Source organism: Pezoporus flaviventris, unplaced genomic scaffold (genome assembly GCF_033815535.1).
Source record: "Pezoporus flaviventris isolate CSIRO_AGI_PZ_B2104156 unplaced genomic scaffold, CSIRO_AGI_Pfla_v1 ptg000029l, whole genome shotgun sequence".
Taxonomy (NCBI): domain Eukaryota; kingdom Metazoa; phylum Chordata; class Aves; order Psittaciformes; family Psittacidae; genus Pezoporus; species Pezoporus flaviventris.
Window position 1 is genome coordinate 17,766,213 of NW_026892577.1, and position 282,481 is coordinate 18,048,693.

Consider the following 282,481-nt stretch of genomic DNA (forward strand, 5'->3'; position numbering starts at 1 on the left):
TGGCAACTGCACGATCAAAAACCAACAACAGTTGGGTAAGGAAACACTTGCTTTTATCTGCTCAGCTAATAGCAAGGTGGCATGGAATGATTTTTATTTTACCCCAGTTCAGGCAGATTCTTACTGCATTTGGTTAGTTACGAATCCTACAAGGCAAGAGGAGAAAATACTAGTAACAAGCCTGTCACCAAAGACAGTGTAAGGAAAAAAGAACTGCCATGAGGAGCCACTGAAAGAAGGCACTAACACTACAACTGGGGAAAGGGTAAGGAGAGGATGCTTGCAGAAATAGCATTATGAGTGATCAGGAAGAAAAGGCCATCTAGTTGGTGCCTGTTCTGAAGGATTCAATGTCATCAAGGAAGAAAGCAGAGAAGGAAAGAAAGAAATCAATATGAAGTTCTTTTGGGAATGCAGTGAACAGAGGGGGTGCCTCTGTTTGGCAGCCCCAGGACACTTGTGGCCCTGGCTCAGATTGTGTGGATATGTTTTTGACTTGTCCTGGTCAGTAGATTAATGGCATTAACGAAGTTTCCATTAGCATCGGAGATTGGGGAGGAGGGTGAAGAGACAAAGGCGTCCAAGCGGAAAGCCACATGACTGCAGAATTGATAAGGCTAAAGATGAAACGGAGCTTCATTGGCATAAGAGAGGCCAGGAAATGCCACTACAAATTAGCCCCAGGCCTCATTTCTTTTCCCTTCATTATCCAAACCCCTTCAGGAGAAGAATGGAGGAGGTTATGACCCTCTCCCAACACACACATACACAGATATTGAGTGAGTCTCTCTCAATGAGCATAGACATGGGCATATCTGTGTGTGTCTAAGGGTCTGTGTGTGTGGTATATTTGTGCCTAGGCAAAGCTGTATTAATATATTATTAAAAAAAAAACAACTGTATTTGCATCAGTATATATCTACCTATCTGTATAAATAAGGACATGTGTTCTCATATCTACAATCTTTGCAGCTAAACCATCTCTTTTTTTTTCATATTGGTGAGCTTTTACTGAAAGCAATACCATTGACAGCAAAGACCTTGCATGATGCAGTGAAAGCTCCAGCACCTGAACAAGCTGCATGTGTCCACAGTAACTCACATACAACTTACACAGTTACTGGGCATATCTAAGTTTCTACATACATATTTTCCTGCAGACCTACCCTCGTACCTGCTTCTGAAGGCCTATATACAGGGTGCTCTCCAGAGGCACCTACACCTTTCCACATATATCTGTGTGCATATCCTCCATGTGTGCTTCTGTATTCCACCAGTTATGTAGTTGCTTGTCCCTGTGTCCCAGCTGGGTCTCTTCTGTGCCTAAATGCCTTTTTCAGAAGTCTGAATATATCAAAAAAGTTCTGGTCTGCACACATGCTCCTGTGTGTCCGTTTGTGTACCTTTGAATACATGTGCATGGGAATACACATGTCCATAGTTGTGAAACTTTTTCTGTAAATTACATGTAAACTATTCTGTGTAAAACTGGCCAAGTTTTGCTGCCTGTCCCTGTACACATTATTTTTGAGTATATATAAAAATTCTATTTGTTGCGATTGACTACTTATTGCACACAAAAATCAATTATATAGGTAAATATAACAGTGAATACTGAGAAGTATTTGTCTTAAGAAACACACAAATTCCATTACACAGGTATGAGAACTAGCTAAAGAGAGACTGGAACAGAGGATGAGATCCATTTTAGCCAGTCACTCATATCCAGCAAATTTAGGGTGAGGCAGATTATTTCCTGCATAGATTAAAGAACAACATTTCTCCAAGCCTAATGACATCTATGTGTTGTTAGTAAGAAAGGTAGGTTCTCTTCAAAGAAACTGTTAGCCATAGGGTACTACTACATGAGAGACAACTTTGCCTAGGGGTAAACAAGAAAACAACCTCCTTCTGAGTTTGGAAAACAAAAAGAGGAGAGGAAAAAAGCCGGGGAAGGATGTGTAAATGGAGCTTTGTGCAATAGTGCTCTGTTATGTGAGCTGTATGTGACAATAGCCCTGAAACCCTATGCGAGCAAACTCATAAAAGAGGTCACTGTCTCTTTAATTAAAGCTCCCTGGTTTGAGGTTAAAAACAAACCCGGTGTTTTATGGCCAGGTGTGCGTGTGAAAGAGATGGGAACCCGATCCCCAGCCCAGTGGCAGAGCAGCAGAGAGGAGATAAGGGAGGAAAGCTTTTTATTAAGGTGTTGCTTGAATGCTGCACCAGGCAAGGCAAAAGCTGGAGAAGCAGAACACACAAGCCCCATGGGACCAAGGCTGCAGCAGGGCAGCACCAGGCAACGGGAATGCTGGAGAGGCAGAAGAAGCCTCCAGGACCAAGCCTTACAAACCATCAGGAACAGGAAAAGATCTAGAAGCGTCACCTGAAGAGGAAACACAAAAAGCAGGAAGAAGGTATGGGGAAAATAGCAACCGTTACTAATTTCTAAAACCTACAGAGGCAAGGACAACAATGATGGTGTGGTATTTCTCAGTTAGCAAATAACAGAGGAGCAAGAGCAACTATAGAGCCCTTGTTGGTAGGGCTTGAGAGGGGCCAACCCTTCATTAAGCAGTCTGCAGGCAAGAGCCTCGTATCAGTGGTGGAAACAACAGGGACCAGGCTGATCTTAGCATCTAAAAAATGCCAAACCAAGACAAGAAGCAGAGAGGTTGCACTCTCTTCTGAGCCCTTCCTGTCAGTGATGTATATATTGCTCCAGACATTCAAGCCCATGACACCATTACTGACAGCAAATTTGCCATATAATCTAATCTAATCTTTAGGTCTCACTTCTAAACTACCTGTCACTAGAATATTGAACTATAATGCAGTGCCTATATCCCATGGGTCAATTTGGCTACAGGTCCTTTCTTCTCCTCCAGCTATCAGTCCCTGTCCCTAAAACTTATCAACAAGGAAAACACCAATCAGTTTTCTCTTATACCAGCACCAAGAGGTCCAAATGTTCAACTTGAAACAGGAAACAATCCAGAACCAAGTCCATGGGTTGGAGGCCACAGTCTGTCCTGGGTAGAAACATAATGCAAGCCATATATAACACCGTCTCTGGGCACTTGAAACAATGTGTTTTGAGACACAATCTGAATTCCAAGTTCAGCATTGCCATGATTATCCCAAAAGTTGAAGTGACACTTATGAGATCCTCAGCAAATGGATTTGCTACAGTAATTACTAAAAGAAAGTGGAAATGTAACATGGAACAAAAAGCTTTGTGAACCTCCCATCTCATTACACAGCAACAAAACATGTTCCTGAACTGCTGTAGTATAAACAAATGTCTGTGATTTTCTCTCAAATTGTTTTACTTTGTATTTTTCTTGAAGAAAAATGCACACACTATTATAATACATACAATCAGAAGACAGTAGAAGGTCAGCACATTATTTACTGCATTAAGTGAAAATCAGAGATGTATGGATGGGAAAAGCAAGGTAAGACAGGCAGAGCAACAAAAAGGCCAGAGGAGAGAGCCAGCTACAAGCGCAGAGTGATATTTTGCTCACATTTATCAGTCTTTTGTTGTAAACTTGAAGTTTATCTCCATATGGTATTAAATATCCTATCTCTAAGCTATAGGCAGGAAAATTAAGGGACAGAGAGGAAAGCTGACTACCACAGAATTAGGAACAAAACCAGAGTCTCAGAAAAAAAAACAAAGTCTCAGAAAAAGTATTAGAAGACCCTTGCAGATAAAAAACAATATACATGCATGGATGTGTTTTGCTGTTTTTCCTACCCTGCATTATATGACTGAAAAAGATTAAGGCAAGAGCAAAACAAGGTAGAAACTAACAATCTCTTGCATACAATTAGACAGAAGTAAGGCTCTGGTATTTGGGATTATAGACCAATGAAATCCAGTGGAAGAATCAGGGAACTTCACATACTTTGGAGAATGCAAGACTGGCTACCTTTACTCTAAGCAAGGCAGATGCAGTGGTGGCTCCACACCCTCACGTCAGCCAGCTCAGGGACCAGGCTGGCATGTCCCACAGCGCTTTACCTACTGGTGTGCCTACCTGCCTCCACAGAGAAACTAGGGGGAACTGGTGTATACTCATGCCTCAGCCCTCCCTTCCGAATGGGACAAAGGCACAAGTGAGACACATTTGGACTCTGAAGCATTTCTTCAGCTTGCACATATCCATAGCAAAGAAACCTGAGATAACAGAGAGTGGCTCAGAGACACTTGTCAGAGAGGCCACAAAAGGAACCAACTTATTCTTAAATCTGTCACAAACAACCCCACCAAAATATCAGTATCACTTTTCTGCTAGAAAACAGTGTTTGTTAACTTCCACCACGGACTATCAGTTCCAGACTCTAAGTTCCCCTCTTCGCTGCTTTTCCCTATGAAATAAAATTAATAGAGTACCCCAACTCCCTTCTAGAAGCTGACACACCATCTCCTTTCACAAACCTTTTACCCTAGAAACAACATTACAAAAATTCCCCTCTACATTTTGTCCAAGAAAGTGAAACAAGAATAAAACAAAAGCAGAGGCAGCACTAGGAAGTGACAGGCATTTAGTGGTTCTGTGCTATAGCTAGTGCACAACACTGATATCCTGAAACTCTTCAGATCTAGATAAAGACCTGGAGAAGTCAATATACAGATGATCCTGCACTGCTTCTATGCAAGGGAAAGAATAGCTGGTCTAATACCCCTTTTTACATCTCTCATTCCCCATTCCTTGCCTGATCCCATATATCCTGTGTTCTTTCAATTATTTAATTTCACAAACTAGATGAAATGGAGTGAGACAACCATAAACAGAATTTAAAGGTAACGTTGTCTGAAATTTCCAGAGAGCCAGGCTTCCACTCCCAGCATCCACCACTGGCTTTTTGACAGTACTTCAACAACAGAGTAGAGGCTAACAGCTCTTATCCATGGTAGCACAAGTCCTAACAAGCCAGTCCCCCTCTTCCTCTGTTCCTACCTCTTACTTTTTCTGCTACTTCTCTCCTACCCCCCGCTTTTTCTCATTCCTCTCTGAGTCTTTCCTCTGCTTCCCTTTCCCCTCTCCCCCCATTTCCATTCCAAAAGTTCCAAGTTAAAAGCATTGCCTAGAGCAAGATCACATCTCCAATAAGAAAGGCAACTTCATTACAGTTTAACATAAAAAGATCAGCAGATATCGACCCATAATTTGGACAAGTGCCATGCTATTGACAGGAAGACAAAATAAGTTAGAATGCCCATGTTTCAAAAATTCTGTATGTACACTCAATCACTAGAACAGAAATTGCAGCCAGGTATATAATAACACAGCCGTGTTCTCTATTTCCCCTGTAGATCAATGCTAATATGAGGAGGGCCATAGAAGATAGATGTTGCCGACAGAAAAGCTTGAAATTCCAGGTTAGGACTTGGGTGGCTTCATGGATAAAAAACTGTGTGTGCAATGGCAGCGTAATTTAAATACACAAGAGCAAACTCCTTCCTTACTACCTAAGAATGCTTTACTTCAAAGTAGTCACTTCTACATTCAAATTCAAGTTAGGGAAACCAGAAACAGACTGACTGTAGGGATTTTAGTTCACACAGCTAGAGACCCCAGCTGGATTACTTAGTGGGATGAGACAACCATAGGACAATGCACTTCACATATTCATAGATACACTGAAAGATACATATGAGCTTTCTGTCCATTACTGACCAATCACTCTGCTAGAAGGTAATTATTCCAGAAAGTAGATGGTGGCAGGAGAGACAGAATATTTCTTTCGTTTGCTTTTTACTAGAAACCATTTTGCAAGGCTACCAAAGTGCCACAAAATTTCTAGCCCACACGGGTTATGTTTCACTAGTAAGGTTTATGACCCCCACATAACACATGCTTAAGCTGGTCATCAAGAAGCAAATACAGGAACTTCAGCACCAAAAATATCTGTTGTGAGCTAACTCAAACAGATATTTACTGTAACAGATATTTATTCTCTGTACAGACCAATAGGTACAGATAATAAAACAGACAAACAAGGCATTATACTCTCACTTTGCCAAGAGCAATTTTCTACTGTACCAAGGCTGGATCCAATCACAGCTCACATGGAAGGGTTGCAGAAGACTACACGCCACCAAAGCACTGCTGGAAGTCAGCACTCCAAAAAAACCTCAGCTGTGCGACATTCACCTCTACCATTCGGGTCTAAAAACCTCCCGTAGCTAATAGCAGCCAAGATCTTATTTTCTCTAGAAGCCTGCTGTTTGAGACCAAGAGAACTCACTTAGCAATGCATCACACGCTATTCCTGATTATGCAGGAATACCAAGTAATTGAAGAGAAATAATATGCATCCACGACTAGGATTTTTTATCAGGATGTATCCATTCCTGTTTCCTCCAGATTGATATGTATTCATCTTCAAGGCTAACGACTACAAGCCACACGGTTAAATTAAAACTCTGATGTTGCACTGGTAAATCATTCCATATAAAAAAATATTTATTTATTTATCTTTCTCTGTTTTCACTACCCCTATTCACAAGCTTCTTCAGTACTTTAAATCAACATGTTCAAGTTGTTAACAGTACTTTGTACAAACACAGAGTATTTTTTAAAAGATGTATAGTGTGGGTCATTCAGTGTGTTCACTTTCAAACTGTTCAGTAAAGCAGGCTCACTTCCCAGAAAAGATGCTGCCCCATCAAAACTTCAGTTATTTCAGCCTTGATCTAAATCCAAATTCCACAACTAGCCTTTTATCTTGACAGCAAGCCAAACCTTTCTTCAGATACCCCTACATTTTCTGAACTGCACAGAAACCCATGCTGAGGTTTGTGACTCATGCCCATTATTAGTTTAGTCAGATTATAGACTATTTTGATATCGGGTTCTCAATACAATGCTGCAATGTTTAAGACATGGATAGGAATTGTGAAAGAGGGGGCTGTTAACCCCAATTTTATCATCAGAGACTTTTACAGGCCTACCTGCAGAGGGTCTCTACCAGCAGAAATGCTGTAAGAGCCCCAGGTCTTCAGATCAATATTAAACTCTCATGAAATCCCATTCAGTGAGCTATAACTGCCCTTTTACCTAGCTCTTCCTCCTTCCTTCTGAGCCCATCTGGCTAATAGGTCAGAAGTGAGGACACCTGTGCACAAAGCCATTGAAGCTGGGAGATTATTTGCTAACTCTGGAAGTTTAGCTCCCATCTGAAGCACCTGCTGTGGCCCTCAATCCACTACCGGTGGCCCCTGATTCACCTTTTAGCTATTTGTTCTGTTAGCGTCATTGGAGTGGTATGTAATGCAAGGAGCACGGCCTGTCTCCCTCCCACACGCGGCTTTCCGGGAACTGACGCTCCCAGCCTTCTCCACCGGGGTGTTGCAGAGTTGCAAAGCTCCTACTGCGGCCTCAGAGTGGCATCTAGTGCTCAGCCACGGCACTGTTCTTCATCAACGCTCTTCAGTAGTTCCCCTGCTCTGCCACCGCTCCTGCACAGATTAGTTCACCTGCTGCCCCGCAAACCATGGTCAAGGACTTACTTGGTCTTGGATAGCAAGCAAAATAACTGGGCTACCAGGAAAAGAAATGAGTGCACTTCTCTCAAACTGCAGAATTAACTGATCCCATTGGGAAGTAATGAGTAGTACAGTAAAATAAAAAAGGCAGTAAACCTACCCTTCTTGTTCACCAAACTCTGCTATATGAAGAGGATAATTTCTGTAATAAAGCCCAAACTTTAAAGAGGGCAGGCAAGTTGTATTTAACAACATTCACCCTCCACTGGACACGTGTTGCAGGAGTTTTACTAACATGCACCTATGGAAAGCTGATTGAAATTCCTACATATTTCTTCAAAGGCCTGTTCTCACATACTGCAGCTTCTGTTCACTGCTGCTCACAACACATTTGTCCCGACCCTAATTTTTCAAACTCATTTTTCCTCTTCTTCTCTGTGCCAGTCAAATCTAGAAAGCAGAACCCTCCAAGAGAAGGGCAGCAAAAGAAGACAAGCAACCTGATGCACAGCCACAACGTATTTTCCAGATATCAGAAATAAGAGCCATCAGAATATGAAAGACACAAATTGCTGGAACTCTTGAGGGAACTCCTGAAGGCAGCATCCTTTTTTTTAAAAAAAAAAAAAAAAAAAAAAAAAAAATCTAATTTTTTAAGCATTTATTCTGTGATTTACTGAAGTATTATTTATTGTGTTCAATTTAATCAGAATGTTCTGCAGGCAGGTACATTATCCCAGCCAAGTGCATTTCCTCTTTTCAGTCTTCCAGAGATGAAGTGGTTGGGTATATTAAAGAAAGGCTACATAATTGCATGAGAAGTGTATAGCTTTTTAATACACTTTCCAGTAGAAGATCTCCAAGTGTTTTAAGAAAAAAAGGCCAAATGTTGCTTGTCTTCCTTTGTCTCTCTGTGAAATAAGGATAAATACCTAAAGACCGAGGAGATGAGGCTCAGAACCCAAATGTCCCGAGTTCTTCCCAGTACAGAAATAGATTTTTGCCATTAAATGCAAACAAAAGAAATACATCTGAACAAAAGAAATCAGAGATAGCAGTAAGATGGAGTGCTTAAATCATGTTCTGATCCTCTCCATATTTTAGTTCTGCCAACTGCAAAAGTCAGGCATTTGTTATGTAAATTCAGAGACACGTTCAAATATAGCTAGGTATGTACCCTTATTTTCCAGTTCTTAAAATTCCTCTAAATTAGAGAGAGCCTTCTTCATGTTTGAATATTGCCCGTTACCTGCTACAAAAAATAGAAGATGACAATATCCTTCATGTATGACAGATCCTGTCAATATTTTATCTATAATACACATGACAAACTAACAAGCTTCCAATAAATTAAATTGAAAACACTTTGGCCTTGGCCTGGCAAACTGTCCAATACTTACATTGGCACATGGCTGAGAAGAAGTACTGCCGGGTCAGAAAGTTCTTGGCAGTAGGGTATGCATTCACAGCTAAAATGCAAGAAATCACAACATTTTAAAGCTCAGAAAAGCTGTGCAATGTAGAGCACAGCACACTGACATGATCTGCACCCAGGAAAAACACATCCAAGAACTCAGCAGTCTAAAAGCTCCTCACAGCTGTCAGATTGCCTGATATTCTCAGAAGTTTTTTGCTATTACTACCAACTTCAGAATTACTTCTTCCACTGGCTTAAGTACATCACCATCCTATATAACAGCATTAAGGGCCTTTTGCAGAACAAAACCCTCTTCGGGGCTCTTCAGCAGCATCTTCCTATTGCTCCTTTACAGTTGGCCAAATCAAAGGAGCAGCTCAAGACACCCTGGCCCCTTATAGACTGGCTTAGCCCAACATGTAATCAGAGACTGGAAAAACCCTTTGTTCATGTTTTCTTTTCTATTTTTTTTTCCCCTCCAACAAACACTTCCAAGTAGCACACTTCTAACTGTAGGATGAGTCAGGAAATATAAATTCCTGATTTCTTTTGCTGGCTCTGACACAGAATTTTTGGAAACAGTCATCATCTTTCTCTACTCCAACCTACTGTATATAAAATTATAAACCACAAATGTAAAGCACACTGAGTTCCCTGACAGAATTATGACAAATTATTCACTTGTTATTCATGTACTTTGCTATTTATTTTTAGATGAATTGCCCATTTCTCTGTCACAAAAAGAATTAAGTTTTTATACCTGTGAACACTACAAAGCTAAATAAGTCACAATACAGGAATGAAACAGACCCTTTTGTCACAGACAGCCTCAGAAATATCTGTCATTTGACTACAAGACCTTTTTGTAGCTGTGATAAGATGTACGTGTAGCAGTAAGAAACCAATAAAATATTCATGTAGAATTTTCCTGATACCAAGGAAGAGTAAAGACAAAAAGACTCTAATAAATCTAATTGTCACCTTGAGATGAAGATTAACTTACCTGTACCACTCTGAAATTGTAACAGTATTTTTCCCAGGAGCAATGGAAATAAACTTCTTTTGGATTTCAAATTAAGCACATTTGTAATCAACTGCGAAAGGAATATGAGAGCACAGCAATAGCATTTTCAGAGTTAATGACTTAAGCTTCCAGTTGTCTGCTTTCTGTAATATACCCAGCAGAGGGCTCCACGACCCCAGTCTTGCTCGCTGTCCTGAAAAGCAGCAATTCCCCGAAGTGCCTGCAAAATTGCAATTGGAGAGTTGGAATCTCCTTGGGCTGGAGCTGAAAATCTGGGAGCAGTGTGCGTTTTCAGAGGGGTGTACAGAAGTTGTTTAAACTTCTGAAAAGCTCTAAGATTAAACACTCACTGCTGTTTAGAAAAAAAAAAAAGATTTTGTTCTCAAAATACACTTATTCTAAATGGCAAAACCTGGTGTCTCTAGAGGATTGAAGATAAAACACAATTAAAATGCAGTTTGGTTAGTAAGAATGAAAGCAGTAGACAAAAATTAAAGCTATGCACTCATATTCTAGTCTTAACAACAGGAAAGGGAAAATATTTTGAACAGTCCCAAGGACACATATGAACTTGTGATAGAATTAACTATTAAAATGGGAAATAAAGATGGAATCTCAAGAAACACACACCACAAATGAGTACCATTTTTCAGATTAAGCCCCATCACTGAAGCCTTTCAAAGCCAGAGCATGCAAAAACTGCAGAATACCCAGCATAGGAAACGTGCCTGCATTAAGTAAGGAGCAAAACCAAGTGGAAAGGATGCCTTTTTGTTCTCTAATTTAAAATCAAATATAAAATAGAAGCACATGTAACAGTAAAATTACTCACATACAAATATCATCTACCTACATGTTAAAATGCCACAGAACAAACTTATGCCAAATATATTATGCAACAAGGAGTTAATAATAAGCTGGAGAAAGAACAATTTTCCTCCAGCTTGATTCAACACACTTGCATTATTCATCACACACAAATCTGAGAGAATGTGAATCCCATCAAATAACGAGATGGTGCGTGAAGTTCCCTGGTTCGCAGCAGCCTGTGACTGACCAGTATAAGGACTCTCCAAGAGCCATTTCTTGTGCTGTCTCTGCCTTCCACCTGGACCATCTGGGAAGGGTGTGTTTTGTGTGTTTGTATAGGGAATCCCTGGGGAGATTTTGTTGAGCTTTAGGTCAAACCCCTCTGACTTTAAATTAGGGAGCTATCAGATGCCATATTTGTTCCAGTATCTACTACCAGTACTACAATATTGGTCATTTTCCATTAGTGTAAAGGAAAACAGAAAGTAGGCTAAAAGAGAGAAGTCTGAGCAGCTATAGGAGAATTTTAGTGGCATTTGAACTTTTTTAGATTCTCTGAGACATCTGCTTCAAAGCCCATTGTGGTTTTTTTCCTCCCTTCATGACCCCAGGATACAGTGACAATCATCAGCCAGGTTGATGGTAAATTTCAAAGTATTTACAGTAGAAAAAAAATAAACATGACAACAGAACCAAGCAGAAGTCCTGCCTGTTGTCCTGAAACCTGCAATTCACAAACCATAGGATTTGTAAGGATTTACACATTGTCAGAATTGGTGGCATCTGAAAACTCTCAACATTTCTCATGGGCCTCGAGGTTTCCAAGTAAGTCAAGGAAACTACAAAGCAGGCTGAGACAAGACAAATAACTCCTTCAATTCTGCTGACAAAGAGGGTGCCATGAACCACCTGTGGAAAAAGCTGGTAACCTCATATGCTCTCATAACATAGACTAGTCCAGGAAGCTCTGTTCGAGTTCAGTCAAGAATTGAGGAGAGGGGTTAGGTCAGATAGGGTAATTGCATTTTTTTCTCTTAGCTTTAAAGACTGTTGATTTTTAGGGGATTTACGAGTGATTTTCCTCAAAATTTCCCCTTTCACTTCACTGTGTTGTAATTCAATTTCTACTGTGTACCTGGCCCAGAAGCAGCTGCATTTTCATTGTGTTCATTGCATAGTGGAGGTCACACAAGCTGAAACCTATCCTAGAAACAGCAGGCTTGTGGGGAGATTTTCGAACTATTTCCTAAGCTAAGGTAAACCACAGATCAGAGGACAGATAATGCTGCACGGCTGATTAGTTCCAGTTAATGTATGGGTAAGTGCAGAAAAAAAAAAAACAGTTAAAAGCAGAATAATTCACAGACAGTGTATACTCCTACAATGGAGTATATTCACACATCAAGGGATGAATGTATATGCATTTAAATGGAAATAAATAATGGATACAGCCTCTGCTCTTAATGACGCTGGAGTGAGTGGGATGTTCCCTACCCAGCTGGTGTTACTCTGGATTTTTCCTGGTACTGCCAAAGGCAGAATCAGACTCATTTGTTTGGTATTTAGCAACACATTACTGAGGAGCATGAGTCAGAGAATTACTATGCCTTGCTGCTTTAGCATTTTTATGAAGGAGAAGCACCTGGCATCAGAGAATTACTCCTCCACAGCTGCTCCAGGAAGTACCTACTGTCGTAGTCAGCGCCCAGTAAACCAAAGAGCAGCTCACCTGATGGGGGAAGGGGACTGCAACCAGCAAGCAGGGCAAAAGCACGACTGCACTGTGATTTCTGCCAGAGCTTAAAGCTGCCCTGATGCACCGTAGTCCTCCAAATTGCCAGAATAAAAGTATAAGCAGTGGCTTGGCGAGCATAGGGTGAAGCGGTTTTTAGCAGCGGAAGGAGCTGAGCCAGGAGGCTCTGCATGCAGCTCCCAGTTTCTGCAGACATCAGCTTGGAGAACGCCCTTCGGAAGGTGTTTCCACCCGACAAGAGCTTTGGCTAGGGAGAAGCCTCCTACCTTTGCCCAAACAGCTGAATATGTACTATTTTCATGAGGGAACATTATCTCTTGCACGTGGAAAAGAGGAGAATTACACCTAAGTCTGCGTTAGGGTGACTCCACAGAGCACTGCTGCCACGTTCCCGGGCCTCACAGAGACACTGTTCTATCAAGGTCTGGGCATGCTCGCAGCCGCCCCGCTGTGCCGCATTTTGTTTCCTCTCCGCCTTCACCCGTGCCCCGCGCACCCCGGGGCCGCAGCGCGGACACCAGCCTGGGCTCCGCAGAGCACGGCAGGACTCGGAGCCGCTGTCAAGCCCAGGCCTGAGCGGAGACCGCCTCGCACCTGCCGCCTCCCTGATCCTGCCCGTAACCAACATGGCGGCGCGGGCAGCGCTCCAGAACGACACCGCTCTTACCCTTCCGCGACCGCCTCTATGGCTGGCGCCGCGCGAGACCACGTGACGCTTTCAACCGCGCCGCGCGGGACCTGCGCGCCGGGAGGGAACCAGGCCGCGGCGGGGGCGCGCGGGCCGTCAGGTGATCACCCTGACCTCACCCACGGCGTCAGGGGTGACCCTAGCAGAAAGGGGGGGCTGTGGGGCCGGGGCCGGCCACTGGCGGCAGCTCCCGCAGACTCGTACTGCAGCCCCCGCCGCGGCCGGTGTCTCCGCGGCGCCTCGGGGAGCGCGGGAACCAAGGGAGCCCGCGCCTTCGGCTGAACTCTGGGGTCCGCAGCGCGGGAACGCGCCGGCAGGTACCGGAGCGGGAGGTGTGCGTAACGGTGGCGTCTGCAGGCCGAGGTCTGGGCACGGGCCCCGGCGCCGCATGGCCGTCACCGGCTGCGGTGTGAGCTGGCGCGTTTTGCACGTGGGTCACGGAGGCTCCGGCTTTGCGCGGTGTGTTTCTGCGGCTCGGTTGCCAAATTCTGTCAAGCCTCATGGGATAATTCTTGTCTGCTAGCGAGGGGGGCAACAGACCCCGTGGAAACCAGTAATGGCCCAGAGCTGCTCGGACAGTGGGTTGGGGTGAGATTACTGCTCCAGGTGACCACCAGCCATTCATCCAGTGTGGGGGCTTGTGATGCAGTAGCTGTGGTGATGTGCCCAAGCACAGTGAAGCTGCAGAGGGGAAGCCTGGCCATCACTTTTTGGTCTTTATGGTTAAAGCCACCACCAACAAGTCCTGTTTCCCAGTGGCGGTGAAGCCACCAGTGCTTTTGGAGTACATCAGTGGTATTCAGGGACCACTGGAGGCCTTGCTGCAGAAACTGAGTTTTGAAAAGCATCCCAAGCATGGCGGCAGGTTTGAAGGCCGACAAGTATGCTACTCTCACATCAAGTTATCCTTTCATATAGTGTGTTTTATTCCAAAGGTTAAAGCTGTACCTTCTGTGTTAGGGGAAACAGTCACAAGTGACATAAAGTATAAAGACACCAATACACAGAGAATGACTTTGTTGTGCTCCTGCTCCAGCTAATTCAGCTTTCCTTTTCCATAAAGGACTTGCTCGCTCATTGATGGCTTGGGCCAAACAGTCATAGGATGGACCCTTGACTCTTCCACAGGCACTGAAGTGACTTTGTAAACACTGGTGGTAAGCTGCGGTCCTGGCACAGGTGGTACTTCTGCTCAGTTAAGGGACCTGTGTCAGCAGAGCACCCAAGTGCAGTCCAGTGTAGATCTGGGGGAAGGGAAGAGGCTGGCCACTGGCATTACCATCTTCTATTACTGCAGTTAGTAGGACTAAGTTGTTAACAAAACCCTGGCTTCAGTGTTAGAGCATTAGGCAGTTAATTGTGTTAACGTGCACAATGACCTCAGCCGGCTTTCGCATGGCACCCACACTGTGAAAGTCAGGGACTTTTTTAGCCAGCAAAACAAAAAATGGGAGCTCTGAAATTACATCTGTAAGGTGGTGCTTGGCCTGGAAAGTTTTCTTCTAAGCCAGCAAAGTTTCAAGAGGTAAAATAGTTCAATGGAATGTAGCCACAGTTCATGCTCTGTCTCTGGCTTTTGAGAGATTTCCTCTGAGGCTGTATATCTCAGGCTACACTGAGAGCTCCTTATATCTCAGGGATCTACACTTCCCCAAGGAGAGGCACGTGTGTATACACACACAGAGCTGTGTAAGACCTGGTCTGCAATTTCTTGTAACAAGTTTTTGGAGAGAGCATAGTGAGCCACCCTTGCCCCATTACTTACTCAGGAATAATTGCTGCAACTTGAGCTAAAGGAGCCTTCTTGAGATGTTTTAGTCAATCCCTCAGCCAGATCAGATTTACTTAAACTTTGTCTAGCCTGTTCTGAGAAACATCCAAGGCATACAACACCCATCTCCTTCCACTGGCAGAAACCTGAAATCATTGGTAGGCAAATTTATGATCTCATAAAAGTTGATACACATCCAAATGGCAGTTCCTCTTGGCTCAGAAACACCTTCCTAAATTGCTGTCCTCAGTCTGTCTTGTTAACATTAAGTCCAAGGCACAATCAATTATTCCCATCTTGTCACATTGACATTTGAGAATGATTACTGACATTTGAGTTGAAAGAGCCTTCGGAAATGATATAGCTTTATGTAAATGTTTCAGATTTTCACCATTTGTTTCTTTTTAAGGAAGGCAGATTCATACGAGTTGTACAAAAAGAAGCTTGAATATAGCATAAGTAGGTATTTCAGACACCACAAGGATAACAAGGCTTTTAGAGGAGTATTATTTATAGAGCTGTTTAAAAAAAAAACAAAACAAAGCCATCACAAAACCAACAAATCTGACATTAACATGTTAGGAGAAAACGCAAAGGTGATGGAGATTACTACATCCTCAAGACAGACAGCAGAGTAGCAAACGGTTGAGCTGCTGGGCAAAGTTATCTAGTACAAAACCGAGTAATTTTCACACTTTTAAGAACTGATACAATTTTTCTCTAAGGTGAGGAAATCCATATGCGATATTATGTGGCTCACTCCTGATATTTCAAACCAAGTCTGTCTTAATGAGGTGACATACAGTGCTCCAATACTTTTTCACTCTTTAATAATAAACCCCAGTGTTTAAAGACTAAAAAGTGACAGGGGTTTCCAAAGGTTGAAAGTCTCTTGTTCTGACAGTGCAAGACTGTGAGGCTCTAGCTAAGGCCAGAGCAATAGCAATACCATTTCTTGACCATATGTTTTGAAGAAATAGATTCTGTGCAAAACGTTAAGCAGAGCCCATATTATAATAACAAGAAATGCAGGACTTTCATAGGTATATTTGAATTGACTGACAAATACTGAAGTGATCTTAAAATCCTCATTGCAATTATAGGTGGAAGTTTAAAGCAATAGTAACACTTTTCAGTAAAATTTGAGTTCTCAGGAGAGTGTTTTTCCTGTATTTGGGTTTTAGATTGTTCTATGCATTATAAATCACTCCTTCACAAAACTGTGCTCTTAGGATAAGCCCTTCTAGTAAATCTCCCCCTTACCTACTGCAGGTCCCCACTAGAAAAAAAATTGGCATTTGCAGGTATAATGCCTCAGGTGTGTTGGTGTGCTAAGTTATGTAATTCTGAGCTTGGCTGTGGGGAAAGGACATGCAGCAACGCCAGTTTATTCCTTGAAGAATCCATTTAAAAATGTTTGTATATATGTTTTTAACCAGCTCTATTTCAAGAAAATACACACCAAATCTGAAAGGCCTGAGGAGCTTCAGGATTTGTCTTCCACGAACCTCTTTTGGGCAAGACCATTGTGCACTACAGATTCCCCCAGATTATAAGTTTTTTAAGGAATGTTTACCATGTAACAAAATTTCTCTCTTGTGGCAATAAATGTTCAAATGCAAGTGCATTTGTCTCTCTTGGTGCCTTGGGTTTTACAGGAGTAGGGATGGGTTCTTTGCGTGAAAGGTCGTTGTCTGACCCTTGAAGAAATACTTGATCACCAAGCTGCTTTCTGTCCTTCAGTGTAAGACTGTGCTTTTGTCAATTACAGGGTTTCTTTCCACCAAAGGTAGTCTAAAGGTGGCAGCTTGCCTTCTCTGGATGTAAACCTTAAATCCAAGTATCCTGGTGGATGGATTTGACTCAGATGCCAAAGGGAATTTATGCCCAGTTATTAAAATGTGCTGCCTTCTCTCCTCTCATAGACAGAAGAGTCTGCCTTTGTTCAGGTACAGCATAGTAATTCCACAGGAAAATACCTGAATATTTCCAAACATTTCACACCAGCATTTCTTGTGGTTGTCAGGGACTGAGGAATGGATTCAAGACCAGTTAGTGACTGGCCACAGCTACAATAATCCTGTTGCTGAATTCCTTTTTTCTGTGTTTCTCTCATCCCAGTCTGACATTTGCCTGCAAGTGTCTTTGATTAAGGACATGAGTGACTTTGTCTCTGCTATTGATCAGAATAAATTACCAGCACTTAATTTATGGACCTCACAAAAGTGCCTTTGACATGGTGAATTGTGCTCTGTCGTTCAGGTAATTGGGTTGTTAGGAAATGGTATTGGTTACTATAGCTTCATCTCTCATATGATATTGGCCTGTTTCACAGAAATGGACAAAATATTTTAGGCTTCCAGTTCCCAGGATATCATGAAGACTAAGGATGAAATAAGCATTCTTCTTGATAGCAGTGACCATAGTAACTACATTTTGGCTGCTGTATGTTGATTTCACATCCCTGATTTCTGTAAAGAAAGAAAATTACTTTTCTTGTACTTACAAGTTCAGGGGGCTTTGTAGTTGCCAACATTTGCAAATTTAGCTTAAAATGGGGCAGAAACATGCTGCTTAGGACAGTATTCTTGCCAACAGTGAGATTCAGAATCTTATAATTGGCTTTTTGGTGTCTGAGAATGTCCTGGGTTCAGCAGTAGCAGTCATTTTTCTCCTTCTTGGTAGCTGGTGCAGTGCTGTGTTTTGACTTTCAGCCTGGGAACAGTGCTGATAACACTGATGTTTTAGTCTGGCCAAGGACTTTGTGAGCCTCATGCTCTGCCAGGGAGGAGGGGAAGCTGGGAGGAAGCAAAGACAGGACACCTGACCCAAACTGACCAAAGAGGTATTCCATACCACAGCACGTCATGCCCAGGATGTAACTTGGAGTTACCCGGACGGGCTGGTAGACTGCAGGGTTGGAGGAGGTATGGGTCGGTGCTTGGTCTGGTGGGGTGGGGCAAGTTATCGGTGGGTGGGTGGTGAGGTGTTGTATCCTCTTCCCTTGTTATTTCCCTTATCATTATTACTATTGATGGTAGCAGTAGTGATTTGTGTTATACCTTAGTTACTAAACTGTTCTTACCTCAACTCGTGGTAGTTGCATTCTTTTTGATTCTCCTCTCTGTCCCTCCGGGAGTAGGGGGAGGAAAAGAAGGGGGGGAGTGAGTGAACAAGTTGCCTGACTGGGTTTAAACCACGACAGAGAAGGATAGAACAAAGCTCACCTTTTTTTTCTGGGTACATTGCAAAGATGACAAAGATAAAGTTGGTTCTGTTGCACCACTAGAGAACACACAAAACACATAGAAACAAATGGGAGAGAAAAATGCAAAACAAAAGACCCTTGTGAGGCTGAAAAATGAAAGCAACTCAGCAGCTCAGTTTAGTTGTGTATGAAGAGCTCCTACCTGAAGAAGTCTGGAATCTTGTCTTCCTCTAATGTGATTAAATGGGAATTTCCTAATTGAAATTACAGGAGGCAAAGAAATTTTTTAGCTTAAGACAGAAACAGTAAACAGTCCTTTCTGATGATGTTTTTCTCTGGCTGTTTCTGCATGTGCTGTGTTTGAATACATGGATGTTGGTCATACAGTGGTACAGCACTTATAACTGTTCATTTCCCCAAGTGAGAGGGAAACGTGTGAAGAAGGTTTGCTTTCTCTTCTAGTTAGTGGATCTAGATCAGTGGGAGGGTTGATACTACTAGTATCTGCAGGGAACTTTAGGTGATTAGATGGCTTCTGTGTTTCACTTTGAACACAGTGAAAATTGGGTCAGTTCTCTGTATGAGTATGTTTCACTGCTCGTGTCCCTTTACTGTGAAGTTCTTTCTGTATTTGTCTCCTGCTGCCCCAAGAGAATGGCACTGACACAGAGATTCAGTAAAGGTAGCAAAACCTGCATTTGGTCAAAAGCTGGAAGAGTAGAAGAGCACAGACTGGGAGTATTTGATGGGGAATCGCTGCAGGGAGATGTAGTGTGTGATGCCATATACCCAGCAAAGCACTTTTGCACAAGCTTGTGTCACAGCTTTCTCCCTCAGGATGGAGAGTCAAATCTCTAGAACTTCAATATGGCTATAGCCAGGGGCCAGTCTAACCAGCTTGGGTGTGCTCATCTGGCCAGCCACAAAGAGGAGTACATGTACTTTCTTGGCATCTGCAGTGGCAGCCTGAGGCAGATTGAATGGGCCCGGAGACTGGAGATGGACCTAGCAACAGGCTGATGGGCTTTGGTTCTCTGTAGGTAATGCAAGAGCAGTGTTGAGTGCCATTGGGGGGGTTTGTCTATATCCTGCTAGCTCTGGAAGTCTCATCTCTGGAAACGCCAAACCTTTTCTATTCCCATAGGAACAACAGTCCTGTCTTTCAGCAACCCACATGACTGCCCCATGAGTTCTGTGTCAAACAGAACTGGTCAGGTCCTGATGTGGTTGGAATGAGGGAGCTGCACTGGTGGGAAAATGATAACCTTTTGAAGCTCTCTGGCTGATGACCACATGAATTTCTCTTTATGCAGGGCTAGTTTGCTTCCTTGGAAGAACTCGGTGCTTACAGCAGGAGTTTGTCCACCCAACAGCTTTGTAAACCCTGGGGGGAATGGTTACCATTAATGGCTTTTTTCCATCCATTTTAGACCAGGCCTAGTACTGATAGCTGAAGGAAGGCTGTGGGCAGCCCCTCTCTGCCATTGCTTCTGTAGGAGCTCTGTGATTCTTAGAACTCCCCTGAGTTTTGGATTATCAAATGCCGCTTGTTGCAGCTGCATCAACTGCAAAATGGCTCATTTACTGAGCAGAACAACAGGCTCCTGTTTGGGTGGGATTCCACTGGCAGTCCGTGCCTGACCTGGAGACCTTTGATATTTTGGCTGGCAGACTAGTTGTCTGTGCCCTGCTTGGTATTTCCCTGTAAAATATGCTCTAGGTTGTCCTTTCTTTAGGAGACATTACCCTTCCTCCTACTTGTTCCTGAGTCCAAGCATCACTGCAAATGCTCTTGGCTGGAAGGTTCACCCCTCTCTGCACTGAGCATGCAAACTCACTAGTTGCTGCTTCCTTGCCAGACAACTCAGCGTTCCAACTCAGGAGGTGTCTCTGAAGTCTTGCAGCTGGACACATCTGCATTTCCAGCTTTGCTTCCTGGAAGGGATGTTTTAAATGTACAGTACAACTGCATACTGCCAGCATCAACACGAGCTGGAGAGGCCCAAGATACTGGGACTGCTGTGGGCTTGTATTTCCAGTGGATTCTAATAGTGCTGCTTGGTGTGGTTATCTTTGCTTAGTGTTACCCAGGGATGACAAGGAGCAGTTTGTGAATTTTTCTCGTGAGGAGAATACACTGGCCTATACCAAGCCTAGCTTTTGATCTGGTTGATATTTTGATCTTCTTGCCTTTGAAATTACATGGAGTTTTCTTTTTCCTCCATTTTTTTTTTTTAGAGGAAAAGGTTTAGAGAGACATGGAGCTTGAAAGGATCATTCGAGGCACGCTGACACACTTCATCCAGTCCAACATCCCTGCAGCAGACCTCAGGTATGTTGAGTTAGCAAAATCCAGTATCATTGCTCTAGACTGAACTTTGCATTAATTGTCCCTCTACACATTATACTGAACTCTCTAGTTTTCCTGTACTTCGTGTTACCTTTCCTTAAGTCAGATCCAGGATGCAGGTAATTTGCACAGGCTCTGATGGGAATGCTTGAATAACTATCTAGTAATGTAATATCTTTGATGACCAAGATAATTAATTTCCTGTCCAGTAATACACATTAGAATATGGAATTCTTTTCATTCCACAGAGCTCCCTAAGGGCTTTCTGAGCAGCCTAACACTATGTCAGAGCTCTCCCTATTTTGAATTCCACATGCATGCAGAGATACAGCCCACTTGAGGCTGGAATACAGCAGCTGTTTTGGCAGCTGGTGGCAGCAGTGACACAAGTGTGGAGAGCAGCAAGCAGAGAATACTGCATCCCATAGAAATAGCAACTTGACAGAACATGGTGACCCCACCTGAAACACCAGTCAGCACAGAAAAGTGAGGGTTTGAGCACTTGGAATATTTTTGTTAGCTCAGCTGAAGCACCTGCAGGAGCACAGCATCTGGGCACACGCTGCAGCTTTCCTTCAGTGCTGCCCAGGACAGCAATGCAGTGTTTCATTTGTAAATGCTTTCCAGTCTACCACTGTCCAGCTGCTACCTGGCTTTACTGGTGGGATCTGCCCAAGATACAGTCCACAGCGGTCCTTCTGCTTCTGTATTAGAAAGAGACAAGGTTAGATGGAATGGGATGGAGAGAGAGAAAAAAAGTGCCTGCTGACTCTGCTGCCACATCCCATTTGTTTCTGTCTCCAGTGGGATGGATGATGTTTTCTTCTCCTATATCACGGGTGTCCTAGAAGAGCTGGGCTCACCAGAGTCCTCTGAGGAGACTTTTGACATGGACACTTTTGTGGAAATGATGGAGGCGTATATCCCTGGCTTTGCAGAAATCCACAGGTATGTGAATGTTATTGCTTTGTACGTGCATGCCATGCACTGGGGGCCTGGACCCAAGCCCCCCTTCTTTTGCTATACCAAGTTGAAGATGTATTGGTACCAAACCTGTGCGATTGTGATTAAGACAGTCTTTCCCTGAACACACAGATGGCTAATCCCAGTATAGTTTGCAAGTAAGTACTTTGCTATCTGAAATGCCAGTTAATTTTGTTGGGCTGCCCAGCAAGTCTTGTCTTCCTGTAATGAGGTAGCTAAGTAGGATAGGCTACTGTTCTTATTCCTCGCACTAATTTTGCAGCTTCTGTCTCTTACAGTGGGGATGTTTGTGAAATGATGTTCTCTCTCTCAGAGAGGCTTGGTGAAGCTCGCAACAAAGGTGAGTTACACAGACAATTTCAGCACAAGAAGGTATATTCTGCACGTGTTTTCAGTCCTAGTATTTGGAGCTGAGCAGTGTCACAGGATAAAATACAATCTTGTTTGCCACACTTACACTCTCAAAAGGGAAACTGAATTGATTGACCTTTTTTTTGGTTTTATGTTCAGTCAGGTTTTTGATACCAATACATAGGAGGTTTGAGTCGTGGAATACTGTCCAAGACATACTGGGGTGAAAAACACTTGATCAGATCTCCAAACAGCATCGTTGAGATCACATCCAGAGTAATAGGGAAGAAATGACAGACACAGTGCTGCTTGTTGAAATTCTGCTCTAGGTTAATTCTGAAAGTGAGCATTTCTGCCTGCCTCTCTTAGCCATCTGCCTAAGCAACACCACCACTGGGTAGCCCATGTCAGGTGCCTCATCAAGTAGAAAATCCAGCTGATTGCTTGTATCACTTCTAGGCTTTCAGCATCCTCAAAGCTCACTTCCTGTTCACCCATGAATCCTGGCATGGCTGCAAAATCAGCAGTGATGTGCCTTGGCCTGCACAATGCAGGACTGCAGAAGACTGCATTATCCCAGTGGCGCTTTCTAACATCAGTATTCATGATCAGCTGGATTGCTATGTTAATCAGCTCCAAAGGTACTTCCCACTAAAGAACAGGCATGTGAAATGCTTGGATATTAAACCTTTCAAGACATACCAGTCTTGGTTTTGCTTATCTAGCAACATTACTGCTGCCTTGCCAGAAGGCTACACAGCGCAGAACAGCGTAGACAGTCCTGTCTTTTATCTTACTTGCTGCTTTCTCGAACTTGACAAAATCTTCTGCTCTGGTCCCCTACACTTTCCTTTTGAGGATCCTGATGTAGCCAGAATGTGAAAGGACAGCGCCATCCCAGTTTTAGAGAGGTCAGGACAGAGGTGAAACAATTACAGTGACACAGAAAGAGCCTGTAAAGAGAGACGCATCAGAGTAACCTGATCACAGGATGTGCTGACTCACATAAGCCTGGGGGCTACCACAGTGTATTCCCAAATTTTAAATCAAAACCACGCCTTAGTTCAAAGTTACAGCAAACACCATTCTTAGAAATGTTAATAAAAATGCCGTAAGTATCCACAGCCAAGGCATTAGAGGGCCGAGAATTGACAGAATTGAATTCACAAGCAGCCTGCACCCTGTAAGACCTGGAAATGCAGCATTCAGAAGCTCCAGCATGTGCTAGCACTGCTTACCTGCAGGGCAGGATGAGCAGAGTAGGTGTTGCCTCTGAGGGCAGGAGGAACAGTAGTACTTTCCAGTCTCGTCACTTAAGAAAGGATTTGCTTGGCACACAATGTGCTAGCAATCTAATGGCAACAGAAAACAGAGCTCTAGCCTTAGTGGGACTGTTCCTCAGGAGATATCACTATGTCTTTAAGAAAAACCTGGCCAAAAGGCTGTGAAAAATGGAAGTGAAGCACCCTCTGAAGACCTGACCAAGGGCCAGGAGCCTGGAGCTGGAGCCTGCAACGGGGAAGGGCAGTGCACTCTAACAGACGGAGCCGAGGTCCAGGTATGAGAACCCTGCAGAGGAGCAGAAGCAATGGGGACAGTCACCCAGCACTAGGCTACCAGCACCACCTGAGGGCATTTTCTGGCTCTGGAGGGAATGACAGCATAGGCTGTGACAGCATCACTGGTGTCTGTGATCTCCATGGTATGGCCTGAGCAAGATTGCGTAAATTGAAAGAGAAAATTACAAGCTGACAGAAGAACATGAGCCATCACTCTGGCTCATCCTTTCTACCCACTGGAAAAGATGAGCCAGAGCAATGGTTGAGAGAGCCTGTCCCAGTGCCCTCAGAGATCCCACAGCAGCACCATGGGGATACCTCTACAGCACTCCACCTCGCTTCACCCTGTTCCCCTTGCCTCACTCAGCAGTTTGAGGTGGATCACCATTTCTCTCCCCAGCTGTCATACAGTTATCTGCACAGGAAGCAGTTCCAGCTCTCTGTGTGTCAGTCCTGAAGATGCCAGTCCAGACCCTCAATGACTACGCTGTGCGTTTACAGAGCTTTACAGCACTGAGTCATTGGCCCAGCGGTCCTGATCCTGCGGCACCATTCAGTATGACCCATGCCACAGTCACTGCAGCACCTGGTAGATCCCTCTCCCCCACCTCCTTCCCTCACACTCTGCTTGCTCTTTTTCCACTACTTACCTCTTCCTGCTCTGCAGTGCAATGATTCTGCATCCACAGGCTTCTAGCAAATGCTGCTGCTATGTAGTCACAGGTCACTGCTTAGCAGTCCCTTCCCTTTCTGATCAAAGCACATAAAATTTCACAAGGTGAGCAGGAGTTCAAGCATTACACCATGGTGTCCAGAAAGCTCACTCCTACGGAGGCACATAGCATGGCCACAGATGAGTCAGTTCACAGCAGCCCTACTTTAAAGAGTGTTGAAATAGAGGGGGAGAAGATTAAGGAAGAGCAATGCTTTGTCCTTGCAAAGATACGATCCCCTGTTAGCTTTGGGAGTGGTATTTAATCATGTTTGTATGGAGAGAGCCTTCAGCTGAGGGCAGGCCAAGTTTCCTGACAATGCAAAACCAGAAAGGCCCTTTTCAATAGCTCACCATATCCCCATCTTACCTCTGTCTCTTGCTCCAACTAGGAAGGCAATAACTTGAAGGATGGTGTGGAGCTGCTGCTGGAGATGTTCCCGGCTTGTACCGTGAGCCAGGCAGAGAAGGCGATTGCCATGGCCTTGGGGAACTTGGAGGAGGCAGTGCAGTTAATTGTGGAGGAGAAAGTAGAAATTGGCCCGGCAGGTGCGAGTGTGAAGGTACAGTACTCATAGCTGGGCGGCAGCAGGCTAGGGAGCAGGGCAGAGCTCAGGGGCACGCGGGTGTCCCCGCTCTCTGCTGCAAGCAGCTTTAACCACAGGAACTCCCTGTGCAATGAACCAGGAGGATCACCCAGAACAACAGCCCCTTTCCTTTCCCTTTGCTCTGTGCCCACCACTGAGCCAACACCCCAGTGGAGCTGTGGCTGGTACCCCGCTTCCCACAGGAGCTGGAGTGCTCCAGCAGCAGCTGGGCTTACCAAGCTTGCAGGGATTAGGTGTACACCCCACATGTTGTGCCACTCACACACCACCTTGTCTCTTCCCAGGAACTGGCACGGCCTCGGAGAGTGCCCAACCATGAGGAACTCAAACAGGTTATCCTACAGAAGTAAGTACCCAGCAGCAGAGAACCCCTCATTTTCCTCCAAATAAAGTAAGAGGTCACAGTTTGGGGAAGGTCAGAATGGCAGTATAGTCTATAAAGAACTTGGGGTGTACGATGTTTAGTAAGGATGCTGTGAAGCTGATTCAGGTACAGCTGAATGCAACTACAAATAGAACCATCATGTGGGAAAAAAAAATAGGTTTGGGTTTGTTTTAGAGCTGTGGCACAGGAACAGGTTACCTGCACCAGCTGTGTCACAGCACTGGCTGTGTGTGAGGTTTGAACCTCCTGCAGGTACAGTGTAAGTCACAGTACTGCCAGCTGAGGTCCTGGTTAAAAGTTCAACACACAAACATCATGCTGCAGCTCAGGTAACACACTGTGACTTGTAAAACTACAGCAGCTCATTCATACCGCCATCCTTGGAGACAGTCCAAACAGGACTAAAGATACCTTTAAGAGACTGTGTGTACAGCAACACTGGGAAGATTAAATCTCACTTGTTGAACATGTGAATTCAATACATTTAAAGAAACCTCACTGAAGTGCCCCTATGGACTTCTTAGGAATGAAAGTGGCTTTAGACTGGTTTACCGTTATTCATTTCCAAAAGCATTTAATTTTCAGTAGGAGAACCCACACTGTGGTTTCATCGATCTACTTTCACCGATGTCCTGTGGGCATATAGATTGCACGTCTATCCAGCCACATCTTTTCCACCACTTTACATCCTCCCCAGTGACAGAATGGGGAGACAGTCAATGCTCCAAGGAAGATAAAGCAAAGCAGAATGGCATCCAAGCAGAATTAGCAATCCCTGTCTTTGCCTGCCTCCTGTGCAGGCCTGTTTCAGGGTGACAAGCAGGGGAACAAAAAAGCCCAAGCTGCTATTTATGTTTCTGGGAACTTCACTTTAATGACATTTTGGCAACGTCCTGTACTTTAAACATCACTCAAGCACAGGTACAGAGAGCAGATTACCATAGCTGAAGATACAAGTGATACAACTATACTAACTACCCAGGGAGAAGTCATGGTCAGTTGTGCTGTCCGCCTGCTAAGCCAGCACCAGTCTCAAGAGTAGTAACTCAGCAGTACAGCAAGCAAATGTTTGGGCCCTGATGTTTCAGTCATACAGGGAATGAGGTGATGCTTTTATGAAGTTGCTTACAGCACAGACCTGTTTCACAATCAAGTAGTAGGTGAAGCGTGAAAGGAACACCATCTCTTCAGGGCAGAAGCAGCCAACTTAGTCCTGTAATCTCAGCTCTGTCTCCTTTGGCTGCCATCAGGTGGTCTGAGAAGAAGCAAAGCTGCCCCAATGGCAGAGCACACCAGACCTGAGCACCTCTTCCAGTTCTGCAGTGCCCGTCAGCATTCTCAGCAGCCCAAGTTTTCAATACCATTCACATATGGCCAAGGATGCTACTCCAGGAGAATCCTTATCGATTCTTTCCAGAAGGATGACACCACTTCTTGCCCGTTTCATCCAGAGGATAACGTTAAGTGCTCCTAGCTGCAACCTAGGCACGCAGGACGCATTGTACAGCCACAAACCAGCCAGAGGGAAAAGGGCATAGGCTATGAACAACTCCAGGCAATGCTTGTTACAGTGTTCACTAAATGTATCTTGTTTCAGATATATGATGGTGGATAGTGCAGAAGATCAGAAAACCCACCGACCAGCTCCACCCAAAGAGGTAAGAAGAGCAGTCCCAGCTCACCAGCAGTTTGAATGTCCTTTGCTACAAGGCTTAAAAATCAGGCTGCATGTCCAGAAAACAACAGGGCAGAACAGAGCAGGAACATTCCCAGAGCCCACTAGGAAGCGAAGAAGGAAGATCAGGTTAGCTAAGGGGTGGCAGGGTCTGTCAGTTTCTACCATTCCTGACTATCGTGGGCCTTGCCCATCAGACAGCTTCCTTCCCGTTTTGCCCAAGATTCCCAACACAAAGGATGGGTAAAGCAGCACACCCCAGTCTTCCTCTGCCCCCTGACAGCACAGCTCTGCTTCTGCTTGTCCACCCCCTTTCCCTAGCAGCATGGCTGGCCACCCATTTGGTGTTAATATCTTTCCTCTCTAGGCTCCCAAGAAGTTGATCCGCTATATCGATAACCAGGTGGTGAGTACAAAGGGAGAAAGGTACAAAGACATCAAGAAGCCTGAGAGCGAGGAGATGAAAAGAACCTACATTAGCCTCAAACCAGCCAGGAAGTATAAGTTCCACTGACAGCCAGGTCCTCCTGTTCTTCAGCCTCCACCTCGCCAGCCAGGTTTGGCAGGCTGGACACACAGCACTAGGGATGGGGGTCTCCTCCACCTGCCACTAACTGGAACTAACCCGGGAGCCAGGACACTACTTTCAGCTTCCTCAACTAACCCAGCTGAGGGGAGACTTCTCCTTGTGTAGCTGTCCCTCTGCCCCCAGGGGCACACTGCAGTGGTTCTCCAGGGCCTGGGCATTCTCTGCTATTCCTTGCATGGGACATTTTTAGATCTAAGATGTGGCTTGTGCTTTTGCAGCAACCTTTTTACAAGTCTGCACTGTTGCTTTAAAATGAGTGCCAGTATTAATAAAGATGTGAGTTGGCGTGTAGTTCAGCTAGAGCATGCGTATGCTTTGTGGACACCACCTCCAATCCCTCCTGGGGCCAAAGGTAAGAGCAGGGTCATTCTCTCTTCCACTGTTTATTCTTTCCACATTCACCATAAGATGTAGCTGCTGTTTGGTTAACCACTTGGCAGATACAAGGGCTGAGGCTGAACTCCCAACCAGAGCTAGGCTCCCTGCCAACACCACCTGCAGCACTCCATAAGCTCCAGCTGACAGCACAGCAAGGGCTCCGTGATTTCTCAACAGTATTGGATGCCAAAGCTTCAGCCATGCCACACGGAGCAGGATATAATAGCTAGCCTGGGCACTACTGAAATATTAAGTCAGAAACTGGGGGGAAACAAATAGGAATGACCAACCACTTTCAGTGACAGCACAGCTAGGTCTGGTGTTTTTTTGTCAGTGAAACTGCAGTTAGAAGCAAGTTCCCCCTGAGAACAACTCTCACCTTGCACCAGCCCAAACCAGCACCCTAGATCTGGGCCATGTCAGCAATTTGGTGTCAGGCTGGTGAGTGGCTGCAGGCTGGAGCTGGACTCACTCTGCCCTCCTCCTGCAGCACAGAGGGGCCTGCCCTCTCCCAGGAGGAGGGCTGGCAGCTTTTCTCCTTCACTCCAGCTGGCCTGGTGTGTTCCACAGCTCTGCTGGCATGCCCTGCACAACACCCCAGGGGACAGTCCCCATAAAAGACTTTCCTCTCGGGACAGCTGCCATTTAGAGATTTAAAATACGAATAATAAATCCTATCTACTAGCTGGCCTGGCCAAGGCCTGTTCAGCACCATGGTGTTCCTGCAAGTCACTCGCTCTCTCCACTGCAAAGGGAGTTACTTTCCCCAGAGGCATCAATGAAGCCCACTCATGACTACCGACCCTGTGGCTGCTGAGCAGCCTCAGAGGAAAGAGTGAGCCCCACTCAGGCCAGCCTTGCCAATGGGACCAACCTCTCCCTGTGCATATCTCCAAAGCAGCTGGTTCCGGCATCCTCCCAGGATCCCAGCGTCTTGTCAGTTCCCCCCCCTCCCCAGCAGCAGCACTTCTAGATCTGGAGGTTGATGAAAGGGGCGAAGCCAACCACATCCTGCAGGAGAACAAGAGCCCTCTGCAGTGGAGGCTCCACATCCAGCTCCACCCCACGGCTTCGGAGGATGCTCAGGCTGGACTCAGCCACGTTGTGGCAATGCTTCACCTTCAGCGAGCGCAGCTTGGGACAGTACTCAGCCAGGACCCTGCCAAAAAAGAGCATGTGCAAGTTGCGTGCCAGGATTCTTAAGTGCACTGCTCACCCTCTTCTCTACTCCCAGAAGCCCAGCGCTCACCACTGTGCCACAAGTACCAACCTTTAGGAGCAGTATCCTGGTGGTCTAAAAGAAACTCCAGGGACATGGCTGGGTCCCAGACCTACCCTCCACGACATGCTGGGAAATCTGCTGTTAGTAGCCTCTCTTGAAGGGCCTGTTAGTGTCTTCTCCCCCAGTCTGAGCTCTCATTGCTTTTAGCATGAAGAAATCTAACTTTTCCTCTTGGGTTCTCTTCCACTTCCCACCCCAGGTACCTGCCATCCCCACGCCAGGTCCCCAGGTTGCTTAGTACCTGATGGAATCATTTTTCACTCGCAGACACCCTGTGAGGTCCAGGTGTTCCAGCTCAGGGCAGCACTTGGCAATCTCCTCGACCGCTACATCACCCACGTTGGCATTGACAGCCAGAGACAGGGACTTGAGCCTGCTGCACTTCTGCACCAGGTAGCAGATAGCCTCATCCTTCAGCTGGCGACAGGCCGTCAGGTCCACAGCCTCCAGTGCCTTGCAGTGGTCAGCCAGGCTGCGCAGGGACAGGCTGTCTACCCACTCGCAGTGGGCCAGGGAGAGCTGGCGCAGGCTGGGGCAGCTCAGTGAGATGGCCACCAGCGCATGGCGGCTGAGCTGGGCACAGCCCTTCAGCTGGATGTGGTGCAGATGGTGGTTCTGCCCGATGACTGGGAGCAGCTCCCCATCTGTCAGCCAGTCGGAGCAGTTCTGGAGTGCCAGCTGCTGCAGTACTTCGTTGTCCTTCAGCAGGTTAACGAAAGCAGCTCGAGGGATGGGAGGTCCAATCTGCGTGGGGAACCCAGGAAGAATGACGTGTCCCCCAGGGCTTCAGATCACCTGATCCTCACCTAGTACTCTCTCCCCTCCTCTATTCCACTGTGACAGTGGTGACCAAAGACACTCCCTTTTCTCATTACAGAGTAAACCCTGCTGTCAAACTTTCCTCCCCTTATGCCAAGGCTACTGCCACAAGCTAGAATATGCTTGGACTTCTCCATCCCACATCATCATTTACATACTTGTGATGAACTCCACACCCTTACTCTTCAAATACTCTGCTAGACCACTCTGTCCTCACGGAACAACAGCTACTCCAGCCTTTCCAAATCCCAGGCAATGTCTCCCAGGGCGAGCACAAGCTTTCCCTGGAGATGAGGGACAGAATTATCTTCCACCAGACCCACCCTAACGCACAGCCTCTGTGAGGAACAACAGGCTGTGCCACTCAGGACTGGCTTTCTCTGCCAGCTGGTGCCCATAATGGCCCAGGTGGAGTTTCCTGGTTCACTCCTCCCAAAGCCTCTTGCTAAAGACACTGGCATTGCTGGGTCCTGAATCACTGCCTCTCCTCCCTGGGCCCATCTGTCCAGTCTGACACCCAAGCCATTAACCCAAGCTCCTGAGCAGAAACCAGCCTCCTTGTCAGGGGGTTCTTCACCTCACATAGTCAGATGCTCCCCTGTTAGCTCCAGATCAGTAGGACATCTGTGTCTCCCCCAGCCTCAGAGCCATCCAATACCTGGCTTGAGTCAAAGCAGCGCATATTGGCCAGGTACAGCTGGATGAGAGACTGGAATGACTTGCTGACCCTCTGCAGGCTCAGGAGCTGCTGCAGTGGCAGATGACAGAGAATATGTGGAACCAAGATGTCTTCCCAGGGCAGGTCCAGGAGGCATCCCCTGGAGGGGGTCAAACTCATCATCAGACGTCAGGGAGCCAAGCTACAGTGGGAGCCAGGCTAGATATCCTCACACCTACTGCCAGGTGCTTCTAGGAGGAACAGACAGAAAGAAAGACTCAGCAGTGTCTCCCACCATCAGCCCGCAGGGTAACACCCCTTGACCGTCAGCAGGTCAGGCACCTGCCACCTGCATCACCTCCTCCCCAGCCTGGGACGCTCACTGCTCAGGCATCCGAGTTCACCTGACTGCACTGCCCTCGGGGTAGGGACTTCCCACCAGCCTTTTGAGGTGTTCCTGTCCCTCAGCGAAGCAGCAAGCGACTGCTGCAGCATTACCGCATCACCTACACAGCAGCTGTGCCTCCCTTCCACGGCTAAGCATCGCTCCACCTGGCAGCTCGTCCCCTAGGTGCCGAGCCCCTCGGATCCTTTCGAGGGGAAAGCAACAACGCTCCGGACTCCCCGAAAGTGGTCTCCCTCCGATGAGGCTACAGCCTCGGGTAGCCAGAGGAGGGGCAGGAACCGAGGAGGGAGCAAAGGGGTCCCGGCAGCCCGGAGCCTCCCGAGCTGCGGTCTGACACGACCCCAGCAGAAGCCGCGGGGGGGGGGAGGGTGGAAAGGGGAGGACGACATTCCCGCTCAGCCGTTCCTACCCCACCGCCCCTCGCTCACCCCCTGAACGGCCCAGTTCCTGGGCTGCCGCCCCGCCGCCAAAGCGACAGAGCCGCAGTAGCCCCATCAGGGCCTGCACACCCACGCTCCGCGCCCCCCTGCCGCAGGGCCCCACAGCGATGCGACTGCCCGGCCCCAGCGGCCCCAGCGCCCCCAGCCCGGTACCTGCCGCAACCCGGCGCTGCCCCGCCTGCTCCATCCGGCTGCACCTCACCCAGACGCCGGCGTCCGGCCGTAACGTCACGCCGGCGGGCGGAAGTACGCCTGCCCGGCCGGCCCACCCCCGGCCCCGCCCCGTTACCTCGGGTGGCCGCAGCGCGCACGTTACCGGGGCCCGGCCGCAGACCTTGCACAGCGGCAGCGCTCGGGGCGGCGGGGAGGGCTCGGCCCTGACACGCTGGGGCACCTGGCGGAGCAGAGCGACTCCGGCCCTGCGGGCGCGCCGGCAGTCACAGGTCCTACCGGTGCCGCAGCGGCTCCCGCAGGCTGATGCAGCGGCGCGGCTCTCACACCAGCCCCGGTACAAGGGCTCCCCGGGCGTACCCGCTTCCCTGTGCACACCACCGCTCCCAGTCCCTCAGTTATCCCAGTTACCACGCGCACACCAGATCCCCACTTCCCCGGTGTACACCGGTCCCTCCAGCCCCGCGGCTCCCCGGCTCCCTGGTGCACACCGGCTGGCCCCGGTTGCCCGGTCCCCAGCGCACGCCCCTGCCAGGGGCGGGCGGACTGGCGCATGCGCAGCGCGGCGGCGCTGTCCGTTCAGCACCATGCGGAGCCGGGACCCGCCGGGACCCGCTACTGCCGGTGAGCGACGGCACCAACCCCCGGCCCCGACAGATGCCCCGGCCCTGCCCGGCCAGGCCTCCAACACCCTACCCGGTCCCGCTGCTCTCCCAGCTGGCTCCGCCTCCCACTCCGCGCCCGCAGAGGTTCCCCCGGGAAGGGCCGGTCCCTGGGGCTCAGTTCTCACAGCACCCCCGACCGGCAGCCGCCACTACCGGCCTGCCTCCCCTTGCCCCCCTGCCCCTCCCCCGGGTCTGGGGTGGGACGGCACTGCTTGCTGCAGCTCCCTCACCCGGCCTGCATCCCCCCGCCCTGCCAACCGGCTCCTCGTGCTTTGCTCCCCCACCGGTGCCCCGCCTGTCCCCGTAGCCCCGGGGTGCGGGGTCCGTCCCTTGCCGGCAGCCCCCGCCGAGAAGCGGCCAGACTCCTGCCGGCGCAGTTGCCATAACGACTCGGCAGAACCAGACGCTGCTATTTCCCCTCTGCTCTCCTTCCCGCTGCCGGTCTGGGGTGCAGCCCCGTACCCCATCAGTACGGCACTCGTACCGCCCACACCAGCCCTGGATGGGTGACCCCAGCCCTGGCTCGGATCCAAGCCCTGCCGCCTTGCGCAGCATCAAGCTGCAAATCACTGCTGGCAACAGGCACTATAAAAAGATCCACTTGCCAAAAAAAGCAGTGCCCTGTGAAGGAGTCCCACATCCCTGGACCCACATTCCCTGGTCCCACATTCCCTGGAATAAGTCCCGGGTTCCCTGGAAAGCAATGACCTGTCTATGCACCCTTGTGTGCTCTTTCCCTCCCAGTGTGGAGGCATCCCCCAATGGGGAAAGGTCTTCTTACCCTATTGCCTGTCCTCTGGTGGTAGCTAGCCATGTTACCTGTCTGCCCCTGGATGTGTAAACCCTGAGAGTCCCAGTGGCTCCCAGTAGCACGGCACTCTCCTCATTTACAGAAGGACAAGTGAGGCAGGGATTTTCAGTTTTCTAAAGGAGCTGAGAATGCCCCCAGCCATGGCCTAGGACAATGCTTCCTTCCTCTCCAGTGGGGGCACAGAATGCTCTGGGAGTGCTGGTCCTGCTTCTAGACTGGGAGGATTCATTTTGCCTTCAGGAGGTTTCAGCCGTGTGCTCACTCTGTTCTTGAGTTCCCGTTGTGAAATAAAAGTGTAACATCTGGCAGGGAGCCCCTTAATATTGCTCCTGGTTGTGACTGAAACTGGCTACAAGGAGGGTTTTTGGAATAGTGGTCTTGGTCTGGATAGGAGGTGAGGGAGCACCAGCGAGCAAGGCATTGCGACACTCAATTACATCTGCCCTTCACTGTGCCAAAACAGACCTGGCTGGGAGCCCCCTGCTTGTGCTGAGTCCTTGTTCAGAGGAGCTGTGTTGTGGATTGCTTGTTATCCTTCCTGACAACATGTGTGCTAGACTGGCAAGTGGGACCTGCCCTGCTCCCCCACCAACCTCTGTTTATGTTTTTTTCATTTTGTGTGATCCAGCTGGGCTGGCTGAATCACTTCCCTGGCATCCTGCTGGTAGCAGGGCTCAGAAGAGGGCTGAGAGCCCTAATAGGTTCCAGGTACTGCAAGGAGGTTGGGAGGCACTGTTAGAATAAAGACAGAAGTGACACATGGTTGTGTTTGTTTGGCCTTTTCCCGGCTTGTGCTGCACATGGAGAAGGTGAAGAATCTCCTACCTTTAAGATCTAGTGCCAAGGCAGAGCCTCAAGAATTGTTTAGTGTTGGGCCATCTCCACTGAGCCACTTACGGCACTACTCAGGAATCGCACCTAATCCAGCTCATTTCGGCCTGCTTTCAGGACAGCAGTCTCTGTGTCAGTGCTGGGGCACTGCAGCCTCTCAGGCAGTGCTGTCTCTTTTCCAGATGCAGCAATCAGGGTCAGAATTACCCTGGAAACAACCAACAGCTTCTGGATCCCTAACACAACCCTGCAGCAAGTGTAGTGTGGTGCTTGCTCTGACAAACCTCTTTAGCTACCGAACCCAGAGTACCTGAGTTTTCTGACTCAGCATTTAGAGGAATGCAAGCAAGGTGGGGAAGAGAAGGGTGAACATGCCGGCTGTGTCAGGGCACAACAACAGCAGCTGCCCATGCATGGTCAGGAGCCTCCCCAGCCAGAGACCAGCCATTCAATACCTGGCCAGTGCCCAGAGGGGGCAACCAGGGTCAAGCACAGCTTTACAATGAACAAGCAGGGCCACGACAATGGGGTAGGGCTGAGGTTCGCCTGGGACATCAATCAACAGCAGAGGGTCCAGACCATCAGTGCCCATAGCCCACCATGAGAATAGGTTAGTTTAGCTAAGATGGAGACCAGCACTCCTACAGTACTGCATAACAGGAACCAAGAGTCCCAGGCTGAGCTTAAGTAGAGCCCCAGTCCTACAGTCAGGAGTAGTGGAGGCTCCAGATGAGGCTGATTAGGACCACTAAAATTTATTAGCATACTCAGGGTCCTGACAGCTGGTGGCCTGTGGAGGAGTTAGTAAGTAGGTAGGGAGGTTGGTTAGTTTGAAGCTATGGCTACTGAGATGTATGTGCCATGTAGTAGGAGTCATGGACAGTTTCCAGCTGTGAAATAATCAGACTGTTCTCTTCACAGGTTGACTGCAGGTACAGAAAGAGCATTAGAGCCTGTTACTGCCTTGTAGGAGTGTATGTGAGACACAGCTTTACACCATCAGGATGTCTGGTGGAGCTAGCAACATAGGAATACATCAATGGTAAGGATCCCAAACAGGTACTATTTTCGTGCTCATGCCTGTAAAGTTTTCCTATATGCAGAGAGGATGTAATACAGCTGTACAGCACTGCAGCACAGGACCTGGGTGGTGTTATCCACTGTAGCTCAGCCATGAAGGGACAACTCAAAGCAGGCAAGCTTGAAGGACCAGAGCTTTGTTCTGCTCTGCTCAGTCAAGAGTTGCAGCAAGCTTCTGCCTTTCTGGTGACACATGCTTTCCCTAAGGTGGGTCTGCATTTTTCTTGAGAGGTGTCTGGATGTCTCCTTTCTAAGCTTCAGCCAGATGCAGACAGCTGCAAACTGACCTGCCGAAACAGCTTCCAGGGTTGACACTCGTATCAGGGAGATCCCTTAAGGCCAGGGGAATTCACCTTGCTAGTCAAACATTAGGATGAGGGCAGACCTCAGGCTAAAAACTTCTTTCTATAAGCTTGGATAGCTGCCATCTTCTAGATTTTAAAGAGGATGTGGGAAAGATTATCACAACAGCTCCTGTAAGACCAACCAATTCTCTTAATTTAGCCTCTAAAAGGGAATAAAAAGGACTGTGGTCCTGCTCACATGCATGTTAACCAGTGTCTATAAGTGCTGAGTTCAGTGGTAAGTGTGGTGGAGACAGGACACAAGAGATGGGGAAATGGAGCTCACAAGAAGTTAACCCAGCTGATGTGGTTTCAGCATATGTCCTGTTAGCTCCACAGCACACTGTGAGCTTGGTGCCATGCAAGCAGCTACTGGCTTAAAGATGGTGACCCTTGCAAGACCAATGGGGTGAGCTTGGAGATGCTTCCCTTTCAACGGGTAACTTCATTTGTCATGACTCACCAGGTACATGCCCATCACTTCTTGTGCCTTTCTAAGACACTGTTTTGGACAAGGTGTGTCTGAAGCTCCCTGTTCCCAAGAGCAGTGCTGGGCTGTAACATTCCCAGTGCTTGCAGGGCGTCTGAGGAAGTGTGTTGCACAGGTACCTTCCACAAGCAGGGGACACCAGTCAGTCTGGTAGCTCTCCTGCTATCCCAGTGACTACTGGTGTCCCGTGAGGGAAAGCAGGGCTTCTGCTTTGGGCCTTGAGCTGATCTGCAGTGACAAGAGACCAAGCTGAGCCCTGGGGCAAAGAAGCAAATTAGCTCACAGCTACTGCAGCTTTCTTGTGTATTCCCTGGAAACATATGGTGCTGGTTGCTCTCAGAGCCAGGGCATGGCCTCGGGTCTGACTCTGCTGGCATCTTTACCCTCATCTTTACCCTCTCCCTAAAGTGAATGGAGACTTCAGCCAGCTCCACTGCTGTGCTGGTGCCTAGCTGTACTTGAGGAGTCTGGTCTTGACCTCATCCTTTGGGAAGTGGGAATGAGGTTTTGGGAATTTGGGCCTAAAGGGAGGGGAGTTTGCTGGTTAGAAGAGCTGACCTCAAGTCAGAAATCCCAGGCTTTGGTTCCCAGAGGTGCTCCTGATTTGTCAGCTGATCTTGGGCAAGTCTTCCCTACTCATGCCCCTTGACTTTTCCCTTGCATCAAAAATGCAGTTATTTCCATGTCAAAGGTTGGGTTTCTTCAAGCCTTCTGGGGCTCCTAGAGGCTGGTGTTGTGGGAGAGTACAAGTTATTTTTAGGAGATCGATATGGTGCCAAGCCAATACTAACCTGCTGTCTTAAGATCTATCACCTTGTGTGATGGCTGGCACCTTGCTGGCTAATCAGGGCAAACTCTGCTCTCAATGGGGACTGAGATTGCGCAGTGCCGCCAGGAGACCCTTTTAAGCTGATGGAACAAGAACCCATGATGCCTTCTGTTCAGCTCTTCCCTTTACAGGGCACCTTCCCCTTTCTCTTGTTGAGAACCTGCCTATATAGTCAGGAAAAAAAATAAAAATAGAAGTAAAGCAAGACCAAGCTGTGCAAGGCAGGGTTAGAAGAGGTACATGCATGAGGAGCTCCTAGCTAGACGCCAGTGCAGGGCTGTTCTGCAGCATCCCCCTCATGAATCCACTGCTTCCAAGCTTTCAATGTCTCCTTTGCGTGTGTCTCCACACACTTCGCCAAGGTGGCAGGTTCCCCCGCCCCCCGGTTGTAATCACTCCTTCTTAACTGAGCACCTAAGTTTCTACACCTTTCACACATTCTATATGTGATCGTGTTCTCCCTGTGCTAGGTCAGGCCGCAGGTCTGGGGCTTGCTGTCTCTTTTCTGCATCACATACTCCCTGTATTCTTGCTTTTCCTCCCCCTTATGCCCTTTCACCTTTCCCCATGTGAATCTTGAGACTGAAGGTGGGAGGAAGGGATCACATTTTACTGTTGTGGAGCTTAGCTGGAAAACAGCTCCGGAGATCAGCGCTGCAGCATAAGCCGTGTCCTGGGAGGCTACACCCAAGAGCTGCTGATTTGGGTTGATTCAGACTAAATTGGTCTCTGGTGCAGTGACTCACCACGGTGAGCAACCTCCTGGCACCCAGGAAGCTCCATCCTCAGTGCAGAGCTCACTCCACCAGCCAGAAATCTCCTGCTTTCCTCCAAAACCATCTTTCTCTTGAGCATCTTTTTACCAAGAGATACTCCCACACAATTGTTCCCCTAACTGCTGTGCAGGGAGATTATTTATGGCTCAAGCTGTGCTGAGGCCCCACCTCCCTATCCCCAGGACAGGTTTTACCATGCTGGCATCTCTGCCTTCATCTAAACTAAGCAGTGTCAGAGCAGGGGGGATGGCCGCCCGCTGCATGGGGCTGGGACAGCGTCTGAGGGGATCTCTGGAACAGCAGGCACTCCCAGGGCGTTACAGAAATATTTAGCTACAGCTCGCTCTGAGGCCCAGCACACAGCTTTCACCGCCTCCTCACTGCACCTCGGCTCTTCTGAACATTCCTGCGGGAAGGGTAGCCCCAGGCAGGGAGCTGGGACGCCAGGCAGGGCAGGCAGCGCTTGCACAGGCTCAGGTCTGCACTGGCTCTTCTCCCCGGTAAGACATTTTGCAGTCTGTCCTCTTCCAGAGAGCCTTTCATCCTGAAAAATCCTGCTGTGGTCCCAAATGCCTGCCCCATGCAAGGGAGCTGCAAGAGGCACAGAATGGTGCAGGTGTTCCCTACCCTGAGCCAGGTCTGCAGAGAGTGGTGGGCAGGATCTCCAGCACTGTCTATTTGCCCTGGTGAGCTGTGAAGTAGCATTTATATAACAGACTGTCAAGGAAGGGTATTTTCATCATTTATCCTTAACCACCAGCCTGGTGGAGTAACAGGTAAGTGCATCAGCCCATTAAAGACTTGGCTTATGCTGCAGTGGCTCTTTTAATGTACAGCTAGGATGTGGTTGGGTGTTGGCACCAGGGGCTGAAGGCATTAATTAGAGCCATGTAGTTAAATCTAGGTCCTGAGGGAACACGTGCAACCTAATTGGTTGCCCTGGAGCCCTCAATGCAGGCACAACGGAAGTTCAGCTTTTCTTGCTCACTGGGACCCATCTCCTGCAGGGCTGGAGCTGCTATTTCTGTGGTGCTTCCAGTGAGCTGGGTGAGCAGCACCCATCTGCCAGCAGAGTGACTGTGCACGCTGAGGCCAAAGCATGGCTCCACTCACTTTGGCAGCAGTGAGGCAGAATATTGGCCCTTATGCTCTTTGAAGTGCCTTGAGCACAAGCTGCACCAAAGGAACCATCTCTGACAGCCCCTGTATGCTCAGGAGCTGGCCTAAGAGGTACCAGGGTGTTTACTCCAAGTGGAGTGCAGCTGCAGGAGAAGCACCTTTCCAGAGTCTGATCCGTGTGCCTCAGGACATGCTGGCATCAGCTCCTCCTGAAGCAAGGGTAGGAATGGAGCTCTTGTCTACCCCTTCCTCACCCAATATCTAGATCTGTTCAACTGCTGGGACACTATGACATCCAGGTTGATCTCTTCCAAGCAAGTTCATCATCATTGGTCTACCCTGTTGACAACCCACACCCTTCTGGCCTCAGGTGAGAGATCTGTGTGTGAGGAGGGCTTGTGAAGATGAGCAGAGGCAATGCAATAGCTAAAAATCTCCTGGAAGCTGCCTGTGAATGGGATTGAGGAACCGGCAGAGCCCAAGAATCTAAAAGGGATGACATGGAATCGGGTGGTGTCCATGGAGGAAAGATGTGATAACACAGGCAGGGACTAGAAATGCTTAAATGCCCAGGTGACTATAAAGAGGGCTCCCTGTGCACTGCTCTCCTGGCTCTCTGTCTGAGCCCCCTGGGTTGATGCATGGGGAATTCTCCTTGTCCCCTTCTGTCATCTGCCAGATGGGTTCCCTGCTCCCCCTCCTCCGCATCAGCTGGGAAGGGATTCACAGCAGGAGGGACCAGGGGATCCAGAGTTAAATCCTCAACCAGTGGGGCTTATGTCAGCGCTGGCTAGACCCATGTCAGTGGGCACATCCTTTAGGAGTTATAGGGCTGTGGGAAGGCAAGGGGGATATGGAGCAGAGTGTGGCTGGGAGAGTAACAGCTGCATAGTGGAAACATGCATGGTTTGGAAGGAGATGTGTTTTCTGCGGATGACTTGGATCTCCAGACAGGGTGGCAGCAGAGGAACTCTCCCTTACCCTGTGCAGCTCTCAGCAGGGCTGCCTGTGAGTGCCAGGAAGGCACAGGCACAGTGTCCTGGTGCAGACACACTGGGGAAAACTCCCAGCTCTTCCCCTTGGTTAAATCTGTCACTCTGGCTGCGGCTTAGAGAAAAGCCTTCCCTCTCCCCGCCCTCCTGCCATCAAGAAGCTGCTGAAGGAATCGGGTCGTTGATCCTACAGCAGCGAGGCCCCTAATTATCCCAGTTTCCCGGAGCCTGCCTAAAGCCGGCGGCGTGCACGGCAGCTCAGGGACCTGTGGTCCCCGGCGTGTGGAGAGGAGCCCCACGCAGGCAGGAGCCTGGAGAAGCAGGGAGAAAATGGCAGTGCCTCAATGCATTAAATATGAGGAGAGCGTGCCCAGCCTGCTGCTTTCTCCCTGTGTCCCTATGCCTGGGAGGGGGCAAGGGGGCACACTTTGGGGTGACAGCAAGGCCAGGCGAGGTTGGATCTGGGCTCGCTGCAGGCAGGGAAAGCAGCAAGGAGGGGCAGCTTTTCCCAGATTCCTCTTGCAGGCATAGTGTGCGTGTGAGGCCCTGGCTCCCCTGGGCCCCTCCTCTCACACACATTTAATAACGATTACTGGGCTGGGTAATAAAGTGCTGTTTAATAGTGAATCAATCAGGCAACCCGGGCTGGCAGGGAGCGCTGGCTTCCAGCCCCAGCCACTGCCATGTGCAGCCCCAGCGCAGTAGCAGTGTGGTGGCTGGGGACCCTGCCACAGCACCCCTCATCTTGGTTCTCCGCTGTCCTGCACATGCTTCTGGTGCCTACACCTGGCAGGATGCAAAGGACGGGGGTTTCCACCCTGTAGCATGAAGTGGTTTCCTTAGGCTGGGCTGGCATTTCCCATCCTTAGAGCGGCTGGTGACACAATGATGTCAAGTCCCTGGTTGCCTGGGACACCTTGGCACCTGTGGCCACAGTGTGCTTAGTGTCAGGACCTGTGGAGAGGTGAGACTCCAGCAAGGGGCCTTCCTGGAGGTGGCCAGTGGCCCAGGGCACATGGTAGCTTTTGTCTTGTCCTCATGATCCCAAGCAGTGGTGGGGTTTGGGGGCGACCTGTACCCTGCGGCACAGGGCACAGCACACAGGGCTATGCATGCTCATGCATGAGGACAAGTGTCTGCGGTCACACAGGATCTTGTATGCTGCTGAGCAGGGACATACCGTGCACAGTGATGTGCACACGGATGGAGAGGTGCATGCTATGGACATGTGCGGCGCTACACTGGGACATGCACAAGGCATACGAGACTGCATATGCTAGCGCATGAGGCCAGGTTCATACCGCACATGGGGATGTGCACACCGAGACACCAGACCTCCACGGTGTTACACCGGGACATCAGGGTTGTGCGGGGTGCTACACCAGGACATGCACCTGGCACACAGGGACACGTGAGCGGTGCTCTAGCAGTACGTGCACAGTGGTGCACCGGGACACGCCTGCCGCACACGGACACGCACCCGGGTCCGGCGTGGATCCGCCTGCTCCTCGCTCCGCAGGTACCGGTGCCACCGGGTGAGGCGGGGCGCGGCGCCCGACGGGGGTTTCCCATTGGCTGACGAGGCTGTCAGAGGGGCGGAGTGACAGGCCCGGGCCGGGATTAGCGCGGCGGGGAGCGGCAAGCTAGGGCTTGTGGCACTGTACTGTACCGCACCGCACCGCGTCCGACGGGCCGGGCCGGGCCGAGCCGAGCCGAGCCGAGCCGAGCCGAGCCGAGCCGTATTGTACTGTACCGTGCCGGCGGCAGCGCGGAGCAGCGGCGCGCAGGATGCGGCGGCGGCGGCGGCGGCACTGCCGGTAAGGAGCGGGGAGCAGAGAGGAGCGGGGAGCAGCGGGGCCCAGAGCAGGGCGGCGGGGGAGCGGGGAAAGTTGCAGCGGTTGTTGCAGGGGCCGAGGCGGATCTGCGCCCTCCCGGCAGCCGTGACCGGCGGGCGGCGGCACAGGGCTGCGCTAGCACCGGTGAGCACCCGGCGGTGTCGAGACCCGCTCGAAGCGGCCGGTGTACTGATGCAGCGGGACGGGCTCGGGGCACCAGCCCGGGCACGGGGAGTGCGGCCGGGGTGAGGCGGGCGGCTCTGCGGGGGGAGCGAGCGGCTCCGCCAGCCCCCCTGGCCGGGGGGGCACCCTTCTCATCCGGATGGATGTCACATCCACTCAGGGCTGATCCCGCCGAGACGCGAGGTGCCGGACAAAGGAGGCCAGGCTGGGGTGGCCAGGGAGAGAAGGGCAGGCTCAGCCCCAGCTTGGATGTGGGGAAAGTCCCCTGCCTCGATACTCCCTTAGGAAGGGGTATCCTGTGTCCCATAGCCCCAGGGCCGGCAGGCACCCCTCGGTCATCACTCCATCCCCGAAACTGCCCTGAGGCCCGAGTGCAGAGGAACCTCCTTGGGACCACCCTCCCCGGCAGACGGCCCGGCATCCACAGCCTGCTTGTCCTCATTCCCTGCCATCGCCTCTGACAGTGGTACCGTGTCCAGCACACAAATACGGCCCATTGCGTGAATTCAGCCCCCAGCCCTGCACCTCCTGCTTCCTTCCCATCCCCGTCCCGTTCTTCGCCCGTTCCCCTGGCATCCTCCCCCGGCTCCTGCGCGTTGTCCCCACGCAACCCTGCCGTGGGTGCGCTCTTCCCCCGCAGCGTGAGCAACTCCTTCTGTCTGCTGCCTTCACTCCCATCACCCCGCTCTGCCAAGCAAGCGCCTGCACCGGCATGAACGTCCCCTGTTGCACCGGGTACAGCTCAAAGCAAGGGCTGGGAAAAATCCCTAGACATCCCTTTAGCTACTGAGAAGAGGCAATCAGGAGGAGCAAGCTTCTTGTGAGCGTGAGATGTTTTACTGAACAAATGAAATCCCCCACTGGCATGCAGCTCCCGGCTATCACACTGCACCTCCCGAGTTTTTCTCTTTGAACGCATGTCCTGGGCTGCCCTGGCAGCCTCCCTGTAAGCTTTTCTTCACAGGACTTCTCTGGCCTTCAGACAATGAGATCAGCAAGCCTCCCTCCAGCCCACCAGTGCCATACAGCCCAACCCATTCATCACAGTGCTTTAAAGAGCATCAATTTGATTCACAATTTAAATCAGCAAGTAGGAAGCCTTAGCTCCATCACTGATTTTTCATCTCTGTTGCATTTTGTGCTTTTTACCTTTCATTATTAAAGAAAAGCTCTCTCTGCTGGATGGTGTAGCCATCCAGCTTCAGTGGGTCACAGGCACACATAGCCTTTGCTCTGAATTTGATAACTCTCCTCTGCTAACTAGGAGGACATGCTGTGCTTATCCCATTCATTTTAGCAGTAACTTACATGTACTGAGATAGGCTGGGGTTTTATAGATTTGTTATGTTACAGTGAATGCCAAGTATTCCTAGTGATAACTTTTTTCCTTGGCATGTGTGTCAGTCTGCTTTGAGATAAAAAGTGGAATTTCATTAGGAACATAGAAGCCCCGCATCTTTGTTATTTATCAGTTAACCTCAGCAGCCTTGAATGTGAACGCAACCATAACATGAGAAAAAAATGTTAAACCAGTAACTGATATATTAAACAGAAGGGTATATTTTTGTGAGTGAATTACAGATTGCTGCTGCTCAGCAGGAGACAGATATTTTTTTAGAAGTGTGATAGTGCAGATAGATGGGCGCCTGCCCCTCAGAGCTATATTACTAAGAGTTATGTCTCTGCATCACTAGAGCCTAAACACCATTGAGAAATCCAGCCCCATGTCCTTCGGGAATTTAATCATGCCTAGTTTGTGCATAGAAATGGAGAGAAGAAACCATGCTTTCCTCTGTTTGCAACTGACATTTGGTTTCTCACTTTAAAATGATGAGATCTAAGTGAGGGACTTGGTACCTTGGCATCTGTCAGAAGGCAAAAGCTGCCAAGGCGAAGTCCTGTCTGCACACCAGGAATTCAGATAAACTCAGGGAAGGATGAATATAAGTTTCAGCTCCCCCGGGAGAAACAGAACTGTCAGGAGCCCTGCCAGTGCCAGTAGGGGCTCCAGTTCCTGCCTTCTCCTGCAGCTGCCTGGCCACTACCGTGGAGTGGCTGGTCTCACCTCTGTATGGAGGGTCCTTGGGCAGAGGCAGGCAGGCAGGCAGGTAAGCTGTGTGCAGGGCCATGTGCTCTGTTCTCCCAGGGCAGGATATCATAACCACTCCTTTTTGGATCTGCAGGTGCTGACAGCTCTGTCTGTGCCACCAATAGCAGCTGCAGCATGTGCTGGTGTGACACACTTTAAACCAAGGCTGACCTCCAAAGGCAGAGTCTCTTTGCCCATGCTGCTCATGTTAAACTCCTCAGGCAAGTGTAATTGGAGGATGTCTCAGTGATCCAGTGTATCATCCTTTCCCCCTTACTGAAGTAATTTTAGTAGGCTGTTGGTACTAAATATTCATCCTAAAGCAGGATGAATGAAACTCACTTTAAAACGCACCATGTGCTCTCTTGCTGTGTCTGTATGCTGGTCTCTGCGGGAAGTGCCTGAGCACCCTGGCACCCTAGGAAGAAAGCAAACACTTTGGGTGCCGGAGGATTGAGCAGAAGACTGCCACAGTGGTGCTGATGTGATGTCTACAATGAACTTGCCTGCTTCTTGCAGCAGGTTTGAAGTGGCTGTCTTACCTGGAGCATCTCTTTCTCCTCCCACGAGGGCAAGGCACCTTTTGCCTGTCCTTCCAGTGTGCCTCGCCTTTTTCTTGTGTCCTCCCTGCCCTAACCAGCTCTCCTCGCCCTTGTTGCAGGGCTGCCTGAGGATGTGTCGCCCCTCGACCCGTCCATCATCTCAGGGTTGCTGGGAACCCACCTTGCTGTGCCCGTGCCACCCAGCTGGGCTCTGGACCTGACACCTCCCTGCCCTCATCCACCGGGATGGCCCAGGCGGGGGGACCCGTCCACTTCCACCCCGAGGAGGGCTGCAGCACCTCCCCCCTGCCGTGCACCCGCGGGGTGGACCGCAGGCCTTGGCTGGCGGAGGGCAGCCCCGAGGCTGGGAGGTGCAGCCCCCCGCGCTGCCTCACCCCCAACCTCAACGCCGGCCGCCTGCACCTGCTGCGCAAGGGCCTGGCCCCCGACACCCGCCGCTGCCCCCTCGGTCTCTACAGCAGCACCGGCTCCCTGGTCCGCAGGCCGGTCGAAGCGGCTCCCTTTAGCAACGGGAGCTGCCCGGGCACGGGGCGCCTGACAGCCCTCTGTACCCCTCGGCGGGGCCGGCTCAGCCCGGGGGTCTCGTCCCTGGGCAGCCGCAGTCCGGCGGCGACAGCGGCCCTGGAGGGACATAGCTCCGTGGTCACCTTCCGCTTCATCGAGAAGGCCAGCGTGCAGACCCTGGGCGGCCTGCCGCCCTGCTGGGACAACGGGCCCCGCAGCCTCAGCCGCAGCCTGGAGCTCGGCGGGGACGCAGGATGCCCCCGGCCCCAGCCCCGGCCCCAGGAGCGGCTCCTGCGCACGCTCAAGCTGGAGACCTCCGCGTCGGACCCGCTCCTGTCCGGGGGCAGGACCCCGGGGGGAACATGTCCATGTGGGAAGGAGCCCTGTGCCCTCAACGTTGGCTGCCTCTGCCGCTCCCTCACCAACGGGCTGCCGGAGAACCTCCCTGCCTTCGCCAGGAGCCCCCTGAAGCCAGAGCCCCGGCTCCAGGTAGGTGCTAGGGTGCTCTGCACTGGGTTCGGGCTGTGCCCCAGAGTCTCTTGCCCACTCACCGCTCTCTCCTCTGCAGGGCAGCGCCTGGCCGTACCCCCGGCAGAGCTCAGCCCATGCTCAACGCATCGCCAGGGCCAAGTGGGAATTCTTCTATGGCTCCTTGGACACCCCGAAAACAGGTAAGAAGTTGGGGGGGAGTGCAAGTCTCCTTTGCAAGTCTAAATTGCTGCCGGGACTACCTCTGGGGCTGCCCAATCCTTCAGGGCTTGTTGGTGCCCAACAAGAGATCCCCCCAAGATCAGCCAGTCTGTGTCCTCTTGGGGCCAGATCCTGCACACACGAGCTTCCCCACAGAGTTCCCTGTGGCTATGCAGTGCTATGCAAAGGGGGTGACAGAGCCTTAACCTCTAGCAGCCCCCTGCTGCCTCTGCAGAAGGGCTTTTGGGTTCAGATGGGGGCTCAGGGCTGGCTGCGAGTGCACTAGCACTGATAGCACCCTGCCTCTGCTTCTGCCAGTCTTCTTCCTTCTGGCTTCCCTTCTCCATTCCCCAGTGCCCATCATATGTGTGTTGCTGCTCTTGGTATATGTGATGCCACAGGAGCGGCTCTCCAGTGCTCCTTGGAGCAGCTCCCCACAGCTCTGAGTGCTTGGGGCTACCTTGCAGGCTCCTCTGCCCCTGACTCTACTCCTCTGGCTGAGCCCCCGCAGAAGCCCGTCTGCTCGCTGCCCGCCAAGCCACCAGGGTTGGTACCTGAGCACAGCCTGAGCCACGTGGAAGTGGAGATAGAGATGTCTCCTACGGGCAGCCAGAAGCCCGGCTCCTGCGAGACTGGGATTATAAGGAGGACAGTGAAGTACTCTGAGACAGACCTGGACACCGTGCCGCTGAGGTGCTATCGCGAAACCAACATCGATGATATCCTGGCCGAGAAGGAGGAGGTGGATTCAGCGATTGAGAGCCAGAAGGACAGTGAGAGCAACCCAAGCTTTGGGGGCACCCCAGGCAGGAGGAACAGCATTCCAGAGGAGTCCCCCGCCCCAGGCACCAACTGCCCAAAGGATGGGCTGCGGGACAGGCATGTGGACGAAGACGATGAGGTGTTTGAGGCAATGAGGAAAGAGAACAGGGAAAGGTGAGGCTCCGTGCGTGAGGGCTAAAAGCTCCTCTCACCCTCTTTATGGTCCCCTGTGTGGTGAAATGGGTTCTGCCAAAAGCTTCTGAGCCAAAAATCCCAGTAGCTCTATGCAAGTTGCATGTGGGGTAAGATGGAGTCCTGGATCACCCCTCTGGGGCTGTGGCTGGGACTGAGACTGGGAGGGGGCCCTCACTGCCCTATGGAAAGAGTAGGGCAGCACCAATGATCCAGCCCCAGGTGGTGTGCCATGGGCCCTGCTCCCCTGGGGTGAGCTCTGCAGCTCACGTTGCCCAGCTAAGCTGAGCCTTCCTTGGAGTGGGTCCTGCCATGTTAACTGCATCCTGCCCTGGTTCTGCTGGGCATTGGGGTGATGGTGGCAGGGTGCCTGAGCCCAGGCCGTGTCCTGAAACTGCTGCATGCTGCAAGTGCTGCTGGGCTACCCTTCCATCTGCAGACAGTTCTGCCTTGGTGGTGAGAGGGGTCCCTTTTGCTTGGCCTCAGTAGGTATTTGCCATGTTTGAGAAAGAGTGGGGGATGTGTTGGGCTAGAAAAAGCCTCATGTCTTTTGTGCTGTCACTTGTGTGACAAAACACACTGTGCTGAGGAGCTGATGAAGGTGACACCAAGGTTCAGTTGCCCACCCATAGGCAGCTGACACCATCTGAGCTGCTGTCCACCCTGCACCAGGCGTGGGAGATGGTGTTTTGGCCCAGCAGCACAAGACTCTGCGTATGGAATGTCCTCTGGAGTGGTGGTTTGACCGTGAGGAGTTACAGGAATCAATCCACTTTTCCCAGGAGGACACAGGAGGGGAAGAAGCTCCAGAGCCCTCTGCAGGACAGCTGCCTGGAGGGAAAGGCCCTGGAAGGGGGTGGGAGATGCCCCTGCAGGCAGTGGCAGCCAAGGGCATTTCCTGTGTATTGGCAAAGACTCATGGGTGAGATAAGGAGCTCAGCATCATCAGCAAGTGCTTTGCAGAGTTAGGGAGAGTCTTACCTCGGAAGCACAAAGCGAGGGCAATGCCTGGGATGCTGTGTGGCAGCATGTGCTCACATAGCTGTGCAGAAGGCAGGTGGGGAGCATTTAGGTGGAAGAAAAAGAAAAAAGAGGTTTTGCTATTGGCAGTGGGAAAAGATAATGAAAATATAGCCCCCAGTGGTGCCCCTGCACTGTGAAGGAGAAACCCAAAGGTGCTGAGCTAATGGGGAGGGAAGGTGTGTGTCCTGAGAGGCACTGGTCTCCTGCCAGCTTGTCCAGCCTTTGCATCTTTAGTGGAGGGGGTAGATACCTCCCACCCTGCTGTCTGCCTCTGCCCTGGCCTCAAAAACTTTGGGTTCTAGAGAAAAGCTGAAAATAAGCAAATTTTTATGTATTCTTTTCCAAATGAATAGTGATAGAAGTTTTGAGTAAGGTGTAAAGTTGTTATAATTGCAAACAAGTTCTTCAAGATACTGTAAAAGTTACCTTGCATCATGATATTTTATTTCCACATATTTACTAGGTCAATACAAGCCCTATGAGCTGTAAGCCCCTCTGAGGCACCTTACTGTAGCTCCCCAGACAGCATGAAAGCTTGGATGTGTCCTTAAATGCGTTGCTGCTCCTAAGGATGGTGCTGCAGGTATAATTACTGATGTGTATATAGAGTCATTAATTTTACATGGCTTCTTTGTAGACCAGTGGGTTTCTTGCTTTGCAGCCCCCTGAATATTCCCCAGGAAGGTGCAGACCCTGCAGACAGCATCTTGACAATCACAAGCCTCAAACCATGAGCTTGTTTAGCCCCTGCATCACAGCCCTGGGTTTTTGCTTACGCACTGTTTCTGAGCTCTGCAGCTGCAGTCCTCCTCCCTGTTTAGCAGTCAACAGTATTGATGCTTTCTACTTCAAGCCTTCTGCTTTGCCTGCTCACAGGAGGGGTGATGCTGAGGTGATTAAGAAGCTCCCCAGAGCTGGCACCATTCTGCTGCTGCTCAAGCTGCTGTACCCTAGGCCTGGGAAGGACCAGTCCTACAGAATTACTGCAGCACCTTTGGATGCTAATTTGCAGCATGTAAACATGTAAATCCCTTTGAAAATCTAGCCTTAAGGGTTTAGCACCCTCTGTGAGGGGGATTTTGGCTTGGTACTATTTTGTTGTCCTTCATATTCTGGCCAAAGGGCATCTTCACATTGGTGAGTTACCCTCCCAAAGTAAGAGCCTATGCTAACAGCTGAAAAATCTAACACCAAATCAAATGAGACATGGAAAGTGGTGGAAGAAACAGTGTCTTCTTCCAGCAAATCTGCTCCCTGAATATATTTAGAGTCAGATCTACCAACTCTAATGACTAGTCTAAGCCTTTATTGTCTTTATTCCCATTAGTCCCAGGAAACCAAGACCTGTCAGTGAAAGTGGGCTCAATTTCCTTCCTCCCCAAGCACCAGCAGATGTGCTGGGTGAGCTGGAGGCAGGGCTGGTCCCGCAGCACGGGTGCCTTGGGCTGATAAGAGGGAAGAGACTGCTGCGATGCCTGCTCCCCCGAGAGCGGCAGCTCCCTTTTCTCCCCGCAAGCGGAGCAGTCTTAACTGGGAAAGCCGTTGGATCTGCTACCTGGGGAGCCCTTCCAGAGCCTTTGTGCTCACTGCTCTGCTGAAAATAGCCGCATGGCAAGCCTTGCTGGGGATTAAAAATGGTCACGGCCTGGGTTTCATCAAACACTTAAGCATGTGCTTAACCTGCCTCAGTAGTCACAAGCCTCTGGTGTGAACACACAGGCCTCTGTCCCAGAGCCCAGCATGGCCACAGAGCTGCAGCTTAGGGTGATACTTCAGTGTGACAGCATGGATGTGGCAGCCTGGAGGGAGCGCAGTGCCCGTGGTGGGTACCTGTGGCTGAGCACAGGCTGGAATTAGGTCTAAAAGCAGGCAGCTGCCAGGCTGGAGGAGGTGTGTGAAGGAGCCGGGGATGAGGAGCGCAAGGAGCTGCTGGGGCTGGTCCATACAAGAGCGTAATTCAGGGACGGATAAAATGAGGGGCTGTTGGGTGGTTCTGTGTGGCTTCACTTTCAAGCTGAGTTGGGATCCCCCCACAGCGCCTACCGTGCCTGTGTGGGCAGGAGTGGGGCATGGCTGGGGCAATCGGGGGTGTGGAGTGTCAGAGGAGCATTTTGCAGAGAGCGAAAACCTCTGAGGGCCTGAGGAGTGAGATTCTCCTCTTTTCTCCCCCCACTGGGTCCTGCTCGGCTCTGCAGCACCAGGCGGGGAGAGCGGGTAGAACCCCTTCCCCTTCATCAGCCATAGGGTGCCGCTGCTGAAGCCCAGTTGCTCAGACCCTCATGGTCCCCGCGGGCAGGCCTTTGCCTGAAGGCTGCCCGCTGGCTTTGGCACTAACATGCAATGCAGCGGGGCTGTTGGCTCTCGGGATCTGCTTGGCCCTCTCCCAAGGAAGGCTCACCGCCTCTCCTGCCCCAGCTCAAGGCTGGAAACCTATGTGCCTTCCCGCTGCCAGTCACCCTTGCACAGATGCTCGATGACAGCTTCTGCATCTCCTCCCGTCCTCTGCTCCTCCCACCTGTGTTTGTCTGGCTCGGTGACGGTGCAATGACCCTTCCTGGAGGGCTGGAGCCCGTGTAGGGAGGGATGAGCAGTGCAGCAGCAGCTGATGAAGAAGCATCTAGATCCAAGCAGGAGTAATGTGTGCCGGCAGCGCTGCGCCCCTGATGCAGTGACTAGATCCCTCTGGAGCTGAACGGCTTTGCACTTGGTATTTTGAGGCGGAGAGGTTGCTTTGAGAGCTCCGATGATGTGGGCAAAACCAGCTGTGGGGTTTTTTTTCTGTGTCTTCGGGCAATAAACGCAAGAATAAGCCCAGCTCCCCCTCCTGGAAACAAGATCCCTTCTGTCTGCTGGCGCTGTCTTCGCCATTGCCCTCCTTATGAATATGAGGCAGAAAACAAAGTCAGCAGCAGTTAGCATGGTTTAGTAGCACACAGCTGGGTGGTAAGGACAGTGAATGCACATTTGCGTCTGTAATGGGTCTCTTCAGCCTTGTCCTTGCCAGAAAGGTGGGAATGGTAAGAGCTTCAGTGCTGCGCAGCCATGATATGCTGGTGGATGGGTTAGAGCAGCCTCCACCCTGCCTTGCTTACCTGTTCCTGGCTTTGCTGTGCTCCTTTGAAGCCCACTAGCGCTCTGGGGGACTCAAGCTGCCAGCTCTTGTCCTGCTGAAGTAATCAGGGTGAGATTTTTGAGCAGTATGCGAAGCATAATGAATGAAAACCATTTGGTGCTTGTAACAGCAATGCCTTTTCTGAGCCCTCTGTACAAAGCTGTTTGTTCATAACAAACATTATGACAAGGTGGAGCAGTTCCTCTCCTTTCATCAGAGGAGAGAGTGGCATAACAAGTGCTTTTCTGCTGCTTTAATAAAATGGTAGCGGCTTATGAGCAAAGTAGGCTTTTAGGGCTGTATTTATTATGCTTGTACAGCTGAAGCATTGATGTTCCCTGGGTTGGAAATGTCCCGGTTGTCACATGCTCTGATGGAAGGGCAGGCTACACTTCACCTCATTTACAGGACAAAACACTTAGGGCTCCAGGGTTAAGAAACTCCTGTGTTGGGCTGGACCCAGATGTTTGTGAGGCAAGCTGGGCCTCCCTGCAGAGCTGATCCCTGACAAGATGATGAGCCAGGACCAAGCCTGGCCTCTAGGACATGGGCTGGCTTAGGTCCCTGAGCCCAGAGGCGGGTGTAAGGCTCCCTCTGTTCTGTCTGGGGAAGCCTGGGGCTCAGCATTGCCTTGTGCCAGGTCCCAGATATCTCCTGGGACCAGCCAGCAGACCTTGCAGGTAGGCGCTGGTCATGGTCTGAGCATGGCGCTCACTGACTGCCGTGCTCACTGACCACAGTGCTGTGTTCATGGAAGAAAGTGTCACGCTGTCCTGAGCAGCTTTAGGAGGAACCTGGTGGGTGCTGGGAGCTCTGAAGGCTTGTGGAAAATGCAGCCACTTCTAGATTTGTTTGGAAATGGAGCTGAACCACATCCTGCTTCTGGTGCTTGAGCCCTTTATTGGATCTAAGCTCAAATCAAATGTCTGGGAGCAGTAGCCATCTCATAAGCTTCTTATGAGGATGAGCTACTAAAGGAACAAAAGTCTGTGGCACATTAAAGGAGAAGCATATGTCTGGAAAGAGGCCAGCCCAGTCCTTCTTCCCATGATGTCTTGGGCAGGCAAAGGTGTTTCCTTGGAGGTCGGTGGATGTTCAGATGAGATTTCTGCCCTCCCCAGTTTCCTTCTGGAACAGCACATGGATTTTTGTTGGGCTTTGATCCCTCGCTCCTCAGTGACCAGTTCTTCTCACTTTCTTTCCCTCTAGGGTCATGGACCAAGACACACAAGGTATGCTCAAGTCTCCAGTGCCCTTCCTCCTGGGGCACAGCCTCTCCAAGGATGGCATGGACTCTTTCAGCAAGCATTTTGAGAGCATCATGGAGTCCCATCGAGCCAAAGGCACATCTTACACCAGCCTGGACTCCATTGACATCCTCTCCTCCCCAGCCCGCACCCATGGGACCTTTTTCACTTTTGACCTCCCAGCTGTCACCCCAGAAATACAGGGACAGATCAAAGACAGCGCCAAGCTGATCGAGGAGAACTTTGCTCCTCTGGCTCACTTGGAGCCAGACTCTGGGACAAGTTCAGCTACAGATGCCCCCTGGACAGAGAGGGAGGAGGAGCAGGGGAGACGAAGCAAAGGTGTACGGCACAGCCCTTGCCACTCAGAGGACAGCTTTGCTATTCCCTTGGCCTCCAACATGAGGTGAGTGACCAAAGCTGCTTGCTGTCCAGCTGAGCCACCAAAGTTTCCTGTGGAGTCTAACCCTGTATGGAGTGCTTTGCAGCCAAGACCGGTGTTGCAGGGGAAGAGGTGAAGGGTCAGGAACAGATTTTCTGTGAAACTGCTGATCAGGCCAGTGATCACCACAGTGTTGTGGTAGGCACGTTGGTGGGAGCACATCTCCTTTTTGATCTTGGCCAGCTTTGTTGGTGCTGGAGGGCTGGAAGGTTTCCTCCAGCCTAGCAAGCAGGGAGTCACAGGAGTTCAATCCTATGGTGGTTCCCATTGCAGGACAGTCCAGTATCCATGGTGGCTGTGAGGAGAGGCCAGTCACAAGCTGAGTAGTGGTAGAATTTCAACAGCCTTTCCCTCCTGGAGGCCAAAACTTCCTGGTACTGCCGCACTCCTCACCATCTGAGTAGCACCCTCCTGTTTCTTGAGGGCAAGAGTCTCACAGTCTTGTACGTATTGTCCTGGCCTCCTGAACTTCCTCAGGCTTGTGTGTGTTGGGAGATGGAGAGCAGAGATTATCACGACCCACCCTGTACCTTGCTCCAAGCCTGCCTGCTCCTGGGCTCAGGATGGCTGCCCCATGCTGGGGAAAATCTCTTGTGGATCTCTGAGCTGGGGAAGCTCAGCCCCGCCACTTCCAACCTGTCTCTGTGTGAGACCATGTTCAGGCTGAGACACTACCTTCCTGCAACCCTATGCCTTCCAGCAAGGTCTTGGGCTGTGGCACTTTTGATAGGGCAGGTTGGCAGGCGTCATCTTCTTTTTCCGAGGTACACTCATCTGGAGTGTGGTCAGGTTCAGTCTGGATGTCAGGTCTTGTCTAGTGGTTCAGCTGCAGAACTGGTGACTCTTGCAGGAGTTGCTGTCCCAGTCATGCCAGTGCTGACCTTCTTGTTTACATTGCCTCCCTGCAAGGTCTCTCAGCCCAGTGGCCTTCTGTGCAATGCCAGAGCCTCCTGAATCCCTCATCTGCTTTCTAGGCTTTGGTTTTTTCCACACCAGACTTCTTTGGGTTAGGTCTTTTCCACAGCAAACTGATGTCACTTTTGGTCACAACCTGCACCATCCTCATACACTCATCTTTGGGTGGCCAGGTGGAGATCTGAGCTCTGTGTCCTCTCTGATTTCTGCAGTCCAGAGAGGAGAGTGGGGTATCACACATGCTTGTGGTCCCTAGATCACTCAAAAGGCATTTTGGGGCAGAGGGGTGGTGGGTTAGGCCTTCCCTTTCTTTGGTACACAGGAGCCAGGGACATGGTGGCACAGAGGCCAGGCAAGGTTTGTGCTGTAAAAAAGGTGATGTCTGAGAGGCACGAGGCAGCAAAGGGTGGCAGTATCCAGCCATGATCAGTGCTCTCTGCAGTAAGAGTTGGCTTTCTATTTCTTTGACAAGGCAAGGGAACAAAACAGAGCATCCTGGAGAAACCAAGAGGACAGTATCTGACTTACCATCCACAGACTGCCATCGTACCACAGCAATACCAAAGCAGGGGTATGGGGAGGCATGAAGGTGCAGAGACACAGCAACATGGCATCTTAACAGAGGTTTTTCCTCACTGGTTTATAGCCAATGGAGCACAGAGTGTGCTGGCAGCACACACAGAGCATGGCTGCTGCAGGTTTCAGAGCAGTGCTGGGCTGTGGCACAGGCCATGGAGGCGTGTTGTGTCTTCCCCCCAAACTGCCGTGCACCTTTGCTGCCACCTTTGCTGAGCCTATTCTCCTCTTCCGGCCCTCACAAGCAGGAGTACCTCTGCTCTGGTGGCAGGGGAGCACAGGGGAAACCCAGCTGCAGCCCTCACTGCACTCTCAAGTAGTTTGAGGAAGAATCATAGGATAGGTTGGAAGTGACCTCAGGGATCATCTGATGGAACCTTTCTAGGCAAAGTATGACCTAAATAAGATGTCCCAGCACCCTGTTCAGCCAGATCTTGAAAGTGTCTAACACTGGGGAGTCCACCACCTCCCTGGGCAGATTGTTCCAATGGCTGACTGTTCTCACTGTGAAAAATTCTCCACTAGTGTACAACTGGAATCTCCCCAGGAGTAATCTGTGCCCATCACCTCCATCTTTTCTATGTAACTCCTTGTATAAAGAGAATAGCTGCCTTCTGTGTAGCACACTTTAAATACAGGAACATGGTGATGAGGTCCCCCCTGAGCCTTCTTTTCTTTAGGCTGAACAAACCCAGTTCTCTCAGCCTTTCTTCATAGGGCAGGCTTCCCAGGCCTTTGATCATCTTTGTGTCCCTTCTCTGGACCCTCTCTAGCCCTGTCCACATCTTTTTGTATAGCAGAGACCAAAACTGAACACAGTATTCCAGGTGTGAATTCCATGGCTGATTGCTTAAAGGTTCCCAGTGGCTCCAGGTGCCTGGCAGGGTGGATTTGCTCGAGCAGGGAGTATCCTTGTGATGCTCCCACTAAGGGGTATTTAATGGAAATTGCTGGGGAAAGGAGCTAAGGAACTTCTGCAGCCATTGTTGTCAGCGGGGCCAGAGCTCGGCATTCACCACTGCCCATGGTCACAGGCAGTACAGACTGATGGCCACCAGCTCAGATGGACTGGGGACCCAAGGCAGGGGGGCTCTGCGGTGGCGGCTGTGCAGGGCTTTGGCAAAGGGGTGACTGGTGGTGAGCACTATAAGGTCTAGGCTTGTGTGTGCTGCCCTGTGGCTGTCCTCTTTGTATCTGCCAAACCTGTGGCATGAATTGTTGCAGTGGTTGGGGTTGGGTCTGGCTGGGGATGGCCTTGCAGCCTGTAACTGTCTCTCTTGGTGGTGATGGCCCCTGCATTGCAGGGGAGACGGGGAGACGTGGTGTCCCCCGCGGCCGGCAGCCTTGGTTCATGCAGCCTCAGCTTACATCAAGGTTCTGGTGTCCCTTGGCACGCGATAGTCTGAGACCATGCTTTTATCTTGACCTTGTACATGGGGAATGTGTCTAAGTGCAGACCCAGTGAGGCTGCCCCGGGCGCTGGGATGCCTGTGCCTCCTCTGGTGGCCTTGGCTGAAAGGGAGGGAGCAGTGGCTGAACAGCAAGAGTCCCATTGTGGGACTTCCTCCCTGTTCCTCCACAGCTGGACACCCCACGGCACTCCCAGCGTGGGGCAGAGGCTCTGTGAGTAGGTTATCACCTGTCTGGGGGGAGGTGAAGGTGTGCAGATGCCTGCTCTCCCTGGGCACAGGACTGCACTTAGAGCAGTCTGTCGTTGGGGTGGTGATGGTGACCCACGGGGTGTGTGTGGGGGCAGAGCCCTGCAGGGCTGGGGAATCCCTCCGGTGCTGGTGAGATGGCGGGGTGGGAGCTGGGGCAGCCCTCGGGACTGCAGGGCTGTCACTCCAGCTGTGGCGGACAGACTTTTGCAACTGCAGGTCCAAATCGCCAGCCGTAGCCACGCGGCTGGTGCAAAGCGGGCACCCACAGTGCGCCCTCACTTGCCGCAGTCCCGCGCACCCTGCAGGCCGTCACCCCCAGCAGAATGCAAATGGACAAACTGCACCTCCCTGGGGGTGTGAGCCCCCTGGTCCGGCCGCCCATTTCCCCTGCCCATCCCGCTCCTCCAGAGCCAGCCGTGCCGGGTCCTGAGGGTGCCGGCTGAGGGAGGGGACGTGACTCGTCCCCTCGTAAGAGGCACCGGAATCGGGGGCATCGCCTGAGGTGGGACGGGAAGAAGGGCAGGAGGAGAAGCGGCAGCAAAAGGCGGGGGGGGGGGGGAGGGGGAAGGTTGCAAACAGCCTGGTGTAAAGGGCCCCGTATCACGGTGAGGGGCGGCACGCCCGCAGCCTCGCTAGAGAGAGAGCTCCGCGCTGGCGCTGCGGCGTGGGGAAGCACAGGGAGCCCCAGACGGAGAATGCGCCGGGAGACAGACCCTCTATCCCGACAGACCGCGGCTGCCTGCAGCTCCTTGAGCGCCAGCCCCCCGCCAATAAGCTCTGCTGTGTTTCTTTATAAGGTCCTTTTTGTTACTGCAGCAGTCGGTGAGCCGGTGCCCCTCCCCTTCCCGAGCCCAGCGCAGGTCTGTCAGCTGGCCCGAGTTCCCAGTTGGCACTGGGGAAACTGGTGAGATGATGCCTTTGGGGGCTGTGCCCAGTCTGGGGCCCCGTCGGGTGTATTCGGGGTTTGATGTGGCAGGTTGGGGGTGAGGGTGAGCAGAGGAAGGAGGGCAATGAGGAAAGAGAAGGAGGAGCAGGGAGGGATTGGATAGGAGCCCAGGATGGGGACAGGGCTGGGGCAGAGGACGAAGGGGGTTCCCCACAATCACTGTCATGGCAAAAAAATGGGTCATAAGCCTGGGGGGAATTTTCCCCCAAGCATGTATTTCCATGTCAAGCTCTGAGGGGCAGCAGGAGCTGGGAAAGGGTACACATCAGCTGAAGGATGGGGCAGCAGACCAGGTCCCAGGTCTGACAGGGCTGCCTCCAGGGGCACATCCCATCCCTGCGGGACACAGCCCACATTAATCTCAGGCATTAATTCCAGCCCCTGGGTCAGACTAGAACCCCTTGGCTAGGTTTTGCTCAAGGATCTGAGAGACTCAGGTTTCCTTGTGCTGATCCTATGGCATTTGTGTCTCTGAAGAAGAAGACAGCTCTCTACCCAGCAGGTGAGTAACCAGATTTTAAGGGTCTCCGCTGGCTCCAGAAATTGTTTGCTGGGAATGCAGATTCACCCTTGTCCTCTGCAGGAGCAGTTGTGACCCCCACAAGGGACTGATGGGAAGGGGTGATGGAGGACAGGCAGGCATCTCCAGAGAGGGCTGATGCTGCAGGGGAGGCTCTGGAAGTCTGCAAAGAAAGAGGACCGAGGAGGGGCACAACTGCCCAAAGTTAGGTCCTACCTGGACCTGGCAGCAGGAACGCTGGAGGGTGCTGCTGTGGCTCCATGACTTTAGGATCGAAAAGAGCTGCCAGAAAGCAGGACCAGCCCTGCCTGTGCTTGGAAGCCAGCCTGGTTGACCTTCAAGTGTCCTCTCAGCCCTAACTTCAATTCTGCAAGGAATGAACCAGCCCAGATCTTGTCTGTCATAAATCACAGTCGCTCCGCTGAGACCGAAGGAGGGAGCTGAGTTTATTTAGCTCAGCCAAAGATCCGGTCTGGTACATTCTTAGCAGCAACATTAGGCAGGCTGTGCTTGCTTGGCAGAGGCATTGGGCATCTAGCCATGCATGTGGGGCACTGGGAATCGAGGGCAGACTGCTGCTCTGCCCCATGCATGTGTCCCTCACAGACTCAGACAAAGCTTTCTGCGCTGTCCCTTCATGGTGCAGGATGCAAACCAGCCTCCTGTGGGGAGCAAGCAGCATGTGGATTGTGGTTGGAGGTTGTGAGTTTCCTGCAGCAGGTATCTCACCTGGAAACATGTCAGGCAGGACCTGGACAACACAGGAGCTCAGCTGAGCACCCCCAGCTGAAACGAATGGCCACCCCACCCAGCCTGTGGTCAGGGGCATCTCTCCTCCCCCATTCCTGGGAAGCGGGGTGTTGGTGCAGGAAGGATCCCACTCTGCAGATACCATATGGGAAGGATCCTACCATACAGATATATCCCTGCTGGCAACCAGAAGCTGAAGGTCAGCCCTCTAGGGCAGGCTTTACTGAGCTAGTGCCTTATTGCTGCCCCACATCCAGGAGAGATTTACTCTTGGTTGCTAGCAACCATGGAGAGAACATGGTGCTGAGTGAGCCTGGTTTGTGTTGGCAGGGGGGAGAAGAAGTCAAGGCTCCTGCAGTGACATGCTGCATTGCAGCCAGGGAAGGAAGGTGCTGCGGTGTCTCCTGCTGGGCTCCAGGCACTCAGCCAGTGGAGAAATATTGGGGTGAGACAAAGATCTGGCTCCAGGGAAGGAGCATTTGGCCAACAAGGAACATTTGAGCCCCGGAGGATTGTCTGTGGTGTGGTGGCCACGAGCAGGACCATGGTCTTGCAGCAGCTCCCCAGGGCTGGGAGCACATGTGCCTTGTGCTGAGCTGGGATGGGAGGTGGTCAGTGCAGAGCCTCTGCCCTGGGGCAAGCCCTGAGCTGGATCATGTCCCTACCTTGATGGAAGAGACTCCAGAAGCACCTCACTGCTGCCAATACATGGGCTGGGACCTTGAGCTCCCAAAGAAACACCTCTGAGGTTGCAGGGTACCAGTGCTCCCACTGACATGGAGTGTGGCAATGGCTGTCCAAGGCGGGCAGCGCAGAGAGGAATTAGCTGGTGCTGGGTCTGCTCAGGGATGACTCATCTGAGGCATGCTGAGGATACTCACACAATACCAAATTTGATCTTTATTTCTTAAGTGTGGGCCACTTCTTGAGTTGAAAATGTATCTAATGTAAAAAATATTGTCTCAGTGTTTCTTCAAGCCAAACTGAAATGTCACTTTAGAAAGTACACTAAAAAAAACCCACCCTGAGACATTAGCTCATTGGCAAGAAAATTAACATCACCTCAGTTGCCTTATACAGGGACACATCTCTTTGCTCTGTTCCCCATTTGCTTGAGGATTGGGTTCTTGGTTTTCTCTCCTTAAGCTCCACGTTCTCCAAGCCAGATGGGGCTTTGAGGGGTGACAGATGGGTGCCACGAATGGGGGACTTCCAGCCTACTGAAGCACGAGAGTGGCTTGAGTCTTGGAAGAAAACACGTTTCATGGCATGGCTGGGCAGTGCCTAATCCTGAGAGCAAGGTTATGCTTTGCTGTTGTAAATCCCCAAATCAGTATGAGGACTTGGTGAGGGAGTGAGCAGCAGATCCTGCTAGCAAAGCTGCTTTGACACCCAGGCTGTGATCCCTGCATGCCCATTGCAAGAAGCAAGGCAAGAACTGCAACCACAGGTTGGGAGCCTGCAGGGAGGTACAGATATTTAAGGACAAGAGAGGTTTTGTAAATGGCCTATGCCTGGATGCTCAGCAGTAGCTAGGAAGGCTGAGGACCACAGATTGGGAAGAGAGGTCATGGTGGGAGGCTCAGAGCTCTGTTTGGCCGGGGAGGCTCCAGTGGCCAGCCAAACGAGGTAGGACAGGCCAGGCCTAGTTGGGAGATTTTGGTGATGGTGGTTGAGAAGAATGAAAAGGTGTTCAGAGGGTGACTGAGCAGCTGCTTGCTCTGGAAGTGCAGTCAGAGGATGGGGAGTGGTGGAGCTGTGGCTTTGAGTTTTGTAGCTCAGCCTGCAGCTGGAAAAGCAGCCTTGGAGCTGCTGTGACAGCAGATAGAATTTAGTGAAAAATACAGTCACTACAACGTATGGCTGGCAGGGGCTGGTTGTGGGGATGGGTTTGTCTCTGCTGCTGGGAAGCAGAGAGCCTGTGAGCCCTGTCTTTGGCTGAGAGCACAGTGGCTGCAGCCCTCAAGGAGCCAGATGGTGCTGAGGTGTGTGCCCAGTACTGGCCCCTGGGGTGGCTTTGGCACTGACAGAGAGTGTTGGGCACAGCTGGAGGGCCGTGGGCACCAGATTCCACACCAGCAGCACCTTTGGATGTGGCCACCCTGTTTTGAGAGGAGGAGAAGTTTTAGGCAGGTGGGAAGGATGCCTGCAGTTCAGGGTATGCTGGTGATGCAGGTGGTGATGCTGGAAATGCCTGCCCAGCACAGTTCCACAGAGCAGGTGGACTCAGAGCCGGTTTGCTCCTAGTGACCTTGTGGCAAGCCTCATAGCTGCTCCCACCAGGGTGGCATGGGGTGATGGACAGGCTCTTGGAGAGGGCTGGGGCTAACTGGGCAAGGATCTGCCCCGGGAACCCAACCAGGTCTTACCAGTGTCACTGCCCAGTACTGCCAAGCTCAGCAGTGGTCCAAGCCAAGTACATCTCCCTGGGGATCTGCAGGGTGTCAGAGCTGCTTTCACTAGGGAGGTGTCCATCCTTTGGGTTTGAGCACAGAGGGGCTTCCCTGCTGGATGTGCCAGGAGGGTGGGAGAAAGGTGCCCAGGAGCCCCCTGGGGCAGGGGGCAGCCTGTCAGTGCTGTGTGTGGCTCCCCTGGGAAAAGCAGTGCTGAGCAGCAAGGAGGCTCAGCCTCTGTGCAAGAAGTGGAGCCTCAAGGCGATTGGCCTGGGTAATTGGCTGGGGAGAGCAGGCCTCTTAAAAGTCAATTAGAGACTTTTAAAAATAAATGGGACTGGAACATTGCGAGGGCTGCCAGAAAATTTGGGCGAGGTCAGAGTTACTTAATGTTCGTTGTTGATTAGATTCAACCGGCTTCTTGGTTGGGATAACTTCGGTGGCACTGAGTCAGACTGCTTTGGGGGCTAAGCCAAGAGTGTCTTCTAATGTGGCCATTTAAGGCATGGTGGGCTGAGAGCTGATGGGCAGCCTGAAGAAGACAGTACACCCCTCTGTGAGCTGGGAGGCCGGGGGTGGGGGAGGTTCTTCATCTTTGCCTCAGTTTTCCCTTCTGTGAAGTGCTTTGAAGTCGGAGGGTGAGAAAAGGCAAGTGAAGGAATTATTGTCTTTATCTCGGGTAGAAACTGCACTCAAGAGCAGCACAAGATGTTTGTGCAGGTTAAAAAATTAGTGTGGATGTGCCGGACAGCATGTGACGTGCACAAGTTTGTGCTCCGAGTCTTCACTACGGCTGAGCTTGGCAGAGCCTGAGCCCATACATGCAGTTTCCCAGCCTCAGGGTGGAGGACTTTGGAGTGGTTGTGCTGTCACTCTACTTACGGTTTGGATGTGGGTTTGGAGGCCTTGGTCATCAGTCACTTGAACTGTCCTGTCACCCCACCTCTCCTGCAGCCACATCCCCAAACTTTCCCTTAGTTCCCAGAGCTGACCTGGGGGTGTCTCTAACCAGTGTCTCACCCTGGGCCCCAGCACTGAGTAGCTGCTGGGGGTGAGGAACCTGCATTTCCTGAGAAGCTGGACAAGGAGAGCATCTGCAAACAGGCTAACATGGAGCGTCCCTTCCCATTGCAGCAACCACCCCCTGAAGCAGCTGGTTTTGGACTCAGACTCAGAGATGGACAGCATGGAGCAGCTGGCCCTGGGCAGCACGGACACCCTCTCCAATGGGCACAAGGCTGACCTGGAGGCTGCCAAACGCCTGGCCAAGAGGCTCTACAACCTGGATGGCTTTAAAAAAGCAGATGTGGCCCGCCACTTGGGGAAGAAGTACGTGTGGGTATTCGTAGGGAACATTCCATTCTGCAAGGGGCCCACTTGCACCCACAGTGCACGCACAGCTGCTGCCCTTGTGGTGCACCGGGCTGGCAGAGAATAGCTGGCAGGACCACAAAGCCCACTCTGCACAGGTGCTGGGGCAGGGGAATGGTTAGCAGACGTCTTGTGAGCCCTTCCAGTTCTAGCTTCTCCAGTTTCTTTTACATGCCCAGTATTCCAATTGGATCTGTGGGTGACTTCTCTGCATTTCATGGAAGTCTGGGGTGTCTGTGTCCTCAGCACAGTTTCCACAACCCTTGGGAGCTCTCAGCCTCCTAGAATCCACCCACTGTGTGCCTTTGGTTGTCCCCACATTCTGGTTGATCTCACTCTCACCTCCCTCTTTTCTATTTCAGCAATGAGTTCAGCAGGATGGTGGCAGGGGAATATCTGAAGTTCTTCGTGTTCACGGGGATGAGCCTGGACCAGGCCCTCAGGTCAGAGCTGAGTGCACGTGTGCATGTGTGGTGGCCACCCAAGTGGGTCCCAGCAGAGCATGTCCTCTGCAGCTCTGCACCCATGCAGAGATCTGCAGGAGCAGGCAGACCTCATGGCTCCCACGTGGAGATCCTCTTACCTCTTAAATAGTGGAGGGTGATTCCAAAGTGGTCTCTCAGCCACACAGCCAAGAAAGCATCCCTGGTCTTAATTCAATAGTCAGTGTGGTTGGGTGACAGGCAGGTTCACCTATGCCTGGCTTTCCAGGCCTTGACCCTGGACCTTCCTGATGTAACCCCCACCTCCTTTCCCAGTGTAGTTCCAGTGTAGACCTACAGTCTGATTGTAGGTCTCTGCAGGGTATGGTGCTGTGGGCTTGAGGGGAGTCATGCAGCGCACTGGGCTTCATCCAGTACACACGGGGGTCTGCAAACCAGAAAGCACAGCTCTGCTCCTGCACAGGGTGGGTTGGAGAAGCTGCTGGTGGGTTTCATGTGTCACCAACACTGCTGCTTTTTCAGGTCCTTTCTAAAGGAGCTGGCCTTGATGGGAGAGACACAAGAGCGAGAGCGAGTGCTGGCTCATTTTTCCCAGCGCTATTATGAGTGTAATCCCAATGCCATCTCTTCAGAAGGTAAGAAACTGTGCATGTCTCTGTGTGTGTTTCAAGCAAACCCATGCATTCATCATCTCGGTGAAGGTGCTCAAACTGAAACCAGAGAGCAGGCTGACAGCCTATACTGACACCTTATGAGACATCCCCGACTGGGAGATGTCATTTACCTCAAATGACAGATGCTTTCGATTATAAATAAACAAACCCCAAACCTGCTCCTTTTAGATTATGCATAATTAGGGCTCAACCCATCCTTAATTCTGACCTTGAGCAGATTAGCACAAGAGGCAAGAGAAGGCCCTCCTCACCAAATAGACCCCAGCTCTCAGACCCTCGGCTCAGGCAGTGGCCAGGTGAGAAAACTCAGGTGCCTGGCACTCGGGGTGGCACGGACACCCACTTCGTGCTGTTTCATGTCTTTGCGCCTCTCCTGTGTGTGTTCACGTGCTTTGCTCTGGGCTGGCTCTGGGGCAGGTGAGGTTTGGGCTGCCTGGCTGGCAGGGGGCTGTGCCAGTCCCACCTTGCCGTGCTAGGAGCTCTGCAGGAGTAGCTGCAGCATTGCTGACTGGCTGAAGGGACTGCAGGCTTGGAAGGGAGTTTGTACACTCAGGTTTGGGACCAGCTTTAATTGAGTGGTCTCCTACCTACTCACCCACGTGCTGCCACCACCACACTGACTGCTGTGTGCCTAGGGTGGGAGGAGGGGGCTCTCAGGGCTTTCCTGGGTGCTCAGAGCCCACGTGCCCCGCCTTGGGTGCTGAGGGGCTGGAGCACCGGCTCCAGGTGCTGAGCTGGAGTTCTAATTCCTGCCCTGTCCTTGTGCTGCAGATGGAGCCCACACCCTCACCTGTGCCCTGATGCTACTCAACACAGATCTGCATGGACATGTAAGTTCCCACTGCCAGAAGCCCCATCTGTCCCTGCACTGTCCCTGCACCCACTGCCCTGAACCATAGGTACTGCAGGAAGAGTGAGGATTTGCAAGGACAGAGCCTCCTGAGCAGGAGACATGGGACCCTGGGCCTGTGAGGATTGGTTACCCTTAACATATCTGGGGAGGAGTGAGGCTGGATGAGAGGAGGGGCTGATGACGGAGGGATGGGGCTTCGGAGGAGATGCACTGAGCTGGAAGATGTGGAGGTTGGTTGAGGACAGAAGAATAAAGTGGACAGGGAGAGAAAGCGGGAGTGAGACTCCAAAGCCGGCTGCCATCGCAAGTGGGTAGGCACCCAAATTAGAAAAAGGCTATTTAAAACTCCCTGAGCCAAGGCAAAGCCAGCAGCTTCCCCACCCCTGCAAGCAGCCTCCCTGAGACCTGGCTGGGCCCTCACCCCGCTGCAGGGATAGGGGGTGTGTTCCTGGGCTGTGGGACCTCTTCCAGCCAGCACTGACCCCTGGCCCAAAGGTAACCCCCACGTTTCTCTCCCCGTGGCTCCCCCAGAATATTGGAAAGAGGATGTCCTGCTCCGACTTCATTGGCAACTTGGAGGGACTCAATGGAGGCACTGACTTCCCCAAGGAGCTGCTCAAGGTAAATTCAGTCTCTCTGAGCAAAAGTGAGAGCTTTGGGCAGGATCACGTGGATGGTTACCCGGGGTGCAAATGAATGTGTTCATACTCGTACAGGAATGGTGGTGGTCCCTTTGCCTGCAGTTTTCTTCCTATCTTGCTGAGGAGAACATGGGCTGTCCCATTCCCCCAGGAGGATGCTGGAGCTCCAGCTGGAGTCCTGATTCCCTCACTGACCTTCCTGTGCCTACATCACAGGCAAGGGGGCATGTGTTAGGGTCAGCTTCCTAGGGTTGGTTTCCCCAGCTGCAACAAGCGTCTTTGTGGTGTTGACCCCATGGTACTCAGCCTTTATTGCCTCTCTGGAGCACTGGAGCCCAAAGTTGTGGCCAGGCCCTGGGACTGGAACCACCTCTGTTGGCAGAGGGAATGTGTTTAGTGACAAGGGCAAGGCATGGTGATGGAGCAGGTGGGCTCCTGGTTAAAGCCCTGAAGCCGGGAACTCGCCACACTGGTGTGAATGGGGGATTCCTGCCTTCTCCCTGCCTGGCCCAGTTCTTTGTGGCATTTGGCCAGGGAGTGCAGGCAGCATTCAGCAAGCACCTCCAGCCTTGGACTGCTGTGCTTCTCTGCATAGCCTGTCCTCGAGAGGGTTTTCTGAGCTGCTGTCTCTCCAACTTGGGCCCTGGGAACAGGCGTAGCTCCCATGGGATCTGCTGGGCAGAAACCATGGCTGCTGGTGAAGCACTACAGTTGGCAAATTACTCATTATGTGGAAGATGGGTTCCCACAGGGTGCCGGAGCCATGTCAGGGGGAGAGAGCTGATGGAAAAAAAGCAACAGAGGGTGAGAGGGTGGCAAGCTGAGCTCCCTGTGTGGGTCTATTCCTGGTTGCGTTGCTTGCCCCATCATTATGAGGTTACCAGCAGCTCTCAATAGGGCTGTCTTCCCTCTCAGCCCACACTTTGCCAGTAAAGGGAGTTACTCAGGGAAAAAACCTCCTCTAATTGTAAACCCAACTCCAGAAACAGCTTTAAGCACCCAAAATGGAATAGAAACATCCAAAATGAGGACCCCGAACCCCTGCCCTCTAAAGCTGCTGTGCTCTGGATCATCCAAGCTCTTCAGGCTCCTCGGCATGCCCCCTTTGCAGCCCCCAGCATGCCATGGTCGAGTATTTGCACTTCAGGTACTGCCCCGTCCCTGTTAAACTTCACCCCCCAAAGCACCAGCTGTCTAAAGATGCGAGATCAAATTATCCCATCAGATCCCAGCCAGTGGGAGATAGGCTGGTGAGGAAGTGCCATGAAGCCACAGGCTTTCCCTCATGGGTAGAGACGAAGACCTTTGCTGTGTGTAAGGGAGTGGGGGAGGCTGCAGCGCTGCAGCACAGCCCCACACAGCTGTGCCCGCAGCCCAGCAGCAGGGAGGTTGCTCTGCTAAAAATGGCCTGTTCCCTCTGCAGCTGCGGTGCTTCCCACCGCCGCTTTTCAGCCGCCTCTGTACGGGAGCTGTGCTGGGGAGGGGGGCGAGAGGCAACGTGAGGAACCGTGTGTGGAGCAGGCTGAGCTCCTCACCTGAAACACCACTGTGCTTTAGGAAGACCCTGCTCGTGCAAGGAGGAGCGGGTTCCTGGGGTGGGTGAGATGGGGAAAGTGCTGTTGGCCTGTGCTGGGGAAGGAGCTGGCAAGGAACCATGACTGATGGGGCTGTGCCTCTCCTGGGCAGCCTTTGCCCCTTGGCCAGGCTCAAGCCAGAGAAGACGCTCTCTTCTTTCCACTTGCTGCTTTCAGCTGCTTGGTGCATTGGTCCTTGCCCAGGTTCAGGGGGCAGAGAAATAGGGAAGGCTGTCCTGCTGCCCTCCCTGTGTCAGCCTGGGCTAGCCCCATTACCAGGGTAGGATGCTGCCTCCTCAACAGACCTGGCTGGCAGGCCGTGCCTGGGGACTGAGGCTCCTGTGCAAGCGTGCAGCACAGCTGGCTGGCTAATTTTAGTGCTCCAGGAGCACGCGCATTTCCTAAGGGCAGCAGGGGAGGGGAAGGGCTGGCAGGCTTCACAGGAGCTTCCCAAAGCTTGGGGCAGGACCTAGGTGGCTGCAGGGGACACAAGGCCACCATCCCCTGTGACTCTGGGGACAGCAACAAGAATAGACCCACAGGGAGCCCGGGCATTACCTTCATATCTGGCTGCTGGGAGACCCAAGACAAACACAGCACAATGCCTGAGAGCGAGCGGCAGCTTGAGTCAGACGATAACTTTATCTGCTACTAGATAATAAGTGTAAACAATCCCAGTTTTGTGCAGGAGAAACGAAAACACTCGAAAGCTTGTGCTTTCACAGCTGAGCTCCACGTCCCCCTCACTGGCTGTGCTTTGCTGTGTCCTACACGGCACTCCAGTGAGCTAAGGCAGTGATGCCTTACCAGCGATGCTCCTTCCCTCTGGCTCTGACACCTCCCCTGGAGATTTGTACCCTGCAGGCAGGGCTGCCCGGCTCTCCAGTTCAGGTGTCTTCCCACTGGGGCAGGGAGCTATGCTGGAGATACAAGAACCCATGCCCAAAGATGCCTATGTCTGCAGGCTTGGACCCAAACCCCTGTGGCCATATGAAGGCAGCTGCCCATGCAGTAAGGAAGGAGGCAAAGCAGGATGTCCTGGAGATGGTGATACTTTGATTAGCTCTTGAGATATTGCTCTTCTCTTGTCAGTGTGATTTTAGCCTAGGCCCCCTGGGATTTCACTCACTCTTGTTGGTTGTCTGTTGTATTTGAGGTGTGGATTTGATTTTTACATGATTGATCACTTTATGGAGCCTTAGCTCTTCCCCACCTTCCTTACTGGTTTAGCTTAACCTTGTGCTTTCCTGGCTGGCAGAAATGCAGTATGTCCAAATGAGACCCCATTTCTCCCCAGTGCTGATGAGTGATTGCAGGAGTGAGCCAAATCTGTGCTGTCTTCCAGCCTAGGAGCCCAGAGCATTTCACAGATGTTAATGAATTAAGGCTGACAATGCAGTCGGGTCCCCGGGGGAGGAAGGTAGGATGGGCCCCCACCTTCCAGCTTAGAGGCACAACAGCGGGGCTCAGACGCTCGGAGTGCTGGGTAAGTGAATATAATGTGGGAAGAAAGCCCCAGCTCCCACCTCTGAGCTATAATCATGGAAGCGCTTGCTCAGTCGGATCCCCTGGGCTATGGCTTTTTTGTTTTCCCTCTTTCCCCTAGGAATAATATGCTCCCTGCTCCTGTGGCTCCAGGGGCAGCCCATGTGCCAGGCACCCATGCTCCCTCCCTCACAAGTTTTGCCCCGTGATCACTACACCAAGCAGTTAGGACAGAGTGGAAAATTTCCCCTTCTCCACTGGCCATGTCTCTTACTCAGTCAAGCCTAACTAAATTACGCATCGATCCTCATGCCTTCTGCAAGGATGCCCAGCCTTTTGCTTCTTCACAGTGAGAGCTGCCTGGAGCATCTGTGTCCTGCCCTTAACCAGCTGGGTGTCTCCAGCCACTCATTTTCTAGCCTGAGCAGAAGGGACAGGCAGGAGGGTTAAGTGTGGGATGGGCACTAGAGATTGAAGGTCTGATCATACCTCCACTGGGCCTCTCTCCTACCAGCTCAGCCCTTGGAGGTCCCTGGTGTGGGCTGGGCTGCGGTAGCAGCTCTAAGCCTGCCCAGCTGGCACAGAGTGGAGGTGCTGCCCGGCCTCTGGAGCACAGAAGATGTCACCACGGCTGTCCCCCAGCCCCATGGACCCGGGAGGGTCCATCCCCCTGCTCCCACTCTCCGTGCTGGAGCGGAAGCAGGGCAGGGACGGGCAGCTGGTGCACCGGGGGCAGCTCAGGCACCTCGTGTGGCATCAGCGCCGGGGATGGTGTCGCCCCGGGCGGGATGCTGGCCGCTATCTCCGCCGCTCGGCTCGGCTCTGCCGGGCGCCGCGGGTCGCCATTGGCTGCGGCGGGCGGGGCGGGGCGGGCTCCGCCTCTGTCGGGCAGCAGTCGCCGAGCCCTGCCCGGCCCGGCCCGGCTTCAACAGGCGGCGGTGGTGGCGACGCGGGCCGCGGCAAGCAGGGCAGGGCAGGGCAGGGCCGCCGGGCACCGCCACTTTCCCCGCTGCCGGCGGCAGGATGATCGGCGTCAACAGCATCAATAGCAGCGCGGGGCGCATGCGGTCCCGCTCCATGTGCTCGGTGCGCTACGGGCGCAACTACCGCGGCGTGGAGACCTTTTGCTACGGCTGGCCCCAGCGCTCCCGCACCCTCAAGCCGGTGCTCTACACCGACCTGGTGGTCAGCCGCCTCCAGAGCCGCCGCAAGAAGAAGCCGGTAAGTGGCGGGCCGGGGGAGAGGGGGGCGCCGCGAGGGGATGCGCAGCGCCCTGCGCCCCGGCGGGGACACGGGCGGATGGATGGGCAGACGGACAGACACGCCCGGACAGCCGCCGGCCCGCCCGCTGCACGAGCCTCAGCCCTGGCGTGGATGTAGCGAGCGGCGAGCCCCGTCTCCCTCCCCTGTCCGCTCTCTGCGGACCAGGGTGCCCATCAGCCACCCCTCCGGCCGGGGGTCCAGCCCTGCCATTCCCCCCATATCCCACCCCAAGCATGAGGGTAGCGGGAGCGCGGCGAGACCTGGGTGACATTGCGCCGCTCGCCGTGGTTTGACAGCAGCGCTAGCTGAAAAACATCGCTGCGAAAAGAATCCAGGACAGAGCCGTACCGCTGGGACCAGCCCTCCGGCTTAGCATAAGTGACAAGCTCTGCGGGCTCCCTGCCAAGGGCTGCGCTGAGCCGGGGCAGATCCGCACCCGCTGGGGCGGCGGGGAGAGCCGCAGGCAGGGCGGAGGGGCAGCGCGGCAGCACAGGCTCCCTGCCGAGCGGAGCTGGAGAGGAAGGAGTGGCTGCCTGGACAAAAAAGGGCTTTTTACTGCCAAGTGCTTGCTCGCTGTGAGCCGGTATCCGTTTTGGAGGTGCTATGCTAGTGTGCAATGGTCCTAGGTGGGGAGAAGGAAACAGGCTTTTCTCTGGGCACGTCCTACCTCGGTCGGGTGTCCGTCTCCAGTGTAACAGAGAGAGAAGAGTCATCGCCTGCCCCCCTGTTGCAGGCAGGCTGGGGCAAAGCGGGCAGGGGGATCCCAGCATCGCCTGGGCAGCCCCCGTGGTCCAAACCAGCCCAGTGGGGCCATCAGGGCCATGCCAAGCAGCGATGCTGTCATAGCGCAGTACGGTCTGGGGGCAGCATTAAGTTGTGACGCACTCGGATGGAAACATGCGGTTGGGAGATGCTTGGTTGTTGCTTCCCGCGCTGTGGGGCTGTGCTGGGATGGATGGAGGGATTTACTGCCCCTGGGGTAGTAGTTGGCTGAGCAAGGAATGTTTTAAAAAATGTTTGTGCAGCTTATGATGTTGCTGAGGCAGGGATGGGTAGCCGTCTCCCGCTTTTTGCTGTTGCCTGCAGCAGGGTGGAAAGTGACACAGGACATTGTTCCTGTGACAGCCCATCCTACAGTGAAAAAAGTCTGTCCCCAGGACAGCTCTGCTCAGAGTGCACTCAGGAGCCTCTCTGCAGTGGAGGGGGACATGATGTGCGCAGCAGGGTTGGTGCGTGCCAGGTGATGAGTTGTTCTTGAGAATGGGTTGTGCATGCTGGGCAGCAGAGGTGCAGATGGGGCTGCCAGGGTGAATTAGGGACCTGACACAGGTATGTTCTGTCTGACATACAGCCCTGATCTGACCATGCCATTCATATCTGCGCAGCTGTGGGGGTCTGGGTGCCTGGGGGACCTGACAGAGCTTTGTGACTGGGTGTAGAGAAAGATCTTTTGCTGATGAAAAGTTGGGGAAAGCCAATAATTGAGCTCTCATCTTGAAATGCTGCCAGTCATGGAAAGAGGGAGAATGACTGCAGGGAGGATGCTTGGGGGCTGTGAAGTCTGTCTAGCAGAATGTCACAGAGCCATGGCTGGTTACAGGGCCAACACAGGAGGAAGGGGAACCTTGACCTGCACAGGGCATCTTGCAGTGCTGAGAGCTGGGCACTGTGTTGCTTAATGCAGGAACCAGCAGAATGGAAAAGGGACCTGTCTATCCATAACAGTTTTGATACATAAAAGGTGCACCCCAGAAAGGGTTAAAACTCTCTGTCAGATGCCTAAATTCCTGCCTTAACCCTCCTCTGCTACTTAAGTGCTGGGCTACAGCCCTCCATGCAGCCTGTACCAAGGCTGCATTCAGGCTAGCTTGCTGCCCAGCTCCCCAGACCCAGTTTTGATCTGCTCTGAGCAGAGGGGCTGAAGGGGAATGTCTTCCACCTTCCCACTTGTGCAGGACTGCCATAAGCAGGACTGGTGCTAAGGCTGGAGCATCAGAACCACCTGCCTCTTGCCCAGTGCAGCCCCCCACTCTTCCTGGAAACATTTACTGGAGTAGGATGTTTGCTAGAGGACTCAGGGACGTCCTCTCAGCCTGCTTTTAGGAGGAAGGGCACCAAAGAGAGATGTTGTTGATTCAGTGACAAATCCCACTGGGACAGTATATTCCTAGGTCTCTTCAGTGTTGCGCATGTCTAGGACAGAGCTGGCTGGCTGTCCCGGCATGCTGCAGCAGTGAGCTCATGACCCAGCCATGACAAAAAAAAAAGCAACCCAGCCATACTTGGGTTCAGCCACACTGGCATGAAGCCAGCACCCTACTTCCTCTTGGGTGCTTGCAAGTTCAGAGGTGCCAAGAGGTGCTGTCCTTTTGGCTCAGGGGGAGTGAATCCATGGAGCAAACACAGCCTGGAGAGAGGGACCTGCTGAGGGATGAAACTGGTGACCCTACTCTCTGCTGACGTGGTTGTGTTAGGCTTCAGGAGCCTGCACTGCCTGTGGTTCCCCAGCAGAAACAGTCAGTGCACTGAAGAACCCAGAGTTTAGTGGACTGATGGACAGCGGTACTACCCTGGAATCAGAAAAGCAGGATAGACTTTGTGGCTGAGTCCAACAGCTTTGTTCCTGAGACAGGTGTTGGCTGGGGGTGGCATTTAGCCAAGCAGAGTCTTGGCAGGATATAAGTGTAAACGTAAAGCTCTGCATTGCCCTCTCACAATCCCCTCAGTCCCCCTATTTGCCTCTCGCTGTCCCACTGTACCGGAGCTGAGCAGCCTGTGCTCCCCGTCTCTGAGGTGGGAGTACTTAGCAGCTCCTGCCCACAGTGGGCTTGTGTGATGCTGTCAGGGCTTGCAGCAGGGCAGCTCCAGCCTTTTGAAGCCACAAAGCAGTTCAGCCTTTGAAGTGTTCGCTGGCCATCCCAGGGCCAGGTTTTTGTAGCAAGGTGCTCTGCCGGGCTGTTCTCCGGCACTGTGCCATCCAGAATTATTCTCTGAGCATCTTCTGACATCAGCTCATTCACTTGGTGTTTAGCAGCACCTGCCTGCAAGCCCTATGGTAGGGCTGAGGACCATGGTCCCTTCCAGTGCAGCACCTCACCTTGCCCTCCAAAATCCCTGTTCAGCTGGCTCACATCTCCCTTCCTTGGGGAAAGGGAGCTGATCCCTCTCTGTATCACTACTGAGCCAAGCCACATGTCCTGTTCTGCCTCTCTTTCCGAGGAGCTTTTCTGCTGTTCCCAGTCCCCACTTCTGTGTGCTGGTTTTTCAGCCTTCTTTTTGTGTCTGTTTGTTCTCAGCATCTTTCGGCTGCATTCTTGGCAGTGAGTAAGATCCCTTCTGTTTCCCATGGTGACTCCTTATCATCTACACTGCTCTGAGATGCCTGCTTCTCCCCCTGCTCTGCTCCCAGGTTATGTTCGGCAGGACTCTGGATTGGCTTTTTTTTTTCCTCAGGCTCTTTTCTAGGTCTTTTTGCAGTCCATGCCCCTGCCTGCCCCACTGGCTTCTACCCCCCCCCCCCCCCCCCCCCAGCATTCTGCCCCTCCAGCACCAGGACTGCGTGAATGGGACTGGGGTCTAATCTTCTCTCAGGTGCTGAGGCTGTACCCCTTCTGTAAGCCTCCTGTCTTCCCAGCAGACAACTGAACTCTGCTTCCCACCTGCTAGATCGCGATGATCCCTTTCCTCCTCTGAGGAACAAGAAGAGGAAAGCAAGCTGGTGCTATGCCAGCGTCTCCTGACAGGGAAGTGCAGGAGGAGCTGGTCCCCTCTCCGTCCTGGCCTCTGTGCCTCTTGAGGGAGTGATGGATGTCCCTTCCACAGACACTGCTGTGGCCTGTCTGCTGGACGGCTTCCCCATGCCCCTGCATGCCTCCAGTTGTGCTTTCTCAACCACCAGTAAGATCTCTCAGCAGCCTCTGGTCCAGTGATGGATGTTGACAGCTGCCTGAACAGCCTGTACAAGACTCAATTATTTTCCTCCAAGGATGATGCCTTCCAGATCTCACTCCGAAGCCCTTTGCGAGCGCTGTGTTGAAACCCTCTCCAGAGCCTCCCCAGCTGCAGAGCCTTGCTGAGTGCTTCTGGCTTGTGCCCAGCTCAGACCGGACAAACACTTGGGAGTGGGGCCCTGGAGCATCTCATGTGCGCGGGATTACCTTGTTCCTGTGCTGAGATGCAGGCAGCAGTTCCTGCCTTCATGGTGTTTGGATCCTCAGGGAGGGCAGGGTGCTTGGGGGTACAGGGAAGAGGGTAGGGACAGGCCACAGCCACCCCAAGCAGCAGCCGCCCAGCAGTAGGCAAATACCCATCCTGCCTTGATCAGCCACAAGTTCCTCTGAGGGCCTTATGAAAGACAGCATGCTGGTGTCTCTGCAAGTCCAGGGCCAGTGTCATGCTGAAATCTCCTGAAGCCCAAGTGTGCTCCAATGGGAACATTGCATTGCTGCAGAGCACTGGGTGCTGCCATGAGCTGTCTCTGCCAGCCCAGGACATGTAGCTGATTGCAGGGAGGTTGCTGGCTGTGGTATGTTGTGGCGTGGAGCTACTAGAGGCCCTGGAGCAGCCTGAAGTCCTGCCAAGCACGATGTGGACAGGCACCATCAAAATGCATCCAGAGGGCTTGCTGTCCTGGGGTCCAGGCCTCCTGAAATCTGTGCGTTGGCCAGCCTGGGACACCTTGGACCAAGGAGAAGTGGTTGTCCCAAGGACTGGAGATGTTTGGTATATCTCGCCATCATGCTGATAATGCTGTGCATCCATCACATGCAGGTAGAGAGGGAGGGGAGGAGGGTGGAGACAGCCAGGGCTGTCCCCAGTGCTGTGCCTGGGCTGTGTGTAGGGTTGCAGGTCCTGTGTTGCCCAGGAGAACGTGTAAGCCTATAGCCCTGAAACAAGGTCAGCCGACTTGCCCAGCCAGGACATGTGGACCAGAACAAAATTACCTGGGGTTGCCTTAACCTCCAGCACCCCTGAGTTTGCCCCTCTATGCCCTGAAGCAACCCCTGGGAGCTTGCACTACTCTCCTGCTGACCGCCTCTTCTTCCCTTTGCAGACGCTGTACGGCTCCATCAAGAATGAGAAGCTGCAGTGGGCCATGTGAGTACCTCTCTGGGAGATGCTGCTGTTCCCTGGCCCGGGGTGAACAGCAGGGCCATCCTGCTGGTGCAGGGGTTTCCTCTCTCCTGCTGTGCTCCCTTCAGAGCATCACCCTGCCCCAAAAGCCTTTATCAGCTGTGATGCTGCAGAGCGAGTGCTCCTGTGAGGACATGGGAAGGACAGGGAGATCGGGATGTTCTGGGGATGCAGGGAATGCACCCTGCCTGCCCTTGGCACCTCCATGGGGACCCCTTCCCTGGCATGTTGCGGGAGGCAGCCCGAGCCCAGCTCCCTACGGCTTTGGCGTCGCTTCTTGGCTCGGCGGCCGTGTCCAGGTTGGCAGCGGCCAGGCTCTGGGGGCCATGGCTGTGCCGGGGCCCCGCGGGGTGCCCGCACCCTCGCCCACAGCTGCCATCTCCAGCAGCAGGAGCGGCAGCGCCCGCGCTGCGGGGATTAATCAGCCCGGCGGTGCCGCCAGCACTGAGCCAATGCGCTCGGGCTGCTGCCATGGCGACGCCGGCAGATGCTGAGGGGTTTAATTAGCAGCAGCGGGTCTGAGGGAGGGGGAGGCAGCAGCTCTGGGCTCCCACATCTTCCTGCCGGGCGGGGGGAGCAGCACCGATGCAGCCTGTTCGCAGCGCCAAGGGCCATGACCTGGAAGGACAGAGCTGCCTCCTGGTGCCGGGGCTGCCTGTGTCCTGCCCGCACATGCCCCTGTTCCGAGCTGGTGCTGTCTCAGGCCTCCCACCAGAGGCTCCCTGCACCCCTTTACTGGTAGCTCTCAGCCCCCATAGTCCAGCTGCTGCCTTGAAGGCATTCAGACCACAGCCTGAGTCTCTCTTGGGGGGTAGGTGTCCTTTCTAGACCCTCACTCATGCCAGCTGGGGACGTGCATGCCCATACACCATGGACCAGGGGGCTATTGTAGTGTCAAGCCCCAGGGTGCTGTTCCACCATGGCCCCTGGCTCGTCATCAGCCCCAGTCCTGTCCAAGAAAGCTCCTTGCTCCCTGGGGCAGGCAGGACCACCCTGAACCTGCAGCAGATGCTGCCATGCCTTGTGTTTTGAGGGGCCAGGCAGCACCACAGCTGACTAGAGGGACAGGACACAGAGGCATGGCTGGTTATGGGATGCTTGCCAATGGTGATGGGAGACTGCTCAGCCTGGTCTGCTGCTCCTGTCCTCCCTTTCAGAAACTGGGCCTACAGGTGGCGGCACTGGCAAATGGGAAGCTTGGTATTTGCTGTCCCTAGCAAGGTAACAAACCCTTTCCCCGCCCAAATCTGTGCCTGGCAGAGATGAAGAGGAGCTGAGAAAGTCCCTCTCAGAGCTGGCAGATCCCAACCCGAAGTCCATCAAGCGCATCAGCAGCTGCAGTAACCCCTTTCTGGACTTCTCCCAAGACTCCAGCATTGCCACCTACAAGCATGGTCTGTTAGTGCGCAAGATCCATGCTGATCCTGACTGCAAGAAAAGTAGGTACCTGGGGATCCCATAGGAGGGACTCTGGGTGAGAGGGCACCAGTGGGTTCCAGAAATAATACAGGGAGCAGAGCAGGAGTCACTACATGGTGTCTGACTGTAGCATCATGCCAGCCTGCAGCATCATCTCCCTGTGCCATGGCTGGCTGGCTGTGCTGGACATAATTCAGCCCCCAGCTTGTGGACATTCAAAACCTCTCCGTGCAGTCTTCAGGGCTGGGCAGAGGCTGAGATGGCAGCACAGCCCCTGCATGCAGTGCTGGAAAGGAGTCAGGCAGGGAGGTGGGTTGGGCCCCCCAGGAGATGTACCCTTCCCACAGGACAGCGGGGACAAAGGAAGGTACCCTGTGGTGTGATGAGCAAGCTGCACAGTGGGTTGGGCGCTGCCAGGCACGTTCACAGTTTCTACCATAAAATCCCTTCGTAAGGCCTGTCCATCTAATGCTGCCTTGATCTGATTAGATGCAGCCTCCCTCCAAAGCCAGCATTACCTGGCAGGTGGCAGCACCTCATCCCCGAGTGGGGAGGCAGTGGTGAGGCTGAGCGTGATCCGGGGGGCAGCGGCTCAGCAGGAGCACAGCGGTGCAGCCCCGGGAGCAGGCAGCAGGCAGCCCCCCTCCAGCAGCACCATCTGCCAGGCCCGCGGCCGGCACAGGCTCAGGTGTGCGGGGACAGTCCTGGCGTGCCACCCTTCCCCGGGGTGGGTGATGTGCGTCGCGGCAGGGCTGGCTGGAGGAGGGTGGGGATGGGGGTGCCTTCCCCCCACCGGGTGCTGGGGCTGATGTATACACTGCTCTCTTCTCCCTGGCAGCACCTCGAGGGAAGCGCGGCTGGAAGTCCTTCCATGCCATCCTGAAGGGGATGATTCTTTACCTGCAGAAGGTAGGTAGCAGCAGGGCTGCCCACATCCATGCCAGGGAGAGGGATCATCCCCAACCCAGGAGGGAGGTCATGGCAGTTCCCACAGCAGCATTGCAGAGCCTGGCCTAAGCAGATTCCACAATGTCTGGTTGAGCTGTTGCTCGGGACCTGGTGGCATCCCTGTTCTGGGGGTGCTCAGGCTCAGCCTGGGCAGTGAAAGCAGCTGCCAGCTGAGGGCCCTGAGTGCAGGGGCTTGTCTGGGGATAGAGGGTCTTTGCCCTGGGCAACGTGTGGTGCTGCAGCTCCAGTTTCATGCAGGCACAAACTTGCCCAGCTGTGGGGCTACGGGGAACAGCCACCATGCTGTGGCCAAACCCATGCACCTGGGCTGTGCAGCCTCTCCGCATGTGTGTAGCATGAGCTGCAGACAGAGCTCACAGCACCTCTGCTGGAGGTGCTTGCCTGCCATTCCTGCAGTGTCACAGAGCTGGCTCATGATGGGGTGCATCCCTAAGCTGGCTCTGAAACACCCTGTGATTCGCAGGAGGAGTATAAGCCAGGGAAGGCTCTGGCAGAAGAGGAGCTGAAGAACGCTATTAGCATCCATCATTCACTTGCCACGCGGGCATCCGACTACAGCAAGCGACCCAATGTGTTCTACCTCAGGACAGCTGACTGGAGGGTCTTCCTCTTCCAAGCACAGTGAGTTCCTCAGGATCACCGGCTGGGCCACACGCTGGGGCGCAGGGGCTCATATGACTGAAGGGGTGGGTGGGATTGAGGCTACATTGCTCTGTCCTGTCCTGTCCCTTTCTAGAAGGAAAGGGAGTCACTGTCAGCACTGTGCTTTGCTCAGCTCCTCTTCTTCCCACCCTGATGGGCTCATGATGGCCCAAGTCACTGTGGGCAGAGCCCCAGGTGCTGGCTGGCCAAGGGCCAGAACTGAGGAGCACGGATCTTATGCAAGGCAGCTCCCTCTGCCTGTGACATAGATGGTGCCACTTAGAGCTCCTTTGTGCTTTGACCTTTGTTCCCAGGAACCCTGAACAAATGCACTCGTGGATCACACGCATCAATGTGGTGGCAGCCATGTTCTCTGCACCCCCCTTCCCCGCAGCCATTGGCTCCCAGAAGAAGTTTAGTCGCCCGCTGCTGCCCAGCTCCTGCACCAGACTGTCCCAGGTGAGCCATGGGGTGAGGATAGCCAGGAGCATGGGGCAAGCCCCCTGGATCTGCTGGTGGCACTGTCCCCTGCAGAGGGACCCATATGGTGCCCCTTGCCCAGCTGCCTCTCAGCAGGGTGCAGGGCTGAGGGAGCATGGCCATGGAGACACAGAACAAAGGGGTGCTGAGTTTGTTGGGGGTGGCAAGGTCTTGTTCCTGTCAGCAGGGGTGGGAGATGGGCAACGGAGTCAAGCCTTGGAGGAGAACGTGGTCCCACAACACGGCTCGCAGGGTCCTACCGGGACCTTGAGAGGCCGGGGGATTAGCTGGCGCTCGCGTGTGCCAGGGCAGTTATTCATAGAGCAGAAAGGATTAAAAACACCAGCCTAGTTTTAGAGAGGATTAAATTCTTCTGCTTTAAGACTGCAGCCAGCCCCTCCACGAGGCAGGAGCAGATTGCACCCAAGGGCCTGTGCTTTTGCCTGCCCTTAACAAAGGAAAACAAAACAAAACCCAACCCAGGAGCAGAGGCTGAGATCCTGGCTGCACCTAAGAGGGGAAAAACCTGTTCTGGTCCTGGCTGTTCACACTGCCAGAATGGGGGAAGAGCAGAGGGCAGAGGCAGGGCACTGACATGGTGCCACCCTTCCCCAGGAAGAGCAGGTGAAGAGCCACGAGACTAAGTTCAAGACGATGTCAGCAGAGCTGCTGGAGCATCGTTCCTCACTACCTGAGAAGAAGGTGAAGGGCAAGGAGTATGAGGAGTTGAAGCAGAAGGAAGAGTACCTGGAGTTTGAGGTGAGCTGGGAGACGCGCACACACACACATCCCACTACCCTCAGCCCCTCTGTCCCTGTCTGCTTGGCCATCCTGAGTGATGGGACTCTCTCCCCCATCCCCACCTGCTGAATTGCACCATGCCACTGCTATGGTCCAGGACCATGAGCATCCCCCCCACCCTGGAATGCTGGCTGGTGTGGAGGGACCACAAGTATCCCCTCGCTATCCTGGGGTGCTGGCTGAGCTGGCCCAGCTTCCCAACCCCTCTCTCTGCTGCACTGTGCCCCCAGAAATCCCGCTACGGCACCTATGCCATGCTGCTGCGGGCCAAGCTGAAGGCCGGCTCCGAGGACCTAGCAGCGTTTGAGTCCACGCTCTTCGATGCAGCGGGTGGGGAGGATGATGGTCTGAAAAAGTCCCGCTCCAGCCCCTCGCTCAACGTGGAGCCCTCCAGCACGGCCACCAAGGTGAAGCGCAACATCTCAGAGCGCACCAGCCGCCAGCCCCCCTGCCATCCCCAGAAGTCATAAGCGAGGGGCATCGGCCACCTGCGCTGCAGCTCCGTTTCTGCCCCCCGGCACCGGGGTGGAGGCCACGTGCCTGCCAAGATCCTGCATGAGCCGTCCATCTGGGCTGCGTGCTATGCAGGCACCAGCCTTGCAGGGCCTCCGCCAGAGGTGGTGGCAGAGCAGGACAGTCCCTGGTCCTCGCCCGTGGGAGCTGCCCACTCTGTCAACCCCATCAGACTCGTTCCTCCCCCTCCTTGTCCTGTGCGTGGTTGCAGGAGCTCATGCCGATGACAGGGACCAACTGAAACCCACCCACTGGGCTCAATTCTTCAGTGGTTTAAGAAGTCCAAAATGCAGCAAAACAAAGCCAACGGCCGCTTCTCCTCCAGCCCCATTGTGCCATGGGGGGCAGACAGGAGGGGGCCAGCTGTGGCCTCTCCCCTCTCATGGGGCTGGTGGCCAGGGGCATCAGGGCAATGGCACCTGGCCCCCTCCCTGCCACCTCTGCACCCTCCCCGCTTTCTTACAACTTTTGACTGATTTTTGTGATACAGTTTTGCACTTTTTAGTACCAGACTGAGCTGACCACCGGGGAGGGTTTTTTTGGGGGCTACTTTTGATGCTTTTGGGGAACTATTTGAACAAAAAACCAAACAAGCCACAAACCCAGCCATGTCCTGTAGGCACTGCATTCTGGGGGGCAGGAGATTTTTACATGGACTCAGGGGGAGGCCCAGCTCCCCATCCTGCAGCAAGGTGAGCATGGGCTCCTGTGTGTGTTGCTGCCTGCTCCCCAGCCCTGCTTTGGCACCAGCAACCCTTTGGAGATAGCCCTGCAGTTGCCGGCAGCCTTGGGATGGCAGCACCCATTGTTGCACTTGTGGCTGCATGGGAGGCTGATGCTCCCATGCTTCATGACCCGCCCCCCAAACCCTGGCAGCTGGACCAGCCCCATTTGTATCGCCTGGGTGTGAGCATCATACCCGGGGCACACTGGGTAGCAGTGTAAGTAAGTACTCCCATGGGAAGTGACCCCTGACGCCAGGGTTGACTTGAGGGTCCTCACGAGCCAGCTTTCCTTGTCATGATCCTCCTCCAATGCATGGCTGGGGCCAATGCATGCCAGCAAAGCCTGGTCCATAGCACTTTGCAGTCCTCGTGCTGCAACAGCAGTGGTGCAGCCCCTTCCTTGGCCATGGCCTCCCTCCTTGCCAAGGTGAGGGCAGGCTGGGGCAGTCCGCAGCACCCCAGGGGCTGGAGGATGCTTGGCTGGAGCAAGGTGCTGACGGTGCAGCAGGACCGCAGGAGTGCCTGGGGTGTGCGGGGAAGGGTCTGGGGACAGTGGAAGGGCTTCGGGCAGGGGGCTGGCACATACACACTGTTCTCAGCCACCCAGGACCCGGCTGGTTTCAGCACTGACTTTGCGAATGTGTCAAACTTTTTATTCTGCTCTTTTAAGTCTATTGAAAAAAAAAAAAAAAAAAAAAAAAAGGAAAAAAATATAGAACAAGAAAAAGGAAAAAAATCCACCCTTGCCCCAGGCGGCTCAAGGGGGAGAAAATCCTTTGTACAGCTTCTTCTCTCAGTTACTTCAGTAAAACTTGCTCTTCACTTCTTGTGTGCGCTGTGGTTTCTCCCCCATGTCTGGGGACAGCCCCAGCATGGAGTGATGGTGAGGAGGCAGCCTCCTTGCTGCCAGGGGGTTAGTGCCCATGGGCTCAGGGCCGCGGCTGGAGAGAGGGAGGGCACTGGCTAATGGAAACAGTGTCCCTTTATTCAGAAGAGGGACCATTAAATAAGAGCAGAGAAGGGCAGGAGCCAGCTGTGTCCTGCCCCCTGAGTCCTGGCAAGTCCATAAGGCACTTGTGTTGGCAGGGCTGGGGGGGGGAGCGATGCAGACCCCCAGGTGGATGTAATGGCTGCCGGCCCCTCAGTGCACTTGCGGCTGCTGGCTGTGGGGCAGCTCACCCCCCGGCTTCAGGGCCAGTGTGGGTGCCTGCTCCTCCTCCACCGACTCACTGCCATAGGCACTGTCTTCCTTCAGCTCTGCAAAGCAAGCCCCAGGTGCTGTCAGCAATGGGGAGTTGGAAGCAGCATGGAACACCCCCCAGCCCTGCATTCCCCTTACCTGTGCTTTGCAACTTCTCCAGTGCCTCAGTTTTGTGGAGCATCCTCACGGCCTTGCGGAGCCCCATGGAGTCCAGCGCCTCCAGCAGGCCCCCCAGGCTGCCCCCCGCCAGCTGCAGAAAGAAGGCAGAGTAGGGCCGGTGGCCGTACAGGAGGGACAGAGGCACCCTGGTCAGGCACTGACCTCGTAACTGCGCAGGAGGCTGACACTGGGCGAGGGGGTGTCCTTGTAGGTCTCCACCAGGCTGCAGAGCCCAAGGCGCTTGGCCAGCTCGATCCAATCTGACCCGCTGCAGTCCTGGTTCAGCAGCTGCTCCAGCCCCTGGAGCGCCTCACTGTCCAGCGACAGGACCTTCCCTGTACAGGAGATGTTCCTTCATCACAGGCTGCCCTTCCTCACTGCCAGGTGGGTGCTGCCCCGCCTAGGAACAGTGCTTTTGGGGGGAGAGGGGCCGCTCACCTGGCTGGGGGGCTGTGGGCAGCTCTGCCGTGGGGCTCTGCTGGGAGGCCTGCAGCAGGATCTCCCGCACCTGTGGACAGGCAGAGAGATGTCAGCATCCCCCAACACACCAAACAACCCCCTCTTGCCTTCCCACACCACACCTCTCCCCAGGACATGGAAGGGCACAGGTATCCTTCCAGGAGCATCTCTTTGTCCTCTGTCCCATTTGTGCTTTGCCCCCACAGAAACGCTCCCAGGGGTTTGTCCCACCATGACACACACCTTCTGGCTCCGAGTGAGGTCCAGGGGTGCGTGGCAGCGGCGCAGCCTGTGCCCTGCCTGCCCATGACCCTGCACAGGGGGCTCGGGGTTGGTGCTGTGCTCCACGGCTGGGAGCAGCTCCCCCAGCTCCATGGCCTGCTCCTGCTCCTCGGAGTCGGCGTCTGTGTCGCTGCTGGCCTCTGATGAGGACGGGCTCACGGGCTCATCATTCTCACACAGCACATCTGCCCCTGTGAGGGAAGGATGGACTGAGCCCCCAACAGGGGAGGTCGGCCCAGGGGCCTGCCCTGTGCCTGGGCACCCTGCGGTGCAGGGAGAGGAGGGAGGGCAGCACCTTACCGGCTTTGAGGAGCAGCTTGGTGAGGGTGGGGGAGCCCAGGCCAGCAGCCAGGTGCAGGGGGGTGTTCCCAGCAAAAGTCCTTCTGTTGACATCTGCTCCCAGCTATGGAAGTACAAGGTTCTGAGCACAGGCTGCCAGGGCGCAGTCCCCTGCCACCCATGTCACCCCAAGATCCCAGGGCACCCCCCTCCTTCTGCCAGGGCCCTGCAGGATGCTGCACTTCATCCCTGTCCTACAGCCACCAGCCCCATACCTTCTTCACTAGGTGGGTGGCCATGTTGAGGTTCTCCATCTCCACAGCCAGGTGCAGAGGGGTTCTCCCACCCTGCCTCTCCACGGCATTCACATCCGCTCCCTTCCTGACCAGCAAGTCCAGGCAGGCCAGACTCTTTGCCTTCACAGCCAAGTGCACAGGGAGGAGGCCTGCAACAGGGGCAGAGGCTCAGCAGGTCCCCAGCCGAGCCCACAACAGCACTTCCAGGCTTCTGCCCATCATCTCCAAGCCCCACTCACCATGGAAATTGGGCAGACGGAGCAGGTAAGGGGCAGCCGAGCCCAGGTGGGCCAGCAGTGTCCTCAGCACCTCCTCATCACCAGTCTGGAGTGCCAAGTGCAGCAGGGAATTGCCGTAGCGGTCCAGCAAGGTGGGGTCAGCATGGGCTTGCAGCAGGAGCTGGACCACCTGGGGCTGCTTGGTGACGACTGCCAGATGCAGTGGTGTCTGTGGAACAGCAGCACCCCTCAGTATCGCTCACAAGAGGAGCTGAGTCCTGCACCAAGGTCCTCACCACCATTGCTGCACTGTGCTCAGCCCTGCAGCCTCCCTTCAGTGAGAGCAGAAGCAGGACAGGGTGTTGAAATGGGAGTGAGCCCCAGGTAGAGAACCGGCTGCTCTGGGAAACATGTACCTGCTGCAGGTTGTTGGAGATGTTGATGATATCCAGGCTTGGTATGCTAACAACAACCTCAATCAGCTGCTTGATCACAGCTGTCTGCTCATGGATAATAGCAAGGTGCAAAGGCCTGCAGAGAGAGCAGGATGGCCCCTGGCTCAGCTCCATGCTTCTCCAGGTCCTTCCTGCTATCTCCCACAGCCCCCATAATGGCTCTAATGGCCAACAAGGCTCTAACACTCTCTCCCCAAACCCCTTATGTGCTCACGTGTCTCCGTTCTCATCCTGTGATGCAGCCAGGTGCCTCTGGACTGCCAGCAGCACACGGGGGTCAGCGGTGACAGAGTAGTCAAGCAGGGCATGGGCATTGCGATGGGCCAATGCCAGCATCCACAGCTGGCAGAGCTGGGCTGGGGGGCAAAGCAGGACAAGAACATCACCTCCAGGAGCAGCACCCCCCTCTACCCTCCTGCATCACCCCGGCGCATGGAGGAGAGTGATGTCCCTGACCCATGCCACCTCTCCCGAGCGATGTCCCCCAGCCCTCACTCCACCCCAGCCTCCTCCTACCGTGCTTCTGCAGCTCCTTGCAGTATGTGCTCTCTGCAGGCACCTGCCCGTTGCTACCAGGCCCCTCTGCCTCGGGGCCCTTCATCTGCACACCCCCCTGGTAGCCCCCCACGGGGTGGGGGCCAGGTGAGTAGATGCTGTTGTAAGCCAGCCCCGGGGAGTAGGGGAAGCTGAGGTTCCCGCCTATGGAGCAAGGGGAAGGATAGGTGAAGCCGGAGAGGAGCAGGGAACCCCAGGGCTGGCCTACAGCCACACAAGCAAGGGAAGGGAAGAGCTGTCCCCACTCACCTCCTCCAGAGCCAAAGCCCCCGGCCCCACCACCAGCACCCCCCATGTGTGAGCCCCCACCAAAGTGCTGGGGAAACTGAGGTAGGACTTTCTTGCGCTTCCTCTCCACTTCTTCTTTATCTGAAGAGAGAGGGGCAGCAGCGTAAGGGGCAGCCCCGGCAGTGGAGGGCACGCTGGCTTGCCCCGGGGGTGCTCACCTTCCACCACGGGGTAGTAGGTGAACTGCTTGGAGTCACTCACGTCCCCTCCCCGCTTCCGCTTCAGCTGCAGGAAGACGGTGACTGGACGGTCGATCTTGGGCTTGTGGTACGGGGGTGTGCGGAAGACAATGGCGTACTGTGGGCAGGGCAGACGAACATGGGGTCTTGCTCCTCCCTGGAGCTAGGGATGGGGCTCCTCTACCCCATAGGGCACCCACCTGCCCCGCGGAACGGCAGGACATGCCCCCGCCTTCCCTGTACCTGCTTGTGCACGTCAGTGGGGGAGAAGTCTCCAAAAGCCTGCCAGCCGTTCTCGTCATCCTCATAGAAACGCACCTCAATGTCATCTGGGGAGAGAAGAGGTGCTGGCACCACTCATCTCCCCATCCTGGCCAGGCTCTGGGAACATGGTCCACTGCCCGCTCAAGGGCCCTGGACCTCTCCTGCCATGGCCCCTTTGAAGGCTTCAGCTGTGGGGAATGGCTTTTACCTTTCTGAACTTTATCGCACAGCAAGTAGACCTCATCCCCACCCCGAACGGAGCCTGCTGTCTTATCCATCCGTGAGATTTTCAGGTTGGAAGCTCCTGGGGACTCTGCAGTGCAAGAGGAGGCATTGGGAGCTGCTGTGGCAGACAGAGCACCCCTCATTACCCCATCCTGCCCCATCCCCTCCCCAGCCACGCCCCATGCTCACTGCTGTCATGGATGGGGTCTGAGATGACAGGCTGGAGGGCCAGTGTGAAGTTCCCGCTGCTGTCACGAAGGTAGGCAGTGAAGCGCAACCGCACAATGCTCAGGTCCATCACCTTCTTCAGCTCCTTTGCCTCCAGCTCAATCTCACGCAGCTCTGCTTCTGCCAGAGCAGGGGAAGATGCCCTCAGGCTTAAGCAAGGGGATAGGGCTCTATGTCCCCCCCAGCCCCATGCTAAGCCCAGCTGTCACTCCCAGGTGCTGAGTCCCACTGACTGCCCTTACCCGTCAGCATATGGCTCCTGTTGCGCATTTTCTGCTGCTTCAGCTTTTCCTTCATGATCTCCATCATATTCTTCTTGGTGACATGGAGCACTCCCAGGTTGCTGAACCTGGAGAAAAAGAGGGATTTCGCTGGGATCTGGAAGCGCCAGGGCTGGCGCACACAGGCTCCCACAGCCAGGAAGGAGCTGAGAGAAGCACAGAGTAACTGCTGCTTGGGCAGCAGGGGATCAGTGTGTGCAGGGCATAAGAGAAGCAACCACAGAGGAGAGGAAAGGAGCCCAGGAAAGAGGTGTGCGGTGAACTCTGGGTTCCCACACGTGACAAGTCCAAAGAGGAGCACCAGGAAGGCTGGGCGCCAAAGGGATGCAAAAAGGACAAGGCTGTCAGCAGCCAGGGCTAGATTTCTAAGAGCAACTGCAGCAGCTACTGAATAACCCTGTGATGCAGACTGGCCACAGCAAAACTGGGGAGCTGCAACCCCAAGGACAGAACCCCACAGCAAGCCGCACATGCTGGACCCAGGGCTCTGCAAAATGCCCAGGGAACAGAGTTGCACTGATGGCCTTGTCTAAACCTACTCCTGTCCCTATCCAGCAAAACCCAACTCTATGCACTAAACCCCTTCTTCTCCCCAGCAGCAAGCTGCGACCAGTCCCAAAACCAACCCTCATAGGCAAGAGGCTATCCCGGGTCTCCCTCAGACGTACTGAGCTGTCATGTCCTTGGGTCCCACGATCGCGACGCAGTTGCCGGCCTCATTGCACTGCTTGCCCACCAGGCTGTGGGCATGCACACGGGGAGGGTCGCTGTGTGTCACCAGGTCCACCTCAATCCGGGCCATCCCCGTGTAGTTGCAGATCTGCAGGGAGAAAGAAGATGCGAGTCAGGTACAGTACCCCAGGAGCCTGCAGAACTCTGCAAACCCCTCTCTGCTACTTATCAGCAGGGCCACCACTCCTCCTGCTGCAGCCCTCCCATACCTCCAGTGCCATAAGAAACAAAGAGCTTAATATACATTTCCTGTCCTCCCTTCAAGGCACTCTCCCGGTGCCTGTGAACACCAAATGAAGATGCTGCCCTGTCCCCTCCCCAGGGCAGTGCTCACCTTGACAGTGGGATAGGTCTTGCGCCCCTTCTCACTGGATGCTCCCGGCAGCCCTCCATGGGAAGGGCCCTCACAGCCATACCGAAAACGGAACCCCCGCTGCAGAGGCAAAGAGGAGGTCAGCCAAGGGTGGCCTACAAGAGCAAGGGGAGACAGCTACACCTGCCCTTGCTTGGGTGACGTCCTTACCTGCTTTGGCTGCTCGATGATGACAATGTAGGGACCTTCCACTACAGGACAGAGAAGAGGCACCAGTGATAAATACATGACAACCCAAGTACATGCTCCCAGTAAGGATGCTGGAGGTATGGGGATGGTGTGGAAGGTTAGGTGACCCCTGTCTCTCCCAGGGGAGTCCTCAGAGCCCCCAGCCCCTGTGCTGTCATAGTCCAGCCGGGAGTAGCAGGCAGAGCAGCAGGAAGAGGAGGGAAGGGCCAGAGGATGCTCTGGCACTTGGGGAGCACCTGAAGACCTGTCACAGCCCAACCTCAAGTCCCTGGTAGACTGAGCAGCAGGAAGAGACCCCATTCCGCTGGCACAGGGCAGGGATTCCCAGCCAGCCCACAGTGGGGCCAGCAGGGACACAGCCCGTGGTGTCGCTGGGAACTAGGAGATGTGACTCAGCCTGCTGGGAAATCCCTCTGCAGCTGAGGACCCCCGGGAGGGCACAGATAAAGGGGCCCTTACCTGTCTCCATCAGGGGCTCCTTCTGCTCCATCATGTGTGAGCCGAAACTGAAGTCATCATAGTCAATCCCATCCAGGCACTGGGTGGCAAGAGGGAAGATATGTGAGATGAGTGTGCCAGGGCTGGAAATCCCAACCATCCTAGGGGGCAGGTATGGACCCCCATCTCCTACCCTGGAGGGGGGAGAGTCTGTCACAGACTCCCACTGCCCACCTTGGGGAGATGGGGGAGGCAGGCACAGCTCTCCCGTCTCCCCCAGAGAAGAGGGGTGGGCAGGCGCCAACCCCTCATTGCCTACCCTTGGGGCCACCAGCAGACCTCCTTTGCCCAGCCTGGGGACAGACACAGACGCCGCACCTCCCACGGCAGTGGCACCTGCAGAACCCCCCTTGCCCACCCCGGGGCACGCACAGTCGCCCGCCTCCCACCGCACTCGTGGGGTCGGGCACTGCTCCAGCTCAGCCCCGATGCCGGGACCAGGCAGAGCCACCCCGCCCCGGTCGGTCCGCACCGTACTCACTGGCTGGAAGTGCTCGTCCATGTCTGCGCGGGACCGGCCGCCGGCCTGCGGGGAGAGCGCGGGGTGAGCGGGGACCGGCGGCGGCAGGAAGGCACCGCCGCTCCGGAAAGTCCCTAGAAACCCCGCCGAGCCGGGAAATGACGGGACCGCGCGTCACCGCCCCGCCCCGCACGGCCGCGGCCCGGGCACGGCTCGGCTCGACACGGGGGCACGGCCGTTCCTGCGCCCGCCGGGGGCGGTGAGACCGGCCGCTCCTCGCCGCCCGGGAGCTTTGGGCTCCGGGCGGGCTGGAAACCCCGGTGCCCGCCCGCCGCGCCGGAGGTCCCAAGTTTCCGCCCGCCGTCCCCAGCCGCCTGCCACGCTTCGGGCACCAGTCCCGCTCACAAGCCGTTGCGCCGATCCCACCAAGACCTGTAGTGCAACGCAGCTGAAACGACCCGGACTGCGGCATAAAAACCTGGCAGCTGCCCCGGGGGCCTCCCGGGTCCCTGTATCGCATCATCTCACCTCCGGCACAGGGATGTCTCCTCCAAGCTGACCTGGCACCAAACAGGAGAGGCTGCCCCAAAGCCAGCCGTCCTGCCCCCTGGCCAGGGAAAGCTCTCCAGGGCTCCGCAGACCAAAGTCAGCCCCTTGCCAGGCACCCAGAGGGGTCCTTTCCCGCTCCCCCAGTTTCCACTTACGCAGCAGCCCCTGCATCCTTCCCGCGCCAGGAGCCTCAGAGAGGCATTTGCCGTTGGTGTTCCCATTCCTTCTTTCCCGCTAGGAAGCATCTGGTTTCAAAGCAGGAGCGGCAGCTCCAGAGCCCCCCGTGGGAGCATCTCCCGCCACCCAGCGCTGCGCGCTCCCGCCAACACTGGCAAGGCACTGCCAGCAGCGGGGCCCCTTCCCGACACCCACAGCACCCTCCTACTCACCGGGGAGGAAGAGGCAGGCCTCAGCAACCCATCCAGCCCCAGCATCGCGGCGGGGACTGCCAGATACCACAGACAGGGGTCCCGCTGGGGTCAAGGTCTGCCTGGCTGTGGGAAATCACCAGAGACTTCTAGCAAAGGGGCAGGATCAGAGCAGAGCCCCCAGGCACGTTTTCTTGATCCACATTTCTTCTCGCTAAGTGATGGAAAGAGACAACAAAAAAAAAAAAAAAAAGAGAAAACCCCAAACTTATCCAACTCTGCAGTGCCCTCATACCATGAATTTCTGAATCAGTGGTTGCTACAGGTCCCACTCAGGGGATTTTGGGTGTGTGGGAGAAGAGGGGAAGGAAGGGGATTGTTCAATCCGTGCGTGACTCATATTCTTCAGAAGCTGAAAAGAGCCTTTTCAAGAAGATTTTCCAGCCACTCAAGTCCTCCAAAGGGGCTGCCCTGCAGCCCCAGGCCTGAGGTTTTCCCCGGCTGGCTTGCCACCTGAGCCCAGCCAAGCTCCAGGATGCATCCCAGCCTGCCTGCCAAATGCAGCCCAGACAGCGGTGCAGACTGGGACATGGGATCAGAGGGACCTGCAGGTGCAGCAGGGGTGCAGGAGGGTGCAGATCCAGCACTGCAAAATGAGGCGGGACATTCCTCCTGCAGTTCTACAGGGGCTTCCGAAAGCCTGGGAGCAGGGGACACAAGCCCACTGGCCTGTGGGAAGCAGCACGGACAGCCTGCTGTCAGGATCCCACAGGACATCCCGCCTGGGCAGCCTCAGCGTGCACCACCAGCCAGTCACCTCATCTGCTGGCACAGATTTCCCAGAGAGGTGAAGGAGGGGACAAACATCCTACCTCAGTGCGCTGGGAAAGCTACCTCAAACCCTACCCACTGAGCCTGGCTGGGGGAACACAGGACCAAAGATGCTGGAGAAGAGACTGTGCCCCTTGAACAGAACAGCAGCCCTTCTCCAGTGCCATCAGCCTCATGCCCTCTAGAGGGGTTTTCACAGCTCACTCACGGCTGCCCTGAACACTTCCACTTGTTGTAGCAAACAGCATGACTAAGGAACGCCACGGGTTCACATCTGCGTCTCCCCAGCTCCGGCTCACCCAGTACATGTTAGAGGAAGCCCACCTTGCTCGTCAAGCAGAGCTGGAACGTCATCACCTGCTTCCTTGTTCCTGGAAGAGTAACCTTAGGCAACCTCAGACTTACTCTCAAGGTAAGTCCTGCCTCCTGTGCCAAGTAGTCATGCCCTTCAGGCTCCCAGGACCCTAGGTTTCCCATAGAAGTACAGCACACTTGGCTTTTATCCCCCACACACCCCAGAAGAGGACCCATCTTCCCCTCCTGCCATCAGTAGCATCCCATGCTCCATGGTACCCAGCGCATCTGGCCTCTACCCTGGGCTTGTACACACACTGCAGCCCTGCTTTGCTGGGCTAATTCCTCCCTATCTTCAGACCTTTCTAGGGCTCAGGAAGGATTCTCTGGCATTGCTGGGAACAGGGAGAAAAAGCAGCAACCCAGCTGTGACGCACTGCCTGAAGCAGCACCAGCTCCCTGCCCCAGAGAGCAGCACTGCCACAGCACCCTTTCTGGATGGTGCAGCCTGCCTGTGCCAGCCAGACTGCCTCAATTAAAGGCCAACCTTCGGCAACCAGCATTAGTTAAAGCTGTTCTTCCATGCCTGCAGCTCCTTGAACGTGACCTAGTAATGCAGGTGCTATTTTCTCTCCTCCCGTGACAGCTGGCTGACTTGTAGAGCCAATGCCCTGCGGGCAGGAGGGAAATGTCGGTCTGTCTTTCTGCAGCAAGAGTGTTTAGCAGCCATGGGAAAGGGCAATCCAGGAGGCAGCACGAGCATGGCTCTGCTCTGAACCACCCTGGCACACAGCTGACATGTTCGAGCCACCCAGCTGGCTGCTGCTCTGACATACTATTCCCTGCACATTTTGTTTCCCCTGGGGCCTGCTAATGCCTGCAAATGATGCCCCTAAATACCTGACCTTGCTTTCTGCACAAATCCTGTGCTCTGCTCCATCCCAGGAGTCCCAATAGCTACTGGTAAGTGGCAAGAGGCTGCTGAATTCCTCTAGCACAGGAATTTTGTTCTTAGACCCTTCCTGGAAACCAAGTCCTTGACCTGCAGGCATGGCAGAGACAAATCCCCTCTCCCTGAAAGCTGTCCAAGCCTTCCCCTCCCCGTCAGCCTGCCCTTGAGCACTGATGCCATTTGTATCTTTCTGCATAAAATGCCTTTTATGCCTCCATGCATAAAATGCCTGTTGTGGCTATCAAGTTGGTTTTGGCAAACCCCAGCCACCCACTGATCTGGTTTTCTCCTCTAGGGCCTGTAAATCAGCTGCTTTGCTGTTGTGTTTTGAACCATCGGCTCCAGTTGTGTATCTGTGCACCCTCAGAAAACCCCTCTCGGCATTTGCTGTCTCTCACTCTCCCTGGTTTCCACCCAGGGTATCACTGCAGTGCCGGCATTCAGGGCTCCTTTCTGGGTGTAGGTAGCTGAGCCTGAGGGTGTGGATCTCTTCCCCTTGAGGCAGGCAGCAAGCCAGCCCTCTCAGGATCAGGCTGAAATCAGCGTGAAGAGGGAGAGCCTCAGGATGAGGCAGCGTTCACTGGCAGCTCGGAAACGGGAAAATAAGCAGCTTCGTCACTGGCAGGGAAACGGGTGTCAAAACCGGCGCCGAGACTTGCTTTCTCCTCCCCACAAGAAGACAGCAGATGTCTTTTCAGCCTGCCTCTTCCCAACATCTCCTCTCCCAGCTAGCCCCGGAGCCAGCTGAGAGGCAGCCAGGGACCACACAGCCAAAGACCGGCGAGGCTGCCATGGTGAGTGGGAGTACAGGAGGTGCCGACGGCTAGCCACCGCAGAACCCTTGGCAAGTGCGGGCATGGACACTGAGGCTTTAAAGCCCAGTTTAAACCTCTCGACCTCCCGTTCTGCTTGGAATCTGGATACATCTGTGCCCAGCACGCACATCCCTAGAGCTGGATGCAGCTGCATGAGAGCGCGGGAGACTGCTGAGCACGACGGGCAGCCACCGCAGCACTCAGGCTCAGCATCCCCCGGGCCGGTTGACAGAACGCATACTCTCCTGATGCTAGCAGCCCCTGCTCACTGCCTGGCAGGCCCAGGGCTCAGCCCGCTCACCCCGGGACCGGTACCCCATGGGTAACGTCTTCGTTCTCCCCTTACCCGCTTACCTTCAGCCCGAGCACCAGCGCGGCTGCTCGGTCCTGGACGCGGCCCAGGGAAAGTCCCAGCGCGGCTCCGCCTCCCGGGGCTTCCCGGGGCCGGCTCCACCCCTGCGAGGACAGCAGCGGGAGGGGGGCCAGGGGACCCCGGTGAGAGGGGACGTGCCACTGCGGGCTGCTGCATCCCGGTGAAATCGCTTGTCTTCCCCCTGCCCGACACTCACGTCTGTGCCCTGAGACCCGCAGGAGCCTTCATCCCCCATCCCTCTGGCCCACGGCCGCTAAACCGGTCACCACCCCAGTCCTGCGCAGTGGGGAAGGACCGGCTGCCGCACCCTTGCCTGATTTTCACTTTTATTGTTGTAAATCCACTGTTCTCTCTTCATATATATATATATATATATATATATTAAACATATATTAGATATAAAAGTCATAAATGCTCCTCTTTGAACTACATATGCTGGTAAGTTTATAGGCCGATTTTGAAAAGGTGGGCAAATCAGGAAGCCCAACCTGATCAATGTGCACAGCAGCAGCAAATGCCCCTCTCCAGGGACAAGGGAAAATTTACATATATATATATATATGCATATGTATATATATATGTGTGGATCTATATACACACACACATTCAGCCCCTTGCCCAGGACATCCCAGGCTGTGGCTGAGGCTGAGAGCAGGACAGGCTCCCACCAAGCAGGCGTGGGCCAGACTGAGCACTGTGAGAGGCACTGGAGGACGGATTTGGGAGTCCCAGCGGAAAGGGGCATGAGCTTCCTCTGTATCTACAGAACTGCTTCCCCTTTCTGTGCCTGCACACCCAGGGTGGGAGGGCTGGGAGGCCAGGGCTGGGGTGTGCAGGCTTCCCAGTGGGACTGCTTAGACTGGCAGTGCTATGCAGGGGAAATCCACTGCTCTGCAGGCGCTGCGCTTGCAGGACTTTCCCGGTGTCATGGTAAATGCGGAGACCCGTTTCCTGACCTACCTGACCATCAGGGAGCACAGTAATGCTGTGGCCAGGAGGTGAAACCTGCCTCAGCAATTTTCCAAGCTGAAAAGAATGTGGGAGTCACTGACTGGAGGCGTGGAAGGCCCCCCCGAGCAGCGAGAGCCCTGGCTAGGAGCGCCTGTATGGTCTAACCAGGGCTGCTGGTGTCATCCTGCAGCCGCACAAGGCACCACCCTTGCCTGGGCAGGCACACTGGCACTGCCATTGCCTCCTCAGAAAGGGAAAAGGCACTCTGGGTTTTTGGCTCCTCTGACAGTTGCAGCAGCCAGCTGGAAGGCTTGCTCTGCTGAACCTTAATCCTGTGGCCATGGAGGAAGGAGGAACAGTGATTTCCCCTTCTCCAGTGCACCAGGATTGTGTGGTGAAGGGAGGGTGAGTCCCTGTTCCCTCACATTCCTTACAGAAGTTGCCTTTGTATGACTGCCTCTGACAGCCTGATTCAGACAGGGCAACCTCAGAGGCTCAGGGGCAGATCCTGACTCTGCCGACAGCAGCACCACGCTGGCACCCCTGCACCCCAGCAGGCGGGAACTAACACATTTAAGGCAGGGAAGTCACTGGAAAAGCCTGATTTGGGGGTCCCTACCGTGAGCCTGCCTCCTCTGGGGGTCAGGCCATAGCCACGCTCTCTGCATGGCTGTGGATGTGGGCTGTGCTGGACACGCTGCTCTCCTCTTTGTAACTTTTGGGGGCCCGGCTGGCTTTCAGCAGGACCAGGAAGGTGTCTGTGGAGATGGCCCCAAACTCAAAGGTGAAGGTGCCATAGAAGACCAGAACATCGATGATGAACATCCACTCACACAGTGCAGCCACGTGCTGCAGCACGAAGCTCTCTTGGATGAAGAACACACCACCTGAGGGCATCCCAGTCAAGGAAAACACAGCTGGACCCCTACCATCCCATGGAGGACCATGTCCTGCTGTCACTGCATGCTGTGAGCAGCCCCATCCTCAGGAAACACACCACCACCCCTAAACCCAAGAAACTCCCGATACTTCATGCAGTACCGGGAGGGCCTTGGCATGGGTGAGGCAGTGGCAGACATGCCCAAACCAGCCTTGGTAAATCCCGGGACTCATACCAGGCAGTGATTTTCTGAAGAGGCCAGGGCAGGGGGACCTCAGGGTGCAGACCTCAGGGCAAGCTGTGTGCCCACAGCCTCACCCTCCCCGCCCTCTTTTGTCAAATGGACTGATGCTCCCCATTCTCCTGCAGGATGCAGTTACAGCCAGTAAAACTCATCAGCCCTCCATCCTCTCTGCAAGGGGGTTTGGGCTGTTGCATCCCAGCACTGCAGCACCCCTGTCCCTCTGCACTGCTGGCTGGCTCACCCCAGAGAGGGGACTCCTCCCTTTCCTCCAGGTCCTACTGCTGCCAGAGTCTCTCTATGCTTCTCTCATCACCACTGGGGATCTCTAGGGAAACTCATTGCCAGAGCCATGGGTGAGTGGAGAAGGGAGGTACATCCCCAGCCCTCCAGGTGAAGCCTCCAGCAGCACCCTGCCATCTGCCTGGCAGATGACAGTCTGGGAGAGCCTGAGAGGCAGGGACCTGACCTGCACAGGGTAGATCCCTCTGCTTACACCCCCCATCCCAGCAGGGGAGGTCCCAACCCTTTCCCCACACAGCTCACTGCTTTCCCACTTCCATTCCCCAGTGCTTACAGAGCAGCATGGCCACAGCAGACAGGCACCAAGTGCCGTCTCCCTTGTCCTTACATGCCCTGCCGGTCCCTCCCAGCTGGCACGGCCCCATGGCACTCCTGCCCTGCCCAGCTCCCTGCCCGCTTCCCAACCCGCCTGCCTGCTGCGGTGACAGAGCAGGACCTTCTGGCACATACCAGACCCACCAGCACCCTCCAGACTCCTCCTGCACTGCTCACCCTGGCCAGACCCCAGCCAGCCTCTATGGGACCTGTGGACACTGCACGCATTTTCCCCTTCCTGCCCAATAACCACCACCTTGTTTCCCAATTTATCCCTAACCTCAGTCCCAAATAAGCCACTGGTTCCCCAGCTACACACTTGGGATATTCTTCCAGCCCTGCTGTCATGCCCTCCCTCCCTGGTGTGCTGTTTGCAGACCCCAGTGCCTGGCTTCAGCCGTATTGGCAACTCAGATTCCACTCTGCACAGTGTGAGGCTGGAGCCTGCAGCAGTGGCTGGGCTGGGGTGCAACAGCCAGGGCAGGGCTGATTTAGGCACATCAGCACCTTGAGAGATGCCCGTCAGCGTCCCTTCCCCTCCTCAGCCCCTGCATGGCCCTGATACTGCTGCTCCCCAGCCTACACTTGCATGAGCTGCACACCCTCAGCCCCTGCCCAGCCCCTCTCCTGCACCGTGCCTTGCTGCCAGACCAAAGATGGAGGACGTGGGGTGCATATCCCCCAAGGGGACACCTTTAGCCAGCTCATCCCAGATCTCCTCCCCATACCCCTCAAAAGGATACTGAAAACGAGGGTGAGGAAGGCCACAATGGTGAGGATGCTGCGTAAGTGGCTGGTCCAGTACTGCCCACGGGTTTTGGCCATGCAGTAGGTGAGGATGGACTGCAGGAGCAGGAACAGCATGCTGGTGGGAAAAGCCACCCCTGCCCCGATGTAGTGCAGCACCTTGGCATGATCCACCTGCAGGGGAAGAGACCTTCAGTGCCAGCACCCTCCTATGCTCCCCAGCACGAAATGGCTCTGCTCAGGGGGTGGGCTCGTGCACCCGCAGGGGTGCAGCAGTGCCAGGGATAGGTCCTGGCAGCTCATCCTGTGCCCATCTCCTGGCTGAGGAGCAGATGTGGACGCGCCGTCCGCTGCTGAGATCTCAAAGCGCTCTGTTTGTTTCACCATGGGGTGGTAGCTCCTGAGCCCCATGGGCCAACTGCTCTACTGTGCCCAGGGGCATTGGGCAGGAGCTGCCCTGTGCCATCAGCAGCATCTAGGACTGCCTGCACCCCTCCTGGGGGTCACAGCCCTGCTGAGCTGAGCCACGGTTGCGGCACCGGCACACTGGGGCCAGCCAGAAAAGCTTCTCCGGGGTCGTGGTGCCGGCAGCAGCCTCTTATCAAGCGGAAGAGCCCGGATGCTGCAGGCGGAGGGCTGGCAGCTGCCGGGAGGCTGGTGGCTGGCAGCGCAGGCAGGGGGGAGCGCTGCCACCAGGCCCTGGGTGCTCCAGACACCCTGTGAGCACAGGCTCTGCCCGGACAGTTTCCTGGCATCACCCCCAGAGCAGCTAACACCCACATGGAGGGCAGCAGGAGCACTGGCAGCTTGGCCTGGTCTCCTCTGCCTCGCTGGCATGTCCCTGCCTGCACAGGGTCAGGAGTCCATGGAGGGGACAGACCACGTAGAGGGTCTCAGATAAGGTTAAACCAAACCCACCAGCTTAATCCAGACCCAAACCTATGAGTGCACAAAATGTACTCCCAGTGCCTGGGGAAGCACTGTGTCCGAAGAGGTGAAGGAGTGCACAGATGGGACCAAAACAACCACCCCAAATCCTACACTGGTGAATGTTGCCCCTGCCCTGCTCCAGCCAAGACCCCCTCCTGCCCTGGGCCCCCCCAAGGTGATGCCTCACCTGGAAGTTGCCGACCATGGTGAGGCCAGCAGCGCAGACCCAGCCGGTGGCAAGCCCCAGGGTGTTGAGGAGGGACGGCCCGAGGCACTCCAGGAGGTGGGCATAGCGCAGCAGCCCCACCAGGATGACTGCAGGAGGGAGACACAGCCCCATCACACACCTCCGAGTGCATCCCCCTCCTCCTGCCCCCCGCCAGGCAGGGAACCTCTCTTCCAGCCCTGCTCCAGGCAGCAGGCACTTACCCATGAAGGAGCCCAGGCTGCAGATGAGGCTGAAGAAGCAGCTCTCAGGGGGCAGGGTGCCACACTTGCTGCGGGGACAAGGCAAGGCCCAGGAAGCTCTCAGCCAGGCAGCACTGGGGTGCAGCACTTGCTCCCCCTACCCAGCACATGCTCCTGGGGGCTCTCGGAGCAGCTCTGACCCCCAGCCAGCCCCACACTCCCACCCCCATGGCTGCTCACCTGACAAGGGGAATGTGGTCCAGTGTGCAGCAGGAGCCAGGGCTGTCCACGCCGCACGACTGATTGTAATTCCTGCCGGGATGAAAGGGACAGCTGGGAGAGACAACCTGCTGCCTGGGACCCTCCTGTCCACAGCCCCTACAAGGGCAACAAAGCTGCTCCCCAGCGAGTGCAGCCAGACCCCAGGGATGTGCCCGCACCCCAAGGACAAGTCCCTCCAGTGAGCAACCCACAACCCAACAGGGTCCTTCGGGAACATCCCACCTGGGTTTCCACAGGCTGCGCCCTGCCTGCTGGCTTTGCTGCCCACCCAGTGTCCCTGCCTGCAAGGGAGCGGCCACAGTGGGGCAGGAGCTGCACATACTGCTGGATGCATGGGCTGGGGTGCTGGGCTCAGGGTGTTCCTGCAGCCCCAGGTGGGAGCAGGAACCAGCCAGTCCCATCACACACATCCCGGGATGGGAGCACGGGTGGAACCGGGCACGCAGCCACTGACGTTTCTGGGCTTGCACAGGACATGGGACAGGGAACGCCAGGCTGAGCAGGAAACAGCGCCCACAGCCATGAGGACCCGGGGCAGTGCCACCCTGCCCGGGAGCGAAGGAGCTGCCGAGGAGCTGGGCTCTCTGTCCACAGCCACTGCAGAGCCTGGGAGTGCCTCCTGCAGCACAGACCCTGCAAGCCCGGGCAATCAGAGCTCCTGCCACCCTGAGACACCTTCCTGTACCACAGCTGCTGCTGCAACCAAACTCCCCCCCCAACTACATGCCCCTTGCCCTCCCGGCAGCTGGCTCACACTCACAGTGGGTTTCTGGGCACCCCTTTGCTGCAGCATCACACAGGCAGACAGCACCTCTGCCTGGCACAGCTGAGCAGGACCCCCTTCCCACCCCGCAGGCAGGGAGCCCAAAGCCCTGCACCCCACAATGACCCTCAGACACCCCCTGCCCCACGGCAGGGACAGGACTGGGTGGCAGCACCACGCTCCCCTGGCTCAGGCTGACCCTCAGCCACCTCCAGCCGCCCAGCAAGCGTACGGTTAAAAGGGCCTTATTGGAAAGGGCCAGGCTGGGCGCTGGTGTTTTTTCAAGTCTCCTCATTTACTGGTGGCTTTGTTTTCCAACCACGAAACCCCGGCGAGGCGTGGAGCTCCGTGGCCTGTTCCAGGGCTGCTCCTGGGGCCGTGTTTGGTTTGGGAGGGATTTTTTTGTTATTATTTTGTTTCAAGCAGGCCGCCCGAGGCTGGAAAGCATTATTCATCATTAAGGGCTGGCTGTGCGGCAGAGACAACCCGACACACATTCTTCCCCGGGCAGAACAAGCCATTAGGCAGGAAATGGCAGCAGGTCGTGTCGTGTCATCCGTCCGTCCGTCCCCCCCTTCTCCTTCAAACACTCCAGAGAGAATTAAACTAACATGGATTTTTCTGGGCAGATTTTTAAGGAGACACAACAAGCCCAAAGCCCTGCAGCAGAAGCTGTCAGGAAAGCAAACAGTTGTGTTTTCTCCAGCCCTCGCCTCTCCCCTGCCTCATCCCCCATCCCAGGGTACTGCAGGCAGCAGTACCCACGGGGGTACTGCCCCCACGGGGCGGCTGGGCTTTCCCGCCCCCTGGCACTGACAGATTTAGCCTCACTCAAGCAAGCCTCAACCTTTCCCATGGAGACACACGGCCTCTGTAATTCCCTGACCACTTATTTCATACTTTCCCCGTGCTCTGTTTTTTCAACGGCCTCCTTCTCCCCGCCTGGTGTGCAGCGGGGTTCAGTGGAGCGGCTGTAACCGCAGGCAGGGGATGGATGGCAGCTCTGGGTAGCCCTGCCAGGCCCTGGCACTCTCACTGCTCTGCAGACATGGGGTCCTACCCTGCCTGCAGCTAGACCCCAGGCAGCTCTGCTCCCAAAAGCCACCCAGGGACAAACAGGAGACGTGCCCTGGGGCTATTGTGCCCCATCACTGTCACCACCATGTCCGCCAAAGGGAGAAGGTGCTTCCTCTAAGATGACTTCTCCCAACATCCTCAGTCTCCTCCTAGGGCCAGCCTGGCCCCCAATCCCCCTTTCAATGTGGTGAAAGTGCAGGGGGGCCTTGGCTAGCCAGTGGTCCAGCACAGCACGGCATGGCTCATGGTCTGGAGGGGACATGGCATTACGGGGTCTGTAACCAAGCTGGTCCATGGAGAAGGGCCCTCACCACCACCCCCCAGGCCTTACCAGTTGTGGACAGGGCAGATGTGGTTGTTGGAGAGCGCCATGGCATACCTGGGGACAGACAACAGGGATTACCACAGCCACCCACCTGCCTGCATTCCTGCTCCCAGCCAGCCTCAGCGCCCAGCCCCAGGGCGGGGTAGAGGGGTACAAGCCCCCACTGGGTGCTGGGGGCCAGCACTCACCCTGTGGAACCTCCCAGCTTCATAGGGCAGGAAAAAAAGCCAGACCAGCTCCAGCAAGCATCTCCCTGCGGAGTTGCCCTGCACCCGGGTCACTGCAACAGGGGCTTCATGACATGCATCCCACCCAGCTCCAGGGGCGTCTCGGCCCTGGAGCCCCCCCAGCCAAGCAAGGAGCCCTCCTGCCTGGCAGCCCCAGCAGCGGGCAGCACCGCGCTGCTCAAATCGCTGCCGCCAGTGGCCGTAAATGGCTCAGGTTAAAAATAGGCCCCAGCACCGGTAAGAAAACCCCTCTCCCGCCCGAGCCAGCCATGTAACAGCCAGGCCGCGAAAGGATCATCCTAGCAAAGAGGGGCAGGGCAAAGAGCGGAGCTGACAGGACTCAAGGGGCAGCGCTGCCCACCCCAAGGGTCATCCACCAAGAGCACCCCGCAGACCCCTTGCTCAGCCGCTTCCCAGCACAGATCTCCCCCAAGTCCCTGTCCCAGTGCTCCGTGCTCTCCTGGAAGGGGCAACAAGCCAAGAGAGGCATAGCTGGCACTGCCCCCCACAGTGGGATGTGCTTCCACCCGCCCAGTCACCCCTCGTGGCCCCCACATCCCAGGTATGGCCAGCGGCAACCCCACATGGCCCCACGTAGACCCACAACAAGCTTCTACATGCAACTGCCCGGCTTCACCCTGCCACTGCACTAACAAGTGATACAGTGTCCCCCACTCAGCTGCAGGACATGTTTGGGGACAGAAGCAGCGCCCAAGACCCCCTCTTCCAGGGCAGCTCTGGCTGTGAGGGCTATAAGCAGCACCTCCCACCTGAGCTGCTGAGGGCTGGAGGGGCATCTGCTCCGCAGGGTCACCCATGGGAGACAGACAGGGCTTTGTGAGGAGTCCAGAGGAAACACTGGGAGCATGAGTACCCTACACCTGGGTCAGCATTTGGCTTTGTTGTGAAGGATGGGGGATACCACATGGAGAATCTCTCAGAGAGATCTGCACGGTCTGGGGTGTGTTTGCTCCATCCCACACTTCAAAAGGTCCCATCACCTATGCTGGGGCTCCCTGCACCTTTAGGAAAAGGTCCTCATCCAGCGCCTGCAGTGGCACAGGGAGAGCAATGGTCTGGAGAAGAATAGCCCTATGTGAACAGCTGAGCTTGTAAAGCCAAGGCCCAGAGTAGGGACCAGCAGGGTGGCTAGTGATGCTCACCCAGGTGACACAGCCTCTATCCCCAGCACAAGGGACAGACGTCCCCTGCCCTCCCATCTATCCACCACATGGGGTGGGTGCCCTTGTGCTGGTTACAGCCCTGGTGCTGCAGGATGCGGGCTGGTGGCAGAACTCCCAAGGCCATTCCTGTGCCCCACAAGCATCAGCTGTGCTCATGCTTGGATGGGGATGTGTGATCCTGTGGGGCGTCAGGAGTGCGAGGCCAGGGAGCCATATGCCAGCCCTGGCTGCAGGGGATATAGGGTGGCTGTGGGGCACACGGAGGTGTGGGAGCGACCGAGCGTGCAGAAGTACCCCATCCTGATGCGGGCCCAGCAGTGCCCCGCAACGCCACACCCTGCTGCATCCCAACCTGAAGCATCTTCCATCCCCCCGGCCTCAGCATCTTGTCCCGCAACATCCCGCCCGCAGCCCAGGCGTCTCCCGCCGGGGTTTTGGGGCCGGCTTGGGCCGTCCCGCGGCACTCACACGATCCACATGCCGGTGATGGTGAAGGCAGGCAGCGTGATGGGTAGGATCCCCCAGGCCGGCATCCTGGGGCCGGGCATGCCCCGCCACGCTACGGGAGAGCGGGGACGCCAGGGGAGCCTCCCCGTAGCCTGCTGCCGCCGGGCCGCGCTCCCCACGGGCGGCCAGAGCCGGGCGGAGCGAAGTCCGGCCCTGCGGAGCCGAGCCCAGCCGTGCCGGGACAGCCCAGGCCGGCCCCGCCCCGCAGGCAGCGCGGGTCCCTCTCGGAGGGCAGGGCCCGCCCCGTCCGGCGGGAAGCAGGGAGCGGGCACTGGGACGTCCCGCACGGCCCCGGGCGCCACGTGGCGGCCGCGCCGCCGGCCCTGGGGGTGGGGATCGCCGGCAGTCCCGGGTAGGCAGATCTGGGACGGGCGAGCGCGCTGTCTGTGCCTTGACCCCCCGGGGCACAGCCGGGTGCAGGAACACGCTCCCGTTCGGCACCACCGCAGCAAACAGCTCTCCCTGGAGCTGCAGCCCCGAGCAGCCGCTGCCGCCTTTGATTCGGGCAGGAGGAGCTGGCTGCAGGGCGTTGCGGCCACCCCTCAGCCGATGCTCCCTCTGCCCGTGTCCGGGAGGGTGCAGGCAGCTCCAGCGAGTGTGGCCCAAAGGGCACTGTCTCAGTGCTGGGGTGAGCCAGGAGGTGACAGCCGGGCACCGAAGACCTTGCTCAGTCCCCTCTTCTTCCTCCCGGGAAGAGGATTAACATGGGCTCAGCCTTCCCTCCTGAGGACAAAGCCCAGTTTACTCCCTTGTCTCCCCTGACCTTATGCCCTCACTAAATGGCTAAGACACATCTCGGGGCCCTCACATCGCAAGCCACTTCCCACCTACACCATCCCAACCTGGCTAGCCTGCCCTCTGCCTTCCCTGACACTTTCTACAAATGTCTCAATGAGGGGTCATATTTAGGAGCCACCAACGCTGCTGCCCAGAGAAATTTTTCGCTGAAAACTCGAGAAGAGGAAACACGACTTCCCCAGCAAGGCCACAGCAGCACCACATCCCTATCAGCTAGGCAACAAGCCACCCTCCCAACCGGCAGCTGCTTGCAGACTTGCTTCCAAATCCCAAAACATCCGGTGTAGCCATGGCCCCGGAGCGGCTGGTGCTCAAGAAGCCTGCGCCTTTCCACTGTCTCACGCCTGGGCACAGCACCGGCCCTGGCCCGCACGGGAGAGGACCTCTGGGTGCCCACTCCCTCACCCGGGCGGGGGTTATGCAACCGGAGGAGTATTGCACACTGGGACTTGTAGTCTCGGGGGATCTCATCTTTCCCTGCACTGAATCACGCTCCAGGCAGCCTCCTCTCCGGCACCGGGTCTGTCCTTGCTGCTCAGCACATCGCATCCCCGACCTTCTGCTGCAGGAGCTGCACTCTAGAACTTTGCTCCGGAGCCAGCTGTGCTCCCACAGCTGCCCCTGCACTTCGTCTGCTGGCAGACCCTCCCTTTCCCGGCAGCCACCCGGCCGCGGGGACAGGCGGTGTTGGGAACGCTGCCGGGCAGCACAGGGCCAGCAGTGCAGCTGCTGCCGGCTCCAGCAGCCTTGGCGGCGCTCAGGTCGTGCTCGGGCCAGGGGAGAGCTGCACAAACCCCGGCCGCTGCCTCCCGCGCAGGGTGTGGGTGCGGGTGTGTGTAGGAGCGGGGCAGCGAGCTGTGGGGATACTTCAGGCCCTGTAACAGAGGAGCGCAACAACTGGCACTTGTAGGAGTGAGGGTAACTGCCGAAAACATACTTCACACAGACCAGGTCTTCTAAGTATGCTCAGATTCATTTTAAAAATTGAAACTAAAGGCAGCATTGATTCACATGTTTCAATGCCAAATCTGCTTTAAATCCAGGGCTTATCGTTCCAGAGGGTTTTCTCTCACTAGGACGCTTCACATCAACGAGGAAAACGCAAGCTCCACATAGCACGTCCTACTAACACCCACTAAATGCCAGTACTTATTTCTGTTCTGTTTCAGCAATGGAAGTTCTTCATGTAAATAGGAATATAAGGGGTATGTAAATCCAAACTACACTGATGTCTGTCCAGCCTCCTCTGGAAAACAGTGAGTCAGACCTGTAAGAGTGGGAAAGAAGTCCAAACCTAGAAAAAGTATATGCTGGGACAAACGTGAAGGCCAGTGTTGTGAGCACTGTTCCTCCCCAACAGCCGCTGGCGGTATTACTCTCTTTTATGTAATTTAAGTTGCAAATAGGGTTCAAGAGCCTTATTGATAAGAATATGTATCACGGCACATGCTACCTGTCAGCTGACTCATATCTCCTTCCCGTTCAAACACTTTCCATGCTATTTTTTCTCTGTAACACATGAAACCTCATTATTGCAAAATCCAAACAATGCTCAAAGATATTTTTTTGGTTTTCCAGTCCATATCTATTCACACATTTTACAGTCTAGTGAAAACTGTTTAAAGTGCAATTCTGTCCTTCCAGTCGACATTCTTTCCATTCCAGTCCTGCTTCCTGCAGTTTCCTTGGGTGGCTTTTGCTTTGCACTGCAATTGTCTGAATTAATATGCAATGCTCTCAGTAGAAACTGGGTTTGCAAACAGAGTTTAAAACACAGCATCCCCCAAACAAGTATCTGAAGGCAGCAAGAAAAATTGAGCTTTGCCATCAGCTAACACCACCCCAAGAAGCTGAAGGATCATCCGGGAATCAGAGGGCAGCACTGCTGACATCAAAGCACTTGACAGCTGAGCGATGGCTTACAAAGAGTTAACCATCTAAAGACTGCAGTGAGTATTTTGGAGACAGCTCAGAAAAACAGAGCTGTAAACAGAAGCAAGTGCTCAGAAATAGAAGGTGGGGAGGTGGGCTGGATACAGAATTCTATAGGTAGCACAAGGACTCAAATACATGAATGAAGACATCTAAGGGCTGGAAGACCACAATCTGGAAGCAGTGGAGAGTGAGGAAGGGAAGTGAACATGCCAGGAATGGTGGAAATGGAGTAAGGGAACTGGCATTTATTAACAGGACTTTCCTAGTATGTGCATTACTCTCCCATTACACAGTATTTAGACCTTTGCTCAAGCAATTCAAACATACTCCAAGTTTTTGAACCCTTTATCAAGTTCATAGAAGTGTCTTGGAATCCTTGTGATAGGGAAGGCATTGGTGCCTCATGCAGCTTCCAGGGGCACTCTGTGGATTTTGCTACAAGACAAAGTAGAAAACATTAGGAGGGAAGTATATGGGGTTGTCGATATCCATGGCAAGCACTAGCCCTGGAAGAGCCCAGGATCTCTCATGCCCTCTCTCCAAGTCCAAATCCTGTCAGTGGAAACAAGGATTTCTTTCTCATCAGCTGGAAAATGCTTCTTTCATCCAAGCCAGGTTGTCACCGGGGTCTGTGTTCTGGCTGCATGCTGAGACGCTGCCTGGCACCTGCTCCTCAGCCCTAGTCTCTACCCTCAGTGCTGGCAGTGTGTGAGCACACCCCAGCATAACTCCAGGAATCTTACAGCCGACACTGAACTATCACCAGAAGCAACAGCAATCTAGCTGCTGCAGTTCTGCTTTGTTTATGATGGGAATCATTTCTGCTTAGCCCCTTGATGGCTGGCCTCCACTGCAGCTCCCCCATGTGCTGACCATCTGTTAGGGCAGGTCTCTCCGTGCTCCATGTGGACAGACCACTCTCTTGGAGGATCCTGGTACATGGAGCTGGGGGACTGGCAGGTGGGCACACCACCTTGGCAGCTAAACTCCACTCCTCCCAAAGCTCTGAGCTGCAGAACCATGACAGAAAAGCAGTGCAACACTGGAACACTCATTTACAGGATGTATTTATTACACTGTAAAAAGTCTGTTCGATTTGTAGCCATTTACTCTGTATGTACACTGGTTATACTCCCACCTCAACCATAGGTTCCTCTCAGTACAGTATACATGGGGTTGGGGTGCCGCCCATGGCCCTCCCAGTCACCAGTGGGATTTCCAAGATTGGTATTATTGAGCACTTAGCCAACTAATGGAGAGAGGAGGAAGAATGGAAACACAGCACTTGCCAGGCAGCAGCTCTGCTCTGGGCACCAGGAGTGGAAGAGTGGGACATCCTTGCTGCAGGGCTAAACCACTAGAATGACTACCAGAGCCTCAGATGCAGGGGTGTCCTAGGTGGAGAAGGTGGTGAGCTCCCAACAACTGGAAGATGCAGAAGGGTGCAGTCCCTGCAGAGCTTCCAAGAGAAAGCACTGCAGACTTACTGGGCATCTGTCAGCCAGTGCCACAGATCAACACATCCCTATCTGAAGAGGAAGTTCTCCTAAGGAATGGGGCTGGACACCAAGAGGCCTATGCAGCAGAGAGTGGTGGACAGCTCAGCACTGCTGTGCACCCCAGGAGTGTGGCTCCTCAGGCACTGTTTGAGACATAGCCACAGTGCTCTGCTCTCAGCTCATGGGACTCTGCATCTCCTTCTCATCTGCTCAGCTAGGTATAGCCTTCTGAATTTGTTCTCCAGCCAGAAAACCTGATTACATTTACAGCAGGGAAGAAAGCAGTGCTGCCCTTACCACACTCCCTGGCTACCTACTCCCTATCTGGCATGGGGATTGCTGTTATCCATGTTGCACAAGGAAAGCATGTGGCTACAGACGACAAGAAGCCCTATGTAGTAAGCTGGGAGCTGCACTGTAAGCAATCCACATTTCTACACAAAATTCTCAACCTGCTGAACCCAGGCATGCGCAGAGCCCAAACAAAGCAGTGCGACCAGAAATATGGGCAGGAAAGCTAGGGAATGCCTGGGGAATTGTCCAGGGACTGTACTGAATAATCTGAAAGGCAGTCCTGTACTGCAGCCCCTCTCTAGTGTGACATCAAAGACTTTTTCCTCTTCACTAGATGAATTGGTGGCAGCTTGGTCCCAGGCTGCTAAGTGTGGGCATTGCCTGGCCCCTGAGATTTTGAAGACAGGAAGAAGACTGATCAGTGGAACTGGGCACCCATCCAATAGATTTCTACGCATATTTCTAGGTGGTTGCCACAAGAAGGGAGCAGAATGTGATGTGCTCCAGGGGGATTTGTGGCAGCAGCCCTTCTGCTCAGGTTAGCATCATCTTCTAAAACAAACATGCCCGCTACCAGAGAACATTTGACCAGCACCCTCCACCCACAGAGCTTCCTCAGCAGACAGTTCTCAGACATCCTCAAACTAATTGACTTCAGAGGTTGTCATGGGATCAGTGGGCCGTGGAGTAGCTAGGAGGGGAACAGGAGAGGTGGCTTCAATTAGGGCTGGGTTGAGAATGATTGGAAGAGTCATAGGTGGCACCCCAACCTGCAGGGGAGAGGCAAGAGGCTGCAGTATGAGTGGCGGCTGTGCTGTCGTAGGAGGTATGTCTGTAACGGGGCTTGTCTTTGCTGGAGCTGATGCTGGGAAAGGAGGTGAGGCAGAGCTGCCGATGGTGGAGGAAGCAGGTGCAGTAGCTCTTTCAGACTCTGGAAAAGACAAAATACATCCTTACACAAGGCCCTGACAAAGCCACCTTTCAGCTCAAAGCTAAGCAGGGCTGAAGATCAACTCAGGGTTCTTTTCAGACTTGCCCCTTCCACATACTTTCTTAGAAGGACCTGAGGAGCAGGTGCCTATCCCAGACATTCTGCCCCAACTTCTCCCCACCTCCATAATCTCAGCAAGAAGGCCACAGCCTGTCAATTTGGAAGCACAACAATTCCACAACACCAGAGGCCTGATCACTGCAGATTATGCTAAACCAAATAAAAGCAGACCTATGCCACCATGCTGGGAAGAGGATTCCAGAAAGAAGAAAAGGGGACTCACCACTGGCACCTGGTTCACAGGGCTTCTCCAAAGGAGTCAAATGCGTAGCTGATCTCACATCCCCTGCTGGAGAAGGGGGCACAGCAGACACTAGTGACTTCTGATGCTGCTGCTCTATTGGTATGCTGGGAACAGGATCTAGGAAAAGAAAATAAGCAGCTGAGCCCACACATCAGTTTGCTCACTCCTTTTGCCCACCCTCAGTTTGCCCTCCTTGTGCCAAGCTCCCACAGCCTCCTGCAAATATAATTTCAGTAGCACCCAGGCACTCTGGCAGCTGTGTACTGGACAAGGTGCAAGCACTGAGTCCAAGACCTGTTTTTTTAAGGTTTCTCAGCCCTTCGTACCTTGGATGACTGTCTGTTTGAAAAGCTCATCCCGCAGCCTAGGTAAGAAACAGTCAATCCTTTCCCATGTGATCTCCCAGAGATCCGAGTATCCTGTCCGTGAGTCAGCACTGTGGAATATCCCAGCTGTATCCATTACAAGCAGCATATTCTTCAGAGACTCTGGGATGGCTTCCAGCTGTAATCAGAAGCACTCCTCAAGTCACAGAGAATGTACATATAGCAATGAAGAAAAGCTCAAAACAGCTGATGGGCTGCCTTGGAAACAGAGGCCAAGGGCAGAAATCATGGAATAAAATGGTTTTGGAATTAAAAGATTAAAAAAAAATAAAAAAAAAAAAATCAAACCAACCAAAGTACCTTTCAAGTTCAAAAATTGATGAATGGCTGTTCAAAGCACTGCAGCATCACTTTCAGCATCTTACCAGTAAATCACTGGAGCCAGCATGCATGTATTTGTCCATGAAGTCTAGGATTGTCAGCCACAGGGCAGCAAAGGTGGTCAGTGAGAGCAGGGGGGAGAGATGTTGTAGGAACACCTAGAAAAAAACCAACCGATAACTACTGTTAACAAGTAGCTTCAGGGCTGCTGCTCACAGCTTGACAAGCCAGTTGTGCAAATCTGGAATTCCCCCTCCTTGTGGCAGGCTAGGAGCACACACAGGGCCAGCATGAGGATGTCAGAGGACTCCACTCTTCTGAGCTGCACATAAAAGAATGGATATTGTCTCCTTTGCATGAGGCCACTGCAGTCTGCATCACCATGTCTTCCAGCCCTTCCAGGCTCTCTGCCTTAGGTCAGTACTATCAACTTGTGACATACATTATTTCATCACTAGAACAGACTGTCTTCAACCAATGTTGAGTGAAATACTTCATAAGGTACAAACTCCTTCCTGACAACTCTTCCAAAGGCCAGGATCATGGAGACAGTTCTGAAAAAAAGTCATGTCCCAACAGCAGAAGGTGGTGAAGCCCAGCACTGAAGACAATCAAGCTAGCAAACAGACACCTATCCAGATCAGAGATGCTGAAAAGCTAATAGAGCAAACTGTTTGTCTTGAGGCACATGTTTTCCTCTGAGCTTTCAGGCAGCAGAAGCACACTCACCTTGGAAAGCAGTGTTGAGGCTCTCATCCGAGTTTCTTCCATCCCACCAACATCAGCTGGACTGATGTTCTCAAGTAGCTTGGTTAGCAGAGGGAACAGCACCTATTGGGTCAGATACACTGGTATTTCAAAGCTGACAAAATGACTGATGAGATTTGCACAGCCTTACAGGAAGGAGCTGGCTTTTGGGACTAGCAGCTTCTAGGCAGAGAGCATGGGATAAGCAGTGAGAAGTGGAAATGAGTGGACTCGTTTCAATACTCCAAGAGGCTCTCTCAGAAGCCTAAGCAGAGAAGAACTTTTCACAAGATCAAAGTAGGGAATGCCTTGTCTGTTGTGGTGAACAGGCTACTCAGGAAGATGGTCCTAAAGTAGGACACCATTCTGCCACTCCTGCACCCAGCTTTGCTCTTCATGACAATGCTGTTCTGCCTACATGCCCAGCTCAGCCAGGAGGTTACCTTGTTGAAGCAGGACTCCCATTCCAGGGCATCCAGGGCCTGCAGGTCATGTACCAGGAGGGCTCGCTGCAAATAAGTGAGTGCCTGCATCCGTACCTGGCGTCGGGCATCACAGCACAGCCAGGCAATACCTGCAAGAGAGGGATTCAGGGCAAAGCCCACAGCAGAAGTCTCACATCCCTACCTCCCCAGTCTAGGGTGAAAAGACTAATGAAGATCAAACACTCTGGGGGAAGGAAAAAAATAAACCTAAAAGCATTAGATTTGTTCCAGGCCACAGACTGGGAATCTACTGTCAGCTTCAGAATCAAGCTGGCAGCTAACTCATGCTGAAGGTACCATACTAGATCTGATCCAAGTTTTTTTTTCAATTACAGCAGACCCTAAAACCCACCTCTGCCTGCTTTCTGCATTTATTTTTTGGCTACTAAACTTTCCCAAGTGTTGCTATTATTCTGGAACTGTCTATGCTCACTCTCATCACAAGGGGATGGCTTTACCCTGTAGCAAAGGACACCAGCAGTTGGACCACAGTGTTCGGGAATCTGCTTGGATTTTCTTCCCTGCTGTCTCTAGATGGCGTTGCTCCTCTGCCCAGGAGCTGTAGATGGTGGCCGCTCGTGTGTGCAAGGTGTGCATGAGGTCCAGGAGCTGCAAGTCAAGCATCACATTAAGCAACACATAGAACTTAAATTTTTGAAGGAATCCTCGTCTCTGCTCTTCCCCAGACCAATGCGAAAACACTCGGAGTTACTCAAGCCTGCTTCCTGTACGTAAATAACCATGTATAGCTATGGAAATGGTGTCAGGCTCTGCTCTCTGTGCCCTCCCTAAGTAGCCAAATGCCAAGCATCTTCAGCAAGATCTATGTCAGTTCACTAGACATGTTAGTCCCATCTTCCAGGAACAGCATCCCAGTCTTGCTAGGAGAAAGAATGAAGCCTTTCCTGACACAGAGCATTGACTAGCAGCCAAAGGAGGAAACACAGTGATTCAGCTAAGCTGCCCAGGGACAACTCTGAAACATTTTTCTTTTTAACAAAAAAAACCATGAAGGACAAGCAAAGCTCCCTGAGAACAGCTCCACATGGGCAAATGACAGCATTTTAGTCACTTTACTACTTAACTGAGGCCCAACAGCCTGGCAGTCAACAGACCCGTGCCTTCACACCTTTGAGGTACCACCTGGAAAGAGAAATTACTCCCTCATCCCAGTACCTCAGCCTACAGGGCTTTCTCCTCTCCACAAGCTCAGACGCCTTATCAGACTCCCCACTAATCTTACATGAACCTTATGCCATCTGTCTTACCTACTGTAGTGACTCAGCTCCAGACTCCATCCTCCTTGCTTTTCAGAGGCGTTCTATCTACACTACTATTTTGCTTTTGTCTATCCAAACTGCAGTGTTCCTCTTTCAGTGCAGAACCACATTGCCATCAGAGCCACCCTCTGACATCTAGCGCTCACTAACCTAAGATGCAGCCTCCCCTTGACTCATGAAGAATCCCAGTGACTCCCTAGAAGGGCCCCCAAGTGTGGGAAAGGAGAGGAGGAAATCCTTGCTATACTTACGTCCTGACTAACCTGTAAAGACACAGTGTGGTAGCTGGCAGGGATGCTCTCATCCTCATCCTCATCACTATGTGTGTGTGTCTGGTGCTGGCTCAAGACCCGGGATCGCCGTGTGGAGCTCTCCTTTGGCTTTTTTTTAAACCGACTGGATTTACTGTCATACCTGTGGCTCTTCCCCCTCTTTTCCTGGGACTTGTAGCCTAGAAAGTGAAAAGTAGCAACGTATGATACACACACTCCACCATGAAATTTTCTGCCTTTCAATGCACACGGAGCCACCTTTCGGTATCCCCAGAGGAGGGCCCTGTCCTGGAAAATGACAGCTACCCACTTGAAGATGTACCCAGCACTCCTTCAGGAACATCCTTCAGCAACAGCTGATACTACTACCACCACATCACCTCCAGACCTCCCCCTCTCTATCCCAGGGAGAGAGATAAGAGTAAGGTCCCTGCTGCCAGTAGGAGCCAGAACACTTTTCTCACAGCAGACCGTCTACTGAATGCTGGAGACTCATTCCCTAACAGTATACTTCTTTTCTTGGGTAGCCCTCTGGCTACCCCAAGCCCAATCGTGATTGTCAAACCAAGGGCCATCTTACCCCCATTCAAGCTTGCCTCCACAAAGATGCGGATGGTTTTGACACAGAGCTCGAAATTCTCAGGTGTAACGTGGGCAGCATCTCGCACAATGAAGGACAGGGACTCTACACACTTCATGAGAGACTTTGTGTCATGTGGGCCCAAATCCAGCCCCACAGTCAAGCTGTACTGGTTGACAAGAGGAGACGGCCCCAGCCTGCTGAGTCCAGCTGTGGATCTCGAGGTGTCGATGTCATCTTTCCCCACCTGCAGGGTATAGCAAGAGAGCAGCAGGAGAGGGTAGCATAACAAACGGCACCTCAGGCACATGCTTAAAGGGACTTCCTTCTGCAGCCAACAGGCAACACTTCTGGGGGATCTGTTTCCCTTTTTAACTAATTTGCCTCCAAGCTTTCTCCTCTCCATCCTCCCTTTACAATGTCAGTTCATCTTAGCTCTCTTTTGTACTACCATATTCTTTCTCTCCCTACCACACCCTCTGCCCACAACCATGCTAGGAGTAGTCTTCTTCAGGCACCAGAAGCCCATTGGCTACTCACCACTAGCCAACCACTGTTCATGACATCCACATCTGTCCCCGAGCGATGCATCTTGCCTGGCTTCCCATGGTCCGTGTACACCTCCGAATCAGAGGTGTAGCCACGGTCCAGGCTCATATCACTAGGATGATAGGAGGAGGAGACCTCACTGTCTGACTGAGCACCTTCAAGACAAAAGGCATGGGTTTTAGATGAATGTCAAATCAACAACTTGGAAGAGTAGCTGCAGGTAAGGGAGAAGCAATTCAGATTAGTCAGATCAGCATCAGCTAGAAACCACCAGTGGGCCCTAGAAGACACTGTACCAGGCCTCTCCTCCTGTGAGAACTATGACAGGAGCATGCACAGAAGACAGCAGGAAATGGATCTTTGATACTTTCTCCCTGCAGGTGTGTTGGGCCTCCCCTTCAGAGGGAAGGGGCTTTCCATCCTCTGCTGCATCACTTGTCAGCCTGACCATGGTTTTAAAAAGGGCATGGAGTCCAGTGCTTTGACCCTGGGGGAAGAATCAAATGTGCTACACAATTTAAGAGCTACTGAGGTGCTAGGTTCAGCCAACGACAACTCAAAAAGCACAACATGGAATCACATGACTCACGCAGGGCCTCTGCTCCAACTAATACTGGTAAAATCTCTCTCATGAGCAGCAATCTACATTAGCATGTTCTATACCTGTCAGATCTACCTTCCCTTACCTTTAGGATAACCTTAAGTTTCATGTCTCAAGCACAGCAGCCTTTGCAAGGGCCAAATTTAAGCTCCTGGTATAATGTTATTTAGAAGAAAAAGATCATCCTCTCCATCATTCAATATTACCTAGAAACTCACCAGCAGAGAGACAGACTTGCTGTGAACACAGTGTACCAAACATTTTCGGAGGGAACTAATGTTCTGATGTGCAAAGTGCCACAGTCAAGTAGCCTGCACAATCAGCAAAGACAGAAACAGGAGAAAAGGGGGGGGGGGGGGAAGAAAGATGGGAGAAGACAGCCCAGCATTAGCCCAGAAGGAAAGGCCACAGGAGTTTTGCAAAATCAATTTCCTTTCGTCTGTCAAGCACAAAGCATCAGGGCCCAGCAAGGAAACTCTAGAAAAGCAAAGAGGAAAAGAAAGGCTTCTGGAAAAGCCTTTTCTTACTGTTTGCTTTAAAAGTTTGAAGCTTTCAGCCTCAAATACACTGCCAGCTGGCTAAAGCAAAAGAACAGTTTGCTGAAAAGACTGTCTTTCTAAAATAGTTAAGACAAGTGGGAAATAGTGTGTTGGTCTAGGCACTCTGAACACAAATGTATTTGGAAACAGAAAAAAGACCAACACCCTTTATGAGATCCTTTAAATGGGGACAGAAAGGACTCAGTCCCACAAAAAGAAGCAAGTATGACAGAACAACAGCTGGATTTACATTACACACCCAGATGAGAGATTAAGGCTGTATTACCCAAGGCACCAGACCACAGCCAGCACAAAATGCTTCCTGGGTAGAGCAAAGACCTCCTAGAGCTGCTACAGCTGAGATCAGTCTTCCTCCCACTGCTCCCCCAGGGACTAGCACCTGGACTGCTCTCGCTCAGTAGGAAGAGATGGCAGAGTAGACACAAGGACAGACCATGGGGTAGGACTGAACAGCAGGTGCTAGTCTTTAATCTTGCTAATGTAGTTTAATATCAGCTTTGTTTTCTTGCAGTCCCCTTTGCTAATTGAAAAGCTTGAGGAAGCAGCTGCTTATCTGGCAGGCAGGCATCAGATTTCCTAGCAAAAGCTGGTCTGTCTTACCTGTGTCGTTATCTGCCCTTGCTGTAACCTGCAGGGCTGCAGGCGGCTTCACCCCAGACCCGATACACTCCAGGAGGGTGAAGAGTGTGTACCAGTCATCCCCAGAGTGAATGTTGGCAGCATTGGTCTTCAGGAGTTCATGGAGGCCGTAGGCAACCTCATGGCTAACTCTGGACAGTACATTTGGCTTCATCATGAGCAGGATACGTAACGAGAGGAGAACCTGGCAGAGAAGTAGACAAGAATAACAATCCCTATTATTTACACTCCATTCTCCAGCAAAGTCCCTCTTCATTTAATTAGAGCTACTTACAACTGCTGCTTGTTATCTGCAGCACAGACAGGTTAAATGTGGGTCCATCCAACAACAACTGGTTTTCTGTGTTGCCAGATGTGGCCACAAAACCCCAGTAACCGACTTTCCAAAATCCCTTACCTGTGCGCTGATTTCTTCCCGGCGAAGGAGCCGAATGGCCAGTCTCAGCAATCCCACCACTGCCCTCTCCACCAAGAAGCAGAACTCCATTGCATGGACACAGAGATGATAGAGGTGGTCTCGGACAGTTTGCCAGACACAGGTCACACGGTCCCTAGCCACAACAAGGAGGAGGGAAAGAGAAGGATGAAAGGAGATGAGTCAAGCAGGATCTAGCTACCTCTCCCTGAGCTCCTGACAAGCTAGTATTTCTTCATTTCAACAAAAATCACCAGCCACCAGATATAAGAACAGACACATAGAAAAAAACAAAGCCATCAAATTTCTTATTTACTTCTTTACTTGCAAAACGATCAGGTGGGAGAATTCTCCCTCCAGAGTTTAGTTTATATTCTCCAAATCTCAGGATATCAAGCAATAATTCATGGGCGAATAGCCCCTTTGTTTGCACATGGTAGAGTGGAATTGCTAAACCCTGAAATTACAGCCACATGCTGCTTCAGCTGGCAAATCAAGCACATAAGGAACTCATTCCCTGGACCCAGGCAGCAGCTGCAGTAAAGCAGGGACATTTACACTGAATCTGCATGTATTTCAAGGTCATACCTATTCTCCAGCACAATCCTCAGAAGCATCTCCAAGCAGAAGGCAGCATCTTCTTCATCATATGTCTCCTCATCGGGAGTCACAGAGATTAGAGCCTAGGAAAACCAGGAAATATTTGTGAAACACAAGCCCCCAAAACTGGGGGACTAACAAGTGAGGACCAAAAGAATGGCTTGAGTCTGGGCATAACTGCACTTCACTGTCTGGAGAGGTCATGCACAGTCGATCAAAAAACGCATTGGACAGAGGTCAAGCTAAATATATAGAAAATTATGTATTTTTATTATGCAAGATGAACTTAAAAAATATTAAACTGATGAAGTCTCTCATACGGAGAGGAATTGTGAAAGCCAGCAGCTTCTTGCTAAGAGTACTGTGAAGTACAGAAAAGGCAAATACCTAGAAATAACTACAGGTACTGGAACTATTCCTCTCCAGCCTGCACATGAAAGGAGAATTCCTGACATAATAGGGGTAAGAGCAAAATGTTCCTCCAGAACAGAGGTGACACTCAGAAACTATGTCGCCATTTCTTCATGTGGGCCAGCAACATAGTGGTCTGTGTGATCCAACCAGCAAATTTCACTTCAGCTGTTTCAAGTGTTGTTCTTTGGAGTTTACCCGCTTATCTTTATTTTGAAACTCAATACCTATTGTTCATAACCTCTGCAGCAAGTCTTGATAAATAAGTCTTCCTTTGTTTTAGCAGGAGTCTCAACAATGTCATGAACCCTGTTGATGAAGCCAGTGAATTGCAATTACAGTAGCCTGAAGGGAAAGGCATTTGCACTTTAAGAAGCCATGGAATTAGGCAACACACACACTGTCAGCCCACACAGCATCCTTGAAAGGGTTGCACTGCACTGTTTGCTTTTGGAAATGGTGAACAGCAGCCAAATTTGTTCCACACCCTGGAGCAGTCTCACACTACACACTACTCTGAGAAGCTACTACCAGAACCAGGTAACTAACTACCCTCCCCCAGGGAAATAAGCTTCTCTAGCCCAAAGGCTAGTGAGTCCAGCCTTATTACACTTCCCGCAGCAGCCAGGTACCACACTACCTAGGGGCACACAGTCAAATATTTCTGTACAGCTCTTGCTTCTAAAATGGCCTTTAAAAATGTTCTCATTAGGCACACAGCACATCAGAAAATATGAAAAAGCATAACCTTAAGCTCCTACAAGAGCTACACATATTTTCAAACACTTAACGTGACTTCCTCAAGGCTTTTAGAACACATTCCACAATTTAATGTCTTCCTCTACTACTAAAGCAATTGTGGCTGCCAGCACAGAAGTTACACGTAACAGCTGAACTAATGACTGGTTTCATATCCCAAATAGGTCTAAGACCTCCTTCAGGCAGAGAGCAGCTAGAGCAGCATATATGCATGATCATGCATAGCGTACTTGGTCCATCAGCAGTCCAATATCTCTCTCACCTTCATTAACTCCTGGAGGGATTCAAGTTGGAGGAATTTGCTTTCTGTGATCAACTTCTCAGGATCACATTGCTGCAAAAGACAGAAAAGAGGACTGTGCATCTGTGGGATGGGGAAGGCATACAAACAGAAATACAGCTTGTTCCAGGAAGGATACAGATAGTGGCTTTAACAGAATTACCTGGAGGAAAACTCTTGCCAGCCAGTTCACTCCTTTAACTTCAATTACCTTCAACAGACCTGATCTATGCTAGACAGATTTTAACAGATAACTCCTCTGTGCACACACTACTCAAAGACCAGGTTCAGATTTTGTTGGCTTATATGACTGAACACTGTCTTGGAAAAAATAGTAACTTGAGAATCGTTAAATTTGTCTTCAAATGTAGGAGTGCAGATCCCAGCCTCCTGTGGGGAATCATTCCTGTTTTCATTTGTTACTACATTTGTGCACAGCAGTGTGCAAGCTGTCAATGGAGATGTGCTTCTCTGTAGTTTCTTACAACTCCCAAATCCTCTGGAACCAGCAACACTGCCTAGAAGCATGCATTTCTGTGGCCTGTTACCCACGTAGTACGGTCACCATGAACAAAAGCAAGTTCTTTTTCAGTCTGTATGTTACCTTTATGCATTCCAGAGCTGCTCGTTTTGCCTCCTGTGTCTCTGTAGATGGCCCTCTCATACCAGACTGCTCTGTCCCACTGAGGGTGAGCCAACTAACAAAACTCAGCACTGTAGATTCACCACTGCAAATCAGAAGACACTTGCGTTAGTGAAAACTAAGAAATTATATCCTTCTCCAGCTTTGGTATGAAAAGGACTGCCTAGGCCATCTACACCACTCACCGGTTAGATGGTGTTTCCTCACGCTGCAGATAGATTTTGCCATTAGGATCCACAAAGTCTTCGACCTTGAAGATGGACCAGAACATGTATATGATCAATTGTCTACTTCTTTGAAGCCTTCCCTCTCAAACTTGTAATGTTTCACTTAGTGATGAAACACTACGCACAACCACTCACATGAAGGTAGTCACCCCAGCTCTTTACCTCCTCACCCCTTCAGTAAAGTCTCACCCCCATCTAGCAGTACCAATACTGTATTCTAACACTTCGTGCCTGTAAGCATGTCCTTCTGTACAATATTCAAGACCTATTCAAGTAAAATGAACACTGGAATTTCTTAAATACAACAGGAAGTAAAATGAGAAAAAAATTAAACCCTAATAAAAGGGGCTGGAGGCTGCACAAAACTTGAACACGACACCCTTTTCAGGCTTTCTAGCTCTGTACAGACTTTACCAAAGCCAGAGCTCTTCCCCTCTTTGAACCGGTGCTATGAAAAGCCATCTTCCCACTCCCCTACTCTTGAATTACTGACAGGCTGACTATTATTACCTCCACCATGGCCTTGGGCAGCAGCTCTGCTCGGAAAAGCTGTAACATGGCCTCCATGATGTTTTTCCAGCCCTCCCGCAGAATGTCACCATGGCGATGGGCCAAGTGAAACACAGTCTTTGCTGCAATATGGGCCTTGGGATTACTTCCAAAAACAGTGGGCAGGTTCTCAATAGACTGCAGGAAAGAAGAGGGGGTGGCAATCAGTCAGCAAGAGTTGTTTTCTTTTCAACACAAATTAGGGCAGGCTGTTCAGAACTGGGTATGGAAAAGACAACAGTTCTATGTACAATGCTTGGATAACTCCTCGGCTCATATTCACTTTGCACAAAACGAAGGACAAAACAGCTTACCCACTACAAGATGAATTGCTGAACCACCTAGACACCTAAAGCTTATCTCCAAGAATAACAACAATACAGAGGATTTTGGAAGCACTTGCTGAAAACTCACTAACACTAGTTTATTCTGCCATGGGAACTCATACCAGGATCAAAGTTTTCCTCAAAAAAAGCTCCTCTGGAAGCAGCAATTACTCTGCTCTACTGTTATAGAAGGAAACTACAGCCAAAAGCATTACTGACTTGCAAAGCTACTCCTACAACTACTTGAGAGCAAGATTCAAAGTATGAGTGAGGAGCCTTGACATACAGTTTCTGCCAATAATTGCTGGGTAAGAATTCCTCGTAATCTGGTCAATGCACTCACAGCTTTTCAAAATAAAGAAAGTGTGCTAAGTCATTGAAACAAACCAAATGTATGCTGCCAAAAGAAGAAAAAAACCAGCAATCACGTGAGCTAGTATCAGACACAGACATGCTCCATGTTTCAGCAGTTACTTAAGCTCATTGCAATGTTCCTTTTGACAAGAGATGGGATTTGACATTCTCTTGCTTCTCAGGACAAAAAACATACTTATTCCTTCAGCAAGAAAGGAGGGAGAAGACAGGAAATAGGATGGACTGGAAACATGGATCTTCCAATCTCAGACTGGAAATTCAGAAAAAACAGGTCTTGCTTCGGCCACAGTGCTGGAAAAGCTATTATCAAAATGGGTCTTTGATACAGAGGTGAACTCCCTCAGAAGCACCAGTCTGGAGGTCTGGCAGAAATGTAACAACCCATCTGATTTTTCAGTTGATGCCATGGGGAAACCGCATGAATACAGACATCACTGAAGTCTTAGAAGAGTGCAAACAGCAATATGCATGGTTTTGTACTGTGGCAACAAGCCACAGCCACAGAATTAAAACACACATGGGTTTTGCTGCTACTTATACACTGACTCACTATGAGTCTTAACTGTTAATCAAGAAGTCCAGAGAAGGCCCACGAGGATGATCAGGGGACTGGAGCACCTCCCGTATGAAGATAGGCTGAGAAAGTTGGGGCTGTTCAGCCTGGAGAAGAGAAGGCTGCGTGGAGACCTCATAGCAGCCTTCCAGTATCTGAAGGGGGCCTATAGGGATGCTGGAGAGGGACTCTTCATTAGGGACTGTAGTGATAGGACAAGGGGTAACAGGTTAAAACTTAAGCAGGGGAAGTTTAGATTGGATATAAGGAGGAAATTCTTTCCTGTTAGGGTGGTGAGGCACTGGAATAGGTTGCCCAGGGAGGCTGTGAATGCTCCATCCCTGGCAGTGTTCAAGACCAGGTTGGACGAGGCCTTGGGTGATATGGTTTAGTGCGAGGTGTCCCTGCCCATGGCAGGGGGGTTGGAACTTGATGATCTTAAGGTCCTTTCCAACCCTAACTATTCTATTCTATTCTAAGTCTCTTCTTAAATCACTTGATCACCCTCCATGTTCCTTTTCATTCCTCTCCTTTCAACCAAAGTGGCCATACATAGTGATTGCAGTGCTTGGAGAAAATGCCTGATCACCAGGATGATCTGACCTGGGAAGTGACGAGCAGCTAAAGTGACACTTTGATGTTCTTCCCTTGCTTTCTAACAGTTGCTCTTTGTTTTGCCTCCTCAGCACCTGAAGACAGCCCCTCCCCTTCTCTCCTTCCACCAGACTGTCTCTCAAATATTTGTTCAGTTGTCCTATTCCACTACTGTCTCCAAGCCTTTCAGGAATTTAGGACAGCAGAAAGTAACTGGTGTACTTGGAATCTGGCCAAAGATAAGAATTCAAAGCTTTCTTCAAATCCATAAGTCGCTGATTCTGTGTCATCATCAAAAGACATGCCTGCTTAAATTTCTACAGACCTCGGACTGCTCCAGATTCCATTTTCACAACTAAATGGGATGCAGCTGGCAATAGCTGGTGCCTCTGAAGGCTCAGTCTAGTTGCTTCTACTGTGTAAATCTGTGTCAAACAGTTAATTTCATGGTGCACATTCCTCCGCTTGTTTATCTATTGGTACTCTTGAGGTCTGGTATGCCTGGAGAGGATCAAGCATTTCACCTTTACTGTTGTGAGCAGTGGATGATGAGGGAATCTACAGCAACAGGACTGCTTGGGATTTCTTTGCTTTTTAATAGTCAGTCTGGTACTTTTTCACTCTTATCAATGCCAGAATGCACAAAACACACAGTCCAAGCAATTCCATCTCCCTGCAGCCTAACTGCATTAACCGGATTAATTTGCAGGACTGTCCATTTTCTGCTATCCCCTCATGGGATTAAAAAAAAAAAAAGGAAGAAAAATCACCCATTTTGGCCTCTTTATTCCCATGCTTTCAGCCTTGAATGATTCTATTTCCCCTTTTTTGTATGTATGGCAATTCTATTCTGCACAATGGAGGTCTTGCACTGGTTCTCAGAGCAATGCTGTGGGAGTCTGTGCAAGTTCTGAACCTCTAAAGATGTTGCTGTTGTCTTCTCCTCAGCACAAAAGCACAGTCTGCCACACACTACTATGGGGGAAAACAGGCTAACGCTGTAACACACCAACAGATTTGGGCAAGAAAAGCTTACACCAACCCCTGTACCTTTAATTTATTTTCACAGTACATTCCATGGAATAGCAAATTTTACTGCTTAACAGAGGAAGACAGATCAGATATAATAAAAGCCATGCTTCTTTCCCCTCCTTGCAAACTTACCTCACTGCTGAGGGCTGTAAACTTGCAGAGGGAAATTATAAGATTGTCAAACACATCACTAAGGCCATAGTGAGCAGAAATCATTGCACATTTTCTGAGGAAAGAAGATGACAGAAAATAATGTAGGAAGTCAACACAGACAAGACTGTCTACAGGATAGCAAATCAGAAAGCCTCTCTGTTGACATTTTAGACCTCCCTTTCCACTTACTCCAAATGGATACTGAGGTATAGAAGTCTAATATTATCCCTCAAATAATCTCAATCCTCCTCCATAGATCATGATATTTGTCACTTTCAATAAGTGAATCTAAACACAGACCACTTAGAGCTGAGCCAGAATAGCTAATCTCCTGTCTTGACATAAGAGAGTTGCCAATATTGGAAGTAGTGTGGAGGTCTAGTTTCCAAGAGATCATGGTTACAGCAGTGTATTAACAGAGCTTAAAATTATGCTTAAGTCATCATTTGACATGGATTTAAGCATGACCAAAGACTGTTCTAATACAGTTTCCACAGATAGCAAGTTTTGCTATGGCCTCATACACCAGAGGTTTTGTTCATATACAGGGATTTTGCCAATATTGCTGTGCAAGTTAAAAATGACTTTTTCTCCTCACTTCTAAGCAGCACAGCTATGTCAGCAGATCTTTTAAATATAACCAGGTTGGAGTTTAAAAAATATGTACCTCAGGCACTTTGATTTATTACAGCACAGCAGTCAAGCCAAACAGTGAGCAGCAACCAAGAAAGGCCAAGATGGGATGAATCAATACAAATGACAGAACAAAAACTAGAGGACCACAGGTCACTATAAAATGCTCTTCAATTACTAAGAAAAATAACAGCTGATATTCACTGTGATGTCTCTAGAAGGTAAACAGGAGACAATGGCCATATTTTAACTCTCCTGCATCTTTATGATTGCATGAGTTACCTGAAACCAGAGATAGCCTTCTGGATGATTGTTTCTTCTAAGCTCTTGTCAAAAACATAAGAAAGTGCTGCAATGGTTGGCCCCCATGTCATGGTGAAGAGATCATGGTCATAGCTTCCAGGAGGCACATGGAGAAATATTCCCTCATCAGTGGCACCACGATGTAGGAGGACATTCCAGATATAGTTTTCCTTTACCAGGCCCGTCTGTTCTTCTGGCATCACTATCTCATCATTTCTACAAGGGAGAAAGGCAGAAAGGTTGAATTTTTCATTCTGAGCCAAACATAACATTTACACAGTGCCTTTCATTACATGGTCCCCAAGCTAGGCAATACCTACTTTGGAGTAATTTTCCCAGCTCCTGAAACATTCTATTTTCCTAGGGCTGCCTGCTTCCCCTGCCCCTCTCTGCTATCTTGTATAGGAAGTTTGGTGGCTTTCAACTGCACACAGCAGCAACCAGGTAAGGACAGTATTGAAGAAACAGTTACCTTACACTACAAGTGCAAAGTGCAACACATACTGTAGTTAAATGATGGGAAATTCTGGACAGCACACTGCCAGAGCTTCCACCCTCCCCCACTGGTACAGCTTCACTGCCCCCATCCCAACTCTCACCCCATTAAGAGTGCTCTGCATATCTCATTACTCCCAGATAAAAAAAAATTGTCGTATCACTGCAGTCAACAGTAGCCATGTTGCTGGGTAAGAATAACGCAAAGATTCCTATTGTGCCAAAATCAAGTGTCAGGAAGCCAAGTAGTACAAAATTAAAGATAAGTCAAGAAATATATGATGGGTGATTCATAACCAGGGTACCACAGCTTACCTTACTCTAACTGGATTAAAGGTATACAATAATAAAAGAAATATGATTAATGCCAAGTAGTACTTGCAATCCCAGGTTAATATATATCAACCTAAACGCATACTTCCCTTGACTTGCACAAGAGAGAACCCTCTCCAAATGACCACATAATCAAGCAAGAGTCTCAGATCTACTAAATACAGTAGGTTGCAGCCAGTCTGAAAAGTAGAGGTCTTTCTGCAACAATCAAAACAACAGAAGCAATTTTCATGTGCTAACAACAACCATAAACCCCTCTTGATTTATGCATAAGAAATAAGCTCTTCTCAGTTTCAGGTGCCTGCATATTTTGACAAAAGCAAATAATTACTGAGATTATATAGGAAAATATGTTTGCAGTCAATAGCACATTTTTTTCTAAGAACCCGTATTTGATTAATACCAACAGAAGCAAGTGAATGGCTTACTTGGAAAGTCTCGGGAGATTAAATTGTGCTCAGAAGTGAAATGCTGAGATCCTGAAGAGATCATGCACTACTGTGCACAGATTACAGCCTGATTTCCACCTTGCCCCAAATAATAAAAAGAAAACAAATAGCTCCTCATCAACTATGACACTGAGGCAATCTATCTGAGATGAAGCAGTACTGAAATGACAGACCAACTATTTTAGCCATAGAACATACTGAAAAAGCTGAAGTATCTGGTGAAAGGATGATAAAATAGAATAGATTGGAATAGAGGCACTAGATAATGAAAATATATGAGAATATTCTCAGGGCACTACTTAAAACATTAAGAACACCTTTATGGGAAACAGGCCAATCAGAACTAGAGCCCTACTTGAAAGCTAGAGCTACCTCTTGAAGAACTTCTACACATTCAGCACAGAGAGCATCCCCACTTTCCTGGAGAAGGCTCAAAAGGGAGGATCAGCCTCATCACACTGTCTTGCTTCCAGCCCTAGCCACTGTCTGCCACTGCAGACTGAAATCAGCTGAGAGACACATCCCGTCTCTTCAAAGATGTTATCCTGTCAGCTTCAAATTGGCTGGGCCTAGATTTACTGATAAGCTAGATTTCTGAATTATTATTAAACTCCCCAACCCAGACCTAGTTTGTGCACAAAAAGGCCTCAGCCACCAGGAATTCTCCTCAAATACTTGTCACTGTGCCAAGAGCTCCAGAGGATGGCAGAAGAGATTGATGCAGACAGCAGCCTCCTATGAAGAACTCAAAAGCAGAACATGTGAATTGAGACATGTTATGTTAGGGCACCAGTGCTCTCCTAAGGGGAAGACACTCTCTAGACACTCTCTCTAACACAAAAAGTTCTAAAGAAGTCTAAAGGCTTGGTCTAGAGAAGAGAGCTTTCTTAGATACAGCATTTCACATGTGCTGGTCTTGCTCAGCCATTGTTTTGCATGTTGACAGAAGTAAAGTTTTTAACTTTAGCTTAAGCTCTGTGGATTAAAATACCATAGCAAGAATCCAAAGATACAAATCCAGTGCAATCACTGTGATGGTACTTGTTAACATAGCCCCACATGGAGCTGGAAGTTGGTATGAGGCAAACAGACACATGACCAGTAAGTTGCTTTCTATACTCTCCAGAGGGCTCACAGACCAAGCAACTCCAGTTTGCTCTCTGCATACAAGGAGATCACAGGTTTATTCTTACTTGATGGCATGGTACATGTCTTCCAATATGTCCTGTTCAAAGTCTTTGCCTCCATTCACACCTTTCAAGTTCTTCCGAAACTCCTGAAAAAAAGTTACACCAAAGTTAATTCCTAGTATCTTCTGCTTTAACTAGTTGGCTAAGATCAGTACTCCACTTGTTTTTCATGGGACCAGAAGGAGATTTTCCTATGCTCTTCAACATGCAGCCTCCAAGCTCAAAGGCTAAACACTATTCTTAAAGACAGTAGTGTGGAGCAACCCCTGTCTCTGCCCACAAGGAAAGAAGACTAGGCATCAGAATGACAGGTCTGTACCACTGCACTGATACAGGACCTGAACCCTCTAGAAGCCCACAGCAGTGCAACAATCTTCTCATTCTTACTATGTCTTAAGGTACAGTTTGCTCACACACACACACAAGCCTTTTGATAAACTTGTCAAGCTGCCTGCTAAGTTTGTATTTCCTCAGACTGCCCTTTACCCACAGCTCCCCTCTCAAAATGCACAGGGAAAAAAAAGGAGAATGCCACTTAGATAAAGACAGGTACTACATTGATATCAAAACTAGAGAAGACAGGTGCCTAACACTGGTAACACCCACCTCCAGAGTCATTGGGACGTTCTGCTTGCGGACATTATGGTTGTGCTGGTCAGTGTTCAGCATAATAACCGCATAGGCCAGGGCAAAGCAGGCATCACTATTAGCAAATGGAGACCCATTTGATTTCTGAAAGGCAAAGGCATGCACAAATTAGTCCTACAGGAACAGTGGTATCAGTGTCCTGAGAGAGCCATTTTGCTACCCACAGTACTGAATCACCTCTGGGACAAACAAAAACCTTAGGCTCTGGCTCCAGCTTCCAAAATGCTGGACGTTTATGTGCCACTACCATCTCCTACAAAACAACAGCTGCTGCCTGCTAGGCACAGTAAGCTTATATAGCAGTTTAATCTGACATGTCCATTCTGGCAAGTGTATGCACAAGAAAGCATGCAGTTTTGAGCTTTCTGCCGACCAAGTACACACCCTCCAATGTTCTGTGAAGGCTTCTAGCAGTCTCTGGATTACAGGCGCCTCTCCTGGCAACCTGAAGGCCTCTAGATAAAGTCGTAAAGCTTCATCCAGCCTTAAACCTTGGAAGCTGAAAGTCCTGCAAGAAGAATGAAATGCAATGCAATGAAATGAAATGCAATAAATCTGCTGACTACAACACCGTTAGTTTCTGCATCAGAATACCAGATTTCACAGAGAACAGGCAGTAAAGAGGGGAGGGTAAGGAGAGAAGAAATATCATAGGATCACAGAACAGAATGTACCATAAACAGGCAAAAACCAATAAAAGACAGACAACAATCCTACAGGTGATTATGTATGTAATCATGTCTCTAGTGAAAGGAGCTCAAGTATCATGCTATATATATATCTAAGGTATTACCATATGCAAGAGATGCATAGGATTAAGGCATGATGGTTCACAGAGAACTAAGCAATACAAAACCTATGTCTCCACTCTGGTTTAGGGCTTTTTTATCACTGAACTCTTGACTTTCACCCCTTTCTGGTTAAAGAAAGTTACTCACCCAACAAAGCTTTCCAGCAAGTCTATGTTCGTACGGTCACTCACAAATTCCCCAATCATCTTTTTGTCCAGACGAGGATTTTCCCGTAGCCACCTGGCCACCTCATTATTGTCGATGGGGGTTGCAAGAAGGTTCTTCTCCTGCAGAAACTGTATCCCTTTCTTTGGCTTTTGGTTGAACTGCTCTGTGCCGGTTATAAGGAGCTGAAGGAGACATTATGGAAATTACAAGCTCAGAGTGCATTTCTTAATTTAGATTATTCTTGGCATTTGAGCCAAAAGCTAAGTAGAAAATACAATAACCTTAGCATAATAAAGTTTATTGTACTGCATAATCTGACAAGAATGCTAACCAAGGCCAGAAAACCTGCATTCATCACAAGCATTCACTATCAAATAATACTGGACAGAGCAAGCATGAGCTGCTGACTTTGAAAAGCTGACCAATTAGCTCTGCTACCCCAGACATCTTACCTGCTCTATTACGTAAACAAAGTCTCTGATGAACCCCAGACATGCAGCAAGATCGTCTCTACCAGTTACAATGGCATTTCTGCTCCAATGCCCTATTCTGCACCCTTTGGCTCCAAGCTCTCATACTCTATCTCACTGCCAGGAGACATGCAGCAAGAATCCTTGGCACTTACTCAGCAAGTGCAAGGAAGAACTGCTACAAAAACTTAAACTAAGAACCAGAAAACATTCTGCTAGTGAGACATGGTCCAGGAACATCTGGTATTCCAGCATGACAAGGCTATCCATAGGCTGGGAAGAACAAATGCATTTTTGGTTTTGAATGAAAGTCAACTACTCTGTCCTGCTTAATTCCTCTTTTAGGAAACTAGACTGTACCCCAGTCACAGTGTAATAAAACACCTAAGAAAGGGTTAACTGAATGTTCTTGATGGCGTTCAGAAAAACCAAAAGCACAAACAACTATATGAACTTTACTAAGGCACCAGAATAAATGTCAGTTCCCTGTTAGCTCCTATCACGATCAAACTGCTAGCGATGACCTAGTGAACTAAATTCGTGACCATCATGATTACTAGCTCCCTTGGGTTTCTCAGTACCTCAGAGTCCACTAGCCCTCTGTTCTCCACTTCCCCTGCCTGTGGGAACATCTTCCAATTGCGGCAAAATACTGAAATAGCATGGAGTGCACAAGGACCCAGTGAGGGCATAACAAAATAATAACCATATGCTGCCTGATATAACAGGCCTGAAGGGACTGTATGTTGCTAGCAGCTGTTCAAGCTTGAAATCCTGTAACCCAAGTGTTCAATGGACTGGTTATACTCCTTAAGACCACCTGAAAGGAGACCAGACTGCTGGCAGCCTGCATTGCATTTACAATCATGTCAGACCTATGCGTCTGAGCTTCTGGCCCTTGCCTTTGGAAACAATGAAAAAATCTTCATTTGATGCATAAGTTATTTTCTGTTTTTATTTAGCTTTTTTCCTCTTTCCAGCTGTGGTAATGTTTATTACTTCAGAGGTTAAAGGAAGCAGAAACTGCTGGTGCTATATCAACATTACTTAAACTGATTGTTTTGTGTGCCGTGTTTACATGCTCAGGATAAAACCATTAGCAGATTTAAGGTCAGAAAACGTTTTTCCCTGGGCAAACTAACAGATTTTTGAGTATCTTTCTGCCTTCTGCTGTAGTGTAAAGCACTGTCCTTTTTCTATGACCACGTGAAACTTCTTCTAAGCAACTCTCAACCACTGGCAATGCTCTTGATTTCTTTTAACCCTGTTTTCCAGCACAATAAAGCTGGAGTATTATGAGAGGTTTTCAGTTAGAACAGTGGAAGCATTATGCAAGCTGCCTTCTCAACAATATTTTATACAAAGTCCCTCAGCAAAGCTGCCATGAAAGCTAGACTTAATGCAAAGCATTACAAATGAAACAATTACTAAATCAGTATTCATTTGTTAGAACATAGGTAATGCCAAAACTCAGTGGTTCTTTGAAGACAAGAACAAGCAGGCCAGTACACAAGACAACAGACAAATACAAAGCTATCAGCATGGAGCACCTTTGTCAACACTAGACCTAGACTGGAACCACTCAGAGTTTTGCATTCCTGAGTTTAGACTATGACTTGGATTAATGAGGTACAAAGAAATGGACATCTAGACAAAGAATGGCTTCATCACAATCAAGACCATCTTTTCAGTTACCCATAATAAATCAGAATAGCAGGCTGGCCTGTTAATTTCTACTATGTGCCTCTTGGTATGCTCTCCATTTACAGCTTTGGTAAGAGCAGGGAACCTGCCATTTTTAATGAAAGTACCAATTTATGTCCACGTAATGTAAACTAAACCCATCCACCCAGAAATCAGATGGATCAAGCTTACAAATTGTGCCACAAAATTTCCCCAATGCCTCTTGCAACTTTTAGCACAACTAACCCAGAACAGATAATAATCACTGCTGTCTCTACAGTGTAGCAGATTCTGACTACTTAATTCTTACCAGCAGAGACTAGAACTCAAAAATTCTAAATACGACCACTCATGCAAAGCTCACATGGGATGGGAAACAAGGAGAACACTCAAAAGATCCATTTGTATAGTATATTCCAAATCATACCTTCTTTTTGTTCTTAATCTGCATAAGTTCCTGAGGGTTTGGAAGGATACAAGAAAATCGAGTAGGCTTCCTGGGAATAGTCTTCTCAGCTAGAAGGATAAAGCATCATTACAGACAAATCTATCTCCAGAATAGCACTCAGCCCACAAGAGAGTCCCATCCAACTTTCAGTCATGGAGTCTTACAGCAATGTGGTGCTATTTAACTACTACATTCCTCCCACCTACATTTTCTCCAGCATAATTGCAGAGTGGCTTCTTGTCCTGGACATTTTCACACATCCACAAGATTTAATTTTCTGGCTATTCTGACTGCCTACATTACTGATCCCCTGGAGGCCTCCTGACTATTAAAAATACTAAGCACTGATTTTATGAATTTCACAGACTTTTGCCCCAAAGTGATCCACCATACTAACCCCTCTCCCAGAAGAAATGCAACAGTTAGCACGCATATTTAGCACACACATGATAAAATGATATTCACCACATAACTCCTCCTGATTTTGAACACACACTAGCTACAATGGTCTGTCATATAGCAGGACCAGTCAGCAAATGTCATATACACTCAGAATGTCAGGGTACCACGGAGACTATTACCTGCTTCAGTTCCTCCTTCCAATTCCATGCAGGCCTCCTTCATCTGGTCAGCCATAAGACAACCACTGGTGGGAGGACATGCCCCAGCTGGCTCTGAGACTGCACTGGAAGATTTTCCCTCACTGAGTACTCTCTCATTATCTGTAGAAATTAAAAAAAAAAAAAAAAAAAAAAAATCAAACAAACCAACAAATCAACTCACACATAAACAAACCCGTAAGCCAAGGGAAAAGATAGCCACAGAGAAATAATTAACTGATCACTCTAAACTGAACATATGCTCATTCAAAGGAATTCCCCCCAGGTAACTGCAATTCCTCAGTATCCTCAGTATTTTGTCTGCATGAATTCCATGGCATGCCCTTTTTATGTTCTGACTGCCAGTCTTGACATGGCCTTTATATAAAATTCCACAAGGGGCAAATTTTAGTATCTGTAAATTTTACAAATAGGAAGGATATTAACATCAGTGTGTAGTTACAAAACATGCAATAGGAAGACTGAAAAGATATATTTAAGGCGCTTACTATGTCAGCTACCGAAGTGAGATCTGCAAGTTTAGCACAAGGCTAAGCTTAATATAAAAATATCAAGGAAAGTGGTCTTACTATTGCTTGTTTCTTTGGTGCTGTTCATAGTTTCTGGGCTGGATTTGACGACTTCCTTCTCTTGTTGATGTATGTTACTCAGCACTTTGGCCTGGCAATGTGCCTCAGTGCTATCTATAACTGTCAGCAACGCTTCCAGAGACAACAGGTGAACAGTATACAACTGTCCAGAAACTGGGAAGGCATTCTGGGAAATAAAATATAAGTATTAGTCAACTTTCATGCCTCTGTCACCTTAACGGGGGAAGGAAGCTTCCCCCACAGCTTGGGGAAGCCTAAAGCATACAGCAGAACACCCTAAATTTTTCACTTGACACTTTCTAGTATATACTTACTGGTTCATCTGCTCTGACATTATCAAAGCACCATGGCTATTCTTTTCTCTTCTGCTTCTAAATGTTAAATGGCTGTCTTCACCTCTACATACTACTCACCAAGGACCTTCTGACCCCTCCCATTCTTATGTTCTGCATCTTACTGGCTTCCTCTTCCACGGCTCCCTCCCTCTAGCCCAGCAGCTGCAGCTCAGCACCTTGGAGAGCAGCTTGGTGAGCTCCTCAAAGAGGTTGGCGCAGTAATAGTCACAGTCGTAGTTAATGTACAGCTCGGTCACAAAACTGGGGATCCTCCACAGCTGAACAATGGCTTCCAAAGCCATCTCCTTCATTTCATAGGGCATCTTTGGGTTTTCCACAGTGATTATTTCCATCAGCTTCTTGACATACATCTGGCAGAAACATAAGGCAGCTCAGTTTAAGGAAAGAAAAGAGAAAGCAGGACAGTGAACAGCTTTGAGGACTACAGAAATAGATTTAAGCTTCATCTTCCCACATGACACTCCGTCTTTAATGATGTCTCATTCTAGTGGAGGTTGTAAAAAGTTTTCATACAGTTCTACCCTTCAGTGCACCTGAATTTACTGTTCTAAAAAGTGGTATAAAGGCAGGTAGTGCAGGACACCAGTTTCAAAGACATTTTATTATCCACCAAGAAAAGGCCTACACGGCCTACCCATAACCCACTGAGTAATTTATACAAAGGTGAACTGACATTTAGATTGTATATTTCTGTTTAACTATATGCATTTAACTGAAGCCCAATAAACCATTGCTAGGCACCCTGTGATACTAAAAAAAAACAACTCACCTCCAGCTGGAATTTCAAATGCTCTCTCATGCTCTCAAAGAGAAGAAAGCACACCCTGAGGGAGGCTGCATACAGATTGAGCCGTTCAACACTCAGTAGCTGAACAAGAAACAAAAATACCTTTAAGAATTACAAAGGCTAATCATTATGCGCTATAAGCAGCAGTACTGTGGCACTGCAGGAGTCTTCTGCAACAGCCTTGAGAGCCACACTTCCTCCCACAACAATGGTATTTCAAAAAAAATCCCTTATTCAATCTCCTGGCATCAGTTTTTGGTAACGAGGATGAATATACTTAATTCCCTTCTGCTTCTGGTAACACCTCTCCTAGTACAACTTTATTCTTTTGCCACATCCACAGATCATCTTAGTGGAAAAGGAACATGGGAGAAGACCTGCCTCTGAGATAGCCCTTGTGCAATGAATAGCTTAGTACTCCAAAGGTTCTGCCTACGACTAAGCTGGTAACTTGCACCTATAATTACCTCAATACCAATTATAACAAAACACAGTGTTATCCCATAGTAACAGTTAATTCAAATCACCTTCATACTTCTTGGCCCTGGTCTAAAGAATAAAAAAAGCACACCACTCTGGCTTTGCAACAGCACTGCTTGTTTCACTAGCACAATTCAGAACTCTCACTGCAATGCAGCAGAGAGCTTATTTGAAGACTGAGACCTGCCAAACTTCAGAATACTAAATTCCACTACACTCTTTGATGCAAACTAGTTCCTGAATCCCCAGTGCCATATGACATGCTAGTATAAGCCAGACTCACTTGAAATAGGTGCCGGCACAATTCCTCCTTCACAAGTCCCAAGAGAGACTGGCAATTTGCAATTGCTGCTGACTCCAGGGCAACAGTTAGCAGCTGCAGCCCCATGTGGATCATCACCTCAGAGTTGTGGCGGTCATGAGGGTTGGTGAGTGAGATAAGAAAGCGGAACAGTTCCCTAATACACGGGAGTCCATAAGGGACAAGTGCTGCTCCTAAAGGAAGAAGAGAGATTAGCACTCTGAATTTGCTTTTGGTTTTTGCAGGTGCCTAACAAGTGTTGCAAATGAAATTGTTACAGACCTGCTGAAGAACAGGAACTTATCACCCTCTTAGCAGAAAGGGTAACAGAGTAGTGGAAAGGAGAAAGGACTTAAGCAACATTGCCCACTTCTCACCTTCTTTTTGGGAAGACTGGGTAAAACGTACTCCTCGGGGATTTACATAGTCCATGTCATGAACTGAGGCAGAGTCAGACTGTTCTGCTACATATGTGCACTCCTCTAGGACCTCAGGGATAGACTCAGCAGAAGCTGACTGGATCTTCTCCTCCCTGAGGCTTTCATTCTTCATTGATATCAGTCATTTGAGAATGAAAGAAGCAAAACAAGAGTTAACAAGCACTAAGAGAGGCTTATTTGTTCATAGTTCATTTGGCGCTATTAAAACTACACAGGTCACTAACGGAAGAGGAACAGGAAAACAAAATTTAAGAGAAAAGCACAGCTGTAGATAATATGCAGCCCTCTCTGACCTTTCATGTTCATCTAGTTCTCATCTATTTTACAATACTCCAGGTTGCAAGACTAAGGACTTTGAAGATACTTCTATAGACTAGCAATTCTTGCTGCTCCTGAGGTTAGGATTTGGCTCTTTTTGTTTGTTTGTTTATTTTAAAAGCCACATAATTTCGGCACACTATCAATAACGTCTTAGCATTTTTACCTTTCCAAACATCTGCAGCTCTGAAATGTTACCTCAGCTCTAATCCATCCCCTCAACAATATTACTGTTGCAGAGGAGGTGGAAACAACAGAAAACTTACCGGTGAAGACCTTAGTTCAGTTTTATTCTATTTCACCAAACACCAACAGCTCTATTTCTACAAACTCAGGTAGAATTGTTCACTAAAAATAATAAAATGATTTGTGTAGATTCCTCTGTTTCCCCCTTAACAGTTTCGCTTTTCATTAGGGTTAATGGTATTGGGGGGGAATACAACTAGCTATGTAGATGCATTGTTGAGCCACACAGTTACAATTTCTGAGCCAATAGGGATGGTCTCAAGAGAAAAACAAAGAAGGAATGTTTATGAATTTATAAATCACTCACGGTGAAGAACACTTATTCTGACCCTAAGCCTTGAAATAGAACATATTCCCTACAACCAAAAAGAGAGACAGAAACAGAGTGTGCTAAACTCACAACTAATTTTGCTAGGAGGTGGAACTTTTCTCTGGAAGTTATATTCATGTACCTGGAGTTCAGGCTGATTTTGATTTTCAGTGACTCTGGCCTCATTAGAAGGCATTCCTGCATTAAGTCCCAAAGAAGCAACTTGGTCCAAATCTGTGAGGTCTTCCTTGGAGGTAGCCTGTGAGGACAACTCCATACCACTGTCTGTAGAAGGGCTGACTGCAGATGAAACATTTTCTGAGCTCCCAGAGGAGCTGGGAGAAGGAGCATCTATGAAAGTAACTCCGCTTGCTGATGAGAAACATAAGCAAAAAGATCAGTATTATTTTGTTCCTCAACTGAAAATTCATACATTGAATACAGAAACAAAGAATTCATTTGATCACTGCTTCACACTACCAATAATCTCAGATGGTTATGCATTAATGTAGAGAATGCACATAAACAAAGCTCTCTTTTGCTAAGCTGAATTACATGGGTGAACAGGTGAGATACGAGTTAGTTTTCCAATTAAAACACATCAGTTGGAATCCAATAAACTCATCAAACTACTTAATCATATAATTAAAGAGTGCAGAGAGTTTTTACAACTACGGAATCTGAAAATGGTCTGAAAAGTGTACTTTACTCTCTGATACAATGGCACACTTTTAAGACATTCCTTCAAAGTGAGAATTTTAAATTGACTGGAAGGCAAGACCTATTTCTTTAATTCTCCCTAAATAAATGGAATTGCAACAGAATTCAAATGGGTCTGAAATGGATAAGTGGAGGATTTTTACTATTTCTAAATGAGACAACGCTCCAAGAATCTAAGTTTCCTTATTGAGGAAACCCACAGATTTGCAGCTCCATGCTTCTGAGAAGAACTTGAAAAACTTAAAAGAGTAAAAAGGAGATGATATACTGCAGGGCACAGTAATAAAGGTACAAACCAGAGTTATGTTATGAATGTGAAATGTGTACAGTTTCACCCAGTGGTGTTTTATTGCTGACTTGAGTTTTGAAAATGTCTTAAGTAGCTGGATGTTACTCAATTTTAAAGAAATGTAACAGAATACACAATCAATTTTGCAATCTTTTCTTCTTCACCCTCTAAGCCGGGATTCTGGCCTAAAAAGCACCATTAATACATTATCTAGCACTACAAGGTCAGAGTTAATAATATACTTTGTACCACAGCTCAGTTTTCTCTCTAAAATGTTACAGGAATTCAAGTGCTCTTTAATGGAATTTAGAACCTACTTTAAAACTTAAATATAATGATGATTTATGTAGAGATAAGTTCTCATATGGATGGATGTTCTGAGTTACATGCCATTTAATATTATTTCCTTAAGTTTTCAACCAATCACGCTGTTGTGTAGAAACACACCTGGGATCATTCACACTACACTGAGTATTTTCCTGTGACAGAGTAAATGTCAAACTAGGTATTTTACACAGCTATTGTTTCTATTTTTCTGTCTGCTTCCTTTCACTGTTAACATTTATGTCTGAGACACCAAAACGTAGAGTGAACAAGAGAGAGTACTTTGCAGCCAGAGGGACTAATTTATCCAGGAGGGGTTAAAAACCAGTTATAGCTATTTAGTCTATTCCCATACAACAACAGGATAAGGAAGTTCCCCAACGTTATATTCTTGAGCTCACTGCACTAGTCACATACTGTATTATTTCTGCAGGCTGGATCAAAGCACATGAAAAAGGATTCATGCGTATACTCATTAGTTTCCTGCACACAACCTCTTTTCAGCTACTTTTGCTGTTCCCTCTACTTTTTTTCCCTACATAACTCTTCATGCCACCTTACCACATCAAGGCCTCTATTCTCATAACAGTCATAAGCACACCCCTATTTCCCTGTCCCTTAATGAGTGCAGCCTTTTATTCAAATTTCATGGACTGTGGGTGCACACTTTCAGTCTTTACATCTGTAGCGAGTGATGTGTTCAGTCACCCACCCTTCATACCCACGCTTCTTTGCAGCCCTCAGCTCTACCTGTATATTTTCCCCAGTCACACTTTGCTCTTCCCTCATTACCAACACACCATTTGGTACACCCTGCAGGAATACACGAAAGAATGTGTCACTTAAGTCAGCAATCTCCTGTTGCAGGAAACCTTCTCCCCAGCTCCATTCCTCTTAGCTCTACTCTTGCCAGTGTTTTTGTTTTCAGTTTCTTCCATGTACCTGCTGCATCATCAAACTTCTCTGCACCACACAGCTGCCCACAACCTCAGCCACCTCTCCAGGTCCTCATTCCCTTTGGTACAAACCACCCTGTAAGGCACACCGAAGGCAGAGAAATACTGCCAAGTTATCCACAGGACCACACTTTCCTCCATCAGATATTTATTCCATCTCCTTCAACCCCCTTTTCCTGGACCTGAAAATCCAAAGTCACTGACCTAATATTAAAAAAAAAAAAAAAAAAATCTAATGCAAACCAACATGTTAAAAGAAATTAGATAAAGAGATTCAAAAAATGCTCCTGACCAGACACTGTCTGGTCTCTGGAAACAGGTTTCAACTTACCTGTGGTGTTACTACCATTAGCTGCTGGCTGTTCTGTTCCAGGAGAGACCTTAGTTACATGGCGAGGAGGTCTTGGTGATCTCTTCTGTTTCTTCCATTTTGATGATTCACTCATTCCTCCAGCTCTCATTTTCAACTGAAAACCAATAATCATTATCAGCATAGCAAAACCACACAGCACAATGGATTACACAAACCAACACACAAACACTGTCTCAAAACCCTCAAAGTCAGGCAACAGCACTTAAATGTATCACACAAATTAACCTGCATCTCAAAATCATGCAAAGCAGCCCCTGATTCCCCATTACCCATATATTAGCCAACACTCCGTGTCTGAATCAAGGAACAATTTACTGCAGTTAACCTGCTGCAATATATACTTGGCAGTTTAATTACCACAGCACTCCCTCTTCCTTATCAATATGTCCTAGCTTTGCATTAAGATAAAGAATTCTCTTAGACCTAGAGGCACATCTCAAATCTCTTTCCTTTTGCCAATGTTTCCAAACTTCTAAAGGGCATCAATTAAACTAGTTAGGTTTGATACTCAATTAAAATTTCACCACCTATGCACAGAGGCTGAGAAAGGGCCTGAGCCCGAATCCCACATTACAGTCTGCAGCTGTCACTTATCTCTGGGCTCAATTCACTCTTGATCTTCATAGCAATGCCATGTTCACTTTCCTCCAGGTATCCTTCAGTACTGACAAGTGTTTCTCTAACACTTCACTTGCTCCTACTGCATGGCACATTGCAAAAACTACCCTAGTGGTTTAGAAACAAACCATATTCTGCTTTCACCTGCCTTCTGTCATTACTCCGCTTCAGATTTAAATCTAACCTAATCCTTGACATCCTTCTTGACCGGCATCCTACTTCTACTTCTTATACAGGTCTTTGATCAGGCAAACAAGAACCACAGCAGGAGCAATGCAGACTGTGTGGCACTTGCTGGAGTGTGCTTTTACTTCAGTCACGTGCAGATGCTCCAGAACTTCCTAAAACTGGTATGACATTTAGCCACATGTACAATAGCAATGGCAGGCCTGAAAACAGCTTCCTTCTAAAGTAAGTTCCTCTAAGTGCAGGACTGCACTTACTCTTGGATTTGTTAGCTGCAGCCAGTTTTTCTAATGCTGTCAGACCTCTTCAATTTGAAGTGAAAGTCTAACCACTGAACAGGTACATTATATGCAGTGGAAACCATTCAGCAAGTTTCAGTACCAGGTTCCCACTTGATATTCTTTTTGTAGATTTATCATAGTTAAGTTCTATTTTAGGCATAATACGCTTATTTCTTATATCCCTAGCATCAGATTTAAGTTATCTGGAAGACAGCTATATTCTTTAGCTTCTTCCTTTTTCTGCAACTTGCCTCCTGCCACTGCTACTCTTCTTACATGCAATAAACCTTCTAGGTAGGTTCTGCTACTTGTTTTTCCATCTCTTTCCCTTTTCCAGCTAGAATTTTAACTTGCTGTACATGGCCTGTCATTTTTCTCATTTAAACAAAGCTCGTGAAAATGTTATGTCCCAGTGCAGTAAACCATTTGTGTAACTTTTCTTTGTACCACAAATTCTACGTTTGATGACTAATCCCCAAGTTTTAGCTACACTACAGTTTCCATGAGCTTGTTAATTAGCAGATGCATAATTACTTTGCTCCTTGTTACTTCTTCCAAATTTTGAAGCAAGAATCCCCTTCTAAATCACAGCTTCTGAAAAACACTTATGTGACAAGCACGCAGCTAAAAATAAAATTGCTTCACCTCTATTAGTAGTTTCCTTTTCAATTTAAAAACCCCTCAAGCCTTAAATATTACCAACAGTTTTACTCATCAAAGGCTTAAGCTCCTAATTACACCATACCGTTTTACCTACCAACTGTTCCAGAAATAGCCCTATTTATTTTTTTCTCCCTTTCCATCAACTTATAAAATCAAATCTGAAGACTTATAGTTCATTTATCAAACTACTCAAGTAGAAAAGGAAACCTTGAAGCATTATCTGTTAAACCCAATAAAGTCTGTTTCGCTTAATTTCAAAATAATACAGTTTGCCTCTAGGTACTGTATTCTGTTACCATGATTTGCTATGTAAAAAGTTACTTGCTAATAAAAATTAGGGGGTGGAGGGAGACACAGAATTGAATCAGCAAAATGGAACCAAGATATTATTATGAATAAACCACATCAGTCCCACTTCTTTTGCCCCTCAGTCAGGCTATCAGAAGGTTCAAGCTGACAATTTAAGTATTACATCTGATCTCCCCTTGCAGATACCAAATACAACCTCAGTTGAATGCTAGCCCTTTCGAAAAAGCACTTCTCTTCAGACACGGTATCAATTTTTAGTGATTGTCCATACTTTGTATTAACTCCAAGATTCCTCCTCTTGAGGGTCATAAGACGCATGCCCACCTGTCATCAATTTGATGAACCAGTGCCCTATTTCAGAGACTGAGTCACAACAGCTTCACATGGATGGGAAACCATTTAGTCAGACAAGCAAAAAGACTCAGTTGATTTTTAAAGAATCCCAGACACCTAATCAAAGTATAAACCATTCTTTATACTTCGGGGGTGAGGTGTATGCGGGGTGTTGACAATTTAACAGACAGGGGAAATTACCCAGTAGGTCTTTTCCATCTCTTACCATCCAGTATAACACGTGCCATACAAAGATGTATCCTTTTATTAGAATTACCTGCTAGGATTACCCAGCACTACCTCCATATCATTTCCCCTCCCTCCTTTTTTTCTTTTGCTATCTCCTATAGATAAGAGGGAGAAAACTACAATGACAATGGCATAGCTTAAAAAAAATTGCAAAAGCAAACAGAAATGCTGAATAGAAATGTCTCACCAGTGCCAAGGGGCTGTATGTTGTTATAACAAACAAACCCTGGGTTTGGGAATTCTAAAACAATATGAGTATCAAAGGACAACAAAGTAACATCTTTAGTTCTGTATTTTGTATTGAATTAAAAGGTAACACTTGCTTCTTATGTTAGTATAAAAAAATGTAACATGCCCCCCACCTTGTACAGTTCACCTTTGACTAAAGGATCTATTTATAATGCTTGGGTTTACCTTCAATACCAAGTAATTTCCTGATTTCACTAGAAAGCTTGGTTGCATGTTAACAGGCTGAGATTTTAAACCTAAGGTTGCTTTTGACTAAATCCTGCAGGTAAATGACATGTACTAGATCACTAAAATTTACTGAATTTTAGTCGTAATCTCAAATTTTCCTTCCTTCTCCAATGCTCAGTGACATTATAATTGCATTAGTTTTCTAGTTGCCAGCATCCTTCAGATTAGATTAAGCTTGTACTTCCACAGTAAACCTACCTGAAATTAGTGTTTAAAAAACATTCTTTAGAAACCAGAGTAGAGAAGGAGCTCAGAGCTACTGTTCGTTCATCTTGGAACTCAGTGCAGATTCTATTACATTTATCTGAGTTACCTTTGCAAAAAGAAACATATACACAAAATTGCAGAAGGAAGAAGCGTACAAGACTCCAAATGCTTCCTTTGATAGTAAGGTTTTAACAATAAAACTCCAGTTAAGATCTAGGAAGGTGAAGAAAAATGTAATACTACATAATTCTTTTTAAAGGGTCTGTGAAATCTCATTTTTCTATAAGCCACCTTACCTGGACTCGTTTGTTTTTCCACAATATACTGTAAGCCTCAAGAGAAAAGGGCAGGGGCCAATGATTAGTAAGTAAAGCGATTATACTTAACACAAGCTCATTCTAGATGCAGAATGGAACTGATCAGCACACCAAGTAGCGTTCAAGACACAAAAGCATGCAGAGAGAACGCAGACCACAACCCAAGTCCTGGAGACACCAATGCATTCCAGTCATCTCACCTACCTTCCTGTATTGCAACAGCTGATGAAGTTTATGTCATGAAAGTTATTTATGCATCTCTGGCAACTATGAACATAGTCCACCCCCAAAATCTGTGAAAACTCAGATTTAGGTTCATCCCAATTCTCACTGGGATCCAATATTTAGCTACAAAAATTTCTGCTGCAAAGAGAAACATGTCTTAGCCTTTCCTTCTGTACAACCTTGCTTAAATCTACAAGTCTCCAGCCACTGCTTTCCCTAACTATCCTGACCACAGACACAGGACAAAAGAATGGCAAACACTTCTCTAAATGTTCTGTTCAGCTCCTTTTGGACCATATAGAATTAATGATAGACAAGAACTATATCTACATTAAGTTTGTGAATCAGCATGGAAAACTGAGAAGGGTTCCATCTAAGCTAGTTTCTCAGGGTTTCTATGACTGGTCCAAAACCAACAATCTGCATACCTACAGTATTTCTTTGGAAGTATTTTCTAGAGCAACTAGCAGGGATTAACACATTTTATAATGCGGTTTGGCCCCACTCATCCTCCATTAGCAAATACTGTACTGGGAGCCATGTTTAATTTCAGCAAGAACATGGTCAAGACGTTGAAAAGGTACAGCAGCCTCCTTCCAAAAACCTTTATAGAGAGCACTGAATTTTGTGGCCCTGTACCAAGTAACAAAGCTCAGACAGAGTCAAGAGACTCCTCAGATATGCTGCTACACCTACAAACAAGCCAGAACACACAACACTTGAGCCTTCAGAGAGCAACCTGAATTTTTAATATTTCTTTTCTTCAGTTTTTCAGTGTCACAGAGGAGTCAAATCTTGCCCACGCCCTTTTACTCCCTACTTCAGAGGATGCTGTGGTGGTGTCTTAGGTGGCACTCACCAAGACATTGAATGCTGCAGTAAAAGAAGGGTCTCTCCCTCACAAGCCTGCCCCAGCTGCAGCCACAACACTGCAAAGCAGCCGCTACGTGCATTGTCCCCCAAAGCCATGCTATGTCAAATGAGTGGAGGGAGATCTGCTGCATATAACATAACTATCTCTTGGTGGTGTTTACAAGAGAAGAAAGAGGAGAGTAAGGTAACAAGGGAGAAGGGAGAGAGAGACCTTCAGGTTCTTAAAGAGCAATACCCTCTCTAATTGGTTCAGGGCTTTGGGCTGTTCCCCACTACTTAGCTCCAGTTTGTTGAGGAGACATGAAGACATCTGTGAAAGATAGGCAAATGTGTGGTTTCAACAAAGCAAAATAAACCCAAAGAGAAAAGAAAACAAAACCTGGCAGAGTGCAAGGCTGCAGGGCAGACTCCTGGCATGCACAACAAAGAGGCAATACAAGGTAACTGCACAGACCAGACACAGGACACAGCATCACTTAACCGAGCTGGGAGCAGCCATCACTTGATAAGGGTAGCCTTTCCAAGTTCAAATTCACCTTCACTTTACACCTTCTGTACACAGACCACAACAAATTCTGATACCTGCAGTACATCAGACTGATCTCTTCTAGCTTTCCTTAGGTCAACCTACCATCATCACAAATCTTGCCACTTTTCTCCCACAGCAAGGGAAACAAGCAGTCATTAGGTTACTACACAAGCAGTAAAGCCCCAAGCTAGTTTCAGATTCCTACAAGTAAGCATTCAGTCCTCAAAACAATGCTATACTGGCTCTGAAATGTTCATTTACCCAATATTGCCACTTAACTCATTAAAAATAAAAACAGAGTGGAAATTATAACATATATAAGAAGTACATTCAGCACAAGTTCAACAGTGGTTATTTCTCCTCTAGCACTTTTCTTTCCATCATGTTGCTCTCAGCACCAAAAACCTGTATCTCACTGACATTCTTTATATGGAGTATAAGAAACATACATATAGAAGTATATATGGAGCTCCTCAAGTGGACCTCCCTCCACCTAAGAAACTGTTACATTAACCATCATGTAAGGTTACATTTATGATATTTTCCCTACTCAATCCAGCTGCTGAAAAACTCACTGTAGAGAGGGAAATGGTGGTGTTTGAAACACTGAACTTCCACCCTCAGAAAATTGTGCATTTAGGGAAAGGGAGAAAAAGAACAGAATACTTTTATTTGGCTCCTAATAGTGACAGCATTGCTCATGTAAGCTAAGGCTTTTGCTACATTCTGTAGCTACCCCTTCTGGAAGCCACAAAAGCTTTTTCTGCAATAGCCCGACTTCATAATGCTTTCATGTTGTTTCACCAGCCTCAAAAATGTTCATTTCTGCATAGGGAAAACTGGATAAATATATCCCAAGAGCTCAGCATTAAACCTGCAGTGAATGAAGAAAGATGAGAAGGAAGTTGCAGAGAGAGCAGAAGGCAGCAAAAAATCAGACGACATCACCATCAGGTCCCGTAACTTTCTGGGGTTTTCTAGCCCACAGCAGCTGATGGCTGTTCCCAGAATCCAGACTGGCTCACTTAGGCAGCAGTATCATTAATAAGATTCACTACTGGACAATGTGGGCTTAATCCCACAGAATTAATGAAGCTATGTCCATTTATGCAGTTAAACGTGCTCTTTCAGTATACTAGGGACTTGCAGGAATGAAGAAACACAAGTGTGAAAACAAACAATACAGAGATGAATGCAAGCCTGAGACAAGAGAAGCCAACACGATGCTTAATCTTACCTTCTTCATGTTCGTTCCCATGTAGCTTTTAGGCTCTTCTTTAAACTGAGGCAACCTGAAAGACAAAGAACAAGTTAAAATACATAAGTTTTCTTGCATTAACAAGGGAAAAAAAATAGACTGCTCTTTCTAGTCATGCTGTTGATACTAGAAGACCAAAATTAGGTTTTATCCACAAAAAGAGATGCTCTTAGCTTCTTTTCCTGCCAAAATCTGCTGATGGCAAAAAAAAAAAAAAAAAAAAAAGTGAGGTGCTTTGCATGATTTACTGGCAACAGGCGTTCTGCTACATTGATTTTCAGATTCTCATTGTTAATGGTGATACAAGTAGTTTCTTTTCCTTCAGTGTTTGTTTTCAGCAGTGGACTAATTAGGCTGGTTCAAAACAGGTCTCCTTATGCTGCTAAAAACAGCTGCTGAGCCAGTGTTATCCACACCAGGACTCTTGGACGTACATGTTATTACTAGTCATGGCAACCCTCTTCTTTAACTTTGTAGAAACCCCAGTAGCTACCCCTCTATTTTGCATCATATAAACACAATTATGGTGCACAGTGGATCTAACTTTAAGCTGAATGCTTTGAGCTAAGCAGTCACTGTCTCAGAGTTAAAGGAGGTAGACTGCTCTCACCTGGGCTACCAGGTGAGACAAATGTGTAAAGCTCTACAACTCTACACACCCTGCTCTCCCTTCTGTTCCTTTACTACAATTCTATCTTTGCTTGCTGAAGGGACAAATGCACAGCTATGGCTGTTTCTTATTGTGGAAAGCAAGATGGCCAAATCACCCCTGCAGTTGCTGTCATTGATTTGCTTCTCTAAGGCCAGTGTCCACAGGCACAGATGGCAGTGATGTCTCCAAGCCTTATCAAGAAGGACAGAGGAAAGGATATACAATAAGTAATGAATATGCACTAAATAGAATTCACATATTCATTTGGAGAAAAAGCAATGCAGTCTCTCTTCTCTGAAGAGATTGATTCTGACTGCCCCACATTTGTCCAGTCCACTGCATGACACAGGGTGCACAGAGGAAAACAAACAAAACAAGTGCGATCCCAACTGGAACTGAGCATGACGATGGGGAAAAAAATAATAATGAGCTGTGTTTTACAAGCTGCCAGTTTTACTTCAATCCTTCCCTACTGAAAGTATTTATATATCTGTACATTCCATTTTCACAATACCCAGAGAAAGTCTATCATTACTTCACTATTGGGAGAAACAGTTTTGAAGTTAAATAACTTACTTGAGCTTAAAAGGAGTAATCTTAATTAATTACCTGAAGGGCGCTGAAAAAGACAGAACATTTGTCCATGACACATGATCTCAAGAATTTAAAATTCTCTTTGATATGTGAGGCCAAAGCTCTCAGCTTGAAATCAACATGTGGCTATTCAACATCATTTCTATTCTCTCTCCTGAAGAGAGCCATGTTTTTTTGAGCATTTCTTTTTTCCTTTTTCTTTTTTTTTTTGAGTGAAGTTTGCATTCTCTGTCCTCAAACTGGTTCCCTATCCTAAAGCTCTTCATTACTTAGCTGTCCATCTCTTCTCAAAGGACACCTTAAAACAGGCAACCTTCCCTACCTCTGTCTCCCTGCAGTCTAACAGGATCAGCACAAGAGAAAAGTGCCAAATCCTTCATCCCCTTCCACCTCTAAATAATGACCATTTTGGATGATTTTTCTGAGGCCCCTTAAGTGGAAGTCTGGAATCTTTCTGTCCTTAGAGGGCCATCTCGGCAATGCTGAAGCAAACACAAGCAGGTTTACCTTGTGAAGAGCAGCTGCACCATGTCGACCAGAGTGTGCTCTGCAGATTTTCTCAATAACTCTGCGAAGACAAAAACAAATAACACAGGTGTCATTACTCAGTGTGATATTATCAAGAGGCTTCTCCAAGCAGACTCCCCTCCGAGCCTTGTTTACAGAGATTACGGCAAATTTATTAAAACCAGCTCCAACACCGCACTACTGCAAATGGGCCGATCATCACAAGGTGGCGCCACAAAGCTGGGGAAAAAGCAGCCCGAAGTTGTACCGTGAACAAATTTTCCAGCAAGTTGTAGAAAGACACAGTAACACGAAGCTCAGCAGCTTTCCATGGCTGCACGCTCTACAACAGAACTAGTTCATGCTGAGGAAACCCGACCATTTCTTAACTGCAGAAGTATGAACAAACCTACCACTGAGTCTCATTTCAAAGCATATGCGGAAACAGGACTGCATGATCTCACACACAGATTCATTGGTGAGGTGGGCTCCCACTGGAGTGAGTAACAATGTCCTCAAAACCTGCAATAAACAGCACACAGATGTCCCATACTTGCATGCATTTCCAAGAGGAGGTTAGCTACCTCAAGACAGACTGCCATGAGCAGACAACCTAAGGGCTTTATAGAAGTTATTTCAAACTGAATGCTCTGCTCAAGAAACAAATTAGGAGACAAGAATGATCTCTCAACCCACTTCTAAAAGAGGTCTGATAATGCTGCCTGCTACCTAATACTTAAATTCAGTAACTAGCTATCTGCTCAAAAGTACAGAGTCCGAAGAGGTGTATAGTTCATAGGTTTGTCTCTACAAAACATCTTTCTCAAGAATAAGTTGGAGATCCATGTTTGATTTACCCTCACTAACACAGACCATGCACAAGGTAGGATTATCAATGCTACCACATTATCAAGCTCCTTAATTTAAAAATCACTTTATTTAAGCTTTTAATTATTTTCATTTGGAAAAGCTTTTACCACAGGTATATGAGCTCTCTGTTTAAAAATAAAGTCTGTCACTAAGCTCCACAGAGTCAAAACATTTCTCTCTCCTCTTCATCTCCATGTAACAGGATATGTTCCACAACAGGCAGCAACCATTATAGTAATTACCAGTTCTCTCCACTTACCTGTAGGATTTTCATCAACACAACCTCATCGCTCGCATGATCTGTGCCCACAAATCGGGCATGAGTGACAGCATCTGCCATGTTCTCCATCCCCTCTGCTGTGCCCTCATGGCTGGGATCTGAGCAACAGAATAAAAATACATGACAGGAAAAGGCCACATACAGTCTATCACCTCTGCGGGGAGACATCTACACAGAGATACTTTATTGACATCTGCTTCCTTAATTTGTGTGACAAGAGCAAAATTCACCTCCCAGTAGCACAAAGTTTTTAAAACTTGAGTTTTCAGAAAGACTTTATCAAGAGTCTATTTACATTTGCAAAATGATGTAACTTAACAAGAAAATAATTCAAATTCAGTTACCACCAACTCTGTATTTTTTTAGATGTTAATTTTTAAGACTGTGCCCTGTTCCACACAACACAGCGCAATCAGCTGTTAAATGCATTCTGTTCCTTCTTGGGAATGAAGAGAAAAACACCTCTTAAACATAGGGAACCTCAAATTTACTCCCATGAGGAGAAAATGCCAAACAGGTTCCACTAGATTGAGTGGAAAAAATTGTCTCTTGTTCTACGGTCCTCCTAAGCAATAGGAGTTGGGGAAGGAACGGACTAGTAGCTTTCCCCAGAGAAAACAGCAGACACACACAATCACAGTTTAGATATCGGAGTTGCAGGCCTCTTGCTTCAATCATTCAGCAAGGCTCCTTCTCCCCATTTCAGTCTTTTGTAGCTACAAACAATGGTGCAGTTGAGAGAATGTTTAGGACTAGATTGTTGCTAGTAACCATATCTTGTGCCACATTACAGTGGCTTCAGAAAAGCTGTCTCCGGCTTTGATTTCATTCTCACTTAAACAATATAGCACTGGGCAAGAATTTTGTTACCTTCCTACCTAAACAGTCATTAGGAATGAAAGGAAACAACCTAAACACCAGTTAATACCTTATTAATTAACAACAGGGCCTCTTAAACTCCAGTGAGAATGAAGCTGACAGAGGAACCAAGCAAGACCTTGTATACTTTGCAGAGGAGCTTTGCAGATTCCCTCTTTCACTTCAGTTGTGTTCACACTTAGGAGGGTCTAAGACCCAAGCAATTAAAGAAAGCTGTCTTTATTGTGGTCCAAAGTGAGCAGCCACCACCATGCTGGGGGAATTCTGAGGGGCTGCAGGATAGGAAACTTCTCACAGTTGCACAAAAGTGAAGTGGCATCACTGTACTTCAGAATAGAAACAGCACTTTGCCCTTGCTATCTCTTATACATTCCTATTAAGAGCAGAGCTTGCCTAATTTTGGTATGGCTCTCTCTCACACACACTGAAAAAACTCAGCTTTAGGTCAGTTCCACTGGTTTGCTAGTCAAACCCCTCAAAGAGCTATCAAGAAGTCTGTTCTAAGACCATTGGTCATGCTTGCTGCTACTGAAGCAGCAGCACTTAATGGAATACCAAACTCTTCTCTAATGCTTACCAGTATCAAAGGCCCGACTGTCAAGGGCAGCTCTCTTTGTACCTTTGACAATGGTTTATAATCCAGTTAGAAACTACCACTCTCCTACCAGAGGCAATACATTCAGCCATATGTTGGTGCACTCTTACTCACAAATGGAAATTACAGGTTAAACCACTAATGGTGATAGAGGATCATTCTAAATTGCCTCTATTAAACGAGGCAAAGACCAGCCGTGTTACAATGCCAGCACCTAGGTTAACGTTACTGTTCACCAAATTCAACAACTACAGTGGAAAGCACCTAAGGGCAACAAAAGGAAAAAGCCACTTGCTGCTGAAAAGGTACAGCACTGCCAGCTCTTCCAGTAGATATGAGTTGCTCTAGGCTTAGAGATACATTTAGTCATAGTTATGGATAAACAGTCTGTGTGAAAGGGAAATGCAAGCAAGTTGTGTGTATGCTTCTTTAACAGATCTATGACTACAGCTTTGCTGTTCTAGCCCTTACCTTCAATACTAATAAACACACCTCTCTCCCAACACATAACACGCCTGACTACTTCAGTTCTGGTTCCCTGGAACAGCTCTGCAAATTCAGGTCAATTTATAAACCTCCTGAGTTCAATTAAAAGCACAGATACTCCTACTTTGCAGAAAAAGATAAAGAAAAGATCAACCCGCTTCTTTGTTCCCCTGTGAGAAAACAGTACGGAAAGACATGTCAATGCCTGCTCAAGAATCACTAACAAAAATAAGTTTGTGTGAAGGAAAACATTAGTTTGAAAATTGCTACCTACAACACAAAGATCTGGAGACTTCATCTAGGTGCACACACTTCATACGGGGTGTACTCTCACAACAGGTGACCAACGAACAAGCAGAAAGCAGAAAATCCATGCTCTCAACCACCAGGGAAATCCATGAAAGCCTGCTCCACACCTTTAGTGGAGCTAAAATAAATCACCAAGGAGACAGAGAAACTACAGGGGAGAACATGCCTTAAACTCTCCAAACAGCATGTCCTCTTGCTGGCAGCAGAGCAACAGCTACTCATTTATGGATATGCAGTTTTCAGGAACACCAGCGAAAATTAAATGTAGAAATGGAGCCAGAAGCTGCTATGGACACACTGTTACAGTAAAAAAAGCACATACCTTTTCATTTCAGCCACTAGTCTTCCTATAGCTAAGGTTTGAGCTCATCAAAAAGGCTGACAGCTAGCTAGCTAGCTCCTGCAAAGCTGCTGAGTAAGGACATAATTAATCTGAGAGATAAAAATCAGTAGGAGTTTACTGATTATACAGTTTACTCTATAAATTACTTTGTAATTTATCAACTATAACACTTGGAAGAGTAGTAATTATTTCAAGGCAGAGGATAATTTCTGTAAGGCTATTCCTACTAAAACATATGCACGGTGATATCAAGCATATTTATAAAAATGAGCTGTGATTGCACACTGCTGCTGGTGAACTGCACCCAATAATCTCAGAACAGACCTCTACAATTCAGACTAATTAAGATTAGAAATCTCAAAGGCTATTAAAGAACTATTTTTTTTGAATTGGTTTTAAAATAAAGCCCTCCCCAATACTAGCCTGAAAAGCTGAGAGATAACCACCTGCCGACATGTGACAGAATAACAGTGAGATAACACAAGGATTACCAATGAACACTTCAGAAACAGGAAAAGAAAGCTGTTTTAAAGAAACAAAATTATCGGAGGAGTTTGGTCCTTTCATTGCCAGCATGAAGTTTTTCGACCCAGTGTGTACAGCAAAAGCCCTCCACTCACAGGACACAGCTAATGATGCTGTTGAAAAAGAGTGCTGGTTTCACCTGGCAGCCCCAATGCACCACAAATATCAGCTACACTGAAATTTGCCTGCTGTGGTTATGCTGGAGTCCATCCTTCCTTGCTCCATACAGTTTGAAACAGATTTATATCTTAAGGACAGTTTTAAGCTTTTCCTATCTTTGGGCAAGCTTAATCTTATATTACAAAGAGAAATATACAACCCAAAAACTTTAACAACACAAGCCTAGCCAGATGTTCAGTCAGCACCATTAATCCCAGCCTCAGTGTATCTAGAACAGCACAAAGAACATGACTGCTGTGAATGTCACCTGAAGCAGCAACAGAGGTCTTAGATTACAGGTTCTGCTCCACAACATAATCCAGGCAGAGGGTCTTTTCTACTGTCTACCATCAACACATGATTAGCAACAGTTACAGGGATGCACCCTTGGTGGAGTAACCTGATTAATACTCTAAATAACAATTAACTAGAGAAAGACTATGCATTCTTAACCACATTTTTACTGTTTCTGCCTCAAATCAAGTATTTGTAGTCGGCTGCCTGTGCAGACATTTGCCTGGACATGTGATACCAGCCTGATGTTCTGATCCCACTCAGACCATAAAAGCCCCAAAGAGTCCATCCCCCTGTTCTATGTTGAAACTAACATATTTTGCATCCTTGCTTACTCCTTTATAGGGACATGTTTCACAAGCATATTAAGATTTCTTTTTTGTCCTATGAAGTGACATCAATCCTGCATAATTTTAGTTATTTTTTGCCAATTAATTACACCAAATACCGACCACAAACTGATGTCTTGATACACTAAATTTCCATCAAACTTATAATTATTTTTTTTTCCCCTTCCTGTCCTGCAAGTCCCCATTTTTGCTCATTTTAACTTTGGGTCTTCTTTCAAAAGTGGTCTGCATCTACATCAAGCACTTTCTAACCTCCCTCACGCTAATGCCAAAGAATAAAATATTTAAAACAACAGTGCCAAAACCTCAATAGTGTTCCCTTACAGTGTAAAGGAGGAAAAGAACTGAGAAATTTGAACTTGGGGAAAGACGGGTAAAATCATTTTCTCCAAGTGAAGCTATGTATAAACAAACATAGGCGACAAGTTTTGTAATTCTTACACGTATAATCAGAAAGTACTAACAGAATTTACACAGAAAAATCAAGCACCACTAACAGCAGCATTGAAGGCAGACAGAAAGCCAGCTAATGAGTTACTATAAGCCAGCTGAGCCATGGGAACTGACCACATGCACACTGTTAGTCTTTCACAAATATAAAGGAGAACACACACATTTCAAAGTCTGGGAGTGGCAAAACTGTCTCTGCCATAACTGTGACAAGTGAAGAGTACTGGCACACCACTGGACAGACAGACTGGGCAGAAAACCATCCTCACCCTGGAGCAGAAATATTAGTCCACAAACGAAAATAAATTCCACTGTAATCCAAACTGGTACTCTCCCCTCCCTGGCCCTTTTGCTCAGACTGCATTAAACAGCAGCTGCCAATTACCACAGTCCAGCAACGGCCATAAGCACATGCAGCAGTCAGGGAATGCTAGAAGCTTTAGCTCTACTTCTAGCCATCATTGTAGTGCTATGAATGATCAGCAGTTATGATGCTAAGAAACTGCAGATGTCTATTTCCTCAGCATTAGTGACAATTTTCTTATTTCCCCAATCTCCTGATTAAGACTGCAAGCATGTATTCTGACCAAAGACACATCTCAAGGAGATGCATTTAGTGGAATTTTGGTTAAGTCCCACATAACGTACCTATTAGTGCATATGAGAGGAACTTATTCACAGAGGTGAGGGCCAATCCAGTTATGGGGCCTGTAGTGTCTTCAGAACGGATTACTTCCAGGAAAGGCCGAAGAAAGACGTTGGGTTCAATTTCAGATAGCTCTGTTAAAATAATTTAAAGGAGGCATTAGACTTTGTTCATTAGGATTCATTTTCTCTTTAAGAATCTACAGCAAGCTTAATCTCAGAGGAAAGAGGCCTGCAATAGCTTAGTTTCAGAAGTCTGCTGGGAAGATAAGGGTTGCTTTTAAATACACACACACACACATATGTATATATTTTTAAAGGCAGTGGTTTGTTAAGTTCACTTTCTTGTGATCTTCAGAACATCCTTCTGGAGCCTTCTAAAACAGATCCTATTGTACGAACAGCCTGTAAACAACACAGAGCCACTGCTGCCTAAATTCATGTTTTAACTAAATGGCAGATATTGTTGCATTTTCCTAGTGCTCCTTGCACTTAGAACTTGCGTGATTCCATGAACTATGTAGACCCTGCCCCACCTTTCACCACTTCCGTAACATCCTACTATGCACATGCATGGTACAAATGTACAACCAGGTTAATTGGATCTCTTGCAGTGTTATGCCCCAATACAAATTGCGTTTCTGCAACACTATCAGTTTGCTTGGCAAAGACAGGAGAAACCCCACAAGGTAAATTTAAAAACCCTCCTGTCTTGTTCTCAGAATACCTGTGTAAGTCTCTCGACCAGAGAAGCAAAAAAAAGGCATTCTACTTGCTGTTTTGGACAGCAAGTATTCTCTCTAAAGCTGCAGTACAAGAAGGCAGATGCACTGAGCTGTTGAACTGGAGAAAGAACAACTAACAAGCATCCTAAACTTTTCCAGATGATCAATGGAAGCTTTGGGAATAAAAATAAGAAATACAGAAAAAAATAGGAAAAAATATGAATGGAAAAAAACAGAACTAGGGAAAGTGACAAAAAAAGCAACCCCACCCCAAAAACCCAAACCAAAACCCCCTAACAATCAAAAAATCCAACATAAGAAACCAAGCTCAGAGGAATCCTGAGACAGACTTAGGAGAAAAAGCATTTAAAGGCAGCTGAAGGCAACCGCAATATAGCCATTACACAGGCAAAGAAGAGTACATTAAAAGCAACTTGGATAATCCTAAAACTAAAAAAAATTAAGTACAAACACCTGGTTCAACTTCCTAAAACCTACACTTTGTTCCTAATAAAAGTTAACAAGTCTAATAGCTAATAGTGTCACAGGAACACTGGCATTTATATTCCTGGTGATCCAATATTGCATATGAAATTCTCTGAGGCAGGGAAGAAAAAAATCCTGTAATTCCTGTATCCTTAGACAAACTGCTGATTTCTCACCTACCAATATAACTCAATTATTTTTCTTAAGGAAAAAAACACATCTAAACCCCCCTGATTCTAAGATAAGTGAAATTCCATTTTATCATAGTTCCTATTGAAAAGCCTCAAGTATCAAAGTAAAAAGCCTATAAGAAAGCATATAACATAACTGTGACAAATTATGGTGAAGAAGCAAAGGAGGAAGAACAATGCAGGGTGTTGTTTTTTTTTTTTTTATAGTTAAGACCATGGAGAGCAACGAAGCACAACAGTTTTGCTGTTAATTAAAGCAAAACTGCTTTAAAGAAAGAGAAACTTTGGGAATCATTACACAGTCTCTTTCCAGTCAGCTACCAGTTCAAATCAGTCCAACACAACTAACTTATGAGAGATTAAAAGGAAGGTGATGATTCAATCTTTTTGGCTTAAGAACAAGTCCCCCAATTTGCAAGATAATATCCTGGTGTGACATTACAATTGTGTCACATCTTAATAGCTCATAGAAATGCAGAGGACCATAAAACATGCTTTCAATGATGTTTATTTAAGTGTGCTTTATAGAACACTTCTCTGGTCACAAGCACTTGGACAACATTAAATATAGTAAGACTACTGGGGATCAACACTCAAAACTCTTTTTCCCACTACTGATCCTTTCCATAGAATGAATTACAATCCTGTCAGTTCCTCCAGCTTCCTTCTATCCAGTGAGCCCCAAGATGGAAAAGCTGCACCTTGATTAGTGGAAAAAAATGGGACTCCTATAGATGTTTATCATCTCATTCCTCCCATGCAGCTCTGAAGACAAACTTCCTAGCAGAGGATAACTAGGTTGCACCACTTCCTATTTTCAGGACAACAAATAGACAGTTTCTTTTACAAGAGCAGGGAGGAGTTTCACTTTTTCTCTTTCAATTAAAGTTGTGAATATTGATGTGGTTAAAGACTGGATTCCCCTGCAGTCTAACTGAAATTCCCAATTTACACGAAGATCACAAAGTGGTTTGTCTTAATTAGGATTTAATTAGACACATACTATTGATTACACAGCAACTCTGGCCAACTTCTCTGATATTCAAAGACTGTAGCTTTTATGGTAACACAGCATTCTACACTAAGCTCTCTGAAACTGACTGTGTAAGCTGTAAAACTCTTTCAGAATGGATAGCTGGTATGGTGCTACTGAAAACTAAAAACATACTAATCAGAGAGTACTTTTAGTGCAAGACTTGGCCACTAAAAGATTACTGTCTGAGGGATCTTAATTTCAATGGAACACCAGTCACACTGCCCAAGTTTAATCTAGACCACAGAACAGCAGGAACTGAATAATGCTCTTTTCACAATACCTGGGTAAGGCAGGACCATAGTCTTTAATGGGAATTGCTCTGCTTAGCCAGTTAACACTTCATGAAAGTGACACTATGTAAAACCTTGATCTTTTCGGCACCTAACTGTAAAGCAATTCTATGCTCTCCTGAAAGTAAGAACCTCAGAAAGGCCAATAAAATAAATTATAATTTTAACAGTTCCTTTGCCAAAGCAAAGGCTGCATAAATACTGAATGTCTGGAAGTAGATACTTGAACTTTTACAAAAGCTTTCAAAAAAAAAAGAAAAAAAGAAAAAAGAAAAAGTTCTGATTTTTCAACTCTGGTTCTGCCTCTGCCAGATTTATATTCAGGCATTACACATGAGGAAACCACAAACAGTGACAGACTTGAGAATTGCTGAGAGCTGTTTCTCCAAGCATATTTCTTAGCAAGAGAACCTTCTCAGTGTTTGAACTAGAAAACACGGCATGGTTCTCTGCTTAGGCAACTACTTTCAACTCAGCGGGAAAACCCCAAAACCAAAAAACCCACCCCAAACCCCGTCAGCCCCACAATCATGACCTCAGCCTAGGGTATTACAAGAGAAAGAACTGAACAAGTGTCTACAAGGAAACCAAAATTTCATTAGGGATTCCTACAGCAGCCTTCTTTTTCAATATACTCAAAGTTAGGGAAAAATTGCATTAAAACATGATATAATCTTACATGAAGAGCTAGGGCTGCTTTGGGGATCAGCTGGAAAGAACTTTCCATTCTTTTCACACAGGTACCTTCACTGAAATTTCAGGGGAGACCAGCACTAGCACTACACCCAAAGAAGCTCAGCTAGCCCAAACTAGTGCATGAGATTGAGAAGAAAAGGAATATCTTAAGTAGTGTATCAGAAAGCCACCTCTTCAGGTTGGCAATTTTAATATGAGGATGGAATTCCTTGGAGACAGCACTTTCCTTCATTCATCTTACAGTTTATTTGCGCTTAGACACACACATCTATAAAGAGAGATAATTCATGTTTAAGCACCTAACTCCCATTTCAGCAATCCCATCCATCTGTTCTAGCACTTCAGCAAACAAGCTGCATCAGACCTCTGGCATCCCCCTTCTCCTGAAGTACAGGAGCAGGTCCCCCTCAGAACAGTTTTCTTATTGGTAGCACACTGTTGGCACATTCCTGATCTAAAATGCTCATGTAAGCTGCTTTCTCTGGCAGTTCAACTCTTTACTCCTGAATGACTCTTATCAGGATCGGCTATGCGTTCCGAATCAGAGTAAATGAACAAGAAAAAATTGTTTATGACATGTTATTTCAACATCATTTGTCCCCAGGACAGGCAACTGCAACCCAAACCACATGACCTGGACTCCTCTTATGCAGCAGCTGTTGGCCTTGGACACCCAAGCCTTCAGAAAGGCTGTCTCAATCGTGTCCCACGCACCTCTCCAATGCAGACGAGCTCAGACAAGAACAATGCTTCAAGCATGTGCTATTACGTTCCTTGCTTACGTACTGACCTCTACAATGAACAGGCAATCTCTTTGCTTCTTAAGATGGGAAAAAGATAAAGCTATATCAGAGTAGAAATCTTCAGGATTCCTGCCTAGGAGATAAGTGAGTTTATGCCAAAGAAAACTGAGGCACCACCAATTGCTTCGTTTAACTAAACTTTGGTTTAGTAATAAAATTAATTTTATAAAATTTATTACTAAACCAATTTAGTAATTTTATTACTAAACCAAACTAAATCAAAGGGTTCACCCTCAAAAACACTTTCTGCAGAGACTGCTTTTCTGGCCTACATAATTTCATATGTGCTTTATTCTCAGTTCACTCACCCAAACCCAAAACATTTTGTCTTTTTACCCAAGGGTGAGAATTCTCTCCATCTCTTTCAGTAAGTCAGAGAGAAGAAAAGTTACAAGGAAAAGTACAAGAAGAAAAGTTGCAAGGAAAAATTGTACTTGCCTTTTAAAACCATGTAAAAGTATTGAGTAACCATACTCTTCAGACTTTCAAAAAGATTTCTTGAAGTCTTAACTGCTGGAATAAGCACTGGCTTAAACTCACTCAGATTAAAATGCAGGATCACGGGGAAAGGAGAAATAACTTTGAGTTAGTCCTACACTGGTTATTTTAGAGATTAACAAATCTAACAAATAGAACTACAGTAACTTGTTTCTCTAACGTATTTGCAGAGCTTGAATTTGCTTTCCATAGTGTCAGTTAGGCAACAGCCACAGCACAGTATATGCATTCTGGTTCTACGTCCCCTGACAAAACTACAATTTCAGCAGCTCTACAGCTGATGAGCAGAGAGGGCGCATGTTTCATCACTCTGAAAACAAATTCTCCAGATTGACTGGAACACATCCCACCCTGCACCTGCAATGAAAGACATGCCACGAGTTCTTTTAGTTAGGAAGTTTAGTCCAATATTTAACTCCACTTCATTACTGACCAATTAATGTAGAGTAACAAGTGTAAAAAAAAAATAAGCTACATGATTCACATTCATTTGTTCCTGAATGTATGTTCCCCTCCAAACAGTCCTGGTTTTAGGATCCTCTGCCACCTCTTCCCCCAAGGGGCTTTTGTTGTTGTTTTGGTCTTGTTTTCCTTGCAAGTTCTAGACCAATCCTTACAATATGGTGCAATGTGCAGTATATTTCAAGAGATTTTAATACCTGAAATGAAAGATTGCTACTTATACAGTCTGACCTAGCAGCTACTGTGATCAGAGAAATCTCTAGTCCTTCTTTCTGAAAATAATGATGTCCACTACAACTGATATATAACAGGTCACCAAAAAGAGTAGCCAGCTAACACTCTACAAGTTCTCCAAAATATCATTGTCTTACCCCAGGCAGTTCTTAATACATGAAGAGAACTGAATTCTGACAGCTAGGAGAGAAGCTGAGGAGCCAGGAGTCTACATTCTAGTTTACAGAACGCATAAATACTGCAAGCTATTTTAAAAGGCTGCTGGGATTACAGCAGCATACAAGCTCACCGTGGGGATGTGTGGAAGCAAGGTTTTTGTATCTCTGAAATCAATACTTTAAGTGTTACCAAAAGCTTTACGTATAATAAAAGTAAACAAAGGCCAAAAATTAAGGATTATTCAAGCCAATGAAGGAGAAGTGAGAATTAACTGCATCCTTTTCAGTATGCCTGTAAAATATACCCTTCAAAGCTAATTCCCTGTGAATTGAAATAGTCATCAGGGGCCCAGGCCCACCATATCAAGAGGGAAACAGTGCCATTCACAGACGCACATGAATGCAAGGCTAGAATTACAAATGCAGTTTGACAGGGAGAACCCAGAGCTGTCAAGCCTGTTCAGTTTGCCTAATTTCACTACAATGGCACAAATGCTTTCATTTGTCACACTCCAGCTTCATGTGTTTATCTCCCTTTCATTAAGCATGACTTTAACAAATGATTGTTCCATACTGCCATGATCTCAAGCGCCCCTCAGAACTGAGATTTTTATTTTGGGGAAGCGTGACAGAATGCATATTGAGCATTTGACTCCTGATATCCTCTGTGCAGGGCACCATACTGAAATATACTCCTACAGGAATTATTTACACCTACCAGCAAAGCAGGAGCACTGACAGTCCCACCAGTGTTAGCAATTAGTTATCAGGGGCTTCATCTGATGCCATGCTTCAAATTCAGCTGTTCTGACTGCCCATTAAAAAACTCTGAGTATTTTTTCATATACAGGTACTTGCTAGAGTATTTGCAGCCAAATTTACACTGAAAACTCCAGCTGTCTCTCCAGTGTTATTCTCCAAGCACTCTTCACCCAGACATAGTATTCTGTTCCAGAGGGAGTAATATTATAAGATACTCATTTCATTCATAAGGAAAATGAATGTCATCAACAGGAAGCATGGAGCTACACAAAGTGCATGACTACTCACTTCTTGAATTTTTAAAACACCGGTCATACAGATTACCAATGCAAGTTGTTGGGATAGTACCTTATTTCATAAGTGAAAGTTGTTTAATTCTGCCCTTGTTTCTTAGCACTAAGCAGACAGCAGACATGGAAATAACTGCACCTTGACAAACTTTTCTGAGCTATGCTTGACACGTATTAGTCAGAAGTTATATTCAAAAGGCTTTGCTTCAAAAGAACAGCAGCTCTGAAACTGAACCAAGAGATAATTTGGTATAGCAAAGTTGAAGGTCACCAGGAGAAGACTTTGCTACAGATCCTGGGGTATTTCCTCCCACCCTGTGACCTGAATACCTCTGAAAGCACACAAATCAATTACATAGTAAAAGCCTACTGTTTCCAAATTGGTCTCCTACAAGTGTATTGATTACCAGTGTGAACAATACCCATATACCTTTAAGTGTAATTTCGATACTAATCCAGCCTTGTTTTCTAGAAACCCTTCCTCCTACATTATACCAGAGCAACATCTGATTATGCCAGCGCATGCCAGAGAAAGATTAGATCAAGACCCATGAATTGTAAAGCCACAGATGCAAATTCAGAATTACTTAAATAAATTTTGATCTCCATTACAGAGAAGGTGATTGCTCCCAGGGAAAGGAGATGGGAGAATACAGCTGATGTGAACCTCTAATAGGTTCTGGAATATATAACTATTTTTGTGGCTTTTCAGACAGATGCAAGTTCTAAACTCTTAGTGACAATTGCAATGGCACCTAATCCTACTCCAGAAAACTGAACTCCACAGTAGGTCTACAAAAAGTGATTTGAGATCTTATCCCTTTCTGAAGGTTTGGCGTATTTCCCCCCCCCAGGGGTGGAAGTTACTTAACACGAAGCTTTGAACAACTTCCAGGGAAGAGAAATCAACTTTCCCATACACCTATAAGGAAGAAGTCCTTCAGTAAGCTAAATTGCTTAACCCTCCCCGCAAATCATTATTCCATAACAGTGGGGTGACTGAAATGGAGGTGAGTGTCACCTTTTGCCTCCTTTTAAAACCAGCTGAAATGGTTTTGAAAGATTTCTTACAGAAAATCAGCACGCACATGACAACAGCTGGTTCTTGTGATGAACCTGCATCAGCTCTGAACTTCAGAACCCACAGGCACTCCTCTGATCCAGTGACTTTCAACTCTAAATGAAATTGCTAAACCAAACTAAACCAAAGCAAAAAGCAGTCATCCCTTGACAAATTCATCTGCCCTTGACCAAACGCTGATAGTTATTGATCTTGCGGCTGTTGTGAATTAGGGCCAGGTTTCCCAACGTTCCCTCCTAATACGAGAGAGAGAGAGCATGGCTACTCTAACAAGGCCGACTAGGCTAAATGAAACCTATGGGGAATTGCATTGCACACTGCAAAGTCCAGAGGATGGACTGATCTGTCCATCTTACTGACAGCACAAGGTTGATGTGTGTCAAGTTTAAGCACTCTTTTTCCTCTCTAAAAGAAATTGGCACATGTCGAAGGAACAGCAATTAGATTGTGACACTCTACAGAACTCTATTCAGTCACTGGACTTGCTTCACTATGATATTTTACACGTCTTGCACGGTACCAGGCCCAAACTAAGTAGACAATTTAAAAGCCCAGGAGAAATTAAAACTTCTTCCCTGGTATTTTAAAGCACAGTAATTCTCCACAGCTTTGTGTGTCTACCACACTACGAATAGCTCTCTCACTGCAAATTCAACATGTTGTGAAAAGGAAAGCTTCACTACTTCTAAGGGGCTGGAGAAAAAGATTACAGTTTTATCATCAATTAGCTGTCTGGATGTTACCCCATTCTGTTTACCCCTTCCTCAAGGGAAGCCCATGAGTGCCAAGGGGAAAAATTAAAAGGGAACTGAAGAACAAGAAATCCCAAACAAGGCAAGGTATTTCTTGTGCTGCCGGAGAATCTAAAAAGCATCAGTGAGACAGACAAAATCCAAAGAATGAAATGAAGAAAAGCCTGATGGCTGAAGAGGAAAGAGAATCTTTAAATGACAAAATCTCTCAAGGGTTTAATGTACCTCGCTGTTATGATTTACACAAATTCTTCTATCCAACTCGAACTAATCTAGGAGACATTGTGCTTTGCCACGTCATCACCAGGAAGTAAAATTCCCATGTGCTAATGGCAAAACACAATTGCCCAGAGCTCAAGAACAAACACACTAAGTTACCACAGATGCAAAATGGAAGCCTTAGGGAGAGCAGGGTGTGAAACATTGTGGGAATCTTAGTTTCAAACCTACCAGAGGGAAAAGAGAAGCAAAAGGGAGAAGAGATTGACCTGCCGGCAGCCAAACTGTTGCCTTAAGACATTGCAACAGTAAAAGCACTAAGCAACATCTCCCCTCCCCTGCCAGCAATGTATGAAGAAATCAGTAATCTTTATACACATACAAGCAGAAATTCAGACTGCCTCCATTAAAAGGCAGCTCAATTCCTAGAATGATAAAACAAATGAATGTTAAGGTTCTTGAGAATGGACTGGGGAAAGAAATCCATTTCTGCATACTGCTATGTGCCAGAATGACCTGCGGATAAAAGGCGCTGATAGCACATGATGGGAAGCAGATTTAATACTCACAGTTTTTGCAGCTGAAGAGATCTATGAATGCAATTCTACTTCACTGACAACTGACAACCAAACAGGATGTATCTTAAAATGGGCATCATGGAAACAATATCATGTAAGTCCCTAATTCCACTAAATAAACTTTTTCCATGTCCTGGAATCATGCATCAGCTGTAAAACAATGAAATGACTGTGAAGAATCAAAATGACCTAAAAAATCTACCTGGAGAAATGAACAGATCCCAAATGTTCATAAAAAATTAGCTGCCCTTATTGCAGCCCAGGCAGAAGAACATACAAGCAATTATCCCCTCTACCAGCTGGGAGCCTAAGCATTATACTGAACATGATGACAGTAATTCAGCCTCCATTAACAAACCCCACTAATTACTAGGGTCAAAGTACCACCACAAAAGGAAAGCGCAAAGTTTATTAACAGGTGAGAAGTGGGAAAGTATTTGTTGATTTCTATTCTGCCTGCCCTTCCAGACCCAGGGCCTATATACTTACTTAACTTAGGTAGGGATCATGCGTCTTCAGAAGGTAACAGTACGGGTAGTTTAGAAGGATTCCTCTTCTAAGCAGCAAGACTTTGGTGACATTTCGCAACTACCTGTTCCCTGGCTAGAGATAATCTTTGTTGGTGAGGTTATGGAATTGTCATTTTTAAACCAAAGCTAGGGTTGTTTTGGTCAAGGAAACTTGCCAAGAATACTTTTTTCTTACAGCCTGGAAAATTAAATACTACTGATTTTGTCCCACTTGCACTGTCTGAAGAAGCTTATGTGACAAAAATGGAAAAATTTTAGGATTTTCATATTACACACTGTGCTTTACCCAGTTCTATAAACTTACCTGTGATTTTGATGTGATTTCCATCAGTGCTGCAAATCCTACTGATGTTAGTATTGCAGAACACACAAGTACAGGTAGCCTGCGAATGCAACTATTTCCACAAGACAGCATGAGACTCTGAAGCAGCAGACTGAGTCTAAGCTCCCTCTGCAACATGTTCAGCCAATGATCAGCTGCAATCTGGGACAAAGTTTTTCTGCTCACATCCTTACCATTCCCAGTTTAGACAAAGTTTTTCAGGGCAGAAAGAGGCCATGTGTATACTGACAGCTCACTTCTCTCCTGAGAAGACGGCAAACACCAAATAAAGACTCAGGTATAATATAGCCTGACATTAGCAACCCATAGCCCTGCTCTCTGTTGCATCAGCTTCTCTGAAGCAGTCATTTAACAGATGATACTCATATTTCTTATACAATCTGCTGCTCAGTGTAACTCCTTGGTACACTGGCCACGAGCACTGTACCTTAGAAAAAAAAAAAAAAAAAGAAAAAATACTGCTGACACTCTCAAAGAAAGTACCAAATACGTCTATTATAGTCTACTGCTAATATTTTTGATCAGTTAGATGCCTATGATCAAAGAATCACTAGAGTGCTTCAGAAGCTCAACTGAACAATCCTGTCCTAACTTTATAAAGGCCATTACTGATTATATAGTGTCCAGCAAGAGCAATCTAAAAATGACAGCATGGCACAAAACTTCAACTCACACAGATAAACAGAGCTGTTTGTTCAAGCCAGCCCCTGGTTCACACACTTCTGTGGGCTCCTTCAATCCCTCTCTCCTTCCCTGAGGGTATAACGCCAGGCTTTCCAACTGAAATATAGAACACACACTGAACAGGTCACTGGACACAACTCTGTTTTAACCTCTAACCCCTAGCATTTTTGCTACCATAACCTCTGGGATTGAGACACTATACTTTGACAGCGTTTGTTCCCAAGACCTGGAAAAAAACTTCATCTTTGCTTCCGTTCCTCATACGAAAAGGGGGCCTTTTTGCCTTTTTAAGTGCTTCCCATTAGATTACCCGGAAATAATATCAAAAAAGCAGCTTACAGTAATAGCAATTCAATAAGGGCTTCCTGCCCTATCATCCCACATTTTCCCAAAACCTAAAGTTAATTAAGACTCTTGGTGAATGATATTATTTTTCAAGTTCATACTTGGGGAAATATGATAAGCATTATGTAACAGAAGATCAAGATAAACTTTATAATCCATCACAAACAAAAACAGTAGTTCAGTTTGTGAAGTATCAGGGAAATGAACAGGGACATACTGGATTCACATGTAGAAACAACTTAGCAGTGCTTGGCCACTCATTTTTGAGGTGTTAAAGAACTTTATTTAAAAATAAAGGCAACTTACATTTCAGAGGAGCTAATGGATATGAGGAAGAAAACGTACATCATTTTCTAAAAATCAGCAGTTAAACAGCTAATAAATTCTCACAGCCTTGTCAGAATGAAACCACTTCACACAGAGCAGCATTTTGTTCAGGTTTGAGGCCAGTGCTTAAAACCAGAAAGTGACTCTAGGTAACAGAAGGACTTCGAGGGCCCTTCCAAAAACTTGGGATGAAATCCCAAAGCTCTGGGAGAGCAAGGCAAGCACCTGTTTTCCCTAACAGTTGATTTTTTTATGCTGCATACTTTACACAGAAGCTGCATTATTCTGGAGAAGCTGCATTCCAGCCAAAAGTGCACAGTTAATGTTTTTTGCAGCCCCCAGCCTCCAGTGATGGATGACCATTTTATAATGGAATACTTTATGCTCAATCAACTTACAAATAACGGATGTTTTATCACACTGAATTAAAAGAATTTTTTTAATGAAAAAAAAAGTAACAGACAAGAGGATCAGTGATGAGCAGAAGCAATAGTTATTCCTGTTAAGCATGGTTAAAAGAAATTCAAGTGATGTTTCACTTTAACTCTTTCAGTGTGTTCCAGTAACAAGTGGAAATGACGTGCAAGCTAGGGCTTGCTCTGAAAACTACCTACATGCAAGTCCTGATCCAGACTATTGTGACATGAGATGAGAGTATAGGGCTCCTTCAAAAGGATTTTGGTCTGTAATGTCTCAATTAGGTTTCCAAAACAGCTAAGACTAATAACTAAGCACTGTCTAAAGATAAACCTTTCAAAATACTTTAATCTCTTGCGCCTGCTCAGCATTACAAAAATAATTCCTCAGACACCCTTTAATCTGCTATGGGTTTTTCTGCTCCTAGCACTGCTTCCACCTGTCAATGCTGAGTGATAAACCAGAGAAGTAAATGACCTGCACTCAGAGTACTGCAAGTTTTAGATCAAAGTTTAGAACCAAAAATCCAAATTCAACTGATATCTTATTTAAGACTCAGTGCTTGCTGTTATACCACAACTGTTACTGTTACATGCTTCAGGTCAGGAAACCTGAGCGCTTACAGGGCCATATCTGAATCAACACTAGCCCTTGAAAAAGCCCACAGCAGAAGCACTCTTTGTGTCTCTTCTCCCAAACAGGACATGAAAATGTCTCTACTCTAGTCCAAACATGCCAAAATGTCTCTTCATTCTCACATTTGTTCACACTTTTAAGAAGAGTCTCTTCTAATAGGAATAAAGCAATGGAAGAATACGAGAGGCAATGGACACAAACTGCAACAAGGGAAATGCCAACTGGATACTGTGAAAGACATTTTCTAAAGAAGGGTGGCCAAACATCAGAACAGTTTGCTGAGAGAAGTTGTGAGAGCTCCATCCCCAGAGATACTCAGAATTCAGTTAGCTGAATCTCACTTTCAACCTGGTCCTGTTTTCAGCAGGGGTTTGGAGCAGATGACCTCCAGAGGTCTCTTCCTACCTAAATTATTCCAATTCTTCCTTGTGCTCACCAGAAACAAAAGCCCCTCTGGTACTGTACATCGCTAATATATCCACTCTAACATTCACCGACGGAAGAGTTTCCCTTCCCAGATCTACTGTTTAGTGGCAGCAATAAGGAAATACAAAGCAGGAGCTCATTCCAGAATTATCCCCAGAAAACACTAATGATTTTCTAAATTGGTCTTCAAAACAGAAGCTGCAGACTCAAGGTGTGACTGAAGAAAAAAAAACAACCAAACCCCCACACAGTTTACCAAATTTAGGGACTTCCAGAAAGCTAGCAGAAACAGAACATGTTGCTCCTGTCTTCCCTTAAAAAGGTATGGCATCTGCTGTAGATACGTGATCAAACAAACAGCACCTTGGTCCCAAGCCACAACTTCAGGTCTAGAACAATCCCCCTTAGTTGCACTGCAACCACCCCACAAAGTTCAGAGTTAATTTATGGAGCCTTCACACTACTGTTTGAAGCACTGCAAATATTAATCAGGCCAAGATTTTAGTCACAAAATCAATTCTCCTCCCCATTCCTCAGCTGAAGGCTGGCACTCAATGAATCAGACCAAAGGGAGAATAGAGTTTCCAGCACCTGCTTCAGCTTTTAAGTTTCCAATTGAAACTGCTGTGATCTGGCAGCAGGCAGTCTGAAGATGTCATTTTTCTGCTCTGTGAAGGACTGAATCACAGTACAAAAAGAATCCAAAGAGAGAAATGAGTGAAAAGAGCAGCAGCGGGCAAAGGAAACCACAACATAACTTAATATGGCCAAAGAGAAAGAGCAGCTGAAGACAGTGTGCTACAAAGTACCAGGTCCCCCCTACAACTATTTTACTCACCCTCTGCCTCATGATGATTATTATGGGCAGTGCTGAGTATGCATTATTTTCCACATTTGTGACAGTGCTTTTTCAAACAGTGGTATAAAATACGACTCAACACTGTTGAGTGATTTGGAATTACTTTACTACACATTACAGATGAGTGCTGTTTACCACAGTAACATGAGAATTTTGAATCTAGGAATGCAAAATATATTCTTTCTTCAGGGAAAGTCAGCAGGCTCATTTTATACACTGATGGGAAGTTTCTTTTACATAAGGACATACTGATAACTCAAAAAATGTAATTTGAGACATGCTTTTCTCATGCAGAGAAATAAAGTCAAAAACATTTATTCCTTATTATAATTGGTCTCTTAACAAGTGACTGTGAAACTGGAACAGGAATATACTCATAAGAAGATTCCTTCCACAAACATGAAAGAAACCTCACTCTTAGCACAATAGTCTGATTAGGAGATGTGGGGGGGAGGCACACCCTTTAGCCCTGGTCAACACAGCATCTGTACCATCTCCCTAAGAGTGTAATTTAAGCCTATGAGTTAGAATGGCAAAATTCCTAAGATGAACACAGCTCTACTTGGGTAAGAGCCCTTCCAAAGTATGGCAGCTCTCACAGCAGGTAAGCTGCACCTATAGACTACTGGCAGCAGTTTAACTTCAGTGAAGATTTGTCACTAGAACAGGGCAAAAATGGAGGGGTACTGGGATTATACAACAAGTTTGCAAAAATACAAGTGTCTCAATTAATTTAAAGAAACTAATTTAAAAAAATCTCCTACACACATCATATCAACACCCAACATCACTTAATCTTGTTTCCTTTCCCAGTATGACCACTGAGATCTAACACTTCTTCCAGCTCTCAAAGCTTCCCTGGTCACAGAAACTGTTCACTGAAATTTCCCAAAATGCTGAAGAGGCAGAAAGAAGAGTGGAGAAAGGGTTAACTCACAGCTGGGAGAAAGTTTCCCTGGAAAATTGGAACACATGCTGTGGCTGTGACTGAATTTCACACTGGTTCTGTTGAGTACAAACATCCACAACTGTGTGCATTTGAGAGAGTCGGAAAAAAAGAAATGTTCCTTATATATTAGCTTCACCTGCTAGGTTCCTTCAAATGGATAATCACATGCTCTGGGGAACAGCAGAATCCTTCAGATTCACTTCACATTTCAAGCACAGATGAGGTGCCAAAGGGGGGAATGTGGTGTGTGTGAAGGAAATGGAAAGAAGTAGTCCTTCCCTTTCCTGCTCAGACATTTTTTGGAACATACTGTAAAGCCAAGCCTATGGCCTGGCAGAATTGATTCCACTGTTTAAGACTAGACAGGTCAACAGAAAAGTCACCTGAGCTGACACTGAAGACATCTGTGCCATCCAAGTACATAAAAATAGAGGAACTGCACAGAGTGAACAGGAAAGTGTGTACATGCCTGCACACGCATAGATTTTAAAGATCAACTGATCAAACAGATAGCACTTAGCCAGTCAGAGATAGCTAGACAGTGGAGATTAAGAATTACAAAGATCAACCAGCACAGAAGGCTTTGGACTGGAAGAGGTCTCTGGAGGTAAGCTACTCCAACCTCCTGTTCATCCAGAGGACTTCTCTGGACTTGTATCAGGCTGCTTGAGGCCTCGTTCAGTCAAACTTTAAAAGTATCCATGGATAGAGTACCACTCTCTCTTCCCACCTGCCAGTATTTAACTTTCTCTAGAAAGAATTTTCCCCTGTACCCACTACTACGGATCTCTTGGCACCTCTGAGAAGAAGCGGCTCTTTTCTGTGATCCTCCTTTGGGAAGTGGAAGACAGCACTTAGGCCCCACTCAGCCTATTCCAGACTAAATAAACCACTACATATTTTTAGAAGACTACAGCTATGGTGTTGTGGGATAAAGAAAGTGCATGAAAGCAATGGACTGCAAAAGGAACAAGCAAAATGGACTGCAATCCTCTGGAGTCAACAGTGAAAAGAATACAGTATCTCATGGTGTGGATGATTCTCATAGAAGTTTTAATTGCTTAAGCACACTACAGTTAGAAAACCACTTCTAAGCTTCAGAAATGACAGGCTATGATCTCTTCTGCTGGTGCATAAGGAAAGACAGGGGCACACTCCAGCATTCTACCGGAGAGCCAGATCAGTGTTTTAGGAAATTATTTCCATGACTAGCAGACTGCATGGAAAAGATCAACAATATTTGTACCTGTAATACGGGCTTTTATTAACCAAAGACTGTTCTGCTACAGAATGGCAGGGAAAAAAAAAAAAGGGAAAAAAACTTATCTTCACAGAAAGGATAGATCTCAAGAGGGGTTATCAATGTCGAAAGACAGGCACAGAGAACTTAACATTTATACTTACCATTTTGAGATAATTAGTAAATGACAGTAGATTCAATATAAAATAACACTTTCTTCTCAAAACATTTTTGACCAAACTACACAAGAAGCAGAAAGCTTGCAGAGAAAATATCTGAAGCAGAAGTAGACACATAATTACTGTCATTTCCAGGATGCCCAACACTGTGCCAGGTAGGGACAGAGAATTTCTGCCTTTTCAAAAGGGAACTACTATATGTCCATATTTAAAAAGAAGGCAGGTGGGGAAGACCTTGATTAACTGTATCAGGTTTTACCTTTTTCTGTTGCCTCTATTTCTCAAATGCCCACAAAGCTCTCTCCAGTACATAAGGAACGTTTTCTAGCTCTATCTCCTTGATGGGAATTAGTGAACAGATTAAATAGATGCATCAGTTTTCACTATCCATTTCACTACATAAACTCACTTAAAAAGTTACAAAAAACCCTCAAAGCAAGGTATTAATAACTTGCTTTCACCCTGGCTACATAAAAGACTTTGCAGCTGACCTTAAGTACTTACTTTCATGGTCTAAATTCTCTTCACTAATGGACACACCAACTTTATTAAAAAAGAAAAAAACAAACAAACAAAAAAATCAAACAAAAAACCCCCCAAACCAAAACAAAAAAAACAACAAAAAAACCCCACAAAAAGCCCCAACCCACAAACTGATAAAACCCCCACCCCAACACCCTTCTTTTCCCCAGTGCCCTTTTCCAATAAAACTAACCAAGACTCCAAGTAAAACAGACATGATGCATCCCTCACTCATATTACATGAAAGTAAAAGTACTTTGTGAGTTTATTTTCTTTAGCTGAATTGTAGTCAGGTGTTCATTTATATTCTTTTACATATACTGACAGTGACTTGTACTTCCTGCCTCAACTATCTACCACAGTGCTCACACAAGCAATATATTGCTTGCACCTAATCTTTGAATTTCAAAGATTACAGAACTGTAGTTAGCTACAGACCCTAATGAGAAATTCCTCTCTGTTTTAGAGAGAAGGGCCACCTAGAATCTAGCATTTTTCTGTACTGGATATTGTAAGATATTGGCTAAGAAACTGATAAAAAGATTTCTTAAAAAAAAAAAAATATTATTTCCACACACTATGAAAAACCCTTTAAAAGACCACTAAGCACCAGTGACAAACTTGATTATAACTAGTATACAGCAGAAGTTCAGATCTGGGGGGCAAGGTGGGTAACTTCCAATAATTCATATTATGTTGCTGTGCAGTCCCCATCCCTAGAGATACTCAAAAGCTACCTGGACATGGTCCTGAGCAACCAGCTCTGGGTGGCCCTGCCTAAGCGGGGGAGCTGGACCAGATGTCCTCCAGTGGTCCCTTCCACCCTCAGCCATTCTGCAACTTTCACAATTCTACCTTCACAGCCATGCTACTGAAAATGCTTCTTAAGTGCTCAGCTCCAAAGAGAATCCTGTGATTACCCGGGACTTAGTTTTCTGCCAATGATAGACTTACAGAGGGCCACTTGAAAAAATGAAATCTCAACAATGCAAATCTCAAATGCTTTTAAATAATTCTAAAATTAATTATCAAAGATCTCATGACTTAAAGGTCTTATTCATGATTCCCAATATTTGAGGCCATCGACACCAGAAACAGATTGGAAAGCTTATTCAGCTGTTCTTTTCAGGGTACCTCATATAATATACAAGGGGGTGGGGGGAAATTACTGATTAGCATATCAGACTCTGCAGTCTTTCTTCTTTCCCTTATGCACATGAATGACGATTAGTGTGGCTACCTAGCAAGACAAACTTCAGAAGAAATTAGAAACTGACCTATAATTCAAGATGCCAATATTTATTATTAACTATGCCATCTGCGAAAGCTCCTGAAGTGTTCTTTTTTTTATTTCAGGAATTTTAGGCATTAAATGGAACTCTTAGAAAGGAGAAGATGGACGTTACCTTAACTTTGAAATTAGCTTTTGTAGTACCTTGACATTTTCTTCCTTCAGTAACTATTATCTTGTGGAAAGTAGTCCATTATATTTTCCAGTTCTTCTTGAAAGTGTAAGCAGCTGCCTTGCTTATAAAGAAACCAAGTTCTTAAGATTACCAAAAGAAAACGAAACGCTGTATTTTTAGACTTGGTTCAATTTTGAATAATTTTACTCAAAATGCTATACATTGTTTATTAACTAATTTAGAGGCATTTATTTACTTTAGAAGATCACTGGTGGGAAGCATTTAAGAAATCTCAGAACCTCACATTTTACTTTTTACTACACAAATCAATGTATGATGACATCCTAACAGAATCCAGCTAAGAGTTATATCTGCCCTAACTGTACTTGGAAGCAATCATCTGTCACTGAGCCATGCTGTTACCCATTGCTTAGTTGATGCTGCATTTCACAAAAAAGGCAAAACAAAACAAAAAACCCAGACTTCTGCTTTGCTGTATTTTAAATAGCTCTGTAACCACTGAACAAACATCAGCATATACAAATGTGCACTATCTCGACAGCAAGCAAAGAGGACAAAACAAAGCACTTTTCACAGACTAATAGAAATCACAACTGCAGCCTATTTAAAGCATTCTTTTCCAAGTTAAGCAACCATCTCAGAAATAATATGACAAATATATGAACAGCCACCAGGTAAGCTAACAAAAAACCCTCCCTGCCTTCTTATTATGAGACTTTTTAGAAGCAGCGATGATACACCTTGCTCTGCTCTACATTAAAATTTTAATTTCCTGAAATAAGTCCTAGCAGTTTCTTAGCTTTCTAGTAAGTTTTCAAAGCAACAATCAACTCAGCAATTGGGAAGACATGAGACTTGGACATGGATCCTCCTATGCATCCTGGAATTTCACTGTCTCACAAATAAATCTTTTGCACTGTCCAGTTAGCCACTGCAGAGCTGTAGCAGTGCTAGGGAGGAGGCTTGTGGTGAGGCTGGGGAGAAGGTAAATCAAAGTCAGAGAGGAAAGAACAGAAATGTCAGGGATCTATTATTATTACTCAGTAAAAAACAAGATAAAATAAATCAACATAAATTGGCTTAATAAATCATTAACAGGACAGCAATTATTTTGACAATCTTGTAATTTTTTATCAGGCAATCTTATTTCAGAATCAACAACAATCTCCAACAAAAAAACCCTAAACGTAAGAGACCTAACCATACAGTTCAGCAAGCTTCATATTTAGCATACTTTGAATTTCCTTAGCTACAACCAGATTTATTCTATCAGAAATTGTATATGGTCTCTGAAGAGCTAGTGCATGACCTTGCATCTCTTATGAGAAGTCACAGCTGTATTCCCACATTGACTGATAAAGACAACTGAACAGGCAAGCAGAGTCCATCCCCTCTTTGAAACATGCCAGACACTTAAACTCATATCACTGAAAAATTATTTGCTGCCATCATAATTAAGCATTTGGGGCTTTCTATTACATGGTTCAAAACAAAACAGATCACACTTTAAGTGCCAGACAACTTCATATTCTGATCCCAGGTGACAAAAGGTAAGAAAAATACCATGAGGTTTTCATACATCCCCTTTAAAAGGCTAACATCCTAGCAACACAGATCTTAGTATGGTCAGAATTGGGTTAGATGTCAAAGAAGAACCAGTCCAAAACCAGAAATCTCTGAAGCTGGGAAGAAATGTCAGGTACAAAAACTAAAATCCAACCAACCAAACAAGCAGATATAGAAATTGAGGAAGCAGAATACCTGGTTAGAAACAGTATGGCTAATAAGGCTCGGGAACAGCAGGAAGGCAAAAAATACAATAATCTTGATACAAGAACTCATGGCTATCATGACCAATGTTATCAGACTGATACTTCGAGCAATAAACTGGCCCAGAGTCAGCAAGCATTCAGTAATATCTGCCCCACTGCACAGAAAGACTACTCTGTTAAACATCAGTGTGATACTAAACAGACATCTTCCACGTCTCTGCCTAGGTAAGGTATTTCAACTTGAAATGCAATTTTTGGTACTTATTAAAGAAGTCGGTAGGACAAACTGCGAGTCTCCCTTCCACCGAGACAATCCCTCTTCAGTTCAAGTACTCTTTTTCTGAAATTTTAAGAGAAAAATAAAATTTACTAATAAATCATTTCTGGATTTGTGTAAGGCACAGCTCAGTAAGCTCTGCCCCTCACACCCAGCTCTGCATCTTCAGTCTGCAGCTCTGGTTTAACAAAACTGTCCCTTTGAGCTACATTTTGGGAAGAATTAATCTGGCCACAACACAGTTTACTTCCCACCCTGTCAAATGCCACTGATCCAGCCATGTTGGGGTTATATTTTTATGTTAGAGTGAGTGACAGAAAGCATCTCAAAAGAGTCTCTAGAAAAGCTTCATATTGAATGTTTTTAACTAAAAAGATTTAAAGTACAAAAAGTAAATGATAGGCATAAACAGCTTAAAATCTTACATACAGATCTTAATCTTTCCTTGTCAGATTTTGCATGACCTCTTCAGCTCATGGTAAGGTTTCTTTTAGGATAAGCAAGGAAACCTGTACTGCTCACAGTGCAGCACCTTGCAGCCTGTCAGCTTTAACATGCACTGATCAGACCGAACTTGGATCATTTCCTAAACTCTCACGATCTTTTACCTCCAGCATCTAGAAACTGATCAACTTTACTTTTGATCTCTCTTCCTTACCATGTCAAAATGAGCATGTCACCAGGGCTGTGGTCACCAATTCATCTCTTCAAAGCAATATACACAGACACCCCTTGCCTAGACCACTGTTTTCTACTCAGTTTCTTTAAACAACCCTTTCTTAATCAAAAACAGTAAATAACCCATCAGAAACAATGCCACAGAGACCTCTATCATGCACATAAGGAAAAAAGCCAGTTATTTTTACAAACCATTGTAACAGGCGCCTCTGTTATTCTGAAATAGCAGATTAATGCTCATTAGCTTAGTACTAATTAAATGTCTTCCTATTCTATTCTTGAATGTTTGCAGACAGGATGGTAATTCCATGCCGCATTGGGAGGATCAGAGCAGACAACGAAGAGGATCTGCTGTCTCCTCACAGCACAGCAAGGAAGCTGAGCAATTTCTGCTGTTGAGTGCAGTGTATAAATGTATCTGTGCTCTTCCCAATCTCTTAATTCTATTTTTTAAGCCTCATTTAAGTTGCAGTTACCTCTTGGCACATGCTGTGTCCAGCTAGAAAAATCATTACTACCAATCCAAAAAAAAGTTACGCCATTGAAATGTGTGGTAAGTATCCCTTGCACTCCTGTTTCTTCCTAGCCTGTCCTGCAATTGTGTCCCAATCTGCTAGCATTAACACAGATACACAGCGGTATTTATTTGATGCCTATTCCACCAAGCTGTATTCACACTAAATCCTCCATGTGTATTTAATAAATCACACTAGTTAGGTGGGCAGGATTAGTTCCAAGTCACCTAATGACTATATCATGAGCTGCAGTATTAAAGGGATTAATATTAATCTTAGCCATTTCAATTCACTGCGAGAGGCCAGTGCCTGCTCCAACAGGAGCCACGGCAGGCAGTGCAAGAAATTCTAAACAAAAGCATGAAGATTAATGAGGGCTTCCTCATTCTGCCTGTGAGTCTTCTCTATCAGGATACAGGGCAGCGAATCCCCAGCAAAGACAGGCTCATAAATAAACACACAAGACCACAAATACTTTGAGCAGCTGAGCCCAGCATAGAGTTGTTTTCACTCGCTATCTGTTTCTCCTGTAACACACACCTCCAAGCACACTCCGGAATTTGAAAGGCTTGCACAGCGGCTTTTACATAAAACCACACACCTCATTACTCATAACAAATTACTTATTTTAACTGAGTTTGTGGAACTAACAGCTAAAACTAGCTGTGTTTAGAGAGGATGAGAGCAGCAGCAGAATCAAAAGGGTAACCCATTGCACTGAGGTTAAAAAGCATGTCAGACTCCAACAGATTTGACTTGCTTTATTCCTGGCAAGGATGATCATTACAAGCAGAAGTTCTTAAAAACAGAGAGAAAGCCCTTTCTACAGTGTTTGTATTAAACTGAAACATAGAAATGGACTGATACAACTAAACTAACTGATTTTCTGACAGAGTGCTGCATTTCATCGTAACACTGGCAAAGATCCCAAAGTGAGGGTCCTGGCCTCACCCTCATTGACATGCAAGAACATCAACCCTAATCATTAGCACAAAAATTCCAGAAGTCAATCTTGGTCTGCTGAAAATGTAGATGTAGTTTAGTGCTGAAAAAGGAGTAGCTTTTTACAGCTCACAGTTAATTCAGAGTGCCACAGAAGCTACAAGAGTCAAACAACTGCACCATGGAGACTAGCTGGGAAAAACATTAGATGGAAAAGGGTGAGTTGAGTCAGCAATATTCCCTGCCTTCACTGAAAAACCCCAGACCCTCAAAAAAAAAGTCAGAGATCAGGTTAAACTATAGTCCCATCACAAGCTATTAAGAGCACAGCAAGTCCTTCAGGCACAACAGCCTCAAAAATTCAGTGAGGATACGGTGCAGAGCTGAATACAGTACACCTGCTTGGAAGCAACTGGCTCATGACTGACAGAACAGGAATGGACCACTGCATTAAATATGACACAGGAAAAGCAGCTGAGCAGATAAGAAGAGATCCACTAAGTGTACCATCCAACCCTTCCAGAGGCAGGACTGAACGGAGATGGAGGTGACATTTTCTGTATTTGTAAACAATCTGCTGTTCTTTCTCATGATAAAATCGGGCAGCAAGGAAGAACACAGCTCACACCATTGTTTGAATTTGGGAGCTTTTTGTTTCTTTTCAAGGAAGAAATGAAGAGAAAAAAAATCGAGATTCAACAAGATATAATGTGCACAGCTTTTATACCCCATTAGCGCTCAGCACTCAAAGAACTCCAGTCCCAGTGTACCTTTTAAGATGTGAAGGCATGCTAGGGACCATGCAGCTAAAAACATTCCAGATGCTCAAGGAGAAATTTTGTGTAGTGGACCATGCTATTTTGGAATGGACAAAACATTTTACTTCCAAATGCACATTCAGATATAGGCAGACTTGCATATAGTTTTCAGGACAAGTAAAGAGATAGCCAAAATAGCCACATAACTGTTTAATGTATTTTAACTCCAGAAAGGCTGATTTAAAAACTGACACATACCAAGTGTGATACTTAAAACTCCACAAAAGTGAACCTTCAATCTCATAATTCAAAATTACCATTATAAAACAAACAAATGAAAAGTCTGAGAAATAGTAAATATCTGTCCTCAGGTTTAAAGGTTTTACGTTCACATTAACCTATCCTTAAACACCCCTATAGTTAGTCCAACAGCAAAGTAACGTGTCAATCTTCTAAGACTGCAACAGGCTAGAGAACTTGGCATGTTTTCATCTATGTATGCCCTTAATACTGAATGTGCAGACTCTAAGGCAGAGTACCAGCCAAAAGAAACAAAGTAGTAAACCTTATACTCTCCCGACCAAATGGTAGTCATTAGTCATTAGTTGTCTTTTCACATGAATTCTAGCCCAACCTGAGATATGTACTCAAAAACTGTAGTAGCTCACTTAAAATTTCTCTTTCTGGGTTCTCTTACATAAGGCAATCTTCATCAACTACTTTTAGAAGATGGGTTTCATGGAAGATAGCTATCCAACCTGCAGTTCGTTTTTTTAGCTGTGAAAGCTGTAACTCTGGTGACATAGCTGACAATATTGTGAGCAAGAAACTAGTCTTCTTCTGCCTCCTAAGTGTCATTCTAGAAGTGTTTGGTCTTCATAAACCAAAAATAACAAAACTCAACTACACACTAAAGACATCCTAAGTTGTTTTCTGGAGGGTTTTAGGGTTGGGGATCTTTCAAATGCAGGAAGCAAGACATTGAAAATACAGCCCTCTACATGCAAACTCTGCTACCACTGCCAAGAACACAATCTGTAGCTTTGACCTTATTTTACAAAACCAATAAAAAACACACTCCTGCTTATGGCTTTAGAAGGGGGGTAGATGGCAGGGTATTTTTAGCATTTTGGCAGGGACAAAGACAGTCCCAGTACCAGACATTCTTGTAGTGCTAACAGGCTGCAAAAGCCCTCATACGAGAGATGCTATTCAGACCTGTGGACACTGTATAAATATAGACATATGTGAGAACTATTTCTGTGCACGATAGCAAATTTTTCCTCTCCATGAAGTCCTCTATAGATGAAGCCATTCTGCCTGCTGCTGTGTCCACAGTCCATTCTGCACACAAGGTCAGGCCCATCCAGTGGAGCTGCATCAGTCTCCTGGAATGCTGAAGTCCACATATTTGCCATTCAACATGAAAACTGCTTTTCAAGTTCAATCAGCTATAAATGTTGCTTTGTTTTAATTTTCCACTGAACTTCCTGGAACCTATTATCAGACTGTCAGGGATGTATATTTAGCAATGGCAACAAGGCCTCTTTGCCGCTGCCCCACTGCTCCTGTCACCTCCAATAAACAGAAAAACAATCCCCCAGCAAATGACATTTTTGCAGGCTATTTACTGCCAGTGTGAGGTAGTGGGTGAAACTGGAAGTGCATGAAGAAGCCTTCACCCATTTAAAAATAAATAAACAAAATAATCAAGTGATCCCTAAGGAGAGGGACAAAAGGGAACACTAATTTACCACTTAAGTCTCATCTACTGCCTTGAGCTGATATCCACAAGGCTCTAACTGAGAAATATCTGCAGAGAAGATCTGACTCAGTGAAAATTCTTGCCTCTTACACTCGCAATTGTCTATGTTTCAGAGTCTTTTGAAATGGTCATGCGTGAAATGACTGCATTTGCCTACATGATTATTCTTATGCAGCGTTGCTCAAGTGCTAAAGCTTAAAACTCGTGTGCCACAGGCAGGGACACCTTCCACTAGACATGTTACTCAAAGCCCCATCCAACCTGGCCTCGAGCACTGCCAGGGATGGAGCAGCCACAGCTTCTTTGGGCAACATGTTCCACTGCTTAACCATCCCCACAGTAAAGAATTTCTAATGCCTAATCTAACTTCACCCTCTTTCAGTTTAAGGCCATTCCCCCTTATCCTATCAGTACATGCCCTTCTAAAAAGTCCCTCTCCAACTTTCTTTTAGGCCCCCTTTAGGTACTAGAAGGCTGCTACAAGGTCTCCCTGAAGCCTTCTCTTCTCCAGGCTGACCCCAATTCTCTTAGGCTGTCTTCATAGGAGAGGTGCTCCAGCCCTCTGATCAACTTCATGGCCCTCCTATGGACTCACTCCAAAAGGCCCATGTCCTTCTTGTGTCACGGGCCCCAGACCTGAAGGCAGTACTCCAGGTGGGGTCTCACGAGAGTGGAGTAAAGGGGAAGAATCATCTCCTTCAACCTGCTGGTCACGCTTCTTTTGATGAAGCCCAGCATACTGTTGGCTTTCTGGTATGCAAGTATACATTGCCAAGTGATGTTGAGCTTCTTGTCAACAAATGCTCCCAAACCCGTGTCTCCTCAGGGCTGCTCTGAACGCATTCTCTGCCCGGCCTGTGTTTGTGCTTAGAACTGCCCTGACCCAGTGTAGGACCCTGTACTTGGCCTTCAGGTTCATACAAGCCCACCTCTGAAGGCTGTCCAGGTCACTTCAGAGGGCATCCCTTCCCTCCAGCGTGTTGACCACACCACACAGCCTGATGTAGTCAGCAGACTTGCTGAGGGTGCACTCAATCCCTCTACCATGTCACTGACAAAGATGCTGAACAGTGGTGGTCCCAAAACTGACCCCTGAGGAACCCCACTCATCACTGGTTTCCACTTGGACATCATGATATTGACCGCAACTCTTAAGAGTGTGGCCATTTAGCCAATTCCTTATCCACAGAGTGGTCTATCCATCAAATCCATGTCTTGCCCATTTAGAGACAAGGATGTCGTGCAGGACAGTGTCAAGCCCTTTGCATAAGTCCAGGGAGAAAATGTCAGTTGCTCTTCCCTTATTCACCAACACTGTAACCCCACTGTAGAAAGCCACCAAATCTGTCAGGCACAATTTGCCCTTAGAGAAGCCATGCTGGCTGTCACAAATCACCTTCTTATTTTCCATGTGCCATAACACAGTTTCCAGGAGGATCTGCTCTATGATCTTACCAGGCACTGAGGCAAGACCAATAAGACTGTAGTTCCCTAGGACATACTTTTTTCTCCTTTCTAAAAAAAGGGGGTTATGTTTCCCGTTTCAGTCAGTGGGAACTTGACTGGACAGCCACAGCTTCTCAAATATGATGGACAGTGTTTTAGCCACTTCATCTGCCAGCTCCCCCAGGACCCGTGGATGCATCTCATCAGGTCCCATGGACTTGTGCACCTTCAGCTTCTTTAGATGGTCTTGAACCTGATCTTCTCAGGCAGTAAGCACAGCTCTTCATCCTCCCAGTCCCTGACTCAGCCAGTGTGGCTGGAGCGCTTGCCAGTGAAAAACAAGGCAAAAAACTCTTTTGAGTGCTTCAGCACTCTCCATGTCCCAGGCAACCAGGTCTCCTGCTTCCTTACAGAGAACTATGTTTTCCTTAGATTTCTTTTTATCACTAGAGTGTGAACAGTTGGTCTAGCCTTCCATTTTTTTATTTATGCCAAACCTGACTTGAGGCTTGAAAGCAAATATTGCTTTAAACCTGTGGGAGACGTGTAAAGCCAAGCTCTGGGATCCGAGAGTTTATCTCTCTGCAGATGGAATCCCTAGGTTCTGCACAGGAAAAAATATAAAGGTAATAAACATGCTTGTCATTTCTAATTTCAGGTCTGTCTGAATAAGTAAAGGTTTAGGTAACGAGTAACTGAAAAAACCTGAATGAAAAATTCCAGTCTTTCTCAACAATTTCGACTACTTTGAATACCATGTCAGTCAATGTAGCAAATTTGGTACACTAACACCAGAATTACAACTGTTGCACCCTGAAACATACCAAATTTTAAATTAGTTTATTAACAGACTCTTCCTGAAATAAATTTTCATCAGCACTGTGAGTACTGATACATCAAAGCGCATACAGCAAGGAAGTGCCACCTGCGCAATGTAAGCACAAACAGCCTCTTCCTTTTCTCCTACGCAGTTGCTCCAGGAGACCTCTCCACAAGGATCCTCGCTGAAACCATAATGCACACCAAAATTAAATCTATATGAAAAATAGTACAAAAAAGTGCACTGAAGTTGCAACAAAAGAGAACATTGTAAGAGAAAAACAGCTTCCAGCCACCCCTAAACATCATGCGTGCAAAGAACTAAACCATGTCACCCAAGACTCCATCCAACACAGCCTTGAACACTGCCAGGGATGGAGCATTCACAACTTCCTCAGGCAATGCATTCCAGTACCTCACCACCCTCACAGTAAAGAACTTCTTCCTTGTATCTAACTTAAATTTCCCCTGTTTAAGTTTGAACCCTGGAACCTATGGGAGCTCTGCTACATTTGCTTAATATGCTTTATCTTAAAAGAATAGATAATGACTTATTTTGCTGAAGACAACAACTGAGTATTAGGAATAAAAAGCCCTAAAATGCAAGCTGAAGACTGCTGAGGCTGATAATTGCACTGAGATCAGTCCTGAGAATTTCTTACAATCAGGTATGTAACACCAGAAGGGCCTGCACAGCACCAATGGCCACCCATCTTCTCCACAGAGAGCTGAGCAAGGCAGACTGTTTTCCACTTCTGAAAAGAATCTGTGAATTACTGTAATAAATGTGTGGGTGTAAGTGCTTTGAAGATAAAAGAATTAAACAGCCATTAAATATTAAATTGTTGAAAAATAGAAACTCCACAACCCTCAACACAAATACTTACCAGTCTAATTTAAAGCAAACACCCAAATGCTTTCAGAACAAGGTTAATATAATGTAGAGTCCTCAGGGCTTGAACTTACGGCTTTATACAGCACCTGCGATGACCAGGCCTAATTTCTAATTTATTTCTTTGAATGGCGTAACTAATTACGTACTAAGAACGTCCATCAAAAACATACACAACATGGTACAGGAAGACCCTTGTAAACATTCAGACTCAGTGCAACTAGATTAGTAAATGGAAATTCTACACGAACTCTGAATGGAATCTCTTTCCACCTTTCAGATGATTTATAGCTTAATGTCAGCTAAACATAGTAACTAGTCCCATTTGTCCACTGAAAGTAAATTCTTGGCTGCTCTTCCAACGTCATTGCAGACATTGCTGTCAATCCCCAAACCACGGTCTGTCCAATCAAAGTGTCAGCACTTACCTGCTGCTCAACACTTCGGACACATGGACTGTCATATCAGTCAGTGACTGATCAGGCGCAGAAATCAGATAGAGCTTTCTCCTGACAAGTAGATATGATTAGAGCCCAAGCTACACATCAGTCTCTGAAGTCAATCAAAGGCATACCCACATTAGCAGAAGGCAGCTTTACTGCTTAGGACAAAGCTGCTATCATCTTTGCAAACACTTGGTCAGAACATGCCAATGAAAGCAGCAATAGCTGAAAAAAACAACACCCTCCTTTTTTTCTGTGTGTCAGTGATTACAGCTGAAAATGCTAAACAAGTCCAGAGATCAAAAGTCCTCTGTAGACTCACAGAGGAAGTTAAAAAAGCAAAGAGAAAGAATGACTACCTTGAACCTGAATTCCCAACAGAGTTTAACTCCAGAGTAATTCTTGAAATAAGACTGGTCTCTCTCCAGACGCACTTGAATTTTTACACCAAGTGCAATACATCAACTGAAAAAAGACAGCAGTAACAAAACTGTATCATTCACCTTATAGAGGATACGGAGTAGCTGAGAAATAATTTTAAATTATACCTGTGGCTTTGGAGGTTCAAAAGGTAGCGCATGTCCTTTTTTTTTGTTGTTGTTGTTATTTTAGCCACCCTGACCTTGGCTACATATGAATCAATGAATTAAAAGTCATTCAGCATTTATATTTAGAATTCTAGATGTTTCCAGCATCTTGCGCTGTGTGCTGGTTTTGTCTTTGCCAGGTAGGGCTCCACACAAGTCATTCTAGCATGCTCATCTACAAAGATACAACCATCTTGTCAAGACACTGTTCCTCCAGTGCGTCTGCAGCCCGAAGGCAGCACTAAGCAAATGCAGGCAAGAAGTATTATACCATGCTATTTCCAGCTCACACCAATCACTTCAAAACAAGCAACATGGCCCAAATAAAACAGGTCCAGCCATTCCTGTACTAAGTTTATCAGTAATAATGTCAAAGCTCCACAAAACCTTTCTTCCCACCACAAGTGCAAAAAGTCTATGCCAGGATGACCTTAGATTTTTTTTAGCTCATGAGTCAAGTTTGCCCGGTGCTGTCATCTTCTAATAGAGAGCATGAGCTGGACAGCAGGAAATGACTCCAGAAACCACAGCTGTTGCAGAGTCCAGTCTTCACCTTCCAGCCATGAAAACTAGTTCCATTTCCTTCTCTGATCAACATGCCAAACAACTAAAAAAGCATGGTGCCCAAAACCTGCTAATAATAAAGAAATTTCCACCATGCACATCTCCACTTCAAAGGCAGAGAAAGCCTATGAAAGAGCTGTTACTTCTCCATCCATCTGCTTAGGAGCTCAAGTCCTCAGAGACTTGCTTCTCTAGCATCATGCATTTACAGAGCTGTACCAGCAAATCGCGTTCAACAGTCCAAAAGGCTCAGAAAAATTCAGTACAGTTCACCACAATACAGAATAATAACTGTCCTTTACAACAGAAATATTTTTGATAGAAGTGACTGACTGCAAATCCACACTGCCACGACGACTTGATGCCACTGTAATAAGATTATTAAAGGCTTTCTAGGCAGTATTAAAAAAAGTTACCAAATTCCTCTACCCACAACTGTATTCCAGTTCCTTTCTTTACAGGAAGCAAATTCAATCTCAAGGACAGAGGAGAGTGGAGAAGCATGTATGTCTGAATTTTGGCTTAATCTATTCTTCACTCTTTTTAGCTAAGTTCAAACATAAAATGAAAGCAGAAAGCAAAAGCTGCCAATAAAGAAATCCCTTTTCATTTCAGCTTACTTCAACATGACACATATAAAATGCTAGCTTTGCAGTTTGACACCAGATTAGATCCACAAGAAAAATGGATATAATTCATGGGGACATGTAAAACAAAGTTCCTAAGGAACCCAGGAAGGTTAATTTTTAGCTTCAGTTCCCCATCTGTAAAGTGGCAGCAACGCTTCCTCTCTCCTGCTCTGTGCCACTTTTAACTGAAATATTTACGCACACTCAGTGCTTCAAAACAACTGACCTAACCATACCTGAAGCTTCTGAGAACTACTGAAGTACAAATAATATGATTAAAATGAATACATTAAAGCAGTAGCTCCACTTTGAGTTAGTAAATAGAGTTTAATAGGTCACCAGATACCTGTGAACTATTCTCATTGAAATCACTGTTGAATACCATTCTGCACCCATTGCAAACCAGTAACTGTGGCTTTGCAGACTCCCAATGTAGTATAATCAACAGTTAGAGAACAAATGAACTCCCCTCTATGCTGAAGACTGATCACAATTTCATAGCTTAAGTGGCATATGAGGACTTTTTCCCAGGAGATGAGCTGTACAGTCCCTCTCTCCAAGAGTATGTGTTGAGGAATGACTGTTTTCATAAGGAAAAAACTGCCTCACAGTTTAAGTAATTACTCAAAACAAAAAGTCACAAAAAAAAATAATCCCCTACTCGCTCCATGTGTGTTACTTTTATCCAAGCATATCCCCCATAACAGAATAAAGGAACTGTCAAATTGCTCCCTGATTACTCTGCTTCCATTAGCCTTGGAAAATCTGCATCTGAACTATGGTGTGAGCAATAATTAGTCCTAAACATCAGAGCAACTAATACTTCATGATTCAGAAGCAGAAGTGTTTGTATGTATAGGAAGAAGTAGAAGAATATCCATTTCCCAGTTTTAGTTAAATCCCTCTATGTGTTCAAGAAGAGGAGGCATTCAGTCCTCTTGGCAAACAAAGTGGACATCAGAAGAAAGCATTAATGTACAATTTGATGACCCACCAATACCTACTTCATCATCTCTTCTCTAAGGGAGAAGAAAGGATACAACCTAATAGGTAAGAATGAGACATTCATTAGGTTTTTGTTTACACATTATTATTCAATACTAACTTTCAAAATGGACTATGATAAACAGGAGAAAGGTAATCTATACATGGTATTATGCAGAAAAGCTGCTGTGCTTTAAATTCAGCTTTTCTCTTAAAACAAATTAACACTTAAAGTACAGATAAATTTTTACAGGGGAATAAAGTGACTGCTAACACAAGGCATTTGAGGTAGGGATATTACTTGCACACAATACAACAACAGGGCAAAGATAACAGAAAACTGTGTATTTTCATGCATAAATAAACACATTATTGTAGTACCCTCTGCATGACTTGCATTTGAACATCTAATTTACCAATAATCATTAAAAATTCAAGGAAGAGTGGAAAAACACCACCTGTAGAATTCTAATCTGAGGGCAGAAATACATACTCATCTTTACTTTTACATATTGTCCTTCATCTCACACTTTACCCTTCCATTTACTTAGTCTGCCTACCAATACATGTCCAGTGCTAGGAAAGAACTTATTGACACTACAAATCTAGAATGAAAACTTAACTCTATTGCCTGCAGGCTGCACGCAGTCAAAGCACTGACTCTGTCCAGCAATGGAGAAAAGGGAGAAAAAAAAAAAAAAAAGGGGGAATTAGGAAGGTACCTTTAATGGATACGGGACTGCTGGTCACAGCCTCTCCTCCACTTCACACTGCCTATTATCTAACTGAAAAGGAAAACTTTGATCCTAATGATTTCTGACACCTGATGAGAATAAAGAAACACAAAAGGAACTGGTGATGTGTTATTTAACGCATGACTGTTTTAACAGGGCTGTCTAATTTTTGGAGGCACAGGGCCCATATCCAATGCCCCTCACAGCAACCCATCAGCTATTTGCCACATCACATGACTGCATTACTGGCAGTTCCTGAAGGTTAGTTTAATCAATATTTGTATACTACAATAATTTCCTGGGTTAGAAAAGGTTAAATAACCAGAAAACAGAAAAGCAGAACAATTTGTTATATTGCAATATTATGAAATTTTGACTGTTCACAAAACTCTCAGAATTAAGTATGAGTTACAACCAGCTATACAATATTAATGTATTTTTTAACCTTGTATCTCTCAATGCATTACATGTTGGTGTCTTTAGCTTAAGTTTCTCTAATGCAAAATTTAAGACACAAGACTGCCAAGGTGATTTTACAGTTTCCATTAATCTAAATATCAATTCACCTCTGTATCTTGTTGGTGGGTATGCCCAGAGCCCTTTACACCAACTTGAAATTTCTGCATAGAAGTTGGCAGCACAGGAAGAGCAATGGTTACCTCCAGCGGTGTAACAGGTTACCTCCACTGTTGTAACATCTCAGGCTGCGGAAGTTTTCAGCTTCTTTATTAAAACCTGCTTTTGCCATTTGTGCCTGGTCTAGCTCGATTCCCTATTCCCAAGTTTGAAAAAGTAATCTTTCATTAAAACCCAACTTGGCACAAAACAAAACCCCTACATCTCCATTTTTAATTAAAGAAAGTTACTGACAATTCTCAGAAATCCATTTCTTGTCACAGAGGAAACCAACTAAATTCTAACCTTCTGTTTAAAACTTAGTCTTCAGTATGAAACCAAAGCCAGTACCTGTCCAGACAAAAGCTGACATGCTACAATTATCTGAGGCTGAAGAGGAAGGCAGCAGTAGTAGATCAGAGAAATTTTTACTTGCAATGGTAAAGCAGTAAAACAAGTATTTTGCTGACACAAACTGGTCATGTATTTCAGTCTTCAAACGGATTTGCCTATTAAAAAAAGGAAGTCAATCCCCTCACTCCCCCCTCCCAAAGGTGGCTCATATACAAGCTTTAAAAATTTAAATGCCAAATTTTAAACAAGAAACTGCCCCTGTTATATTAAAAAAGGTAATTTTCCACATCGCCACTTGAGTGCTTCTCCTGTCCACCAAGTCCAACTCCATCATATCAAGGTAAAAATCAAATCCTATCACCAAATAATCTACCTGACAGATTCCATGTTTGCTATTGCTCAGATACCACCAACCATTCCAAAACAAACGGATTAAACTAAAAACTGTGAGAGCAGTCTCTCAACATGAACAAACACAAAGAATGATGAAGCCAGATTTGGTTACCCTAGAAATTATTAGCCTCTGTGAATTCTGGAATTTTTGTTTGCTGCAGCTAACAGCAAGTGAAATGCAAAGTGCAATCCAGAACCAGGGGATGCACAACACAGCAAACAGCCACATTCTCTTTCCTAGTACAGGGAAGTCACCAGTTGAGGTTAAAATGTGCTACAGAAGAGCACAGACCCGCTTTCACCACTGCTTCATCAGCCATAATCAGAATTACAACCATTCTAATTTATACTACCACCAAAACCCCATGCAGCAGACCAACTGCCAAGCAATTGCCATTCACCCTCTTACAAACCTTACTGGTTGGTCAAAGCTAACCCAGCAATACAGCAGCTGCATTTCAGAAGCTGGTTTTGTATCCTACACAATGCTTCTGTCAACACTTCAGAGACCCCAAACCTGATTAATTACATTTGTCTGGGACCCTCCATCCACCCAGAATATTGTTGAAAGCTGCTGAAGCAGGACAACAGTTGCACCCTCCTTCACACCAGGCATAAGCCAAACTTGTCATTTACTGTTTAAAGTGCCATTAACTGGCCAGATTTACAGCTCCTAACCAGCCGCTCCAGGACAGCTCTTTGTAATGACTTCTATTAATCACTGCAGTTTGCCCCAAGTCACATGGAAACTTGCAGTCTTCTGCTCCTTCCAGCCTGGGTTACACAGATAGCATTTCATCCCAAAAGACCACCTCTCTGCTCTCAACCACAAGATGCTTCGAAGCCCTCACAGGCATCGGAATGTCACATCTGTCTCTGTTTCTGGTAACGTGAGCAGCAGCAGGAATCATGCTATTATTCCAGTATATACATTTCATTTATGTATAGAAATTGAATTTTCAGATGTTAAAAAAACATAAAAACTAACAACCAAAAAAAACCCCACACACCAAAAAAAGCCCCAAACAAAACCCAAGCCAAACAAAAACTTTTCAAATGTGACCTCCAGTATTATTACATGGGTGGCTTAGAAGAAAATTCACTACTATTAGTTTCTACACCTGGTCATTCACCAGTCCATGAATCCTGGAATATTATCCTTTAAGCAACAACTTACACCATGCCTGCATGCTACATTCTTCTTTACAGACATGTATTACTAGCAATAGAAGGGATCTATCAGTGTGATAGAAAATTCAAAAAGTAAGTGAAAATTATAAGATGCCCTTCAAAGGTCTTCAAATGTCATGTCCAATGAAGTAAGAGAAGCGACCAGGACAAAGCTGGAGTCAAGTCAGGCAGTCATCACCAGCCTCCACTGCTACCTAAACTCAAGGAAATCTTCCCATCAAGTCTTTCAGGGGGCAATGGGTAGGGCTGTCATCCCAAACATTTACCACCAAAGACACAGGAAAAAGTTGCTTAAGAGATACAAATTACATATGCATCCCACTGAAATAAATTGCATCCCACTTTCTAACAAATTAACAGATTAATCCTTTACACTTCCAGATGGACAGCTCATTATCCATGTAAAAATCTCTCTCACAGCTTATTTCAAGTCACATCTGGCCTATATTATCAACACAATTAAGACTCTGCAGGCCAGGTTATCTACACAAAAGGCAATTACCTCTTGTTTTATTTAATTTTTATCATGCCTTTTTAGTTAGCTGTTACCTTAATGCCTGCCAAATGGCCTTCCCCACCAGTTTTCAGAGGCTGCAGAAAGTTGGGTGGAACACATTTAATTTGAACATTGGAAGAAAAATAAAAAGCTTCTGAGATACCAAAGTCTCCAAATGCAATCATCAAGAAGGACAAACTTCATGCGTTTACTTCCCTTCCCTCTCATTCTGACTGATTAATGACGACCTTATGTTTAAAATTGCTGCTCGGGTCAGACCCTTCTGAAGGCCTGGCTCGTCTATAAAGCACCAAGGTTAATCTTCAACAGATTCCATTACAGTCTGTTCAGCTATTCTAGCAATGCTGTTTGAACATGCTTCCTCCACAGAGCAGGTCTTTTTCCAAGGTGGTGTTAACTGTTTTGTTATTTTGAGAAAGCAGAGTATGTCCTTTTCTAGAGCCCCAATACTCAACCCTTCTCATTCACAGCATTACAATCACTAAGCACAGTGACAAGCAGGCTTCTATGTTGTTGGTGTCAAGCTCCAGTCATCCTTGCCCATCACATTTTTTTACTTAGCAGCCAAAAGAGGCTAGTAAGGAGAGGTGATGAGTTAATGCATTATTGTAAGTGGTTGCCAAAATAGTTTTTCATTAGCCAGCCTTTGAATGCATCTCACTTGGCTAGCAGTCAGCGTACTAAAATACTCTGGACCATGACCTTTCTGCTTCAGAACACCAGCCCCAAGAATGAAACAGTATTCTAGCACTGAAGCCAGTCAGAATAAAGACCTTTTTTCTAAACAGGAGCAAGCAAGCACAGTCTCAGAGGTCAGTCCCTAGGGCTTCTCAACTGCTTGCTGCTCTCATCATGAGGCTGAGAGCTTTGCAAGAAGTAATCAGCTAAATCTGTACATACTTAGCCACTTTACATATAAGGCAGTGGAGAAACTCTTGGCTAGTTGCCGAACATCTCCAAAGAAACATTTCTGTAATAGCTAAAAACCCCCAACCAAACAACACTAATATTAAAGCAAGCTGACAGTTATCTCCACTAAAACATTTAACATTTTTCTTTATTTTTCTTAACACCAGATCTCAGTCCAGCCATTTCTGGTATCTAAAGTGTGCTAAACCCAGTAAATGTGCTAAGTCATGAGAATGACTGACAACCCTTCTCCCTGCCCCACACTTTTGCATCAATACACAAAACACCCACAGGAAAAACATCCCTGAAGTTATCCATATTGTGTTCCTAGGTGTGATGGAAAGGAACAGTAAGATCCAGGTTCTGAATATACCGCATAGCCACACTGTGCAAGGATGTTTATTATACTGACATAACTTAGCATAACAAAAGTTAACTGCTTTGTAGACCAAAAAAAATGCTACATAGTCAGAATGACTTCTGCACATCTAACAATCTGTATCATAAATTTATATAAACACAGTGATGGTGGTTAGGGAATAGTTCTTATTCATAACTAGCATGGATGTGCGGACAGATGTAAACAGCACAGGTAAGCTTGAGGAGCACAGAGACTAGCTTTGGAGAATCCTACTGTGATGAAACAGGCCCTCGAGATTCTGCCCAGCCTTTGCAGCTGTCTGCTCCACCTCCCTCTAAAATCATCAATTCCTACGGCAGACTTAAACAAAGGAAACGTGGCCACTCCAGAGCCACCTCAGTATGAAGTCCAGAAGATGACAAAAAGGCACAACCCCTGAGCATTATCCCTATGATGACAAAATCTTTTTAAATGGATAATTACAAAACTCCACCCTGCCAGCATAGCATTTTGCTCAACAGAATGATTTACAATATTGTATAAAACACCACAGTATGACTTGTCAGATCTCATCTGCCTTTGTCAACAGAAGCTATTCTGAGTAAGAAAAGGAAATCTCCTTCACCCAAGTTGAAGAAAGGCAAGGATGAGGACTTCACAGCTACTGAACAATGCCTATAACTAGCTCTCCAGGGAGCAAATCGCTGCCAGTCACTCCTAAAGAAAGGGGATACCTACTCTTCATTCACATCCCAAAGATCAGCAGTACATCTAGCTTTTCCAAAGCTGAGTTGCATATAACTGTATAAAACCAAACTAAATATAGCTTCAAGAGGATTTAACACTGGGGACACTGTTACTTCATCAGAACAGGAAAGGCTCAGAATTAAGCATTTTGCTGTCTCACCAGAGAACACTAGTGCTGAATGAGTAAACTGAGCCCTACACCCAGGAAGCATCCAGGACAAGATTCAGGACACAACTCCACAGCTGAGGACACCAGCCACCCTGTGAAGCCAGCCCACTCAATGACACAGAGATATGCAATTTCTACCACGCATTCCCTGTGCAGTGCCAAGGGTTAATATTCACATGGCAGGTTCAGTCCCAAAGAGACACATCTGAATTGAATTTAGGTTTGGATGGCTTGTGCTGAGCTTTATGTGCCTCTGAATCCTGGGGTCACTCTTGCTCACTAAACACCGATATTTGTATGAATAAAAATGAAGGGATTTAACAAATCTTGTTCCTGCACACAGTTGTCAAAAAATCTGACCTTTAGAACAGGAAAAAGAGGGGGGATTTAAAGGTTTAAAGAAGAGGCAGTGGATGCCTGATATATAACAAACCTTTGAAAAATTACGAAGCACTGAAAATCCCCTACAGGTCCCAATAAAATGTGTGCAATTTGCATTCCTGCAAGCCTTCCATACACACCACTCTGCTCCTGTGTGTACAGAGGCAAACAAATCCCTAGGAATAATGCAACTGGGACCTGAATCTGATCTCCAATATATTACTGCTCCAGAGCTCCATTCCAACCTTCACAAACAGCTTTTTTTGTTCCAGATAACTAAATCAAAGAAGTCCTGATAAGCTTTCAAAGCAGGGAATGTGAGGAATGGTTTAATGAATGTTACAACTCAACCTATTACAGACTACAGAGCATTACAGAAGATGACAGGGGAAGGGGGAGGAAGCACATATGACACTCCATGTCTGGAAGTCTCATAAATTCAAATCCAGAAGCACCTGCCTTTCTAAGCCCCTTTATATTAAGCCCAACAAAAACTCAGCGCTGACTGTGCAAAGGGACAAAAAGAATGAGAAGTGAGAACTGTGTCAGGGGGTTTTCTATTGAAAAGTTACCACAGTTGTAAGTTTGATATGGAAGATTAGAGTCTTAATGGGCTTACATGGGAACAGACAGCAAAAAAAGGCATAAATAGGAAGTAAAAGGTGAAAAGGGAACATGAGGCATGGAAGACACAGCTAAAATAAACTTTGGAAAAGCACTTGTTAGTGTATTACAAGAAACTCAGGCAGCTTCTGCAGATACAAAACTTCAGCTATGCACGTACAGAGTACACCTGAAAGGTCTATGTTCTGATCCCAAGTTTTGCCTTGCTTTCACTGTTTTTCCTATCTCTGAGCACATGTGATTCCTCTCTCAAAACCAAAAATAAGGTTATAGCATAAATATTTTACAGCAGTCTGTTGTAGCTAAGAAAGTTCTGTGCCGTTGGAGTCTGTGGGCTCAGACTGCAAGCTAATACTTCAGCTGACTTTCATAAAGTTGAATTTCAGCTTACACATGAAGTTCTCTCACAAATGCAATGATTATCTCCTTTCCCATGAAGTTCAAGAGTAGGTCAAGAACAAAGTAACTATGACCCCACTTAGATTCTATGCATCCACATGTCCCTGTTTACTCCTTTCATCATCTTACTTCGTACATTATTGTCCAGAATTAGCAGCTAAAACCAGTAAACAGTTTGAAGATTTGAAGTGAAGCAACTATCATCTTCATATGACTGAATAGCTGAGATTATCAGAACAGGTTAATAAGTCAGCATTTACTGTCAGTAAATAAGGCTTGAATATCATAAACTTTCAATATTACCAATACTTATATTGGTAATATGATTTATAATGCATATTAATCAATATTTCAGTATTGCAACAGACAGTTGCAACTGACCGTTATAGAATGCAAAAGAGTTATAATTACAGAGATTAGAAGCCTCCTATTTATAAGACACCTACCAACACAGCTAGATCACAGTTACATGCAATTCTATGGTTATCCTGAATAAATCATCATGCAGACACATCCAGAGCAAAGTCATTCATATTGTGGAACTGTGGTCCAAGAATAAATCCCTCTAAAAGGCTCCTGTAGAAGAGTTTTAACTGTTGTAATCCCTTTCCTCACAGCAGCAGCTACATAAACTTCTGTAATTGTTCAAGAAACGCAGTCTCTGAGCATTTTTCTGGTTTTCACTTATTACCGGGTCTTCCTCTCTTTCCTTTCCTTCCAGTTTAATCTACACTAATTTTCTACTGTTATTCCTCCTGCTTCAATTTTTAATCTACATTTGGTTCCCCTACAATGTTGCAGAGCACTAGGTGCAAGACGTATGTAATGACAAAAATAAGCAACAGAAACCTGTGTACTTTCTACAGTTTAGACACATTTAATCATCTTGCTCATTAATGTCAAAGAAAATGGATTAATTTCCATGCACTTCGAATTCTTGGCCTTTCTGTTCACATTTCTTCACGTTCCAAAACAGTAAGTGTCTGTGGGAAATTTAAACTCTACTAATACACTGATACCCCATTACTTCTGCTTATTCAAACTAACACTCCTCCTGTATGCCTCCCCATACTCCTCCATATTTCATTGTACATAATACTTCACAATTTCAAAGCCCTTTACAAATATCCTCCTTATGTTCTGGTCTTTCTAGATTTTGTTCAAGTTTAAGTAACTGCAATTCTTTTTAATACCACAGTGATTCTTTTAATGCACTGTAAACAATCTCAGCTTCTTGCCTTTAGTTCAAAGCAGAACCCTGCCATTTAGAAAAAGAAATGTTGGTGAAAGGAACATCCTTCTATTAAATGCAAAGATAATTTAATATATGTTATGTTTGATTTCTTTTACTAGATACCTGATAAATAAGTAGTTTGCTGCCATACATACTGACAGGTGATGCACAGAAATACAAACAATAGTTTACCAGTACCAGATGATCAGACAGGTGCCCTTCAATGTGATATATCACCTGCAACATGAAGTTCAGCCCCTTCACTTTAATTCCAGGGTGAGCAGGCAAAGTGAAAATAAAACGGAATAAAGAACTAGATTAAAAGGGCTTTGAGGAACAGTTCTATGTAGTTTGAAAAGAAAAGACTTGTAAGGTGTCAGACTTCAAACCTCAATTCCTGGAAGCTAGAACACCTGGGATAAGCAGCATGTATGCAGGCAATAGTGAAACAGTAAGATGTTACAGGCTTTTATATTTATGTGTGTTTTTGTTCTTGTTGTTTATTTTTTAAATGTAACATCCCTTATGCTGAAGTTTACACTGCAAAAGGCCTTGGCAAGTCAGGTGTGCCATGCAACACAGCTAGTAAATGGAGTAGTAAGTCTTGAGTTGGCTCTGTGAATGAGAAATGGTGAGGTTTTATCCCTGTGTAAATCATGACAAGCAGCAGAGTATTTGGGCCTGGTGCAATCAGAAGAAATAATGAAGTAACCCTAAGGGATTAGAAATATTTCTTAAGAATATCGTACACTGACAGAATAGTTTTCTCTATTTAGTCATGCAGGTTTTACTCTAAAAGCACAGAAATCCACATTTTATCCTACTGCTTGTAACTATAGAAAGTTTTTTTACTGCCTCTAGTCTGAATCAGTTGCACCCTCCAGCAAACTAAGCCTTTCCTATACACCAAACAAAATTCCAACATTAGTTTAGCTCTTCAGACTTCTAAGGACAAAAACTGAAGCTTATTATACGAACATTTGTGGGGCAAATTTTAGAAGACTCACTGCTCAGTGAAAAGGTTAGCACCCACGTAACACTTTTTACAACTACAGTTATTTACCCCCAATGCCCTTGGACACAAATTCTCTGCCTCCACATTCCTGTGGTACGCTGGGCACCTGTTGGTTGCTAACCCCACCCCAGACACAGCCACATCACAAGGCAGCAGACAGCCCTGACTAGGGTGTAAAGCACCTCTCAGGACAGGCTAGAGAGTCAGAAACTAACCTCAAGCAGCTACTGTATAAAGCTGTCAGGGGTTCCATCCTCCATAAATTTTTGGGTAAGCAAATATAAAGAAAACCAGCCCACTGAATGAAGAATATGCTGCAAATGGTAAAGATGGAGCTATTTAATGTTTTATGGTAAGGGAGAAAGCGTAGTCAGCTATTACTGATTTTTAAGTAGGGTCTGGGGTTGGCTTGGTTTTTTTTCTCCTCCAATCTGTAGTCATCTCCTTTGATAAACTTCAGAAAGTTTGTAATTTACTATTTTCCACTGCTTGCATCTGGTATGATTTTAACTGTCATTGCCCATGATTATGTCTTTCTATATAAAATACAGCCTCACTTCCTATGCTTGCATAGATTTCTGTAAGCCACTGGTTCAATTTTCTGCACAAACAGTGTAATCTGTGTTGAGATATGACCAATATCACAATGGTTCAAGAAGCTTTGTGCCTTTGCCCATGAGCTTTTGCTGGAGGAAAGCCTTATAATTGGCCTTTTCTTCCCTATATCATTTGCCAACAAAAGGTAAGAATTTTAGAATATGGCTTTTTAGCCTATTTTTGGCAGGAGTAGGTGTGGTGTCATGGTATTCTATTTGGCTTTGGGATTTTCTGTTTGTTTGCTGGAACCGTATGGGCCAGAAACAATTGTGCACCTAAGCAAAAGTCAGGGTTCTTCAGTATTACCACATCCTAAGACTCTCGAAATTACTTTCCACACCTGATGCCCCTGCCTATTTTCAAAAAGGGCTTAAACTAGAACAAAGTGTGTGCCACTACTATTTCAACACCATTGGATAATATTGGTACCAGTTCTCTGGCTACTCCTACCGATTCTAGCATTTCTGGTAACACTCCCACTGTAAAAGCACATGACAAGAGAACACAGCATGCACGTCAGATCTGGCTGGTACCCGAGTTGCACTGAAAGAAATAGGCAAGTTGCAAAAATATACAAAATAGTTATTCAGGCGACAGACAAGACAGCACTTCCTTTCCCAGAACAATATGTCTCCTGCCCTGACAACCCATTCCTGCTATATTTACCCAACCAAATTTTGCCAGTGATATATTTCCAGATGCACTTGAGGCACGTGTCCCTGTCAGTCACCCCAAGTACAGAGGAATCTGAGCAGAGAACAGCTCCTCGAAATCACTACATGTTAATCCATGCTTCCTCTCTTGCTTGCCTGTAGAGTTAAAGGAGACAAAATGTGTAAAGCATTATTCTCAACTTATTTTGGAAGCAGTTGTAAGGCATGGAGAGGTACTTCATTTGATACAAGGGTTTACTTCAACTACTTCCTTTATGGCTGACAGACACCTGCACAGTAAAACTAATTAAATAGCTGAAATATGCAGCTAAAAATAAATGGCTGTTTCAACTAATTAACACTGGGTGTCTACAAAGAAACTGTACGGCTGCGTAAAAAAGGTGAGATGCTAAACAAAAGAGCTTGCAGCTCTCATCTGCTATGGGAGAGCCAATTCCTCATCCTGGAAATAAAAAAGTGTGCTATCTTTGCTGGAGAAAAACAACACATATAAAGCAAGGAAAATCAGTTCTAGATTTCAGATCATTCAACTGAAGAATGCTGACCAGCTAAAATGAAAAATGAGTTGAGTTTGTGGAGCAATAACAATAGGATCTAATGAAAAGCTAGCTTTTTTTCTTCTGAGCTGAGGCACTTTACTATTTTAACAGCTGTATTCTTCCTCTGATCCCATGCTACCTCTTCCAACACTAACTGCACAGCTAGGTTCTTTTATTTTCATAACTTTCTAAAACACGTAACACCTGACTTCTAATAATTACCTTGGCTCTTGGTGAATTTGAAGTTCCACAAGATCCTTTGAGCAAAGAACCGAACTCTCTTACCCACCTCCATATGTCAGAAAAGATGCTCTTCATAGCTTCTACCTCAATATGGCTTTGATTCCAATGAACACTTTTTGAGACTACAGCAATGGGAGGGGGGAGAGGGGGGTGTGCGGAAGGAGGGAGAGTGAAGGAAACACCCAACCCGCAAACAAAAACAACAACAAAACCCACAAACCACTAAAGTCACCTGTCGGGATTTTATTAGCAAGAAGACTTTGTCGTCACTTGGCTCCCTCCTCCCCTTTTCTGCAAAATACAGACAGGCAGTTTCAACCTTTCCACCATTTATTTAATTGGGTTAACAAAAGGTCCTAACACATCACAAATATGATTTTTAAATAAAAAGCACAAGTTGAAATAAACTGTGGATATATAAAAACTCATTGCCAAGCAAGTTTTATTACTAGAAGTGCAATTAAAAACCACTACAGCCTTCTTCTAATACCAGATTCACGTAACAAGACCTCTTCTGCTAGCTGAATGCAGGCAGAGGTTCCTCAGAGTGAAAGCACTTTTGACCTATTCTTCCAACCACCACCTAGCTTTGTATCCAAAACTACTACTGCTTAATGACAAGAACATCCTTTAGAACAGCTTAGATTAGCAAAAATGTTTTAAAATTTTAAACTTTCAACATTACAGTAACAATAGATTACTCCTGCCTCCTTAAAACCTGTGCATGTGCAGTTTTTCTGGTAGCCTTTCCTTTTCAAATCTGTAACACTGGACACTTTTCAAGCAACTGACTGGCACATCTTATGAGTGCACAAGAAAGAAAACTAACATCTTGCTGGGGGCACTGAAAGATATTTAAAAAAAACATACTGGATGGTGCCGAGTAGAATCAAGTGAAATGTGGGCAAACTATGAACTGCATTACGTTAGAGTTTATTGGCAGCCTCACACAGCTGCTCAAATTCAGGCATCTAATATGGGGATGTGAACAGCTGGTACCATCACCTGCTGTTTCTGCAGAGTGAAAGAGAGTGTGTGACCTTCCGCTGCAGCATATGGGTCTTGTGCATGTGAACAAGTACCAGCATGGGTTGCGAAACTCAACAGCATTAAGAACTACCATCCAAAGAGAAACTACAATTCAAAGCCAGATGAATGAGAATGAGCTTCACTTTCAGATTGTTAATGGATTGTCAGTAAAAGTGGGAGGGGAGGAAAAAAGTCTGCAAAATTTAAGTTGATGTTGCCTCTGACACGAAGCTTTAATAGTCAATCAACAATCAACAATTAAATTAAGCATTCCAGGATGCCTACAATAGTCTCTCCCCCCTCTATATTTAAGAATATATTTCTTCAGCAATTTCTTTTTCCCTGAAAAAAACTTTTAATTATTGAACTACCATTCAGCTACTCCAACAGAGTTTATTGTTTTCTATGATGTCTGAATCTTTTCATTTCTTCCTCCTCTGTGTTTCCAAACCTCTTGGCAAAGACCTTTCCCCAAGAAAATATTACTTTTTTATTTACCAGACATGGATACTTCTTCCCTTATGTTCTTAATGAAGCAGAAGCCTTGATGATTAAAGCGTCCAGACTCTTGTATCACACAAAGTCATAAGCCTTCAGAAAAGTTTGTTGTTTAAAACTTATCTCTTTGCCAAACCAAATCCTAGTTTTCCTACAAGATCATGGTAGTCCTGCTTCAAGTGAAAAAGTCCCTTCCTGTTGACAATATTTTAACAGACTGGTAAATATTTGAGCAAACATATTTCCTACACTTTCGTATTCATCATCAACAATGCCACCAAAGTAAATATTGCTAGGACTCTGTTCTCCCCCCTCCCTGTACTAGCCTGATCACATCTGAAGTGCCAATTTCATACTGAGGCAGAATGTATTTAAGAGAGAGAAAGCACAGAAGTAAAATTTGACAGCGCTCATCAGATCTTAAGTCTGAATGAATATATTTGCACTTCAGACACTTGAAAACACAAATGTTTTAACTAAGGGCTGAAATGCAAAGAAAACATAGCATTTCTGAGCAACAAATGTGAAAACCTCAGACTGAAGTGAAAACCAGCTAATGATGGCTCCTCCCATGCTGCCATCTTAGTTATTACAGAACTATTATAAGCCACTATAAATTGTTCAATCCAGCTTTGAAGAACTTCCAAGTTCCTAAGTGCAATTACTAAAGATGCTTACATAAGCAACCATATTTTGCTACTGTCACTTGTTTTATTTCTAGAGTATCTCCCTCTCCCCACAGCTATACCCAGATCTAATAGACTGTTCTCCTTCAGTATGCCATGATCAAAATAACAACCACATCTTTATTTATTTCAACAATGCCTTGTATTTACAGTTTGCCACCTAAATTATTTAACAAGTTAATGAAGAGGTAAATGGAATCTAATTCAGCAACATCTTGGCAGACTTCACCTCTGAATCAAGAAAAATTACAAAGACACATTTTAATAAAAAGTCTTCCTCCCAGAATTAAGTTAAATCAAGAGTGAACAGCTTTGTTTCGAAGTCTCTCATCTAAGTAGCACACATCAAGGTTTACAGTTATGCAAGCATTCAGACTCCTGCACCAAGCAAAGACAGCATACACTTTCTGAAAGTCTTCTGTGTTTAGAACTTACTGTTTCAATATGGCTAGGAGTAATTTTCAGCTTACTGCTATAAGGACAGATCTGGAAATTAAAACTTCCAAAGTGCTTGTATTAGGGTATAGATAAAGGATTGAACAAATTACCACCATCACTGAAGAATTTAACATATTCAGCTAACAAGCATTAATCAAGTGCACCCCTTGAGTATTATAATTGTGTAATTGTGATTACACTGCAAAACACATTAGCATAAGCTGTCATGGAAACAGTATTAATTTTAACAGGATAGCTAAAGCCAACATTACCCCAAACTTCAGTTATATCACATATATGTGCAAGCTCTCATATAACATGCTTTACTTTTACATTTCTACCCATCTCACATTGTCTTTGTCATGTCACATTGTTCCTCAACTGTCATGTAACTATGTACCTCTTTCTTTCACAACATGCCTGAATACAAAGTAGGCTGAACTCACGAGTTTTAACTTCACAATTGAACCATGCAAAGAGTACAACAGACGTACTCATTTAATCAAATTCAAGGGATAACGAGTCTATGTCTATTCATGCCCTTAAACTAAAGGGGAAATGTCCAAATATAGTTAGGAGTTCAAAACAAGAACAGGTTGCTTGAACATTTCTGGTGGCACTTCCAAGTCACATGGATACAGTACACCATACAATACTAATGCAGTTCTATTGATTTTCTACAATGACTAGTTGATACACGTTCCTTCTCAAGATGGGTTTTATTTCCTACAATTTTGTGATGACATGTACTGATTACCTGTCCCTAGAAGACTTACATCTATTTAGCTCACTCACGATTTAGTCTTCGTTACTCTATTAACAAATTCACAGATATCCATTCACTCCCAAACATTTTCCCCAGTAAGCATCTGTAGATACCACCAATACTGGAATGAATGCACTTCAGATTCATCCATGATACAACATTTCCATCTCTTTCAGCCCAGAATCCATCGTATCATAAGACCTCAGAACCTACCTTTAGCTTACTGTATTATAGGCTTATAATATATAATATATATAATATTTTTTCTATATTATATAATATAGAACTATAATATATAATACAGTAGGCAATATATACCAAAACTTTTTTTGTAGCTTTCAAAGGTGATGTAAAGCAAGTTAAAATCATGTCATCTGAAAGATTATGTTAGTTTTTATAGGACTGAATGCAGCTGTAACTTAGAATCATAGAATAGTTAGGGTTGGAAATGACCTTAAGATCATCTAGTTCCAACCCCCCTGCCATGGGCAGGCACACCTCACACTAAACCATGTCACCCAAGGCTCTGTCAAACTTCCTGTAAGCAAGCTCTTTCCTGGAGAAAGAATGTTGCATTGTATCATTTCCTAAAGGCAAATTACAAAATTAAGATCATGACTATCCATATAATTTTTTTATTTTTTTTTAAAGAGCTTACAGCGAGGAGGTCCATAACATGCTAGAAGTTTTTCTCCTGATTGAAAGAATCCCTGTAAGCAACAATCTATTCCATAGCCAAGCTAGGTAGTTACCTTAAAAAAAAAACCAACCAAAAAGCTCTTGCAAGTCTACCTCAAATGGGCAAGCCATCAACTCCACATCCCTCATTATTAATGTTCCCTAACCAATCAACTTGCTATATTAATAACAATGTTCTTCATCATTCTGCTGCTTTTATACTTACCTTTAAGTCCCTCCCATTCTACCTCTCGACAGTTTTTTTTCTTCCACACTAATTACTGAAACACCTTACCACACATCCCTGCACTGTTCTTGAAATTTTGCCCAATTTCAAACCTCTCCTTCAAACTTTCGTCTTACCATAAACTGTATCAGGGATCAGCCAACAACAGCTTGTTTGAAGAACAAATGGAGGTAGCGATTAAGAAAAACTCTCAAGTGTTTAACAACTTTGTGTGCTTAATGACTTCTCTCTGCTTCTCCTCTTTTAAGCTACAAACCCTTTGAGGTAAGGAATGCTTCAGTGTGCTTGTTGTGTATGTATGACCAATGCTTCTTGGCAGTCCTACTACATATTATGCAACTATATAAAAATGCACCTGCACTTTCTGACACAAGTTACTGCTTCTTTGAAGTAATCACCTTTGAGACATTGTTTTTAATAGCTTAGATGGCTGCTGTATAGCAAGGAGAGAAGACAGTTAAAAGAAGAAAAGGTGACAGAAGAGCTATATATTTAATATATAAAACTTCTACTGGAATTCAGCAATTTTAAATATACTCCTACTTCAAGAGGGTTTTTACTATAATGTAAATATCTTAATGTCTCTTAATTGGCCGCAACTCCTTCTAACTAGTCCTAACCAAAACAAAGACATCATCTTCAAAAAAACCTCCATGGATGATTTAAGAGGAACCTTAACTTCAACAGAGCATCTGGTACTGCCTTTCTACCAAATCAAACTGCAATTTATTGCCTTCTAATGTATGTACATTAGACCATTTCCTTTATGGCTCCACTTCACACAGAAGCAGTAACTGAAGGAAATAATGGAGTGCCCAACAAGTGGGAAAGTAATTGCTCAACAAGTGTGGAACAAGAGAGAGTCAGTTGCACACCATGCACATGTGGCAGCTCTTCAGAGCCCAGCCTGCAGTGGTAACAGAAAGCTGGTGTTACAGAACAAGCCCATTGTGGGAACTCTGCCAACCAGCAGCCAGGAGTGCTTGTCCATCTAAAATCCTTGGGTCCTCAAGGATTAGGGGTCAGGAAATGATTCCTTCCAACAGCACCACCTCCTGCCTGTACCTGCCAGTCATTAGCCAAGCACAGATGGAAGACTGTTAAGGTCAAATCTTAGTCTTACACCGCACCCAAAGAACTGTATTAAAAGGATGCTTAGGTGGTACCACAATGGTGGTGGTGCCAGACTGCAGAAGTGCCAGTTCAGACGTCCTAATGTTAAGAGAAATACTGGAATACCTTGTGTGAAGACCATCTTACTAGGTTAGTTTGGTTTTTTTCCTCTAGATATTCTCAGAGTCACTCCACTTCTTTTGAATTTATTAAGTTTCCTATTACTCATAAACACAAAATAGAAGACAAACACAAGAGCTATAAAGTTATCATGTTCAGGATGCTACACAACCGCAGTTTAGCCCTTTCTGCACATTCGGTCATAGCTACATCATCAACTAGAGTTCAGAGTCCATCCATACCTTATTCCTTGAGCACTCCGCATAAATGCAACAGAAAAGCCTTGGAAAAAGTTATGGTGCTTATCTTGGTGCAATAAGGCTCCACAAACACCAAGTTATTCTTCATCAAACACATCCAGAAAACATATTAAATCTTAAATGAAATTGTGACAATTTAGGTATTAGCTTTGGGCTTGAGAAATTCACACACCACGTCTCCCAATGCAGCTACATTCTTAGAGCACATTAGTGTCACTCTAGGAAAACTGCTTAGCAAATAAAGCAGAAAACTAGAAACCACCTGGTTAAAGACCGGTTTATTATTTCTCCAATAACACCAAGAAAACCTATGCCAAAAGTATCAATAGAAACCTATTATCTGAGGGAAATCCAAAGACCTCAGCCATAAGACAGTCATTTGATTCATTTGATGCTACAATGAGATTAAAAAGAAGATTAAATCTCTCTCAGAAAGAATATTTGGAACTACCTGCAGCTTCTCTTGGAAGGATGTCTGCATTCATGAAAGACTAGTGCCTTGCTTTTAAAATGACAACTTTTACTGCACTGTTTGAACACAATTCACAAAACTCAAGTCTGGATTCAGCCTGCAAGCAAAGTGTCAAATTAAAGTTGTTACCTTAATCTTCGTATTTCTTACGGCAAGAAGGTGACAGAAAATATTAAGGGAAATTATTTACCACTTCTGTACACTGTGTCAAGTCATCCAATGTGGACTACAGTCATACTGCCAACCACCAGAGTGAGGCCGAGTTTAAGTTATTGAAGAAACCTTACTCTGCCAATTGCCTGACCTTTCTTACACCCTTTCCATCCTTAAAAATTTTATAGAGGATGCAATAACAGCTAAATGTTAGCCTGAGTTATTTGGCCTTCCAAACCAGCAAGTATAACATCCATGGATAACTGCTATTTGCAAGTATATAAATAAATAGTTTTGGGGGTTTTGTTGTTGTTTGGGTTTTTTTAATTATCACAGGAACAGACATCATCTACACCACCAGTGAGTTTTCTAGATCTTTTATATGAAACTGATACGCAACAGAAAAAAAGCTTAGGTGATTTTTGTTCAAGACCAGGCTGGACAGGGCCTTGAGCAACCTGATCTAGTAGGACACGTCCCTGCCCACGGCAGGGTGGTTGGAACTAGATGATCTTAAGGTCCTTTCCAACCCAAACCATTCTGTGTATCTATGAATTTTTTTTTTTTTTTTAATGTCTGCTCTGGGTAACATTGCAGTCCTTCAATGCAAACAAAAGAAGTATCATAGAATGGTTTGGGTTGGAAGGGACCACAGCTTAAGAGTTCATCAGTGTTTCTTGTTTACTTCTTAGTCCAGGCATTTCCTGCAGAAACTTAAGACATAAATAATAATTAAAACGTGGTATTGCTCTCATCTGCAAAGTGCAAAATAACAAGCATTGCAACACTACATAATTCTTACACCTCTTTTAAGAAAAAACATTACTTTTTTATGATTTCTTAAGTAGACCACAATGAATATGTCAGACTCTATCCAACAGCACTGAGATCAGGCTGCTCATCTGTATTTACTACTGATTCACCACTTTTTAAAACTAGGTCTTTCAGAAAAAGTTCTGACATTAACCCCAAATCAGGATAAAATTCTCATATTGTTTTATATGAATGTCAGATTATCCCTAAAACCTGAGTTTCCAGAGCTTAGACATGAGAAAATGAGTGTGCAATCAAATCTACATACCAGAAAACTGATGGCTACAGTAACAAGTATATTAAGTCTGTATACTGGGCAAAGGTTCTCTTACGGTTACAGTCATTTGACCTTTAGCCAGCTCTTAATGCCCCAGCCAACCCTCTAAAGATGGAGATTTGCAGCAGCTTCTTGTCTGAAATAAGCCATGAAAAGATTCTTCTGAACCCACTGTACAAGCATTCATTTAAAATGTCATGAATGTGCATGAAATCAGAGTGCTTCTAACAGCTTACTTTGCAGCTTCTGTTTAAATGCACTAACTCTGAACCACCAGAGGATAAAAGGACTCAAACCTTCCAGTCTGGTACTCATGGACCTAAAATATACACAAGCACCTCTTCACAGGTGTGTTTACCTAGTTTAAACCTTATTTAAATAGACTCTCGATGCACACACTTTCCACAAACACCTGCTTCTCCCACTGCAGTGCCGACTTGTACAAGGCAGTTGTATTTAGTCATTTTCTGTCCTAAAGCCATCCTACACACCAGTAAGCAGCACTTCAATCACGAAAATCTTGGTTACTGACTCATCCCCCCCAGTCAGAGCAAAGCATAAATTCTGCAATAAGGAGAACAACTACAGAAGTATCTGCTCTTACCTCCATATCATTCTGGAATGGTCTGAAGACTTCAATTTGGCAAGATTTTAGAAAACCCAATCCTCATCAGACTGTAAAAAAGCAAGCTTATAATTAACTCATATTTCCAGCCATTTGTGGTTATAAAACCTCTCCCTAGTGAGCTCAAGAGCATCCTACGTTGGAAACACTCATTAAAAAAAACAATGCTCAATTATCACTGGATGTCAAAAAGAAGCTTCCTTTTGTTGACCTAAATCTGTAAGAAAATTGATGAAATGAACAAATATTTCAATATGCAGACACATTTTCTAGATATCCAGCTAACTTGAAAATTGAACCAAATGGAAGTTGTGGTGATGGTGACCCTAGATACAAACTTGTACCAACAGTAACGATTCCATCAGTTTTAAAACACCCTTTGCAGATGTAGTCGCATTTCAATTTTGCATGCATGGACAAAGCTTGATAGTCACTGCTTCCATATGGTCGTAACTCAGGGCACCAATTTTCACTTTTTCTAAGCACTGGAAATACAAGACACCACATCCAACTTAGGCTTACGGTGCATACCTCAGTACAACAAGCATTCAGCTGTTAAATTTATCTTAGAGTAACTTATGCATCACCCCACAATAACAGAAGCTCTACTTTTCCTTTCTGTTTTTCAGGCAACTACTATTAATAATAATTAAAATATATGCAGCCCATTAAAGTATACAAATGGCATACAGTAAACCAAATGACAGCAGGTAAGAGAAGACATGCTGTTCATTTTCAAATCATTAAATTGCTTTCATAAATCTATACAAAATTGCCATAGAAATTACGTTTCTGTGTCAGAATTTTAAAGTGCAACTTCATTCCATTTAATTCAGGTACAATTAGCTAGGTATGCTGAACAGCAGAAGTGAAGTTACCCTTATGACAATCATAGGATTGTCTGTGCTGAGCAACAGCATCTTCTCCAGATGCTTCCCTCAAGAGCCTATTTAGACATTACAATGGGATGGTATGGGATACCACTACTTAGTAAAAGCTTGCTTGGAGCTATTTTGGTAATCAAATAAAAAACTTAGTTACTCTTGAGAAGCAGTACTTTGTAATGTGGCTTTTTAGCTGCTGGAGGTATTCGGTGCATCTTTATACCCTGGACCAGGGTATTTCAGCATCACAGGCATGACAGAGTTAATACCCACTAGCTCAGAGGAGAACAAAAGGTACTCCACTGCAACATGCCTAACATTTACATTGCCTCTCTTTGCTCATTAAACAGGTTTTGGTTAAATAATGAACAAACTGTATTACAGACTCCGATGAGAATTCCAAAATTATAAATCAACTGGTAAAGCCCAGAGGAGAATGAAGGGAGTGGGAGGGAAGGAAGGATAATATTGACTAATATAAAGGGCGCAGCTTGACAGTGGATATTCCTGCCACACCTGATCAAACATGCTCCATGGGGGAGGGGAAGGGAGGGAGAGAGCGAGAGGGGAGATGGGACAAGGCAGCCTGAAATTTGCATCCGGAACAGATTAAAATGGGTTCTTGGGGGATTGAGAAAATACATAATATATATTACTATAAATGCAAAATTGTACTAAAAGCTAACTCAAATGTCAAAGATTACAGCTTGAATAAATTTAAATATAAAAGCAATGTGTTTCCATGAGCTAATGAAAGAGACATGAAAGGAAGGTCTAGGCAAAAAAAATACCCCCAAAACCACCCACAAAAAACCTTCATTGCCTGGAAGATGAGACAGGAGACTGTATTATTCAAAGTATTGCTTGGGAACAGTCCATGTCTAAAACTGAAAAAAAAGACAGCAGAGCAACAATGTCCTATCTCAAGACCCTAGTCAGTAAACAGCAGTCACTGAAGCTGAAATTGCCTGTTTAAAAGAACCCAGTGTAGTCAAACCAACATGCTATCATCATCACATATGAGCAATTATTATCTCAGCACGAACCACACTTACATGATGACTAATACTCACAGGGAGTCTTGAATCTCTCAGTACATTAAACTTTGCCTTCTCTAACACAAGGAGATACTGGGTTTGCATTTTTCCCCAACAAGTCAACAGCACGTTGTATCTAGCTACTCCAGATAAATGGCCAGTCCCTGAAATTTACTCATACTGCATCTGTTTGAGCATCCTGCCATTCCCTGCTCTTGTTGATGAGAAGCAGTATTTGCAATAATGGCAAACAACTTCAGGAGTCTTATTTTAAGGAAAATTTTATCTCATGGAAGGGAGACAAGGAAAATTTTGTCCCAAAACACTTCTGGTGACTGTCTGCGTATCCTACATAAGATGATTGAGCTTACAACACTCCACAAATCCAGCCTGTCATGTAGTCTGGGTATAACATCCAGAACAAAGATACAATCCAGAAACGTAAGCTGTTCCTTAAGATGTCATGACCTGACAGAAGAGTCCTGCTCACAGCCAAAGGAAGTTCACCTGGCAAAGCAAACCAAAGAATTATACTTACAGGCAGCCACAAAAGAGGAAGGAATAAGGGCTTAGAACTGGCACATGTCCTCAGCACCTTTCATTAGCACCTGGAAGCAGCACCATTGTACTTCTAGGGAACATACTTTCTATGGGATTCCAGGCTCAATGCCAACACAAGAATGGGCATGCTTTGCAATTAGAAATGCAGAAAGTCCACTCAGACTTCCGTTTAGTGCAGCTCTGAACACTCACTGTAAGGGACCAGAAGTAAAGCTTATTTTCAAATATTACAATCAGTAAGACAAATCCTGGGGAGAAACAGTTGAATGCCATATACATATTGCTCAGGATTAGCCTTACTTCCAGATTCTCAACATACACTTAAACAATCACTCCTGAAATTACAAAAAGAGAAAACATGTGAGAAAAGGGGAAAAAGGTTAAGAAAAAAAAAATTGCTCTAAATAGACATCACAGCTTTGTGTTCTACTGAAATCAATACAGATTTCCAGTTCTTTTCAGTGCAACTGGTCACAAAGTAAGCCTTTCACTTCAAGATTCGAAAGACCCAAGTGAAAAGTGAAGCCTGTGCTTCACTTATTACTGATAACACATGATGAAAACCAACAAACTGAAGAATGCAAGGAGAAAACAGATAATGGGAGGCTACTTTCTAAGCAGATTTTCCCCACTATTCACAGATCAGAAAACATAAACAAAGCACAGAAAGACTGTATAATAATATACCAGATTGCATATATCACTACAAGCTTCAGTATATTAAAGAAGCTTGCATATTTATATTTGTGTGCACACACACAAAAAACGTATATATACACATATGCACACATACATGTATCTCTCCAGACAATGGCAGCAGTTGTATTTGTGTAATAGTTCACAACTGTACTATTTGTCTAAAAGTATATACATATTTTTTTCTTGTTATTCAATATTTGACTGCTGGATAGCAACTAAGACAAGCAAGTACATGTGTACATGTATTGTCATATACACTAGCAGGTATACGTACCTGTTGATTTCTGTATATGCTTACCTGTTATATTATTCAGAACTTCTTTTAAGTAGCTAAAGCTATGGAGCAGGGGATCCCTTTCTTCATCCTATAGGTTATATACAGAAAGTCATTAACAAGCCAAACATATTTCTCAAGACAAATCTTAATATTGGGTCTGTAAAGACCCATTCATATTCACAGGTCTGAGTTTATCACCGTCAGCGTGTTTACTCCATCAAAATCAAGAGAAGCATTTTTATTTTTCTGCTAGAGCTCCCCAATGTCATACAGCTCAAATGTCAAAGCACAGGTTCAAGACTGAGCATTCCGATTTGGTTTTATTGTCCTTAGAAGTATTTCTGATTAGCCTTCCACTGTTCAATAAATTTCAGAGCAAATCTAACTCATACCATATTGAAATGGCTCATCTGGATTTGCTATAATGTTAATCTATGCAGATTGTAATGGGAACAGAAATGCAATGACATTTGGTGCCATTAAAATAACTTGGAAAAAAAAAAAAATCACAGTGCAAAATTTATATGAATAGCAGCATCCTTTAGCCTTAGCCTATCTTTACAATATTAAAATAAGGAAGAGCAGCAGTTTCCCCAAGCTGTGCACATCTGCAGCCACACCTCCTACTAGGTAGCAGTGAGCTCTAATGAAGAAATGTCTGTTAGAACAAGGGCACTGTCCTTTGACAAACTGAAACCACTTGTGCTGGATGACAGCCATCTGCTATTTATGTGACATTCTGAAGCACACCACAGATGCAGTTCACCACATGCACACATTTATACTATGGAAGCCATAAACTGACCGATGCATCATTAAACTTGGAAACACTGTATTAATGGCTTTTAACAAAACAGGTTTGCAACTATTAACAGGTTTCACTACAGAATATAGCTAACAGTCACAAAGCAGAACTAAAGATACTATGCTATATGAAAAATTAATATATACCCTACATATAATGACTTCCTCAATTTTTATTTCATGACTTTCATGATAAAGACTGTCTTCACTAAGAGAGCACTCAAGATATATAAAAACACTGTGCTAGATAAAATAACATTATATATTCAAAACCTCTGGTATAGCAGGCAATAAAAGTCTAAATGAGATGATTCCCACTGGAATACAACGCAGGGTTTTCTGTTTACTTAAGGGGTATATAGGCAGATTTCCAGCTTTGTACCTCTTACAGTTGCTGGCACACAAGAAGCCAAAATTGCTTGGCATGAAACAATGTAGAAAGTTATTCCAGCTTTACTTATAAAGTACTGTAACAAATGTTAAAAAAAATTGAGTTTCTTTCCTAAAATCAGGTGGTCTCTGTTACAGCATTAAGAGCTAGCAACAATTCAGGGTAACTTACCACATGTGTGTGAGTGCTCCATCGGGCATTCCGCTTTATGGCTCCCACCACCGCGTTGATTTCACCTTGTATGATGTAAATGTTCTTATCTACCATCCTGACAATTCTGAAAATAAAAGTAACTCAAATTAATCTCCAGCCTCTCACAATCATTCTCTTCCTCTGATGAAACACCAACTTGGCCCTAGTCAAGCAGGAGGCCTGCAGCAATACAAGAAACTCTTTCAAATCTTTCTTTTGTGCATGCAGACAAGTACGGTTATTTTGTCAAAAGGAAGACAAAAGAAAGGCGCTTTTCTACCGAGTGTGTTTTCAAGACCATGAGAACAGACAGTTAGTTATAACAGGGTACCTGCGAAGCAAGAGACAACTTTGCCAAGGTACATTCCTCAGTTTTTTTTCTAGTCTATGTAAGCTCACAGAAAGATAAAATGCTAGGGTACCAGGACACACATCCATGACAATGCAATCACACGCATATCTCCAGCAACATGCAGAGTCCTGCAGCTCTACACAGAACACAAAGCCAATCGTGTGCTCTATTAAATAAGCATCAGTGGCTTACCAGAGCAAATAAAGTAACTTATAACAGATATTGATTTCACACTTACTTCATGAAAAAACCTTTCAAAAAAGCAGGCAAGTAAAAAAAATATGAGTAAGACCTGCACAAAGAAATGAGCAAAACTAGAAACAAAACTGGATGGAACACAGGGAGAAAAAGTGAGAAAGCTGATGGCAGAAATTTGTTCTTATGTAGCCTCAGGTTTTACAGGGAAAAATTTAAACTGATGTACCCAGAGAGAGAGGCAGAAGAGGCAAAAACTACTATACAAGCAAGAAATATTTGTAATGGTCTGAGAAAAAGAAAGAGTGGATTACTATAGGATCCTTCTCTCTATACTAGCTGTAACCCAGACACAGTCAAGCATAAAGAAATAAGAATGGAGTGGAATGAACAGACACAACTGTTTATAAAAAATAAACAGGACACATAAAAAGGCTGGAGAGTCAGATACCATATCTGCAATTGAGAGGGATTTAGTGAAATAGTAGCCAAGTAATGAGACTTTTTCAGAAGACATGAGAAGGAAATGAGGAATCCAGCTTGAAATCACAACAGGCCATCCATAGGGAAGTAAAAGAATGAAAAATGAAACATTGATCACAACTCTTGAAATCAGACAGGCTCATGTAAAGGACTCAATTGGGAAGAGGGGGTGGAAGGTAATCAAACACAGAATACAAGAAGGATTTTTGCTCAGGTAGCAAAAGCAAAGCTGGAAGGAAACAGGTTTTTGCTGTATTACTCCAGAGCTCAGAAACGCCACCACAGAAATTTCAGAACATACATCCTGAATCTATCAGGCTTCGTGTTAATTAACATGTTTGAATTATTAAAAACACTTCAAATATATAAATATCCTGAGTGAGACTAGTTTGCTTCAGGACCCCGTAAACAATGGAAATGAAGCAAAATATTAGTAAAAAAACCAAACCTCAATCTCAAGGGAGAGCATCAGATTTGTTGTTTCAGCTTTTTACATGCTTGCAATAGGTAAAACTGTTTCTAACCTCATTAGATTATTGATAACAGTATTCCTAAGCGTCACACAGGTAATGTGGGGTAAAGACAAATGTGTTTTCTAATATAGGAACTGATATCACAGACCAGAGCAATAGATTAGCTCATGCACTACCACGACTCAGAAAAACAAATAGTTCAGCCAAGTAGTTTGCATGCACCCTGAAGAACAAAGGTTTATATCCTCCCTCCACACCTGTATATAACAGAACCACAGATATTCTTCCTACTTATGTATCTAATGCCTGAGATGTTCCCAGCCTCAACAGAAACTTATTCCATATATTGACTACATTAAAACATCCTTGGTAAGAGTTTTTTCTACTTCAGTATGTTGTCTTTGTTTTTGTACAAGGCATTAATGAGAGATTTTCTCCTCCACATAAAATTCCTCACTTACTTATTTCTTCTTTCAGCAATTCCAACATTTTCCACATTTCTATACAGGCAGTTTGAGGAATCAGAACTCTGGTCTACAGAAGTACTTTGGGGGAAATACTTCATACATTCAAATTTGTCAAAACTCAAGTTTTTCCTGTATTCACCATTACAAAATAATATTGAGCATGTAACCTTTGTGGTTCCATTCCAGGCATTTAGCAAACTAGCATGGAAACAAAGTCTCCCCCAACCTGAGGTGAGAAAGCATGTGAATACCAGACATACGTATCGCATGCCCGGCACATACAAAGATACTCAATAATCTTGCCAATATTTAAGATGATGCCAAAGCTTAAATGCTATTCTGCATACTACTGAGTCTGCTTGTAGGGCTCCTATTTCTTTCCCTCTACTATTAACCTAAAAGAATCAAGTTTGTTAAACTCAATCCTTCCTGAATGTAGAAGACTTAAAATGATCAGCTGTTCCTAAACCTGGTGCTAACAGCAAAGTATGAAGACAACAGACACAGACCTCCAACACACACCTTTTCTTTTTAATCTACTGGGAAACTGAACGTGCTGATCCTTTCAAGCAAGGATGCAAAAGATCCATGCTGCTTGGCAAGGGTCTCCTGACATTAAAATTCTGCAAAAGTTAAGGGTTTTTTTTGCAGTTATATCTTTTCATTATTAACTATTTGAGAAGCCTTGGTGAGAATGCACTCTTTTCCTCACTGCAGATTCCATTAAATGTAACTTTATTCAAAAACACTAAAAAAAAAAAAAAAAAAAATCACTTTTTACATGCCAAAAACTTACCTGTCCAATGCTACTGAAATAATCTATTGCGCTGGAGACATTAATTCACTTTCAGATTTTAAGCACGGGGTGTGGAAATTCTACTTTACATTTAAGCTTGCTGTTAGCCAAGCAATAGCATACACACAATCCAAAGTAAACCACAGCCAAACAGCTTCATTCACTCCAAGAACCTTTGCAACTATATGCTGGAATAGGAAACAGAAAATAATTAACAGCCGGTGGGGAGGGAAGGCATAAAACTATTTTCAGATATGTACCTTGTAAGCTAAAGCCACCAAAAGCACCATCCATTTCTGTGAGTTTATTTCAGACAATAGAAATAATTTCTCTAAACTCCACATTTCCTAAAGCCTACCCTTTATAAGCTGTCAGGTAATTTCAGTATGAATTATTTCAACTCTTATCTTAATTGCTAAAACCAACTGGTCACACTTTAGAGCTCAGTATAGATGTACTGAAGGATATACTGAAAAAAGTTTCAAGATTGAAATAAATGCTCTAAAGCTACAGAGAGAAAGTTACCAGATTTACCAGACCAACACCAAATGATCAGTTTGGTTTATGAGAGCATGGTAGTAGTAGTCAAGTAAAACCACTAACTGTTTGGTCAACACACAAAAAAGCATTGCTGACATGAATTCAGGCTTAATGTTACAAAGGTATGGTCTGAAGAGTGGGATATTGTATAAGTGTGGTTGGACATATTAACAGAACTACCGATGCTGAAGATCGGTAAAAAAAACCTAGCCACACCATGTTCCAACACCTCTTGATGTCTTTAGACCAAGACTGGATACCTTTCGTGAGAGCACTCTTTAATCAAACACAAGATAGTGGACTCAGTACAGAAACAATCAGAGTAATTTCTGTGGTCTAAAATTACACAGAAAAAACAGGAAAGTTACCTAATAGATTTCAAATGCTTTTCAGCTCCTTATCCCTTCATTTAGTCCTACCTAAACTCCTGTTTCTTTTTCATGATAGGTTCATAATCTGCAGACCAGTCCTCAGATTTCACTGCTGTGCAGAACTTCAACAAGCAAAATGGCAGCTCCAAACCAAGGCTACACAGCTGCTCAGCCCACCTGAGAAACAGGAAAGCTGTCAGCACTCAGAGCCTCACTGCTAACAAGATTGGGAACAGTAGTGGAAAAAGGTCAATCCCTGAGCATGTCATAAAAGAAGAAAATCTTCAAAGCTTTCTCAAAGCCTTCAGAATGTTCTATGGGCAGTAATCACTTTTCTGAGACTTCTGAGACTCCTGAAATAGTATCAGATGTGAAGTCTTCACATAAAAGCACTGGTGAAATTTATGTTGGCAAATGTTCTCTCACACATGCACTTGAATGCTCCACTGCTCAACCCTAGAACACACTACTGCAAAACATCCCAGTGCACAAGAACCCAAATTTTTCCTATGTATTACCATAAGAAGTCTCAGGTATACTCTTAGGAAACACTCCCTCCCTTGCAAGCAAATATCTACAACTCTTCTGGAAACAAGCAAGAGTTAGCATCAGAAGTGACAAAGTCTGGCAGACTTCCATCAAGTCACTTCTCCCTACCACTAACTTTCACCTTCAGCTATGGAAACTGACTCAAACCTGGTGAAACTGCTCCAATAAATAGCAATAATAAACAACAACATAATCACTACATATGCAAGAAAGGTAGTACTTCAAAGTAAGCTTCTGTTGACCGAAATTTGCACTGTTTATGATAATGCATAAATAGTCTCTGACCTAGATTTGGCCACTGGAGTCCAAATATAATGCACTGCTATCAAAACAGAAACGTAACACCCTTTAGTCCACAAATCGCAAACAATTCCTGCCTAACTCAGAGCTAGCTAGGTTATCCAGAAGCCCAGCTGGCAACAAAAAAGCTCCTTTGCGTCCCTCTAAACTGCATGCAGAAGGTACGCAAATCCCTACCAGGAAACTTTACTTGCCTAGGTTTTTCACGTAATAACTACTCTGCAATAAATATCACTGGCAGCAAAAGTTCAGAGAAGTCAGCATGTTTCTCCAAATGCTAGTTCCTAATGCCTAGACAAAAATAATAAAAAAGTATCATTTATAATTATGCACAGTCCAGCAATGGCAAAATTCTGAGCAGTGACGAACACTCTTTAAAAAAGATAAGCAGCAGTAACATGACAGCGGTGGCACATCAGAAAGGAAGGTGGGACAGGCTTCTCCTCAAGCCTCCACATTTAGCTGCAACAACGAGATGGGGCCTGGGAACCAAGAAAAGAAGGTAGCTCCATTTATCTGTCAAAACTGCAGAATAAAAATGAAACCTAAGGGAAATACGAGAGGGGTAATTTGTGTCTTCCGATTACTTCACACTGTTTAAACCAAGAAACATGGTACCAGCTGAATTTATAACGTACGCCCGAAGTTAGCCCCGAGCCTTCCTCCTGCAGCAGCCAAGCAGCTGGCCATATGCCGGCAGAAGTCTCCATTTCCACCGGTATTTAAGCAAGGCAACCGGCAGCACAGTAAGTGGGTGCCTATGCCACGACCCCGCTCCGAGCCGCGACACCTGCAGCCTCCCGCCCTGTGGGGCACTCGGGACAGGCCACCACGCGCGTCACGTCACGCCCGGGCCTGGAGGGGCGGCTGCCAATTCCCCCCACTCCCGCCCGCCACCGCCGAAGAGGCTGCCCCGACACCCTGCCCGCCCCCGGGCCTGCCTTGGCTCCGTTCACGTCCCCCACCGGCCCTGCACCGATCCCCCGTCGCAGCCTGCCTCCCGCCCACCGCCGCGTCGCGACAGTATCGCGACAGGTACTCGCCGCCCGGCACTGACCCCCGCATCCAAAATGGCGGCGCCTGTTCACCCGCGGCGGCGGCCTCTTCACATATCGGTCAGGCGGGCAGCGCCGCTAGCGGGAGGGCTGAGCCCTCCCTCTGTCCGCCCCCCCAGCCCTCCCAGTGGCGGCGGGAGGCGGCGGCGGTCCCGGCGAGGCCTCCGAGAGCGGGGTCCTCCCGGGCACGGGCTAGGGAAACCGGCTCAGCACCGCTCTCACTGACGTGGAAACAGGCACACCGCAACCCGCTGCCTGGTTACTGCGCCGACGGACAGCCCGCGGAGCCAACCCGCGCACGATGCGGCCGGCAGTTGCCCATGGTGCCCAATGGGATCACGGCTGAAACCGGAGGAGGCGGGCCCTCCAATGACAAGCGGAAGAAAGCCAATGAGAGGAGAGAGGGTAGAACGAGCAGAACCGCTGGCCAATCGCGAAGGAGTACTGCGGGTGCGGGGCGCAGCAAGCGTGGTTGGGCGGAAGCCGACGGAAGGGCTGCCGTCGGGGGCGGTGTAGGTTGGGTCGCACGCGCGCCCCGCCGCCATTGGGTTCTGCCAGCCGCTGCCTTCGGAAGGGGAAGCCCCAGTGTCCAGGACTGCCTATGGCCTGGCGCCTCCGCCCAGTCCCAGCCTCTTGGAGAACCAACGAGTGTGTGTGACCACAGAAGGACTCTTCTGACGCGTGGCTGCGGGTCTTCCCAGTGAAGGGACTCAGCGAGTGAAGGGACACGAGGCTTTTACAGCAGTGCTTGGGACAGTCACGTCTTATTGGCATGGTGAAGCAGGGCGTGCAGCAGTGGCTCTCCTCCGTGATTTGCCAGTATTTCCATCTTGTTCTGTGGCCTCTCCCAGTTGCTTCTCTGGAGCTGGTTAGGAGGTGCTCATCAAACGGCCTGTTTCCTCCTGGACACCTCCCCGAGTCCCGTTTTTGTTGTTCCCGTTGGTGGAACTGCTGCCCTGGACCTGTGGGCAGGCAGGAAACTTCAGATGGACAAAACACAGCATGCAGCTATTAAGAGAGCGGACGTAACAGCCATCAGAAGCGCACATGCAGGTTTTCCTTCCTCTGCAGTCCTGTTGCCTGGTGACTTCCCTCAGTCCTGAATGCCACTCATGCTTTGCTTGGGCTGAGCCACAAGCCATGTGCTGTGGCCTTTGCTCATCCATCCCAGCTAGCCTGGCAGCCACAGCTTGTTGCTCTTTGAAGCCAGTTTATTGACCAGCACTTTGCAGCAAGAGCAATCACAGCTTTGCAAACATACAGCATCTAGCACAGTGAATTCTTGGTGCTGGTCTAAGCTTCTTTGCCATTTTCTGAGGCTATGCTTCAGTGTTGGTGCGCTATGTATAGTTCAACAGTAGTAATCTGCAGAGGTCACTCTGCTTATTTAAGCTTCTGCCATTGAACTTGGGGCAGAGGACAGGGCTAGCACCTGCAGCCAGGTCAGCCTAGGGATCTGTTTTGGCAGGTGTTAAGAGTGATCAAAGGCGCAGCTACCAAAATCTTTCTCTGAGAAGAACGCAAATCAAATTGAAGGTGAAGGAAAGGTAAAAAGGTCAAAAAGTGTTCATTCACTGGCCTAATCACAACTTCATCTGCTGCAGCATGGCTGAAGGAGGGAAGTTCTCATACAAAGAACCAGGGGAATGTGTAGCAGGACTCCTTGGACAGTCAAACCCAAATCTGAGGTGGACTCAAATGCTGCCCTGAAAGATGGCCATCATGTCCCTCTCTTGAGAGCCCAGCCTCCAGTGTGCTGTGGGATGAGACACTCTGGAAATGGTGGTCACAATATCATAGAAAGGATTGGAAAGGACCTTAAGATCATCAAGTTCCAACCCCCCTGCCATGGGCAGGGACACCTCACACTAAACCATGTCACCCAAGGCTCTGTCCAACCTGGCCTTGAACACCACCAGGGATGGAGCATGCACAACTTCCCTGGGCAACATATTCCAGTGCCTCACGACCCTTACAGTAAAGAACTTCCTCCTTATATCCAATCTAAAATTTCCCTGTTTAAGTTTGAATCTGTTACCCCTTGTCCTATCACTACAGTCCCTAAGGAAGAGTCCCTCCCCAGCATCCCTATAGGCCCCCTTCAGATACTGGAAGGCTGCTAGGAGGTCTCCACGCAGCCTTCTCTTCTCCAGGATGAACAGCCCCAACTTTCTCAGCCTGTCTTCTTACAGGAGGTGCTTCAGCCCCAATATCCTTCCCTTTCCACATGAATAGCTGCCCAAAATAGCCTGATCAAGAATCAATGTACTTTAGACTGAAACTGCTGTTACCTCCCAGCTCTGACAGCTGGAGACCAGGGGACCTGCTTCAGCTGGGTTTTACCTGATGGCATGTTAAGAAGTCTTTGGAGTTGGAATTTTAAGCTGCAATTGCATTAAGCACCCACATTTATTCTCCAACAGTGGAACAAGATACAGCATGTTCCAGTGGTCTAACCATGAGCTCGGAAGCTAAAATGTATCACCCCAGCCTCTCCTGCAGCCATGGAGCATGCAATTTTTATCTTGATTTCCTCAGCTATAAAACAGGTGTTCAAATACCTAGTGCAGAGAGACTGCAAAAGCCATCATCTAAACACTGAGCAAAGGTTTGCAGAACAAGCACATTAGTTGCTAGTGTTTCTCCGTCTCTTCCTCCCTGCTCCAGCAGCCACTGAAGCTCCTGTGGTATCTGCCAGCCATTTGGAAATTCACAGGTGTGAATTCCTGCACAGGAAAGGGGGTTTCAGGTGCTGGCTTGGCCACTGCACATAGTGCAGCTCAGTCCAGGTCAGCCAAGCCTGCCTGCCCTCTCAGGGAAGGGTCTGTAGCCCTCTCCCTGCCTTCCTGCCTCTCAGTGTCAGCCACTGAAGCTCAGGTTCCCACCCTTTCCAATCTAGTGAATCAAACCCTCCTAAGGTGTTATTTATGGAAGCCTGTCACGAAGCTTGAAACCGAGCCAGCCAGGAGCCTTCTGCTTCACCCAAATGCATCTTAGCGCATTAATAAAGAGCAAACATTACAATGTGCTTTGCATTTTTACTTACAACCCAGCATTGCATTGTCTGGAGAGAAAAACAATATGGTACAGCCTCATGCTGCCTGGAGAGAAAAGAGTTTGCTGGCACTGTGTTAGTCAGCTCTTGGGCAGCCCAGCACCGCCCTGGCCACACAGAAAATCCTGCTGATGTGACAGTGCAGCACCAATGCCTCCACCCTGGCAGCAACAGGAAAACCTGGGTTGCTTGGGCCACGTGATCCAGCGGCACTTTGCCAGAGTGGTGCACAGCTGTGTACAGACCATGTGTGGGCACGTTGGAGCACTTATTTGCACCAAAGGACCCAGTTGTAGGAGCAGGACACAGGACAGTCCCTTTATTCCCGAGATAACACACTAGTTGTCACATACAAAGTGGTACAATGAAACCAGACACCAGACAAGCACAATCTGTGCAAATCCCTCAGGTTCCAGCTGCCTGGTCAGGGAAGCTGGGCATTATCCTCACTGCAAAGATGCAGCTTTTCAGCAGGGTTTCTGTCTTGTTTATTCCTCCTCAGCCAACAAGGAGCACACAGAGGGGCTGCAGACTCAGACAGTCATCTCCTCAGGCCTTGCCCATCTAACCCAGTGAGCTCACCCGCTTTTGTCTGAGACACCCAAGCAGCCACCTCCTTGCAAAGAGCACTGTCTCATGTGCCACATCAACTGCCTTCATTTGGGTCCAGGATGCCAGAGTAAAAGCCTGCTCCCCACAAGCCTTTGATGAGACTGTCACAAAACCATGTTGCAAACCACCTCTGCCTCTGCAATCTGCATCAACTTTGCACGGTCCATCACTCTTGCTCAGCCCCTGCCAGTTCACGGTTGTCCATAGATATCAGACCCATGGCCACATGCAACACACAAATTTCCTACCAGGTTAAAGAGCCTGAGAGAGGTTGAATTTCATGCCCTCCTCTTAGAGGCTTTTGCTGTTTCTCAGAGGATTAGTAAGGTTTCCAGAAAAAGAGAAGAAAGAGGGAGTTGACTCAGAAGTAATTGCCGTGGCTAAAAACTACTTGCAGCCACTCTCCCCAGAGCTGAGCATCCCAAAAACGCTGCTGAATGCTGAACACAGTGGTTCTAACCAGCTGCTTCTTTCCAGAGCAAGCTCAGATAGAGGCTAGCCCAAAGCCAGCTGAAGGGTCTCCAAGGGAAAACTGATGTGCTGCATCTGGTGCAACATGCACCAGGGCAAGAACCTAAAACTGAAGCAGCAGAGGTAAACTGAGAGTCAAGAATATGAAAACCCTTCTCTGGAAACAATACAAAGTACAATATTGAGGGTGCAGAGCAGCCTCCTTAGGCTAAAATGCCCTTCCAGCTGCTCTGTTTAGCCCATTTCTCAGGAACACTCCTGCACTTCCCAGTGACACAGAACTCTCCTGATGAACATCCTGATACAATTTTTTCCATTGTCTCTCCTTAGCGAAGCCAAGCCATGGTTTTTTTTGGAAGAAGCACCCCAGGCTCAGGCATACCTTTGTCACCTCTTGGCTGGACTACAGCTATGTGATACACCTAGGCATGAAGCCCACAGCACTTGGCAAATACCAAATAGAAGGGCATGCTGCAGTGAGAGCCCTGGCTACCACAAAGGCATCAAACCTACCTTCTGCTCCCTAGGCCACCTTCTGGCTTGGAAGCCAAGACAAATTCACGCCCGAGTCCTGATCTTCAAGGCATTTGATGGCATGGACCCAGCATGGCCAGAAGATCAGTTAGGACACAAAGATGGAAACCATGATCAACAATCAACAACTCCAGTGATCTCCAAGGGCAGTGAACACATCCAACATGAGGAGTGCATCTGCCTGTGACAGAGACGGGAATTTCTTTGAGAACAAACTCTTCCTGGCTGGTGAAAAATGCAGCATCAAAGATGCTGAGTAATTCCCTCCTTTTGAATATCCCATCTGCCAAGATGTGAGTCAGGTTCACTCTGGGTTTAGTTTGCTTTTGCTTCCCCCCTCCCCTCTATTTTTTATTTCATATGAAATTATAATATCTGTTTCCTGAACCCAGGTGAAGTTCTTGATAGCAGCAAGATCTGCTACTACATTTCAACAAGACACTCTGGAGCACTCCCTCCCAAAGACACCCTTCAGGGGTAAATCCAGCAGTTGTGCTGAAGTTGCCTTAATGAAAGGCTCCTCGTGCAGGTCCCTGGATGGTCTAATCCATCAGTCTTCACACCGTGCTCCACACGGAACAAGCTTGTGACATAGTGCCCAAGGGAGATAGCTAAAACCATCTTTGTTTCGTTATTACTTGAAAGCATAAGCACTACCTGTATTTGCTGCAGGCTACTGATGATGAAAGGTTAGGAGAGAGAAGGAAGCAATTCAAAATAAGGTCCCTTCATTGCTGCCCATCCTGAGTAGGGTTTTCAGCTTCCCTGTGGCCTGTGGTGGCAGAGACAGATGTCCCATGGAAGGTGCTAGTGCTGTTACACTTTGCTTCTCTTGATGGAGACAAGCCTATGCCAGGGTGGATTAAAATCTGGGCTGGAAAAAGATGCGGTCTGTTTTGCTGTCATTTTTGGCAGGCAAAAAAGCAGTTAGACAAACACAAACCCCAGATTACTACCGTTAAAAAAACATGGTAATTTCTCGTAAGTGTGTCAATATTGTGACTCCTTTTAAACTCTCCTGTCTCTACTGAATCAACGTGTTTGTGTGTGGTTTTGAACTGTAATCCATAATGCCTGGGTCTTCTTAACCTCTCTTAACATCCTGTGCTTGTTCGTGTACATTTGTCTTCCTGTACATATCTATATGCCACGTTATGCATTTAGCAGGCTCCCTAAATATGGCATGTAAATCACCCAGGGTTAAAATTCACTCCTATTCTCGCAATTTATTTCCTAATCTCTAAAACATGTCAGTGGAAGAGCCTGAGAGTGACCTTTGGCATCATAAATCGGAGAACAGGTTGACATGGAAATGACCTCAAGAAAATCAGACCGTAGAATCACGCGGCTGGCTCCCTAAGAGCCTGGCGGGGATAAACCTCTCCCCTGGGCTCAGGCATCCCAAGGCAGGAGAGGCCAACCCTGACTGCTGCAAACCTCTCCCTGTGAGCTCTGGGAGAGAAGGGACGTGTCTGCTCGGAGCGAAATATGTGTGCAAAAACGCCTAACGCTTGCTGCAGCGGGGACACGCATTCGGCGACACTTCAAGCAGGGATCGCGCCCTGCCCGGCTGCACCGGGATGCTGCTATCCTGAACCTCGGGAGGAGCCAGGCTGGAGCCTCAGCTACAAGTACCATTTAGGTTTCTCGAGAGCTGCTAGCGGGCGGGAGCGCGGTGTTTCCCGCAGAGCCGGCAGCCTCGTGTTCCCGGGAGAAGCGGCACGGACGATATTGCCGAAGAAGCGCTTCTTGGTACCGCCGAGAGTCGCAACAGCATGCGCGGTAGTTAGCCCGTAATTAGCATCCCCTGCAACTCCTGCTCCATGCGGCATGTGCAGGGGAACTCGTCCAGCAGCCGACTGTGGACTCAGTTCCCCCCAGAAACCTCTGCCTGGCTGGTGACTTTAACTGTAAAGCCCGAATATGCTTGCCGCGCCAGTACTGTCCCGAGCGGATGCCCAACACGGGCTCCAGGACACCGGATCGCCAAGCAGCGAACAGCGCACGCAGGCAACGGTAACGGCAGAGGTAACATAAGTGTACGTGTACATATATATACACACACGGACACCCCTACAAGCCCCAGGGCTGATGGGGCAGGACGCCTGCCGCGGGCACACGCTCCCCGTCCTCCCGCCGGCCCCTCACCCTGCCCCGGCGCGACCGTGGCGGAGGCCTCGGTGCGAAGGGACAGGGGCGGGGCCAACGCGGCGGGGGCGGGGCCTACCGCCCTCCTCTGCGAATCCTGGGGCCGGGGTGCGGCGGAATGAAAATGAGGCGCAGGGCGATTGGACGGCAGGAGCGCAGGGCGGGGCGCAGGGCGGGGCCGGGGCGGGCGGTGCTGGACGGGGCGGGCGGCGGCGGGCGCGCAGCTGGAATGGGGCGGGCGGGAGCGGGGCGCTCAGTGCAGCTGGCGGGGGGCGCCGGCCGCCCGCCATAAAGTGAATGGCCAGGGTGAATGGGAGGCAGTCGGTTGGCGCCCTCCGCCCTTCCCGTGAGCCGCGGGCCGGCAGCAAGGCGCAGAGTGCCCGGGGAGCCGGGGGGATTTACTTTCTGACGGCGGCAGAGCAGCCCGGGCCGCGGGGCGGGGGCCAGCTTCGCCCCTCTCGCAGGATTAAGGCCGCCCAGCTGAGCCCGCATCTGGAGCCGCTGTAAGTGTCCCTCCGTCCCCGGCCTCCCAGGCGGGGTTCTCCCCGTCTCTCCTCGTAAACCCCTAGCTGCCAGCCCGTCCGTACGGAGCCGCTCGGCCGCAGCCCTTACGACGCTGCCACAGGACAAGAGCATCCCCGGCGGGGCGGCTCATTGCGCTCTGCCCAGCTCCGCTCCCGCGGGGCACAGAGCTGCAGCCAGGGGCAGGGGGAGAGCAGGACGTTCGAGCCCTACCCTGCCACACAGGATAGATCCCCGGGCTGAGTGCGGCGGAGCTGTTCCCCAGCGCTGCCCCTACAGCTGCCTGCCCGGCGGCGGGGCGCGGCGCCTCTTCCCCTCTGCCCTTGCAGGACACGGCGGTCCCCTGCCCGCCGGCACCGGGGTGCCGCCATCCCGGCCACCCTTCGGGACCACTGCGGGCGCTTTCCCGGCGAGCGCTGCCGGAGCCTTCCGCCCTTGCTAAACTTAGTTATTTTCCATTCAGGCGAGTGGGGTAGGGGCTGTTTAAATTAGTCGGGGCTCGCCGTAAATAACGGCGTTGCGGGCTGCGGCTCAGCTCTCTGCAGGATCCATGGGAGAAGGGCGCGGGGAGCAGAGGCGGGGAAAAGGAAGGCAGCCCGACGGTTTTTGGACAGTTGGATAAATGATATTTATGTAACGGGCTGGCTCCTGTTTACAGCAGAGCAGACCTCCCTGCAGCGCCGGAGAGAGGGCGAGCCGGCCCCCGCAGACGGGGCGAACCTGCCCCGGAACGCCGCCGCCGGCTGCGCGCCGGGGCTCCCGGGCGCCTGATAGGGAATAACAGCCCTGTCCGGGCTGCGGGAGGAGGGCGGGAAACGTCGAGCTCCGCTGGGAGCTCCGAACTGCCCTGGCAGAGCGCGGCCGCCCGGCGCTGGGGGGCTGCTGGCAGAGCCGGCCGTCAGACCTGGGGGCGATTGCACGGGCTCCGCCGGCTCCCCGGCACTGGAGGCACGGTGCAAACCGGCGTCCCGCTGGGTGCCCGGGAAGCCCGGCCGATCGCAGCGGGCGCCCGACGGAGCCCTGTGCTGCCGCTCCCCCGGCAATTCCCCGCTCAACGAGTGCAGCCCCGGGGGAAGAGCTAACCCGCCAGCGCGGCACCCCCTTGTCATTTCCCCCCGTCCTCCTCCTCGGAGCGGCAGAGAGGGACGGCTTCGCCACGGCTCCGGCGGGGGAGGGCGGCCTCGCTCCGCCGCAGCTGCTGGAGCGGGCTGGGGCCCGGGGGGGCGGTGGACCCGGTGCCGCCGAGCCGGGCACACCTGTCGGCCGCTCTCCCGGCGCCCCCGAGGCCGGACAGCTGGGGGGACGGGCTAGGAGGGGGATGGCTTCCCCCCGTCAGCGCCAGGGCCCCGAAGAGGCGCTGCCGGCGCCGGTGCAGCCTCCCCCTCCCCGGCGGGGCTGAGCAGCCCGGAGCAGCATGCCCCCGCCGAGGCTCCCGGGGCCCTGCACAGCTTTCCCACCCGGCCGGCGGGTTATTGTGGTGCAGAACTCGGCTGCGCACGGATGGCCGCAGAGGACACGCTACTGCAGGGCCCTGGGGTCCTGCAGAGCCCGGTGTGAGCTCCCAGCCGCGGCACGGGTTGGTGCTGCAAGCCGGAGGTGCAGGAACCAAAGCCAGTTCCTCACCTGCCTCCCCGTTCCCTTGCCGTTGAAGGAGGCAGCCTTCGGACAGATTGGTCCGTGATCCATGCACTTTTTTTTGTAGAGACTAGTGCTAAAGACGAAGAGGGGAATTTGGCAATCCCCAGACAAGCTTTGTGGGTCCTCCACGCCTGGAGCGGGGCCTGGAGGATGCGAGGGATGAAACGGCTCTACTGCCTCCACGATTTCGGGAGATGCTGAAAGCAACAGCACAGGAAGGTGCCTTTCGGAAGTGTCACCCCTGTTCCTGTCCTGCCTTCCAAAGGACGCGAAAGGACCCCCTTTTTGGCAATGGGATCAGGGTCTTCCTGGTTCCCTGCAATCTCTCCCAGCCCCTCAGCCTGTTGGTGAGGCAGAGGGATGGGTGTTTGTGCTTTGCTGTGAGGGACAAAGCGCTGTCTGCTGGCTCCTGGGGGACCAGCAGAGCATGGTAGCTGCTTCAGTCTCCACAAATGTCTTCAGAAGCAGAGCAGGGTTTGATTCTTTTTTCGTTATCAAACAGTCACACCATGCCCGGTGCTCCTCACAGGGAGCCCTCACAGGGAGGTGTCTTTCCCCAGCACTTGGAGAGGGGTTTGGTTGAGTCTGGTGTTTTTCCTGCTGTTCTTGGTGTTACTGGGTTTGCATGACCTGCAGCCCAGGCTCCCCCCCGTGAAAGCCCCCGTATATTCCCGAGTTGTTTCCTGTTCCAAGGCACTGGTTTATAAACCGGTGTATCTCTCTGGCAGTTAAACTGTTGCCTCACTTTATATCTATTATGTTTCTATAAGGACTTAATTCAGGCAATTAATAGATCTGCAAATTGTGACTGGATTGCAAAAGTATTGGTTAATGTACCCTAAGGAGAGGTAACAAAAAAGAGTGGCATCTCCTCTCTCTGTCAGATGCTACCCAAAACCTTAAGATTGGGAGGTGAGGCTGACTTTGGAGACTGCCAAAAAGAAAAAGCCAGAAACCTGATCTAGGAGACTGCTTCAAAAGGAAGATGAGCTGGGAACATAAGATCTGTCTCGTGACATGTGCCCCAGCTCTGGGGACAGGGGAGGTACCTGGGCTGGGAGCGAAGTCCCAGATGGGGAGAACTGGTATTTTCATGCTGTGTGCTCTGTGTCGGGAAGGCAGCGGGATGAGGCTGTCCGGCCGTGGAGGGAGAGGGGTCAGAAACAGGCTTCTCTGAGCAGGCTCAGCGATTATCTGGCTGTTTGAAAATGGGAGATTGCTATTTACTTAGGGCCCGATGGCAGAGGGGGCAAAGCTCTCCCTCTTACCGGGGCCAAGGGCATCAGGCTGTGCCAAGCCCGGGCATTTGCTGTTGGCAGGGGCACAGCCACCACCAGCTGGCATCAGAGTTAGTGCTGAGGCTGTATAAAAAAACCCTCTCTTGTCAACACCCGGCTGAAATGGGCTGGGGCTTCAGACAGCTGGAGAAAGAGGATTTCTGAGGCCGGCCTGCCGTGCCTCCCTTCTTCCCCTTTGTGTGCCGCTCCCCCTCGCCAGCACCCCTGCCCTCCTGCCGCCTCACCTCTGAATATTAATGCCTCTGGCAGATTGGATAATAATGTGACTGGGAATTGAATGAAGCTGGTTATTAGCTCTGGGCTTCCTTGGGGCATTTAAGGGAGTCCACAGGCTGTTCTTGGAGGCTTGGCAGCACAAGGAATGGGGCTGGACTTGGTGCAGAGTGGGTTGCTTCTGTAGGAAAGGACTTGCTCAAAAATCATCAGTCTCCACCCAACCCCGGAGGAGGACAGGTACAGCAGCCTGGCCAGGGATGCAGATTCGCACGGGATAGTTAGTGATGGATCTGCTGTTTTCCAGCAACAGTTAAATATTGAAAGTTGTTTTCAGGCAGGAACTAAGAGATCTAGCTGGGCAGAAGCTGGGAAATATTTCTCTTATTATTAGGCTTTAAAAGGAGATGGGGAGAAAGCAAGAGAGGTCCTCCTCCTCCCTCCCCACCAGTTTCAGAGTATTACCCAGCAGATTCAGGAAGAGGGCCAGTTTTCTGCACACTGAACAGGAAATTTCCTGCTGCCTTGCAGGGTACAAGTTCAAGCTCAGAGCCCTCATTTCTGAAGAGCTGCACCTTATGATCTCTCCTCCGGAGCTACCTAGCCTTCCTGTAGGCAGAGCTCTGTATGCTTAAGCACGAAGAGAAGTATTCCTGTTGTGCACAGGAGAGACGGCTCTGTCAGAATTACCTGTTCTGAGCCAGAAATACAACCTCTGTCCCTTGACCCTCAATCTGAGGCTCTTTGCTATGTCCCAAACCACAGTTCCACCAGAAAATAAACATTTACACCCAGTTAACTAGTGCAAAAGAGGAGGGAAACCAGAGCTGAATTTGCAGAAGCTGCTGTTAATTTTGTCCATCTGATTTTTTGACTGTTCAGAGTGTTCAGAGACACACTAATGGGTCTGTAGCTGCTGGGGATCTCAGCTGATATGGGGAGCTGCGACCTGCCTGCATTAAATTAACCATTCAAAATCACCATCAGATCTCATGTAAGACAAGTTCCACAATCCCAAATCTGGGAAGCTAAGAAACACTTTTCTCTGCAGGGTGCAGCATGTATGCTGCTCTATTCCATGTAGCCCTGATCCTGCAGACCACTCTTATTATATCAATGAATTTATTTGCTACTTGGGGAGGTTCAGTGGGGTGGCATGGGCTGGAAGGCTCAGTGCCTGCAGAGCTGCCTGCAGAAAATGAGAAAGTACAAAGATGAAATAGGACAAATGACCAGACAGTTTGCAGTTACTTTCACCTTTCTCCCTCTTCGTTCCTTTTTCTCCCAACCTCATCTCAAGAAGAAAGAACACCCTCCTCCCATTGTCTTTTCTTCCCCTTCTAATGCTGCTGCTATTTATGCAAGTATTTTCCTTAAAAAAAAAGCTTATTAAAAATGCCCAGTGAGAAGCATGCAGATACAACTGTAAATCAAATTGACCTGTCTGTGTGTGGACATTTTTATTTACTCCTCTTTCTCAAAAACAAATAAACAGAGAATCCCTCCCAAATAAAGCAGCTCCCCGCTTAGACTTGAACACACTTTAAAAGAAATCTCTTTTGTTTTAGCCATTTTTATTTCCTGTTTGTTTCTGAGCTTAGACTTGACAATGAAAACCACATGAAATTCCCTTTTTGTTCCATCAGTTTTATTTTTGGTGCCACAATATTCCAACTTCCAGTTCTACAAGTTGGGGTTAGGAGGTTTTTTTTTTGTATGAGTTTATTGCAATGTTATTTTATAAAGTAAATTCGTGGAAGTTTTCCTCCAAAATAAAATAAGTACAAGGGTAATTAAAAATATGAAATCTAAACCTTTAAGCTAAATTAATTGAGGCATAGAGGTCAATCTGGATATGTATCCATACCTAACAAGGGAGAAATTCCAAAATGATGAACAATATGTGCTTCTGTGTTCCATTTAAAAGGGTTTCACAGCTTAAGTTGCGTTGGGTGGGTTTAATAATGGTGTTTAAAAAAAACCTCAGTGCTTGAGCTGAGATGTATCCCGAGCCCGAGGCCATGGTGGGAGGCTGAGGAGCTGCCGGTGGGGTCTGTTGGCAGGCTGGCTGGGGGCTGGCTGGGGCGGGGGTATGTCAGGGTGTAAGGTCCCCGTCCTCAGCGCAGCCAGGCTGGCAGGGAGGTGGTGTGACCCAAGCGGCAGTGTTTCGAGACAGTTCACTTCCCTCTGCCCCGTCCCGTTTCAGTCCGAACCGCTTTGATGGGATTGCCCGAGGGGCAGGCTGGATGAGTAATGAGGGCTGTACAGCTTCCTTTGCTACCCACCCAAACTGCCTACCTCCCAAGGCTCTGCATGGGATGCAGCCTCCGGCAGATGGAAAAACTAAGGATTTAAGGGAAGGAAGGAAAAAGAAGCAGACTTTGTACATAGTCTGTAAGCAGCACAGTGCTTGTCAGGATCCTGAAATTCAAACCTCTTGTTTTGGTGCTTGTGATGCCTGTTTTGCCCCTGAATTCAGGGAAACAAGGAGGTTTGCCATGGCCCTGAGTGGGGCACCTGGGTGAGAGGCTGCGGGGATGGAGGGCTGCCATCCCTCCCTGCTCACCCACCCACCGTTCCTTCTTCTCATGTTCCCTGATATGCACAATTTAACCATTTGCTGCAGGCACACAGCACAAAACCGGATGTGCTGTGGGCCTGATCCTGCCAGGGCAGGCTGCTTGCAAAATTCTGTCAGGTTGGATGGACCCAGCAGTGTTTGCAGTGGGGACAGCTAATTGCCTCCCTCGGCCCCCTTCAAACAATGTCTGGGTAAACAGGCTGACCTTCAGGGCATGTTGCAAAGTCCATAAAGGCAGAGTATGGGGGGTGAGCTCCATCATCCCTCCTGGAGCAATCCTCCTCCTGTCCCAGCCCTACCTGCTGCGGTATCCTAAGGAAGAGCGGAGGGATAATGCAGGCTGAGATAATCCCCGTGTTTTATTCATGGAAGCCTGTGTCCCGCAAGGGTTTTCCTGCCAGAGAGCTTTTAAATATATATATATATATATATATAAATATAAATTGCTTGGGAAAAAAGAAAGAAAGAAGGCAAATAATCAGGAAACCTTACAGCTGGGCACAGCAGACATCGGCTTCTTCCGGCGCTGCGGGTTGCACTGTGAGACAACACAGCCCTCAGAGCGAGCCAGCCGCTTCTGGGCTCTCCTTGCCTTAACCAGCAGAGCCATTTGTTGGTCATGGTGCCTGGTGGGGCTGTCACGGCACCCTCAACAGTCACTACTTTCCCCTTTGCAGCCCTGCAATCCTCTGAGCTCCACCAGGTTGTTTTAAAACAACGAACCAGCACCCTTCCCCAGAAAGCAGCTTCTTTCTGGCTGCTGGTTTTGCCAAGTTTTGTCACAGAACAAATGTTTATGATCAAGTCAAGCCAGGCTTTCTAGCAGAAGTGCTGGTGGATGGCGGACGCCGGCAGCTCCACAGTGCGCTGAGGTCAGCCAGCCGAAAGGGTGTGACGTGCCGACAGCATGGCGGGATCCTTCCTGACCTTCAGCCCCCTGCATCACCCGCTTGATTAGGGGCTTTCTTAAGCTTGTTTACTAATTGTGAGAATCATTTACATCTTTGATAACGTCTGAGTCATCCACAGCCCTCCATCTGCATACAAAACTCCTGACAGCATCTGGAGTCATGCAGCTCCAGTCCTTGATCTCGCTATCTGAGCCTCCCTAAAATGGGCCAACTTTACGGCTGCAAAGATACAGAAATGACCCTGCCATGCTGTTGTGAGCGCAGCCCCCATGGGAATTGGGCCAGTTTCCTTTGAATGCCAGAATAATTAGTCGAATTCATACAATCACCCGAATAAATACGGCCACGCATACCGATCTGCTGATGCCAGCCCCGCTGCCCTGTGCTGCTGCGTGAGCAGCGCGTGTCTGGCTCCTGAGCTGCAGCCAGGCTGCCTGTGCCTCTCATTCCTGCTTGGGACCCTGGTTTGCAATTGTCTCTTCTTGCTCCCGGCTCTGCTTCTGCTCAGCTTGTGGGTACAAGGGGAGTTCACGGTCCCTCATACACTGTAGCAGTACAGCTCTTTCCTCAGTGCAGATGCAGGCAGATCCTGCAGCGCTGGCAGGAATCACTTTGAAGCCAGCCCATATTGCTGTGGGAGCAGGCAAGGGCAGGCAGGGACAAGCAGGGTTGGTACATCTGGGCCAGGCCAATGCTGGCACTGTGCTTTACCAGGTCCTTTGTTTCGGTTGCGAGATTCTCCCAGGCAGAATTTCTTACTGAAATCAGTTTATTTTCTCCCTTCCCCAAAGCAAAGGGATTAATTTTCTTGAAGGACTTTTCTTCCCCAATAATTGCAGACTACGCTCTCACTCCCAGCACTCCTGTGCCATGGAGCCTCCCTGTGCCAGCAACTTTGTGCGATCGCAATTCGTTTGGGCAAAACTGAGCCTTTGCTGATTTATTTTGTTCCAGATGCCTAACAAACAAAATAAGCCATAACAAAGCATGGCTTTATTAATATAACTGCATGGTCTGTCAAAAAGAAAATCCCAGCCCTGATGAAGCCAAGGTGCTGAGAGTCCCACTGAGGCAGAGCATCCAAGGGATACTGGAGTCGCAGCCGGGCACGGACCTGCAGTGCAGTGCGTACAAGAATGCAGAAGTGTGAATGCTATGTTTAGGAAAAAACACAACTTTGCAGAATGTCTGGCAGGACTTTCCTTCTGTGTTAGGTTTAGCTCTTTGTTTCCAAATTATGGTCACCATTTGAAAAACTACCCAGGTAGGCTAAGGGCAGCACTGGGGTCCAAAGACACTAATGCAAATAGCTTGCTTTAAGCCAAACCCAGCTTGCTCTGTCTCTGCAGACCGCCACCCATCAGTGTCTGCACCAGTCAGGGGCCGCAGGTACACTGCTTGGGGAGGGCAGTGCGTGATGTACAGGGCATGGTTACATCAGGGCTCTTCCCCGGCACAGGGGCATGGCGTGGGCCATCAAATCCGCGAACAGGACACATTCCATTGTGGGCTTTTTTTGCTGTGGACATGGGTATGGAGCTGTCAATCCTTGGGATGTTTCCATTGTGATAATCCTCCAGAATACAGGCGATTTATTAACCCTCTGCTGCCCAGAGAAAAGTTTTTTGCCATTGCCCTCCTCCACAGTCACAGACTCCTGTCGCAGCGGAGGAAGTGAGTAGCTTGCTCTTACCTTGCAGGCTGCTGCCAGCCTGTGGGGAATGCATTAGGCAGTCTCCAGCAAGGCTGTGGGCATTTCCCTAGCACCTCTTATCTGAGGATCTGAAAGCACTTAAAGGAATTTTGCTTCATAGCCTCTACCAGTTTAGATAGGTTCGTTAACATTTTTGAGACGAAGGATGGAGTCCCAGAACCGCAGAGTGGTTTTACCTACACCATAACCCCAGTCAGCGACAGTGCCTTATCTCCCCATCCTCTCCCCACCTCACAGTATCATGAACTTCTCAGTGAAGCCATGCACAGAAAGAGAAGACGGTGGAAACAGCATGGACATCCTCCTCAGAAAGCCAGCCCATGCTGATAGCTGTGGGTAAAAAGCTGGGAGCAAGGGCTGCTGCAGCTAGTGTGGTACCACACTGCTGCAGGTAATGTTCTTGCAGCCCACACCATGTGTGGGGCAGTGCCAGGTAGTATGCTCTGACAGCTATAAGATACCAAGCACCACAGGGAGCTTTGGCAGTTCCTCCCAATGGGAGGAAAAAAAGCCAGCCAAACCACATTTCATACTTTAGAGCAGTTCACACCACTACAAAAGCGCCCAGCACCAGAGCTCAGGCGTTAGTGCCCAACTGCAAGGACTAAATCGAGAAATAGTTTATTATAACCTGTGACTCAGCCCTTACTGGAGGTCAGTGATCCATTTCTGATTGTGCACCCAAAAGCCAGCCTGGGGCTCTGCACAGCCTGAAGTTTTTGGAGGCACACAGCTTGCTCTCCTGTCCTGTAATGGCTCTGTGCTCTGGGTCACCAGTTGGCTGCTGCTGTTTATCTTCTAGTGATTAATGGTCGCTCATGGTTCCTGCTGCAATTCCATTAAGATTAGAGACTTAAAGCTACACTGAGATGTTTAGCAGTGGGTCACCCTGGTCTCCCTGCAGTCATATTTCTATATTCTTGAGGAAATGAAGATTAAGTCTTGTTTTGCATCCCATCCTTTTTGCTTTCTAGCTGCAGGGAAAGAGCCCTTTGCAGTCAGCATTCATGTCTGCAGGCAAAGAGAGCCTGACTCTCAGGTCACTGTGCTATTCATGTGCTGTGCAAGCTGTGGCACTTGAAATCCCAGCCCACAGGCGCTCCAATAGTACCATCCCCTGAACACATGCATGTATTCGGAGAACAAAATGCTCTTCCAGGAGGTTACAGGCACCCTTTGACACAGGGCAGAGAAAGCGGCAGGGACTGCTCCAACTTAGCTCATCCCCTCCTGGGGACCAAAGTACAGAGGCAGATCATCTTCTTAAAATGTACAGTTAAATAGAGTCCCAAATGTTTATCTCTGCTAGAAGTAAGCCAGCATGCAGGGAACGTGAGCATGAGAGGAGTGAAGCAATCAGACAGACTCCATTGGGAATCTAGTTACTCCCAGCAGTTTGACTTCTGGGATTGATGGAGCAGAAGGAGACAGCTCTGACCCTAAGACATCTAGTGTAACATCATCCCTTCACGTCAGAGGATGAAAGAAAGAAGACACCACCCCCCACAACTGATTGCAGAGCACCTTTCAGCCTGAGGGATAACCCTGAACCCTTTGTGGAGATCAGCAATCCCAAGCAGAGGCTGCAGCTTCCATGGCCCTGGCCAGAGAAACAGGCAGTGAGGGAAGCTCACAGGTCCACAGGGCTATGCTGATCTGCCGAAGGGAGGGAAGCCAGGTGTGCTTCCCTCCTACCAGTGGGTCACCAGTGGTCCATGTGTGGCTGCCTAGGGACCCCAACTGTCATGTCCCTGCTGAAGCATCACTGCATGCCCATGGAAGCCAATTAACATCAAAACAGCCCAAGAGATAGCTTTTTTTCCTCCAGATCGACCTGATGAAAGAGGTTCAGCAGGTATCTGCTCCCTCCTGGTAGTGGAGAGTTGAGCAGCATGCACTTGTCACTCCGAAGGCAACTCTCAGCGAGCAATTTCCACATCACAAAAGCCGCCACTATAATTAGCCTCCCTTGGCTCACAGTCAGCATTTACGTTTCCTTCCCACCCATCCAAAAAAAACAACCAAAGGCATCTTTGCTCCTGGGTGATGGAGCAGCGTGTTACTGAGAACCAGGAGAGAGGTCAGGGGGATCCTTGCTTGCTCTTTTTGGGTAAACAAGGTTGTCTTCCCCTATAGAAGTGCCTTCCTCCTCCTGCTCCAGTGGCCCTGTCCTGGGGAAGTTAGCATTGACCCAGAAATAGGAAGAGGGTGAATTTGAAAGGAGAAAAAGCCTAGAGCCAGAGCTGCTCTCTTTTGCTTCCCTGCACTGTGCCTGTGGGGCAGGGATGGCAGCCCCCAGTCTGGCTGGAGGGAGCTATGCTGCCGGCACTGTTGTATGGGAGGCAGGGAGAGAATACACACGCGTAGTGACTGGAAGAAAAGGTGTGTATGTTACAGATTTAGGAACCTTTATCTCTGGGACAATTGTGTACGTTGATGGAAGAAGTTAGAGGTGCCAGAACAGGCTAGGAGCCAGGGCTACTTTTATGAAACTGAAACCTCTGAGCAAGCCTGGCTGCATGTTGCTGGGACAGGAGCTGTCCCTAAAGAAACCCTTCTTTTATGCTAGTGAGACAAAGACTTAGATGAAAATGATAAATTTGATCTTGTCTAATGATGTTTTTGAGGTGCGATTTCAGTAACTCCCTGAGACAAAGCAAACAACTTAGTAGAAATGCAATGAAGGTTTAGCATTGACTTTCTTAATGTCTCTGCCTACAGTGAAATCTAGCCAGTGTGGAAGAAAGCTCCTTTAATTAAATCCAAAAAGGCTGTATAATCTAAAGTAATACCTACAGCCTTTTGTGTCAGTGGCATGGGGTTGCCTTTGGGTAAATCCATTAGTACAGAGCTCACGTGCTGTCCCCACTGCAGACTTTTCCTGCTTTCGTAACCATGCTGAGCAGAACCCCCTCTCCTTTTGCTTTTGATTCTCTGTGAACTGCGTAAAGCAAGCTGAGAAGGCCTGCCTCGATGCTACCATGTAGGACACATGCGATAGATATGCAATTACATATATATATATATATATATAATATACACAAGATCTTCTCTGAAATCCTCCTAGTCTAAAATTTAGTTCAAAAAACAAACTTGTTCATAGCCACAAGTCCCAGTTTCAATTTGAATATGGGCCACACTGTAAAACCTGTTAATCTAGGTGACCACTGCTTCTCCGAGGCAGGCCAAGCACATTATGTTGTGCTCAGCAGCTTGGATCAACCTTGTAATCACTGCAGTGGTGTGGTTCAGGATGGGGCATGAATTTTTAATGTACCTTGAGCCTTTTACTGTCATTTAGACCTGTGAAACCAGCTGTAAAATACTACTCCATCATTTTCCAACTCCACTCCAGTTTGCACAGATGAAAGCAATGCAAGATGTGCAAAAGGACTCTCAAAGCAAAGAGGACCCTGCACAGGAGGACACTGTCCTTCAGTTACAGCAAGGCAAGAGTCTGAATTCCTCCTTAAATCTGGTCCAGTACAGAGTCAAGCCCTAGAAAAGAGGAAATTGTGCTTGACAGATGCAATCATATGCAAATGGCTGTAGAAGAGGGGAAATTATCATCTACAAACATTGGGCAGAAATTCCATCTGCCGCTGCCTCAAGAAGGGCTCTTAATAAATTCTGAGACAGCAAAGTGACACACATCTTAATCAAGACTTAATCCACGGAATTAATTCACTGCGCGTTTCTGCATAATTCCAAGAGTAATACTAAAAGCCATAGCAATATCAGCAGCAGATGGACTTCCCCTACTCCATGCAAAGGTATTAAAGAAAACACAACCCCTGTCACATCACTTCATGTACATACACATGGTAAAAAGCAACAGGGCTGTGCCCTGCTGCTGCCAGGAGCTTATACAGCCGGTGGGCATCAGAGGTCAGGCTTGCTGTGAGGTAGAAATAGAAAGCAGACTCACAGCAAAAACAGAGCCCCTGCCACTTCTCTCTCACAGAAGTCCGGAGGGAGGCAAAGGTCTGGGATACTGGCACCAGGTCCGTTTGTTAGATACTGCTTTTGGAGAGCACTGATTGAGGCCAGTGTAGAGATGGATTCATCAGAGCCTGAGAAAGGCTGGGGATGGAGGTCAAACGAAGGGGAGAGCGAGGGAAACTGCTGGGGGGTTGTGAGTGACATCTGCTGCAGAAGCCAGGCGGATAACCATTAGAAATGGCTCCCTGCCCTCTCACCACAGCCTGGAAAGCATGCTGCAGGTATGGGGGTCAGCCTTGCTAAGGGCCCTGGCAGCAGCCCTGCTCAAATTGACAGGAGGTTTTAGACAGCTCTGAAAATACATTCTTAGTCACTGTCATCCACCTCCAAAGGAGGTGCAACAGCTATGTGATTAATCTCTTGTTTACATGTCTAAATGCTAGTGCAGTCCAGATGAAATACTGCCTTCAGCAGGCTGCCTCCCTGACACACATGGATTTGAGGGGCCAGGCAATCCTTCACCAGCTAGAATCCAGACTTCACGACTGACAACACCTGGTCCAAACCCCCCTAAACCCAGGGATCCCAGATCCAGGCATGGTGCCTCAGCTGCTGTTATGCTTTAGAGAGGCTCCTTAGCTGGGAAGGTATTAGCTGGAGTGACTGGAGCTTCAGGAGCTGCTGTGGTCCCCTTGAAGCAGTCCAGCCTTTACAAACTTTTACACCTGCATTAGTAGCAACGCATCGTCCTGTATGTGGCAGGGTTATGACTTGAAACTTAGATTGAGGGCTAACACAGGGCCAGCTCACCCTTCCAAGGTGGTGTGGCTGGGCTTGTAGCACCTACTGCTTCATGCCTGCCTCTTCATGAGTGTCCAAGTGTGGTCAAGAGCAAAGCAGTGCTCTTGGCTGAGTTCTGGGCAATACAGGTGGAGGGTGCAGTGGCCTTGAGGAAGAGCATGATGAGAACAATTGATCCTGGGACAGAAAGACGTGGAAAGAGGTGGTAGAGGAGTCCCAGTGGTGCCCGTAGTGGTGCCACCAGCTCACCAGCGGGGATGCTTTCAGCCATGGTAGGTGGCTTACAGGCACAGGATAGTCACTTGAGGCTGGCCTTCAGCCAGGATGACCTAAGGCTGGAAGTGAGCTGGTGCTGCAGCCGGGATCACTCATTCCCAGGCACCCAAGGGTGTGTAATGTGATTCCTGTGTTAATTCAGGCTCCAGAGATCCTTATGTACCCTGAAGGAATCGACTTGCACTGCCTGGGTCCCAGCTCGAGGTAGTGGCTGTGCAGACAGACGTGCCTTCCTATCAGTGCCAGGCACAGGAGTGCTTTTCTTTTGGGATGAGTGCATGTACATCTGCATTAGTGCTGTATGGACAGTGTTACTTGGGCTTGACCGGTTTGTGGAGAAGCAAGGGAGAAAGAGGAGGGAAGCTGGGCAGGGAGGATAGGAGAAGCATGGGGAAGCAGCACCTGGGGAAGGTGCTAACAGCCCTCAACTGGCCCAGAACCACTTCCTCAGATCTCCATTACACAGCATGCTCCTGGTGTTGCTATTTCAGTCTGAATGTCACCTATAAATTGCAGGCTCTTTCTCTGAAGGCTGCAAATAGAAGTGTCACTAGATGATCTTTGATTTATAGGGAAGCTCAGCAGAAAGCCTGGCATGTCCATTTTCCAGCTAGGAAACTCTAAGGGGTTCAAGGATGACACAGGGATCCTTTGCTTTTCCTAGACCTTTCCTGAAGGGTTGGCAAGTCCCTCCCAGAGGAGGTAGGGAGAGGTCACACAAGAGATCCATCTCCCTAATCCCTCTGTGTCTACTGCTTTTTCAGATTCCACCTCTTCTGCCAGCCATCCCTGCCCCATGGATTTCAACCTGCTGGCAGATGCGGAGGCACGCAGCCCAGCCTTGTCTCTCTCAGACTCTGGAACCCCTCAACACGAGCACAGCTGCAAAGGACAGGACCACAGTGGTGAGTGCAAAGCTCAGCATGCAAGAGAGGCTCCAACCTGTCCTTGCAGGTGGATCCAGGTGGCCAATGGCTTGCAGGAGCTGGATGTGGTGCTCCTGGGGAGCCACTGAACTTGCTCTTGTACCATGAGCCAGCGTGGTGCTGTGGCAGCACAGCATCCCAGCAATCAGGGGGAAGGTGCAGGGGTGTGTATCACAAGGACAGCCGTTGGGAAGGCAAGAGCTCCATCCCAGTCATCAGGTTGCCTGGGCCCAGGCAGGAAGCCACGGCAGGCAGGAGCTGGGCAAGCCGGGTCACTGTCCAACCAGGATTTCATTGTATATGCTTAAGCCAGGTCCCCAGAGCAGGAGAGCAATCCCGGCAACACGGGAGATCTCATCCCAGAAGGCTACACCTAGTTATAAACTGGCTTCGTTTTGTTTGATTGTTTTTTAAAAAAGCCTGTGCTTAAATTGCTTAGGTTGAAACTTTCCATGTTACAGATTAACCCTGGGCTGAACTTCCCGGGTTTAGGCAATAAGGAAGAGAAGTACTGTCTTGCCCCTGCTTTAATTGAAACAGCCTGCTTACCTGTGCCTTGGTGCAAGGCTCCACAGTGAGCTGCTGCTGTCCCAGGGAGGTGCCTCTGACCATTCCCAAAGGCTGAACATACCCCAGGCCTACCACATTCTTTATCAGGCTCTGAAGAAGGAACATCACCCTTCACACCTGGCTCAGAAATCAGCTACCAAACACTATGGCTTCCCCTGGATTTTGCATCTGTCCTGTGACTGCTTCATCCCTTGTTACTCTGGGTGCAGCAGGACAACACAAAGCTGCCAGTGCCAGCATGAGAGGAGGTGAGGGCTGTGGACAGCCTGCTGCTCCCCGTGTAAAGCCTTCAGGCTCACCCGCATGCAAAAGCTAATAAGCATAATGATGCAGATTAAAATTCCCCAGAGTGAGTATCATGAAGGGAGTTAGGCTGGAATAACTATGGTCAGAGAATCTGCCCGCCGAATTCCCCGTTGCCCACATACCTTAGTTGGGCACATCCCCAGCCAAGCTCAGTGGCTCCTCATCAGCTGCTTTGGATGCATGGCGGTCATCCCCATTCAGGTGGCCTTCACGATCAAGCCTACCCTGGCACGCCGCAGAGCTGCCAGTTTAGGAGCTGACTTTTTTTTCCATTAGGCATGAGCAGCTAATTCCAGCTATGACCACAGTCGTTTCATTGAGTGGGTGAACGTGCGCAAGATATATTCCACAGTCTATTTTGGGATGACAATAAAATGCTGGGTGCCTGGCTACATCACTCCCCACTGCCTTGGTCTAGAAATAAAATGGTTCTGGGAGGTGGGTGTCTGCCAGCACTACCTGCACAAAGAGGCTGGTGGGCACTGGTGTCAGGCAGAGCAGAGCACACCACCAAGGGCTGGCCAGCCCAGGACAGGGCAGGGCTGCACTTCTGGCGCTTCTTGCCTCTCTTCTCTCCTCCTCTCTTTCATTCATCTGCAGTGTAAGAGATCCTGAGGAAGGGAGTACAAACCTTGCTTGTCTGGGCTCAGCTGTCTGACTTCCCAAGTGCTTTCTGTGACGTGGTGTGGTGTGTGACACCCCCTTCCATTAGGTTTCATCAGGCAGCACAGGTCAGCGGAAGAGCAAGGATGAAGTAGGATGTGGTGAGAATCTGCCCTGCATCTCCCTATATTCTGCTTCTCAATATGGATTTAGGACATGGAAAAGGCCCATCGTTCCTCCAGGGTCCTGTTTTTCCCTGTGTTACCATGCTTCTGGTCCCCATTGCAATGCCCAAGCTCTGCACCATTTGCAGAGGGCACTTTTCCCCTGCCTATAGAAGAAGCAGAAACAGAGATGATGCTTCCTATAAGCAATGCTCAGGAAGAGCCACAGGTAGCAGGTACAGAAAAGGAAATCAAAAAGAAGAATGTGTAGCTGCAGAGATTTTTCCAGGTTCAAAGTCAGGACTCCTTGGACTTCACAAGATTTATGAAAAGTTCTACACCAGAAGGCATAGAGAAGAGCAGTAAGAAAGCAAGATACTTGGTGAGCTTATCCACCCAGTTGCAGCCCATAAGCCAGTGGTACCTTTGCTCCATTTTCCTCCCCCCTCAGTGTAGTTTCTTCCTGCAATGAAGAAGGGCAGTCCTTCTTCATCAGGAGCTCCTGATGAAAGCACAGCCTCTGTTCCACAGCAGCCCCTTTGGAAACGCACATTTGTCAGGGGCTCCTGTGGGAACATCTCCTGTGTGCATCAGGCTCTTAATTAACCCAGACTCAGCAGATGAACAAACAAACCAAATGTTGTCTCTTCATCTGTACTGAGCCATTTCTAATAACTAGCTCAGACGCCGTAGCATCACTCCGCTTTTAATCTGTTTTAAAGATGGATAATGCAGGAATCTCCCTCTTCCAACACTGGCTTAGAGCAGTGAGCTGGAGGAATCAGATTTATCTCATTGGCAAGAACCACTATAGAAATGGCTCTTAAAAAGTAAAGAGCATTCTTCCAAGAGTTCTGCTGAACATGGGATCCCCACGCAAAGATGCTCATGGAAACAGGGAGAGTATGAGACCAGAGCCAGCTCACTCTCCTTGCATTAGCTTTCCTGCTGGTGGATAACATTAAATGTGCCACAGAAGCGGAGGTAGCTGGTGAGACCCTGTGGGGAACCCACATTGCTTCAGTCGGTGCAATGCATACCCATAGAAACAAACCCTTTCTGACTGCACCTTGCTGTCCTTCATGAAGAATGTGTGCCTCTCCTGCAAATGCTCCCTGTGACTCCAGCATTGTTCCTTTGGGAGGAGGGCAGGGAGGGTTTTCCCTGGAACAGCAGGAATTACAGGACAGGATGGTGGCACCAGGTTCCTGAGGCACGAGGTTCTCTCGGGGCTGGGCTCCATTAAAGCACCTGCTGTTGGGTACAGCACAGCCCTGAAGCAGAGTCCCTTCTCTCTTGGGGCTCAGATGCTTTTCAGCCTCTCCCTTTAAGCTTTCTCTTTTCCATTTAGCTTTCATGGGGCATATTTTTCCAGAGCATACCTGTCTGACTTGAGGAACTCTTTTATTTTTCTTCACCTAGCTGTATTCCAGGTTACTGTTTTCTTGCCTCCCTGCTTTTTAAGGGGCTGTATAGACTTCCCATGTTAGGATTTTTATGGACTTTGAAGCCTTTTAAGCTAGCTTCCACTTAAAAATTCCAACCAAACAATAAATACTTTTAGTCTGAATCTCAGCAGAGTGATGCCAGAATTTTTTAAAGGTTTTTTTCCAGGTGCAACAGTTTGGTAACTTTGCAGTAATTTCTACTTAGTTTAGCTGAGTATTTCCCACTGTAAAATAACACCTCTCCCCCCGAAAAAAAACCCTGATTTTCAGTTGGAACTGCTTCACTGTGCTTCTAGATCAGAGGAAGAAGATGGTGAACATCAGAAGCTACCTATTTTCTCCTGAATAAAGTAGTTCTGTGGTGACTTACCTTGGTTCCCAGCAGAATTAAACACAAGCTGTATCTTTCCTCCCTATAGTTGTCCTCCATTGTTCAAGTGCTCAAATGTGACATTTTCTTTTGACAATGGAAGATATTTATATTTGCCTTGTGCCCTTTTGCAGAGTACTGACAGCCCCAGGAGGGGCAGTGGCACAGGGAAGTACCTGATACCTGCCTCCAGCCACAGCAGCCCAAAGCTCAGAGTTAAGGCCTGGGTTTAACATCTAGGAGGAGGCTGAACTCTACTTTCAGTTAGATACCAGTTGAACACTGGAGAGTTTCAGGATGTTCAGTTAAGGACCACAAAATGAAAGATACTGCTTCTAGGAGGGGGATCTAGGAGGGTGGGGTGGAAGGACAGGGAGATGCTAGAGTACTTCATGGTAAGTTCTAAGAGAGGCCTTTTCCTACTTTTAAGGAATGGATGTGCACCCAAGTAAGAAGGTAGAGGAGTAAGAAGGGAGGAAGGACAAATTAACCAGATCTGAGAAGCATGGATTTTTAAGAGCCTCAACCTGCTATCATTGGCAGTTTGCCTTTTCCCATTATTTGTCCTCAAAACCTCTATGGATCTTTTGCTGTGTCGTAAGTGCCAGTTTCTGTTCACTTTTTCTGAAGGGCACCTAGGCAGAGTTTTAAGCAGAGTAAGAACCTGCTGGCCTGGGTAAGTTCTGTCACTATCTTCTATCATAACTGTGACCAATGAAAACCAGAGCCTGGAAGCCTAGGAGATCCAAATCCAATTGCTTGGAAGCTGACATCCATTACAGCAGTTAAACAAGAGCAAGCTGTGCTGCAGCAAGGAGCTGTTGGTTTTGGTGCAGGGTGGATGCCTGCTCACAAGGGCAAAGGAGGGAGATGGGACCACTCCTGTAGGTGCCGCTGGAGCTGCTGGTAGGCACAGCAGATGGGGACATGGCATGCACTGGCTGCCCCAAGGACAGGCTCTCCAAATGCATTCAAGCCTCCAGGTTAACTCAGGAGATCTCTCCCATCTTTCTGTTTCTCGCAGACACTGAGAAGTCCCAGCAAAACCAGACGGACGACTCCAACCCTGAAGACGGCTCACTCAAGAAGAAGCAGCGGCGGCAGAGGACGCACTTCACCAGCCAGCAGCTCCAGGAGCTGGAAGCCACTTTCCAGAGAAACCGTTACCCAGACATGAGCACCAGGGAGGAGATTGCAGTCTGGACCAACCTGACGGAGGCACGAGTGCGGGTAGGACTGCAGCCCTCCCAGCTTCCTGGGCCTCATCTGGTGGGGAGGAAGCCAGCTCTGACACAAGCCGCCAAGTTCTCCACAAACCAAGGAAGGAATTAGGGGCACCAGAAAATTTCCTATCTTAGAAACACCTCACCAAGCTCTAAAATTTGACACATCAGCCACATACATACTCCATGCTGATGGTGTGTCCCCATCCAGTGCCACCTTGCAAAAACACAGAGAGATGCAAAGTCCAGGGTCTGCCCCACAGAATCCCACTAGCTGCTGCCCTGACCTAGCAGACCCCTTCCTTGCAGTGCCACTGTCCCCCAGCCTTAGCTTTGTTGGAGGTCACTCTTTGGGGTTCCCAAACCACTGTGCGGTCACAGGCATAGCGTGGCAAAGCTCCAGCTGGAATCGGAGCTTCTCTCTGCTACTAGAAATATGAGTTAGCAGCACCATCAATAGCCTTCCAGCAGCTTCCATGCTCTAGGAAGTTACATTGTTTGAGTCACTCCAACACCAACAGATTTTCCTGTTAGAAGACAGACTTCCAACACCTCACCCCAAGCTGGTCCTGAGGTGAAGTCAAAACAAGAGAGGTTATTTCCTCCACTCAGCAGCTCTCAAATGACATCCCCCAAATACTTTGCTCGCAAGTCACACAAGTTCCTCCTGGGCTGTGGTCACTCAGAAATACAGCAAGTATTTTCCTCCCTTTTCCTCATATAAAGGGCATCTGTTGGTTGAGTGAGGTGGGTTATTCTTTGGGTTGTAAAATGGCAGTGGTTGGCTTTGATCAAGGTGGTGATTTTTGCTGGGAGATGACCCTGCAGCTCAGACATCTTGCTTCAACCCTTACCTCATGCTCAGTCTCCCAGATCCCGGGGAGCATCCCCAGCCCTACAACAGCTCTTGCCTTGCTGGGCAAAGAGACCAGGGCAAGGCCCCTTCCAGGGACAGCCTGGAGTGATTCCCATCTCCTCCCTCTCTCTCACAGGTCTGGTTCAAAAACCGCAGAGCTAAGTGGAGGAAACGGGAGAGGAACCAACAGGCCGAACTGTGCAAGAACAGCTTTGGAGCACAGTTCAATGGACTGATGCAGCCTTACGATGACATGTATTCCAGCTATTCCTACAACAACTGGGCCACCAAGGGGCTCACCACCAGCCCACTCTCAGCCAAAAGCTTCCCATTCTTCAACTCCATGAACGTCAGTCCCCTCTCCTCCCAGCCCATGTTCTCCCCACCCAGCTCCATCACCTCAATGACCATGCCCTCATCCATGGTCCCTTCTGCAGTGACCGGAGTACCGGCTTCCAGCCTCAACAACCTGGGAAACATCAACAACCTGAATAGCCCAAGCCTCAACTCTGCTGTCTCATCCAGTGCCTGTCCTTACGCCTCAACAGCCAGCCCCTACATGTACAGGGACACATGCAACTCCAGCCTGGCCAGCCTGCGGCTGAAGGCCAAGCAGCACGCTAACTTCACCTACCCGGCAGTGCAGACAGCAGCTTCCAATCTGAGCCCTTGCCAATATGCCGTAGACAGGCCCGTATGAAGGGCTGCCCTCTGCCAACCAGGGACTTGACCTTAGCCTGACAAAAGGAGACCTTTAGCCCTACAACAGCGTACGTACTGCAGAGAATGAGAGTGAACGCAGGAGAGCAAGAGAGTGAGAGAGCAAGAATGAGAGGCGAGCAGGCAGACGGACCTTTATGAAGATTTGTCTAACTATCGTATGGTGAATTTTGACTGTCTTTTCCTTCCCAAACCCCTTCTCCTCTTTGCCCACCAAACCTTCTCCTTTGTGGTAAAGAAACCAAAACAGTCTACTGGAAGCCCTATGGGGAAATAGGAGCCCCAACGTGTAGGGTGTCTGACCCACGGGCAGCAGAATTGAATGTGTTTCTATCTGCCCCTCTGAGCCCCACAGGGCTAATGCCACCCCTCGAAGGAACAGCTAGGAACAGGGCAATGCAGGCTGCCATTCGGTGCTTGGATGACCCCTTCTCCCTGCACACGTGCAAGATTTCAGATGGAGACATCTTGCCCACATATTTATCACACAGCCAGTAAAGAAAGCCTTGTCTCAGTCGGTTGGCATCATTCTTTATAATGCATATATACACATAGCCCTTCAGACTTGAAGCCTTTAGGACCTGAGAGTTGTAAGAATATGTGTGTGTATATATCTCATATATATACAAATACATATATAGACATTAAAACATGCTTTTTTGTTCTGTGTATGAAATAATTTACAACGTAGACCTTAAAACCAAAAACCCCATAAAGCAAGCACATCCACTGAGGCAATGTCCTGCCTGTCATGCTTTACTGCTTCAGTCATTTCCAGTCAGACAGGAACACTTTTGCCAGTGTACATCCAAAGCATCCCCTTTTGCAACAATCAGCTACCCCCTGCATATCTATCTTCCCTTACTTCCCCTTCTCCAAATCCCATTTCCAAACAAGGTAATAAAATAAAAGTTGGCACAATCCCTTTAAGGCATCTGCCTGTCTGGTTATTGAGAGCATGAACCTGCGTCTGAAGACTCTGAAATAAAGTGCCAGCAGCCCAGGCGGGAGCGAGCATCCATGGGAATATCAGCAGAAGGAGGCCTGAGGTTTGGAGGAGCCATCTCTGTTCCTCACTCACAAATGAAACACTTGATCGTGCAGGACAGTAAAAGCCACAGTCACAGCTTGAAGGGGAAACCAAGCCTCCCCCCCCCCCCCCCACTCCCTGTCTGCATGCACCCACTGCAGCAGGAAGGTTGAGCCTCTCCTGGCTCAGGTTTCCCCGCCGTGCTGGATGGGGCTAGTGCCTTTGGGCTCCTGGCAGCCCAGGACAGGGAAGTGCCTCCAGGCACTCCTGCTCCAAAAAGCCATTCCCAGGGGAGAGACCAGCTGCAGCAACCTGCCCTGCTATCCTGTCCCGCTGCTAGCCTGCCTTGGTGCAATTTCTGCTTGGGAAAGCTGTGAAATCAGTGGTTCTCTGGAGATGTACAGCACTATGGGATCCTGCTGCTTCAGCCAGTGTGGAGGGATGCAGCTGGCTGCTCCAAGGGCCCAAGGAAGCTCCACAGGTAGGAGGGGAGCAGGACATCCCTACCCGGTGCAGCCTCCTTTCTCTTCACCAGGCAGATGCTCCAAGGGGAAAGCACAGTCCTTATATTTTACTTTCCTCTCAGGAAAAACAAAGCCAAAAACCCACCAACACAGAAACCCCAAAACCCAATACATCACCACGACAAACTATCTTACTTGATTGAATGGGACAAGCAAACCCAGTATAAACTAGGTTTATATGTTCTTATCATGCAGAGAGGAAGAAAGTTCTTTGCTCAGAGGGGATCCTCACTAGAACATAGTAAGAGATTCTTCACAAGCAAAGCATATGAACCAGTCAATCCTTGCCAAAGACTGTTCCACAGGGAGCAGCTGCTGCTGAAGGTATTGGTGAGCAGATGTTGAAAGCAGCCACCAATGTTAGTCTAACTTCACTGTAACAAAATTATTCTTTACTCTGAGCTAATCCAAAACAAGGGAGCCAAATTACCCTGCGCTGAAACAGCTATCACTGGAAGCACAACCCTGTGTGCAAAGGGCACTCAAAGATCAAGCATAAACATCTAAAACACAGATGTAGCACATCTAAGACAAGACCATTCATTGTAACCTGGATTGTACCTTGCCACTGGGAGCCAGTGCTACTGCTCTGAGCTGGAGCCTCCATCTAGCAGCCTTCCCACCAAACACACACATCATCTTAGTACTACTGTGCTTAACTCCCTTTTCTGCCATTGCTTTTCCCCAAAGAAGGAAAGGCCTGGGTTCCTCTCTAATGTCCTCTCCTCCACTGAGCATGTCTCAGCGTAGTGCAACTCCTCCTGATAACCCAACACAGGCATCCTGCCCCCCGACCCCGTGCTGATTTCAAGCATATATGGGAACATGGCAAAGAGAGAACAAGCATCTCTCATAAAGATGCAACTTCACCTGGAGAAGCAATTGTAAGGAGACCCAATCTACCTTTACTCCTGAGTGGTGTGTCTATGGAGGGAAAGAAAATTCTCTCTTTTCTCCCCAGCTGAAGCCAAGAGCAACAGAAGCTCCTCTTTTCCTTTTAACTGGCTCTAGTAGCTGTGCTTTGCCTTGAGCAGTTTCTGTGCAGGTTTTGTTGCTCTCCATATTGATACAATGCTTGTGAAGATCCTCTACTTGTCCCACAGAGAAGGTGAGGCTCAGCTGTGCTGGGGGTGTACAAGGCTGGCTGCTGCTGATTGTTGCAGGGTTCAGCTGATGAAAGATTCGCCCAAACATGCAGAGCAGAAGGCCAATTTCAGCACATGGTCCTCATGCTCTCCTGTTGCAGCCAGTGGGTGAAGAGTCAAGACCTAGCTTAGGTACTGATTTTTCAGCCCAAGGTTTTCGATGAAGTCATTTGAATTGATGTTACCCCTGACCAGCCTGATTTCTGAGCAGGGCGGACTCAGTCACTACGCACATGAGGCAGCTGGTGCATGTGGCCAATGGCTCTGCTGGCTGAATAGTTGGTTCAGGTTTCTTTTTCCCAGTTCTGTATGGAGAAGATGGTGGGGTCTGTTTCTGTGGTCAACGTCATTGCACCATGTAGGATCCAGACCAGATGGTGAACCACACACCAGCTCTGAGCTGAGAGTGCTTTGTACAATGGCACCAAATAAATGACACAACCTCCAGAAAACCTTAAATGTGCAGACACCAGAGATGGCCAACAGCAAACAACAATGTGAGCAAGTTGGCAGCAGAGCTCTGGGAGAGGTCCTCTGCTTTCCAAATGCACCTGCCTTCCTAATGCAGCTGAGCCAGTACAGCCTCCCACATTTTGGCTTCCTCCCCATGGGTCCAGGACATGGACATCATGCTCTCTGGTCCAGCACAAATATAGCAGGTGTCCTACAGACTTTCTCAGGAACTCTCGCAAGTCACCAGTACCTCCCTAGCTGTACCTCCTTGGCACTGCAACCCAAGCAGGTGGTTTTCAGCAGAGTCTTGCTTGTTCTAAAGACCTGCTAGGCAAGCAACTTTGCCACTGGATACGTCCCAGTCTGCAGATTTAGCAAGTGCACATTCTCCTCCATCATCCAGGACATTAATGGAAATGCTGAACAAAACTAGACCCAAAACAGATGTCCTTGAACTTCACTCAGCAGACCCCTCCTTTTTCAACTGTGAACTGTAGATAACTTTCTGGGTATAATTATCCAATGGGTTTAGTATCTACCCACTATCCCATCTACATCATCCTTAAAACCCACTTAAATAGCAGCCAGGACTCTTCACTATGCTCTTACCCTGCCATAGAAAAAGATCAAAACAGATTCTGCTCTTGACAGATCCTTATGGCCCCTGCTCATCTCCACTGCTTACAAGTAGTGAGATTCTTTGTGTCAGCATTTTTGGGGGGGGTGGGTGGATGGGTGAAGGATTTAACTGGCAGCAGTTCCTGGCTTTTGACCCCAGTTCCCATTTCAAAGGAGGGGTACAAAGCTTGCATTTTACAGTCTTCCCATGCCTCAGTGTCCTGCAGTAGCTCTCCCAGATAACAGCAACTATTTCTGGGGTTGCTTTGCATGATGTTCACCACGCCCAGTCGATCTGAAAAAATTCCGTTTATCTAAGTACTCTCTTACTTGGGCTTTCCTTATTCAAGGCTCAGATTTCTAGCCCCCATCACCTGCAGGGCCTGCGCTGTCCATTTCCCCAGTGCAGAAGTGTACCAAAGAGCGGCTGCTCCCAGTTTTTTCACCTCTGCTGAAAAGCAGCACAGCTCCATCCTTGGTTATTCTCTTACTAATGGAGACTTGCTCTGAGCATGCTTGGTGCATGCTACCTGTAACCACGGTCCCTCCACCACAGAGCGCCGAACCGCAAACTCCCCTCACCGCCGCACCGCACCTTCCTCCTGCGGCAGCGGAGCCAGCGCAGCTCCCACACGCGGCTCCCTCCGCGCAGCCTGTGGCTGCCGGTGAGCTGGTGTCACCTAGCGGCTGCCGGCACCCAGGGCTCCCCAGCCCGGCTGCTCCTGCTCTCGTAGCCTGGGGCTCCCTTGCCCCTGGCCCTTGAAGTCTTCCTCTGTGCAGCACGTCCGCTGCCCAGCCTGTGTCAGAGCTGCAGGGCTTCTCCCGTGCTCCCTGCATCCTCCCCGCATCCCCTCGGCCGCCTTCAACGGGGATCACGGTTCCCAGTGAGCAAGGGCTCTAGCACAAGAGAGGCACTAATTGCTGTCCATGCCCTCAAAGTACAAAAGAACAAAACCAGACTAAAACTCAAAATACCTCCCCTCCAAAACTGTCCTGTTGGCTATTGCAGTTCACCAACGGCACATTAGGAAGGACTTTTCGTCACAGAGCACCCGGAGAAGTCATTTCCACAAAGCTACAGGGAAATAGCACTGACCTGGGGAAGGACAAAGTTATTAGGTTCCTGAGCCCCACCAAGCACCACTGCTTTCTTCACATCCACAGTTCAGCTCTCCAGATGTCTTGCTAAAGAGCAGCAGCAGCAAAATAAAACACAGGAGAAATCAAAGTCTTCCCCTGCCTAGGTCTGGTAGATTTATTGTTATTTCTTGTTTAGCCAGAGAGAACAGCAGAGTGAAGGGGCTGATGCTGGGCCCATGGCATGCATTCCCTGGGGAGGGCACAGAGCAGGCAGGGAATGGTGAGTCCTGGCAGCATTGGAAAGGGGGTACCCTCATTGTGAGAGGAGGGATGTGGCCGTTTAAAAAGCTGCAACACCATTGGGAGGGGGTGAAAGGGTCCCTACAAGACACTCTCAGCAAACCCTCCTTCTTCTGGGGTGATTCCTGCCCCGTGAAAGATACTTCCCACCCCAGCAGCCTGCACAGCTGAACTGGAAGCAATGAGCTCCTCCAGAGGTGAAGCTTTCTGGGGATGCGGAGCCCTGCTTCCAGTGCCCTGCTCTGCACCACGGAGCATCGCCTCTGAAGGACCAAGAGCACGTCAGGCAGTTTAGGCAGAAAAGAGTAAATGTGGAAAGACCACTTCATTGGTGCTCTTCTGAATGCCTGCCGCAGCTTGGGGAGCACTGCTGGGGCAGCCAAAGGCACAAGTGAGGAGAGAGGTGGTGGCTGCCTCACCCGGACCACGGCTGTCATAGCAAGTGCCCCAAATAGCACCATGCAAGAGAGAGGTACTCCCATGTGTTTACCATCACCTCTATAAAGAGGACTTCCAAACGTGGAAGCTAGTTTATTCCTCTTCCCAAACACCATCACCTCAACAGCCTGCTTATGCATTTCCCAAAGCTGGGGAAGGCCCTGTGATTGTTACTTGTGTTTTACACATCGGAGCACAATGGAAGCCATTGAGTGATTTCCTTGCCCAAGCACTATAAGTTTTATTAGAGCTTAGGGTAATGCCCTGATTCCATATGTCCTTGGCTGCAGAGAATATGATTTCTCCACCACACTGACCACACTATGAAAACAGCAAACAGTCTTTGGATTCTTGGTCAAAATATCTTTTAACCCTTTTAATGACATGAGAGAGGTGACAGGGCAGGTAAACCACGATTTTGTTATGCATACTGCAGTTTGATTTAAGTAGGTTTAAGAGATGGGAAGAAATGGTAAGGATAAGGAAATAAACTTTCTCACCTGGTTGCCTCCTTAACTTTGGAAAACAACCTAGGTTTAACGCATACTGCAGCAAAGAGCTCAACAGAAGATGCTGGAGGAATTACCCTGGGCTGTTGGGCTTACATCCAGCTAACACAAAGCTTATGTTCAGATAAGTGGCAAGACACTGGAACATGCTGCCCAGATAGGCAGCAGATGCCCCATCCCTGAAAACACTCAAGGTCAGGTTGGACAGGACTCTGAGCAACCTGGTCTAGTTGAAGATGTCCCTGCTCATTGCAGAAGGGTTGGAAGGGAGACCTTCAAAAATCCCTTCCAACCTAAACTGTTCTATGATAAACCTGAGATGCAAAAGCTAACGAAAAATTTATTTACATATTATTTACATTTTCTGGCACTTCAAATGTGGGCAGCTCTGAAGAGTTTTTTTTTAAAGAAGAGCAACAGCAGGTAATGCAACACAATAAATAGCATAGTTGTTTGAAAGCCAAAGCTTCAGGCACATGAACATTCACATTTTTGCAGATTGGGGCCATAAGCTCAGTCAGTTTATGTTTATAAACTGCTTATAGGTGGTTGGGGTAAAACCCAGGCAGCAGGCGTATCTTGTCTGAACAAGAGGGAAGAGCTTCAGTGTGAGTGTCAAAGGTAGAGAGCTTCAGTTAGTGGTGTAGGCAGGAGGAGGCACTGACTTGGGGAAGACTCTCAGATCTGTGCAGATTTACCTGTGTTGCCCCTCTTTCCCAAGTTTAACTGTAGCCTTTCCTACCAGCCACCACAACACACGTGCATTTCATGAGAGATGGAACAGAAAGGAAAAGTAAGCCCCAACAACTGGAGCTGGGGGAGACCCTGCAGCCGATGCAGTGCTGGGTATCCATGAGCCTACCTGGAGGCTCGGTGGTGGTCACAGGTCTCCTAGCACACGGGCACCCTGTGACATCCTGTCACCACAGCCTGTGACACCATGGTCTGCAGCAAAGGGGCTCTCAGCTCTTTGGCCGTTAGGGGGGAGCAAAAGCCCACACAATTGCAGAGAGACATCACCCACTGAGCAGAACCCTTTACTCCTCAAATGGAAGAGCAAGCAGGAGGCTGGCTGTGCATCTTCCTGACTCCTGAGCTGTCAGCTGTCCTCCCCTGGAGAACCAGGGCCCTCATACCCAGGGAGAAGGGAGGATCCCCTGCTCCCTGCAGAGGATTGAGAGAGTTCGGCATTAGAGAACAATTTTTACATGGTGCCAAAGTATTGTCCATCGATGCATATATGCTCTAAAATACAGCTTCTGGGGAAGGCATTGGATGGCACTGCTTTCCCTCTGCCAGGCAGACTGTTTCCCAAACAGGACAAAACCAAAGCAGACCTACTGAATGAACGGGAAGATGAGGCCTCTCAGGAGGGATTAACCTGGAGTCCTTACTACTGCTCCAAATTATTTCTTGCTCTCTGACCTAGTTGTTCTTGCAAAAGTGAAGCTTCTCCAAAGAAAAAATAATGTAAGGGATAGCTAATGTCCTAAGGGTTAAACAAAATGATGGTGATGTCAAGAGCTATTAACCCAAGGATGTCAATCTGCAATCACCCTTCAGATGAGTGCTGTCATGGCTCTAAACTAAGGGTTACAAATCCTATATGAAGCGCCAATGATGAAAATCACCTCTAAGGAGCTCTCATGAGTTTTGTGGCATCATGTATCATTTACAAAACCTTTTGTTCTTTAAAGACTGTAAGTAGGTCCACTGGTGCTTGGAAACAGTGATTAAGCTAAGTGCATTAAGTGAGCAGCTGGGCTTTAGCCTAGAGCTGCTGTGTCTTCAAACTCCATTCTGAAAACAGCAGTTGAATGCACATGTAGAATCTGAAGAACCTGAGATTAGCAGAGAATTTGTCAGTTTAGTTCGTTGGTTGAAAATTAGGGAGCTCAGTCTGGCTGCTAACAAGTACTTGAACAAATGCAGGTACAAAAATCCTATTGAAGGACTTCAGATTAAGATCAAAGGTGTCTTTTAAACAACCTGATAAGCTATGTCTCTGTCACGGAAGTTTCAAAGCTCAGGCTGAGTTTAAGAACATCTGCAGGCGTTCATGCATGTACCTGTTTGTGTTTTCTGAACTGTTCATTAAAGACAGACTTTGTACAAAACAACATTGTGAATTTCTCAGCCAGAACAGGTCTAGTGCTTTTTTAAACGAGTAAAATAAACCCCAGCACAATAACAGCATTATCAAGTTAACCAAATTGCTGTCATGAGCTGTTGCCTATGTTGGCTATGCTGTCTAAGATTGCTCCACCCTGCATTCTCAAACATATAAAGTACATTCTCCTTTACTAAGACAAACAGAATAGCCCCAGGGTCATTCATGCAGCCAGACCTTGCCAATATCTCTGTGCTGGCCCCTCTCCACTTCATCAGTGTTCTGCTCCAAAGCCCAGTTAAGTCACCTGCACTTACAGTTAGAAGTTACACCAACACCTGACACAAAAAAAATCACACACACACACCCCCACCCCCCAAACCTAAAACAGCATTCGTTTTTCTTGATTCTGTCTCGAGAGTATTTTGATCCGTGGTAAAGCTTTGCTTGCCACTGCCAGCTACTTGCCTTCTCTTTTGCTTTTTGGAGAACCCCTCGTAGAATCTTTGGAAAGTCCGGTTAGCAAGAGCCCATGCTCCTTTAGAAGTCACTGAACTGATGCAGTCAGAGGACTCCTTGCTTGGCAAGGTATGACCTGTGAAGGAGGTCTTGAAGCCTTTGGGTTGACAACTGGGTGTTTTGTCAACCCATTTGGTGCAAAGCTTACTGTCATACAACTTCCCTGATCAGACTCAACCTCTTCTTACAATACAGGTGCTCTGTTTGAGACTGGGAACTCCTGACAAACCATGGATGGGTCATAATCCAAACATCAAACTGTGAAAGGTGTCTGTGTGCTGCCCAAAAGGCTTGCAGTTGCTTTTGCCATGACCACCATCCCACCCCTCAGCCCAAACTACATGCAGGGAAGGAATGGCACGCGTGATTCAAAGGAGCTAAGACTGAATGGAAATGCAGCTTTACATCCTGATCTGAGGCCTGAGGGAACAAATACAAGTCTGGAGGCAGGGGTGTTATATAAACCTGTTTCTTCTGAAACAAGAACGTGGCTCTGAAGGCCACCTCAGCCAGAACTGGGGCAGGAAGGGGGATGTTTCTACTGTTAGGCAGATGCAGGCAGGGCAGCAGCACAGCACACAGGCTCATGCGTGGCTTGAAGTGCTCTACTCCCCACTGGCTCCAGCCCTGTGCTACTTGTAACTTCCCACCCCAGCCATGCTTCTTACAATTAATTATTTTACACTTCCTCTGAGATGCCTTCAGGCCTGATCCCAATTCAACTGATACTCACAGATTTGTTCATCCATCTTCTGCCACAACATGTCTTTAGCACCATCCCTCACTTTTCTGATCCAGGGACAAGTGCAAGAGAGAAGAGAACAAACAATTTTTAAGATCCCTTTTAACCAATCCATCTTTTGTCCCTGCTGAGGCCCTCAGCTTCTTGCCAGTTTAGTTTTAGCAAAAATTAACCATTCAACCCTTCTTCCCAGTTAGTTTAGATTTTAAAGACTGTCCTTAATAGCAATCTACATACATCACTGGTGAGTTCAGAGCACAGCCATTAATGCTTCCCTGCCTAGAGTTCAAAATCCAGCATTACCACTGCTTGAAGTAATAGCTTTCCTCACTCAAAGCTTTGCACAAATGGTGTTGAAGCTTAGCTCCATTTGGTTGAAATCCTGTCATCAGGATTATAAAATCGAGTTTGCCACTTGCAGAGCATGTAATGTTGTTTCTATTTTAATTTAATTTTTTTTTTTTTTTGGCATGATGCACAGGTTAATCTATTGCTTTCAAAAAAGTTTAGCTATTTTTCTATTACTTTAAATACTTTCCTAAGACCAAATGTATGGGCTGCCCTTACCCTTGTGAATGCTACTATTCTGCTTTCAACAACTCCTCTATCCTTCCTTGTTCTGTTGTGTTTTATAAAACCAAAAAGTCATCTTGTTTCCTTTGAACCACTGCTAAAAGGTTCTTTGTACACACTCACCTCTTCACAATCCAGCAGGATCACTCTGGTTTCCCAGGATTACCAACAGCTGAAGAAAACTCAATTCTGCAAAATTCTGTACTGAGACTGAGCTTTATGTCAGCATGCGGGTTGATCTCAGAAGAACTTGCCTTACAGGAACACATACAGCTGAATTCAAAGGAGACAGGGATTAGGTTAGTCAACAGCATTGCTAGCATAATACTGGTATAAATTTATTCTTAAATAACAACTCAGATTCCCTTAAAAAGAATGGTGCACAGGCATTCCTGCTATAGACACCACTGAGGGTAGCTGTGAGAAGCTGAAAAGGAATTAACTCCAGCTACACCCCACCTGGAGTCTTTTGTAGCAGCAGGGATGGTGACTATGCTGGGAAGCAAAAGAGGCTCAGCTGGAGTGTGAGATGCATTTTACTTAGCAGCAGCCCCTGAGGAGCAGGGAAGGGACTGGGGGAGGGAGGAGGGAGCTTCTTGAATCCCAATAGACCTGCCCGCTATTCGCTGGGTGTGCAGCAGCACCCTTGGCATGCAGCATCTCCCTGGTACAGCTTGGGAAGGATCGCAGGTCTTTCTGCTGTTTGAGATATGCCTTGCCTGAGTGCCCAGGAGAACAGCTGCTCTCCATTGCACTGCCTTTGAGACTCGCCTACTTGGCTGTCCAAGTGAGCAGGGGCTGTTACAAGTGTCAGGGCCTTGCACAAGCTTCCCCCATCCTGCAGTTTGGCCCTGGCAGGGGGGTGCTGTCCCCTCGACCTTGTCATCACACAGGGCTCCCTGAGACTCACAGAGCAGCTGGTCCTTCCTGCACCCCAACAAAGAATAGCCCATTTGCATACCACCTCCCTGTACGCCTAGGTGATGCATGTTTTGAGCTGTAATTTATATTACATCTCTTCTCTCTGAAAGGCACCAAATCTAATTTACAAGTAGACCAAAAGTGTGAGTACATCTGCTAAAGCCTGCCAAGAACTCATCACCTCACTGTTCAAATGTTTTGCCCTGTTTGCAGGTGGAATTTCTCTCACTTCCAGTACCAGGAGAGGACACAGACCACCCGAGGAGCTGCTGTTGCAGTGTCCCTGCATAGTGCGACCAAGCAGGCTTTTGCTGTAGGCCAGCCACAGAGGACACCCCTCCTCATGTTGTCCCTTGGCTGACACCACAGTAGCAAATAGCTACTGCCTGGAGATGACTTGTAACTCCAGCAGCCTGAAAGACTCACCCCTGCAACACAGCTGGTGAGCCACGTAATCCCCCACCACTGATATTTCAATACAAGCTCTATCCAGGTTGCTCCCCCAAGGAAATCTCCCTCCTCAAATAAATCAGGGTTAGGACCTTTGCACCAATCTGATAATTCCCTGCTCCCAGGAACATGGGTGGTTGTAGGTATGAGGAGCAAGACCTGCTGTGCAGCTCTGCCTGCTGAGACACAGTCCCAAGGAGGTCCCAGGGGGACTTGCCCACTCCAACAGCTGTCTTGATGACAAATGGCCACTGCTGGGGACTGGGCGCCCACAGAGCCTGGGCTCATTCCCTTCCTCTGTGGGAAATATTTGCAATGTGGAAGCATCATAGAAAGGCATTGCCTGTGATCTCAAGCACATCAAAAAGGTCATGGGGACCGCAAGGGAGACCTCCATGGGCAGAGCCTGCCTGTGAGGGGTGAGTGGCTGGGGCTAAGCCATGTATAGGCCCCTACATCACAGATGCTCCTGGCACAAAGGCACTCCTTGCTTATTGACGTTTAATGGTGGGGTGAGTCAAAATCACCTTCTTCTAGGAGCCAGTCCTCCTCCAGGCTTTCCTCCCGCAGCTGGAGTGGTTTCACACTTGCCTGCAGAGGGAGACGGCTCCTCTTTATTAGACAAATTTTGTTGACACAGTTTGGTGCTGCCACCTTACCGAGGTGGAAAAACCAGCCGCGGAGCTGACGTAGCCCTGCTGTGGCTCACCACCCGGCTCTCCAGCGGGGATGCTGCCAGTGGGTATGCGAGGACCCTTCGCCATGCAGAAGCACTGGGTATGAAGCAGCAGCAGCTTGTTAGCTGCTTGCAAAGTCCTGCAAGAGAGCAGCATTTGAGGCAGTGCCAGGTCCTCCTGTGTGCTCCAGCAGCGGTACAGCCACTGATGCTGGGCTAAGGAGAGGGGTCACAACTGGAGCAGCATGACTGTATGGCTTCAACCCCTCCCAGCAGGGGGTTGGGTCCCCAGCAAGGAACTGTTCCCAGAAAGAGGTTTGGGCAGGCCTGCATGGCCTTCACCTGGAAAACACATTCATTTGCAAATCCAGGGTGCCTCAAACGTGGGATGCTCGCAGGGTTGCCGTGCCTCACGCACAGAGCAGGTTTGTGAGGAGCTGCCAGGACTGGGCCAACCTGAAAAGCTGGCTCATGCATGTCCTGAACTCCTCCCTGCCCACAGAGCCACTCAGGGCCTTCACAAGGAGCTCTGCACACAGTAGCAGACTGCTGGCGTGTCAGCATCCTGCTCGGGCTTCCCCATGCGTTGCCAAGAGTGAGACAGAAGGGCAGAAGGCAGCTTTGAACTGTGTAGGGCTTTGCTGCGGTTGCAGCTCCTGGGTGAGGTTTCTTCAGCCTTCAGAAAAGTATTGACTCATGTCCTACTTTTCCTTCAGGGGAAAAGAAAAAAAATGGGCTTGTTCCCTGCTCGCTGTCTCATAAACCATGCTTTTAATTTCCTAAGTTACGCCACAGCCCTACCTGCCCGCCTTGGTACCTGTTGCAGGGGAGGGCACACTGTAACCAAGAGGCACCTTGCCAGAGATCAGGTACCAAGCTGAAGGCAGAGCTGCCTGAAGGATAAAGCTCACCTACATCCCTTCCCCCACCAAGGCTTTTAATGCGTGTGACAGGCTACTCATTATTCATAATTGAACTTAATAGCTAGCTTAATGTTTTGTTATACTTTCTTTCTGCATTCAATACTGAAAGAATAACAAGGAGAAAAGGAAAGAAAGGAACCTATGTGTTTCATAGGAAAAGATTTACAGAGGGGAATAAAGCTGGAAAAGCTAGAGGAGCTCTCATCTTTAGGGATTTTATCCAAATACTTCCAGAAAACCACCCCATAACATAAAGAACGGCTCCTGTCAATTTTTAGAGCCCATACACACCTTTTCCTGAGGAAGACTCTTCACTTCAGGGGTGCTTTTTGAATGTCTGCTTCTTACTCACAGGATCCTTGGGCAGGTTTGTGCTTTACTCCATTAGAAGTCATTCTCACCAAATTACTGAATAATTTTTTAATACACCATATGTATTTTGACTCCCTGGATAGACATGCCTTCTAAGTCTGCTAATGCATATGGAAATGAAAGTACTCACGAAAAGCTCAGGGAATTGAGGACATATCTGATAGGAGACATCATGCTAATGCTGCACGTGGTGCTGGCTTGAACTTCTCTCTGAAGTTGTGAACAGCAAGAAGGCAGTGTCCTAAGAAAGCTGAAAATAGACTCACTTTTTCGTAAGCCCACAAGGGCTCCTTAGGTCTCAAACACTTCCCTCTGCTCTTATATTCACAAGCAGAACAACATGCAGGTCTCTGCAGTGCCCAGCACCAGTGATCCACATCTGGCCTGAAGAATTTCACTGGGCAAGGCTGATGCTGGTGCCCTCTCCCCAGCATCTCCGAGGCCAGAGGTGACTGCTGTGGGGCACGGCCAAACTGAAGCAGCCCCTCTCCTCCGCTGTGTTTTGCTACACTGCTGGGCTGCAGACAAGCCGCTCCACTGGAGCATCAGTTTGCAAACATGGTGCATTTGTCCCCTCGCTCAAAGTAATGCAGTGTTGTCCCCAAGCCACAAGCTTCCCAACCCACATGCTATATTCAGCCTAATATAAATAGCCGAACTCTCACATAGGCAGCAGTAATCATCTCCCTCTTTCACCACAGAGATGGCAAAGAACTGAGCAAAATGCCCCACCTCCACCCCCTTGTCCACTCTCATCTGCTAGGAGGTGACACAAAGCCACTATAGTGCAACTGGCAACAGGCAGGCAGGCATGCTGCAAAATTTGTGGCAATATCTTCCCTCCCCCCCCTATTAAACCCTATTAAACTTAAAATTTCAACTCAAAGGCAGAAAGGTGCCAGATAGTGTTTCTATCGCTTATCTACAAACCCTGGTTTTCCTCTGCTACCTGTTATCAGCCTACCTTGCTCTGATCTCCTCCCACCCCCACTGGGGACAATTAGACTCCATATCCTCAGCTCAAAAGTGACATAGGGTGGCTACAGAGCAAGACTGATGTATTGCTGTGCCCACTACCGACCATGGTCAGGCTTGGGCATCCCAGAAGGCAGACAGAAACTCCTGGAAGAGCAACTTCTGCAATGGTATTGCTACAGGTCCCAGATGAGGTCTACGGGCATTTCTCATCTGTCCTTGATGGCAAATGGTATTCTCATCCAAACCTTCCTTCACCACAGCCCCCCTGCAAGCTGAGGGTTGCGTGAAGCACTGCCCAACCTCAGAGGAGCCACCAAATGAGAACTGGTCACTTTCCCAAGCCAGAGCATCCCAGGAGTCCAGCCAAACATGGCAACATGCCTTTCATCTGGAGAGAGAAACACATGCAGTAGCAAGGGAGAGCAGAGCTTGAAAACACCAGCGAGGGCAGCGGTGGCAATGAGGTTACTCTCGAGTTAGTGCCAGCACTGCCGTGCACCAGCTGAGAGCACAGAGCAGAGCCCTAGATCTTCAGCATGGGGCATTGCCAGTTGGACCATGAGCCATTATTTCAGGTGGGTTGTGCAGCTGCACCCAAGCTTGTGGGCTTGCCTTACAGTCCAGGGTGAGTAGAAACACAGGTATCACTCCATAGAATGTCCCCAAGTGGGGCAAGGTCATGCATGTTCACATTGAGATGAGCAGGCACTTCCATTTTCTTCAGAAAGAGCAGAGCTTGTTGCTTCTATAATTGTGCTGTATGGCCCATTGCCTACGACCAGCTCTGAGCTACTGGCAGCTCTCCCTGTGGTCCTGGCACTTGCATCTGTTCCAAATTCTTCTTTTATCACATCTGAGGTTTGGAGACTCCACGAGCATGGGTGTGTGTCACACTGGCAAAGGAGAGAAGGCACTGCCTGAAACCCCCTGGGAAGACCAAAATATTGCTGATGGAGGTTTGTAGGGATCCAGAGGTATGTGGAGACCGTAGCAGCAGTAATGAGAAGGAAAAAGCACTTTAATACATCATGTTACACAGATCACAGGTTCACATCAAACCAAGACCAGAGAACTGCCACACAGGAGAAAGAATACAACTTTATTTTAAAAAATAATAATTTAGCTCAAACACGAACAGGATTGCAGAGGGTTGAAGCAGGAAGAACAATATCGACCCACAGAACTTAAACCAGACCAATTTCATTCTCATGTAGATGACGCTTTCAGTGCCCTTCCCTGTCCACAGCTCTGCTTCAGGTCCTCACCTGCACTTAAAGGAATCCTGACTCCCAGGGCTCTTAGTAACAAGGCAGAGGAGAAATAGTGTCTGCTACACATGAAATCTATTCCTATCTCCAGAGCCCCTAAGGAAGATCCAAAAAAGCCAGAAGAGCAACACCAGCACATAAACCAACGTGCAATACAAAGGGAACAACCTGCGCTCCTCCCTGGAAGTCTACCTACCCATGCCCTGCTCCCAGCGTCCTGGCCAAGTGCTTCCACCCATGCCTGAATCCGCGCCCCCACCCATAGGTGCTGTACACAGAGGTGTGCACACAGGCCTCTGCAACACTCCTCCCTCCCCACTCGCTTCTCACCCAGACTTGCTGATCTTTCACCTCTCGCCGTGCCTGCGTGCCATACATTTCTTGGCACAGCAGCAGTTCGTTTCACAGTGATGGGATGGGCTCAGTGGAACACACTGAGCCACTACTGCAATTTCTTCTCTTCTGTGAAGTGGCCCTTCATGCAATTGCCATTCTGATACACAGGGCTGTCTCCCTTCCTTCTGCACCACACCACAGATTTGTAGAGGACGAATCCAACACCAGCCAGGCACAAGAAGAGAAGAGCCAAGATGTCCAAGCAGAAGTACTCATACAAGGAGAGGTCATAGACAGCAGGGCGAAGATAGGGTGCCCCATCGTGACGAAGGATGTACTCCAGCCAATACACTGTCCTGTTGAGAGCATGCATTGGTCTGTCCAGGTGCAGAGCTGAGATGAGCTTGGCTGCTTTTCTGTAGCTGCAAGGGAAGAAGACAAGAAGTTATCCTTCTCATAGGAAATTCATAGCTGTGGTCTGAGGTGTCCAGTGGTCTCTTTCACATCCCAACTACCTTAGGAGACTGGCAAATTTCTTCCCCGATTCTCTTCATAAATGCCTCTGTAAGCCACTCTGACAGCAACTGTTAGCCACAGCAGCACAAGCCAGAGTGTATTTTATTCTGTGTTTTGTTAACAAGCCTGGAGTTCGTCTCAGGAGTACCTACCTGCTCAGTGGGCTCATGCAGACTGCTACTTTCTGAGGAGAGTTTGCATCCAAAGACCTCACACAGCATCAAGCAACAGTTGCACATTTGATGTGCAACTGGCCAACTCCTTCAAGGTACTGAGTTACACCACCTTAATAACTTACACTGAGGTCAGTAGCTGAGAGATCCTAATTGGTAACAAAAAACAACCCCAAACCAAACAAAACATCAGCAAAACAAAACAAACCCCAACAAAACAAAAAAACAAGTCAAGCTCTCAGATGGCATTTCCAACACTAGCAGTTGCTCGTGTCCTGCTAGGAAGTGGGAGCCCTGTGTCACTGTGCTGCAGCACATCTAGGGAAGGGCAGAGTATCAGTTGTCAGAAGGAAGAGATAAAGCATTACTTTCAGTCCATTTTCCTGTGCTGTTTCTACAGTTTGGACCAGACCTAGGAGATCCCAAGGTGAGGTTGCGAGCTCACTTTCCCTGGTGGCAGGCTGATGTTAAAAGAGGTTTGTGCCTCAGCATCTCAGAAAGTTTTCTAAGAAAATTACAGTTGGAGTGAAACAGGACTAGATCATGCTCTCTAACAGCTAATGCTGGAGTATCTTCTCCTGGACTGCACCTCACGGTTTTGAGGCACTAACACATTTGGCCAGCTAAGCAATGCTTGCAACTCTGCTTGGTCCAGAAGTCACCACAGCCTGTGTAGGGATCAACACAACAGTGGTCCCTACATACGGTCTGTACCAAGGAAGACCTCAATGCTTCTGGATGCCTCACCTGGGGTCAGAGATAACTGTGACGACAGCCTGGTAAAGATCCTCTTCTTTTACACTGCTCCAGTCCATGAGGATACCCATGCCCTTTGCCTGCACTCTGGTCATGATGTCAAACTGGTCCCCATAGAAAGGAAATCCCACCACTGGCACACCGTGATAAATCGCCTCAAATACACCGTTCATCCCACAGTGGCTGACGAAGGCTTTCACGTTGGGATGACCTGCAGGCAACAAAACAGCAGCAAGTCAGTGCCTTCCACACTGAAACAGGGCTACCGTGGCTTCAACACACAGCACTCTTGTAGGTTTAGGAAAAACCAGGCATGCTGAGTAGACAAGATGTTACCATTTGGGAACACACCTGGCTTTCGGCAGCCCAAAACTTGCTTAGTACCACCCAGAGGAGGAGGGAGATAGGGGCCAAGATGCAGCTTCAAGCAGGTGTTAGAAGAGGACCATGTTTTGTACAGATCAGATTCACAACATGCAACAGACTTAGAGCCACAAAGGTGCTGGTGGCCTTATACACCTTTGCTGTGGTTTGGGCTAAACTCCAGGGATGTTGCTAGTGGCATACACACACACACACACACACACACACACATACAGAACCCAGCCTTACCTAGCAGGTCATTCTGGGGCAGCCACCCCATCATCAGTGTATTCTCACCCAGGTTTTTTGGCTTTTCCCCAAAGTATCTGTGGGAGGAGATAAAGCGGGGGGGGGAAGGGAGACACACAGAGAACAATTGTAAATTCAATCAGATTAAGAGATAGAAAGCCAATCTGTGTTTTGAGATGAATAACCCCTCAACACTGATTTTCATCCAACCAGAGTTAAAAAGAATCCTATTCCCTCCTTACCTCCACACCACCCTCTGCGGGAGGCGAGCGAATGCGCCAGCCATCTTCTCCACCAAATCACTTGGAAGAGCTCGGATCCCAATGCCAAAGGAGACAACAACAACACCCGCATCTGCTGCTTCCACCCACAGACGCAGACCCTGTGGGCAAAGCACACACAGCTGCCTTGAAGTCTTGTTGGAGAAAGGCTCTTCCCACTGCTGCCTCTGCCAGTAGAAAGCTGTCTACAGAGAGGATGAAGCCAAATCCACCTGGAGCACAAAGCTACATGGCTTTCACCAGGCAACAGACAAGAACCACTGTGATTTCTGTACCCAGCCAAGCAGAAATAACTTGAGCAACTGCTTGGCTTGGGAGCTTGCAGGGAGGTGTTTGTCCAAAACTGGCATTTCGCAGCATTTCCTCCTGCTTTGGAGGCAACACAATTACCATTTGGCAAATACAGCTCTGAAAACATCAGGCCCACACAGGAGCAGCCAGAGCTGAGAAGGTAATGGGGATAAAAAGAGGAAGGGGATCTTCCATCCTCCAGGCAGGAGGCTTGTCAGGATCTCTAGCTGTAGGCTGATACAACAGACAAAACACCACACAGGCAGAGTCAGGACCAGTACCTGGCTGGAGATTCCCCACAAACTCTCCAATGGCAAAGCCTCCTGGAGGTGGCAGAAGGTTTTCTCATCTTGCCAGGAGACTTCTACTTATCCTTGATAGCTGCTTGCAAGTAGCAGATTTAGCTTTCTGGTCACTCGGCAGAGAGGTAGCTACAGCTTCAGCAAAACCCACAGTTGTTTGTCCTTTGTTTATAGGCTACATAAAGAAGGTGTGTATCCAGGACAGAGAATGCACTTTTTCAACCAGGACCAGAAGGCTGCAGGGAGAAGAAGTCAGCCACCACAGCTGCTGTGGAGCAAACACAGATTATTCCCTTTTATTCCAGGCTGAGCTGAGCCTATTTCTCATTATGGATTCTATGCTGGTTCAGGTTTCCCATGTATCACAGCCAGAAGCATTTTAGGAAAGTTTCATAAAATCTGGCTTTGAATATGAATACTTCCTTGAAATAAACACCATAGAAGAACATGAAGGGCAAAAGAAATAGTTCTCCCTGTTATTAAAGCAGAAAAATTGGATGACTAATTAAGAAATCTTATTAATAGTAGCCTACAGGTTGGGGGATCATAGTACAGAAGAGTCACAAAGCACATCTTGGTGTTATTCTCTGGGGATATCTGTCCTTTGTTGTATGCTTCAGGAACTCAAACTTATCTTTGCAGAAATGTTTAAAAAGCCCCAAAACAACCCAACAACTAAGAACCGTAAGTTTCCAGTGAAGGGATTTTGGTTTCTCCATTCTCTTGAGTTTCACATCCTTTGATCAAAAAAACCACTAAAACTGCTGCAGAAGACAAAGTGCTAGTTTTACTTTTCTATATAAAATTATTCATAACCCAGATTATTACATTATCCATTACAATTGGGACTTAAATATTTTTCTTTCAGAAACACCATTAAAGTTGCTAGGGAAGCATGGCTGTCCACCAAAAGTTCTCACCATCTCTCAAACACATAGCTAATATTTCATTGAGTCCTAATTAGAGGAACTCACAATCATACTGTTTCAAATAGGAAGAAAAAACCACCTTAATTACATAATTCTGCTCCAGTTCGGAATGGGACATTCCTTATGCTACCCCTAGACCTAGGGAGTCCCTCTCTTCTGCTGGCATCCTATAACCTTGACAGAGACACGCCTACCTGCTAGCATGGCAGGCACTGCCTACTGCAGGGCTCCGGATTTATCTACACCATTCTTCCCTTAGGTGCCTTGGGGTCTGTTCTGGAAGCTGTGAAGCACATGAGTAATGCCCCAGCAGACAACTCCCTTCTTTATAAGGCGGGCACGTACATGGGCAGATTGGACCAAGCCAGCGTTTTGCAAGAGCTGTGAGGCAGCCACTCTCTGATACAGCTTCTGGAGCACCCTACGTGCATTGCATTACCTGCATGCTGTGCCACATGGGAAAGGGTGATGTGCAGCCACACATATCAGGAGAACTTCTGTTCTCAAGCATCTGATCTAACTTTTTGCTTTTAGCTGGGAAAAAGTTAGCACCCACAGTCTCAATTAAAGCTGCCACCAGAGATCTTGATAGGCCTCTAATAATTTGAAACTTTAATCTTAATATCAGAACACCAGGATCAGCCTGACTGCCTGTGTGTTATTATCCAGGTTTAGTTCCCCTCACTGTTTGTGAAAGTGGTAAGGCAATGGGAGGAATGGCAGACAGGTCCTCCTCTGGTTCAATATTGTCTTCAGTTGGAGGCTTTAAGAGCTTATGCCTCTGAATTTATTACTGGGGATAGTAAGGTGCAGGCCAGAGAAAGCCTCCAGAATGCCTGGGAATTTTTCCCTTAGGGCTGGACCTTGAGAAAAAGAGGATAATATACTTAAATGTTGTACACTTTGGGATTTCACGTTGAATTTGATGAGGGAACATGCACAGATCTCCCCTATGGGTTCTTAAGACTACAAACTCAAGGGCAGAAACACCCTGTGAGAAATAGGATTAACAAGGAAATTCTGGATTGAACATCATCTGATGAAGCAATGAAGAATAATTGGTCCTCCCATTTCTGCTTCAAATATAGGAACAAACAAATTACTCATGATCAAGTCCCAGGAACAACATGGCCAATTTTGGACTTTCAGACACTATTTTACATGGACAGGAAAGCCACATCCCACTGCAGGTTGGACAACTTAATTCTACATTCTCCCTGCAACCCCACGAGGTGCTCTGTCTCCCTGCTGTACCCAAGCACCAAAACACAGAAGCTTTCCATACTCCTGGGGCTTCCAAGCTTTTCCAAGGATCTTCAAAAGATGATTTATATTGCATAACTCCTCAGGTTAATGTGCAATCACAGCTCAAAGCTTTCCTGCACTTACCACTGGAAGGGGCTTTGCAGACTCAGCGAGGATTCCTCCTGTGAAAATGACATGGGGGAGCGTTGGACGGGGGAAGTCCAGCACCACATCATTACAGAGGAAGAAGAGACTAGTTCCATGGACAAGGTCCAACATGGATACCTTGGGCTCCACCTTATGCTTCTCCATGAGACGTTCAAACTTAGGCAGGATGACCAGCTTTGTAGCCACACGAGTGATCATGTAGACTAGGAGATTCCAAGTCCTACCAAAGAAGCCCATCCTGTCTGTCATCAGGGAGTTGAACTCAGGGACATAGGCAATGGGAGAAGTAGCACCAATCTCTGCTGGGAACCAGAAACCAGTGGAGATCACAGCATATTTCACCTGGAGGATGTGGGCCAGGATAAAGCCACACATCTCATTAGGGTCCACCAACAGCAGGTCAAAGTTCTCAAACTGGAGTTTCTGCAGAAGGGTAGAGTTTCCCAGCACCAGGTCACAGTTCTCCAGGTACTTCTCCAAAAAGGAAAACACTTCCAGAGAGGTCATCTTCCCCTGGAAGACACGCTTTATCTTCTCCTGTACCCAGGCATCTGCACTCTCTGTGCTGAAGATACCCCAGTACCTCTGCACACGGAAGCCAGGCAGGTAGGTTTCCACATCCCGACCCTCATGAAGTAGCAGCACAGGGTCATGGCCCCGGTCAGTCAATGCCTCTGCCACTCGCATGAAGACTCGTAAGTGGCTGTCAAAGACTATTGTGGGCATGATCAGGACCTTGGCAGAGTGAGATAGCTCCAGAGTGGACGCAGCCACTAGGAAGAGAACAGCAGCAGGGCATGGCAGCACCTTCCTCATCTTCATCCCTGCAAGGAGAGAAACAAGCCATTAATATAGTATGAAATGCTCTGTCACATAGTTGGGCAACTAGCAGCCTGAACTGTTCCAAGCAGAAGCTCATGAACTGGCAGAGGACAGACGTCTGGAATTCATCACTGGAAAAACCCCAAAACCAGCAAATAACAACCCAACAACAACAAAAATAAACAAAAAAGCCACAAAAATAATAAATAAATAAATAAATAAATAAATAAAAGACCAACAACCCACCCAAAAACAAACAACAAAACCAAAGTCAAACACCAGTGTGTTTTCCAGAATCTCAAGATCTCCTCTCTGTGCTCCTAAGGCTCAAACACTAGCAGACTGACTTGCAGAAGGTTAGAGGAAGAGTGGCTGGAGGAGCTCTGCTGGCTCACAGCACCAGCAGACATCTGCTGCTCAACCCCCAGTTACTGCTACAGAACCAGCACAGCTGGATTTCATTTCTATTTCTGTGCAGCCAGAACGGCTGGTTCCCTCTGGGCCCTTGATGTCTGTACAAGCTCACTGGGAGGCCTGCAGAGCCTGGTGGGAATGCCAAGATGCACACTCTGGCTTCGGCCCTTGCAAGGCCACCTTGTTCAGCACAGACAGGGTAGGAGTGAGCCCAGATTACAGCAGGACCCTTGAGATGAACCCCAATCCCAGCAGGGGTCTGGATGGAGAGCTTCTCCAGTGAAGATTAGCTATGGGAAGGCTCCAGGGAAGAGATGGGAAGGGAAAGCAGGTGCCAGGATACCGATGCACTGAAAGAAGGCAAACCCAGAAAGTAGCCCAGAGATAATGCTAGAGCTGTGGCACACCGATGCCCCTTAGTCACACTCCTGCTGCTGTCATCCGACTCCCGGTTTGGTGAAACACCCAACATTTCTCTTGTGTAAGGGATGTTGCTACATCACTGGAAGCGAACGCACCTCACCCACACCTTGCATTATTTTGGGAGAAGAATTATGTGATAATTATTTGGGAACGGTCAGAAGCAGAGCCATGTCCTGAAGACCCAGTTCAGACATGCTGGGAAGGGAGGGGGGAGGAGAGGTTACAATGGGAACAATTGTAAGTGGATTTTGGATGGCCTCACATGCCAAGGCCTGGAGCGCAGGGGGGCTGAAGGGATGTGGTAGAGCAGAATCTGGTACAAGATTTTCTGCCAGCCTCTCCGCTATTGCATGATCAATTAAGAGGCAGGAAAAAAAGCAGTGGATAAGATGCTGCTAAATACAATCTTCAGACCTTCCTCAGCAGCTGGATATCTCTGGCCAGAGACAGTGCATGGGGGGCTGGTAAAAGTGACATACTCTTTCCCCATTGCTCTCTTGCTCCATGTGGGGACCGGACATGGGAAAGAAACAGAGCAGCCATTGGCTGAGACCTTCCCCTATTTCAAAGACAACTCTTCCTAGTGCTTGGTCTCCCACCTTTCCCACCCTGGGCTGTGCCAGCAGGAGTGATAAGAAATATGAGAAATGCTAGCAGATACCAAGGAGGTTGTTGGATCCACAGAGCAAGAACTCCAGGAGGATGGAGACAAAGGTGATGGGCTGGAAAGAAGACAGCAAAAGCCCTGCAAGGAAATAAGAATCTGTCCAACATCTTGCCTCCTGCCCATACCAGCAGAGCTGGCTACCATAGAGCTATATCCCATGAAGCTGGGTCTAGTTCTCAGCTTATCTAAGAGGCTCAAAGGGGATTTATCCTGCTCAGCATCAGCATTTGGCTATGAGATCGCACAGCAGATCCAGAGGGAATATGCAGCTTTCAGGGGAGGGAAAGAAGGAGGAATGGCAGCCCTGTACTGCTCCAGGTCAGCAGGGAGCTCAGGATAGGCCCCATGACAAGAGCAGGTATAGACTTGTCCTGGGGCACTTGGTGGGTCATGCACATGCATAACTGTGCTGAGAGGAGCAGAAGAAGTGGTTTTGTGTGTGTGTGTGTGTGTGTGTGTTTTATCATTGGGCAACAAGTAAAAGGCAAAGAAACAGTGCAGGCAAAAGGAATAGTTTTTTAAAGAAAAAAATTTGTCACCCATCTTCAGCAAAGGCCATGGCCTGCCATGGACCTGTGTGCAAGATATTGCTGAGACCCTCAGCTCTGCCAGGACCCTCTAGGGGCTACCAAAATCCAAATGACAAGTAAGTTGTCTAACTTGGCGCTCAGGCCAGGGGCAGTGCTGACACAGGAGGCTGGCAACCTGTTTTGACTGCTTCATCCCTAACGGCATTAGGAGCAATCCCTAAAGGTGCTGGCTCAGGAACCCCTTCTCCCTATCCAGGCAACAAGAGAGGCTGTAAATCTTCCTAAGTGGTGAGAGGATGCCAGGCTGCAGGAAGGGACCTTTTTTCCTACTTCAGCCCAATACCACCAGAGATCTCTGGTGTGTCTATAGCCAGAGGGGTACCCTGGCCACAGCTCCAGACCTAGATCTGTGCTAGATACATCAGGCAGGCTCTACCCAGGCACATCGTGCTTTTCAGTGCTCCTGGGATATAATGAAGGCATAACTATCAGCTCAAAGGGCAATACTCCGCTCTCTGTCCCTTGTTCAGCAACTAGTCACTATTAGGACCTCAGATTGATAGCAAAGTGACCTTATGCACACAAGGGCTAAACGGCTTAGATGAGGGAGGGCTCAAAATCCACATGCTCACTTCTCTACTTCATCTTTTACCAACACTGAACAACAAAGCCACCCCATGAGCTTTCCAGCAGGATCCTCTACCAAGAACAGGTGCTGTGGCCAGTGCAGCACGTTTCACAGCTGGGGTGCTGGCTCCAGCCCAGCCCTCGGGCTATGGGAGTTCAGGTGGTCTTCAACAGAAACCTCCAAACCACTGAGCATGGGAAATCAATTCTGCGGGGAGGTGAATTCACAGCCTGTGCCTCAGGAGAGGTGCGGAATCCAAGTAAAGGACAGATCCCACACTAGATCTGAGAGCAAAGCAGACATAACCACCTCCTTGCTTGTGATCTGGAAGTCCTAGACTAGGGGCTAAGTCACATAAACCCTGCAAGAAATAAGTATTTATAGGAGAAGGCTTGTAAAGAGAGAATAGACCCTTCCCACTGTTTTCATTGCAAGCACCCAGTAAAGCCAAGCTGACTGGCTGATCTGCGCAGAGCAATCCCACTAACAGCACAGTTAGCACCAACACACAGAAGTCAAGGTTCAAGAAAACTGTTAATAAAGCCTGTGCCACAGAGCAACAGAAAAGGAGCAAAGAGAAAGCAGCCCTCTGATACACGCTTCTGCCCCCCCCCCCCCCCCCCCCCGAAACATCTTACTGCAGCAAAATCTGTCCTTGATTTTGCCCCATTTAACATGTTTGGCATGGTACGACTTTGATATTGATGGAAAATAACATCAGTTTAACTGAAAGTAACATCAATTTAACTAAAGTGAAGTAATTGAACAACTAGAGCTCTAAAGATAGGGGTTTCTTTAATCCCGGTGCCTTTTACTAGGTTGAAGTACTAAGACCTCTGCCAGCAGTCTAGGCAGAGAAGCCCACAAAGAAAGGGCAGTGAACAGACTTCAAAGCAAGAACCCTGCTGTTTACATTTCTGCCTCTCCTCCAGCATTTTGTATTATGTAGTTCCTGCCTAGGACTCGGAAGCCCATATTCATGGGGCTGAATTACTTCCCCTCCTGCGTTCTAGTCTCTATCCAGCTCTTGCCCACAGTAAGAAGAAATGTTTGCACTGTGAACTTCTCAATAGTTAGCAAAGCAGCACAATTCATTTGAAGCCAAACGGAAAAGGCATCTTCACTTGGATGCTCAAAACTATTCCTGGAATAAGAAACAAAAGTTTGCCTCATCTGTTGGGTATGTTCCAGAAAAAACAGGACCATCTGCTACCATCAGGCTGATGACAGCCAACCCAGCTGTGGCTTATTTATGGAAGCCAAACTTCCATGCAAGCAGGTATGCAGCTCCGAGAGCAATTCTGCCACTGCAGGAAGATGTTGCACTACAAGCAGGAGCTGCCCAGGAGAATCTCTAGTAAAATCCTAGAAGATAAAATGCTGTATAAAGTAAACTTAATAAAGCATGTGTTGAAGCAGTGGAGTCTAACCATCAATCACATCCAACCCAGTACTTGGTGGGTTTCTGTGCTCTGGTTTTGGATTATCACAGACTCCTGCTTCACCAGAGTCACCTGGGTGAATAACAATAACACTAAAATACTAATATTACTGTTATGGCATACAATGTTAGCATTACAGTATACTAGTACTACTATTCTAGTATAGAAAACAATGAACAAGAAAGAAACCCTTTGTCTTCAAATATAAGCCTCCCCAAGTAGCCTACAGCCCTGTGTTTTTTAAAACACTGTTCACACACAGAGTGAATAGTGCACAGACATGGTCTGCTCCAAACACCACTTCTTCCTACTATTCTTCTTTCTGCATCTTCATAGTGGCCCCCAAGAAAAACACAGAATGAAGAAAGCCCAGATCCACAAAAGACCAAAGGGAACAACCACAGCAACGATCAGGCATGCATCAGAATAACTCATACTTTGCACCACGCTTGGTGCTACTGCTTCCACACAACAGCATCAGAAGTGCTCTGCTCATCCTCATCTGCTTTGGACAAAGTCCCCAGTCAGTTCCAAACTTTTGGGACACTGAGCCATCTTCAACATCCTTCCTCGCTCATCAGAGGGTTTTTTTGAGGAATCTCTACAGGCAAGGTGGACTCTGTGGGCCAGCAGGAAGTTGGCATTCCATAGATCACAGCCAGGGAATCATGGTACTAAAGAAAATACTGATTCATAACAACCGAGAAAATAAATGAAGATCTGGATGCTTGTCAAGGCATTTTAAACTACATACATCCCCATGAACTTGAGATGGGGATGGTATCAAACACCATCATCTGCTTCCCCATGTGGCCTCTCATCACTGATTAAATCTGTCTACGTGGTAAGAGAGATTCCCCCCACTCCACATCCACCGGCTTCCTGGGTATCTCTTCAAAGGGACACCACTGTGCTCTGCAGGAGCAAGTTCTTCTGGATATCCAAAAGGACATCCTCATTTGCAACACAGTTGCAATCTAGAAGCAGCTGATGAGTGGCTGTGCTGCTTGTGAGGGTCTCATGTCTGCAGTGTGGAAGCATTTATTTGTAATCCCTGGACGCAAGAGACAAAAAGGCTTGGGGCCATTTCCAAATATCCATGTGATCCACAGACCTTGAAGTGAGAGCACACGACAGTTCAGTGCACATTCTGGTCTTAAGAAGGGGTTATGCCTGTACAACAGTCAAGTTGAACAAGTTCTTGAGACTGCAAAGAAGACTAGAGAAATACAAGTGCACCAGTCTTTAGAGAAGTGATCAAGAGGAGTGCGGAGGAGAAGAGCCTTCCATTTACTGCTCTGTCATTTCAGTTTTGCTCTACAGAGAAGCACCGCATTAAAAGAAAAGTCATTAAACACCCCAGAAGGTTGTGAAACCTTGTGTAGGAAGCGCTGGGGATTGATAAAGCCCTGACAGACGAGTCTGATCACATTTGACAGAATTATAGAAGTAGAGGAGCCAGAAATGAGTCTTATCTTCAATAAAGCAATTGCTACCCTCACATAAAAAATAAAACAACAAACCCAAGACCAAACCAAAGAGCTCCTTGGCTCTGAGCACACTGGAGGAATGAGACCTGGCCAAGCTGCTATAAACAAAGGCTGAGGAGGGATGTGTAAGATGAGGAGGCAGAGCAGGAGAGGGAATACGCTCCTGAGATCTAATCTCCTGCAGGAAGATGAAGCAAGTTACACAAAAGCTCTTTGAACATTTACTCAGGTGCCAAGACTCTGATCCTGTGCAGTTAAGCAGATGCTTGACTCGTGGCCTTCAGTAGCCCTGTTGCAGTTACCCAGGCTGCTCACACGCATCCTGGCAGAGCCAAGGCCAAGCTGAGGGCTGGAAGCTCAGCCCGTTCCCGTTTCTCCTCCCCAGCATCAGAGACGCGTTCAGCTGCCTCTGCCATTAGCTCAAGAACTTCAGTACAACCCGTCAGGGTCCCCCGCAGAGCACGGCCAGGAGCAGCGCAGCACCCGCGGGGCCACAAGCCCCGGCACCCACTGCTCGCACTGCGCCAGCCGCCGGCGCAGCCGCGACCCTGCTGTGCCGGGAGCGCCCGGGGGCACAACAGCCCTCTCCCCTCTTCCTCCCCCTCTCCCTCGCACGGCAGCGGGGCCGGACCGTGGGACAGACGTCGCAACCCTCGGCCGTGCTCTCACCAGCAGCGGATGCCCCTACAGGGAGTCAGCGCGGCACTACAGGGCCGAGAGCTGCCCCGGCAGGATGGGGCTGCCGAGCACCGGCCGCAGCCGCTCCCGTGCCGGCTCCTCCCGGACCGCCCTCCCTCTCGGGGCTCCTCCGCCGGTGGCAGCAGTGCCGATACCCACCTGCAGCGAGTCCCTCTGGCAGCGTGGCCCCAGTCGCGGCACAGAGAAGCTCGGCGCGGCGGTAGGAAAGGAGCGGAGCGGAGCAATCGTCCCCGCCTTCCTCTTTCAGGCCGACCGGCAGCGGGCGCGGGGCGGGGGGGGGCGGGCTGCGCAGCACCGGCTCCCGGGCCGCACCCAGGAGCCGCCCCGCCGGGCCGAGCCAAAGGCAGGGCGGATCAGTCAGCACGGGGAGCGCGGAGAGCCGGCTCCGCCGCTCCGCAGTTGCAGCGGGCAGGAGGACAGCACCCGGCAGCTGCCACTTGTGGCTCCTGCTGGGACGGTGTCAAAAGGGCGCCAAACCACCTCTCCAGTGACCGGTGCCGGACCCTGCTCAGACGTCCACAGGGCCAGGACAGGGGACTGCCCAGATCAGTCAGGACAGCAAAATGGAAAGGACGGCGCTGGGAGAATTAGGGCGCTAGGGACACACGTACAAGTACACCACATGCCAGAGGGGCATGTCCTGTTAGGCCAGCTCCAGCATTAAACCACAGCAGCACTAATGCACTGGGAAACTGGGCTTAAGTGCTCCATGAGGCGTTTCCTTCACACCAGGACTGCACTAGAGATGTACGTTTAAGCCTGAGCTGCTGCAAAAGCTTGTGAAAGTTTTCCCCTAGGAGTGTCAAAGCAAATGGAAGATCACACAGCTCTGAGCATCTCAGAGAGCATTCCCCGCCACCCCAGCACCTGTCACACTTGCTCAGTCATGTACTGATCTCCAGCAAGGATAATGACATTCTGTGCATCTGCTACTGCAACTTCAGGTAGCACTACACCTTCTCCTACACCACCACATTTGATGTGGAAGGCTATGACAAAAAGCCTTGGTTAACACTCAGCTGACAGCCGAATCTGCCTGGTGATTCTTCCCGACCTTTCCACATATGCATAGCAGAAAGGGTCAAAATAGGCATTACAGCACACAAGACCTCCACCAGGCCCTGCGCATTAGGGAGTTTCTTTTCCCTGCGCACATGGCCACAACAGAGGAAGACATCTAAGGGGACAAGGAAATTACTTCTTTGCACTAGGTATATATAGAATGTTTCAGTTATGCCTTTAATTCCTTATTCCCATAGGCTGGTGCTACTTACATTGCCAGCTGCCACACAGCTGTTTTGACAGCAGTATTTGAGAAGAGCTAACCAGGTATTCCGACGGGCAGTTGAACAGCCTCAGTTTGTCTTGATATAAGCAAGCATTTTTCTAGTTTTATCCAGATTTCTTGCAGTCACTCTACAGCCAGCTGCACAGGCCACCTTGCACTTCTGAAGGCCTGTTATATGCACATAAGCATAAAACTAGGCAGACAGTAAGCTGTAGACAGATGGAGAGACCGTGGTACATTACCTCAGCCCTTTTCCCACCTGCTGTTGCACACCTTTAACTACCAGATTCACTCAGATTACAAAAGCATCAATCTTTATTTTTCTGACACATTAAAATTCTTAGACTTAAAATACCCCCAAAACAGAGAAGTTTCTTAAAAGTTTAAGAGTTCCAAATGTAAGTTCTGATAAAGAGGGCAAGTAACAAATCACAAACAAGATGATGTTCAGATTCCCAGATAGAAAATACATCTTCCACCTTCCCTTGGCCTCTAAACCTTAATTTCTTGTAATAACTGTGGCCTCCTGGACCCCTCTGCACTGTAGCCTAGAATTCAGGCACCAAACTGATTGTGCAAGCCAGAGAAGTCCTGAAAAATGTTCACTGGAACAAGTTGCAGCTCATGTATATGTGGGTGGCTCATCAAGACTCATCTAAACCCTCAATTAGGTGACACTGCTTTGCACACAAACGTAGCTTCCTGTAACAACAGGGCTCTTCTCATTGTCACTCTCTGGGGAGGGAACGGAAACATGGAAATCAGGCCCTGCATAACCTCACCCGGTGGGTGGAAGTTCCATGAGATGGGGTAGCAGTTCTCACAGCCCTCTACCCCGGCTTCCCAAACATGCACTACAACCATTCGATTCATACTGGCTGTGGGCTCAGCAGACTGCTCCACCACTAAAATTAACCCTAACAGGGTTAATTACCTAACAGGGGAAAAAATGTAGTTGGAGGAACCATTTTCTAGAGATGCAAACTGCACCAGAAATAAGGAGGCAGTCACACAACTACAGGGAAAGCAAGCCCTCCTCTCAACAGCAGTAAGCCATTATATTATCTCAAGTTGCCCATGGTATCTGTTTAGGCTGCAAACTGTTGAACTTGTTTGAGGCTCCTTGTATCAAACATGCACATGTTCAAACCTTATAGCACCAGTCTTTATTTGCCCCAGTGCTATGGGGAAATGCAGTTTACCTTGAGAGGGATCTGACAGATGGAAAACAGCTCAAAGAGCAAGTGATCCAAACCGGAAGTTTAAGGCATTAATGATACATTCATCTTGACTCCTAACAAGCTGCACAGCACACTGCTGGGAGTAAGCATAAGCTGGCATGTTTTATGTCCAGAAAAAACAAGGAGTAACGCCACAGTGCAGTCAGAGCCTCTGAAACAAACACATGGAAAAAAAACAAAGCTGGGTAGAAAAGGTGGCTTTATCTCCTCTGCCCCCTTAGCCACTCCCACCAAGCCAAATGTCACAATCTCCATACAGTCAAGAGTTTCTGAACATCTCCACTCCCCAGCTACATTCCCAAAGTGTCATCAAGGAGTGCCACAGCAGTACTATAGACCTTAGTCTTCCTAACAATAGCCCACAACTTCCAACTGCAAGCAACAGTTACTCAACTACTAAGGTGTATTTAGACTCTGCTTCTCTAAGTACTCTTGTTAGTGGCCTCAACAGGAGTGTAAAGAAGAGGAAGGTGGGAACTTATTGGAAGGTGACACCATTAAAAGAAACGGAATAGAGAAACCCTGTCATGCTACAACTGTGAACTTGAAATGTCAGCTGGGGTAGGGATTACAGCCAAAGGCTTCAAATCAGTTGCTGCTTTTACAGTAACTAACCAAAACCAAGTTACAATACTTGCCATTTCACAGGTATCCCAGTTAAACTGACTGAAAAAGGGGGAGGTTAAGATGCAGAAGAATTACTTTCTTTTTTTCTACTAGATTGGCAGGAAATTGAAATGAAAAAAGAAATTAAAAAAATAAAATAACATCACTGCCAGCCTTTTAAAATAAGACCACAGAAAATTTAAGTCTTGGAGAGTCACCCTAGTGGTGTCAATAACACCAGATCAAGGATGGTTTCAAATTAGGGGCTTAAACCAGAATTAGAAACAAAAGGGGGAAACAGCCAACCATTCTCCCACATCCCTACACTGGAGCTGCCTGACCCACAATGGGCATGGGGAGGTAGCATTCCAGGCAGGCTTGACGTTCATAATGTTCACATGCCCATCCAGGCCATTCTGGTGAGCAGATGGTTCATGAATTCCAAAGGAAACATTCTCAGTCACTTTCAAACTTGACAGAATTGATTTGGGTTGATATAGTGCCCCCACGGTAGCTGCCTCGTTTTTTCTTTGTCTTCTCATGGCGGAAAGACTTGCCTTTAGTGAATTTGAGGATATTGTTAGCCTTCTCACCCCAGTCACCAGCTGCTCCTTTCTGTGAGAGTTGAAGGGGGAGAGGAAAAAGAAATTCAGGTCACTACCCAAAAGAGTCAAGGCAATGCTTTGCACTTAACCATACCCAGCACACTCCATTAACACTGGAGCTGATACCACCCTCCCATGCACCTTCTGCCAGTGCTCACACACTTAACAGCACCTCCTGGTGGAAAAAATTTCCACCAAAAAAGCTCCGCACAGGCACACCAAGGCTGCTCGGCCAGTATTTGCTGGGGAGAGGCATCACCGTAGTGGGCAATACCTAACTCTACCTTTGCTTCAAATGAGTTATCAGCAACACGGGCATCCACCTCAATTTCTTCTTCCCTTACACGGCGGAATGGAGAGGCTGGCTGTTAAAGAGAAAGAAAACGAGATAGAGTAGAGCATACACACACAACATTCACATAGTGACAACCTCACCTTGCAAATATAGAGTCTTGCTCATGTCACCTTAATCTTTCTCAGGTTTATAATTCATTTCCTTCTTCAGATCAGGTGGCTCAGGGATGCTCCTGTGCAAGCACATCCAATCAACCTTTGCCACAATACTACTATGCACACACATGCACGCCCTAGGGTTCTCCAGACAAGGTTCAAGTGCTTGAAGAAGTAGCAAAACTACAATTAAAGCTGTGGGACCAACCACCCCCCAAAGCCCCAAACAGCTCAGGAAGCAGAAATGCCTCTGGCTGCAGTCACCACAGTCCATGCTCACTCACCCGCTTCACTTTGGGAACTGTGTGCGGTGTTTTGGCTTTGATCTTTGCCTTTTTACTGTGTGGTGTCTCTGGCTCCTGAGCATCTTTCCTCTTTTGTTTCTTCCCAATTGTGCCTGTGAGATGTAGAACAGCAAAACTTCAAAGGAAGTAACTGCAGTATTGGGAAAGGTAATGGCATCTCTCCCCAAGAATGCAAACCCAATTTTGACACGTGTGAGAGAGAACCAGTCCCTGCATTATCTCACCCAGAAAACAGACTGCTATAACAGACACTAATAGCCATTCTGGGTCAGCAAGGACTTTGCCATCCTAGCCTAATGGAGACAGATAATTTTGTGGAATAGGGTACCTCTATATTTAAGATTTAGTGCACTTGAAGTTCTGTTTCTTAAAATGTACTAGTTCTTGAAGCCTTACAGTATGCACTTGCACAAATCATTAGTGCATTCAAAGCTGTTTTTCTCCTGGAGGAAAAAAGATTGAGATTGTGCACTGGGACATTATCCATGGTGTCCTACTCAACACAATGTCCTCCAGCACTCTGCCTTGCTGTCACTAACAGTCACTAACATATGCATCCACATATGGCAACTGACAACTGTACAGAAGTGTACCTAACTTTACCATAAATTCTATTGCCAGCAGATACGCAATAGACAAAAAGGATCACACCAAATGAAAAACAAGCCATTCCTTCTCAGTACTGCACCAGATGGCATAATCTAGTAGCACATAGAGACTAGACTCAATATTGTTTAAGAAAGATTCTCATTTATGTTCAGCTCAGTAACGGTACCTGGCAGACTATAGGTAATACCTCCATTGACTTCTCTAGTCTCTTCTTCAGAGCTGCTTTCACTGCTGCTACTGCTGCCATCAGCTGGCTTAGACTTCACGTTCTTTGCTGCTGGTGTGGATGCTTTTGCCTTCTCTGTGGAGACAGCAGTCTTAGAATTGCTCTGGGCCCCTTTTGCTGCCTTTTTGGGCTTCTCATCCTCTTCACTGGAACTATCGGATGAGCTGCTACTACTAGAAGCAGCTGCCTTCTTCCCCACAGTTGCTTTTGCTGTCCCTGTAGACTTGGAGGTTGGTTTCACTGCTGGCTTCTTTTCTTCTTCACTGCTTGAGCTATCAGTGTCAGAACTGTCTGCTTTGGAAGCTGGGGTAGAAGGTTTGGACACTGGCTTACCCACTTTGCCAGCTAATTTAGCTGGAGTGGCTTTCTTCTTCTTTGCATTGTCAGAACTGCTGGAGCTGCTATCTGAATCAGAGCTACTTTGTGTTTTCTTTGTGACAGCTTGTGACTTATTTGTTGCAGGGGTTGCTGCTTTAGTTGTGGGCTTCACAGGGGCCTTCTTGTCAGAATCTAGAATGGAAAGAAAAAAAATAATCAAGGCTAAGCCCCATTCCTTGAACATAAAGCTAACATACAGATTCAATGTTGATACACAATGCACTTCATCAGCTGCTTGAAACAATACTGCCACAGGTATTCCTGTCCAACTGCACTCTCATACCCTGCCTAGAAACACAGATGTCTGAGCAAGCACAACATGCATGTGGAAATTTTCCTTTTCTCCTACCCCAATACCTGAGCTGTCTGAGGAAGAACTGGAGTTTTTCTTTGCTTGTCCAGGCTTGACAGCTACTTTTGCTAGTTTCGAAGTACTCTTCAGCACAGGTTGTTTAGCTGGGAGTTTATTCCCTACCTTCTTCTTGTCATCCTCAGAGCTAGAATCTAAACACAAACACAAAAAGAATGCTCTTTAAGTGACTGAACTTCTGGTGTAAGTATAGAGCTCATGGGAAGTGAAAATCAAAAGGGGTTGTGGCTCAAGGGCTGAGCGACTAGGTAACTGGCACTAAGCAGCATTTGATGAACATCTGGATGGTCGAGACAGCATTTGTCTTTCCAGATATCTTCTTTGTTGGGAAGCAGTGGAAACATGCAGTTTTAAGTTTTTCACTAATGCATACACAAGGAAGCACATATTTGGAGAATAAGGTCAAAGAGGTACAGAAGGGACTGGAGAAAGTACAGGTATGAGGAACAAGCTCAGGGAGAAGAAACCAAGAAAAGAAGCTATGTGGTAAAAATCAAAGAACAGGGAATAAACAAGGAGATAAAACTGACAAGGCAGAGAAACTGACGCAGCAACCCTGCAGTATCTCACTTAGGCTTTCTATTTCCTGTATTAAATGTTTAGCAGCAGTCTGAGGATGGACTGGAGACTCCTGCATAGAAATATGCCTTTGTATTGTGTGTCACAGCAATCTGGAATGCTAAGCCTGATCTATTCCCACATTTATGAACACTAACAACAGTAATCAAAACCTTGTATGGTTTTGAAAAACTAGGCAACAAAACCAGAAAATACGTAACTGCTGCCACTTGCTGAAGTGCTAGAATATGCGAAGACACCCATTCTAAATGCTAGCTTTCTGCAGACAGACAGGCTGCCACCTACAGTCCCTGCTGCGGCACTAGAGTTGCTGAGATACACAAATGAAGCACCCTGACCTAGGAGGGGAGACGTAGCACATAGGGAACTTGTATGGGAAATACAGCAGTGCAAAGTTAAACCTGATGAACAGAAGATACAAAGGACATTGTCCCCATTTCTGGAGTCACATTAAGAGAAGGCATCTTTTGAGTCTATTTTGAACTTGGTATGGCAATGACGTTTTTCATTTCAGAAGCTTCTCCCGACCACAATGGGACAACAGAAAGCAAAAATCTTCAAGACTCAGATCCTCAAAAAATATAACCATTAACCTTCCTGGAGAAACCTGATATGCATGATGTCCCACCCTTTCAATCTAGCAATATACAGACCTTCCTGCACTCGCCAATTGGTCTCACAATGGTGTCTCATGGTCAGGCTTCACTTTGCATAGTACACTGCTGTTTTCCAACTTCACATTCTTGTTAGATATGGAGACTGTGAAGCTTTTGAGCTTCTATACTAAGGATCTTAGTAGGTACACTATTATTCAGCAACCTAGCCAATAAAACCATTAATACAAAAACCCCAAAACTATGTCTTGAATTACCTGAGTCACTGTCAGAACTGGATTCAGCCTTCTTGGTAGTCACAGCTTTTTTTTGTGAGACAGGCGTTGTTTTAGCTACTACTGCTTTGCCTGCAAAAGTAAGCTCAAAATTAAAAGGCCACATCCACATTAAACCTTTGTCCTAAGATGCAAATTTTTCCAGATGCTCCATCCTCAGTGCACCTGTCATTCAGCCAGCACACTGGAAGCCAAGCAAGTACCTGGCCAGCTGCAGTAACAGGCCTGGCTTATTCCCGCTAAACTAGATCCTGATGACTTTTCAAACCAACATGTGCAAAATACTCCAACCTGCACATAGTTTGGATCCACAGATCGTATCCAGTGTTGTTTGGGATGCCTTCAAATTATTCAGAAGTTTCCAGAGAAGCAAATGGCAACATAGACTAAAGTCAAACGGCTTTTTCAAGGAATCCAAGACATTGTCAAAACATTGTCTGCACCATGTAGTACTTCCTCTGCAGAGTCCTTTCCTCACAACATACCTGCTCCACCCTTTGGGGTCACCTGCTGTGCCTCATCACTACTGTCTGAAGAGTCACTGCTCTCATCCTTTTTCACAGGAGCCTTGGCAAGGCCTTTCTTGGTCTGTGTAGCCTGAGGAGGTGGTACAGCACTGTATGGACCTACAAAGATAGACACAGCATTCAGATGCCTGCATAATATTCTGAGTAGCACATGAGAGATTTATTGTAGTGAGAATAAAGCACTTCTGCTATTTGGCTCCATTTATTCATTGTTTATTTGAAAGGATACACACACTCTACTGCTACCTCCTGTCTCTACTGTGAACTTAACTCTCCTCTTGGCGTTCACTGACCCAACCATCTCTGCAGAAGTTTTTTCTGCACTTTTGTAAGAATGGGAGTTTGTGTTGCCAAAACTTTTCAAAAACCCCAACAAATAGAGATATCAATTGTTGACTGTTTTCCTTTACTGCCTTCTCAAATCCTCTAGTTAGAAACCAGACTCAGTTTCAGTGCTTGATCCTCCACAAAGATCAGCTCTCTACTGGAATCTTAAAAGCACTGTATTGAAGAGGCCCATTTAGCCCATCAGTTGGACTGCAACTAAGTAGCCCTGGATACTTCAAAAAAAAAAAAAAAAAAAAAAAAAAAAGAAAAGGAAAAAAACGCCTCACAAACTCTCAAAGCCTTAAAAATGCTTAAATTGCTTCAGCTGCAGAATAACAAAACCACTGACAAATTACTTCCCAAATCCTAGCAGTCAGGAAACCTGCAAGAAACTTAGAGGCTACCTGCATTGAAGACATGCAAACCAAGCAGTCTCTGTCACAATCTCTCTCACACCCCATCCCTTGCTGAGGGAGGAGCTGAATTGTAAGCTTAGCCCCAACAGCACACATGAAGAGAGCTACTGTATTTTCCAATTCATGGTACCACCACCACCTGGAACTCTGTGTGCGGCAACACTTGCCTGTGCCCTGTGCATGCTTCTCTCAGGACAGTGAGACTAGCAGAAAGCATCCTCCTCCCACGTAGCAGCAACAATATTTAGTACTTACCAGACTTCAGCTTTTGTTTTGCAGGCGGCTTTTCATCATCTGAACTGTCAGATGAGTCCTCGCTACTGGAACTTTCTTTGGCACGTTTGTTTTTTCCTGGACATGCTTGAGTGGCTGCAGGTTTTGGCAGAGGCGATTTCTTGGGAATAGCCTTATCACAGGAAGAAAAGACATTCACATTAAATAGTAAGTTATAGAAGTCTTGTGGGAAGAGCTGGATGTGGATCGTGTTTAACTCTACATCTCATGTAAGACAGCAAATTTTAAAGACAAAGTGAGAAAGATTAATGAAAGTTCTCAAATGTAAATTTTAAGAAATGTATGAGCATAATCTTTCTGGCCACTCTGCTCCTGCTTTCTGTTGCGTGCATCCCTAAGGAGGGGCTCTTCTGATCAAGGGACACAGAACTATCTGAAATGACAGCAATTAAATAATAGCTGATTAAATACAACTCTGATTGTTTTTGTGTTGCAGAAAACATTTTTAAACTCCCAAGTGGGAAACTCAAAATTACAAATAGCTAAGCACAAAAGAAATGCAAAAGTGAACATATAATAAAGACTACAATATGGTTATGACACAGTGATATATTTTCATGTAAAAGGAAGGAGCAGAGGAAGTGGTAAGGAGGTATTAGGGAAGACAGCAAATGCACAAAGAGGTGCTAGAATACATAATCCCACTGTATAAAGGAGAAGGTACAAGAACCACAAACACTGGGCTCAGCATCTGTGTCATCTGTGCCTTTGTCTAAGAATCTTGCAGGCCCTGCAGGACAGATAAACCCAGTCTTACTAGACTTCTACAGTGTTCACAAAGCTTTTGACAGCCTAATATACCTTTTTTGGTGCAGTTTCTTCCTCATCAGAATCTTCACTACTACTGCTACTGCTTGCTGCTTTTCCATTGAGGGCCTTGGTGGCTGCCTGGGCAACTTTACTTCCTTCTGAGATAAGCAAAAAGGGACATTAGAAAATATGCTACAGTAGATAAGGGGTAATTATACTCAGCATGAAGTATCACAGAGAGAAAAAAAAAAAAAAAAATCACAGGAAGCCAATACGGCAGATTAAGAGAGTATTGCAAAGCAATTGTTTTAACCTAGTGCAAGCTTAGAGAAAGCATTAAGGTTACTGATTACAGCTACTTATGCAAACAATGCAGCATCTGGGACCAGATGTTTTATTTGCAGTCAGTTCTACTCCTATTCTACATCAGAAGCAGACTGGAATGGAGTGCAAATGGCAACGTCAGCAGATTTTCAGACTGCTGTTAATACGTGTGTCTTTGCATGTAGCTACAGCCCACATCACTCCTGCCCTGGCTTTTTTGGTTTTGCACTTTGACTCACGATACACAATAAGACATACCTGATTTAGGTGCTGCTGGTTTTGGTGGCTGTTTCTTTGGTGCTTCTTCATCTGAGCTGCTTGAGTCAGAGCTGGAACTCTCTGCTTTCTTCTGAGGCAGGATTTTGGTACCAGGTGGCTTCACCACAGGTTTTGCACTTTTCTAAATGTCAAGAGGGAAAGATTATTAGCCCTTGTAGCCATGAAACAGTGAAAAAGAGGCTAATAAGTGGAACATATGTACAGATAATATAAACATCTGTCTTTGAAAGAGATTATAATTTTGACTTGGAAATGCTACTCTCCCTAATGTTTAGGACCTGAAAATCTCTGGATAACAATTCTGCTCTTGAAAACCTCCCAGCAGCCCATGGGAGACTTCCTTTGCACCTCAGACTCCACTTCTGTTCTGCTTCCATAAATGGGGCAGAGCTCTGGGGCTGGCACTGTTCTCTTCCTTCTCCAGACCACACTCATTTGAAGATAGAAGACACTGACTGGGCAACTCTGGATGGTCTCCTCCAGCACACCCTGGCATCATTCTTCCCACCCCCATGCTTCTCAAGACCTTGACTACAGCAAGAAAAGAGAAGATTCGCCTTTTTTATATGCACCCATATGAAAAAAAAAAGGTAAAAACTTTTTTTAGTGACTGTAAATAAATCTTTCTCCCAGAAAAAAAAAAAAAAAGTAAGCCCTGGCAGTCTGAGGATGAAGCAGGGAGCAGGATATGAATCAAAGTGGGTGCTGGACATTAAATCATCTTCCACAGCACCAGTTCAAACGGCACACCATCCAGTACAGAAATGTCTTCTTACATTGTACCTGCAGAAGCCTAGGCACTTCATAGTTGAAGAAAAGTGAGCCCAGTTTCAGAGAGAACTCTGCTGGTCAAATTTGCTATTATCCATCACTGTCAAATGTGCGTGAAAGAGGCTGGAAAGAAAAGCTGACCTTTGCTGGCTTCTCTTCCTCTGAGTCTGAATCATCACTGGAGTCCTCACTGCTGCTCTCTGCCTTCTTGGCTGGAGGAACTGCTTTTGCCTTGGGCACAGCTGCTGCTTTAGCTGCAAATAAGGGAAAGCACATATCGATAATAAGTTAACTCACAACTTTCATGCACCCATATCCTGCACTAGTGTGTATCAGGGCAAAAGGATATGCTAATTAAACCATGAATGAAGTTCATAACAGTGACTTGGTTTCTTCAGTTTTAGCCAAATCGACTCCCTTCTGGTTACTGACTGCTTTTATTAACATGGGACAAAAGAAATCATTTTGCCTCAAGTGAAGCGTACACCACGATCCAGGCAAGGCATAAGAACAACTCCAGATAAAAAGGGAAAAATATGGCTCACCACATAACAAAGTGCAGTGGAAGGACGTATTTTTTGATAACACTAAGACACAGGTTTGAGAGAAAGGAGGGCAGTAACCTCACACAAGCCGCAGGTGGGATACTCCACATTTCTTTGGCAGTAAAAGATATCACTACTGTACTGACCACTGTATCAAACAGGTCACAGTGCCCACCAATAAAGAAGAGCCTGATAAATCTTAACCACGCAGGAATTTTGTCAAATTACGCATATTTAAATAGATGTGAAAGCACTTAAAAAGCCTGAACTGGTTTTCCTAAAATAGCAAGATAAGAAATCATCCTTTAAAGCTCTCAGTGAAGCTGAGAATCCCTGGAAAATAGCACGGGGTGGGGTGGGTGGAGGATCATGAGGAGAGTACCAGTCCAATCTACAGACACTCAAAAAAGTTTTGCTCAATATTTAAATCAACACATGATTTGAACGTGCTGAATCAAGTTGGAGTAACCCTGCCAAGACATCCTATTAGTGAGTGTTCAGGAAGAAGAATCTCAACAGAGACAAGGTAATAAAAATGCTACTTTTATAGCACCTACAAAACTTAATACAGCCCAATGCCTCCACCAATCTCAGCCAAAAGAGACTAGCTGAATGGCTAAAACTTCCTAGCGCACACAAACCCTGATGTGCTTATATTAAAGTTGGATAAAGAGATCTCCCTCAGCTAGGATGAATGCACCTCACATGTCTGTTGCAAGTCTTTTGCCTCTGATAAATCAGTCAATGAAAACCTAGTCCTCGATAGCTGTTGAAGCACCTCAGATGAGCTGCTCAAGCCGAGCTCTATATCCAGATGAGGAGCCAATGCCAAACACAACCCTGGCCTGCCCTAGGGCCTCTCACAAACCCCACCTGGTTTCTTGGCTGGGGGCTTCTCATCCTCCTCGCTAGAGCTGTCATCGCTGCTGGAGGACGGCTTCCTCTTCGCCTGGGAGCCGTTGGGTACCAGCTTTCTCTTCTTGGCCGCCGGAGACCTACAGCGAGGAAATCCAAGGGCCGGACAGTGGTCGGCGCTGGTCGATCCCGGCAGCCTGGCAGAGCATGCCCGCGCCCTCTAAACCCCCACCCCAGTAAGCTTGGACGCCACCGCCGGAGGGACACTTACTTCAGCCAATAACTATAGATGTCCAGGAGGGAGGCTGCGTTGGGGTCTTGCTCCTTCTAAACCAAGAGAGAAGACGCGTCAGTCGGTCGGCCACTGGGCCGCGCCGCGTTCCGCTCCCTTCCCTCGCCTCCCTTCCTCTCCCCTCAGCCTCACCCCGCCGCCCACCGCCGCCGCCTCCTTAGCGAAGGCGCGCGCGGCGCCGTCGAAGCGGTTCTCGCGCAGGAAGGCAAGCACGAACGGGAAGAGGTCACTGGGCACCACGCGCCACTCCGCCATGCTGTCCCGCCGACACGTGCCGCCCGCGCGCACGCGTGCGCAGCGCCACGTACATACGTACAGGCGGGCGCGGGAGCGCTGCTCCGGCTCCGCCTTCCCCGCCATGTTGGCCGGGCTGTGAGGGGGGCTGGGGAGCCGGGCGCTCGGTCGGCTGGCGGTGCGGGTGGGAAGGGCGAGCAGAGTGGGGATCGGGGAGGCATAAATGTCTTCCTGGTGAGAAAGGAGTTAGGTCCGTTCAGTGGCTGTGATTGTGTCTGCCTGAAGGCATCAACCAGAGCGGGAAGGCTGCTTGTGGGGCAGAGGCAGGCTTAGGGACCGCCGCGGGGAGGAGGCGGCAGGAACTCGGGAAATCTCTGCGATGAAACTTGCAATGTGCATATGGCATTGGAAGAGGAAAGGCTCCACTCCACTTAAACGCCTTCCCCCCCATCAGTCTACTCTTGGCTGTAATCCATTTTAAATATGGTCACTGAAAGGAGAATGGTAGGCAGCCGAAGGAGCAAAGGATGCTGCATAGAGAATAACAAACCAGTAGCTGCGGACCATCTCAGTCCTGGTAGTGGCTTCACCAATAGAGTGCAGTACTATGTAGCTTGAACACGGCAGGTAGAACTAGGTGTTGACAAGATTAATCAGCAGTCCCAGGAAAGCTGAGCTATGAGCTATGTTCCACATGAGGTATTACGCAGGATCAAAGTGAAAGTGCAGAGAAAGAGGGTAGAAGTAATGTTGAGGTCTAAAGGGGCTGTCTGTAAGATGAAGCCAGAGAGAAAATTAGGAATAAGATTTCTTACAACATAGGTTTGAAGAGTATCAAGAAAGTAAGGCTGGAGAGACTTAAAACAGGCACACCTATTAATCAGGATAAGCATATACTGAATGTCCAAGCCTGGGCTTAAAGGGAGCTCCTGAGCCTATGGACAAAGGGTGGGTATTGGAGCCCCAGGTGAGGCTGATCAGGACAAGCATGGCCTGTTAGAGTTCTCAGGACCCTGATAAGGAGATTTCATTCAGCTGTTGTATATTGCTGTAGCTTTAAATTAGTCATTTCTCCACTAGAGTTTTTTCTTCTGTAAAATTGAACAGTTGCTCTGATGGATGTGGTGCTCTGTTCCTGCCTTTATGATGGGGCATTATTTTTTTTTTTTTTATTGCTCCCCTCAATTGAGTGTACTATAAATCCTGCTGAATGTAAAGGAAGAAGAGAGTCACACTTAGAAAGTCCTGAGTTAGGGCTGCCAAGGTTAAGCAAATAGCAGTAGTGCAAGTAGGTAGGTCGTGTTATGCCTTTCTCATTTCCCATACCCAGCCCCTCTGCTCTTGATCACCTCTAGATGCTGCTGTGCCGTGTGTGGGGGTTCTGTCCGTCGTGTGCAGTTAGGTAGTGCCTGCTAAATGCTTGGGCAGGCTTTGTGTGCAGCAGAGCACCCCTGTTGGTGGTGTCTCTGCAAGGTGCTGTGTGTGTACTGCTGAGGAAATGAAAAGCAGCTTATATAGTGGAGGATTGTACTATAAGATACTGACACTTTGTGCAAGTGCTGCTGCCTGTAGCGTAGAAAAGGAACATTAAGCTGAGGGATTATTATGGATGTGTATTTAGTTTTCAGATAGCCCTGATCTGGCCTGCCCCTGTTATATATGGGATAACTTGGGTTGCAGAAAGGAAGCTGTTTCCAGGAGCCAATTCTCCTTTCAGTTTTTGTAGCTTCCATCCACAGTAAGCTACAGCTGGAAGCTTTATCTGTAAAGCTCAGCACAAGATCTGCTCTTTTGCCTGTATCAGAAAGGAAGAGATGCAGCTATTGCTGATAAACTGTCCTTATTTTAAGTTCTGCTGTCTGAATTAACTGCTCTGAGGAACAAGGGAAATGAGTGTGTCTGTTTTGCTGGCTTGCTTTGCTTCTTGCCTGGCTAGTAAGCATTTCCCTCTCCTGCCAGGCCTTTGCCAGTGAGATCTGTTCCCGCGTGCACTGTGACTGCTTCTCTTTGGAGGTGTGTGGCTGTTTAGGTGCATTTGCTGTGTTGTGCCTGCAGTTGTCCAGGTGACCTGGGCAGGCAGTAACCATGTAAAGAAAGCTGGTTTGTTCTTGTGTTCCCCAAAGGAGTAGTGGGAGATCCTGCTGCTGCTTGTAGCATACTACTTCCTCCCATCACATACTTCTCATAGGTCTTTTCAGCCCTTCCCCTTGGCTGGCATCTCTCTTTTGTTAGGACTGCAGGGAGAGCTATTCACCTCAGAAGAGGGCATTCCCGTGAGAGGTCTCTGTCATACTCTTGTGGCCAAGAAGAAGTGAAAAGATGGCATGGGTATTCAAGCACTTACTGAGTCCCTTCCTTGTTACTCCTCAAAAATACCTAGCAAAAAAAAAAACCAATAGCTCCAGAAAGAGCAATCCTGCCCTTTTCTTTGGACAGGGATAAGACAGATCGTTGAGAATAATGCTGCAAATACAATGGTGTTCCCATGCTGCAGTGAATTGAAGGGAGGAATGATCAGACTTGGGAGACAGTCAGCTTTGGGCAAGCGTTGATGAAAAACTCTCTCTGTTTCTTCATTTTGTTCTTAACTCGTTACAAACTGTGTAACTCTCTCTTCCCTTAGGCCAACGTGAAGGGGCTTTTGCCTCGCTTTGTTATCGGAGTTCTTCGGTGGAGGTTGCTGTGAAGAACCTCCACCTAAGCTGAAACAACAGCCTAGCAGTTATTTTACCTAGGCTCCGTTGGGAAGGCTCATTAATTTCACTTTAGTTTCCTGGGGGCTTTGTATTGATTAAATAAAATACATAGCACCATAACTGTCACTAATCCATACGGAGAAGCCCCATGGGTTCCCACAAAGCAGGAAGCTGACTCTGCTAGCCCTCTAAGGCTTTAAAGAGCAAAAGAATTTAAAAGCTTGTTCCAAAGAGCACGTTGAAATCCTCATCTAACATCAGAGAGATTAGTTTGGTTTTAACATTTTATTCTGAAAGTTAGAAGATAAGCAGCTTTACGTGGGAAATAATGTAGAACAATCATTATAAAGCTGTATATCCATGGTTATCCACCTGCTTTACTAGTTCTTAGTACATGTGTATTATTCCATAATAGTAAAAGAATTTGGCTAGAGACTCTAGTTTGCAACTAGTAAATTTTTGTCCCTCACACAAATCCCAGGTAGATTCTGTATTTGCACCCTTCCCCAGTTCCCAGGTGTTCTTTATTCTATTGTGCTTTTTCAGGGTGATTCAGATGGGAAAGTACTGGTTTATTCTCTGCAGACCTGGGGTTCCTCAAAAGGCTTTATCATCAGGAAGTGCTTTTTATCCTAGTACTTTATTATCGTGGGAGCAAACACTGCTTTTGGAAGACAGGCTGTGGCACACAGTTTGTAAGCTTCAAG

The 282,481-nt window shown here is 47.7% G+C and overlaps 9 protein-coding genes across 24 annotated transcripts; 3 read left to right on the top strand and 6 right to left on the bottom strand.

Moving 5' to 3' along the window:
• Positions 1-13,272: 13,272 nt before the first annotated feature.
• CUEDC2 (CUE domain containing 2) lies at positions 13,273-27,743 on the top strand. The gene is made up of 9 exons (XM_061459342.1): positions 13,273-13,293; positions 20,411-20,504; positions 21,327-21,470; positions 21,785-21,846; positions 23,282-23,415; positions 24,521-24,691; positions 25,021-25,082; positions 26,719-26,779; positions 27,164-27,743. The coding sequence occupies exons 2-9, from the start codon at positions 20,431-20,433 to the stop codon at positions 27,308-27,310; spliced, it is 855 nt and encodes a 284-aa protein (XP_061315326.1). The 5' UTR covers positions 13,273-13,293; positions 20,411-20,430; the 3' UTR covers positions 27,311-27,743.
• Positions 27,744-27,752: 9 nt separating this feature from the next.
• Positions 27,753-32,451, bottom strand: FBXL15 (F-box and leucine rich repeat protein 15). 6 transcript variants are annotated; one of them, XM_061459337.1, is made up of 4 exons: positions 32,236-32,451; positions 30,523-30,773; positions 29,287-29,789; positions 27,753-28,922 (listed from the first exon to the last, which is right to left on the bottom strand). In XM_061459337.1, the coding sequence occupies exons 2-4, from the start codon at positions 30,703-30,705 to the stop codon at positions 28,733-28,735; spliced, it is 876 nt and encodes a 291-aa protein (XP_061315321.1). In that variant the 5' UTR covers positions 30,706-30,773; positions 32,236-32,451; the 3' UTR covers positions 27,753-28,732. The 6 variants fall into 6 exon arrangements, with proteins under 6 accessions (XP_061315321.1, XP_061315322.1, XP_061315325.1 ...); XM_061459338.1 differs by lacking the exon at positions 32,236-32,451 and adding an exon at positions 32,029-32,133 and having other exon boundaries at positions 30,523-30,770; XM_061459341.1 differs by lacking the exon at positions 32,236-32,451 and adding an exon at positions 31,962-32,036.
• PSD (pleckstrin and Sec7 domain containing) lies at positions 32,106-78,420 on the top strand. 3 transcript variants are annotated; one of them, XM_061459330.1, is made up of 18 exons: positions 32,106-32,163; positions 34,768-34,888; positions 44,245-45,139; positions 45,219-45,321; positions 45,808-46,276; positions 51,639-52,082; positions 61,014-61,214; positions 61,613-61,693; positions 62,216-62,328; positions 63,139-63,197; positions 63,752-63,841; positions 73,237-73,280; positions 74,577-74,755; positions 75,574-75,644; positions 76,168-76,325; positions 76,661-76,805; positions 77,442-77,585; positions 77,858-78,420. In XM_061459330.1, the coding sequence occupies exons 3-18, from the start codon at positions 44,372-44,374 to the stop codon at positions 78,095-78,097; spliced, it is 3,309 nt and encodes a 1,102-aa protein (XP_061315314.1). In that variant the 5' UTR covers positions 32,106-32,163; positions 34,768-34,888; positions 44,245-44,371; the 3' UTR covers positions 78,098-78,420. The 3 variants fall into 3 exon arrangements, with proteins under 3 accessions (XP_061315314.1, XP_061315316.1, XP_061315315.1); XM_061459332.1 differs by having other exon boundaries at positions 61,014-61,208; XM_061459331.1 differs by lacking the exons at positions 32,106-32,163; positions 34,768-34,888 and adding an exon at positions 41,195-41,293.
• Positions 78,421-79,829: 1,409 nt separating this feature from the next.
• Positions 79,830-87,722, bottom strand: NFKB2 (nuclear factor kappa B subunit 2). Of its 2 annotated transcripts, XM_061459333.1 has the most exons (24): positions 87,425-87,722; positions 87,191-87,280; positions 86,508-86,552; positions 85,988-86,066; positions 85,490-85,530; positions 85,301-85,399; positions 84,903-85,054; positions 84,196-84,302; positions 83,915-84,073; positions 83,709-83,813; positions 83,480-83,565; positions 83,216-83,354; positions 83,019-83,138; positions 82,731-82,913; positions 82,429-82,570; positions 82,176-82,290; positions 81,781-81,988; positions 81,521-81,690; positions 81,267-81,369; positions 80,928-81,157; positions 80,664-80,733; positions 80,388-80,560; positions 80,205-80,316; positions 79,830-80,122 (listed from the first exon to the last, which is right to left on the bottom strand). In XM_061459333.1, exons 1-24 carry the CDS (start codon positions 87,467-87,469, stop codon positions 80,007-80,009), a joined length of 2,889 nt encoding a protein of 962 aa, XP_061315317.1. In that variant the 5' UTR covers positions 87,470-87,722; the 3' UTR covers positions 79,830-80,006. The 2 variants fall into 2 exon arrangements, with proteins under 2 accessions (XP_061315317.1, XP_061315319.1); XM_061459335.1 differs by lacking the exon at positions 87,191-87,280.
• A 3,260-nt stretch (positions 87,723-90,982) lies between these two features.
• On the bottom strand, positions 90,983-99,937 carry TMEM150A (transmembrane protein 150A). 2 transcript variants are annotated; one of them, XM_061459343.1, is made up of 7 exons: positions 99,770-99,937; positions 97,897-97,944; positions 95,684-95,755; positions 95,465-95,532; positions 95,223-95,350; positions 94,102-94,279; positions 90,983-92,506 (listed from the first exon to the last, which is right to left on the bottom strand). In XM_061459343.1, the coding sequence occupies exons 1-7, from the start codon at positions 99,847-99,849 to the stop codon at positions 92,262-92,264; spliced, it is 819 nt and encodes a 272-aa protein (XP_061315327.1). In that variant the 5' UTR covers positions 99,850-99,937; the 3' UTR covers positions 90,983-92,261. The 2 variants fall into 2 exon arrangements, with proteins under 2 accessions (XP_061315327.1, XP_061315329.1); XM_061459345.1 differs by lacking the exon at positions 99,770-99,937 and adding an exon at positions 98,755-99,689.
• Positions 99,938-103,592: 3,655 nt separating this feature from the next.
• On the bottom strand, positions 103,593-209,960 carry GBF1 (golgi brefeldin A resistant guanine nucleotide exchange factor 1). Of its 7 annotated transcripts, none has more exons than XM_061459348.1 (41): positions 209,697-209,960; positions 204,062-204,167; positions 202,717-202,783; positions 148,154-148,285; positions 143,095-143,213; positions 142,379-142,487; positions 141,966-142,026; positions 140,192-140,246; positions 137,307-137,342; positions 133,646-133,781; positions 131,168-131,397; positions 130,089-130,257; positions 129,694-129,905; positions 128,913-129,011; positions 128,299-128,493; positions 127,767-127,953; positions 127,159-127,299; positions 126,557-126,645; positions 123,956-124,158; positions 123,402-123,525; positions 122,976-123,101; positions 122,373-122,455; positions 119,882-120,118; positions 118,946-119,039; positions 115,895-116,071; positions 115,343-115,407; positions 115,119-115,242; positions 114,497-114,568; positions 113,053-113,147; positions 112,447-112,600; positions 112,011-112,233; positions 110,241-110,404; positions 109,701-109,947; positions 109,100-109,299; positions 108,027-108,177; positions 107,527-107,657; positions 107,066-107,167; positions 106,381-106,494; positions 105,956-106,133; positions 105,609-105,746; positions 103,593-105,265 (listed from the first exon to the last, which is right to left on the bottom strand). In XM_061459348.1, the coding sequence occupies exons 2-41, from the start codon at positions 204,155-204,157 to the stop codon at positions 104,979-104,981; spliced, it is 5,622 nt and encodes a 1,873-aa protein (XP_061315332.1). In that variant the 5' UTR covers positions 204,158-204,167; positions 209,697-209,960; the 3' UTR covers positions 103,593-104,978. The 7 variants fall into 7 exon arrangements, with proteins under 7 accessions (XP_061315332.1, XP_061315330.1, XP_061315331.1 ...); XM_061459346.1 differs by having other exon boundaries at positions 209,666-209,960; XM_061459347.1 differs by having other exon boundaries at positions 109,112-109,299; positions 209,666-209,957.
• A 6,763-nt stretch (positions 209,961-216,723) lies between these two features.
• On the top strand, positions 216,724-238,507 carry PITX3 (paired like homeodomain 3). Its single transcript, XM_061459353.1, has 4 exons — positions 216,724-216,986; positions 231,144-231,284; positions 235,791-235,996; positions 236,982-238,507. Exons 2-4 carry the CDS (start codon positions 231,176-231,178, stop codon positions 237,543-237,545), a joined length of 879 nt encoding a protein of 292 aa, XP_061315337.1. The 5' UTR covers positions 216,724-216,986; positions 231,144-231,175; the 3' UTR covers positions 237,546-238,507.
• Positions 238,508-253,006: 14,499 nt separating this feature from the next.
• LOC133272307 (2-hydroxyacylsphingosine 1-beta-galactosyltransferase-like) lies at positions 253,007-266,175 on the bottom strand. The gene is made up of 6 exons (XM_061459356.1): positions 266,057-266,175; positions 258,780-259,627; positions 255,830-255,969; positions 255,588-255,664; positions 254,967-255,186; positions 253,007-253,952 (listed from the first exon to the last, which is right to left on the bottom strand). The coding sequence occupies exons 2-6, from the start codon at positions 259,623-259,625 to the stop codon at positions 253,637-253,639; spliced, it is 1,599 nt and encodes a 532-aa protein (XP_061315340.1). The 5' UTR covers positions 259,626-259,627; positions 266,057-266,175; the 3' UTR covers positions 253,007-253,636.
• A 2,107-nt stretch (positions 266,176-268,282) lies between these two features.
• On the bottom strand, positions 268,283-279,133 carry NOLC1 (nucleolar and coiled-body phosphoprotein 1). Its single transcript, XM_061459357.1, has 14 exons — positions 278,977-279,133; positions 278,824-278,879; positions 278,571-278,692; positions 277,294-277,406; positions 276,361-276,502; positions 275,830-275,933; positions 274,990-275,140; positions 273,950-274,090; positions 273,447-273,536; positions 271,984-272,130; positions 271,210-271,758; positions 270,393-270,505; positions 269,943-270,023; positions 268,283-269,668 (listed from the first exon to the last, which is right to left on the bottom strand). Exons 1-14 carry the CDS (start codon positions 279,097-279,099, stop codon positions 269,510-269,512), a joined length of 2,091 nt encoding a protein of 696 aa, XP_061315341.1. The 5' UTR covers positions 279,100-279,133; the 3' UTR covers positions 268,283-269,509.
• Between the last annotated feature and the right edge of the window lie 3,348 nt (positions 279,134-282,481).

Bases quoted from the DNA above. Each gene is read 5' to 3' on its own strand.
- CUEDC2 (XM_061459342.1), top strand. From the start codon at position 20,431: ATGGAGCTTGAAAGGATCATTCGAGGCACGCTGACACACTTCATCCAG. The intron at 21,471-21,784 runs GTATGTGAATGT...TGTCTCTTACAG, and splicing joins GGCTTTGCAGAAATCCACAG to TGGGGATGTTTGTGAAATGA. The intron at 26,780-27,163 runs GTAAGAAGAGCA...TTTCCTCTCTAG, and splicing joins GACCAGCTCCACCCAAAGAG to GCTCCCAAGAAGTTGATCCG.
- FBXL15 (XM_061459337.1), bottom strand. From the start codon at position 30,705: ATGATGAGTTTGACCCCCTCCAGGGGATGCCTCCTGGACCTGCCCTGG. The intron at 29,790-30,522 runs GTATTGGATGGC...TTCCCCACGCAG, and splicing joins GCTGCTTTGACTCAAGCCAG to ATTGGACCTCCCATCCCTCG. The intron at 28,923-29,286 runs GTACTAAGCAAC...CTTTTTTGGCAG, and splicing joins GTGAAAAATGATTCCATCAG to GGTCCTGGCTGAGTACTGTC.
- PSD (XM_061459330.1), top strand. From the start codon at position 44,372: ATGGCCCAGGCGGGGGGACCCGTCCACTTCCACCCCGAGGAGGGCTGC. The intron at 76,326-76,660 runs GTGAGTTCCTCA...CTTTGTTCCCAG, and splicing joins GTCTTCCTCTTCCAAGCACA to GAACCCTGAACAAATGCACT. The intron at 77,586-77,857 runs GTGAGCTGGGAG...CTGTGCCCCCAG, and splicing joins AAGAGTACCTGGAGTTTGAG to AAATCCCGCTACGGCACCTA.
- NFKB2 (XM_061459333.1), bottom strand. From the start codon at position 87,469: ATGCTGGGGCTGGATGGGTTGCTGAGGCCTGCCTCTTCCTCCCCG. The intron at 83,139-83,215 runs GTGAGCACCCCC...CTCTCTCTTCAG, and splicing joins CTACTACCCCGTGGTGGAAG to ATAAAGAAGAAGTGGAGAGG. The intron at 81,370-81,520 runs GTATGGGGCTGG...GTACTTCCATAG, and splicing joins CCACCCACCTAGTGAAGAAG to CTGGGAGCAGATGTCAACAG.
- TMEM150A (XM_061459343.1), bottom strand. From the start codon at position 99,849: ATGCCCGGCCCCAGGATGCCGGCCTGGGGGATCCTACCCATCACGCTG. The intron at 97,945-99,769 runs GTGAGTGCCGCG...GTCTGTCCCCAG, and splicing joins ATCACCGGCATGTGGATCGT to GTATGCCATGGCGCTCTCCA. The intron at 95,756-97,896 runs GTAAGGCCTGGG...TCATCCCGGCAG, and splicing joins ATCTGCCCTGTCCACAACTG to GAATTACAATCAGTCGTGCG.
- GBF1 (XM_061459346.1), bottom strand. The intron at 137,343-140,191 runs GTAAGATTAAGC...TTTTCTCTTGAG, and splicing joins TGGGAACGAACATGAAGAAG to GCTTACAGTATATTGTGGAA. The intron at 128,494-128,912 runs GTGAGTTGTTTT...TGTTTCTGCCAG, and splicing joins ATTTGAAATTCCAGCTGGAG to ATGTATGTCAAGAAGCTGAT.
- PITX3 (XM_061459353.1), top strand. From the start codon at position 231,176: ATGGATTTCAACCTGCTGGCAGATGCGGAGGCACGCAGCCCAGCCTTG. The intron at 231,285-235,790 runs GTGAGTGCAAAG...TGTTTCTCGCAG, and splicing joins CAAAGGACAGGACCACAGTG to ACACTGAGAAGTCCCAGCAA. The intron at 235,997-236,981 runs GTAGGACTGCAG...TCTCTCTCACAG, and splicing joins TGACGGAGGCACGAGTGCGG to GTCTGGTTCAAAAACCGCAG.
- LOC133272307 (XM_061459356.1), bottom strand. From the start codon at position 259,625: ATGAAGATGAGGAAGGTGCTGCCATGCCCTGCTGCTGTTCTCTTCCTA. The intron at 255,970-258,779 runs GTAAGTGCAGGA...CTTTGCCCACAG, and splicing joins CTGCAAAGCCCCTTCCAGTG to GGTCTGCGTCTGTGGGTGGA. The intron at 255,187-255,587 runs GTAAGGCTGGGT...TGTTGCCTGCAG, and splicing joins GCCCCAGAATGACCTGCTAG to GTCATCCCAACGTGAAAGCC.
- NOLC1 (XM_061459357.1), bottom strand. From the start codon at position 279,099: ATGGCGGAGTGGCGCGTGGTGCCCAGTGACCTCTTCCCGTTCGTGCTT. The intron at 275,934-276,360 runs GTATGTCTTATT...TTATCTCAGAAG, and splicing joins ACCAGCAGCACCTAAATCAG to GAAGTAAAGTTGCCCAGGCA. The intron at 272,131-273,446 runs GTAATTCAAGAC...GTTTGTGTTTAG, and splicing joins CAGTTCTGACAGTGACTCAG to ATTCTAGCTCTGAGGATGAC.